Source organism: Carya illinoinensis, chromosome 6 (genome assembly GCF_018687715.1).
Source record: "Carya illinoinensis cultivar Pawnee chromosome 6, C.illinoinensisPawnee_v1, whole genome shotgun sequence".
Taxonomy (NCBI): domain Eukaryota; kingdom Viridiplantae; phylum Streptophyta; class Magnoliopsida; order Fagales; family Juglandaceae; genus Carya; species Carya illinoinensis.
The window spans coordinates 17140234-17428591 of record NC_056757.1 but is presented as its reverse complement, the minus strand read 5'-3'; positions in this window follow the sequence as shown (position 1 = coordinate 17428591).

The window sequence follows — 288358 nt, the reverse complement described above, 5'->3', positions numbered from 1 at the left end:
TTAGACTTGATCCACCACATTTCGAAACAAGGAAAGTCATTCCAACTCCCAAGTCACCGCCAATCAGCACCTACGTGCATCTCCATGTGCGTTGCAACTCATCGGACCCCAGCCTATGCCGTTCACACTAATTTCTCAAGTGAAATCTCATCAAACGTATCCCACCTTAACCGTCTAGCTCATTTCTAGCTTGGGAAGCACTGACACGCAGAGACCTGTCTTTTGTATCGTTCTTCCAATTGTAGACCTAGATGTGCCTAATTTAGCCTGGGTGAAACTTGTAACCGGTGTTAACGGCATTAATTAACTTACAACTGATTGCTCATGTTGAAACCATGTTTCAAGATTAATTTGCTTTTTAATTCTTTGTCACCATTTTTATATGGACATTAATACTTTTATTGTCGTTTCCCATCATTCTTAGAGGAGAATAGAAGATTAGACTTGATCCACCACATTTCGAAACAAGGAAAGTCATTCCAACTCCCAAGTCACCGCCAATCAGCACCTACGGGCATCTCCATGCGCGTTGCAACTCATCGGACCCCAGCCTATGCCGTTCACACTAATTTCTCAAGTGAAATCTCATCAAACGTATCCCACCTTAACCGTCTAGCTCATTTCTAGCATGGGAAGCACTGACACGCAGAGACCTGTCTTTTGTATCTTTCTTCCAATTGTAGACCTAGATGTGCCTAATTTAGCCTTGGTGAAACTTGTAACCGGTGTTAACGGCATTAATTAACTTACAACTGATTGCTCATGTTGAAACCATGTTTCAAGATTAATTTGCTTTTTAATTCTTTGTCACCATTTTTATATGGACGTTAATACTTTTATTGTTGTTTCCCATCATTCTTAGAGGAGAATAGAAGATTAGACTTGAACCACCACATTTCGAAACAAGGAAAGTCATTCCAACTCCCAAGTCACCGCCAATCAGCACCTACGGGCATCTCCATGCGCGTTGCAACTCATCGGACCCCAGCCTATGCCGTTCACACTAATTTCTCAAGTGAAATCTCATCAAACGTATCCCACCTTAACCGTCTAGCTCATTTCTAGCATGGGAAGCACTGACACGCAGAGACCTGTCTTTTGTATCGTTCTTCCAATTGTAGACCTAGATGTGCCTAATTTAGCCTTGGTGAAACTTGTAACCGGTGTTAACGGCATTAATTAACTTACAACTGATTGCTCATGTTGAAACCATGTTTCAAGATTAATTTGCTTTTTAATTCTTTGTCACCATTTTTATATGGACATTAATACTTTTATTGTTGTTTCCCATCATTCTTAGAGGAGAATAGAAGATTAGACTTGATCCACCACATTTCGAAACAAGGAAAGTCATTCCAACTCCCAAGTCACCGCCAATCAGCACCTACGGGCATCTCCATGCGCGTTGCAACTCATCGGACCCCAGCCTATGCCGTTCACACTAATTTCTCAAGTGAAATCTCATCAAACGTATCCCACCTTAACCGTCTAGCTCATTTCTAGCATGGGAAGCACTGACACGCAGAGACCTGTCTTTTGTATCGTTCTTCCAATTGTAGACCTAGATGTGCCTAATTTAGCCTTGGTGAAACTTCTAACCGGTGTTAACGGCATTAATTAACTTACAACTGATTGCTCATGTTGAAACCATGTTTCAAGATTAATTTGCTTTATAATTCTTTGTCACCATTTTTATATGGACATTAATACTTTTATTGTTGTTTCCCATCATTCTTAGAGGAGAATAGAAGATTAGACTTGATCCACCACATTTCGAAACAAGGAAAGTCATTCCAACTCCCAAGTCACCGCCAATCAGCACCTACGGGCATCTCCATGCGCGTTGCAACTCATCGGACCCCAGCCTATGCCGTTCACACTAATTTCTCAAGTGAAATCTCATCAAACGTATCCCACCTTATCCGTCTAGCTCATTTCTAGCATGGGAAGCACTGACACGCAGAGACCTGTCTTTTGTATCGTTCTTCCAATTGTAGACCTAGATGTGCCTAATTTAGCCTTGGTGAAACTTGTAACCGGTGTTAACGGCATTAATTAACTTACAACTGATTGCTCATGTTGAAACCATGTTTCAAGATTAATTTGCTTTTTAATTCTTTGTCACCATTTTTATATGGACATTAATACTTTTATTGTTGTTTCCGATCATTCTTAGAGGTGAATAGAAGATTAGACTTGATCCACCACATTTCGAAACAAGGAAAGTCATTCCAACTCCCAAGTCACCGCCAATCAGCACCTACGTGCATCTCCATGTGCGTTGCAACTCATCGGACCCCAGCCTATGCCGTCCACACTAATTTCTCAAGTGAAATCTCATCAAACGTATCCCACCTAAACCGTCTAGCTCATTTCTAGCATGGGAAGCACTGACACGCAGAGACCTGTCTTTTGTATCGTTCTTCCCATTGTAGACCTAGATGTGCCTAATTTAGCCTTGGTGAAACTTGTAACCGGTGTTAACGACATTAATTAACTTACAACTGATTGCTCATGTTGAAACCATGTTTCAAGATTAATTTGCTTTTTAATTCTTTGTCACCATTTTTATATGGACATTAATACTTTTATTGTTGTTTCCGATCATTCTTAGAAGTGAATAGAAGATTAGACTTGATCCACCACATTTCGAAACAAGGAAAGTCATTCCAACTCCCAAGTCACCGCCAATCAGCACCTACGTGCTTCTCCATGTGCGTTGCAACTCATCGGACCCCAGCCTATGCCGTTCACACTAATTTCTCAAGTGAAATCTCATCAAACGTATCCCACCTTAACCGTCTAGCTCATTTCTAGCATGGGAAGCACTGACACGCAGAGACCTGTCTTTTGTATCGTTCCTCCCATTGTAGACCTAGATGTGCCTAATTTAGCCTTGGTGAAACTTGTAACCGGTGTTAACGGCATTAATTAACTTACAACTGATTGCTCATGTTGAAACCATGTTTCAAGATTAATTTGCTTTTTAATTCTTTGTCACCATTTTTATATGGACATTAATACTTTTATTGTTGTTTCCGATCATTCTTAGAGGTGAATAGAAGATTAGACTTGATCCACCACATTTCGAAACAAGGAAAGTCATTCCAACTCCCAAGTCACCGCCAATCAGCACCTACGTGCATCTCCATGTGCGTTGCAACACATCGGACCCCAGCCTATGCCGTTCACACTAATTTCTCAAGTGAAATCTCATCAAACGTATCCCACCTTAACCGTCTAGCTCATTTCTAGCATGGGAAGCACTGACACGCAGAGACCTGTCTTTTGTATTGTTCTTCCAATTGTAGACCTAGATGTGCCTTATTTAGCCTTGGTGAAACTTGTAACCGGTGTTAACGGCATTAATTAACTTACAACTGATTGCTCATGTTGAAACCATGTTTCAAGATTAATTTGCTTTTTAATTCTTTGTCACCATTTTTATATGGACATTAATACTTTTATTGTTGTTTCCGATCATTCTTAGAGGTGAATAGAAGATTAGACTTGATGCACCACATTTCGAAACAAGGAAAGTCATTCCAACTCCCAAGTCACCGCCAATCAGCACCTACGTGCATCTCCATGTGCGTTGCAACTCATCGGACCCCAGCCTCTGCCGTTCACACTAATTTCTCAAGTGAAATCTCATCAAACGTATCCCACCTTAACCGTCTAGCTCATTTCTAGCATGGGAAGCACTGACACGCAGAGACCTGTCTTTTGTATCGTTCTTCCAATTGTAGACCTAGATGTGCCTTATTTAGCCTTGGTGAAACTTGTAACCGGTGTTAACGGCATTAATTAACTTACAACTGATTGCTCATGTTGAAACCATGTTTCAAGATTAATTTGCTTTTTAATTCTTTGTCACCATTTTTATGTGGCCATTAATACTTTTATTGTTGTTTCCGATCATTCTTAGAGGTGAATAGAAGATTAGACTTGATCCACCACATTTCGAAACCAGGAAAGTCATTCCAACTCCCAAGTCACTGCCAATCAGCACCTACGTGCATCTCCATGTGCGTTGCAACTCATCAGAGCCCAGCCTATGCCGTTCACACTAATTTCTCAAGTGAAATCTCATCAAACGTATCCCACCTTAACCGTCTAGCTCATTTCTAGCATGGGAAGCACTGACACGCAGAGACCTGTCTTTTGCATCGTTCTTCCAATTGTAGACCTAGATGTGCCTTATTTAGCCTTGGTGAAACTTGTAACCGGTATGAACGGCATTAATTAACTTACAACTGATTGCTCATGTTGAAACCATGTTTCAAGATTGATTTGCTTTTTAATTCTTTGTCACCATTTTTATATGGACATTAATACTTTTATTGTTGTTTCCCATCATTCTTAGAGGAGAATAGAAGATTAGACTTCATCCACCACATTTCGAAACAAGGAAAGTCATTCCAACTCCCAAGTCACCGCCAATCAGCACCTACGTGCATCTCCATGTGCGTTGCAACTCATCGGACCCCAGCCTATGCCGTTCACACTAATTTCTCAAGTGAAATCTCATCAAACGTATCCCACCATAACCGTCTAGCTCATTTCTAGCATGGGAAGCACTGACACGCAGAGACCTGTCTTTTGTATCGTTCTTCCAATTGTAGACCTAGATGTGCCTAATTTAGTCTTGGTGAAACTTGTAACCGGTGTTAACGGCATTAATTAACTTACAACTGATTGCTCATGTTGAAACCATGTTTCAAGATTAATTTGCTTTTTAATTCTTTGTCACCATTTTTATATGGACATTAATACTTTTATTGTTGTTTCACATCATTCTTAGAGGAGAATAGAAGATTAGACTTGATCCACCACATTTCGAAACAAGGAAAGTCATTCCAACTCCGAAGTCACCGCCAATCAGCACCTACGTGCATCTCCATGTGCGTTGCAACTCATCGGACCCCAGCCTATGCCGTTCACAATAATTTCTCAAGTGAAATCTCATCAAACGTATCCCACCTTAACCGTCTAGCTCATTTCTAGCATGGGAAGCACTGACACGCAGAGACCTGTCTTTTGTATCGTTCTTCCAATTGTACACCTAGATGTGCCTAATTTAGCATTGGTGAAACTTCTAACCGGTGTTAACGGCATTAATTAACTTACAACTGATTGCTCATGTTGAAACCATCTTTCAAGATTAATATGCTTTTTAATTCTTTGTCAGCATTTTTATATGGACATTAATACTTTTATTGTTGTTTCCGATCATTCTTAGAGGGGAATAGAAGATTAGACTTGATCCACCACATTTCGAAACCAGGAAAGTCATTCCAACTCCCAAGTCACTGCCAATCAGCACCTACGTGCATCTCCATGTGCGTTGCAACTCATCGGACCCCAGCCTATGCCGTTCACACTAATTTCTCAAGTGAAATCTCATCAAACGTATCCCACCTTAACCGTCTAGCTCATTTCTAGCATGGGAAGCACTGACACGCAGAGACCTGTCTTTTGTATCGTTCTTCCAATTGTAGACCTAGATGTGCCTTATTTAGCCTTGGTGAAACTTGTAACCGGTGTGAATAGCATTAATTAACTTACAATTGATTGCTCATGTTGAAACCATGTTTCAAGATTAATTTGCTTTTTAATTCTTTGTCACCATTTTTATATGGACATTAATACTTTTATTGTTGTTTCACATCATTCTTAGAGGAGAATAGAAGATTAGACTTGATCCACCACATTTCGAAACAAGGAAAGTCATTCCAACTCCCAAGTCACCGCCAATCAGCACCTACGTGCATCTCCATGTGCGTTGCAACTCATCGGACCCCAGCCTATGCCGTTCACACTAATTTCTCAAGTGAAATCTCATCAAACGTATCCCACCTTAACCGTCTAGCTCATTTCTAGCATGGGAAGCACTGACACGCAGAGACCTGTCTTTTGTATCGGTCTTCCAATTGTAGACCTAGATGTGCCTAATTTAGGCTTGGTGAAACTTGTAACCGGTGTTAACGGCATTAATTAACTTACAACTGATTGCTCATGTTGAAACCATGTTTCAAGATTAATTTGCTTTTTAATTCTTTGTCACCATTTTTATATGGACATTAATACTTTTATTGTTCTTTCCGATCATTCTTAGAGGTGAATAGAAGATTAGACTTGATCCACCACATTTCGAAACCAGGAAAGTCATTCCAACTCCCAAGTCACTGCCAATCAGCACCTACGTGCATCTCCATGTGCGTTGCAACTCATCGGACCCCAGCCTATGCCGTTCACACTAATTTCTCAAGTGAAATCTCATCAAACGTATCCCACCTTAACCGTCTAGCTCATTTCTAGCATGGGAAGCACTGACACGCAGAGACCTGTCTTTTGTATCGTTCTTCCAATTGTAGACCTAGATGTGCCTTATTTAGCCTTGGTGAAACTTGTAACCGGTGTGAATGGCATTAATTAACTTACAACTGATTGCTCATGTTGAAACCATGTTTCAAGATTAATTTGCTTTTTAATTCTTTGTCACCATTTTTATATGGACATTAATACTTTTATTGTTGTTTCCGATCATTCTTAGAGGTGAATAGAAGATTAGACTTGATCCACCACATTTCGAAACAAGGAAAGTCATTCCAACTCCCAAGTCACCGCCAATCAGCACCTACGTGCATCTCCATGTGCGTTGCAACTCATCGGACCCCAGCCTATGCCGTTCACACTAATTTCTCAAGTGAAATCTCATCAAACGTATCCCACCTTAACCGTCTAGCTCATTTCTAGCATGGGAAGCACTGACACGCAGAGACCTGTCTTTTGTATCGTTCTTCCAATTGTAGACCTAGATGTGCCTTATTTAGCCTTGGTGAAACTTGTAACCGGTGTTAACGGCATTAATTAACTTACAACTGATTGCTCATGTTGAAACCATATTTCAAGATTAATTTGCTTTTTAATTCTTTGTCACCATTTTTATATGGACATTAATACTTTTATTGTTGTTTCCGATCATTCTTAGAGGTGAATAGAAGATTAGACTTGATCCACCACATTTCGAAACAAGGAAAGTCATTCCAACTCCCAAGTCACCGCCAATCAGCACCTACGTGCATGTCCATGTGCGTTGCAACTCATCGGACCCCAGCCTATGCCGTTCACACTAATTTCTCAAGTGAAATCTCATCAAACGTATCCCACCTTAACCGTCTAGCTCATTTCTAGCATGGGAAGCACTGACACGCAGAGACCTGTCTTTTGTATCGTTCTTCCAATTGTAGACCTAGATGTGCCTTATTTAGCCTTGGTGAAACTTGTAACCGGTGTTAACGGCATTAATTAACTTACAACTGATTGCTCATGTTGAAACCATGTTTCAAGATTAATTTGCTTTTTAATTCTTTGTCACCATTTTTATATGGACATTAATACTTTTATTGTTGTTTCCGATCATTCTTAGAGGCGAATAGAAGATTAGACTTGATCCACCACATTTCGAAACAAGGAAAGTCATTCCAACTCCCAAGTCACCGCCAATCAGCACCTACGTGCATCTCCATGTGCGTTGCAACTCATCGGACCCCAGCCTATGCCGTTCACACTAATTTCTCAAGTGAAATCTCATCAAACGTATCCCACCTTAACCGTCTAGCTCATTTCTAGCATGGGAAGCACTGACACGCAGAGACCTGTCTTTTGTATCGTTCTTCCAATTGTACACCTAGATGTGCCTAATTTAGCCTTGGTGAAACTTCTAACCGGTGTTAACGGCATTAATTAACTTACAACTGATTGCTCATGTTGAAACCATGTTTCAAGATTAATATGCTTTTTAATTCTTTGTCAGCATTTTTATATGGACATTAATACTTTTATTGTTGTTTCCGATCATTCTTAGAGGTGAATAGAAGATTAGACTTGATCCACCACATTTCGAAACCAGGAAAGTCATTCCAACTCCCAAGTCACTGCCAATCAGCACCTACGTGCATCTCCATGTGCGTTGCAACTCATCGGACCCCAGCCTATGCCGTTCACACTAATTTCTCAAGTGAAATCTCATCAAACGTATCCCACCTTAACCGTCTAGCTCATTTCTGGCATGGGAAGCACTGACACGCAGAGACCTGTCTTTTGCATCGTTCTTCCAATTGTAGACCTAGATGTGCCTTATTTAGCCTTGGTGAAACTTGTAACCGGTGTGAATGGCATTAATTAACTTACAACTGATTGCTCATGTTGAAACCATGTTTCAAGATTAATTTGCTTTTTAATTCTTTGTCACCATTTTTATATGGACATTAATACTTTTATTGTTGTTTCACATCATTCTTAGAGGAGAATAGAAGATTAGACTTGATCCACCACATTTCGAAACAAGGAAAGTCATTCCAACTCCCAAGTCACCGCCAATCAGCACCTACGTGCGTCTCCATGTGCGTTGCAACTCATCGGACCCCAGGCTATGCCGTTCACACTAATTTCTCAAGTGAAATCTCATCAAACGTATCCCACCTTAACCGTCTAGCTCATTTCTAGCATGGGAAGCACTGACACGCAGAGACCTGTCTTTTGTATCGTTCTTCCAATTGTAGACCTAGATGTGCCTTATTTAGCCTTGGTGAAACTTGTAACCGGTGTTAACGGCATTAATTAACTTACAACTGATTGCTCATGTTGAAACCATGTTTCAAGATTAATTTGCTTTTTAATTCTTTGTCACCATTTTTATGTGGACATTAATACTTTTATTGTTGTTTCTGATCATTCTTAAAGGTGAATAGAAGATTAGACTTGATCCACCACATTTCGAAACCAGGAAAGTCATTCCAACTCCCAAGTCACTGCCAATCAGCACCTACGTGCATCTCCATGTGCGTTGCAACTCATCGGACCCCAGCCTATGCCGTTCACACTAATTTCTCAAGTGAAATCTCATCAAACGTATCCCACCTTAACCGTCTAGCTCATTTCTAGCATGGGAAGCACTGACACGCAGAGACCTGTCTTTTGCATCGTTCTTCCAATTGTAGACCAAGATGTGCCTTATTTAGCCTTGGTGAAACTTGTAACCGGTATGAACGGCATTAATTAACTTACAACTGATTGCTCATGTTGAAACCATGTTTCAAGATTAATTTGCTTTTTAATTCTTTGTCACCATTTTTATATGGACATTAATACTTATATTGTTGTTTCCCATCATTCTTAGAGGAGAATAGAAGATTAGACTTGATCAACCACATTTCGAAACAAGGAAAGTCATTCCAACTCCCAAGTCACCGCCAATCAGCACCTACGTGCATCTCCATGTGCGTTGCAACTCATCGGACCCCAGCCTATGCCGTTCACACTAATTTCTCAAGTGAAATCTCATCAAACGTATCCCACCTTAACCGTCTAGCTCATTTCTAGCATGGGAAGCACTGACACGCAGAGACCTGTCTTTTGTATCGTTCTTCCAATTGTAGACCTAGATGTGCCTTATTTAGCCTTGGTGAAACTTGTAACCGGTGTTAACGGCATTAATTAACTTACAACTGATTGCTCATGTTGAAACCATATTTCAAGATTAATTTGCTTTTTAATTCTTTGTCACCATTTTTATATGGACATTAATACTTTTATTGTTGTTTCCGATCATTCTTAGAGGTGAATAGAAGATTAGACTTGATCCACCACATTTCGAAACAAGGAAAGTCATTCCAACTCCCAAGTCACCGCCAATCAGCACCTACGTGCATCTCCATGTGCGTTGCAACTCATCGGACCCCAGCCTATGCCGTTCACACTAATTTCTCAAGTGAAATCTCATCAAACGTATCCCACCTTAACCGTCTAGCTCATTTCTAGCATGGGAAGCACTGACACGCAGAGACCTGTCTTTTGTATCGTTCTTCCAATTGTAGACCTAGATGTGCCTTATTTAGCCTTGGTGAAACTTGTAACCGGTGTTAACGGCATTAATTAACTTACAACTGATTGCTCATGTTGAAACCATGTTTCAAGATTAATTTGCTTTTTAATTCTTTGTCACCATTTTTATATGGACATTAATACTTTTATTGTTGTTTCCGATCATTCTTAGAGGTGAATAGAAGATTAGACTTGATCCACCACATTTCGAAACAAGGAAAGTCATTCCAACTCCCAAGTCACCGCCAATCAGCACCTACGTGCATCTCCATGTGCGTTGCAACTCATCGGACCCCAGCCTATGCCGTTCACACTAATTTCTCAAGTGAAATCTCATCAAACGTATCCCACCTTAACCGTCTAGCTCATTTCTAGCATGGGAAGCACTGACACGCAGAGACCTGTCTTTTGTATCGTTCTTCCAATTGTACACCTAGATGTGCCTAATTTAGCCTTGGTGAAACTTGTAACCGGTGTTAACGGCATTAATTAACTTACAACTGATTGCTCATGTTGAAACCATGTTTCAAGATTAATATGCTTTTTAATTCTTTGTCAGAATTTTTATATGGACATTAATACTTTTATTGTTGTTTCCGATCATTCTTAGAGGTGAATAGAAGATTAGACTTGATCCACCACATTTCGAAACCAGGAAAGTCATTCCAACTCCCAAGTCACTGCCAATCAGCACCTACGTGCATCTCCATGTGCGTTGCAACTCATCGGACCCCAGCCTATGCCGTTCACACTAATTTCTCAAGTGAAATCTCATCAAACGTATCCCACCTTAACCGTCTAGCTCATTTCTGGCATGGGAAGCACTGACACGCAGAGACCTGTCTTTTGCATCGTTCTTCCAATTGTAGACCTAGATGTGCCTTATTTAGCCTTGGTGAAACTTGTAACCGGTGTGAATGGCATTAATTAACTTACAACTGATTGCTCATGTTGAAACCATGTTTCAAGATTAATTTGCTTTTTAATTCTTTGTCACCATTTTTATATGGACATTAATACTTTTATTGTTGTTTCACATCATTCTTAGAGGAGAATAGAAGATTAGACTTGATCCACCACATTTCGAAACAAGGAAAGTCATTCCAACTCCCAAGTCACCGCCAATCAGCACCTACGTGCATCTCCATGTGCGTTGCAACTCATCGGACCCCAGGTTATGCCGTTCACACTAATTTCTCAAGTGAAATCTCATCAAACGTATCCCACCTTAACCGTCTAGCTCATTTCTAGCATGGGAAGCACTGACACGCAGAGACCTGTCTTTTGCATCGTTCTTCCAATTGTAGACCTAGATGTGCCTTATTTAGCCTTGGTGAAACTTGTAACCGGTATGAACGGCATTAATTAACTTACAACTGATTGCTCATGTTGAAACCATGTTTCAAGATTGATTTGCTTTTTAATTCTTTGTCACCATTTTTATATGGACATTAATACTTTTATTGTTGTTTCCCATCATTCTTAGAGGAGAATAGAAGATTAGACTTCATCCACCACATTTCGAAACAAGGAAAGTCATTCCAACTCCCAAGTCACCGCCAATCAGCACCTACGTGCATCTCCATGTGCGTTGCAACTCATCGGACCCCAGCCTATGCCGTTCACACTAATTTCTCAAGTGAAATCTCATCAAACGTATCCCACCATAACCGTCTAGCTCATTTCTAGCATGGGAAGCACTGACACGCAGAGACCTGTCTTTTGTATCGTTCTTCCAATTGTAGACCTAGATGTGCCTAATTTAGTCTTGGTGAAACTTGTAACCGGTGTTAGCGGCATTAATTAACTTACAACTGATTGCTCATGTTGAAACCATGTTTCAAGATTAATTTGCTTTTTAATTCTTTGTCACCATTTTTATATGGACATTAATACTTTTATTGTTGTTTCACATCATTCTTAGAGGAGAATAGAAGATTAGACTTGATCCACCACATTTCGAAACAAGGAAAGTCATTCCAACTCCGAAGTCACCGCCAATCAGCACCTACGTGCATCTCCATGTGCGTTGCAACTCATCGGACCCCAGCCTATGCCGTTCACACTAATTTCTCAAGTGAAATCTCATCAAACGTATCCCACCTTAACCGTCTAGCTCATTTCTAGCATGGGAAGCACTGACACGCAGAGACCTGTCTTTTGCATCGTTCTTCCAATTGTAGACCTAGATGTGCCTTATTTAGCCTTGGTGAAACTTGTAACCGGTATGAACGGCATTAATTAACTTACAACTGATTGCTCATGTTGAAACCATGTTTCAAGATTAATTTGCTTTTTAATTCTTTGTCACCATTTTTATGTGGACATTAATACTTATATTGTTGTTTCCCATCATTCTTAGAGGAGAATAGAAGATTAGACTTGATCAACCACATTTCGAAACAAGGAAAGTCATTCCAACTCCCAAGTCACCGCCAATCAGCACCTACGTGCATCTCCATGTGCGTTGCAACTCATCGGACCCCAGCCTATGCCGTTCACACTAATTTCTCAAGTGAAATCTCATCAAACGTATCCCACCTTAACCGTCTAGCTCATTTCTAGCATGGGAAGCACTGACACGCAGAGACCTGTCTTTTGTATCGTTCTTCCAATTGTAGACCTAGATGTGCCTTATTTAGCCTTGGTGAAACTTGTAACCGGTGTTAACGGCATTAATTAACTTACAACTGATTGCTCATGTTGAAACCATATTTCAAGATTAATTTGCTTTTTAATTCTTTGTCACCATTTTTATATGGACATTAATACTTTTATTGTTGTTTCCGATCATTCTTAGAGGTGAATAGAAGATTAGACTTGATCCACCACATTTCGAAACAAGGAAAGTCATTCCAACTCCCAAGTCACCGCCAATCAGCACCTACGTGCATCTCCATGTGCGTTGCAACTCATCGGACCCCAGCCTATGCCGTTCACACTAATTTCTCAAGTGAAATCTCATCAAACGTATCCCACCTTAACCGTCTAGCTCATTTCTAGCATGGGAAGCACTGACACGCAGAGACCTGTCTTTTGTATCGTTCTTCCAATTGTAGACCTAGATGTGCCTTATTTAGCCTTGGTGAAACTTGTAACCGGTGTTAACGGCATTAATTAACTTACAACTGATTGCTCATGTTGAAACCATGTTTCAAGATTAATTTGCTTTTTAATTCTTTGTCACCATTTTTATATGGACATTAATACTTTTATTGTTGTTTCCGATCATTCTTAGAGGTGAATAGAAGATTAGACTTGATCCACCACATTTCGAAACAAGGAAAGTCATTCCAACTCCCAAGTCACCGCCAATCAGCACCTACGTGCATCTCCATGTGCGTTGCAACTCATCGGACCCCAGCCTATGCCGTTCACACTAATTTCTCAAGTGAAATCTCATCAAACGTATCCCACCTTAACCGTCTAGCTCATTTCTAGCATGGGAAGCACTGACACGCAGAGACCTGTCTTTTGTATCGTTCTTCCAATTGTACACCTAGATGTGCCTAATTTAGCCTTGGTGAAACTTCTAACCGGTGTTAACGGCATTAATTAACTTACAACTGATTGCTCATGTTGAAACCATGTTTCAAGATTAATATGCTTTTTAATTCTTTGTCAGCATTTTTATATGGACATTAATACTTTTATTGTTGTTTCCGATCATTCTTAGAGGTGAATAGAAGATTAGACTTGATCCACCACATTTCGAAACCAGGAAAGTCATTCCAACTCCCAAGTCACTGCCAATCAGCACCTACGTGCATCTCCATGTGCGTTGCAACTCATCGGACCCCAGCCTATGCCGTTCACACTAATTTCTCAAGTGAAATCTCATCAAACGTATCCCACCTTAACCGTCTAGCTCATTTCTGGCATGGGAAGCACTGACACGCAGAGACCTGTCTTTTGCATCGTTCTTCCAATTGTAGACCTAGATGTGCCTTATTTAGCCTTGGGGAAACTTGTAACCGGTGTGAATGGCATTAATTAACTTACAACTGATTGCTCATGTTGAAACCATGTTTCAAGATTAATTTGCTTTTTAATTCTTTGTCACCATTTTTATATGGACATTAATACTTTTATTGTTGTTTCACATCATTCTTAGAGGAGAATAGAAGATTAGACTTGATCCACCACATTTCGAAACAAGGAAAGTCATTCCAACTCCCAAGTCACCGCCAATCAGCACCTACGTGCATCTCCATGTGCGTTGCAACTCATCGGACCCCAGGCTATGCCGTTCACACTAATTTCTCAAGTGAAATCTCATCAAACGTATCCCACCTTAACCGTCTAGCTCATTTCTAGCATGGGAAGCACTGACACGCAGAGACCTGTCTTTTGTATCGTTCTTCCAATTGTAGACCTAGATGTGCCTTATTTAGCCTTGGTGAAACTTGTAACCGGTGTTAACGGCATTAATTAACTTACAACTGATTGCTCATGTTGAAACCATGTTTCAAGATTAATTTGCTTTTTAATTCTTTGTCACCATTTTTATGTGGACATTAATACTTATATTGTTGTTTCCCATCATTCTTAGAGGAGAATAGAAGATTAGACTTCATCCACCACATTTCGAAACAAGGAAAGTCATTCCAACTCCCAATTCACCGCCAATCAACACCTACGTGCATCTCCATGTGCGTTGCAACTCATCGGACCCCAGCCTATGCCGTTCACACTAATTTCTCAAGTGAAATCTCATCAAACGTATCCCACCTTAACCGTCTAGCTCATTTCTAGCATGGGAAGCACTGACACGCAGAGACCTGTCTTTTGTATCGTTCTTCCAATTGTAGACCTAGATGTGCCTTATTTAGCCTTGGTGAAACTTGTAACCGGTGTTAACGGCATTAATTAACTTACAACTGATTGCTCATGTTGAAACCATGTTTCAAGATTAATTTGCTTTTTAATTCTTTGTCACCATTTTTATGTGGACATTAATACTTTTATTGTTGTTTCCGATCATTCTTAGAGGTGAATAGAAGATTAGACTTGATCCACCACATTTCGAAACCAGGAAAGTCATTCCAACTCCCAAGTCACTGCCAATCAGCACCTACGTGCATCTCCATGTGCGTTGCAACTCATCAGAGCCCAGCCTATGCCGTTCACACTAATTTCTCAAGTGAAATCTCATCAAACGTATCCCACCTTAACCGTCTAGCTCATTTCTAGCATGGGAAGCACTGACACGCAGAGACCTGTCTTTTGCATCGTTCTTCCAATTGTAGACCTAGATGTGCCTTATTTAGCCTTGGTGAAACTTGTAACCGGTATGAACGGCATTAATTAACTTACAACTGATTGCTCATGTTGAAACCATGTTTCAAGATTGATTTGCTTTTTAATTCTTTGTCACCATTTTTATATGGACATTAATACTTTTATTGTTGTTTCCCATCATTCTTAGAGGAGAATAGAAGATTAGACTTCATCCACCACATTTCGAAACAAGGAAAGTCATTCCAACTCCCAAGTCACCGCCAATCAGCACCTACGTGCATCTCCATGTGCGTTGCAACTCATCGGACCCCAGCCTATGCCGTTCACACTAATTTCTCAAGTGAAATCTCATCAAACGTATCCCACCATAATCGTCTAGCTCATTTCTACCATGGGAAGCACTGACACGCAGAGACCTGTCTTTTGTATCGTTCTTCCAATTGTAGACCTAGATGTGCCTAATTTAGTCTTGGTGAAACTTGTAACCGGTGTTAGCGGCATTAATTAACTTACAACTGATTGCTCATGTTGAAACCATGTTTCAAGATTAATTTGCTTTTTAATTCTTTGTCACCATTTTTATATGGACATTAATACTTTTATTGTTGTTTCACATCATTCTTAGAGGAGAATAGAAGATTAGACTTGATCCACCACATTTCGAAACAAGGAAAGTCATTCCAACTCCGAAGTCACCGCCAATCAGCACCTACGTGCATCTCCATGTGCGTTGCAACTCATCGGACCCCAGCCTATGCCGTTCACAATAATTTCTCAAGTGAAATCTCATCAAACGTATCCCACCTTAACCGTCTAGCTCATTTCTAGCATGGGAAGCACTGACACGCAGAGACCTGTCTTTTGTATCGTTCTTCCAATTGTAGACCTAGATGTGCCTAATTTAGGCTTGGTGAAACTTGTAACCGGTGTTAACGGCATTAATTAACTTACAACTAATTGCTCATGTTGAAACCATGTTTCAAGATTAATTTGCTTTTTAATTCTTTGTCACCATTTTTATATGGACATTAATACTTTTATTGTTCTTTCCGATCATTCTTAGAGGTGAATAGAAGATTAGACTTGATCCACCACATTTCGAAACCAGGAAAGTCATTCCAACTCCCAAGTCACTGCCAATCAGCACCTACGTGCATCTCCATGTGCGTTGCAACTCATCGGACCCCAGCCTATGCCGTTCACACTAATTTCTCAAGTGAAATCTCATCAAACGTATCCCACCTTAACCGTCTAGCTCATTTCTAGCATGGGAAGCACTGACACGCAGAGACCTGTCTTTTGTATCGTTCTTCCAATTGTAGACCTAGATGTGCCTTATTTAGCCTTGGTGAAACTTGTAACCGGTGTGAATGGCATTAATTAACTTACAACTGATTGCTCATGTTGAAACCATGTTTCAAGATTAATTTGCTTTTTAATTCTTTGTCACCATTTTTATATGGACATTAATACTTTTATTGTTGTTTCCGATCATTCTTAGAGGTGAATAGAAGATTAGACTTGATCCACCACATTTCGAAACAAGGAAAGTCATTCCAACTCCCAAGTCACCGCCAATCAGCACCTACGTGCATCTCCATGTGCGTTGCAACTCATCGGACCCCAGCCTATGCCGTTCACACTAATTTCTCAAGTGAAATCTCATCAAACGTATCCCACCTTAACCGTCTAGCTCATTTCTAGCATGGGAAGCACTGACACGCAGAGACCTGTCTTTTGTATCGTTCTTCCAATTGTAGACCTAGATGTGCCTTATTTAGCCTTGGTGAAACTTGTAACCGGTGTTAACGGCATTAATTAACTTACAACTGATTGCTCATGTTGAAACCATGTTTCAAGATTAATTTGCTTTTTAATTCTTTGTCACCATTTTTATGTGGACATTAATACTTTTATTGTTGTTTCTGATCATTCTTAAAGGTGAATAGAAGATTAGACTTGATCCACCACATTTCGAAACCAGGAAAGTCATTCCAACTCCCAAGTCACTGCCAATCAGCACCTACGTGCATCTCCATGTGCGTTGCAACTCATCGGACCCCAGCCTATGCCGTTCACACTAATTTCTCAAGTGAAATCTCATCAAACGTATCCCACCTTAACCATCTAGCTCATTTCTAGCATGGGAAGCACTGACACGCAGAGACCTGTCTTTTGCATCGTTCTTCCAATTGTAGACCTAGATGTGCCTTATTTAGCCTTGGTGAAACTTGTAACCGGTATGAACGGCAATAATTAACATACAACTGATTGCTCATGTTGAAACCATGTTTCAAGATTAATTTGCTTTTTAATTCTTTGTCACCATTTTTATATGGACATTAATACTTATATTGTTGTTTCCCATCATTCTTAGAGGAGAATAGAAGATTAGACTTCATCCACCACATTTCGAAACAAGGAAAGTCATTCCAACTCCCAATTCACCGCCAATCAACACCTACGTGCATCTCCATGTGCGTTGCAACTCATCGGACCCCAGCCTATGCCGTTCACACTAATTTCTCAAGTGAAATCTCATCAAACGTATCCCACCTTAACCGTCTAGCTCATTTCTAGCATGGGAAGCACTGACACGCAGAGACCTGTCTTTTGTATCGTTCTTCCAATTGTAGACCTAGATGTGCCTTATTTAGCCTTGGTGAAACTTGTAACCGGTGTTAACGGCATTAATTAACTTACAACTGATTGCTCATGTTGAAACCATGTTTCAAGATTAATTTGCTTTTTAATTCTTTGTCACCATTTTTATGTGGACATTAATACTTTTATTGTTGGTTCCGATCATTCTTAGAGGTGAATAGAAGATTAGACTTGATCCACCACATTTCAAAACCAGGAAAGTCATTCCAACTCCCAAGTCACTGCCAATCAGCACCTACGTGCATCTCCATGTGCGTTGCAACTCATCAGAGCCCAGCCTATGCCGTTCACACTAATTTCTCAAGTGAAATCTCATCAAACGTATCCCACCTTAACCGTCTAGCTCATTTCTAGCATGGGAAGCACTGACACGCAGAGACCTGTCTTTTGTATCGTTCTTCCAATTGTAGACCTAGATGTGCCTTATTTAGCCTTGGTGAAACTTGTAACCGGTATGAACGGCATTAATTAACTTACAACTGATTGCTCATGTTGAAACCATGTTTCAAGATTGATTAGCTTTTTAATTCTTTGTCACCATTTTTATATGGACATTAATACTTTTATTGTTGTTTCCCATCATTCTTAGAGGAGAATAGAAGATTAGACTTCATCCACCACATTTCGAAACAAGGAAAGTCATTCCAACTCCCAAGTCACCGCCAATCAGCACCTACGTGCATCTCCATGTGCGTTGCAACTCATCGGACCCCAGCCTATGCCGTTCACACTAATTTCTCAAGTGAAATCTCATCAAACGTATCCCACCATAACCGTCTAGCTCATTTGTAGCATGGGAAGCACTGACACGCAGAGACCTGTCTTTTGTATCGTTCTTCCAATTGTAGACCTAGATGTGCCTAATTTAGTCTTGGTGAAACTTGTAACCGGTGTTAGCGGCATTAATTAACTTACAACTGATTGCTCATGTTGAAACCATGTTTCAAGATTAATTTGCTTTTTAATTCTTTGTCACCATTTTTATATGGACATTAATACTTTTATTGTTGTTTCACATCATTCTTAGAGGAGAATAGAAGATTAGACTTGATCCACCACATTTCGAAACAAGGAAAGTCATTCCAACTCCGAAGTCACCGCCAATCAGCACCTACGTGCATCTCCATGTGCGTTGCAACTCATCGGACCCCAGCCTATGCCGTTCACAATATTTTCTCAAGTGAAATCTCATCAAACGTATCCCACCTTAACCGTCTAGCTCATTTCTAGCATGGGAAGCACTGACACGCAGAGACCTGTCTTTTGTATCGTTCTTCCAATTGTAGACCTAGATGTGCCTAATTTAGGCTTGGTGAAACTTGTAACCGGTGTTAACGGCATTAATTAACTTACAACTGATTGCTCATGTTGAAACCATGTTTCAAGATTAATTTGCTTTTTAATTCTTTCTCACCATTTTTATATGGACATTAATACTTTTATTGTTCTTTCCGATCATTCTTAGAGGTGAATAGAAGATTAGACTTGATCCACCACATTTCGAAACCAGGAAAGTCATTCCAACTCCCAAGTCACCGCCAATCAGCACCTCCGTGCATCTCCATGTGCGTTGCAACTCATCGGACCCCAGCCTATGCCGTTCACACTAATTTCTCAAGTGAAATCTCATCAAACGTATCCCACCTTAACCGTCTAGCTCATTTCTAGCATGGGAAGCACTGACACGCAGAGACCTGTCTTTTGTATCGTTCTTCCAATTGTAGACCTAGATGTGCCTTATTTAGCCTTGGTGAAACTTGTAACCGGTGTGAATGGCATTAATTAACTTACAACTGATTGCTCATGTTGAAACCATGTTTCAAGATTAATTTGCTTTTTAATTCTTTGTCACCATTTTTATATGGACATTAATACTTTTATTGTTGTTTCCGATCATTCTTAGAGGTGAATAGAAGATTAGACTTGATCCACCACATTTCGAAACAAGGAAAGTCATTCCAACTCCCAAGTCACCGCCAATCAGCACCTACGTGCATCTCCATGTGCGTTGCAACTCATCGGACCCCAGCCTATGCCGTTCACACTAATTTCTCAAGTGAAATCTCATCAAACGTATCCCACCTTAACCGTCTAGCTCATTTCTAGCATGGGAAGCACTGACACGCAGAGACCTGTCTTTTGTATCGTTCTTCCAATTGTAGACCTAGATGTGCCTTATTTAGCCTTGGTGAAACTTGTAACCGGTGTTAACGGCATTAATTAACTTACAACTGATTGCTCATTTTGAAACCATGTTTCAAGATTAATTTGCTTTTTAATTCTTTGTCACCATTTTTATATGGACATTAATACTTTTATTGTTGTTTCCGATCATTTTTAGAGGTGAATAGAAGATTAGACTTGATCCACCACATTTCGAAACAAGGAAAGTCATTCCAACTCCCAAGTCACCGCCAATCAGCACCTACGTGCATCTCCATGTGCGTTGCAACTCATCGGACCCCAGCCTATGCCGTTCACACTAATTTCTCAAGTGAAATCTCATCAAACGTATCCCACCTTAACCGTCTAGCTCATTTCTAGCATGGGAAGCACTGACACGCAGAGACCTGTCTTTTGTATCGTTCTTCCAATTGTACACCTAGATGTGCCTAATTTAGCCTTGGTGAAACTTCTAACCGGTGTTAACGGCATTAATTAACTTACAACTGATTGCTCATGTTGAAACCATGTTTCAAGATTAATATGCTTTTTAATTCTTTGTCAGCATTTTTATATGGACATTAATACTTTTATTGTTGTTTCCGATCATTCTTAGAGGTGAATAGAAGATTAGACTTGATCCACCACATTTCGAAACCAGGAAAGTCATTCCAACTCCCAAGTCACCGCCAATCAGCACCTACGTGCATCTCCATGTGCGTTGCAACTCATCGGACCCCAGCCTATGCCGTTCACACTAATTTCTCAAGTGAAATCTCATCAAACGTATCCCACCTTAACCGTCTAGCTCATTTCTAGCATGGGAAGCACTGACACGCAGAGACCTGTCTTTTGTATCGTTCTTCCAATTGTACACCTAGATGTGCCTAATTTAGCCTTGGTGAAACTTCTAACCGGTGTTAACGGCATTAATTAACTTACAACTGATTGCTCATGTTGAAACCATGTTTCAAGATTAATATGCTTTTTAATTCTTTGTCAGCATTTTTATATGGACATTAATACTTTTATTGTTGTTTCCGATCATTCTTAGAGGTGAATAGAAGATTAGACTTGATCCACCACATTTCGAAACCAGGAAAGTCATTCCAACTCCCAAGTCACCGCCAATCAGCACCTACGTGCATCTCCATGTGCGTTGCAACTCATCGGACCCCAGCCTATGCCGTTCACACTAATTTCTCAAGTGAAATCTCATCAAACGTATCCCACCTTAACCGTCTAGCTCATTTCTAGCATGGGAAGCACTGACACGCAGAGACCTGTCTTTTGTATCGTTCTTCCAATTGTAGACCTAGATGTGCCTTATTTAGCCTTGGTGAAACTTGTAACCGGTGTGAATAGCATTAATTAACTTACAATTGATTGCTCATGTTGAAACCATGTTTCAAGATTAATTTGCTTTTTAATTCTTTGTCACCATTTTTATATGGACATTAATACTTTTATTGTTGTTTCACATCATTCTTAGAGGAGAATAGAAGATTAGACTTGATCCACCACATTTCGAAACAAGGAAAGTCATTCCAACTCCCAAGTCACCGCCAATCAGCACCTACGTGCATCTCCATGTGCGTTGCAACTCATCGGACCCCAGCCTATGCCGTTCACACTAATTTCTCAAGTGAAATCTCATCAAACGTATCCCACCTTAACCGTCTAGCTCATTTCTAGCATGGGAAGCACTGACACGCAGAGACCTGTCTTTTGTATCGGTCTTCCAATTGTAGACCTAGATGTGCCTAATTTAGGCTTGGCGAAACTTGTCACCGGTGTTAACGGCATTAATTAACTTACAACTGATTGCTCATGTTGAAACCATGTTTCAAGATTAATTTGCTTTTTAATTCTTTGTCACCATTTTTATATGGACATTAATACTTTTATTGTTCTTTCCGATCATTCTTAGAGGTGAATAGAAGATTAGACTTGATCCACCACATTTCGAAACAAGGAAAGTCATTCCAACTCCCAAGTCACTGCCAATCAGCACCTACGTGCATCTCCATGTGCGTTGCAACTCATCGGACCCCAGCCTATGCCGTTCACACTAATTTCTCAAGTGAAATCTCATCAAACGTATCCCACCTTAACCGTCTAGCTCATTTCTAGCATGGGAAGCACTGACACGCAGAGACCTATCTTTTGTATCGTTCTTCCGATTGTAGACCTAGATGTGCCTTATTTAGCCTTGGGGAAACTTGTAACCGGTGTTAACGGCATTAATTAACTTACAACTGATTGCTCATGTTGAAACCATATTTCAAGATTAATTTGCTTTTTAATTCTTTGTCACCATTTTTATATGGACATTAATACTTTTATTGTTGTTTCCGATCATTCTTAGAGGTGAATAGAAGATTAGACTTGATCCACCACATTTCGAAACAAGGAAAGTCATTCCAACTCCCAAGTCACTGCCAATCAGCACCTACGTGCATCTCCATGTGCGTTGCAACTCATCGGACCCCAGCCTATGCCGTTCACACTAATTTATCAAGTGAAATCTCATCAAACGTATCCCACCTTAACCGTCTAGCTCATTTCTAGCATGGGAAGCACTGACACGCAGAGACCTGTCTTTTGTATCGTTCTTCCAATTGTAGACCTAGATGTGCCTTATTTAGCCTTGGGGAAACTTGTAACCGGTGTTAACGGCATTAATTAACTTACAACTGATTGCTCATGTTGAAACCATATTTCAAGATTAATTTGCTTTTTAATTCTTTGTCACCATTTTTATATGGACATTAATACTTTTATTGTTGTTTCCGATCATTCTTAGAGGTGAATAGAAGATTAGACTTGATCCACCACATTTCGAAACAAGGAAAGTCATTCCAACTCCCAAGTCACTGCCAATCAGCACCTACGTGCATCTCCATGTGCGTTGCAACTCATCGGACCCCAGCCTATGCCGTTCACACTAATTTCTCAAGTGAAATCTCATCAAACGTATCCCACCTTAACCGTCTAGCTCATTTCTAGCATGGGAAGCACTGACACGCAGAGACCTGTCTTTTGTATCGTTCTTCCAATTGTAGACCTAGATGTGCCTAATTTAGCCTTGGTGAAACTTCTAACCGGTGTTAACGGCATTAATTAACTTACAACTGATTGCTCATGTTGAAACCATGTTTCAAGATTAATTTGGTTTTTAATTCTTTGTCACCATTTGTATATGGACATTAATACTTTTATTGTTGTTTCCGATCATTCTTAGAGGTGAATAGAAGATTAGACTTGATCCACCACATTTCGAAACAAGGAAAGTCATTCCAACTCCCAAGTCACCGCCAGTCAGCACCTACGTGCATCTCCATGTGCGTTGCAACTCATCGGACCCCAGCCTATGCCGTTCACACTAATTTCTCAAGTGAAATCTCATCAAACGTATCCCACCTTAACCGTCTAGCTCATTTCTAGCATGGGAAGCACTGACACGCAGAGACCTGTCTTTTGTATCGTTCTTCCAATTGTAGACCTAGATGTGCCTAATTTAGCCTTGGTGAAACTTCTAACCGGTGTTAACGGCATTAATTAACTTACAACTGATTGCTCATGTTGAAACCATGTTTCAAGATTAATTTGGTTTTTAATTCTTTGTCACCATTTTTATATGGACATTAATACTTTTATTGTTGTTTCCGATCATTCTTAGAGGTGAATAGAAGATTAGACTTGATCCACCACATTTCGAAACCAGGAAAGTCATTCCAACTCCCAAGTCACTGCCAATCAGCACCTACGTGCATCTCCATGTGCGTTGCAACTCATCGGACCCCAGCCTATGCCGTTCACAGTAATTTCTCAAGTGAAATCTCATCAAACGTATCCCACCTTAACTGTCTAGCTCATTTCTAGCATGGGAAGCACTGACACGCAGAGACCTGTCTTTTGTATCGTTCTTCCAATTGTAGACCTAGATGTGCCTTATTTAGCCTTGGTGAAACTTGTAACCGGTGTTAACGGCATTAATTAACTTACAACTGATTGCTCATGTTGAAACCATATTTCAAGATTAATTTGCTTTTTAATTCTTTGTCACCATTTTTATATGGACATTAATACTTTTATTGTTGTTTCCGATCATTCTTAGAGGTGAATAGAAGATTAGACTTGATCCACCACATTTCGAAACAAGGAAAGTCATTCCAACTCCCAAGTCACCGCCAATCAGCACCTACGTGCATCTCCATGTGCGTTGCAACTCATCGGACCCCAGCCTATGCCGTTCACACTAATTTCTCAAGTGAAATCTCATCAAACGTATCCCACCTTAACCGTCTAGCTCATTTCTAGCATGGGAAGCACTGACACGCAGAGACCTGTCTTTTGTATCGTTTTTCCAATTGTAGACCTAGATGTGCCTAATTTAGCCTTGGTGAAACTTCTAACCGGTGTTAACGGCATTAATTAACTTACAACTGATTGCTCATGTTGAAACCATGTTTCAAGATTAATTTGCTTTTTAATTCTTTGTCACCATTTTTATATGGACATTAATACTTTTATTGTTGTTTCCGATCATTCTTAGAGGTGAATAGAAGATTAGACTTGATCCACCACATTTCGAAACCAGGAAAGTCATTCCAACTCCCAAGTCACTGCCAATCAGCGCCTACGTGCATCTCCATGTGCGTTGCAACTCATCGGACCCCAGCCTATGCCGTTCACAGTAATTTCTCAAGTGAAATCTCATCAAACGTATCCCACCTTAACCGTCTAGCTCATTTCTAGCATGGGAAGCACTGACACGCAGAGACCTGTCTTTTGTATCGTTCTTCCAATTGTAGACCTAGATGTGCCTTATTTAGCCTTGGTGAAACTTGTAACCGGTGTGAATGGCATTAATTAACTTACAACTGATTGCTCATGTTGAAACCATGTTTCAAGATTAATTTGCTTTTTAATTCTTTGTCACCATTTTTATATGGACATTAATATTTTTATTGTTGTTTCACATCATTCTTAGACGAGAATAGAAGCTTAGACTTGATCCACCACATTTTGAAACAAGGAAAGTCATTCGAACTCCCAAGTCACCGCCAATCAGCACCTACGTGCATCTCCATGTGCGTTGCAACTCATCGGACCCCAGCCTATGCCGTTCACACTAATTTCTCAAGTGAAATCTCATCAAACGTATCCCACCTTAACCGTCTAGCTCATTTCTAGCATGGGAAGCACTGACACGCAGAGACCTGTCTTTTGTATCGGTCTTCCAATTGTAGACCTAGATGTGCCTAATTTAGGCTTGGTGAAACTTGTAACCGGTGTTAACGGCATTAATTAACTTACAACTGATTGCTCATGTTGAAACCATGTTTCAAGATTAATTTGCTTTTTAATTCTTTGTCACCATTTTTATATGGACATTAATACTTTTATTGTTCTTTCCGATCATTCTTAGAGGTGAATAGAAGATTAGACTTGATCCACCACATTTCGAAACAAGGAAAGTCATTCCAACTCCCAAGTCACTGCCAATCAGCACCTACGTGCATCTCCATGTGCGTTGCAACTCATCGGACCCCAGCCTATGCCGTTCACACTAATTTCTCAAGTGAAATCTCATCAAACGTATCCCACCTTAACCGTCTAGCTCATTTCTAGCATGGGAAGCACTGACACGCAGAGACCTGTCTTTTGTATCGTTCTTCCGATTGTAGACCTAGATGTGCCTTATTTAGCCTTGCGGAAACTTGTAACCGGTGTTAACGGCATTAATTAACTTACAACTGATTGCTCATGTTGAAACCATATTTCAAGATTAATTTGCTTTTTAATTCTTTGTCACCATTTTTATATGGACATTAATACTTTTATTGTTGTTTCCGATCATTCTTAGAGGTGAATAGAAGATTAGACTTGATCCACCACATTTCGAAACAAGGAAAGTCATTCCAACTCCCAAGTCACCGCCAATCAGCACCTACGTGCATCTCCATGTGCGTTGCAACTCATCGGACCCCAGCCTATGCCGTTCACACTAATTTCTCAAGTGAAATCTCATCAAACGTATCCCACCTTAACCGTCTAGCTCATTTCTAGCATGGGAAGCACTGACACGCAGAGACCTGTCTTTTGTATCGTTCTTCCAATTGTAGACCTAGATGTGCCTTATTTAGCCTTGGGGAAACTTGTAACCGGTGTTAACGGCATTAATTAACTTACAACTGATTGCTCATGTTGAAACCATATTTCAAGATTAATTTGCTTTTTAATTCTTTGTCACCATTTTTATATGGACATTAATACTTTTATTGTTGTTTCCGATCATTCTTAGAGGTGAATAGAAGATTAGACTTGATCCACCACATTTCGAAACAAGGAAAGTCATTCCAACTCCCAAGTCACTGCCAATCAGCACCTACGTGCATCTCCATGTGCGTTGCAACTCATCGGACCCCAGCCTATGCCGTTCACACTAATTTCTCAAGGGAAATCTCATCAAACGTATCCCACCTTAACCGTCTAGCTCATTTCTAGCATGGGAAGCACTGACACGCAGAGACCTGTCTTTTGTATCGGTCTTCCAATTGTAGACCTAGATGTGCCTAATTTAGGCTTGGTGAAACTTGTAACCGGTGTTAACGGCATTAATTAACTTACAACTGATTGCTCATGTTGAAACCATGTTTCAAGATTAATTTGCTTTTTAATTCTTTGTCACCATTTTTATATGGACATTAATACTTTTATTGTTCTTTCCGATCATTCTTAGAGGTGAATAGAAGATTAGACTTGATCCACCACATTTCGAAACAAGGAAAGTCATTCCAACTCCCAAGTCACTGCCAATCAGCACCTACGTGCATCTCCATGTGCGTTGCAACTCATCGGACCCCAGCCTATGCCGTTCACACTAATTTCTCAAGTGAAATCTCATCAAACGTATCCCACCTTAACCGTCTAGCTCATTTCTAGCATGGGAAGCACTGACACGCAGAGACCTGTCTTTTGTATCGTTCTTCCGATTGTAGACCTAGATGTGCCTTATTTAGCCTTGGGGAAACTTGTAACCGGTGTTAACGGCATTAATTAACTTACAACTGATTGCTCATGTTGAAACCATATTTCAAGATTAATTTGCTTTTTAATTCTTTGTCACCATTTTTATATGGACATTAGTACTTTTATTGTTGTTTCCGATCATTCTTAGAGGTGAATAGAAGATTAGACTTGATCCACCACATTTCGAAACAAGGAAAGTCATTCCAACTCCCAAGTCACTGCCAATCAGCACCTACGTGCATCTCCATGTGCGTTGCAACTCATCGGACCCCAGCCTATGCCGTTCACACTAATTTCTCAAGTGAAATCTCATCAAACGTATCCCACCTTAACCGTCTAGCTCATTTCTAGCATGGGAAGCACTGACACGCAGAGACCTGTCTTTTGTATCGTTCTTCCAATTGTAGACCTAGATGTGCCTTATTTAGCCTTGGGGAAACTTGTAACCGGTGTTAACGGCATTAATTAACTTACAACTGATTGCTCATGTTGAAACCATATTTCAAGATTAATTTGCTTTTTAATTCTTTGTCACCATTTTTATAGGGACATTAATACTTTTATTGTTGTTTCCGATCATTCTTAGAGGTGAATAGAAGATTAGACTTGATCCACCACATTTCGAAACAAGGAAAGTCATTCCAACTCCCAAGTCACCGCCAATCAGCACCTACGTGCATCTCCATGTGCGTTGCAACTCATCGGACCCCAGCCTATGCCGTTCACACTAATTTCTCAAGTGAAATCTCATCAAACGTATCCCACCTTAACCGTCTAGCTCATTTCTAGCATGGGAAGCACTGACACGCAGAGACCTGTCTTTTGTATCGTTCTTCCAATTGTAGACCTAGATGTGCCTAATTTAGCCTTGGTGAAACTTCTAACCGGTGTTAACGGCATTAATTAACTTACAACTGATTGCTCATGTTGAAACCATGTTTCAAGATTAATTTGCTTTTTAATTCTTTGTCACCATTTTTATATGGACATTAATACTTTTATTGTTGTTTCCGATCATTCTTAGAGGTGAATAGAAGATTAGACTTGATCCACCACATTTCGAAACCAGGAAAGTCATTCCAACTCCCAAGTCACTGCCAATCAGCACCTACGTGCATCTCCATGTGCGTTGCAACTCATCGGACCCCAGCCTATGCCGTTCACAGTAATTTCTCAAGTGAAATCTCATCAAACGTATCCCACCTTAACCGTCTAGCTCATTTCTAGCATGGGAAGCACTGACACGCAGAGACCTGTCTTTTGTATCGTTCTTCCGATTGTAGACCTAGATGTGCCTTATTTAGCCTTGGGGAAACTTGTAACCGGTGTTAACGGCATTAATTAACTTACAACTGATTGCTCATGTTGAAACCATATTTCAAGATTAATTTGCTTTTTAATTCTTTGTCACCATTTTTATATGGACATTAATACTTTTATTGTTGTTTCCGATCATTCTTAGAGGTGAATAGAAGATTAGACTTGATCCACCACATTTCGAAACAAGGAAAGTCATTCCAACTCCCAAGTCACTGCCAATCAGCACCTACGTGCATCTCCATGTGCGTTGCAACTCATCGGACCCCAGCCTATGCCGTTCACACTAATTTCTCAAGTGAAATCTCATCAAACGTATCCCACCTTAACCGTCTAGCTCATTTCTAGCATGGGAAGCACTGACACGCAGAGACCTGTCTTTTGTATCGTTCTTCCAATTGTAGACCTAGATGTGCCTTATTTAGCCTTGGGGAAACTTGTAACCGGTGTTAACGGCATTAATTAACTTACCACTGATTGCTCATGTTGAAACCATATTTCAAGATTAATTTGCTTTTTAATTCTTTGTCACCATTTTTATATGGACATTAATACTTTTATTGTTGTTTCCCATCATTCTTAGAGGTGAATAGAAGATTAGACTTGATCCACCACATTTCGAAACAAGGAAAGTCATTCCAACTCCCAAGTCACTGCCAATCAGCACCTACGTGCATCTCCATGTGCGTTGCAACTCATCGGACCCCAGCCTATGCCGTTCACACTAATTTCTCAAGGGAAATCTCATCAAATGTATCCCACCTTAACCGTCTAGCTCATTTCTAGCATGGGAAGCACTGACACGCAGAGACCTGTCTTTTGTATCGTTCTTCCAATTGTAGACCTAGATGTGCCTTATTTAGCCTTGGTGAAACTTGTAACCGGTGTGAATGGCATTAATTAACTTACAACTGATTGCTCATGTTGAAACCATGTTTCAAGATTAATTTGCTTTTTAATTCTTTGTCACCATTTTTATAAGGACATTAATACTTTTATTGTTGTTTCACATCATTCTTAGACGAGAATAGAAGATTAGACTTGATCCACCACATTTTGAAACAAGGAAAGTCATTCGAACTCCCAAGTCACCGCCAATCAGCACCTACGTGCATCTCCATGTGCGTTGCAACTCATCGGACCCCAGCCTATGCCGTTCACACTAATTTCTCAAGTGAAATCTCATCAAACGTATCCCACCTTAACCGTCTAGCTCATTTCTAGCATGGGAAGCACTGACACGCAGAGACCTGTCTTTTGTATCGGTCTTCCAATTGTAGACCTAGATGTGCCTAATTTAGGCTTGGTGAAACTTGTAACCGGTGTTAACGACATTAATTAACTTACAACTGATTGCTCATGTTGAAACCATGTTTCAAGATTAATTTGCTTTTTAATTCTTTGTCACCATTTTTATATGGACATTAATACTTTTATTGTTCTTTCCGATCATTCTTAGAGGTGAATAGAAGATTAGACTTGATCCACCACATTTCGAAACAAGGAAAGTCATTCCAACTCCCAAGTCACTGCCAATCAGCACCTACGTGCATCTCCATGTGCGTTGCAACTCATCGGACCCCAGCCTATGCCGTTCACACTAATTTCTCAAGTGAAATCTCATCAAACGTATCCCACCTTAACCGTCTAGCTCATTTCTAGCATGGGAAGCACTGACACGCAGAGACCTGTCTTTTGTATCGTTCTTCCGATTGTAGACCTAGATGTGCCTTATTTAGCCTTGGGGAAACTTGTAACCGGTGTTAACGGCATTAATTAACTTACAACTGATTGCTCATGTTGAAACCATATTTCAAGATTAATTTGCTTTTTAATTCTTTGTCACCATTTTTATATGGACATTAGTACTTTTATTGTTGTTTCCGATCATTCTTAGAGGTGAATAGAAGATTAGACTTGATCCACCACATTTCGAAACAAGGAAAGTCATTCCAACTCCCAAGTCACTGCCAATCAGCACCTACGTGCATCTCCATGTGCGTTGCAACTCATCGGACCCCAGCCTATGCCGTTCACACTAATTTCTCAAGTGAAATCTCATCAAACGTATCCCACCTTAACCGTCTAGCTCATTTCTAGCATGGGAAGCACTGACACGCAGAGACCTGTCTTTTGTATCGTTCTTCCGATTGTAGACCTAGATGTGCCTTATTTAGCCTTGGGGAAACTTGTAACCGGTGTTAACGGCATTAATTAACTTACAACTGATTGCTCATGTTGAAACCATATTTCAAGATTAATTTGCTTTTTAATTCTTTGTCACCATTTTTATATGGACATTAGTACTTTTATTGTTGTTTCCGATCATTCTTAGAGGTGAATAGAAGATTAGACTTGATCCACCACATTTCGAAACAAGGAAAGTCATTCCAACTCCCAAGTCACTGCCAATCAGCACCTACGTGCATCTCCATGTGCGTTGCAACTCATCGGACCCCAGCCTATGCCGTTCACACTAATTTCTCAAGTGAAATCTCATCAAACGTATCCCACCTTAACCGTCTAGCTCATTTCTAGCATGGGAAGCACTGACACGCAGAGACCTGTCTTTTGTATCGTTCTTCCGATTGTAGACCTAGATGTGCCTTATTTAGCCTTGGGGAAACTTGTAACCGGTGTTAACGGCATTAATTAACTTACAACTGATTGCTCATGTTGAAACCATATTTCAAGATTAATTTGCTTTTTAATTCTTTGTCACCATTTTTATATGGACATTAGTACTTTTATTGTTGTTTCCGATCATTCTTAGAGGTGAATAGAAGATTAGACTTGATCCACCACATTTCGAAACAAGGAAAGTCATTCCAACTCCCAAGTCACTGCCAATCAGCACCTACGTGCATCTCCATGTGCGTTGCAACTCATCGGACCCCAGCCTATGCCGTTCACACTAATTTCTCAAGTGAAATCTCATCAAACGTATCCCACCTTAACCGTCTAGCTCATTTCTAGCATGGGAAGCACTGACACGCAGAGACCTGTCTTTTGTATCGTTCTTCCGATTGTAGACCTAGATGTGCCTTATTTAGCCTTGGGGAAACTTGTAACCGGTGTTAACGGCATTAATTAACTTACAACTGATTGCTCATGTTGAAACCATATTTCAAGATTAATTTGCTTTTTAATTCTTTGTCACCATTTTTATATGGACATTAGTACTTTTATTGTTGTTTCCGATCATTCTTAGAGGTGAATAGAAGATTAGACTTGATCCACCACATTTCGAAACAAGGAAAGTCATTCCAACTCCCAAGTCACTGCCAATCAGCACCTACGTGCATCTCCATGTGCGTTGCAACTCATCGGACCCCAGCCTATGCCGTTCACACTAATTTCTCAAGTGAAATCTCATCAAACGTATCCCACCTTAACCGTCTAGCTCATTTCTAGCATGGGAAGCACTGACACGCAGAGACCTGTCTTTTGTATCGTTCTTCCAATTGTAGACCTAGATGTGCCTTATTTAGCCTTGGGGAAACTTGTAACCGGTGTTAACGGCATTAATTAACTTACAACTGATTGCTCATGTTGAAACCATATTTCAAGATTAATTTGCTTTTTAATTCTTTGTCACCATTTTTATAGGGACATTAATACTTTTATTGTTGTTTCCGATCATTCTTAGAGGTGAATAGAAGATTAGACTTGATCCACCACATTTCGAAACAAGGAAAGTCATTCCAACTCCCAAGTCACCGCCAATCAGCACCTACGTGCATCTCCATGTGCGTTGCAACTCATCGGACCCCAGCCTATGCCGTTCACACTAATTTCTCAAGTGAAATCTCATCAAACGTATCCCACCTTAACCGTCTAGCTCATTTCTAGCATGGGAAGCACTGACACGCAGAGACCTGTCTTTTGTATCGTTCTTCCAATTGTAGACCTAGATGTGCCTAATTTAGCCTTGGTGAAACTTCTAACCGGTGTTAACGGCATTAATTAACTTACAACTGATTGCTCATGTTGAAACCATGTTTCAAGATTAATTTGGTTTTTAATTCTTTGTCACCATTTTTATATGGACATTAATACTTTTATTGTTGTTTCCGATCATTCTTAGAGGTGAATAGAAGATTAGACTTGATCCACCACATTTCGAAACCAGGAAAGTCATTCCAACTCCCAAGTCACTGCCAATCAGCACCTACGTGCATCTCCATGTGCGTTGCAACTCATCGGACCCCAGCCTATGCCGTTCACAGTAATTTCTCAAGTGAAATCTCATCAAACGTATCCCACCTTAACCGTCTAGCTCATTTCTAGCATGGGAAGCACTGACACGCAGAGACCTGTCTTTTGTATCGTTCTTCCGATTGTAGACCTAGATGTGCCTTATTTAGCCTTGGGGAAACTTGTAACCGGTGTTAACGGCATTAATTAACTTACAACTGATTGCTCATGTTGAAACCATATTTCAAGATTAATTTGCTTTTTAATTCTTTGTCACCATTTTTATATGGACATTAATACTTTTATTGTTGTTTCCGATCATTCTTAGAGGTGAATAGAAGATTAGACTTGATCCACCACATTTCGAAACAAGGAAAGTCATTCCAACTCCCAAGTCACTGCCAATCAGCACCTACGTGCATCTCCATGTGCGTTGCAACTCATCGGACCCCAGCCTATGCCGTTCACACTAATTTCTCAAGTGAAATCTCATCAAACGTATCCCACCTTAACCGTCTAGCTCATTTCTAGCATGGGAAGCACTGACACGCAGAGACCTGTCTTTTGTATCGTTCTTCCAATTGTAGACCTAGATGTGCCTTATTTAGCCTTGGGGAAACTTGTAACCGGTGTTAACGGCATTAATTAACTTACAACTGATTGCTCATGTTGAAACCATATTTCAAGATTAATTTGCTTTTTAATTCTTTGTCACCATTTTTATATGGACATTAATACTTTTATTGTTGTTTCCCATCATTCTTAGAGGTGAATAGAAGATTAGACTTGATCCACCACATTTCGAAACAAGGAAAGTCATTCCAACTCCCAAGTCACTGCCAATCAGCACCTACGTGCATCTCCATGTGCGTTGCAACTCATCGGACCCCAGCCTATGCCGTTCACACTAATTTCTCAAGGGAAATCTCATCAAATGTATCCCACCTTAACCGTCTAGCTCATTTCTAGCATGGGAAGCACTGACACGCAGAGACCTGTCTTTTGTATCGTTCTTCCAATTGTAGACCTAGATGTGCCTTATTTAGCCTTGGTGAAACTTGTAACCGGTGTGAATGGCATTAATTAACTTACAACTGATTGCTCATGTTGAAACCATGTTTCAAGATTAATTTGCTTTTTAATTCTTTGTCACCATTTTTATAAGGACATTAATACTTTTATTGTTGTTTCACATCATTCTTAGACGAGAATAGAAGATTAGACTTGATCCACCACATTTTGAAACAAGGAAAGTCATTCGAACTCCCAAGTCACCGCCAATCAGCACCTACGTGCATCTCCATGTGCGTTGCAACTCATCGGACCCCAGCCTATGCCGTTCACACTAATTTCTCAAGTGAAATCTCATCAAACGTATCCCACCTTAACCGTCTAGCTCATTTCTAGCATGGGAAGCACTGACACGCAGAGACCTGTCTTTTGTATCGGTCTTCCAATTGTAGACCTAGATGTGCCTAATTTAGGCTTGGTGAAACTTGTAACCGGTGTTAACGACATTAATTAACTTACAACTGATTGCTCATGTTGAAACCATGTTTCAAGATTAATTTGCTTTTTAATTCTTTGTCACCATTTTTATATGGACATTAATACTTTTATTGTTCTTTCCGATCATTCTTAGAGGTGAATAGAAGATTAGACTTGATCCACCACATTTCGAAACAAGGAAAGTCATTCCAACTCCCAAGTCACTGCCAATCAGCACCTACGTGCATCTCCATGTGCGTTGCAACTCATCGGACCCCAGCCTATGCCGTTCACACTAATTTCTCAAGTGAAATCTCATCAAACGTATCCCACCTTAACCGTCTAGCTCATTTCTAGCATGGGAAGCACTGACACGCAGAGACCTGTCTTTTGTATCGTTCTTCCGATTGTAGACCTAGATGTGCCTTATTTAGCCTTGGGGAAACTTGTAACCGGTGTTAACGGCATTAATTAACTTACAACTGATTGCTCATGTTGAAACCATATTTCAAGATTAATTTGCTTTTTAATTCTTTGTCACCATTTTTATATGGACATTAGTACTTTTATTGTTGTTTCCGATCATTCTTAGAGGTGAATAGAAGATTAGACTTGATCCACCACATTTCGAAACAAGGAAAGTCATTCCAACTCCCAAGTCACTGCCAATCAGCACCTACGTGCATCTCCATGTGCGTTGCAACTCATCGGACCCCAGCCTATGCCGTTCACACTAATTTCTCAAGTGAAATCTCATCAAACGTATCCCACCTTAACCGTCTAGCTCATTTCTAGCATGGGAAGCACTGACACGCAGAGACCTGTCTTTTGTATCGTTCTTCCGATTGTAGACCTAGATGTGCCTTATTTAGCCTTGGGGAAACTTGTAACCGGTGTTAACGGCATTAATTAACTTACAACTGATTGCTCATGTTGAAACCATATTTCAAGATTAATTTGCTTTTTAATTCTTTGTCACCATTTTTATATGGACATTAGTACTTTTATTGTTGTTTCCGATCATTCTTAGAGGTGAATAGAAGATTAGACTTGATCCACCACATTTCGAAACAAGGAAAGTCATTCCAACTCCCAAGTCACTGCCAATCAGCACCTACGTGCATCTCCATGTGCGTTGCAACTCATCGGACCCCAGCCTATGCCGTTCACACTAATTTCTCAAGTGAAATCTCATCAAACGTATCCCACCTTAACCGTCTAGCTCATTTCTAGCATGGGAAGCACTGACACGCAGAGACCTGTCTTTTGTATCGTTCTTCCGATTGTAGACCTAGATGTGCCTTATTTAGCCTTGGGGAAACTTGTAACCGGTGTTAACGGCATTAATTAACTTACAACTGATTGCTCATGTTGAAACCATATTTCAAGATTAATTTGCTTTTTAATTCTTTGTCACCATTTTTATATGGACATTAGTACTTTTATTGTTGTTTCCGATCATTCTTAGAGGTGAATAGAAGATTAGACTTGATCCACCACATTTCGAAACAAGGAAAGTCATTCCAACTCCCAAGTCACTGCCAATCAGCACCTACGTGCATCTCCATGTGCGTTGCAACTCATCGGACCCCAGCCTATGCCGTTCACACTAATTTCTCAAGTGAAATCTCATCAAACGTATCCCACCTTAACCGTCTAGCTCATTTCTAGCATGGGAAGCACTGACACGCAGAGACCTGTCTTTTGTATCGTTCTTCCAATTGTAGACCTAGATGTGCCTTATTTAGCCTTGGGGAAACTTGTAACCGGTGTTAACGGCATTAATTAACTTACAACTGATTGCTCATGTTGAAACCATATTTCAAGATTAATTTGCTTTTTAATTCTTTGTCACCATTTTTATATGGACACTAATACTTTTATTGTTGTTTCCGATCATTCTTAGAGGTGAATAGAAGATTAGACTTGATCCACCACATTTCGAAACAAGGAAAGTCATTCCAACTCCCAAGTCACCGCCAATCAGCACCTACGTGCATCTCCATGTGCGTTGCAACTCATCGGACCCCAGCCTATGCCGTTCACACTAATTTCTCAAGTGAAATCTCATCAAACGTATCCCACCTTAACCGTCTAGCTCATTTCTAGCATGGGAAGCACTGACACGCAGAGACCTGTCTTTTGTATCGTTCTTCCAATTGTAGACCTAGATGTGCCTAATTTAGCCTTGGTGAAACTTCTAACCGGTGTTAACGGCATTAATTAACTTACAACTGATTGCTCATGTTGAAACCATGTTTCAAGATTAATTTGGTTTTTAATTCTTTGTCACCATTTTTATATGGACATTAATACTTTTATTGTTGTTTCCGATCATTCTTAGAGGTGAATAGAAGATTAGACTTGATCCACCACATTTCGAAACCAGGAAAGTCATTCCAACTCCCAAGTCACTGCCAATCAGCACCTACGTGCATCTCCATGTGCGTTGCAACTCATCGGACCCCAGCCTATGCCGTTCACAGTAATTTCTCAAGTGAAATCTCATCAAACGTATCCCACCTTAACTGTCTAGCTCATTTCTAGCATGGGAAGCACTGACACGCAGAGACCTGTCTTTTGTATCGTTCTTCCAATTGTAGACCTAGATGTGCCTTATTTAGCCTTGGTGAAACTTGTAACCGGTGTTAACGGCATTAATTAACTTACAACTGATTGCTCATGTTGAAACCATATTTCAAGATTAATTTGCTTTTTAATTCTTTGTCACCATTTTTATATGGACATTAATACTTTTATTGTTGTTTCCGATCATTCTTAGAGGTGAATAGAAGATTAGACTTGATCCACCACATTTCGAAACAAGGAAAGTCATTCCAACTCCCAAGTCACCGCCAATCAGCACCTACGTGCATCTCCATGTGCGTTGCAACTCATCGGACCCCAGCCTATGCCGTTCACACTAATTTCTCAAGTGAAATCTCATCAAACGTATCCCACCTTAACCGTCTAGCTCATTTCTAGCATTGGAAGCACTGACACGCAGAGACCTGTCTTTTGTATCGTTCTTCCAATTGTAGACCTAGATGTGCCTAATTTAGCCTTGGTGAAACTTCTAACCGGTGTTAACGGCATTAATTAACTTACAACTGATTGCTCATGTTGAAACCATGTTTCAAGATTAATTTGCTTTTTAATTCTTTGTCACCATTTTTATATGGACATTAATACTTTTATTGTTGTTTCCGATCATTCTTAGAGGTGAATAGAAGATTAGACTTGATCCACCACATTTCGAAACCAGGAAAGTCATTCCAACTCCCAAGTCACTGCCAATCAGCGCCTACGTGCATCTCCATGTGCGTTGCAACTCATCGGACCCCAGCCTATGCCGTTCACAGTAATTTCTCAAGTGAAATCTCATCAAACGTATCCCACCTTAACCGTCTAGCTCATTTCTAGCATGGGAAGCACTGACACGCAGAGACCTGTCTTTTGTATCGTTCTTCCAATTGTAGACCTAGATGTGCCTTATTTAGCCTTGGTGAAACTTGTAACCGGTGTGAATGGCATTAATTAACTTACAACTGATTGCTCATGTTGAAACCATGTTTCAAGATTAATTTGCTTTTTAATTCTTTGTCACCATTTTTATATGGACATTAATACTTTTATTGTTGTTTCACATCATTCTTAGACGAGAATAGAAGATTAGACTTGATCCACCACATTTTGAAACAAGGAAAGTCATTCGAACTCCCAAGTCACCGCCAATCAGCACCTACGTGCATCTCCATGTGCGTTGCAACTCATCGGACCCCAGCCTATGCCGTTCACACTAATTTCTCAAGTGAAATCTCATCAAACGTATCCCACCTTAACCGTCTAGCTCATTTCTAGCATGGGAAGCACTGACACGCAGAGACCTGTCTTTTGTATCGTTCTTCCAATTGTAGACCTAGATGTGCCTTATTTAGCCTTGGTGAAACTTGTAACCGGTGTTAACGGCATTAATTAACTTACAACTGATTGCTCATGTTGAAACCATGTTTCAAGATTAATTTGCTTTTTAATTCTTTGCCACCATTTTTATATGGACATTAATACTTTTATTGTTGTTTCCGATCATTCTTAGAGGTGAATAGAAGATTAGACTTGATCCACCACATTTCGAAACCAGGAAAGTCATTCCAACTCCCAAGTCACTGCCAATCAGCACCTACGTGCATCTCCATGTGCGTTGCAACTCATCGGACCCCAGCCTATGCCGTTCACACTAATTTCTCAAGTGAAATCTCATCAAACGTATCCCACCTTAACCGTCTAGCTCATTTCTAGCATTGGAAGCACTGACACGCAGAGACCTGTCTTTTGTATCGTTCTTCCAATTGTAGACCTAGATGTGCCTAATTTAGCCTTGGTGAAACTTCTAACCGGTGTTAACGGCATTAATTAACTTACAACTGATTGCTCATGTTGAAACCATGTTTCAAGATTAATTTGCTTTTTAATTCTTTGTCACCATTTTTATATGGACATTAATACTTTTATTGTTGTTTCCGATCATTCTTAGAGGTGAATAGAAGATTAGACTTGATCCACCACATTTCGAAACCAGGAAAGTCATTCCAACTCCCAAGTCACTGCCAATCAGCGCCTACGTGCATCTCCATGTGCGTTGCAACTCATCGGACCCCAGCCTATGCCGTTCACAGTAATTTCTCAAGTGAAATCTCATCAAACGTATCCCACCTTAACCGTCTAGCTCATTTCTAGCATGGGAAGCACTGACACGCAGAGACCTGTCTTTTGTATCGTTCTTCCAATTGTAGACCTAGATGTGCCTTATTTAGCCTTGGTGAAACTTGTAACCGGTGTGAATGGCATTAATTAACTTACAACTGATTGCTCATGTTGAAACCATGTTTCAAGATTAATTTGCTTTTTAATTCTTTGTCACCATTTTTATATGGACATTAATACTTTTATTGTTGTTTCACATCATTCTTAGACGAGAATAGAAGATTAGACTTGATCCACCACATTTTGAAACAAGGAAAGTCATTCGAACTCCCAAGTCACCGCCAATCAGCACCTACGTGCATCTCCATGTGCGTTGCAACTCATCGGACCCCAGCCTATGCCGTTCACACTAATTTCTCAAGTGAAATCTCATCAAACGTATCCCACCTTAACCGTCTAGCTCATTTCTAGCATGGGAAGCACTGACACGCAGAGACCTGTCTTTTGTATCGTTCTTCCAATTGTAGACCTAGATGTGCCTTATTTAGCCTTGGTGAAACTTGTAACCGGTGTTAACGGCATTAATTAACTTACAACTGATTGCTCATGTTGAAACCATGTTTCAAGATTAATTTGCTTTTTAATTCTTTGCCACCATTTTTATATGGACATTAATACTTTTATTGTTGTTTCCGATCATTCTTAGAGGTGAATAGAAGATTAGACTTGATCCACCACATTTCGAAACCAGGAAAGTCATTCCAACTCCCAAGTCACTGCCAATCAGCACCTACGTGCATCTCCATGTGCGTTGCAACTCATCGGACCCCAGCCTATGCCGTTCACACTAATTTCTCAAGTGAAATCTCATCAAACGTATCCCACCTTAACCGTCTAGCTCATTTCTAGCATTGGAAGCACTGACACGCAGAGACCTGTCTTTTGTATCGTTCTTCCAATTGTAGACCTAGATGTGCCTAATTTAGCCTTGGTGAAACTTCTAACCGGTGTTAACGGCATTAATTAACTTACAACTGATTGCTCATGTTGAAACCATGTTTCAAGATTAATTTGCTTTTTAATTCTTTGTCACCATTTTTATATGGACATTAATACTTTTATTGTTGTTTCCGATCATTCTTAGAGGTGAATAGAAGATTAGACTTGATCCACCACATTTCGAAACCAGGAAAGTCATTCCAACTCCCAAGTCACTGCCAATCAGCGCCTACGTGCATCTCCATGTGCGTTGCAACTCATCGGACCCCAGCCTATGCCGTTCACAGTAATTTCTCAAGTGAAATCTCATCAAACGTATCCCACCTTAACCGTCTAGCTCATTTCTAGCATGGGAAGCACTGACACGCAGAGACCTGTCTTTTGTATCGTTCTTCCAATTGTAGACCTAGATGTGCCTTATTTAGCCTTGGTGAAACTTGTAACCGGTGTGAATGGCATTAATTAACTTACAACTGATTGCTCATGTTGAAACCATGTTTCAAGATTAATTTGCTTTTTAATTCTTTGTCACCATTTTTATATGGACATTAATACTTTTATTGTTGTTTCACATCATTCTTAGACGAGAATAGAAGATTAGACTTGATCCACCACATTTTGAAACAAGGAAAGTCATTCGAACTCCCAAGTCACCGCCAATCAGCACCTACGTGCATCTCCATGTGCGTTGCAACTCATCGGACCCCAGCCTATGCCGTTCACACTAATTTCTCAAGTGAAATCTCATCAAACGTATCCCACCTTAACCGTCTAGCTCATTTCTAGCATGGGAAGCACTGACACGCAGAGACCTGTCTTTTGTATCGTTCTTCCAATTGTAGACCTAGATGTGCCTTATTTAGCCTTGGTGAAACTTGTAACCGGTGTTAACGGCATTAATTAACTTACAACTGATTGCTCATGTTGAAACCATGTTTCAAGATTAATTTGCTTTTTAATTCTTTGCCACCATTTTTATATGGACATTAATACTTTTATTGTTGTTTCCGATCATTCTTAGAGGTGAATAGAAGATTAGACTTGATCCACCACATTTTGAAACAAGGAAAGTCATTCCAACTCCCAAGTCACCGCCAATCAGCACCTACGTGCATCTCCATGTGCGTTGCAACTCATCGGACCCCAGCCTATGCCGTTCACACTAATTTCTCAAGTGAAATCTCATCAAACGTATCCCACCTTAACCGTCTAGCTCATTTCTAGCATGGGAAGCACTGACACGCAGAGACCTGTCTTTTGTATCGTTCTTCCAATTGTAGACCTAGATGTGCCTTATTTAGCCTTGGTGAAACTTGTAACCGGTGTTAACGGCATTAATTAACTTACAACTGATTGCTCATGTTGAAACCATGTTTCAAGATTAATTTGCTTTTTAATTCTTTGCCACCATTTTTATATGGACATTAATACTTTTATTGTTGTTTCCGATCATTCTTAGAGGTGAATAGAAGATTAGACTTGATCCACCACATTTCGAAACCAGGAAAGTCATTCCAACTCCCAAGTCATTGCCAATCAGCACCTACGTGCATCTCCATGTGCGTTGCAACTCATCGGACCCCAGCCTATGCCGTTCACACTAATTTCTCAAGTGAAATCTCATCAAACGTATCCCACCTTAACCGTCTAGCTCATTTCTAGCATTGGAAGCACTGACACGCAGAGACCTGTCTTTTGTATCGTTCTTCCAATTGTAGACCTAGATGTGCCTAATTTAGCCTTGGTGAAACTTCTAACCGGTGTTAACGGCATTAATTAACTTACAACTGATTGCTCATGTTGAAACCATGTTTCAAGATTAATTTGCTTTTTAATTCTTTGTCACCATTTTTATATGGACATTAATACTTTTATTGTTGTTTCCGATCATTCTTAGAGGTGAATAGAAGATTAGACTTGATCCACCACATTTCGAAACCAGGAAAGTCATTCCAACTCCCAAGTCACTGCCAATCAGCGCCTACGTGCATCTCCATGTGCGTTGCAACTCATCGGACCCCAGCCTATGCCGTTCACAGTAATTTCTCAAGTGAAATCTCATCAAACGTATCCCACCTTAACCGTCTAGCTCATTTCTAGCATGGGAAGCACTGACACGCAGAGACCTGTCTTTTGTATCGTTCTTCCAATTGTAGACCTAGATGTGCCTATTTTAGCCTTGGTGAAACTTGTAACCGGTGTGAATGGCATTAATTAACTTACAACTGATTGCTCATGTTGAAACCATGTTTCAAGATTAATTTGCTTTTTAATTCTTTGTCACCATTTTTATATGGACATTAATACTTTTATTGTTGTTTCACATCATTCTTAGACGAGAATAGAAGATTAGACTTGATCCACCACATTTTGAAACAAGGAAAGTCATTCGAACTCCCAAGTCACCGCCAATCAGCACCTACGTGCATCTCCATGTGCGTTGCAACTCATCGGACCCCAGCCTATGCCGTTCACACTAATTTCTCAAGTGAAATCTCATCAAACGTATCCCACCTTAACCGTCTAGCTCATTTCTAGCATGGGAAGCACTGACACGCAGAGACCTGTCTTTTGTATCGTTCTTCCAATTGTAGACCTAGATGTGCCTTATTTAGCCTTGGTGAAACTTGTAACCGGTGTTAACGGCATTAATTAACTTACAACTGATTGCTCATGTTGAAACCATGTTTCAAGATTAATTTGCTTTTTAATTCTTTGCCACCATTTTTATATGGACATTAATACTTTTATTGTTGTTTCCGATCATTCTTAGAGGTGAATAGAAGATTAGACTTGATCCACCACATTTCGAAACCAGGAAAGTCATTCCAACTCCCAAGTCACTGCCAATCAGCACCTACGTGCATCTCCATGTGCGTTGGAACTCATCGGACCCTAGCCTATGCCGTTCACACTAATTTCTCAAGTGAAATCTCATCAAACGTATCCCACCTTAACCGTCTAGCTCATTTCTAGCATGGGAAGCACTGACACGCAGAGACCTGTCTTTTGCATCGTTCTTCCAATTGTAGACCTAGATGTGCCTTATTTAGCCTTGGTGAAACTTGTAACCCGTATGAACGGCATTAATTAACTTACAACTGATTGCTCATGTTGAAACCATGTTTCAAGATTAATTTGCCTTTTAATTCTTTGTCACCATTTTTATTTGGACATTAATACTTTTATTGTTGTTTCCCATCATTCTTAGAGGAGAATAGAAGATTAGACTTCATCCACCACATTTCGAAACAAGGAAAGTCATTCCAACTCCCAAGTCACCGCCAATCAGCACCTACGTGCATCTCCATGTGCGTTGCAACTCATCGGACCCCAGCCTATGCCGTTCACACTAATTTCTCAAGTGAAATCTCATCAAACGTATCCCACCTTAACCGTCTAGCTCATTTCTAGCATGGGAAGCACTGACACGCAGAGACCTGTCTTTTGTATCGTTCTCCCAATTGTAGACCTAGATGTGCCTTACTTAGCCTTGGTGAAACTTGTAACCGGTGTTAACGGCATTAATTAACTTACAACTGATTGCTCATGTTGAAACCATGTTTCAAGATTAATTTGCTTTTTAATTCTTTGTCACCATTTTTATATGGACATTAATACTTTTATTGTTGTTTCCGATCATTCTTAGAGGTGAATAGAAGATTAGACTTGATCCACCAGATTTCGAAACCAGGAAAGTCATTCCAACTCCCAAGTCACTGCCAATCAGCACCTACGTGCATCTCCGTGTGCGTTGGAACTCATCGGACCCTAGCCTATGCCGTTCACACTAATTTCTCAAGTGAAATCTCATCAAACGTATCCCACCTTAACCGCCTAGCTCATTTCTAGCATGGGAAGCACTGACACGCAGAGACCTGTCTTTTGTATCGTTCTTCCAATTGTAGACCTAGATGTGCCTTATTTAGCCTTGGTGAAACTTGTAACCGGTGTTAACGGCATTAATTAACTTACAACTGATTGCTCATGTTGAAACCATGTTTCAAGATTAATTTGCTTTTTAATTCTTTGCCACCATTTTTATATGGACATTAATACTTTTATTGTTGTTTCCGATCATTCTTAGAGGTGAATAGAAGATTAGACTTGATCCACCACATTTCGAAACCAGGAAAGTCATTCCAACTCCCAAGTCACTGCCAATCAGCACCTACGTGCATCTCCATGTGCGTTGGAACTCATCGGACCCTAGCCTATGCCGTTCACACTAATTTCTCAAGTGAAATCTCATCAAACGTATCCCACCTTAACCGTCTAGCTCATTTCTAGCATGGGAAGCACTGACACGCAGAGACCTGTCTTTTGCATCGTTCTTCCAATTGTAGACCTAGATGTGCCTTATTTAGCCTTGGTGAAACTTGTAACCCGTATGAACGGCATTAATTAACTTACAACTGATTGCTCATGTTGAAACCATGTTTCAAGATTAATTTGCTTTTTAATTCTTTGTCACCATTTTTATTTGGACATTAATACTTTTATTGTTGTTTCCCATCATTCTTAGAGGAGAATAGAAGATTAGACTTCATCCACCACATTTCGAAACAAGGAAAGTCATTCCAACTCCCAAGTCACCGCCAATCAGCACCTACGTGCATCTCCATGTGCGTTGCAACTCATCGGACCCCAGCCTATGCCGTTCACACTAATTTCTCAAGTGAAATCTCATCAAACGTATCCCACCTTAACCGTCTAGCTCATTTCTAGCATGGGAAGCACTGACACGCAGAGACCTGTCTTTTGTATCGTTCTCCCAATTGTAGACCTAGATGTGCCTTACTTAGCCTTGGTGAAACTTGTAACCGGTGTTAACGGCATTAATTAACTTACAACTGATTGCTCATGTTGAAACCATGTTTCAAGATTAATTTGCTTTTTAATTCTTTGTCACCATTTTTATATGGACATTAATACTTTTATTGTTGTTTCCGATCATTCTTAGAGGTGAATAGAAGATTAGACTTGATCCACCAGATTTCGAAACCAGGAAAGTCATTCCAACTCCCAAGTCACTGCCAATCAGCACCTACGTGCATCTCCGTGTGCGTTGGAACTCATCGGACCCTAGCCTATGCCGTTCACACTAATTTCTCAAGTGAAATCTCATCAAACGTATCCCACCTTAACCGCCTAGCTCATTTCTAGCATGGGAAGCACTGACACGCAGAGACCTGTCTTTTGTATCGTTCTTCCAATTGTAGACCTAGATGTGCCTTATTTAGCCTTGGTGAAACTTGTAACCGGTGTTAACGGCATTAATTAACTTACAACTGATTGCTCATGTTGAAACCATGTTTCAAGATTAATTTGCTTTTTAATTCTTTGCCACCATTTTTATATGGACATTAATACTTTTATTGTTGTTTCCGATCATTCTTAGAGGTGAATAGAAGATTAGACTTGATCCACCACATTTCGAAACCAGGAAAGTCATTCCAACTCCCAAGTCACTGCCAATCAGCACCTACGTGCATCTCCATGTGCGTTGGAACTCATCGGACCCTAGCCTATGCCGTTCACACTAATTTCTCAAGTGAAATCTCATCAAACGTATCCCACCTTAACCGTCTAGCTCATTTCTAGCATGGGAAGCACTGACACGCAGAGACCTGTCTTTTGCATCGTTCTTCCAATTGTAGACCTAGATGTGCCTTATTTAGCCTTGGTGAAACTTGTAACCCGTATGAACGGCATTAATTAACTTACAACTGATTGCTCATGTTGAAACCATGTTTCAAGATTAATTTGCTTTTTAATTCTTTGTCACCATTTTTATTTGGACATTAATACTTTTATTGTTGTTTCCCATCATTCTTAGAGGAGAATAGAAGATTAGACTTCATCCACCACATTTCGAAACAAGGAAAGTCATTCCAACTCCCAAGTCACCGCCAATCAGCACCTACGTGCATCTCCATGTGCGTTGCAACTCATCGGACCCCAGCCTATGCCGTTCACACTAATTTCTCAAGTGAAATCTCATCAAACGTATCCCACCTTAACCGTCTAGCTCATTTCTAGCATGGGAAGCACTGACACGCAGAGACCTGTCTTTTGTATCGTTCTCCCAATTGTAGACCTAGATGTGCCTTACTTAGCCTTGGTGAAACTTGTAACCGGTGTTAACGGCATTAATTAACTTACAACTGATTGCTCATGTTGAAACCATGTTTCAAGATTAATTTGCTTTTTAATTCTTTGTCACCATTTTTATATGGACATTAATACTTTTATTGTTGTTTCCGATCATTCTTAGAGGTGAATAGAAGATTAGACTTGATCCACCAGATTTCGAAACCAGGAAAGTCATTCCAACTCCCAAGTCACTGCCAATCAGCACCTACGTGCATCTCCGTGTGCGTTGGAACTCATCGGACCCTAGCCTATGCCGTTCACACTAATTTCTCAAGTGAAATCTCATCAAACGTATCCCACCTTAACCGTCTAGCTCATTTCTAGCATGGGAAGCACTGACACGCAGAGACCTGTCTTTTGCATCGTTCTTCCAATTGTAGACCTAGATGTGCCTTATTTAGCCTTGGTGAAACTTGTAACCGGTATGAACGGCATTAATTAACTTACAACTGATTGCTCATGTTGAAACCATGTTTCAAGATTAATTTGCTTTTTAATTCTTTGTCACCATTTTTATATGGACATTAATACTTTTATTGTTGTTTCCCATCATTCTTAGAGGAGAATAGAAGATTAGACTTCATCCACCACATTTCGAAACAAGGAAAGTCATTCCAACTCCCAAGTCACCGCCAATCAGCACCTACGTGCATCTCCATGTGCGTTGCAACTCATCGGACCCCAGCCTATGCCGTTCACACTAATTTCTCAAGTGAAATCTCATCAAACGTATCCCACCTTAACCGTCTAGCTCATTTCTAACATGGGAAGCACTGACACGCAGAGACCTGTCTTTTGTATCGTTCTTCCAATTGTAGACCTAGATGTGCCTAATTTAGCCTTGGTGAAACTTGTAACCGGTGTTAACGGCATTAATTAACTTACAACTGATTGCTCATGTTGAAACCATGTTTCAAGATTAATTTGCTTTTTAATTCTTTGTCACCATTTTTATATGGACATTAATACTTTTATTGTTGTTTCACATCATTCTTAGAGGAGAATAGAAGATTAGACTTGATCCACCAGATTTCGAAACCAGGAAAGTCATTCCAACTCCCAAGTCACTGCCAATCAGCACCTACGTGCATCTCCATGTGCGTTGCAACTCATCGGACCCCAGCCTATGTCGTTCACACTAATTTCTCAAGTGAAATCTCATCAAACGTATCCCACCTTAACCGTCTAGCTCATTTCTAGCATGGGAAGCACTGACACGCAGAGACCTGTCTTTTGTATCGTTCTTCCAATTGTAGACCTAGATGTGCCTAATTTAGCCTTGGTGAAACTTGTAACCGGTGTTAACGGCATTAATTAACTTACAACTGATTGCTCATGTTGAAACCATGTTTCAAGATTAATTTGCTTTTTAATTCTTTGTCACCATTTTTATATGGACATTAATACTTTTATTGTTGTTTCCGATCATTCTTAGAGGTGAATAGAAGGTTAGACTTGATCCACCACATTTCGAAACCAGGAAAGTCATTCCAACTCCCAAGTCACTGCCAATCAGCACCTACGTGCATCTCCATGTGCGTTGGAACTCATCGGACCCTAGCCTATGTCGTTCACACTAATTTCTCAAGTGAAATCTCATCAAACGTATCCCACCTTAACCGTCTAGCTCATTTCTAGCATGGGAAGCACTGACACGCAGAGACCTGTCTTTTGCATCGTTCTTCCAATTGTAGACCTAGATGTGCCTTATTTAGCCTTGGTGAAACTCGTAACCGGTATGAACGGCATTAATTAACTTACAACTGATTGCTCATGTTGAAACCATGTTTCAAGATTAATTTGCTTTTTAATTCTTTGTCACCATTTTTATATGGACATTAATACTTTTATTGTTGTTTCCCATCATTCTTAGAGGAGAATAGAAGATTAGACTTCATCCACCACATTTCGAAACAAGGAAAGTCATTCCAACTCCCAAGTCACCGCCAATCAGCACCTACGTGCATCTCCATGTGCATTGCAACTAATCGGACCCCAGCCTATGCCGTTCACACTAATTTCTCAAGTGAAATCTCATCAAACGTATCCCACCTTAACCGTCTAGCTCATTTCTAGCATGGGAAGCACTGACACGCAGAGACCTGTCTTTTGTATCGTTCTCCCAATTGTAGACCTAGATGTGCCTTACTTAGCCTTGGTGAAACTTGTAACCGGTGTTAACGGCATTAATTAACTTACAACTGATTGCTCATGTTGAAACCATGTTTCAAGATTAATTTGCTTTTTAATTCTTTGTCACCATTTTTATATGGACATTAATACTTTTATTGTTGTTTCCGATCATTCTTAGAGGTGAATAGAAGATTAGACTTGATCCACCAGATTTCGAAACCAGGAAAGTCATTCCAACTCCCAAGTCACTGCCAATCAGCACCTACGTGCATCTCCGTGTGCGTTGGAACTCATCGGACCCTAGCCTATGCCGTTCACACTAATTTCTCAAGTGAAATCTCATCAAACGTATCCCACCTTAACCGCCTAGCTCATTTCTAGCATGGGAAGCACTGACACGCAGAGACCTGTCTTTTGCATCGTTCTTCCAATTGTAGACCTAGATGTGCCTTATTTAGCCTTGGTGAAACTTGTAACCGGTATGAACGACATTAATTAACTTACAACTGATTGCTCATGTTGAAACCATGTTTCAAGATTAATTTGCTTTTTAATTCTTTGTCACCATTTTTATATGGACATTAATACTTTTATTGTTGTTTCCCATCATTCTTAGAGGAGAATAGAAGATTAGACTTCATCCACCACATTTCGAAACAAGGAAAGTCATTCCAACTCCCAAGTCACCGCCAATCAGCACCTACGTGCATCTCCATGTGCGTTGCAACTCATCGGACCCCAGCCTATGCCGTTCACACTAATTTCTCAAGTGAAATCTCATCAAACGTATCCCACCTTAACCGTCTAGCTCATTTCTAGCATGGGAAGCACTGACACGCAGAGACCTGTCTTTTGTATCGTTCTTCCAATTGTAGACCTAGATGTGCCTAATTTAGCCTTGGTGAAACTTGTAACCGGTGTTAACGGCATTAATTAACTTACAACTGATTGCTCATGTTGAAACCATGTTTCAAGATTAATTTGCTTTTTAATTCTTTGTCACCATTTTTATATGGACATTAATACTTTTATTGTTGTTTCACATCATTCTTAGAGGAGAATAGAAGATTAGACTTGATCCACCACATTTTGAAACAAGGAAAGTCATTCCAACTCCCAAGTCACCGCCAATCAGCACCTACGTGCATCTCCATGTGCGTTGCAACTCATCGGACCCCAGCCTATGTCGTTCACACTAATTTCTCAAGTGAAATCTCATCAAACGTATCCCACCTTAACCGTCTAGCTCATTTCTAGCATGGGAAGCACTGACACGCAGAGACCTGTCTTTTGCATCGTTCTTCCAATTGTAGACCTAGATGTGCCTTATTTAGCCTTGGTGAAACTTGTAACCGGTATGAACGGCATTAATTAACTTACAACTGATTGCTCATGTTGAAACCATGTTTCAAGATTAATTTGCTTTTTAATTCTTTGTCACCATTTTTATATGGACATTAATACTTTTATTGTTGTTTCCCATCATTCTTAGAGGAGAATAGAAGATTAGACTTCATCCACCACATTTCGAAACAAGGAAAGTCATTCCAACTCCCAAGTCACCGCCAATCAGCACCTACGTGCATCTCCATGTGCATTGCAACTAATCGGACCCCAGCCTATGCCGTTCACACTAATTTCTCAAGTGAAATCTCATCAAACGTATCCCACCTTAACCGTCTAGCTCATTTCTAGCATGGGAAGCACTGACACGCAGAGACCTGTCTTTTGTATCGTTCTCCCAATTGTAGACCTAGATGTGCCTTACTTAGCCTTGGTGAAACTTGTAACCGGTGTTAACGGCATTAATTAACTTACAACTGATTGCTCATGTTGAAACCATGTTTCAAGATTAATTTGCTTTTTAATTCTTTGTCACCATTTTTATATGGACATTAATACTTTTATTGTTGTTTCCGATCATTCTTAGAGGTGAATAGAAGATTAGACTTGATCCACCAGATTTCGAAACCAGGAAAGTCATTCCAACTCCCAAGTCACTGCCAATCAGCACCTACGTGCATCTCCGTGTGCGTTGGAACTCATCGGACCCTAGCCTATGCCGTTCACACTAATTTCTCAAGTGAAATCTCATCAAACGTATCCCACCTTAACCGCCTAGCTCATTTCTAGCATGGGAAGCACTGACACGCAGAGACCTGTCTTTTGCATCGTTCTTCCAATTGTAGACCTAGATGTGCCTTATTTAGCCTTGGTGAAACTTGTAACCGGTATGAACGGCATTAATTAACTTACAACTGATTGCTCATGTTGAAACCATGTTTCAAGATTAATTTGCTTTTTAATTCTTTGTCACCATTTTTATATGGACATTAATACTTTTATTGTTGTTTCCCATCATTCTTAGAGGAGAATAGAAGATTAGACTTGATCCACCAGATTTCGAAACCAGGAAAGTCATTCCAACTCCCAAGTCACTGCCAATCAGCACCTACGTGCATCTCCATGTGCGTTGCAACTCATCGGACCCCAGCCTATGTCGTTCACACTAATTTCTCAAGTGAAATCTCATCAAACGTATCCCACCTTAACCGTCTAGCTCATTTCTAGCATGGGAAGCACTGACACGCAGAGACCTGTCTTTTGTATCGTTCTTCCAATTGTAGACCTAGATGTGCCTAATTTAGCCTTGGTGAAACTTGTAACCGGTGTTAACGGCATTAATTAACTTACAACTGATTGCTCATGTTGAAACCATGTTTCAAGATTAATTTGCTTTTTAATTCTTTGTCACCATTTTTATATGGACATTAATACTTTTATTGTTGTTTCCGATCATTCTTAGAGGTGAATAGAAGGTTAGACTTGATCCACCACATTTCGAAACCAGGAAAGTCATTCCAACTCCCAAGTCACTGCCAATCAGCACCTACGTGCATCTCCATGTGCGTTGGAACTCATCGGACCCTAGCCTATGTCGTTCACACTAATTTCTCAAGTGAAATCTCATCAAACGTATCCCACCTTAACCGTCTAGCTCATTTCTAGCATGGGAAGCACTGACACGCAGAGACCTGTCTTTTGCATCGTTCTTCCAATTGTAGACCTAGATGTGCCTTATTTAGCCTTGGTGAAACTCGTAACCGGTATGAACGGCATTAATTAACTTACAACTGATTGCTCATGTTGAAACCATGTTTCAAGATTAATTTGCTTTTTAATTCTTTGTCACCATTTTTATATGGACATTAATACTTTTATTGTTGTTTCCCATCATTCTTAGAGGAGAATAGAAGATTAGACTTCATCCACCACATTTCGAAACAAGGAAAGTCATTCCAACTCCCAAGTCACCGCCAATCAGCACCTACGTGCATCTCCATGTGCATTGCAACTAATCGGACCCCAGCCTATGCCGTTCACACTAATTTCTCAAGTGAAATCTCATCAAACGTATCCCACCTTAACCGTCTAGCTCATTTCTAGCATGGGAAGCACTGACACGCAGAGACCTGTCTTTTGTATCGTTCTCCCAATTGTAGACCTAGATGTGCCTTACTTAGCCTTGGTGAAACTTGTAACCGGTGTTAACGGCATTAATTAACTTACAACTGATTGCTCATGTTGAAACCATGTTTCAAGATTAATTTGCTTTTTAATTCTTTGTCACCATTTTTATATGGACATTAATACTTTTATTGTTGTTTCCGATCATTCTTAGAGGTGAATAGAAGATTAGACTTGATCCACCAGATTTCGAAACCAGGAAAGTCATTCCAACTCCCAAGTCACTGCCAATCAGCACCTACGTGCATCTCCGTGTGCGTTGGAACTCATCGGACCCTAGCCTATGCCGTTCACACTAATTTCTCAAGTGAAATCTCATCAAACGTATCCCACCTTAACCGCCTAGCTCATTTCTAGCATGGGAAGCACTGACACGCAGAGACCTGTCTTTTGCATCGTTCTTCCAATTGTAGACCTAGATGTGCCTTATTTAGCCTTGGTGAAACTTGTAACCGGTATGAACGACATTAATTAACTTACAACTGATTGCTCATGTTGAAACCATGTTTCAAGATTAATTTGCTTTTTAATTCTTTGTCACCATTTTTATATGGACATTAATACTTTTATTGTTGTTTCCCATCATTCTTAGAGGAGAATAGAAGATTAGACTTCATCCACCACATTTCGAAACAAGGAAAGTCATTCCAACTCCCAAGTCACCGCCAATCAGCACCTACGTGCATCTCCATGTGCGTTGCAACTCATCGGACCCCAGCCTATGCCGTTCACACTAATTTCTCAAGTGAAATCTCATCAAACGTATCCCACCTTAACCGTCTAGCTCATTTCTAGCATGGGAAGCACTGACACGCAGAGACCTGTCTTTTGTATCGTTCTTCCAATTGTAGACCTAGATGTGCCTAATTTAGCCTTGGTGAAACTTGTAACCGGTGTTAACGGCATTAATTAACTTACAACTGATTGCTCATGTTGAAACCATGTTTCAAGATTAATTTGCTTTTTAATTCTTTGTCACCATTTTTATATGGACATTAATACTTTTATTGTTGTTTCCGATCATTCTTAGAGGTGAATAGAAGATTAGACTTGATCCACCAGATTTCGAAACCAGGAAAGTCATTCCAACTCCCAAGTCACTGCCAATCAGCACCTACGTGCATCTCCGTGTGCGTTGGAACTCATCTGACCCTAGCCTATGCCGTTCACACTAATTTCTCAAGTGAAATCTCATCAAACGTATCCCACCTTAACCGTCTAGCTCATTTCTAGCATGGGAAGCACTGACACGCAGAGACCTGTCTTTTGCATCGTTCTTCCAATTGTAGACCTAGATGTGCCTTATTTAGCCTTGGTGAAACTTGTAACCGGTATGAACGGCATTAATTAACTTACAACTGATTGCTCATGTTGAAACCATGTTTCAAGATTAATTTGCTTTTTAATTCTTTGTCACCATTTTTATATGGACATTAATACTTTTATTGTTGTTTCCCATCATTCTTAGAGGAGAATAGAAGATTAGACTTCATCCACCACATTTCGAAACAAGGAAAGTCATTCCAACTCCCAAGTCACCGCCAATCAGCACCTACGTGCATCTCCATGTGCATTGCAACTAATCGGACCCCAGCCTATGCCGTTCACACTAATTTCTCAAGTGAAATCTCATCAAACGTATCCCACCTTAACCGTCTAGCTCATTTCTAGCATGGGAAGCACTGACACGCAGAGACCTGTCTTTTGTATCGTTCTCCCAATTGTAGACCTAGATGTGCCTTACTTAGCCTTGGTGAAACTTGTAACCGGTGTTAACGGCATTAATTAACTTACAACTGATTGCTCATGTTGAAACCATGTTTCAAGATTAATTTGCTTTTTAATTCTTTGTCACCATTTTTATATGGACATTAATACTTTTATTGTTGTTTCCGATCATTCTTAGAGGTGAATAGAAGATTAGACTTGATCCACCAGATTTCGAAACCAGGAAAGTCATTCCAACTCCCAAGTCACTGCCAATCAGCACCTACGTGCATCTCCGTGTGCGTTGGAACTCATCGGACCCTAGCCTATGCCGTTCACACTAATTTCTCAAGTGAAATCTCATCAAACGTATCCCACCTTAACCGCCTAGCTCATTTCTAGCATGGGAAGCACTGACACGCAGAGACCTGTCTTTTGCATCGTTCTTCCAATTGTAGACCTAGATGTGCCTTATTTAGCCTTGGTGAAACTTGTAACCGGTATGAACGGCATTAATTAACTTACAACTGATTGCTCATGTTGAAACCATGTTTCAAGATTAATTTGCTTTTTAATTCTTTGTCACCATTTTTATATGGACATTAATACTTTTATTGTTGTTTCCCATCATTCTTAGAGGAGAATAGAAGATTAGACTTCATCCACCACATTTCGAAACAAGGAAAGTCATTCCAACTCCCAAGTCACCGCCAATCAGCACCTACGTGCATCTCCATGTGCGTTGCAACTCATCGGACCCCAGCCTATGCCGTTCACACTAATTTCTCAAGTGAAATCTCATCAAACGTATCCCACCTTAACCGTCTAGCTCATTTCTAGCATGGGAAGCACTGACACGCAGAGACCTGTCTTTTGTATCGTTCTTCCAATTGTAGACCTAGATGTGCCTAATTTAGCCTTGGTGAAACTTGTAACCGGTGTTAACGGCATTAATTAACTTACAACTGATTGCTCATGTTGAAACCATGTTTCAAGATTAATTTGCTTTTTAATTCTTTGTCACCATTTTTATATGGACATTAATACTTTTATTGTTGTTTCACATCATTCTTAGAGGAGAATAGAAGATTAGACTTGATCCACCACATTTTGAAACAAGGAAAGTCATTCCAACTCCCAAGTCACCGCCAATCAGCACCTACGTGCATCTCCATGTGCGTTGCAACTCATCGGACCCCAGCCTATGTCGTTCACACTAATTTCTCAAGTGAAATCTCATCAAACGTATCCCACCTTAACCGTCTAGCTCATTTCTAGCATGGGAAGCACTGACACGCAGAGACCTGTCTTTTGTATCGTTCTCCCAATTGTAGACCTAGATGTGCCTTACTTAGCCTTGGTGAAACTTGTAACCGGTGTTAACGGCATTAATTAACTTACAACTGATTGCTCATGTTGAAACCATGTTTCAAGATTAATTTGCTTTTTAATTCTTTGTCACCATTTTTATATGGACATTAATACTTTTATTGTTGTTTCCGATCATTCTTAGAGGTGAATAGAAGATTAGACTTGATCCACCAGATTTCGAAACCAGGAAAGTCATTCCAACTCCCAAGTCACTGCCAATCAGCACCTACGTGCATCTCCGTGTGCGTTGGAACTCATCTGACCCTAGCCTATGCCGTTCACACTAATTTCTCAAGTGAAATCTCATCAAACGTATCCCACCTTAACCGCCTAGCTCATTTCTAGCATGGGAAGCACTGACACGCAGAGACCTGTCTTTTGCATCGTTCTTCCAATTGTAGACCTAGATGTGCCTTATTTAGCCTTAGTGAAACTTGTAACCGGTATGAACGGCATTAATTAACTTACAACTGATTGCTCATGTTGAAACCATGTTTCAAGATTAATTTGCTTTTTAATTCTTTGTCACCATTTTTATATGGACATTAATACTTTTATTGTTGTTTCCCATCATTCTTAGAGGAGAATAGAAGATTAGACTTCATCCACCACATTTCGAAACAAGGAAAGTCATTCCAACTCCCAAGTCACCGCCAATCAGCACCTACGTGCATCTCCATGTGCGTTGCAACTCATCGGACCCCAGCCTATGCCGTTCACACTAATTTCTCAAGTGAAATCTCATCAAACGTATCCCACCTTAACCGTCTAGCTCATTTCTAGCATGGGAAGCACTGACACGCAGAGACCTGTCTTTTGTATCGTTCTCCCAATTGTAGACCTAGATGTGCCTTACTTAGCCTTGGTGAAACTTGTAACCGGTGTTAACGGCATTAATTAACTTACAACTGATTGCTCATGTTGAAACCATGTTTCAAGATTAATTTGCTTTTTAATTCTTTGTCACCATTTTTATATGGACATTAATACTTTTATTGTTGTTTCCGATCATTCTTAGAGGTGAATAGAAGATTAGACTTGATCCACCAGATTTCGAAACCAGGAAAGTCATTCCAACTCCCAAGTCACTGCCAATCAGCACCTACGTGCATCTCCGTGTGCGTTGGAACTCATCGGACCCTAGCCTATGCCGTTCACACTAATTTCTCAAGTGAAATCTCATCAAACGTATCCCACCTTAACCGCCTAGCTCATTTCTAGCATGGGAAGCACTGACACGCAGAGACCTGTCTTTTGCATCGTTCTTCCAATTGTAGACCTAGATGTGCCTTATTTAGCCTTAGTGAAACTTGTAACCGGTATGAACGGCATTAATTAACTTACAACTGATTGCTCATGTTGAAACCATGTTTCAAGATTAATTTGCTTTTTAATTCTTTGTCACCATTTTTATATGGACATTAATACTTTTATTGTTGTTTCCCATCATTCTTAGAGGAGAATAGAAGATTAGACTTCATCCACCACATTTCGAAACAAGGAAAGTCATTCCAACTCCCAAGTCACCGCCAATCAGCACCTACGTGCATCTCCATGTGCGTTGCAACTCATCGGACCCCAGCCTATGCCGTTCACACTAATTTCTCAAGTGAAATCTCATCAAACGTATCCCACCTTAACCGTCTAGCTCATTTCTAGCATGGGAAGCACTGACACGCAGAGACCTGTCTTTTGTATCGTTCTTCCAATTGTAGACCTAGATGTGCCTAATTTAGCCTTGGTGAAACTTGTAACCGGTGTTAACGGCATTAATTAACTTACAACTGATTGCTCATGTTGAAACCATGTTTCAAGATTAATTTGCTTTTTAATTCTTTGTCACCATTTTTATATGGACATTAATACTTTTATTGTTGTTTCACATCATTCTTAGAGGAGAATAGAAGATTAGACTTGATCCACCACATTTTGAAACAAGGAAAGTCATTCCAACTCCCAAGTCACCGCCAATCAGCACCTACGTGCATCTCCATGTGCGTTGCAACTCATCGGACCCCAGCCTATGTCGTTCACACTAATTTCTCAAGTGAAATCTCATCAAACGTATCCCACCTTAACCGTCTAGCTCATTTCTAGCATGGGAAGCACTGACACGCAGAGACCTGTCTTTTGTATCGTTCTTCCAATTGTAGACCTAGATGTGCCTTATTTAGCCTTGGTGAAACTTGTAACCGGTGTTAACGGCATTAATTAACTTACAACTGATTGCTCATGTTGAAACCATGTTTCAAGATTAATTTGCTTTTTAATTCTTTGTCACCATTTTTATATGGACATTAATACTTTTATTGTTGTTTCACATCATTCTTAGAGGAGAATAGAAGATTAGACTTGATCCACCAGATTTCGAAACCAGGAAAGTCATTCCAACTCCCAAGTCACTGCCAATCAGCACCTACGTGCATCTCCATGTGCGTTGCAACTCATCGGACCCCAGCCTATGTCGTTCACACTAATTTCTCAAGTGAAATCTCATCAAACGTATCCCACCTTAACCGTCTAGCTCATTTCTAGCATGGGAAGCCCTGACACGCAGAGACCTGTCTTTTGTATCGTTCTTCCAATTGTACACCTAGATGTGCCTAATTTAGCCTTGGTGAAACTTGTAACCGGTGTTAACGGCATTAATTAACTTACAACTGATTGCTCATGTTGAAACCATGTTTCAAGATTAATTTGCTTTTTAATTCTTTGTCACCATTTTTATATGGACATTAATACTTTTATTGTTGTTTCCCATCATTCTTAGAGCAGAATAGAAGATTAGACTTCATCCACCACATTTCGAAACAAGGAAAGTCATTCCAACTCCCAAGTCACCGCCAATCAGCACCTACGTGCATCTCCATGTGCGTTGCAACTCATCGGACCCCAGCCTATGCCGTTCACACTAATTTCTCAAGTGAAATCTCATCAAACGTATCCCACCTTAACCGTCTAGCTCATTTCTAGCATGGGAAGCACTGACACGCAGAGACCTGTCTTTTGTATCGTTCTCCCAATTGTAGACCTAGATGTGCCTTACTTAGCCTTGGTGAAACTTGTAACCGGTGTTAACGACATTAATTAACTTACAACTGATTGCTCATGTTGAAACCATGTTTCAAGATTAATTTGCTTTTTAATTCTTTGTCACCATTTTTATATGGACATTAATACTTTTATTGTTGTTTCCGATCATTCTTAGAGGTGAATAGAAGATTAGACTTGATCCACCAGATTTCGAAACCAGGAAAGTCATTCCAACTCCCAAGTCACTGCCAATCAGCACCTACGTGCATCTCCGTGTGCGTTGGAACTCATCGGACCCTAGCCTATGCCGTTCACACTAATTTCTCAAGTGAAATCTCATCAAACGTATCCCACCTTAACCGCCTAGCTCATTTCTAGCATGGGAAGCACTGACACGCAGAGACCTGTCTTTTGCATCGTTCTTCCAATTGTAGACCTAGATGTGCCTTATTTAGCCTTAGTGAAACTTGTAACCGGTATGAACGGCATTAATTAACTTACAACTGATTGCTCATGTTGAAACCATGTTTCAAGATTAATTTGCTTTTTAATTCTTTGTCACCATTTTTATATGGACATTAATACTTTTATTGTTGTTTCCCATCATTCTTAGAGGAGAATAGAAGATTAGACTTCATCTACCACATTTCGAAACAAGGAAAGTCATTCCAACTCCCAAGTCACCGCCAATCAGCACCTACGTGCATCTCCATGTGCGTTGCAACTCATCGGACCCCAGCCTATGCCGTTCACACTAATTTCTCAAGTGAAATCTCATCAAACGTATCCACCTTAACCGTCTAGCTCATTTCCAGCATGGGAAGCACTGACACGCAGAGACCTGTCTTTTGTATCGTTCTTCCAATTGTAGACCTAGATGTGCCTAATTTAGCCTTGGTGAAACTTGTAACCGGTGTTAACGGCATTAATTAACTTACAACTGATTGCTCATGTTGAAACCATGTTTCAAGATTAATTTGCTTTTTAATTCTTTGTCACCATTTTTATATGGACATTAATACTTTTATTGTTGTTTCACATCATTCTTAGAGGAGAATAGAAGATTAGACTTGATCCACCACATTTTGAAACAAGGAAAGTCATTCCAACTCCCAAGTCACCGCCAATCAGCACCTACGTGCATCTCCATGTGCGTTGCAACTCATCGGACCCCAGCCTATGTCGTTCACACTAATTTCTCAAGTGAAATGTCATCAAACGTATCCCACCTTAACCGTCTAGCTCATTTCTAGCATGGGAAGCACTGACACGCAGAGACCTGTCTTTTGTATCGTTCTTCCAATTGTAGACCTAGATGTGCCTTATTTAGCCTTGGTGAAACTTGTAACCGGTGTTAACGGCATTAATTAACTTACAACTGATTGCTCATGTTGAAACCATGTTTCAAGATTAATTTGCTTTTTAATTCTTTGTCACCATTTTTATATGGACATTAATACTTTTATTGTTGTTTCACATCATTCTTAGAGGAGAATAGAAGATTAGACTTGATCCACCAGATTTCGAAACCAGGAAAGTCATTCCAACTCCCAAGTCACTGCCAATCAGCACCTACGTGCATCTCCATGTGCGTTGCAACTCATCGGACCCCAGCCTATGTCGTTCACACTAATTTCTCAAGTGAAATCTCATCAAACGTATCCCACCTTAACCGTCTAGCTCATTTCTAGCATGGGAAGCACTGACACGCAGAGACCTGTCTTTTGTATCGTTCTTCCAATTGTACACCTAGATGTGCCTAATTTAGCCTTGGTGAAACTTGTAACCGGTGTTAACGGCATTAATTAACTTACAACTGATTGCTCATGTTGAAACCATGTTTCAAGATTAATTTGCTTTTTAATTCTTTGTCACCATTTTTATATGGACATTAATACTTTTATTGTTGTTTCACATCATTCTTAGAGGAGAATAGAAGATTAGACTTGATCCACCACATTTTGAAACAAGGAAAGTCATTCCAACTCCCAAGTCACCGCCAATCAGCACCTACGTGCATCTCCATGTGCGTTGCAACTCATCGGACCCCAGCCTATGTCGTTCACACTAATTTCTCAAGTGAAATCTCATCAAACGTATCCCACCTTAACCGTCTAGCTCATTTCTAGCATGGGAAGCACTGACACGCAGAGACCTGTCTTTTGTATCGTTCTTCCAATTGTAGACCTAGATGTGCCTTATTTAGCCTTGGTGAAACTTGTAACCGGTGTTAACGGCATTAATTAACTTACAACTGATTGCTCATGTTGAAACCATGTTTCAAGATTAATTTGCTTTTTAATTCTTTGTCACCATTTTTATATGGACATTAATACTTTTATTGTTGTTTCACATCATTCTTAGAGGAGAATAGAAGATTAGACTTGATCCACCAGATTTCGAAACCAGGAAAGTCATTCCAACTCCCAAGTCACTGCCAATCAGCACCTACGTGCATCTCCATGTGCGTTGCAACTCATCGGACCCCAGCCTATGTCGTTCACACTAATTTCTCAAGTGAAATCTCATCAAACGTATCCCACCTTAACCGTCTAGCTCATTTCTAGCATGGGAAGCACTGACACGCAGAGACCTGTCTTTTGTATCGTTCTTCCAATTGTACACCTAGATGTGCCTAATTTAGCCTTGGTGAAACTTGTAACCGGTGTTAACGGCATTAATTAACTTACAACTGATTGCTCATGTTGAAACCATGTTTCAAGATTAATTTGCTTTTTAATTCTTAGTCACCATTTTTATATGGACATTAATACTTTTATTGTTTTTTCCGATCATTCTTAGAGGTGAATAGAAGATTAGACTTGATCCACCAGATTTCGAAACCAGGAAAGTCATTCCAACTCCCAAGTCACTGCCAATCAGCACCTACGTGCATCTCCGTGTGCGTTGGAACTCATCGGACCCTAGCCTATGCCGTTCACACTAATTTCTCAAGTGAAATCTCATCAAACGTATCCCACCTTAACCGCCTAGCTCATTTCTAGCATGGGAAGCACTGACACGCAGAGACCTGTCTTTTGCATCGTTCTTCCAATTGTAGACCTAGATGTGCCTTATTTAGCCTTGGTGAAACTTGTAACCGGTATGAACGGCGTTAATTAACTTACAACTGATTGCTCATGTTGAAACCATGTTTCAAGATTAATTTGCTTTTTAATTCTTTGTCACCATTTTTATATGGACATTAATACTTTTATTGTTGTTTCACATCATTCTTAGAGGAGAATAGAAGATTAGACTTGATCCACCAGATTTCGAAACCAGGAAAGTCATTCCAACTCCCAAGTCACTGCCAATCAGCACCTACGTGCATCTCCATGTGCGTTGCAACTCATCGGACCCCAGCCTATGTCGTTCACACTAATTTCTCAAGTGAAATCTCATCAAACGTATCCCACCTTAACCGTCTAGCTCATTTCTAGCATGGGAAGCACTGACACGCAGAGACCTGTCTTTTGTATCGTTCTTCCAATTGTAGACCTAGATGTGCCTTATTTAGCCTTGGTGAAACTTGTAACCGGTGTTAACGGCATTAATTAACTTACAACTGATTGCTCATGTTGAAACCATGTTTCAAGATTAATTTGCTTTTTAATTCTTTGTCACCATTTTTATATGGACATTAATACTTTTATTGTTGTTTCACATCATTCTTAGAGGAGAATAGAAGATTAGACTTGATCCACCAGATTTCGAAACAAGGAAAGTCATTCCAACTCCCAAGTCACCGCCAATCAGCACCTACGTGCATCTCCATGTGCGTTGCAACTCATCGGACCCCAGCCTATGCCGTTCACACTAATTTCTCAAGTGAAATCTCATCAAACGTATCCCACCTTAACCGTCTAGCTCATTTCTAGCATGGGAAGCACTGACACTCAGAGACCTGTCTTTTGTATCGTTCTTCCAATTGTAGACCTAGATGTGCCTAATTTAGCCTTGGTGAAACTTGTAACCGGTGTTAACGGCATTAATTAACTTACAACTGATTGCTCATGTTGAAACCAAGTTTCAAGATTAATTTGCTTTTTAATTCTTTGTCACCATTTTTATATGGACATTAATACTTTTATTGTTGTTTCACATCATTCTTAGAGGAGAATAGAAGATTAGACTTGATCCACCACATTTTGAAACAAGGAAAGTCATTCCAACTCCCAAGTCACCGCCAATCAGCACCTACGTGCATCTCCATGTGCGTTGCAACTCATCGGACCCCAGCCTATGTCGTTCACACTAATTTCTCAAGTGAAATCTCATCAAACGTATCCCACCTTAACCGTCTAGCTCATTTCTAGCATGGGAAGCACTGACACGCAGAGACCTGTCTTTTGTATCGTTCTTCCAATTGTAGACCTAGATGTGCCTTATTTAGCCTTGGTGAAACTTGTAACCGGTGTTAACGGCATTAATTAACTTACAACTGATTGCTCATGTTGAAACCATGTTTCAAGATTAATTTGCTTTTTAATTCTTTGTCACCATTTTTATATGGACATTAATACTTTTATTGTTGTTTCACATCATTCTTAGAGGAGAATAGAAGATTAGACTTGATCCACCAGATTTCGAAACCAGGAAAGTCATTCCAACTCCCAAGTCACTGCCAATCAGCACCTACGTGCATCTCCATGTGCGTTGCAACTCATCGGACCCCAGCCTATGTCGTTCACACTAATTTCTCAAGTGAAATCTCATCAAACGTATCCCACCTTAACCGTCTAGCTCATTTCTAGCATGGGAAGCACTGACACGCAGAGACCTGTCTTTTGTATCGTTCTTCCAATTGTACACCTAGATGTGCCTAATTTAGCCTTGGTGAAACTTGTAACCGGTGTTAACGGCATTAATTAACTTACAACTGATTGCTCATGTTGAAACCATGTTTCAAGATTAATTTGCTTTTTAATTCTTAGTCACCATTTTTATATGGACATTAATACTTTTATTGTTTTTTCCGATCATTCTTAGAGGTGAATAGAAGATTAGACTTGATCCACCAGATTTCGAAACCAGGAAAGTCATTCCAACTCCCAAGTCACTGCCAATCAGCACCTACGTGCATCTCCGTGTGCGTTGGAACTCATCGGACCCTAGCCTATGCCGTTCACACTAATTTCTCAAGTGAAATCTCATCAAACGTATCCCACCTTAACCGCCTAGCTCATTTCTAGCATGGGAAGCACTGACACGCAGAGACCTGTCTTTTGCATCGTTCTTCCAATTGTAGACCTAGATGTGCCTTATTTAGCCTTGGTGAAACTTGTAACCGGTATGAACGGCGTTAATTAACTTACAACTGATTGCTCATGTTGAAACCATGTTTCAAGATTAATTTGCTTTTTAATTCTTTGTCACCATTTTTATATGGACATTAATACTTTTATTGTTGTTTCACATCATTCTTAGAGGAGAATAGAAGATTAGACTTGATCCACCAGATTTCGAAACCAGGAAAGTCATTCCAACTCCCAAGTCACTGCCAATCAGCACCTACGTGCATCTCCATGTGCGTTGCAACTCATCGGACCCCAGCCTATGTCGTTCACACTAATTTCTCAAGTGAAATCTCATCAAACGTATCCCACCTTAACCGTCTAGCTCATTTCTAGCATGGGAAGCACTGACACGCAGAGACCTGTCTTTTGTATCGTTCTTCCAATTGTAGACCTAGATGTGCCTTATTTAGCCTTGGTGAAACTTGTAACCGGTGTTAACGGCATTAATTAACTTACAACTGATTGCTCATGTTGAAACCATGTTTCAAGATTAATTTGCTTTTTAATTCTTTGTCACCATTTTTATATGGACATTAATACTTTTATTGTTGTTTCACATCATTCTTAGAGGAGAATAGAAGATTAGACTTGATCCACCAGATTTCGAAACAAGGAAAGTCATTCCAACTCCCAAGTCACCGCCAATCAGCACCTACGTGCATCTCCATGTGCGTTGCAACTCATCGGACCCCAGCCTATGCCGTTCACACTAATTTCTCAAGTGAAATCTCATCAAACGTATCCCACCTTAACCGTCTAGCTCATTTCTAGCATGGGAAGCACTGACACTCAGAGACCTGTCTTTTGTATCGTTCTTCCAATTGTAGACCTAGATGTGCCTAATTTAGCCTTGGTGAAACTTGTAACCGGTGTTAACGGCATTAATTAACTTACAACTGATTGCTCATGTTGAAACCAAGTTTCAAGATTAATTTGCTTTTTAATTCTTTGTCACCATTTTTATATGGACATTAATACTTTTATTGTTGTTTCACATCATTCTTAGAGGAGAATAGAAGATTAGACTTGATCCACCACATTTTGAAACAAGGAAAGTCATTCCAACTCCCAAGTCACCGCCAATCAGCACCTACGTGCATCTCCATGTGCGTTGCAACTCATCGGACCCCAGCCTATGTCGTTCACACTAATTTCTCAAGTGAAATCTCATCAAACGTATCCCACCTTAACCGTCTAGCTCATTTCTAGCATGGGAAGCACTGACACGCAGAGACCTGTCTTTTGTATCGTTCTTCCAATTGTAGACCTAGATGTGCCTTATTTAGCCTTGGTGAAACTTGTAACCGGTGTTAACGGCATTAATTAACTTACAACTGATTGCTCATGTTGAAACCATGTTTCAAGATTAATTTGCTTTTTAATTCTTTGTCACCATTTTTATATGGACATTAATACTTTTATTGTTGTTTCACATCATTCTTAGAGGAGAATAGAAGATTAGACTTGATCCACCAGATTTCGAAACCAGGAAAGTCATTCCAACTCCCAAGTCACTGCCAATCAGCACCTACGTGCATCTCCATGTGCGTTGCAACTCATCGGACCCCAGCCTATGTCGTTCACACTAATTTCTCAAGTGAAATCTCATCAAACGTATCCCACCTTAACCGTCTAGCTCATTTCTAGCATGGGAAGCACTGACACGCAGAGACCTGTCTTTTGTATCGTTCTTCCAATTGTACACCTAGATGTGCCTAATTTAGCCTTGGTGAAACTTGTAACCGGTGTTAACGGCATTAATTAACTTACAACTGATTGCTCATGTTGAAACCATGTTTCAAGATTAATTTGCTTTTTAATTCTTAGTCACCATTTTTATATGGACATTAATACTTTTATTGTTTTTTCCGATCATTCTTAGAGGTGAATAGAAGATTAGACTTGATCCACCAGATTTCGAAACCAGGAAAGTCATTCCAACTCCCAAGTCACTGCCAATCAGCACCTACGTGCATCTCCGTGTGCGTTGGAACTCATCGGACCCTAGCCTATGCCGTTCACACTAATTTCTCAAGTGAAATCTCATCAAACGTATCCCACCTTAACCGCCTAGCTCATTTCTAGCATGGGAAGCACTGACACGCAGAGACCTGTCTTTTGCATCGTTCTTCCAATTGTAGACCTAGATGTGCCTTATTTAGCCTTGGTGAAACTTGTAACCGGTATGAACGGCGTTAATTAACTTACAACTGATTGCTCATGTTGAAACCATGTTTCAAGATTAATTTGCTTTTTAATTCTTTGTCACCATTTTTATATGGACATTAATACTTTTATTGTTGTTTCACATCATTCTTAGAGGAGAATAGAAGATTAGACTTGATCCACCAGATTTCGAAACCAGGAAAGTCATTCCAACTCCCAAGTGACTGCCAATCAGCACCTACGTGCATCTCCATGTGCGTTGCAACTCATCGGACCCCAGCCTATGTCGTTCACACTAATTTCTCAAGTGAAATCTCATCAAACGTATCCCACCTTAACCGTCTAGCTCATTTCTAGCATGGGAAGCACTGACACGCAGAGACCTGTCTTTTGTATCGTTCTTCCAATTGTACACCTAGATGTGCCTAATTTAGCCTTGGTGAAACTTGTAACCGGTGTTAACGGCATTAATTAACTTACAACTGATTGCTCATGTTGAAACCATGTTTCAAGATTAATTTGCTTTTTAATTCTTTGTCACCATTTTTATATGGACATTAATACTTTTATTGTTGTTTCCGATCATTCTTAGAGGTGAATAGAAGATTAGACTTGATCCACCACATTTCGAAACCAGGAAAGTCATTCCAACTCCCAAGTCACTGCCAATCAGCACCTACGTGCATCTCCATGTGCGTTGGAACTCATCGGACCCTAGCCTATGCCGTTCACACTAATTTCTCAAGTGAAATCTCATCAAACGTATCCCACCTTAACCGTCTAGCTCATTTCTAGCATGGGAAGCACTGACACGCAGAGACCTGTCTTTTGCATCGTTCTTCCAATTGTAGACCTAGATGTGCCTTATTTAGCCTTGGTGAAACTTGTAACCGGTATGAACGGCATTAATTAACTTACAACTGATTGCTCATGTTGAAACCATGTTTCAAGATTAATTTGCTTTTTAATTCTTTGTCACCATTTTTATATGGACATTAATACTTTTATTGTTGTTTCCCATCATTCTTAGAGGAGAATAGAAGATTAGACTTCATCCACCACATTTCGAAACAAGGAAAGTCATTCCAACTCCCAAGTCACCGCCAATCAGCACCTACGTGCATCTCCATGTGCGTTGGAACTCATCGGACCCCAGCCTATGCCGTTCACACTAATTTCTCAAGTGAAATCTCATCAAACGTATCCCACCTTAACCGTCTAGCTCATTTCTAGCATGGGAAGCACTGACACGCAGAGACCTGTCTTTTGTATCGTTCTCCCAATTGTAGACCTAGATGTGCCTTACTTAGCCTTGGTGAAACTTGTAACCGGTGTTAACGGCATTAATTAACTTACAACTGATTGCTCATGTTGAAACCATGTTTCAAGATTAATTTGCTTTTTAATTCTTTGTCACCATTTTTATATGGACATTAATACTTTTATTGTTGTTTCCGATCATTCTTAGAGGTGAATAGAAGATTAGACTTGATCCACCAGATTTCGAAACCAGGAAAGTCATTCCAACTCCCAAGTCACTGCCAATCAGCACCTACGTGCATCTCCGTGTGCGTTGGAACTCATCGGACCCTAGCCTATGCCGTTCACACTAATTTCTCAAGTGAAATCTCATCAAACGTATCCCACCTTAACCGCCTAGCTCATTTCTAGCATGGGAAGCACTGACACGCAGAGACCTGTCTTTTGTATCGTTCTTCCAATTGTAGACCTAGATGTGCCTTATTTAGCCTTGGTGAAACTTGTAACCGGTGTTAACGGCATTAATTAACTTACAACTGATTGCTCATGTTGAAACCATGTTTCAAGATTAATTTGCTTTTTAATTCTTTGTCACCATTTTTATATGGACATTAATACTTTTATTGTTGTTTCACATCATTCTTAGAGGAGAATAGAAGATTAGACTTGATCCACCACATTTCGAAACAAGGAAAGTCATTCCAACTCCCAAGTCACCGCCAATCAGCACCTACGTGCATCTCCATGTGCGTTGCAACTCATCGGACCCCAGCCTATGCCGTTCACACTAATTTCTCAAGTGAAATCACATCAAACGTATCCCACTTAACCGTCTAGCTCATTTCTAGCATGGAAAGCACTGACACGCAGAGACCTGTCTTTTGTATCGTTCTTCCAATTGTAGACCTAGATGTGCCTAATTTAGCCTTGGTGAAACTTGTAACCGGTGTTAACGGCATTAATTAACTTACAACTGATTGCTCATGTTGAAACCATGTTTCAAGATTAATTTGCTTTTTAATTCTTTGTCACCATTTTTATATGGACATTAATACTTTTATTGTTGTTTCCGATCATTCTTAGAGGTGAATAGAAGATTAGACTTGATCCACCAGATTTCGAAACCAGGAAAGTCATTCCAAGTCCCAAGTCACTGCCAATCAGCACCTACGTGCATCTCCATGTGCGTTGCAACTCATCGGACCCCAGCCTATGTCGTTCAGACTAATTTCTCAAGTGAAATCTCATCAAACGTATCCCACCTTAACCGTCTAGCTCATTTCTAGCATGGGAAGCACTGACACGCAGAGACCTGTCTTTTGTATCGTTCTTCCAATTGTAGACCTAGATGTGCCTAATTTAGCCTTGGTGAAACTTGTAACCGGTGTTAACGGCATTAATTAACTTACAACTGATTGCTCATGTTGAAACCATGTTTCAAGATTAATTTGCTTTTTAATTCTTTGTCACCATTTTTATATGGACATTAATACTTTTATTGTTGTTTCCGATCATTCTTAGAGGTGAATAGAAGATTAGACTTGATCCACCACATTTCGAAACAAGGAAAGTCATTCCAACTCCCAAGTCACCGCCAATCAGCACCTACGTGCATCTCCATGTGCGTTGCAACTCATCGGACCCCAGCCTATGCCGTTCACACTAATTTCTCAAGTGAAATCTCATCAAACGTATCCCACCTTAACCGTCTAGCTCATTTCTAGCATGGGAAGCACTGACACGCAGAGACCTGTCTTTTGTATCGTTCTTCCAATTGTAGACCTAGATGTGCCTAATTTAGCCTTGGTGAAACTTGTAACCGGTGTTAACGGCATTAATTAACTTACAACTGATTGCTCATGTTGAAACCATGTTTCAAGATTAATTTGCTTTTTAATTCTTTGTCACCATTTTTACATGGACATTAATACTTTTATTGTTGTTTCCGATCATTCTTAGAGGTGAATAGAAGATTAGACTTGATCCACCACATTTCGAAACAAGGAAAGTCATTCCAACTCCCAAGTCACCGCCAATCAGCACCTACGTGCATCTCCATGTGCGTTGCAACTCATCGGACCCCAGCCTATGCCGTTCACACTAATTTCTCAAGTGAAATCTCATCAAACGTATCCCACCTTAACCGTCTAGCTCATTTCTAGCATGGGAAGCACTGACACGCAGAGACCTGTCTTTTGTATCGTTCTTCCAATTGTAGACCTAGATGTGCCTAATTTAGCCTTGGTGAAACTTGTAACCGGTGTTAACGGCATTAATTAACTTACAACTGATTGCTCATGTTGAAACCATGTTTCAAGATTAATTTGCTTTTTAATTCTTTGTCACCATTTTTATATGGACATTAATACTTTTATTGTTGTTTCCGATCATTCTTAGAGGTGAATAGAAGATTAGACTTGATCCACCAGATTTCGAAACCAGGAAAGTCATTCCAACTCCCAAGTCACTGCCAATCAGCACCTACGTGCATCTCCATGTGCGTTGCAACTCATCGGACCCCAGCCTATGTCGCTCACACTAATTTCTCAAGTGAAATCTCATCAAACGTATCCCACCTTAACCGTCTAGCTCATTTCTAGCATGGGAAGCACTGACACGCAGAGACCTGTCTTTGTATCGTTCTTCCAATTGTAGACCTAGATGTGCCTAATTTAGCCTTGGTGAAACTTGTAACCGGTGTTAACGGCATTAATTAACTTACAACTGATTGCTCATGTTGAAACCATGTTTCAAGATTAATTTGCTTTTTAATTCTTTGTCACCATTTTTATATGGACATTAATACTTTTATTGTTGTTTCCGATCATTCTTAGAGGTGAATAGAAGATTAGACTTGATCCACCACATTTCGAAACCAGGAAAGTCATTCCAACTCCCAAGTTACTGCCAATCAGCACCTACGTGCATCTCCATGTGCGTTGCAACTCATCGGACCACAGCCTATGTCGTTCACACTAATTTCTCAAGTGAAATCTCATCAAACGTATCCCACCTTAACCGTCTAGCTCATTTCTAGCATGGGAAGCACTGACACGCAGAGACCTGTCTTTTGTATCGTTCTTCCAATTGTAGACCTAGATGTGCCTAATTTAGCCTTGGTGAAACTTGTAACCGGTGTTAACGGCATTAATTAACTTACAACTGATTGCTCATGTTGAAACCATGTTTCAAGATTAAGTTGCTTTTTAATTCTTTGTCACCATTTTTATATGGACATTAATACTTTTATTGTTGTTTCCGATCATTCTTAGAGGTGAATAGAAGATTAGACTTGATCCACCAGATTTCGAAACCAGGAAAGTCATTCCAACTCCCAAGTCACTGCCAATCAGCACCTACGTGCATCTCCATGTGCGTTGCAACTCATCGGACCCCAGCCTATGTCGTTCACACTAATTTCTCAAGTGAAATCTCATCAAACGTATCCCACCTTAACCGTCTAGCTCATTTCTAGCATGGGAAGCACTGACACGCAGAGACCTGTCTTTTGTATCGTTCTTCCAATTGTAGACCTAGATGTGCCTAATTTAGCCTTGGTGAAACTTGTAACCGGTGTTAACGGCATTAATTAACTTACAACTGATTGCTCATGTTGAAACCATGTTTCAAGATTAATTTGCTTTTTAATTCTTTGTCACCATTTTTATATGGACATTAATACTTTTATTGTTGTTTCCGATCATTCTTAGAGGTGAATAGAAGATTAGACTTGATCCACCACATTTCGAAACAAGGAAAGTCATTCCAACTCCCAAGTCACCGCCAATCAGCACCTACGTGCATCTCCATGTGCGTTGCAACTCATCGGACCCCAGCCTATGCCGTTCACACTAATTTCTCAAGTGAAATCTCATCAAACGTATCCCACCTTAACCGTCTAGCTCATTTCTAGCATGGGAAGCACTGACACGCAGAGACCTGTCTTTTGTATCGTTCTTCCAATTGTAGACCTAGATGTGCCTAATTTAGCCTTGGTGAAACTTGTAACCGGTGTTAACGGCATTAATTAACTTACAACTGATTGCTCATGTTGAAACCATGTTTCAAGATTAATTTGCTTTTTAATTCTTTGTCACCATTTTTATATGGACATTAATACTTTTATTGTTGTTTCCGATCATTCTTAGAGGTGAATAGAAGATTAGACTTGATCCACCACATTTCGAAACAAGGAAAGTCATTCCAACTCCCAAGTCACCGCCAATCAGCACCTACGTGCATCTCCATGTGCGTTGCAACTCATCGGACCCCAGCCTATGCCGTTCACACTAATTTCTCAAGTGAAATCTCATCAAACGTATCCCACCTTAACCGTCTAGCTCATTTCTAGCATGGGAAGCACTGACACGCAGAGACCTGTCTTTTGTATCGTTCTTCCAATTGTAGACCTCGATGTGCCTAATTTAGCCTTGGTGAAACTTGTAACCGGTGTTAACGGCATTAATTAACTTACAACTGATTGCTCATGTTGAAACCATGTTTCAAGATTAATTTGCTTTTTAATTCTTTGTCACCATTTTTACATGGACATTAATACTTTTATTGTTGTTTCCGATCATTCTTAGAGGTGAATAGAAGATTAGACTTGATCCACCACATTTCGAAACAAGGAAAGTCATTCCAACTCCCAAGTCACCGCCAATCAGCACCTACGTGCATCTCCATGTGCGTTGCAACTCATCGGACCCCAGCCTATGCCGTTCACACTAATTTCTCAAGTGAAATCTCATCAAACGTATCCCACCTTAACCGTCTAGCTCATTTCTAGCATGGGAAGCACTGACACGCAGAGACCTGTCTTTTGTATCGTTCTTCCAATTGTAGACCTAGATGTGCCTAATTTAGCCTTGGTGAAACTTGTAACCGGTGTTAACGGCATTAATTAACTTACAACTGATTGCTCATGTTGAAACCATGTTTCAAGATTAATTTGCTTTTTAATTCTTTGTCACCATTTTTATATGGACATTAATACTTTTATTGTTGTTTCCGATCATTCTTAGAGGTGAATAGAAGATTAGACTTGATCCACCAGATTTCGAAACCAGGAAAGTCATTCCAACTCCCAAGTCACTGCCAATCAGCACCTACGTGCATCTCCATGTGCGTTGCAACTCATCGGACCCCAGCCTATGTCGCTCACACTAATTTCTCAAGTGAAATCTCATCAAACGTATCCCACCTTAACCGTCTAGCTCATTTCTAGCATGGGAAGCACTGACACGCAGAGACCTGTCTTTGTATCGTTCTTCCAATTGTAGACCTAGATGTGCCTAATTTAGCCTTGGTGAAACTTGTAACCGGTGTTAACGGCATTAATTAACTTACAACTGATTGCTCATGTTGAAACCATGTTTCAAGATTAATTTGCTTTTTAATTCTTTGTCACCATTTTTATATGGACATTAATACTTTTATTGTTGTTTCCGATCATTCTTAGAGGTGAATAGAAGATTAGACTTGATCCACCAGATTTCGAAACCAGGAAAGTCATTCCAACTCCCAAGTCACTGCCAATCAGCACCTACGTGCATCTCCATGTGCGTTGCAACTCATCGGACCCCAGCCTATGTCGTTCACACTAATTTCTCAAGTGAAATCTCATCAAACGTATCCCACCTTAACCGTCTAGCTCATTTCTAGCATGGGAAGCACTGACACGCAGAGACCTGTCTTTGTATCGTTCTTCCAATTGTAGACCTAGATGTGCCTAATTTAGCCTTGGTGAAACTTGTAACCGGTGTTAACGGCATTAATTAACTTACAACTGATTGCTCATGTTGAAACCATGTTTCAAGATTAATTTGCTTTTTAATTCTTTGTCACCATTTTTATATGGACATTAATACTTTTATTGTTGTTTCCGATCATTCTTAGAGGTGAATAGAAGATTAGACTTGATCCACCAGATTTCGAAACCAGGAAAGTCATTCCAACTCCCAAGTTACTGCCAATCAGCACCTACGTGCATCTCCATGTGCGTTGCAACTCATCGGACCACAGCCTATGTCGTTCACACTAATTTCTCAAGTGAAATCTCATCAAACGTATCCCACCTTAACCGTCTAGCTCATTTCTAGCATGGGAAGCACTGACACGCAGAGACCTGTCTTTTGTATCGTTCTTCCAATTGTAGACCTAGATGTGCCTAATTTAGCCTTGGTGAAACTTGTAACCGGTGTTAACGGCATTAATTAACTTACAACTGATTGCTCATGTTGAAACCATGTTTCAAGATTAAGTTGCTTTTTAATTCTTTGTCACCATTTTTATATGGACATTAATACTTTTATTGTTGTTTCCGATCATTCTTAGAGGTGAATAGAAGATTAGACTTGATCCACCACATTTCGAAACCAGGAAAGTCATTCCAACTCCCAAGTCACCGCCAATCAGCACCTACGTGCATCTCCATGTGCGTTGCAACTCATCGGACCCCAGCCTATGCCGTTCACACTAATTTCTCAAGTGAAATCTCATCAAACGTATCCCACCTTAACCGTCTAGCTCATTTCTAGCATGGGAAGCACTGACACGCAGAGACCTGTCTTTTGTATCGTTCTTCCAATTGTAGACCTGGATGTGCCTAATTTAGCCTTGGTGAAACTTGTAACCGGTGTTAACGGCATTAATTAACTTACAACTGATTGCTCATGTTGAAACCATGTTTCAAGATTAATTTGCTTTTTAATTCTTTGTCACCATTTTTACATGGACATTAATACTTTTATTGTTGTTTCCGATCATTCTTAGAGGTGAATAGAAGATTAGACTTGATCCACCACATTTCGAAACAAGGAAAGTCATTCCAACTCCCAAGTCACCGCCAATCAGCACCTACGTGCATCTCCATGTGCGTTGCAACTCATCGGACCCCAGCCTATGTCGTTCACACTAATTTCTCAAGTGAAATGTCATCAAACGTATCCCACCTTAACCGTCTAGCTCATTTCTAGCATGGGAAGCACTGACACGCAGAGACCTGTCTTTTGTATCGTTCTTCCAATTGTAGACCTAGATGTGCCTAATTTAGCCTTGGTGAAACTTGTAACCGGTGTTAACGGCATTAATTAACTTACAACTGATTGCTCATGTTGAAACCATGTTTCAAGATTAATTTGCTTTTTAATTCTTTGTCACCATTTTTATATGGACATTAATACTTTTATTGTTGTTTCCGATCATTCTTAGAGGTGAATAGAAGATTAGACTTGATCCACCACATTTCGAAACAAGGAAAGTCATTCCAACTCCCAAGTCACCGCCAATCAGCACCTACGTGCATCTCCATGTGCGTTGCAACTCATCGGACCCCAGCCTATGCCGTTCACACTAATTTCTCAAGTGAAATCTCATCAAACGTATCCCACCTTAACCGTCTAGCTCATTTCTAGCATGGGAAGCACTGACACGCAGAGACCTGTCTTTTGTATCGTTCTTCCAATTGTAGACCTAGATGTGCCTAATTTAGCCTTGGTGAAACTTGTAACCGGTGTTAACGGCATTAATTAACTTACAACTGATTGCTCATGTTGAAACCATGTTTCAAGATTAATTTGCTTTTTAATTCTTTGTCACCATTTTTATATGGACATTAATACTTTTATTGTTGTTTCCGATCATTCTTAGAGGTGAATAGAAGATTAGACTTGATCCACCACATTTCGAAACAAGGAAAGTCATTCCAACTCCCAAGTCACCGCCAATCAGCACCTACGTGCATCTCCATGTGCGTTGCAACTCATCGGACCCCAGCCTATGTCGTTCACACTAATTTCTCAAGTGAAATCTCATCAAACGTATCCCACCTTAACCGTCTAGCTCATTTCTAGCATGGGAAGCACTGACACGCAGAGACCTGTCTTTTGTATCGTTCTTCCAATTGTAGACCTAGATGTGCCTAATTTAGCCTTGGTGAAACTTGTAACCGGTGTTAACGGCATTAATTAACTTACAACTGATTGCTCATGTTGAAACCATGTTTCAAGATTAATTTGCTTTTTAATTCTTTGTCACCATTTTTATATGGACATTAATACTTTTATTGTTGTTTCCGATCATTCTTAGAGGTGAATAGAAGATTAGACTTGATCCACCACATTTCGAAACAAGGAAAGTCATTCCAACTCCCAAGTCACCGCCAATCAGCACCTACGTGCATCTCCATGTGCGTTGCAACTCATCGGACCCCAGCCTATGCCGTTCACACTAATTTCTCAAGTGAAATCTCATCAAACGTATCCCACCTTAACCGTCTAGCTCATTTCTAGCATGGGAAGCACTGACACGCAGAGACCTGTCTTTTGTATCGTTCTTCCAATTGTAGACCTAGATGTGCCTAATTTAGCCTTGGTGAAACTTGTAACCGGTGTTAACGGCATTAATTAACTTACAACTGATTGCTCATGTTGAAACCATGTTTCAAGATTAATTTGCTTTTTAATTCTTTGTCACCATTTTTATATGGACATTAATACTTTTATTGTTGTTTCCGATCATTCTTAGAGGTGAATAGAAGATTAGACTTGATCCACCACATTTCGAAACAAGGAAAGTCATTCCAACTCCCAAGTCACCGCCAATCAGCACCTACGTGCATCTCCATGTGCGTTGCAACTCATCGGACCCCAGCCTATGCCGTTCACACTAATTTCTCAAGTGAAATCTCATCAAACGTATCCCACCTTAACCGTCTAGCTCATTTCTAGCATGGGAAGCACTGACACGCAGAGACCTGTCTTTTGTATCGTTCTTCCAATTGTAGACCTAGATGTGCCTAATTTAGCCTTGGTGAAACTTGTAACCGGTGTTAACGGCATTAATTAACTTACAACTGATTGCTCATGTTGAAACCATGTTTCAAGATTAATTTGCTTTTTAATTCTTTGTCACCATTTTTATATGGACATTAATACTTTTATTGTTGTTTACGATCATTCTTAGAGGTGAATAGAAGATTAGACTTGATCCACCAGATTTCGAAACCAGGAAAGTCATTCCAACTCCCAAGTCACTGCCAATCAGCACCTACGTGCATCTCCATGTGCGTTGCAACTCATCGGACCCCAGCCTATGTCGCTCACACTAATTTCTCAAGTGAAATCTCATCAAACGTATCCCACCTTAACCGTCTAGCTCATTTCTAGCATGGGAAGCACTGACACGCAGAGACCTGTCTTTGTATCGTTCTTCCAATTGTAGACCTAGATGTGCCTAATTTAGCCTTGGTGAAACTTGTAACCGGTGTTAACGGCATTAATTAACTTACAACTGATTGCTCATGTTGAAACCATGTTTCAAGATTAATTTGCTTTTTAATTCTTTGTCACCATTTTTATATGGACATTAATACTTTTATTGTTGTTTCCGATCATTCTTAGAGGTGAATAGAAGATTAGACTTGATCCACCACATTTCGAAACCAGGAAAGTCATTCCAACTCCCAAGTTACTGCCAATCAGCACCTACGTGCATCTCCATGTGCGTTGCAACTCATCGGACCCCAGCCTATGTCGTTCACACTAATTTCTCAAGTGAAATCTCATCAAACGTATCCCACCTTAACCGTCTAGCTCATTTCTAGCATGGGAAGCACTGACACGCAGAGACCTGTCTTTTGTATCGTTCTTCCAATTGTAGACCTAGATGTGCCTAATTTAGCCTTGGTGAAACTTGTAATCGGTGTTAACGGCATTAATTAACTTACAACTGATTGCTCATGTTGAAACCATGTTTCAAGATTAAGTTGCTTTTTAATTCTTTGTCACCATTTTTATATGGACATTAATACTTTTATTGTTGTTTCCGATCATTCTTAGAGGTGAATAGAAGATTAGACTTGATCCACCAGATTTCGAAACCAGGAAAGTCATTCCAACTCCCAAGTCACTGCCAATCAGCACCTACGTGCATCTCCATGTGCGTTGCAACTCATCGGACCCCAGCCTATGTCGTTCACACTAATTTCTCAAGTGAAATCTCATCAAACGTATCCCACCTTAACCGTCTAGCTCATTTCTAGCATGGGAAGCACTGACACGCAGAGACCTGTCTTTTGTATCGTTCTTCCAATTGTAGACCTAGATGTGCCTAATTTAGCCTTGGTGAAACTTGTAACCGGTGTTAACGGCATTAATTAACTTACAACTGATTGCTCATGTTGAAACCATGTTTCAAGATTAATTTGCTTTTTAATTCTTTGTCACCATTTTTATATGGACATTAATACTTTTATTGTTGTTTCCGATCATTCTTAGAGGTGAATAGAAGATTAGACTTGATCCACCACATTTCGAAACAAGGAAAGTCATTCCAACTCCCAAGTCACCGCCAATCAGCACCTACGTGCATCTCCATGTGCGTTGCAACTCATCGGTCCCCAGCCTATGCCGTTCACACTAATTTCTCAAGTGAAATCTCATCAAACGTATCCCACCTTAACCGTCTAGCTCATTTCTAGCATGGGAAGCACTGACACGCAGAGACCTGTCTTTTGTATCGTTCTTCCAATTGTAGACCTAGATGTGCCTAATTTAGCCTTGGTGAAACTTGTAACCGGTGTTAACGGCATTAATTAACTTACAACTGATTGCTCATGTTGAAACCATGTTTCAAGATTAATTTGCTTTTTAATTCTTTGTCACCATTTTTATATGGACATTAATACTTTTATTGTTGTTTCCGATCATTCTTAGAGGTGAATAGAAGATTAGACTTGATCCACCAGATTTCGAAACCAGGAAAGTCATTCCAACTCCCAAGTCACTGCCAATCAGCACCTACGTGCATCTCCATGTGCGTTGCAACTCATCGGACCCCAGCCTATGTCGCTCACACTAATTTCTCAAGTGAAATCTCATCAAACGTATCCCACCTTAACCGTCTAGCTCATTTCTAGCATGGGAAGCACTGACACGCAGAGACCTGTCTTTGTATCGTTCTTCCAATTGTAGACCTAGATGTGCCTAATTTAGCCTTGGTGAAACTTGTAACCGGTGTTAACGGCATTAATTAACTTACAACTGATTGCTCATGTTGAAACCATGTTTCAAGATTAATTTGCTTTTTAATTCTTTGTCACCATTTTTATATGGACATTAATACTTTTATTGTTGTTTCCGATCATTCTTAGAGGTGAATAGAAGATTAGACTTGATCCACCACATTTCGAAACAAGGAAAGTCATTCCAACTCCCAAGTCACCGCCAATCAGCACCTACGTGCATCTCCATGTGCGTTGCAACTCATCGGACCCCAGCCTATGCCGTTCACACTAATTTCTCAAGTGAAATCTCATCAAACGTATCCCACCTTAACCGTCTAGCTCATTTCTAGCATGGGAAGCACTGACACGCAGAGACCTGTCTTTTGTATCGTTCTTCCAATTGTAGACCTAGATGTGCCTAATTTAGCCTTGGTGAAACTTGTAACCGGTGTTAACGGCATTAATTAACTTACAACTGATTGCTCATGTTGAAACCATGTTTCAAGATTAATTTGCTTTTTAATTCTTTGTCACCATTTTTATATGGACATTAATACTTTTATTGTTGTTTCCGATCATTCTTAGAGGTGAATAGAAGATTCGACTTGATCCACCAGATTTCGAAACCAGGAAAGTCATTCCAACTCCCAAGTCACTGCCAATCAGCACCTACGTGCATCTCCATGTGCGTTGCAACTCATCGGACCCCAGCCTATGTCGCTCACACTAATTTCTCAAGTGAAATCTCATCAAACGTATCCCACCTTAACCGTCTAGCTCATTTCTAGCATGGGAAGCACTGACACGCAGAGACCTGTCTTTGTATCGTTCTTCCAATTGTAGACCTAGATGTGCCTAATTTAGCCTTGGTGAAACTTGTAACCGGTGTTAACGGCATTAATTAACTTACAACTGATTGCTCATGTTGAAACCATGTTTCAAGATTAATTTGCTTTTTAATTCTTTGTCACCATTTTTATATGGACATTAATACTTTTATTGTTGTTTCCGATCATTCTTAGAGGTGAATAGAAGATTAGACTTGATCCACCACATTTCGAAACAAGGAAAGTCATTCCAACTCCCAAGTCACCGCCAATCAGCACCTACGTGCATCTCCATGTGCGTTGCAACTCATCGGACCCCAGCCTATGCCGTTCACACTAATTTCTCAAGTGAAATCTCATCAAACGTATCCCACCTTAACCGTCTAGCTCATTTCTAGCATGGGAAGCACTGACACGCAGAGACCTGTCTTTTGTATCGTTCTTCCAATTGTAGACCTAGATGTGCCTAATTTAGCCTTGGTGAAACTTGTAACCGGTGTTAACGGCATTAATTAACTTACAACTGATTGCTCATGTTGAAACCATGTTTCAAGATTAATTTGCTTTTTAATTCTTTGTCACCATTTTTATATGGACATTAATACTTTTATTGTTGTTTCCGATCATTCTTAGAGGTGAATAGAAGATTCGACTTGATCCACCAGATTTCGAAACCAGGAAAGTCATTCCAACTCCCAAGTCACTGCCAATCAGCACCTACGTGCATCTCCATGTGCGTTGCAACTCATCGGACCCCAGCCTATGTCGCTCACACTAATTTCTCAAGTGAAATCTCATCAAACGTATCCCACCTTAACCGTCTAGCTCATTTCTAGCATGGGAAGCACTGACACGCAGAGACCTGTCTTTGTATCGTTCTTCCAATTGTAGACCTAGATGTGCCTAATTTAGCCTTGGTGAAACTTGTAACCGGTGTTAACGGCATTAATTAACTTACAACTGATTGCTCATGTTGAAACCATGTTTCAAGATTAATTTGCTTTTTAATTCTTTGTCACCATTTTTATATGGACATTAATACTTTTATTGTTGTTTTCGATGATTCTTAGAGGTGAATAGAAGATTAGACTTGATCCACCACATTTCGAAACAAGGAAAGTCATTCCAACTCCCAAGTCACCGCCAATCAGCACCTACGTGCATCTCCATGTGCGTTGCAAGTCATCGGACCCCAGCCTATGCCGTTCACACTAATTTCTCAAGTGAAATCTCATCAAACGTATCCCACCTTAACCGTCTAGCTCATTTCTAGCATGGGAAGCACTGACACGCAGAGACCTGTCTTTTGTATCGTTCTTCCAATTGTAGACCTAGATGTGCCTAATTTAGCCTTGGTGAAACTTGTAACCGGTGTTAACGGCATTAATTAACTTACAACTGATTGCTCATGTTGAAACCATGTTTCAAGATTAATTTGCTTTTTAATTCTTTGTCACCATTTTTATATGGACATTAATACTTTTATTGTTGTTTCCGATCATTCTTAAAGGTGAATAGAAGATTAGACTTGATCCACCACATTTCGAAACAAGGAAAGTCATTCCAACTCCCAAGTCACCGCCAATCAGCACCTACGTGTATCTCCATGTGCGTTGCAACTCATCGGACCCCAGCCTATGCCGTTCACACTAATTTCTCAAGTGAAATCTCATCAAACGTATCCCACCTTAACCGTCTAGCTCATTTCTAGCATGGGAAGCACTGACACGCAGAGACCTGTCTTTTGTATCGTTCTTCCAATTGTAGACCTAGATGTGCCTAATTTAGCCTTGGTGAAACTTGTAACCGGTGTTAACGGCATTAATTAACTTACAACTGATTGCTCATGTTGAAACCATGTTTCAAGATTAAGTTGCTTTTTAATTCTTTGTCACCATTTTTATATGGACATTAATACTTTTATTGTTGTTTCCGATCATTCTTAGAGGTGAATAGAAGATTAGACTTGATCCACCAGATTTCGAAACCAGGAAAGTCATTCCAACTCCCAAGTCACTGCCAATCAGCACCTACGTGCATCTCCATGTGCGTTGCAACTCATCGGACCCCAGCCTATGTCGTTCACACTAATTTCTCAAGTGAAATCTCATCAAACGTATCCCACCTTAACCGTCTAGCTCATTTCTAGCATGGGAAGCACTGACACGCAGAGACCTGTCTTTTGTATCGTTCTTCCAATTGTAGACCTAGATGTGCCTAATTTAGCCTTGGTGAAACTTGTAACCGGTGTTAACGGCATTAATTAACTTACAACTGATTGCTCATGTTGAAACCATGTTTCAAGATTAATTTGCTTTTTAATTCTTTGTCACCATTTTTATATGGACATTAATACTTTTATTGTTGTTTCCGATCATTCTTAGAGGTGAATAGAAGATTAGACTTGATCCACCAGATTTCGAAACCAGGAAAGTCATTCCAACTCCCAAGTCAACGCCAATCAGCACCTACGTGCATCTCCATGTGCGTTGCAACTCATCGGTCCCCAGCCTATGCCGTTCACACTAATTTCTCAAGTGAAATCTCATCAAACGTATCCCACCTTAACCGTCTAGCTCATTTCTAGCATGGGAAGCACTGACACGCAGAGACCTGTCTTTTGTATCGTTCTTCCAATTGTAGACCTAGATGTGCCTAATTTAGCCTTGGTGAAACTTGTAACCGGTGTTAACGGCATTAATTAACTTACAACTGATTGCTCATGTTGAAACCATGTTTCAAGATTAATTTGCTTTTTAATTCTTTGTCACCATTTTTATATGGACATTAATACTTTTATTGTTGTTTCCGATCATTCTTAGAGGTGAATAGAAGATTAGACTTGATCCACCACATTTCGAAACAAGGAAAGTCATTCCAACTCCCAAGTCACCGCCAATCAGCACCTACGTGCATCTCCATGTGCGTTGCAACTCATCGGACCCCAGCCTATGCCGTTCACACTAATTTCTCAAGTGAAATCTCATCAAACGTATCCCACCTTAACCGTCTAGCTCATTTCTAGCATGGGAAGCACTGACACGCAGAGACCTGTCTTTTGTATCGTTCTTCCAATTGTAGACCTAGATGTGCCTAATTTAGCCTTGGTGAAACTTGTAACCGGTGTTAACGGCATTAATTAACTTACAACTGATTGCTCATGTTGAAACCATGTTTCAAGATTAATTTGCTTTTTAATTCTTTGTCACCATTTTTATATGGACATTAATACTTTTATTGTTGTTTCCGATCATTCTTAAAGGTGAATAGAAGATTAGACTTGATCCACCACATTTCGAAACAAGGAAAGTCATTCCAACTCCCAAGTCACCGCCAATCAGCACCTACGTGTATCTCCATGTGCGTTGCAACTCATCGGACCCCAGCCTATGCCGTTCACACTAATTTCTCAAGTGAAATCTCATCAAACGTATCCCACCTTAACCGACTAGCTCATTTCTAGCATGGGAAGCACTGACACGCAGAGACCTGTCTTTTGTATCGTTCTTCCAATTGTAGACCTAGATGTGCCTAATTTAGCCTTGGTGAAACTTGTAACCGGTGTTAACGGCATTAATTAACTTACAACTGATTGCTCATGTTGAAACCATGTTTCAAGATTAAGTTGCTTTTTAATTCTTTGTCACCATTTTTATATGGACATTAATACTTTTATTGTTGTTTCCGATCATTCTTAGAGGTGAATAGAAGATTAGACTTGATCCACCAGATTTCGAAACCAGGAAAGTCATTCCAACTCCCAAGTCACTGCCAATCAGCACCTACGTGCATCTCCATGTGCGTTGCAACTCATCGGACCCCAGCCTATGTCGTTCACACTAATTTCTCAAGTGAAATCTCATCAAACGTATCCCACCTTAACCGTCTAGCTCATTTCTAGCATGGGAAGCACTGACACGCAGAGACCTGTCTTTTGTATCGTTCTTCCAATTGTAGACCTAGATGTGCCTAATTTAGCCTTGGTGAAACTTGTAACCGGTGTTAACGGCATTAATTAACTTACAACTGATTGCTCATGTTGAAACCATGTTTCAAGATTAATTTGCTTTTTAATTCTTTGTCACCATTTTTATATGGACATTAATACTTTTATTGTTGTTTCCGATCATTCTTAGAGGTGAATAGAAGATTAGACTTGATCCACCAGATTTCGAAACCAGGAAAGTCATTCCAACTCCCAAGTCAACGCCAATCAGCACCTACGTGCATCTCCATGTGCGTTGCAACTCATCGGTCCCCAGCCTATGCCGTTCACACTAATTTCTCAAGTGAAATCTCATCAAACGTATCCCACCTTAACCGTCTAGCTCATTTCTAGCATGGGAAGCACTGACACGCAGAGACCTGTCTTTTGTATCGTTCTTCCAATTGTAGACCTAGATGTGCCTAATTTAGCCTTGGTGAAACTTGTAACCGGTGTTAACGGCATTAATTAACTTACAACTGATTGCTCATGTTGAAACCATGTTTCAAGATTAATTTGCTTTTTAATTCTTTGTCACCATTTTTATATGGACATTAATACTTTTATTGTTGTTTCCGATCATTCTTAGAGGTGAATAGAAGATTAGACTTGATCCACCAGATTTCGAAACCAGGAAAGTCATTCCAACTCCCAAGTCACTGCCAATCAGCACCTACGTGCATCTCCATGTGCGTTGCAACTCATCGGACCCCAGCCTATGTCGCTCACACTAATTTCTCAAGTGAAATCTCATCAAACGTATCCCACCTTAACGGTCTAGCTCATTTCTAGCATGGGAAGCACTGACACGCAGAGACCTGTCTTTGTATCGTTCTTCCAATTGTAGACCTAGATGTGCCTAATTTAGCCTTGGTGAAACTTGTAACCGGTGTTAACGGCATTAATTAACTTACAACTGATTGCTCATGTTGAAACCATGTTTCAAGATTAATTTGCTTTTTAATTCTTTGTCACCATTTTTATATGGACATTAATACTTTTATTGTTGTTTCCGATCATTCTTAGAGGTGAATAGAAGATTAGACTTGATCCACCACATTTCGAAACAAGGAAAGTCATTCCAACTCCCAAGTCACCGCCAATCAGCACCTACGTGCATCTCCATGTGCGTTGCAACTCATCGGACCCCAGCCTATGCCGTTCACACTAATTTCTCAAGTGAAATCTCATCAAACGTATCCCACCTTAACCGTCTAGCTCATTTCTAGCATGGGAAGCACTGACACGCAGAGACCTGTCTTTTGTATCGTTCTTCCAATTGTAGACCTAGATGTGCCTAATTTAGCCTTGGTGAAACTTGTAACCGGTGTTAACGGCATTAATTAACTTACAACTGATTGCTCATGTTGAAACCATGTTTCAAGATTAATTTGCTTTTTAATTCTTTGTCACCATTTTTATATGGACATTAATACTTTTATTGTTGTTTCCGATCATTCTTAGAGGTGAATAGAAGATTAGACTTGATCCACCAGATTTCGAAACCAGGAAAGTCATTCCAACTCCCAAGTCACTGCCAATCAGCACCTACGTGCATCTCCATGTGCGTTGCAACTCATCGGACCCCAGCCTATGTCGCTCACACTAATTTCTCAAGTGAAATCTCATCAAACGTATCCCACCTTAACCGTCTAGCTCATTTCTAGCGTGGGAAGCACTGACACGCAGAGACCTGTCTTTGTATCGTTCTTCCAATTGTAGACCTAGATGTGCCTAATTTAGCCTTGGTGAAACTTGTAACCGGTGTTAACGGCATTAATTAACTTACAACTGATTGCTCATGTTGAAACCATGTTTCAAGATTAATTTGCTTTTTAATTCTTTGTCACCATTTTTATATGGACATTAATACTTTTATTGTTGTTTCCGATCATTCTTAGAGGTGAATAGAAGATTAGACTTGATCCACCACATTTCGAAACAAGGAAAGTCATTCCAACTCCCAAGTCACCGCCAATCAGCACCTACGTGCATCTCCATGTGTGTTGCAACTCATCGGACCCCAGCCTATGCCGTTCACACTAATTTCTCAAGTGAAATCTCATCAAACGTATCCCACCTTAACCGTCTAGCTCATTTCTAGCATGGGAAGCACTGACACGCAGAGACCTGTCTTTTGTATCGTTCTTCCAATTGTAGACCTAGATGTGCCTAATTTAGCCTTGGTGAAACTTGTAACCGGTGTTAACGGCATTAATTAACTTACAACTGATTGCTCATGTTGAAACCATGTTTCAAGATTAATTTGCTTTTTAATTCTTTGTCACCATTTTTATATGGACATTAATACTTTTATTGTTGTTTCCGATCATTCTTAAAGGTGAATAGAAGATTAGACTTGATCCACCACATTTCGAAACAAGGAAAGTCATTCCAACTCCCAAGTCACCGCCAATCAGCACCTACGTGCATCTCCATGTGCGTTGCAACTCATCGGACCCCAGCCTATGCCGTTCACACTAATTTCTCAAGTGAAATCTCATCAAACGTATCCCACCTTAATCGTCTAGCTCATTTCTAGCATGGGAAGCACTGACACGCAGAGACCTGTCTTTTGTATCGTTCTTCCAATTGTAGACCTAGATGTGCCTAATTTAGCCTTGGTGAAACTTGTAACCGGTGTTAACGGCATTAATTAACTTACAACTGATTGCTCATGTTGAAACCATGTTTCAAGATTAATTTGCTTTTTAATTCTTTGTCACCATTTTTATATGGACATTAATACTTTTATTGTTGTTTCCGATCATTCTTAGAGGTGAATAGAAGATTAGACTTGATCCACCAGATTTCGAAACCAGGAAAGTCATTCCAACTCCCAAGTCACTGCCAATCAGCACCTACGTGCATCTCCATGTGCGTTGCAACTCATCGGACCCCAGCCTATGTCGCTCACACTAATTTCTCAAGTGAAATCTCATCAAACGTATCCCACCTTAACCGTCTAGCTCATTTCTAGCATGGGAAGCACTGACACGCAGAGACCTGTCTTTGTATCGTTCTTCCAATTGTAGACCTAGATGTGCCTAATTTAGCCTTGGTGAAACTTGTAACCGGTGTTAACGGCATTAATTAACTTACAACTGATTGCTCATGTTGAAACCATGTTTCAAGATTAATTTGCTTTTTAATTCTTTGTCACCATTTTTATATGGACATTAATACTTTTATTGTTGTTTCCGATCATTCTTAGAGGTGAATAGAAGATTAGACTTGATCCACCACATTTCGAAACAAGGAAAGTCATTCCAACTCCCAAGTCACCGCCAATCAGCACCTACGTGCATCTCCATGTGCGTTGCAACTCATCGGACCCCAGCCTATGCCGTTCACACTAATTTCTCAAGTGAAATCTCATCAAACGTATCCCACCTTAACCGTCTAGCTCATTTCTAGCATGGGAAGCACTGACACGCAGAGACCTGTCTTTTGTATCGTTCTTCCAATTGTAGACCTAGATGTGCCTAATTTAGCCTTGGTGAAACTTGTAACCGGTGTTAACGGCATTAATTAACTTACAACTGATTGCTCATGTTGAAACCATGTTTCAAGATTAATTTGCTTTTTAATTCTTTGTCACCATTTTTATATGGACATTAATACTTTTATTGTTGTTTCCGATCATTCTTAGAGGTGAATAGAAGATTAGACTTGATCCACCAGATTTCGAAACCAGGAAAGTCATTCCAACTCCCAAGTCACTGCCAATCAGCACCTACGTGCATCTCCATGTGCGTTGCAACTCATCGGACCCCAGCCTATGTCGCTCACACTAATTTCTCAAGTGAAATCTCATCAAACGTATCCCACCTTAACCGTCTAGCTCATTTCTAGCATGGGAAGCACTGACACGCAGAGACCTGTCTTTTGTATCGTTCTTCCAATTGTAGACCTAGATGTGCCTAATTTAGCCTTGGTGAAACTTGTAACCGGTGTTAACGGCATTAATTAACTTACAACTGATTGCTCATGTTGAAACCATGTTTCAAGATTAATTTGCTTTTTAATTCTTTGTCACCATTTTTATATGGACATTAATACTTTTATTGTTGTTTCCGATCATTCTTAAAGGTGAATAGAAGATTAGACTTGATCCACCACATTTCGAAACAAGGAAAGTCATTCCAACTCCCAAGTCACCGCCAATCAGCACCTACGTGCATCTCCATGTGCGTTGCAACTCATCGGACCCCAGCCTATGCCGTTCACACTAATTTCTCAAGTGAAATCTCATCAAACGTATCCCACCTTAACCGTCTAGCTCATTTCTAGCATGGGAAGCACTGACACGCAGAGACCTGTCTTTTGTATCGTTCTTCCAATTGTAGACCTAGATGTGCCTAATTTAGCCTTGGTGAAACTTGTAACCGGTGTTAACGGCATTAATTAACTTACAACTGATTGCTCATGTTGAAACCATGTTTCAAGATTAATTTGCTTTTTAATTCTTTGTCACCATTTTTATATGGACATTAATACTTTTATTGTTGTTTCCGATCATTCTTAGAGGTGAATAGAAGATTAGACTTGATCCACCAGATTTCGAAACCAGGAAAGTCATTCCAACTCCCAAGTCACTGCCAATCAGCACCTACGTGCATCTCCATGTGCGTTGCAACTCATCGGACCCCAGCCTATGTCGCTCACACTAATTTCTCAAGTGAAATCTCATCAAACGTATCCCACCTTAACCGTCTAGCTCATTTCTAGCATGGGAAGCACTGACACGCAGAGACCTGTCTTTTGTATCGTTCTTCCAATTGTAGACCTAGATGTGCCTAATTTAGCCTTGGTGAAACTTGTAACCGGTGTTAACGGCATTAATTAACTTACAACTGATTGCTCATGTTGAAACCATGTTTCAAGATTAATTTGCTTTTTAATTCTTTGTCACCATTTTTATATGGACATTAATACTTTTATTGTTGTTTCCGATCATTCTTAAAGGTGAATAGAAGATTAGACTTGATCCACCACATTTCGAAACAAGGAAAGTCATTCCAACTCCCAAGTCACCGCCAATCAGCACCTACGTGCATCTCCATGTGCGTTGCAACTCATCGGACCCCAGCCTATGCCGTTCACACTAATTTCTCAAGTGAAATCTCATCAAACGTATCCCACCTTAACCGTCTAGCTCATTTCTAGCATGGGAAGCACTGACACGCAGAGACCTGTCTTTTGTATCGTTCTTCCAATTGTAGACCTAGATGTGCCTAATTTAGCCTTGGTGAAACTTGTAACCGGTGTTAACGGCATTAATTAACTTACAACTGATTGCTCATGTTGAAACCATGTTTCAAGATTAATTTGCTTTTTAATTCTTTGTCACCATTTTTATATGGACATTAATACTTTTATTGTTGTTTCCGATCATTCTTAGAGGTGAATAGAAGATTAGACTTGATCCACCAGATTTCGAAACCAGGAAAGTCATTCCAACTCCCAAGTCACTGCCAATCAGCACCTACGTGCATCTCCATGTGCGTTGCAACTCATCGGACCCCAGCCTATGTCGCTCACACTAATTTCTCAAGTGAAATCTCATCAAACGTATCCCACCTTAACCGTCTAGCTCATTTCTAGCGTGGGAAGCACTGACACGCAGAGACCTGTCTTTGTATCGTTCTTCCAATTGTAGACCTAGATGTGCCTAATTTAGCCTTGGTGAAACTTGTAACCGGTGTTAACGGCATTAATTAACTTACAACTGATTGCTCATGTTGAAACCATGTTTCAAGATTAATTTGCTTTTTAATTCTTTGTCACCATTTTTATATGGACATTAATACTTTTATTGTTGTTTCCGATCATTCTTAGAGGTGAATAGAAGATTAGACTTGATCCACCACATTTCGAAACAAGGAAAGTCATTCCAACTCCCAAGTCACCGCCAATCAGCACCTACGTGCATCTCCATGTGTGTTGCAACTCATCGGACCCCAGCCTATGCCGTTCACACTAATTTCTCAAGTGAAATCTCATCAAACGTATCCCACCTTAACCGTCTAGCTCATTTCTAGCATGGGAAGCACTGACACGCAGAGACCTGTCTTTTGTATCGTTCTTCCAATTGTAGACCTAGATGTGCCTAATTTAGCCTTGGTGAAACTTGTAACCGGTGTTAACGGCATTAATTAACTTACAACTGATTGCTCATGTTGAAACCATGTTTCAAGATTAATTTGCTTTTTAATTCTTTGTCACCATTTTTATATGGACATTAATACTTTTATTGTTGTTTCCGATCATTCTTAAAGGTGAATAGAAGATTAGACTTGATCCACCACATTTCGAAACAAGGAAAGTCATTCCAACTCCCAAGTCACCGCCAATCAGCACCTACGTGCATCTCCATGTGCGTTGCAACTCATCGGACCCCAGCCTATGCCGTTCACACTAATTTCTCAAGTGAAATCTCATCAAACGTATCCCACCTTAATCGTCTAGCTCATTTCTAGCATGGGAAGCACTGACACGCAGAGACCTGTCTTTTGTATCGTTCTTCCAATTGTAGACCTAGATGTGCCTAATTTAGCCTTGGTGAAACTTGTAACCGGTGTTAACGGCATTAATTAACTTACAACTGATTGCTCATGTTGAAACCATGTTTCAAGATTAATTTGCTTTTTAATTCTTTGTCACCATTTTTATATGGACATTAATACTTTTATTGTTGTTTCCGATCATTCTTAGAGGTGAATAGAAGATTAGACTTGATCCACCAGATTTCGAAACCAGGAAAGTCATTCCAACTCCCAAGTCACTGCCAATCAGCACCTACGTGCATCTCCATGTGCGTTGCAACTCATCGGACCCCAGCCTATGTCGCTCACACTAATTTCTCAAGTGAAATCTCATCAAACGTATCCCACCTTAACCGTCTAGCTCATTTCTAGCATGGGAAGCACTGACACGCAGAGACCTGTCTTTGTATCGTTCTTCCAATTGTAGACCTAGATGTGCCTAATTTAGCCTTGGTGAAACTTGTAACCGGTGTTAACGGCATTAATTAACTTACAACTGATTGCTCATGTTGAAACCATGTTTCAAGATTAATTTGCTTTTTAATTCTTTGTCACCATTTTTATATGGACATTAATACTTTTATTGTTGTTTCCGATCATTCTTAGAGGTGAATAGAAGATTAGACTTGATCCACCACATTTCGAAACAAGGAAAGTCATTCCAACTCCCAAGTCACCGCCAATCAGCACCTACGTGCATCTCCATGTGCGTTGCAACTCATCGGACCCCAGCCTATGCCGTTCACACTAATTTCTCAAGTGAAATCTCATCAAACGTATCCCACCTTAACCGTCTAGCTCATTTCTAGCATGGGAAGCACTGACACGCAGAGACCTGTCTTTTGTATCGTTCTTCCAATTGTAGACCTAGATGTGCCTAATTTAGCCTTGGTGAAACTTGTAACCGGTGTTAACGGCATTAATTAACTTACAACTGATTGCTCATGTTGAAACCATGTTTCAAGATTAATTTGCTTTTTAATTCTTTGTCACCATTTTTATATGGACATTAATACTTTTATTGTTGTTTCCGATCATTCTTAGAGGTGAATAGAAGATTAGACTTGATCCACCAGATTTCGAAACCAGGAAAGTCATTCCAACTCCCAAGTCACTGCCAATCAGCACCTACGTGCATCTCCATGTGCGTTGCAACTCATCGGACCCCAGCCTATGTCGCTCACACTAATTTCTCAAGTGAAATCTCATCAAACGTATCCCACCTTAACCGTCTAGCTCATTTCTAGCATGGGAAGCACTGACACGCAGAGACCTGTCTTTTGTATCGTTCTTCCAATTGTAGACCTAGATGTGCCTAATTTAGCCTTGGTGAAACTTGTAACCGGTGTTAACGGCATTAATTAACTTACAACTGATTGCTCATGTTGAAACCATGTTTCAAGATTAATTTGCTTTTTAATTCTTTGTCACCATTTTTATATGGACATTAATACTTTTATTGTTGTTTCCGATCATTCTTAAAGGTGAATAGAAGATTAGACTTGATCCACCACATTTCGAAACAAGGAAAGTCATTCCAACTCCCAAGTCACCGCCAATCAGCACCTACGTGTATCTCCATGTGCGTTGCAACTCATCGGACCCCAGCCTATGCCGTTCACACTAATTTCTCAAGTGAAATCTCATCAAACGTATCCCACCTTAACCGACTAGCTCATTTCTAGCATGGGAAGCACTGACACGCAGAGACCTGTCTTTTGTATCGTTCTTCCAATTGTAGACCTAGATGTGCCTAATTTAGCCTTGGTGAAACTTGTAACCGGTGTTAACGGCATTAATTAACTTACAACTGATTGCTCATGTTGAAACCATGTTTCAAGATTAAGTTGCTTTTTAATTCTTTGTCACCATTTTTATATGGACATTAATACTTTTATTGTTGTTTCCGATCATTCTTAGAGGTGAATAGAAGATTAGACTTGATCCACCAGATTTCGAAACCAGGAAAGTCATTCCAACTCCCAAGTCACTGCCAATCAGCACCTACGTGCATCTCCATGTGCGTTGCAACTCATCGGACCCCAGCCTATGTCGTTCACACTAATTTCTCAAGTGAAATCTCATCAAACGTATCCCACCTTAACCGTCTAGCTCATTTCTAGCATGGGAAGCACTGACACGCAGAGACCTGTCTTTTGTATCGTTCTTCCAATTGTAGACCTAGATGTGCCTAATTTAGCCTTGGTGAAACTTGTAACCGGTGTTAACGGCATTAATTAACTTACAACTGATTGCTCATGTTGAAACCATGTTTCAAGATTAATTTGCTTTTTAATTCTTTGTCACCATTTTTATATGGACATTAATACTTTTATTGTTGTTTCCGATCATTCTTAGAGGTGAATAGAAGATTAGACTTGATCCACCAGATTTCGAAACCAGGAAAGTCATTCCAACTCCCAAGTCAACGCCAATCAGCACCTACGTGCATCTCCATGTGCGTTGCAACTCATCGGTCCCCAGCCTATGCCGTTCACACTAATTTCTCAAGTGAAATCTCATCAAACGTATCCCACCTTAACCGTCTAGCTCATTTCTAGCATGGGAAGCACTGACACGCAGAGACCTGTCTTTTGTATCGTTCTTCCAATTGTAGACCTAGATGTGCCTAATTTAGCCTTGGTGAAACTTGTAACCGGTGTTAACGGCATTAATTAACTTACAACTGATTGCTCATGTTGAAACCATGTTTCAAGATTAATTTTCTTTTTAATTCTTTGTCACCATTTTTATATGGACATTAATACTTTTATTGTTGTTTCCGATCATTCTTAGAGGTGAATAGAAGATTAGACTTGATCCACCAGATTTCGAAACCAGGAAAGTCATTCCAACTCCCAAGTCACTGCCAATCAGCACCTACGTGCATCTCCATGTGCGTTGCAACTCATCGGACCCCAGCCTATGTCGCTCACACTAATTTCTCAAGTGAAATCTCATCAAACGTATCCCACCTTAACGGTCTAGCTCATTTCTAGCATGGGAAGCACTGACACGCAGAGACCTGTCTTTGTATCGTTCTTCCAATTGTAGACCTAGATGTGCCTAATTTAGCCTTGGTGAAACTTGTAACCGGTGTTAACGGCATTAATTAACTTACAACTGATTGCTCATGTTGAAACCATGTTTCAAGATTAATTTTCTTTTTAATTCTTTGTCACCATTTTTATATGGACATTAATACTTTTATTGTTGTTTCCGATCATTCTTAGAGGTGAATAGAAGATTAGACTTGATCCACCAGATTTCGAAACCAGGAAAGTCATTCCAACTCCCAAGTCACTGCCAATCAGCACCTACGTGCATCTCCATGTGCGTTGCAACTCATCGGACCCCAGCCTATGTCGCTCACACTAATTTCTCAAGTGAAATCTCATCAAACGTATCCCACCTTAACGGTCTAGCTCATTTCTAGCATGGGAAGCACTGACACGCAGAGACCTGTCTTTGTATCGTTCTTCCAATTGTAGACCTAGATGTGCCTAATTTAGCCTTGGTGAAACTTGTAACCGGTGTTAACGGCATTAATTAACTTACAACTGATTGCTCATGTTGAAACCATGTTTCAAGATTAATTTGCTTTTTAATTCTTTGTCACCATTTTTATATGGACATTAATACTTTTATTGTTGTTTCCGATCATTCTTAGAGGTGAATAGAAGATTAGACTTGATCCACCACATTTCGAAACAAGGAAAGTCATTCCAACTCCCAAGTCACCGCCAATCAGCACCTACGTGCATCTCCATGTGCGTTGCAACTCATCGGACCCCAGCCTATGCCGTTCACACTAATTTCTCAAGTGAAATCTCATCAAACGTATCCCACCTTAACCGTCTAGCTCATTTCTAGCATGGGAAGCACTGACACGCAGAGACCTGTCTTTTGTATCGTTCTTCCAATTGTAGACCTAGATGTGCCTAATTTAGCCTTGGTGAAACTTGTAACCGGTGTTAACGGCATTAATTAACTTACAACTGATTGCTCATGTTGAAACCATGTTTCAAGATTAATTTGCTTTTTAATTCTTTGTCACCATTTTTATATGGACATTAATACTTTTATTGTTGTTTCCGATCATTCTTAGAGGTGAATAGAAGATTAGACTTGATCCACCAGATTTCGAAACCAGGAAAGTCATTCCAACTCCCAAGTCACTGCCAATCAGCACCTACGTGCATCTCCATGTGCGTTGCAACTCATCGGACCCCAGCCTATGTCGCTCACACTAATTTCTCAAGTGAAATCTCATCAAACGTATCCCACCTTAACCGTCTAGCTCATTTCTAGCGTGGGAAGCACTGACACGCAGAGACCTGTCTTTGTATCGTTCTTCCAATTGTAGACCTAGATGTGCCTAATTTAGCCTTGGTGAAACTTGTAACCGGTGTTAACGGCATTAATTAACTTACAACTGATTGCTCATGTTGAAACCATGTTTCAAGATTAATTTGCTTTTTAATTCTTTGTCACCATTTTTATATGGACATTAATACTTTTATTGTTGTTTCCGATCATTCTTAGAGGTGAATAGAAGATTAGACTTGATCCACCACATTTCGAAACAAGGAAAGTCATTCCAACTCCCAAGTCACCGCCAATCAGCACCTACGTGCATCTCCATGTGTGTTGCAACTCATCGGACCCCAGCCTATGCCGTTCACACTAATTTCTCAAGTGAAATCTCATCAAACGTATCCCACCTTAACCGTCTAGCTCATTTCTAGCATGGGAAGCACTGACACGCAGAGACCTGTCTTTTGTATCGTTCTTCCAATTGTAGACCTAGATGTGCCTAATTTAGCCTTGGTGAAACTTGTAACCGGTGTTAACGGCATTAATTAACTTACAACTGATTGCTCATGTTGAAACCATGTTTCAAGATTAATTTGCTTTTTAATTCTTTGTCACCATTTTTATATGGACATTAATACTTTTATTGTTGTTTCCGATCATTCTTAAAGGTGAATAGAAGATTAGACTTGATCCACCACATTTCGAAACAAGGAAAGTCATTCCAACTCCCAAGTCACCGCCAATCAGCACCTACGTGCATCTCCATGTGCGTTGCAACTCATCGGACCCCAGCCTATGCCGTTCACACTAATTTCTCAAGTGAAATCTCATCAAACGTATCCCACCTTAATCGTCTAGCTCATTTCTAGCATGGGAAGCACTGACACGCAGAGACCTGTCTTTTGTATCGTTCTTCCAATTGTAGACCTAGATGTGCCTAATTTAGCCTTGGTGAAACTTGTAACCGGTGTTAACGGCATTAATTAACTTACAACTGATTGCTCATGTTGAAACCATGTTTCAAGATTAATTTGCTTTTTAATTCTTTGTCACCATTTTTATATGGACATTAATACTTTTATTGTTGTTTCCGATCATTCTTAGAGGTGAATAGAAGATTAGACTTGATCCACCAGATTTCGAAACCAGGAAAGTCATTCCAACTCCCAAGTCACTGCCAATCAGCACCTACGTGCATCTCCATGTGCGTTGCAACTCATCGGACCCCAGCCTATGTCGCTCACACTAATTTCTCAAGTGAAATCTCATCAAACGTATCCCACCTTAACCGTCTAGCTCATTTCTAGCATGGGAAGCACTGACACGCAGAGACCTGTCTTTGTATCGTTCTTCCAATTGTAGACCTAGATGTGCCTAATTTAGCCTTGGTGAAACTTGTAACCGGTGTTAACGGCATTAATTAACTTACAACTGATTGCTCATGTTGAAACCATGTTTCAAGATTAATTTGCTTTTTAATTCTTTGTCACCATTTTTATATGGACATTAATACTTTTATTGTTGTTTCCGATCATTCTTAGAGGTGAATAGAAGATTAGACTTGATCCACCACATTTCGAAACAAGGAAAGTCATTCCAACTCCCAAGTCACCGCCAATCAGCACCTACGTGCATCTCCATGTGCGTTGCAACTCATCGGACCCCAGCCTATGCCGTTCACACTAATTTCTCAAGTGAAATCTCATCAAACGTATCCCACCTTAACCGTCTAGCTCATTTCTAGCATGGGAAGCACTGACACGCAGAGACCTGTCTTTTGTATCGTTCTTCCAATTGTAGACCTAGATGTGCCTAATTTAGCCTTGGTGAAACTTGTAACCGGTGTTAACGGCATTAATTAACTTACAACTGATTGCTCATGTTGAAACCATGTTTCAAGATTAATTTGCTTTTTAATTCTTTGTCACCATTTTTATATGGACATTAATACTTTTATTGTTGTTTCCGATCATTCTTAAAGGTGAATAGAAGATTAGACTTGATCCACCACATTTCGAAACAAGGAAAGTCATTCCAACTCCCAAGTCACCGCCAATCAGCACCTACGTGCATCTCCATGTGCGTTGCAACTCATCGGACCCCAGCCTATGCCGTTCACACTAATTTCTCAAGTGAAATCTCATCAAACGTATCCCACCTTAACCGTCTAGCTCATTTCTAGCATGGGAAGCACTGACACGCAGAGACCTGTCTTTGTATCGTTCTTCCAATTGTAGACCTAGATGTGCCTAATTTAGCCTTGGTGAAACTTGTAACCGGTGTTAACGGCATTAATTAACTGACAACTGATTGCTCATGTTGAAACCATGTTTCAAGATTAATTTGCTTTTTAATTCTTTGTCACCATTTTTATATGGACATTAATACTTTTATTGTTGTTTCCGATCATTCTTAGAGGTGAATAGAAGATTAGACTTGATCCACCACATTTCGAAACAAGGAAAGTCATTCCAACTCCCAAGTCACCGCCAATCAGCACCTACGTGCATCTCCATGTGTGTTGCAACTCATCGGACCCCAGCCTATGCCGTTCACACTAATTTCTCAAGTGAAATCTCATCAAACGTATCCCACCTTAACCGTCTAGCTCATTTCTAGCATGGGAAGCACTGACACGCAGAGACCTGTCTTTTGTATCGTTCTTCCAATTGTAGACCTAGATGTGCCTAATTTAGCCTTGGTGAAACTTGTAACCGGTGTTAACGGCATTAATTAACTTACAACTGATTGCTCATGTTGAAACCATGTTTCAAGATTAATTTGCTTTTTAATTCTTTGTCACCATTTTTATATGGACATTAATACTTTTATTGTTGTTTCCGATCATTCTTAAAGGTGAATAGAAGATTAGACTTGATCCACCACATTTCGAAACAAGGAAAGTCATTCCAACTCCCAAGTCACCGCCAATCAGCACCTACGTGCATCTCCATGTGCGTTGCAACTCATCGGACCCCAGCCTATGCCGTTCACACTAATTTCTCAAGTGAAATCTCATCAAACGTATCCCACCTTAATCGTCTAGCTCATTTCTAGCATGGGAAGCACTGACACGCAGAGACCTGTCTTTTGTATCGTTCTTCCAATTGTAGACCTAGATGTGCCTAATTTAGCCTTGGTGAAACTTGTAACCGGTGTTAACGGCATTAATTAACTTACAACTGATTGCTCATGTTGAAACCATGTTTCAAGATTAATTTGCTTTTTAATTCTTTGTCACCATTTTTATATGGACATTAATACTTTTATTGTTGTTTCCGATCATTCTTAGAGGTGAATAGAAGATTAGACTTGATCCACCAGATTTCGAAACCAGGAAAGTCATTCCAACTCCCAAGTCACTGCCAATCAGCACCTACGTGCATCTCCATGTGCGTTGCAACTCATCGGACCCCAGCCTATGTCGCTCACACTAATTTCTCAAGTGAAATCTCATCAAACGTATCCCACCTTAACCGTCTAGCTCATTTCTAGCATGGGAAGCACTGACACGCAGAGACCTGTCTTTGTATCGTTCTTCCAATTGTAGACCTAGATGTGCCTAATTTAGCCTTGGTGAAACTTGTAACCGGTGTTAACGGCATTAATTAACTTACAACTGATTGCTCATGTTGAAACCATGTTTCAAGATTAATTTGCTTTTTAATTCTTTGTCACCATTTTTATATGGACATTAATACTTTTATTGTTGTTTCCGATCATTCTTAGAGGTGAATAGAAGATTAGACTTGATCCACCACATTTCGAAACAAGGAAAGTCATTCCAACTCCCAAGTCACCGCCAATCAGCACCTACGTGCATCTCCATGTGCGTTGCAACTCATCGGACCCCAGCCTATGCCGTTCACACTAATTTCTCAAGTGAAATCTCATCAAACGTATCCCACCTTAACCGTCTAGCTCATTTCTAGCATGGGAAGCACTGACACGCAGAGACCTGTCTTTTGTATCGTTCTTCCAATTGTAGACCTAGATGTGCCTAATTTAGCCTTGGTGAAACTTGTAACCGGTGTTAACGGCATTAATTAACTTACAACTGATTGCTCATGTTGAAACCATGTTTCAAGATTAATTTGCTTTTTAATTCTTTGTCACCATTTTTATATGGACATTAATACTTTTATTGTTGTTTCCGATCATTCTTAAAGGTGAATAGAAGATTAGACTTGATCCACCACATTTCGAAACAAGGAAAGTCATTCCAACTCCCAAGTCACCGCCAATCAGCACCTACGTGCATCTCCATGTGCGTTGCAACTCATCGGACCCCAGCCTATGCCGTTCACACTAATTTCTCAAGTGAAATCTCATCAAACGTATCCCACCTTAACCGTCTAGCTCATTTCTAGCATGGGAAGCACTGACACGCAGAGACCTGTCTTTGTATCGTTCTTCCAATTGTAGACCTAGATGTGCCTAATTTAGCCTTGGTGAAACTTGTAACCGGTGTTAACGGCATTAATTAACTGACAACTGATTGCTCATGTTGAAACCATGTTTCAAGATTAATTTGCTTTTTAATTCTTTGTCACCATTTTTATATGGACATTAATACTTTTATTGTTGTTTCCGATCATTCTTAGAGGTGAATAGAAGATTAGACTTGATCCACCACATTTCGAAACCAGGAAAGTCATTCCAACTCCCAAGTTACTGCCAATCAGCACCTACGTGCATCTCCATGTGCGTTGCAACTCATCGGACCCCAGCCTATGTCGTTCACACTAATTTCTCAAGTGAAATCTCATCAAACGTATCCCACCTTAACCGTCTAGCTCATTTCTAGCATGGGAAGCACTGACACGTAGAGACCTGTCTTTTGTATCGTTCTTCCAATTGTAGACCTAGATGTGCCTAATTTAGCCTTGGTGAAACTTGTAACCGGTGTTAACGGCATTAATTAACTTACAACTGATTGCTCATGTTGAAACCATGTTTCAAGATTAAGTTGCTTTTTAATTCTTTGTCACCATTTTTATATGGACATTAATACTTTTATTGTTGTTTCCGATCATTCTTAGAGGTGAATAGAAGATTAGACTTGATCCACCAGATTTCGAAACCAGGAAAGTCATTCCAACTCCCAAGTCACTGCCAATCAGCACCTACGTGCATCTCCATGTGCGTTGCAACTCATCGGACCCCAGCCTATGTCGTTCACACTAATTTCTCAAGTGAAATCTCATCAAACGTATCCCACCTTAACCGTCTAGCTCATTTCTAGCATGGGAAGCACTGACACGCAGAGACCTGTCTTTTGTATCGTTCTTCCAATTGTAGACCTAGATGTGCCTAATTTAGCCTTGGTGAAACTTGTAACCGGTGTTAACGGCATTAATTAACTTACAACTGATTGCTCATGTTGAAACCATGTTTCAAGATTAATTTGCTTTTTAATTCTTTGTCACCATTTTTATATGGACATTAATACTTTTATTGTTGTTTCCGATCATTCTTAGAGGTGAATAGAAGATTAGACTTGATCCACCACATTTCGAAACAAGGAAAGTCATTCCAACTCCCAAGTCACCGCCAATCAGCACCTACGTGCATCTCCATGTGCGTTGCAACTCATCGGACCCCAGCCTATGCCGTTCACACTAATTTCTCAAGTGAAATCTCATCAAACGTATCCCACCTTAACCGTCTAGCTCATTTCTAGCATGGGAAGCACTGACACGCAGAGACCTGTCTTTTGTATCGTTCTTCCAATTGTAGACCTAGATGTGCCTAATTTAGCCTTGGTGAAACTTGTAACCGGTGTTAACGGCATTAATTAACTTACAACTGATTGCTCATGTTGAAACCATGTTTCAAGATTAATTTTCTTTTTAATTCTTTGTCACCATTTTTATATGGACATTAATACTTTTATTGTTGTTTCCGATCATTCTTAGAGGTGAATAGAAGATTAGACTTGATCCACCAGATTTCGAAACCAGGAAAGTCATTCCAACTCCCAAGTCACTGCCAATCAGCACCTACGTGCATCTCCATGTGCGTTGCAACTCATCGGACCCCAGCCTATGTCGCTCACACTAATTTCTCAAGTGAAATCTCATCAAACGTATCCCACCTTAACGGTCTAGCTCATTTCTAGCATGGGAAGCACTGACACGCAGAGACCTGTCTTTGTATCGTTCTTCCAATTGTAGACCTAGATGTGCCTAATTTAGCCTTGGTGAAACTTGTAACCGGTGTTAACGGCATTAATTAACTTACAACTGATTGCTCATGTTGAAACCATGTTTCAAGATTAATTTGCTTTTTAATTCTTTGTCACCATTTTTATATGGACATTAATACTTTTATTGTTGTTTCCGATCATTCTTAGAGGTGAATAGAAGATTAGACTTGATCCACCACATTTCGAAACAAGGAAAGTCATTCCAACTCCCAAGTCACCGCCAATCAGCACCTACGTGCATCTCCATGTGCGTTGCAACTCATCGGACCCCAGCCTATGCCGTTCACACTAATTTCTCAAGTGAAATCTCATCAAACGTATCCCACCTTAACCGTCTAGCTCATTTCTAGCATGGGAAGCACTGACACGCAGAGACCTGTCTTTTGTATCGTTCTTCCAATTGTAGACCTAGATGTGCCTAATTTAGCCTTGGTGAAACTTGTAACCGGTGTTAACGGCATTAATTAACTTACAACTGATTGCTCATGTTGAAACCATGTTTCAAGATTAATTTGCTTTTTAATTCTTTGTCACCATTTTTATATGGACATTAATACTTTTATTGTTGTTTCCGATCATTCTTAAAGGTGAATAGAAGATTAGACTTGATCCACCACATTTCGAAACAAGGAAAGTCATTCCAACTCCCAAGTCACCGCCAATCAGCACCTACGTGCATCTCCATGTGCGTTGCAACTCATCGGACCCCAGCCTATGCCGTTCACACTAATTTCTCAAGTGAAATCTCATCAAACGTATCCCACCTTAACCGTCTAGCTCATTTCTAGCATGGGAAGCACTGACACGCAGAGACCTGTCTTTTGTATCGTTCTTCCAATTGTAGACCTAGATGTGCCTAATTTAGCCTTGGTGAAACTTGTAACCGGTGTTAACGGCATTAATTAACTTACAACTGATTGCTCATGTTGAAACCATGTTTCAAGATTAATTTGCTTTTTAATTCTTTGTCACCATTTTTATATGGACATTAATACTTTTATTGTTGTTTCCGATCATTCTTAGAGGTGAATAGAAGATTAGACTTGATCCACCAGATTTCGAAACCAGGAAAGTCATTCCAACTCCCAAGTCACTGCCAATCAGCACCTACGTGCATCTCCATGTGCGTTGCAACTCATCGGACCCCAGCCTATGTCGCTCACACTAATTTCTCAAGTGAAATCTCATCAAACGTATCCCACCTTAACCGTCTAGCTCATTTCTAGCATGGGAAGCACTGACACGCAGAGACCTGTCTTTGTATCGTTCTTCCAATTGTAGACCTAGATGTGCCTAATTTAGCCTTGGTGAAACTTGTAACCGGTGTTAACGGCATTAATTAACTGACAACTGATTGCTCATGTTGAAACCATGTTTCAAGATTAATTTGCTTTTTAATTCTTTGTCACCATTTTTATATGGACATTAATACTTTTATTGTTGTTTCCGATCATTCTTAGAGGTGAATAGAAGATTAGACTTGATCCACCACATTTCGAAACCAGGAAAGTCATTCCAACTCCCAAGTTACTGCCAATCAGCACCTACGTGCATCTCCATGTGCGTTGCAACTCATCGGACCCCAGCCTATGTCGTTCACACTAATTTCTCAAGTGAAATCTCATCAAACGTATCCCACCTTAACCGTCTAGCTCATTTCTAGCATGGGAAGCACTGACACGTAGAGACCTGTCTTTTGTATCGTTCTTCCAATTGTAGACCTAGATGTGCCTAATTTAGCCTTGGTGAAACTTGTAACCGGTGTTAACGGCATTAATTAACTTACAACTGATTGCTCATGTTGAAACCATGTTTCAAGATTAAGTTGCTTTTTAATTCTTTGTCACCATTTTTATATGGACATTAATACTTTTATTGTTGTTTCCGATCATTCTTAGAGGTGAATAGAAGATTAGACTTGATCCACCAGATTTCGAAACCAGGAAAGTCATTCCAACTCCCAAGTCACTGCCAATCAGCACCTACGTGCATCTCCATGTGCGTTGCAACTCATCGGACCCCAGCCTATGTCGTTCACACTAATTTCTCAAGTGAAATCTCATCAAACGTATCCCACCTTAACCGTCTAGCTCATTTCTAGCATGGGAAGCACTGACACGCAGAGACCTGTCTTTTGTATCGTTCTTCCAATTGTAGACCTAGATGTGCCTAATTTAGCCTTGGTGAAACTTGTAACCGGTGTTAACGGCATTAATTAACTTACAACTGATTGCTCATGTTGAAACCATGTTTCAAGATTAATTTGCTTTTTAATTCTTTGTCACCATTTTTATATGGACATTAATACTTTTATTGTTGTTTCCGATCATTCTTAGAGGTGAATAGAAGATTAGACTTGATCCACCACATTTCGAAACAAGGAAAGTCATTCCAACTCCCAAGTCACCGCCAATCAGCACCTACGTGCATCTCCATGTGCGTTGCAACTGATCGGACCCCAGCCTATGCCGTTCACACTAATTTCTGAAGTGAAATCTCATCAAACGTATCCCACCTTAACCGTCTAGCTCATTTCTAGCATGGGAAGCACTGACACGCAGAGACCTGTCTTTTGTATCGTTCTTCCAATTGTAGACCTAGATGTGCCTAATTTAGCCTTGGTGAAACTTGTAACCGGTGTTAACGGCATTAATTAACTTACAACTGATTGCTCATGTTGAAACCATGTTTCAAGATTAATTTGCTTTTTAATTCTTTGTCACCATTTTTATATGGACATTAATACTTTTATTGTTGTTTCCGATCATTCTTAGAGGTGAATAGAAGATTAGACTTGATCCACCACATTTCGAAACAAGGAAAGTCATTCCAACTCCCAAGTCACCGCCAATCAGCACCTACGTGCATCTCCATGTGCGTTGCAACTCATCGGACCCCAGCCTATGCCGTTCACACTAATTTCTCAAGTGAAATCTCATCAAACGTATCCCACCTTAACCGTCTAGCTCATTTCTAGCATGGGAAGCACTGACACGCAGAGACCTGTCTTTTGTATCGTTCTTCCAATTGTAGACCTAGATGTGCCTAATTTAGCCTTGGTGAAACTTGTAACCGGTGTTAACGGCATTAATTAACTTACAACTGATTGCTCATGTTGAAACCATGTTTCAAGATTAATTTGCTTTTTAATTCTTTGTCACCATTTTTATATGGACATTAATACTTTTATTGTTGTTTCCGATCATTCTTAGAGGTGAATAGAAGATTAGACTTGATCCACCAGATTTCGAAACCAGGAAAGTCATTCCAACTCCCAAGTCACTGCCAATCAGCACCTACGTGCATCTCCATGTGCGTTGCAACTCATCGGACCCCAGCCTATGTCGCTCACACTAATTTCTCAAGTGAAATCTCATCAAACGTATCCCACCTTAACCGTCTAGCTCATTTCTAGCATGGGAAGCACTGACACGCAGAGACCTGTCTTTGTATCGTTCTTCCAATTGTAGACCTAGATGTGCCTAATTTAGCCTTGGTGAAACTTGTAACCGGTGTTAACGGCATTAATTAACTTACAACTGACTGCTCATGTTGAAACCATGTTTCAAGATTAATTTGCTTTTTAATTCTTTGTCACCATTTTTATATGGACATTAATACTTTTATTGTTGTTTCCGATCATTCTTAGAGGTGAATAGAAGATTAGACTTGATCCACCACATTTCGAAACAAGGAAAGTCATTCCAACTCCCAAGTCACCGCCAATCAGCACCTACGTGCATCTCCATGTGCGTTGCAACTCATCGGACCCCAGCCTATGCCGTTCACACTAATTTCTCAAGTGAAATCTCATCAAACGTATCCCACCTTAACCGTCTAGCTCATTTCTAGCATGGGAAGCACTGACACGCAGAGACCTGTCTTTTGTATCGTTCTTCCAATTGTAGACCTAGATGTGCCTAATTTAGCCTTGGTGAAACTTGTAACCGGTGTTAACGGCATTAATTAACTTACAACTGATTGCTCATGTTGAAACCATGTTTCAAGATTAATTTGCTTTTTAATTCTTTGTCACCATTTTTATATGGACATTAATACTTTTATTGTTGTTTCCGATCATTCTTAGAGGTGAATAGAAGATTAGACTTGATCCACCAGATTTCGAAACCAGGAAAGTCATTCCAACTCCCAAGTCACCGCCAATCAGCACCTACGTGCATCTCCATGTGCGTTGCAACTCATCGGACCCCAGCCTATGTCGCTCACACTAATTTCTCAAGTGAAATCTCATCAAACGTATCCCACCTTAACCGTCTAGCTCATTTCTAGCATGGGAAGCACTGACACGCAGAGACCTGTCTTTTGTATCGTTCTTCCAATTGTAGACCTAGATGTCCCTAATTTAGCCTTGGTGAAACTTGTAACCGGTGTTAACGGCATTAATTAACTTACAACTGATTGCTCATGTTGAAACCATGTTTCAAGATTAATTTGCTTTTTAATTCTTTGTCACCATTTTTATATGGACATTAATACTTTTATTGTTGTTTCCGATCATTCTTAGAGGTGAATAGAAGATTAGACTTGATCCACCACATTTCGAAACAAGGAAAGTCATTCCAACTCCCAAGTCACCGCCAATCAGCACCTACGTGCATCTCCATGTGCGTTGCAACTCATCGGACCCCAGCCTATGCCGTTCACACTAATTTCTCAAGTGAAATCTCATCAAACGTATCCCACCTTAACCGTCTAGCTCATTTCTAGCATGGGAAGCACTGACACGCAGAGACCTGTCTTTTGTATCGTTCTTCCAATTGTAGACCTAGATGTGCCTAATTTAGCCTTGGTGAAACTTGTAACCGGTGTTAACGGCATTAATTAACTTACAACTGATTGCTCATGTTGAAACCATGTTTCAAGATTAATTTGCTTTTTAATTCTTTGTCACCATTTTTATATGGACATTAATACTTTTATTGTTGTTTCCGATCATTCTTAGAGGTGAATAGAAGATTAGACTTGATCCACCAGATTTCGAAACCAGGAAAGTCATTCCAACTCCCAAGTCACTGCCAATCAGCACCTACGTGCATCTCCATGTGCGTTGCAACTCATCGGACCCCAGCCTATGTCGCTCACACTAATTTCTCAAGTGAAATCTCATCAAACGTATCCCACCTTAACCGTCTAGCTCATTTCTAGCATGGGAAGCACTGACACGCAGAGACCTGTCTTTGTATCGTTCTTCCAATTGTAGACCTAGATGTGCCTAATTTAGCCTTGGTGAAACTTGTAACCGGTGTTAACGGCATTAATTAACTTACAACTGATTGCTCATGTTGAAACCATGTTTCAAGATTAATTTGCTTTTTAATTCTTTGTCACCATTTTTATATGGACATTAATACTTTTATTGTTGTTTCCGATCATTCTTAGAGGTGAATAGAAGATTAGACTTGATCCACCACATTTCGAAACAAGGAAAGTCATTCCAACTCCCAAGTCACCGCCAATCAGCACCTACGTGCATCTCCATGTGCGTTGCAACTCATTGGACCCCAGCCTATGCCGTTCACACTAATTTCTGAAGTGAAATCTCATCAAACGTATCCCACCTTAACCGTCTAGCTCATTTCTAGCATGGGAAGCACTGACACGCAGAGACCTGTCTTTTGTATCGTTCTTCCAATTGTAGACCTAGATGTGCCTAATTTAGCCTTGGTGAAACTTGTAACCGGTGTTAACGGCATTAATTAACTTACAACTGATTGCTCATGTTGAAACCATGTTTCAAGATTAATTTGCTTTTTAATTCTTTGTCACCATTTTTATATGGACATTAATACTTTTATTGTTGTTTCCGATCATTCTTAGAGGTGAATAGAAGATTAGACTTGATCCACCAGATTTCGAAACCAGGAAAGTCATTCCAACTCCCAAGTCACCGCCAATCAGCACCTACGTGCATCTCCATGTGCGTTGCAACTCATCGGACCCCAGCCTATGTCGCTCACACTAATTTCTCAAGTGAAATCTCATCAAACGTATCCCACCTTAACCGTCTAGCTCATTTCTAGCATGGGAAGCACTGACACGCAGAGACCTGTCTTTTGTATCGTTCTTCCAATTGTAGACCTCGATGTCCCTAATTTAGCCTTGGTGAAACTTGTAACCGGTGTTAACGGCATTAATTAACTTACAACTGATTGCTCATGTTGAAACCATGTTTCAAGATTAATTTGCTTTTTAATTCTTTGTCACCATTTTTATATGGACATTAATACTTTTATTGTTGTTTCCGATCATTCTTAGAGGTGAATAGAAGATTAGACTTGATCCACCACATTTCGAAACAAGGAAAGTCATTCCAACTCCCAAGTCACCGCCAATCAGCACCTACGTGCATCTCCATGTGCGTTGCAACTCATCGGACCCCAGCCTATGCCGTTCACACTAATTTCTCAAGTGAAATCTCATCAAACGTATCCCACCTTAACCGTCTAGCTCATTTCTAGCATGGGAAGCACTGACACGCAGAGACCTGTCTTTTGTATCGTTCTTCCAATTGTAGACCTAGATGTGCCTAATTTAGCCTTGGTGAAACTTGTAACCGGTGTTAACGGCATTAATTAACTTACAACTGATTGCTCATGTTGAAACCATGTTTCAAGATTAATTTGCTTTTTAATTCTTTGTCACCATTTTTATATGGACATTAATACTTTTATTGTTGTTTCCGATCATTCTTAGAGGTGAATAGAAGATTAGACTTGATCCACCAGATTTCGAAACCAGGAAAGTCATTCCAACTCCCAAGTCACTGCCAATCAGCACCTACGTGCATCTCCATGTGCGTTGCAACTCATCGGACCCCAGCCTATGTCGCTCACACTAATTTCTCAAGTGAAATCTCATCAAACGTATCCCACCTTAACCGTCTAGCTCATTTCTAGCATGGGAAGCACTGACACGCAGAGACCTGTCTTTGTATCGTTCTTCCAATTGTAGACCTAGATGTGCCTAATTTAGCCTTGGTGAAACTTGTAACCGGTGTTAACGGCATTAATTAACTTACAACTGATTGCTCATGTTGAAACCATGTTTCAAGATTAATTTGCTTTTTAATTCTTTGTCACCATTTTTATATGGACATTAATACTTTTATTGTTGTTTCCGATCATTCTTAGAGGTGAATAGAAGATTAGACTTGATCCACCACATTTCGAAACAAGGAAAGTCATTCCAACTCCCAAGTCACCGCCAATCAGCACCTACGTGCATCTCCATGTGCGTTGCAACTCATTGGACCCCAGCCTATGCCGTTCACACTAATTTCTGAAGTGAAATCTCATCAAACGTATCCCACCTTAACCGTCTAGCTCATTTCTAGCATGGGAAGCACTGACACGCAGAGACCTGTCTTTTGTATCGTTCTTCCAATTGTAGACCTAGATGTGCCTAATTTAGCCTTGGTGAAACTTGTAACCGGTGTTAACGGCATTAATTAACTTACAACTGATTGCTCATGTTGAAACCATGTTTCAAGATTAATTTGCTTTTTAATTCTTTGTCACCATTTTTATATGGACATTAATACTTTTATTGTTGTTTCCGATCATTCTTAGAGGTGAATAGAAGATTAGACTTGATCCACCAGATTTCGAAACCAGGAAAGTCATTCCAACTCCCAAGTCACCGCCAATCAGCACCTACGTGCATCTCCATGTGCGTTGCAACTCATCGGACCCCAGCCTATGTCGCTCACACTAATTTCTCAAGTGAAATCTCATCAAACGTATCCCACCTTAACCGTCTAGCTCATTTCTAGCATGGGAAGCACTGACACGCAGAGACCTGTCTTTTGTATCGTTCTTCCAATTGTAGACCTAGATGTCCCTAATTTAGCCTTGGTGAAACTTGTAACCGGTGTTAACGGCATTAATTAACTTACAACTGATTGCTCATGTTGAAACCATGTTTCAAGATTAATTTGCTTTTTAATTCTTTGTCACCATTTTTATATGGACATTAATACTTTTATTGTTGTTTCCGATCATTCTTAGAGGTGAATAGAAGATTAGACTTGATCCACCACATTTCGAAACAAGGAAAGTCATTCCAACTCCCAAGTCACCGCCAATCAGCACCTACGTGCATCTCCATGTGCGTTGCAACTCATCGGACCCCAGCCTATGCCGTTCACACTAATTTCTCAAGTGAAATCTCATCAAACGTATCCCACCTTAACCGTCTAGCTCATTTCTAGCATGGGAAGCACTGACACGCAGAGACCTGTCTTTTGTATCGTTCTTCCAATTGTAGACCTAGATGTGCCTAATTTAGCCTTGGTGAAACTTGTAACCGGTGTTAACGGCATTAATTAACTTACAACTGATTGCTCATGTTGAAACCATGTTTCTAGATTAATTTGCTTTTTAATTCTTTGTCACCATTTTTATATGGACATTAATACTTTTATTGTTGTTTCCAATCATTCTTAGAGGTGAATAGAAGATTAGACTTGATCCACCACATTTCGAAACAAGGAAAGTCATTCCAACTCCCAAGTCACCGCCAATCAGCACCTACGTGCATCTCCATGTGCGTTGCAACTCATCGGACCCCAGCCTATGCCGTTCACACTAATTTCTCAAGTGAAATCTCATCAAACGTATCCCACCTTAACCGTCTAGCTCATTTCTAGCATGGGAAGCACTGACACGCAGAGACCTGTCTTTTGTATCGTTCTTCCAATTGTAGACCTAGATTTGCCTAATTTAGCCTTGGTGAAACTTGTAACCGGTGTTAACGGCATTAATTAACTTACAACTGATTGCTCATGTTGAAACCATGTTTCAAGATTAATTTGCTTTTTAATTCTTTGTCACCATTTTTATATGGACATTAATACTTTTATTGTTGTTTCCGATCATTCTTAGAGGTGAATAGAAGATTAGACTTGATCCACCAGATTTCGAAACCAGGAAAGTCATTCCAACTCCCAAGTCACCGCCAATCAGCACCTACGTGCATCTCCATGTGCGTTGCAACTCATCGGACCCCAGCCTATGTCGCTCACACTAATTTCTCAAGTGAAATCTCATCAAACGTATCCCACCTTAACCGTCTAGCTCATTTCTAGCATGGGAAGCACTGACACGCAGAGACCTGTCTTTTGTATCGTTCTTCCAATTGTAGACCTAGATGTCCCTAATTTAGCCTTGGTGAAACTTGTAACCGGTGTTAACGGCATTAATTAACTTACAACTGATTGCTCATGTTGAAACCATGTTTCAAGATTAATTTGCTTTTTAATTCTTTGTCACCATTTTTATATGGACATTAATACTTTTATTGTTGTTTCCGATCATTCTTAGAGGTGAATAGAAGATTAGACTTGATCCACCACATTTCGAAACAAGGAAAGTCATTCCAACTCCCAAGTCACCGCCAATCAGCACCTACGTGCATCTCCATGTGCGTTGCAACTCATCGGACCCCAGCCTATGCCGTTCACACTAATTTCTCAAGTGAAATCTCATCAAACGTATCCCACCTTAACCGTCTAGCTCATTTCTAGCATGGGAAGCACTGACACGCAGAGACCTGTCTTTTGTATCGTTCTTCCAATTGTAGACCTAGATGTGCCTAATTTAGCCTTGGTGAAACTTGTAACCGGTGTTAACGGCATTAATTAACTTACAACTGATTGCTCATGTTGAAACCATGTTTCTAGATTAATTTGCTTTTTAATTCTTTGTCACCATTTTTATATGGACATTAATACTTTTATTGTTGTTTCCAATCATTCTTAGAGGTGAATAGAAGATTAGACTTGATCCACCAGATTTCGAAACCAGGAAAGTCATTCCAACTCCCAAGTCACTGCCAATCAGCACCTACGTGCATCTCCATGTGCGTTGCAACTCATCGGACCCCAGCCTATGTCGCTCACACTAATTTCTCAAGTGAAATCTCATCAAACGTATCCCACCTTAACCGTCTAGCTCACTTCTAGCATGGGAAGCACTGACACGCAGAGACCTGTCTTTGTATCGTTCTTCCAATTGTAGACCTAGATGTGCCTAATTTAGCCTTGGTGAAACTTGTAACCGGTGTTAACGGCATTAATTAACTTACAACTGATTGCTCATGTTGAAACCATGTTTGAAGATTAATTTGCTTTTTAATTCTTTGTCACCATTTTTATATGGACATTAATACTTTTATTGTTGTTTCCGATCATTCTTAGAGGTGAATAGAAGATTAGACTTGATCCACCACATTTCGAAACAAGGAAAGTCATTCCAACTCCCAAGTCACCGCCAATCAGCACCTACGTGCATCTCCATGTGCGTTGCAACTCATCGGACCCCAGCCTATGCCGTTCACACTAATTTCTCAAGTGAAATCTCATCAAACGTATCCCACCTTAACCGTCTAGCTCATTTCTAGCATGGGAAGCACTGACACGCAGAGACCTGTCTTTTGTATCGTTCTTCCAATTGTAGACCTAGATGTGCCTAATTTAGCCTTGGTGAAACTTGTAACCGGTGTTAACGGCATTAATTAACTTACAACTGATTGCTCATGTTGAAACCATGTTTCAAGATTAATTTGCTTTTTAATTCTTTGTCACCATTTTTATATGGACATTAATACTTTTATTGTTGTTTCCGATCATTCTTAGAGGTGAATAGAAGATTAGACTTGATCCACCAGATTTCGAAACCAGGAAAGTCATTCCAACTCCCAAGTCACTGCCAATCAGCACCTACGTGCATCTCCATGTGCGTTGCAACTCATCGGACCCCAGCCTATGTCGCTCACACTAATTTCTCAAGTGAAATCTCATCAAACGTATCCCACCTTAACCGTCTAGCTCATTTCTAGCATGGGAAGCACTGACACGCAGAGACCTGTCTTTGTATCGTTCTTCCAATTGTAGACCTAGATGTGCCTAATTTAGCCTTGGTGAAACTTGTAACCGGTGTTAACGGCATTAATTAACTTACAACTGATTGCTCATGTTGAAACCATGTTTCAAGATTAATTTGCTTTTTAATTCTTTGGCACCATTTTTATATGGACATTAATACTTTTATTGTTGTTTCCGATCATTCTTAGAGGTGAATAGAAGATTAGACTTGATCCACCACATTTCGAAACAAGGAAAGTCATTCCAACTCCCAAGTCACCGCCAATCAGCACCTACGTGCATCTCCATGTGCGTTGCAACTCATCGGACCCCAGCCTATGCCGTTCACACTAATTTCTCAAGTGAAATCTCATCAAACGTATCCCACCTTAACCGTCTAGCTCATTTCTAGCATGGGAAGCACTGACACGCAGAGACCAGTCTTTTGTATCGTTCTTCCAATTGTAGACCTAGATGTGCCTTATTTAGCCTTGGTGAAACTTGTAACCGGTGTGAACGGCATTAATTAACTTACAACTGATTGCTCATGTTGAAACCATGTTTCAAGATTAATTTGCTTTTTAATTCTTTGTCACCATTTTTATATGGACATTAATACTTTTATTGTTGTTAAACATCATTCTTAGAGGAGAATAGAAGATTAGACTTGATCCACCACATTTCGAAACAAGGAAAGTCATTCCAACTCCCAAGTCACCGCCAATCAGCACCTACGTGCATCTCCATGTGCGTTGCAACTCATCGGACCCCAGCCTATGTCGTTCACACTAATTTCTCAAGTGAAATCTCATCAAACGTATCCCACCTTAACCGTCTAGCTCATTTCTAGCATGGGAAGCACTGACACGCAGAGACCTGTCTTTTGTATCGTTCTTCCAATTTTAGACCTAGATGTGCCTTATTTAGCCTTGGTGAAACTTGTAACCGGTGTGAACGGCATTAATTAACTTACAACTGATTGCTCATGTTGAAACCATGTTTCAAGATTAATTTGCTTTTTAATTCTTTGTCACCATTTTTATATGGACATTAATACTTTTATTGTTGTTTCACATCATTCTTAGAGGAGAATAGAAGATTAGACTTGATCCACCACATTTCGAAACAAGGAAAGTCATTCCAACTCCCAAGTCACCGCCAATCAGCACCTACGTGCATCTCCATGTGCGTTGCAACTCATCGGACCCCAGCCTATGCCGTTCACACTAATTTCTCAAGTGAAATCTCATCAAACGTATCCCACCTTAACCGTCTAGCTCATTTCTAGCATGGGAAGCACTGACACGCAGAGACCTGTCTTTTGTATCGTTCTTCCAATTGTAGACCTAGATGTGCCTAATTTAGCCTTGGTGAAACTTGTAACCGGTGTTAACGGCATTAACTAACTTACAACTGATTGCTCATGTTGAAACCATGTTTCAAGATTAATTTGCTTTTTAATTCTTTGTCACCATTTTTATATGGACATTAATACTTTTATTGTTGTTTCCGATCATTCTTAGAGGTGAATAGAAGATTAGACTTGATCCACCACATTTCGAAACCAGGAAAGTCATTCCAACTCCCAAGTCACTGCCAATCAGCACCTACGTGCATCTCCATGTGCGTTGCAACTCATCGGACCCCAGCCTATGTCGTTCACACTAATTTCTCAAGTGAAATCTCATCAAACGTATCCCACCTTAACCGTCTAGCTCATTTCTAGCATGGGAAGCACTGACACGCAGAGACCTGTCTTTTGTATCGTTCTTCCAATTGTAGACCTAGATGTGCCTTATTTAGCCTTGGTGAAACTTGTAACCGGTGTGAACGGCATTAATTAACTTACAACTGATTGCTCATGTTGAAACCATGTTTCAAGATTAATTTGCTTTTTAATTCTTTGTCACCATTTTTAAATGGACATTAATACTTTTTTTGTTGTTTCACATCATTCTTAGAGGAGAATAGAAGATTAGACTTGATCCACCACATTTCGAAACAAGGAAAGTCATTCCAACTCCCAAGTCAGCGCCAATCAGCACCTACGTCCATCTCCATGTGCGTTGCAACTCATCGGACCCCAGCCTATGCCGTTCACACTAATTTCTCAAGTGAAATCTCATCAAACGTATCCCACCTTAACCGTCTAGCTCATTTCTAGCATGGGAAGCACTGACACGCAGAGACCTGTCTTTTGTATCGTTCTTCCAATTGTAGACCTAGATGTGCCTAATTTCGCCTTGGTGAAACTTGTAACCGGTGTTAACGGCATTAATTAACTTACAACTGATTGCTCATGTTGAAACCATGTTTCAAGATTAATTTGCTTTTTAATTCTTTGGCACCATTTTTATATGGACATTAATACTTTTATTGTTGTTTCCGATCATTCTTAGAGGTGAATAGAAGATTAGACTTGATCCACCACATTTCGAAACAAGGAAAGTCATTCCAACTCCCAAGTCACCGCCAATCAGCACCTACGTGCATCTCCATGTGCGTTGCAACTCATCGGACCCCAGCCTATGCCGTTCACACTAATTTCTCAAGTGAAATCTCATCAAACGTATCCCACCTTAACCGTCTAGCTCATTTCTAGCATGGGAAGCACTGACACGCAGAGACCAGTCTTTTGTATCGTTCTTCCAATTGTAGACCTAGATGTGCCTTATTTAGCCTTGGTGAAACTTGTAACCGGTGTGAACGGCATTAATTAACTTACAACTGATTGCTCATGTTGAAACCATGTTTCAAGATTAATTTGCTTTTTAATTCTTTGTCACCATTTTTATATGGACATTAATACTTTTATTGTTGTTAAACATCATTCTTAGAGGAGAATAGAAGATTAGACTTGATCCACCACATTTCGAAACAAGGAAAGTCATTCCAACTCCCAAGTCACCGCCAATCAGCACCTACGTGCATCTCCATGTGCGTTGCAACTCATCGGACCCCAGCCTATGTCGTTCACACTAATTTCTCAAGTGAAATCTCATCAAACGTATCCCACCTTAACCGTCTAGCTCATTTCTAGCATGGGAAGCACTGACACGCAGAGACCTGTCTTTTGTATCGTTCTTCCAATTTTAGACCTAGATGTGCCTTATTTAGCCTTGGTGAAACTTGTAACCGGTGTGAACGGCATTAATTAACTTACAACTGATTGCTCATGTTGAAACCATGTTTCAAGATTAATTTGCTTTTTAATTCTTTGTCACCATTTTTATATGGACATTAATACTTTTATTGTTGTTTCACATCATTCTTAGAGGAGAATAGAAGATTAGACTTGATCCACCACATTTCGAAACAAGGAAAGTCATTCCAACTCCCAAGTCACCGCCAATCAGCACCTACGTGCATCTCCATGTGCGTTGCAACTCATCGGACCCCAGCCTATGCCGTTCACACTAATTTCTCAAGTGAAATCTCATCAAACGTATCCCACCTTAACCGTCTAGCTCATTTCTAGCATGGGAAGCACTGACACGCAGAGACCTGTCTTTTGTATCGTTCTTCCAATTTTAGACCTAGATGTGCCTTATTTAGCCTTGGTGAAACTTGTAACCGGTGTGAACGGCATTAATTAACTTACAACTGATTGCTCATGTTGAAACCATGTTTCAAGATTAATTTGCTTTTTAATTCTTTGTCACCATTTTTATATGGACATTAATACTTTTATTGTTGTTTCACATCATTCTTAGAGGAGAATAGAAGATTAGACTTGATCCACCACATTTCGAAACAAGGAAAGTCATTCCAACTCCCAAGTCACCGCCAATCAGCACCTACGTGCATCTCCATGTGCGTTGCAACTCATCGGACCCCAGCCTATGCCGTTCACACTAATTTCTCAAGTGAAATCTCATCAAACGTATCCCACCTTAACCGTCTAGCTCATTTCTAGCATGGGAAGCACTGACACGCAGAGACCTGTCTTTTGTATCGTTCTTCCAATTGTAGACCTAGATGTGCCTTATTTAGCCTTGGTGAAACTTGTAACCGGTGTGAACGGCATTAATTAACTTACAACTGATTGCTCATGTTGAAACCATGTTTCAAGATTAATTTGCTTTTTAATTCTTTGTCACCATTTTTAAATGGACATTAATACTTTTTTTGTTGTTTCACATCATTCTTAGAGGAGAATAGAAGATTAGACTTGATCCACCACATTTCGAAACAAGGAAAGTCATTCCAACTCCCAAGTCAGCGCCAATCAGCACCTACGTCCATCTCCATGTGCGTTGCAACTCATCGGACCCCAGCCTATGCCGTTCACACTAATTTCTCAAGTGAAATCTCATCAAACGTATCCCACCTTAACCGTCTAGCTCATTTCTAGCATGGGAAGCACTGACACGCAGAGACCTGTCTTTTGTATCGTTCTTCCAATTGTAGACCTAGATGTGCCTAATTTCGCCTTGGTGAAACTTGTAACCGGTGTTAACGGCATTAATTAACTTACAACTGATTTCTCATGTTGAAACCATGTTTCAAGATTAATTTGCTTTTTAATTCTTTGTCACTATTTTTATATGGACATTAATACTTTTATTGTTGTTTCCGATCATTCTTAGAGGTGAATAGAAGATTAAAGTTGATCCCCCACATTTCGAAACAAGGAAAGTCATTCCAACTCCCAAGTCACCGCCAATCAGCACCTACGTGCATCTCCATGTGCGTTGCAACTCATCGGACCCCAGCCTATGCCGTTCACACTAATTTCTCAAGTGAAATCTCATCAAACGTATCCCACCTTAACCGTCTAGCTCATTTCTAGCATGGGAAGCACTGACACGCAGAGACCTGTCTTTTGTATCGTTCTTCCAACTGTAGACCTAGATGTGCCTTATTTAGCCTTGGTGAAACTTGTAACCGGTGTTAACGGAATTAATTAACTTACAACTGATTGCTCATGTTGAAACCATGTTTCAAGATTAATTTGCTTTTTAATTCTTTGTCACCATTTTTATATGGACATTAATACTTTTATTGTTGTTTCCGATCATTCTTAGAGGTGAATAGAAGATTAGACTTGATCCACCACATTTCGAAACCAGGAAAGTCATTCCAACTCCCAAGTCACTGCCAATCAACACCTACGTGCATCTCCATGTGCGTTGCAACTCATCGGACCCCAGCCTATGTCGTTCACACTAATTTCTCAAGTGAAATCTCATCAAACGTATCCCACCTTAACCGTCTAGCTCATTTCTAGCATGGGAAGCACTGACACGCAGAGACCTGTCTTTTGTATCGTTCTTCCAATTGTAGACCTAGATGTGCCTTATTTAGCCTTGGTGAAACTTGTAACCGGTGTGAACGGCATTAATTAACTTACAACTGATTGCTCATGTTGAAACCATGTTTCAAGATTAATTTGCTTTTTAATTCTTTGTCACCATTTTTATATGGACATTAATACTTTTATTGTTGTTTCACATCATTCTTAGAGGAGAATAGAAGATTAGACTTGATCCACCACATTTCGAAACAAGGAAAGTCATTCCAACTCCCAAGTCACCGCCAATCAGCACCTACGTGCATCTCCATGTGCGTTGCAACTCATCGGACCCCAGCCTATGCCGTTCACACTAATTTCTCAAGTGAAATCTGATCAAACGTATCCCACCTTAACCGTCTAGCTCATTTCTAGCATGGAAAGCACTGACACGCAGAGACCTGTCTTTTGTATCGTTCTTCCAATTGTAGACCTAGATGTGCCTAATTTTGCCTTGGTGAAACTTGTAACCGGTGTTAACGGCATTAATTAACTTACAACTGATTGCTCATGTTGAAACCATGTTTCAAGATTAATTTGCTTTTTAATTCTTTGTCACCATTTTTATATGGACATTAATACTTTTATTGTTGTTTCCGATCATTCTTAGAGGTGAATAGAAGATTAGACTTGATCCACCAGATTTCGAAACCAGGAAAGTCATTCCAACTCCCAAGTCACTGCCAATCAGCACCTACGTGCATCTCCATGTGCGTTGCAACTCATCGGACCCCAGCCTATGTCGCTCACACTAATTTCTCAACTGAAATCTCATCAAACGTATCCCACCTTAACCGTCTAGCTCATTTCTAGCATGGGAAGCACTGACACGCAGAGACCTGTCTTTGTATCATTCTTCCAATTGTAGACCTAGATGTGCCTAATTTAGCCTTGGTGAAACTTGTAACCGGTGTTAACGGCATTAATTAACTTACAACTGATTGCTCATGTTGAAACCATGTTTCAAGATTAATTTGCTTTTTAATTCTTTGTCACCATTTTTATATGGACATTAATACTTTTATTGTTGTTTCCGATCATTCTTAGAGGTGAATAGAAGATTAGACTTGATCCACCACATTTCGAAACAAGGAAAGTCATTCCAACCCCCAAGTCACCGCCAATCAGCACCTACGTGCATCTCCATGTGCGTTGCAACTCATCGGACCCCAGCCTATGCCGTTCACACTAATTTCTCAAGTGAAATCTCATGAAACGTATCCCACCTTAACCGTCTAGCTCATTTCTAGCATGGGAAGCACTGAAACGCAGAGACCTGTCTTTTGTATCGTTCTTCCAATTGTAGACCTAGATGTGCCTTATTTAGCCTTGGTGAAACTTGTAACCGGTGTGAACGGCATTAATTAACTTACAACTGATTGCTCATGTTGAAACCATGTTTCAAGATTAATTTGCTTTTTAATTCTTTGTCACCATTTTTATATGGACATTAATACTTTTATTGTTGTTTCACATCATTCTTAGAGGAGAATAGAAGATTAGACTTGATCCACCACATTTCGAAACCAGGAAAGTCATTCCAACTCCCAAGTCACTGCCAATCAACACCTACGTGCATCTCCATGTGCGTTGCAACTCATCGGACCCCAGCCTATGTCGTTCACACTAATTTCTCAAGTGAAATCTCATCAAACGTATCCCACCTTAACCGTCTAGCTCATTTCTAGCATGGGAAGCACTGACACGCAGAGACCTGTCTTTTGTATCGTTCTTCCAATTGTAGACCTAGATGTGCCTTATTTAGCCTTGGTGAAACTTGTAACCGGTGTGAACGGCATTAATTAACTTACAACTGATTGCTCATGTTGAAACCGTGTTTCAAGATTAATTTGCTTTTTAATTCTTTGTCACCATTTTTATATGGACATTAATACTTTTATTGTTGTTTCACATCATTCTTAGAGGAGAATAGAAGATTAGACTTGATCCACCACATTTCGAAACAAGGAAAGTCATTCCAACTCCCAAGTCACCGCCAATCAGCACCTACGTGCATCTCCATGTGCGTTGCAACTCATCGGACCCCAGCCTATGCCGTTCACACTAATTTCTCAAGTGAAATCTGATCAAACGTATCCCACCTTAACCGTCTAGCTCATTTCTAGCATGGAAAGCACTGACACGCAGAGACCTGTCTTTTGTATCGTTCTTCCAATTGTAGACCTAGATGTGCCTAATTTTGCCTTGGTGAAACTTGTAACCGGTGTTAACGGCATTAATTAACTTACAACTGATTGCTCATGTTGAAACCATGTTTCAAGATTAATTTGCTTTTTAATTCTTTGTCACCATTTTTATATGGACATTAATACTTTTATTGTTGTTTCCGATCATTCTTAGAGGTGAATAGAAGATTAGACTTGATCCACCAGATTTCGAAACCAGGAAAGTCATTCCAACTCCCAAGTCACTGCCAATCAGCACCTACGTGCATCTCCATGTGCGTTGCAACTCATCGGACCCCAGCCTATGTCACTCACACTAATTTCTCAAGTGAAATCTCATCAAACGTATCCCACCTTAACCGTCTAGCTCATTTCTAGCATGGGAAGCACTGACACGCAGAGACCTGTCTTTGTATCATTCTTCCAATTGTAGACCTAGATGTGCCTAATTTAGCCTTGGTGAAACTTGTAACCGGTGTTAACGGCATTAATTAACTTACAACTGATTGCTCATGTTGAAACCATGTTTCAAGATTAATTTGCTTTTTAATTCTTTGTCACCATTTTTATATGGACATTAATACTTTTATTGTTGTTTCCGATCATTCTTAGAGGTGAATAGAAGATTAGACTTGATCCACCACATTTCGAAACAAGGAAAGTCATTCCAACCCCCAAGTCACCGCCAATCAGCACCTACGTGCATCTCCATGTGCGTTGCAACTCATCGGACCCCAGCCTATGCCGTTCACACTAATTTCTCAAGTGAAATCTCATGAAACGTATCCCACCTTAACCGTCTAGCTCATTTCTAGCATGGGAAGCACTGAAACGCAGAGACCTGTCTTTTGTATCGTTCTTCCAATTGTAGACCTAGATGTGCCTTATTTAGCCTTGGTGAAACTTGTAACCGGTGTGAACGGCATTAATTAACTTACAACTGATTGCTCATGTTGAAACCATGTTTCAAGATTAATTTGCTTTTTAATTCTTTGTCACCATTTTTATATGGACATTAATACTTTTATTGTTGTTTCACATCATTCTTAGAGGAGAATAGAAGATTAGACTTGATCCACCACATTTCGAAACAAGGAAAGTCATTCCAACTCCCAAGTCACCGCCAATCAGCACCTACGTGCATCTCCATGTGCGTTGCAACTCATCGGACCCCAGCCTATGTCGTTCACACTAATTTCTCAAGTGAAATCTCATCAAACGTATCCCACCTTAACCGTCTAGCTCATTTCTAGCATGGGAGGCACTGACACGCAGAGACCTGTCTTTTGTATCGTTCTTCCAATTTTAGACCTAGATGTGCCTTATTTAGCCTTGGTGAAACTTGTAACCGGTGTGAACGGCATTAATTAACTTACAACTGATTGCTCATGTTGAAACCATGTTTCAAGATTAATTTGCTTTTTAATTCTTTGTCACCATTTTTATTTGGACATTAATACTTTTATTGTTGTTTCACATCATTCTTAGAGGAGAATAGAAGATTAGACTTGATCCACCACATTTCGAAACAAGGAAAGTCATTCCAACTCCCAAGTCACCGCCAATCAGCACCTACGTGCATCTCCATGTGCGTTGCAACTCATCGGACCCCAGCCTATGCCGTTCACACTAATTTCTCAAGTGAAATCTCATCAAACGTATCCCACCTTAACCGTCTAGCTCATTTCTAGCATGGGAAGCACTGACACGCAGAGACCTGTCTTTTGTATCGTTCTTCCAATTGTAGACCTAGATGTGCCTAATTTAGCCTTGGTGAAACTTGTAACCGGTGTTAACGGCATTAACTAACTTACAACTGATTGCTCATGTTGAAACCATGTTTCAAGATTAATTTGCTTTTTAATTCTTTGTCATCATTTTTATATGGACATTAATACTTTTATTGTTGTTTCCGATCATTCTTAGAGGTGAATAGAAGATTAGACTTGATCCACCACATTTCGAAACCAGGAAAGTCATTCCAACTCCCAAGTCACTGCCAATCAGCACCTACGTGCATCTCCATGTGCGTTGCAACTCATCGGACCCCAGCCTATGTCGTTCACACTAATTTCTCAAGTGAAATCTCATCAAACGTATCCCACCTTAACCGTCTAGCTCATTTCTAGCATGGGAAGCACTGACACGCAGAGACCTGTCTTTTGTATCGTTCTTCCAATTGTAGACCTAGATGTGCCTTATTTAGCCTTGGTGAAACTTGTAACCGGTGTGAACGGCATTAATTAACTTACAACTGATTGCTCATGTTGAAACCATGTTTCAAGATTAATTTGCTTTTTAATTCTTTGTCACTATTTTTATATGGACATTAATACTTTTATTGTTGTTTCCGATCATTCTTAGAGGTGAATAGAAGATTAAAGTTGATCCCCCACATTTCGAAACAAGGAAAGTCATTCCAACTCCCAAGTCACCGCCAATCAGCACCTACGTGCATCTCCATGTGCGTTGCAACTCATCGGACCCCAGCCTATGCCGTTCACACTAATTTCTCAAGTGAAATCTCATCAAACGTATCCCACCTTAACCGTCTAGCTCATTTCTAGCATGGGAAGCACTGACACGCAGAGACCTGTCTTTTGTATCGTTCTTCCAACTGTAGACCTAGATGTGCCTTATTTAGCCTTGGTGAAACTTGTAACCGGTGTTAACGGAATTAATTAACTTACAACTGATTGCTCATGTTGAAACCATGTTTCAAGATTAATTTGCTTTTTAATTCTTTGTCACCATTTTTATATGGACATTAATACTTTTATTGTTGTTTCCGATCATTCTTAGAGGTGAATAGAAGATTAGACTTGATCCACCACATTTCGAAACTAGGAAAGTCATTCCAACTCCCAAGTCACTGCCAATCAGCACCTACGTGCATCTCCATGTGCGTTGCAACTCATCGGACCCCAGGCTATGTCGTTCACACTAATTTCTCAAGTGAAATCTCATCAAACGTATCCCACCTTAACCGTCTAGCTCATTTCTAGCATGGGAAGCACTGACACGCAGAGACCTGTCTTTTGTATCGTTCTTCCAATTGTAGACCTAGATGTGCCTTATTTAGCCTTGGTGAAACTTGTAACCGGTGTGAACGGCATTAATTAACTTACAACTGATTGCTCATGTTGAAACCATGTTTCAAGATTAATTTGCTTTTTAATTCTTTGTCACCATTTTTATATGGACATTAATACTTTTATTGTTGTTTCACATCATTCTTAGAGGAGAATAGAAGATTAGACTTGATCCACCACATTTCGAAACAAGGAAAGTCATTCCAACTCCCAAGTCACCGCCAATCAGCACCTACATGCATCTCCATGTGCGTTGCAACTCATCGGACCCCAGCCTATGCCGTTCACACTAATTTCTCAAGTGAAATCTGATCAAACGTATCCCACCTTAACCGTCTAGCTCATTTCTAGCATGGAAAGCACTGACACGCAGAGACCTGTCTTTTGTATCGTTCTTCCAATTGTAGACCTAGATGTGCCTAATTTTGCCTTGGTGAAACTTGTAACCGGTGTTAACGGCATTAATTAACTTACAACTGATTGCTCATGTTGAAACCATGTTTCAAGATTAATTTGCTTTTTAATTCTTTGTCACCATTTTTATATGGACATTAATACTTTTATTGTTGTTTCCGATCATTCTTAGAGGTGAATAGAAGATTAGACTTGATCCACCAGATTTCGAAACCAGGAAAGTCATTCCAACTCCCAAGTCACTGCCAATCAGCACCTACGTGCATCTCCATGTGCGTTGCAACTCATCGGACCCCAGCCTATGTCGTTCACACTAATTTCTCAAGTGAAATCTCATCAAACGTATCCCACCTTAACCGTCTAGCTCATTTCTAGCATGGGAAGCACTGACACGCAGAGACCTGTCTTTTGTATCGCTCTTCCAATTGTAGACCTAGATGTGCCTAATTTAGCCTTGGTGAAACTTGTAACCGGTGTTAACGGCATTAATTAACTTACAACTGATTGCTCATGTTGAAACCATGTTTCAAGATTAATTTGCTTTTTAATTCTTTGTCACCATTTTTATATGGACATTAATACTTTTATTGTTGTTTCCGATCATTCTTAGAGGTGAATAGAAGATTAGACTTGATCCACCACATTTCGAGACCAGGAAAGTCATTCCAACTCCCAAGTCACTGCCAATCAGCACCTACGTGCATCTCCATGTGCGTTGCAACTCATCGGACCCCAGCCTATGTCGTTCACACTAATTTCTCAAGTGAAATCTCATCAAACGTATCCCACCTTAACCGTCTAGCTCATTTCTAGCATGGGAAGCACTGACACGCAGAGACCTGTCTTTTGTATCGTTCTTCCAATTGTAGACCTAGATGTGCCTTATTTAGCCTTGGTGAAACTTGTAACCGGTGTGAACGGCATTAATTAACTTACAACTGATTGCTCATGTTGAAACCATGTTTCAAGATTAATTTGCTTTTTAATTCTTTGTCACCATTTTTATATGGACATTAATACTTTTATTGTTGTTTCACATCATTCTTAGAGGAGAATAGAAGATTAGACTTGATCCACCACATTTCGAAACAAGGAAAGTCATTCCAACTCCCAAGTCACCGCCAATCAGCACCTACGTGCATCTCCATGTGCGTTGCAACTCATCGGACCCCAGCCTATGTCGTTCACACTAATTTCTCAAGTGAAATCTCATCAAACGTATCCCACCTTAACCGTCTAGCTCATTTCTAGCATGGGAAGCACTGACACGCAGAGACCTGTCTTTTGTATCGTTCTTCCAATTGTAGACCTAGATGTGCCTTATTTAGCCTTGGTGAAACTTGTAACCGGTGTGAACGGCATTAATTAACTTAAAACTGATTGCTCATGTTGAAACCATGTTTCAAGATTAATTTTCTTTTTAATTCTTTGTCACCATTTTTATATGGACATTAATACTTTTATTGTTGTTTCACATCATTCTTAGAGGAGAATAGAAGATTAGACTTGATCCACCACATTTCGAAACAAGGAAAGTCATTCCAACTCCCAAGTCACCGCCAATCAGCACCTACGTGCATCTCCATGTGCGTTGCAACTCATCGGACCCCAGCCTATGCCGTTCACACTAATTTCTCAAGTGAAATCTCATCAAACGTATCCCACCTTAACCGTCTAGCTCATTTCTAGCATGGGAACCACTGACACGCAGAGACCTGTCTTTTGTATCGTTCTTCCAATTGTAGACCTAGATGTGCCTAATTTAGCCTTGGTGAGACTTGTAACCGGTGTTAAGGGCATTAATTAACTTACAACTGATTGCTCATGTTGAAACCATGTTTCAAGATTAATTTGCTTTTTAATTCTTTGTCACCATTTTTATATGGACATTAATACTTTTATTGTTGTTTCCGATCATTCTTAGAGGTGAATAGAAGATTAGACTTGATCCACCACATTTCGAAACCAGGAAAGTCATTCCAACTCCCAAGTCACTGCCAATCAGCACCTACGTGCATCTCCATGTGCGTTGCAACTCATCGGACCCCAGCCTATGTCGTTCACACTAATTTCTCAAGTGAAATCTCATCAAACGTATCCCACCTTAACCGTCTAGCTCATTTCTAGCATGGGAAGCACTGACACGCAGAGACCTGTCTTTTGTATCGTTCTTCCAATTGTAGACCTAGATGTGCCTTATTTAGCCTTGGTGAAACTTGTAACCGGTGTGAACGGCATTAATTAACTTACAACTGATTGCTCATGTTGAAACCATGTTTCAAGATTAATTTGCTTTTTAATTCTTTGTCACCATTTTTATATGGACATTAAAACTTTTATTGTTGTTTCACATCATTCTTAGAGGAGAATAGAAGATTAGACTTGATCCACCACATTTCGAAACAAGGAAAGTCATTCCAACTCCCAAGTCACCGCCAATCAGCACCTACGTGCATCTCCATGTGCGTTGCAACTCATCGGACCCCAGCCTATGCTGTTCACACTAATTTCTCAAGTGAAATCTCATCAAACGTATCCCACCTTAACCGTCTAGCTCATTTCTAGCATGGAAAGCACTGACACGCAGAGACCTGTCTTTTGTATCGTTCTTCCAATTGTAGACCTAGATGTGCCTTATTTAGCCTTGGTGAAACTTGTAACCGGTGTGAACGGCATTAATTAACTTACAACTGATTGCTCATGTTGAAACCATGTTTCAAGATTAATTTGCTTTTTAATTCTTTGTCACCATTTTTATATGGACATTAATACTTTTATTGTTGTTTCCGATCATTCTTAGAGGTGAATAGAAGATTAGACTTGATCCACCACATTTCGAAACCAGGAAAGTCATTCCAACTCCCAAGTCACTGCCAATGAGCACCTACGTGCATCTCCATGTGCGTTGCAACTCATCGGACCCCAGCCTATGTCGTTCACACTAATTTCTCAAGTGAAATCTCATCAAACGTATCCCACCTTAACCGTCTAGCTCATTTCTAGCATGGGAAGCACTGACACGCAGAGACCTGTCTTTTGTATCGTTCTTCCAATTGTAGACCTAGATGTGCCTTATTTAGCCTTGGTGAAACTTGTAACCGGTGTGAACGGCATTAATTAACTTACAACTGATTGCTCATGTTGAAACCATGTTTCAAGATTAATTTGCTTTTTAATTCTTTGTCACCATTTTTATATGGACATTAATACTTTTATTGTTCTTTCCGATCATTCTTAGAGGTGAATAGAAGATTAGACTTGATCCACCAGATTTCGAAACCAGGAAAGTCATTCCAACTCCCAAGTCACTGCCAATCAGCACCTACGTGCATCTCCATGTGCGTTGCAACTCATCGGACCCCAGCCTATGTCGTTCACACTAATTTCTCAAGTGAAATCTCATCAAACGTATCCCACCTTAACCGTCTAGCTCATTTCTAGCATGGGAAGCACTGACACGCAGAGACCTGTCTTTTGTATCGTTCTTCCAATTGTAGACCTAGATGTGCCTTATTTAGCCTTGGTGAAACTTGTAACCGGTGTGAACGGCATTAATTAACTTAAAACTGATTGCTCATGTTGAAACCATGTTTCAAGATTAATTTTCTTTTTAATTCTTTGTCACCATTTTTATATGGACATTAATACTTTTATTGTTGTTTCACATCATTCTTAGAGGAGAATAGAAGATTAGACTTGATCCACCACATTTCGAAACAAGGAAAGTCATTCCAACTCCCAAGTCACCGCCAATCAGCACCTACGTGCATCTCCATGTGCGTTGCAACTCATCGGACCCCAGCCTATGCCGTTCACACTAATTTCTCAAGTGAAATCTCATCAAACGTATCCCACCTTAACCGTCTAGCTCATTTCTAGCATGGGAACCACTGACACGCAGAGACCTGTCTTTTGTATCGTTCTTCCAATTGTAGACCTAGATGTGCCTAATTTAGCCTTGGTGAGACTTGTAACCGGTGTTAAGGGCATTAATTAACTTACAACTGATTGCTCATGTTGAAACCATGTTTCAAGATTAATTTGCTTTTTAATTCTTTGTCACCATTTTTATATGGACATTAATACTTTTATTGTTGTTTCCGATCATTCTTAGAGGTGAATAGAAGATTAGACTTGATCCACCACATTTCGAAACCAGGAAAGTCATTCCAACTCCCAAGTCACTGCCAATCAGCACCTACGTGCATCTCCATGTGCGTTGCAACTCATCGGACCCCAGCCTATGTCGTTCACACTAATTTCTCAAGTGAAATCTCATCAAACGTATCCCACCTTAACCGTCTAGCTCATTTCTAGCATGGGAAGCACTGACACGCAGAGACCTGTCTTTTGTATCGTTCTTCCAATTGTAGACCTAGATGTGCCTTATTTAGCCTTGGTGAAACTTGTAACCGGTGTGAACGGCATTAATTAACTTACAACTGATTGCTCATGTTGAAACCATGTTTCAAGATTAATTTGCTTTTTAATTCTTTGTCACCATTTTTATATGGACATTAAAACTTTTATTGTTGTTTCACATCATTCTTAGAGGAGAATAGAAGATTAGACTTGATCCACCACATTTCGAAACAAGGAAAGTCATTCCAACTCCCAAGTCACCGCCAATCAGCACCTACGTGCATCTCCATGTGCGTTGCAACTCATCGGACCCCAGCCTATGCTGTTCACACTAATTTCTCAAGTGAAATCTCATCAAACGTATCCCACCTTAACCGTCTAGCTCATTTCTAGCATGGAAAGCACTGACACGCAGAGACCTGTCTTTTGTATCGTTCTTCCAATTGTAGACCTAGATGTGCCTTATTTAGCCTTGGTGAAACTTGTAACCGGTGTGAACGGCATTAATTAACTTACAACTGATTGCTCATGTTGAAACCATGTTTCAAGATTAATTTGCTTTTTAATTCTTTGTCACCATTTTTATATGGACATTAATACTTTTATTGTTGTTTCCGATCATTCTTAGAGGTGAATAGAAGATTAGACTTGATCCACCACATTTCGAAACCAGGAAAGTCATTCCAACTCCCAAGTCACTGCCAATGAGCACCTACGTGCATCTCCATGTGCGTTGCAACTCATCGGACCCCAGCCTATGTCGTTCACACTAATTTCTCAAGTGAAATCTCATCAAACGTATCCCACCTTAACCGTCTAGCTCATTTCTAGCATGGGAAGCACTGACACGCAGAGACCTGTCTTTTGTATCGTTCTTCCAATTGTAGACCTAGATGTGCCTTATTTAGCCTTGGTGAAACTTGTAACCGGTGTGAACGGCATTAATTAACTTACAACTGATTGCTCATGTTGAAACCATGTTTCAAGATTAATTTGCTTTTTAATTCTTTGTCACCATTTTTATATGGACATTAATACTTTTATTGTTGTTTCCGATCATTCTTAGAGGTGAATAGAAGATTAGACTTGATCCACCAGATTTCGAAACCAGGAAAGTCATTCCAACTCCCAAGTCACTGCCAATCAGCACCTACGTGCATCTCCATGTGCGTTGCAACTCATCGGACCCCAGCCTATGTCGTTCACACTAATTTCTCAAGTGAAATCTCATCAAACGTATCCCACCTTAACCGTCTAGCTCATTTCTAGCATGGGAATCACTGACACGCAGAGACCTGTCTTTTGTATCGTTCTTCCAATTGTAGACCTAGATGTGCCTAATTTAGCCTTGGTGAAACTTGTAACCGGTGTTAACGGCATTAATTAACTTACAACTGATTGCTCATGTTGAAACCGTGTTTCAAGATTAATTTACTTTTTAATTCTTTGTCCCCATTTTTATATGGACATTAATACTTTTATTGTTGTTTCCGATCATTCTTAGAGGTGAATAGAAGATTAGACTTGATCCACCACATTTCGAAACCAGGAAAGTCATTCCAACTCCCAAGTCACTGCCAATCAGCACCTACGTGCATCTCCATGTGCGTTGCAACTCATCGGACCCCAGCCTATGTCGTTCACACTAATTTCTCAAGTGAAATCTCATCAAACGTATCCCACCTTAACCGTCTAGCTCATTTCTAGCATGGGAAGCACTGACACGCAGAGACCTGTCTTTTGTATCGTTCTTCCAATTGTAGACCTAGATGTGCCTTATTTAGCCTTGGTGAAACTTGTAACCGGTGTGAACGGCATTAATTAACTTACAACTGATTGCTCATGTTGAAACCATGTTTCAAGATTAATTTGCTTTTTAATTCTTTGTCACCATTTTTATATGGACATTAATACTTTTATTGTTGTTTCACATCATTCTTAGAGGAGAATAGAAGATTAGACTTGATCCACCACATTTCGAAACAAGGAAAGTCATTCCAACTCCCAAGTCACCGCCAATCAGCACCTACGTGCATCTCGATGTGCGTTGCAACTCATCGGACCCCAGCCTATGTCGTTCACACTAATTTCTCAAGTGAAATCTCATCAAACGTATCCCACCTTAACCGTCTAGCTCATTTCTAGCATGGGAAGCACTGACACGCAGAGACCTGTCTTTTGTATCGTTCTTCCAATTGTAGACCTAGATGTGCCTTATTTAGCCTTGGTGAAACTTGTAACCGGTGTGAACGGCATTAATTAACTTACAACTGATTGCTCATGTTGAAACCATGTTTCAAGATTAATTTTCTTTTTAATTCTTTGTCACCATTTTTATATGGACATTAATACTTTTATTGTTGTTTCACATCATTCTTAGAGGAGAATAGAAGATTAGACTTGATCCACCACATTTCGAAACAAGGAAAGTCATTCCAACTCCCAAGTCACCGCCAATCAGCACCTACGTGCATCTCCATGTGCGTTGCAACTCATCGGACCCCAGCCTATGCCGTTCACACTAATTTCTCAAGTGAAATCTCATCAAACGTATCCCACCTTAACCGTCTAGCTCATTTCTAGCATGGGAAGCACTGACACGCAGAGACCTGTCTTTTGTATCGTTCTTCCAATTGTAGACCTAGATGTGCCTAATTTAGCCTTGGTGAGACTTGTAACCGGTGTTAACGGCATTAATTAACTTACAACTGATTGCTCATGTTGAAACCGTGTTTCAAGATCAATTTGCTTTTTAATTCTTTGTCACCATTTTTATATGGACATTAATACTTTTATTGTTGTTTCCGATCATTCTTAGAGGTGAATAGAAGATTAGACTTGATCCACCACATTTCGAAACCAGGAAAGTCATTCCAACTCCCAAGTCACTGCCAATCAGCACCTACGTGCATCTCCATGTGCGTTGCAACTCATCGGACCCCAGCCTATGTCGTTCACACTAATTTCTCAAGTGAAATCTCATCAAACGTATCCCACCTTAACCGTCTAGCTCATTTCTAGCATGGGAAGCACTGACACGCAGAGACCTGTCTTTTGTATCGTTCTTCCAATTGTAGACCTAGATGTGCCTTATTTAGCCTTGGTGAAACTTGTAACCGGTGTGAACGGCATTAATTAACTTACAACTGATTGCTCATGTTGAAACCATGTTTCAAGATTAATTTGCTTTTTAATTCTTTGTCACCATTTTTATATGGACATTAATACTTTTATTGTTGTTTCACATCATTCTTAGAGGAGAATAGAAGATTAGACTTGATCCACCACATTTCGAAACAAGGAAAGTCATTCCAACTCCCAAGTCACCGCCAATCAGCACCTACGTGCATCTCCATGTGCGTCGCAACTCATCGGACCCCAGCCTATGCCGTTCACACTAATTTCTCAAGTGAAATCTCATCAAACGTATCCCACCTTAACCGTCTAGCTCATTTCTAGCATGGAAAGCACTGACACGCAGAGACCTGTCTTTTGTATCGTTCTTCCAATTGTAGACCTAGATGTGCCTAATTTTGCCTTGGTGAAACTTGTAACCGGTGTTAACGGCATTAATTAACTTACAACTGATTGCTCATGTTGAAACCATGTTTCAAGATTAATTTGCTTTTTAATTCTTTGTCACCATTTTTATATGGACATTAATACTTTTATTGTTGTTTCCGATCATTCTTAGAGGTGAATAGAAGATTAGACTTGATCCACCACATTTCGAAACCAGGAAAGTCATTGCAACTCCCAAGTCACTGCCAATGAGCACCTACGTGCATCTCCATGTGCGTTGCAACTCATCGGACCCCAGCCTATGTCGTTCACACTAATTTCTCAAGTGAAATCTCATCAAACGTATCCCACCTTAACCGTCTAGCTCATTTCTAGCATGGGAAGCACTGACACGCAGAGACCTGTCTTTTGTATCGTTCTTCCAATTGTAGACCTAGATGTGCCTTATTTAGCCTTGGTGAAACTTGTAACCGGTGTGAACGGCATTAATTAACTTACAACTGATTGCTCATGTTGAAACCATGTTTCAAGATTAATTTGCTTTTTAATTCTTTGTCACCATTTTTATATGGACATTAATACTTTTATTGTTGTTTCACATCATTCTTAGAGGAGAATAGAAGATTAGACTTGATCCACCACATTTCGAAACAAGGAAAGTCATTCCAACTCCCAAGTCACCGCCAATCAGCACCTACGTGCATCTCGATGTGCGTTGCAACTCATCGGACCCCAGCCTATGTCGTTCACACTAATTTCTCAAGTGAAATCTCATCAAACGTATCCCACCTTAACCGTCTAGCTCATTTCTAGCATGGGAAGCACTGACACGCAGAGACCTGTCTTTTGTATCGTTCTTCCAATTGTAGACCTAGATGTGCCTTATTTAGCCTTGGTGAAACTTGTAACCGGTGTGAACGGCATTAATTAACTTACAACTGATTGCTCATGTTGAAACCATGTTTCAAGATTAATTTGCTTTTTAATTCTTTGTCACCATTTTTATATGGACATTAATACTTTTATTGTTGTTTCACATCATTCTTAGAGGAGAATAGAAGATTAGACTTGATCCACCACATTTCGAAACAAGGAAAGTCATTCCAACTCCCAAGTCACCGCCAATCAGCACCTACGTGCATCTCCATGTGCGTCGCAACTCATCGGACCCCAGCCTATGCCGTTCACACTAATTTCTCAAGTGAAATCTCATCAAACGTATCCCACCTTAACCGTCTAGCTCATTTCTAGCATGGAAAGCACTGACACGCAGAGACCTGTCTTTTGTATCGTTCTTCCAATTGTAGACCTAGATGTGCCTAATTTTGCCTTGGTGAAACTTGTAACCGGTGTTAACGGCATTAATTAACTTACAACTGATTGCTCATGTTGAAACCATGTTTCAAGATTAATTTGCTTTTTAATTCTTTGTCACCATTTTTATATGGACATTAATACTTTTATTGTTGTTTCCGATCATTCTTAGAGGTGAATAGAAGATTAGACTTGATCCACCACATTTCGAAACCAGGAAAGTCATTGCAACTCCCAAGTCACTGCCAATGAGCACCTACGTGCATCTCCATGTGCGTTGCAACTCATCGGACCCCAGCCTATGTCGTTCACACTAATTTCTCAAGTGAAATCTCATCAAACGTATCCCACCTTAACCGTCTAGCTCATTTCTAGCATGGGAAGCACTGACACGCAGAGACCTGTCTTTTGTATCGTTCTTCCAATTGTAGACCTAGATGTGCCTTATTTAGCCTTGGTGAAACTTGTAACCGGTGTGAACGGCATTAATTAACTTACAACTGATTGCTCATGTTGAAACCATGTTTCAAGATTAATTTGCTTTTTAATTCTTTGTCACCATTTTTATATGGACATTAATACTTTTATTGTTGTTTCACATCATTCTTAGAGGAGAATAGAAGATTAGACTTGATCCACCACATTTCGAAACAAGGAAAGTCATTCCAACTCCCAAGTCACCGCCAATCAGCACCTACGTGCATCTCGATGTGCGTTGCAACTCATCGGACCCCAGCCTATGTCGTTCACACTAATTTCTCAAGTGAAATCTCATCAAACGTATCCCACCTTAACCGTCTAGCTCATTTCTAGCATGGGAAGCACTGACACGCAGAGACCTGTCTTTTGTATCGTTCTTCCAATTGTAGACCTAGATGTGCCTTATTTAGCCTTGGTGAAACTTGTAACCGGTGTGAACGGCATTAATTAACTTACAACTGATTGCTCATGTTGAAACCATGTTTCAAGATTAATTTTCTTTTTAATTCTTTGTCACCATTTTTATATGGACATTAATACTTTTATTGTTGTTTCACATCATTCTTAGAGGAGAATAGAAGATTAGACTTGATCCACCACATTTCGAAACAAGGAAAGTCATTCCAACTCCCAAGTCACCGCCAATCAGCACCTACGTGCATCTCCATGTGCGTTGCAACTCATCGGACCCCAGCCTATGCCGTTCACACTAATTTCTCAAGTGAAATCTCATCAAACGTATCCCACCTTAACCGTCTAGCTCATTTCTAGCATGGGAAGCACTGACACGCAGAGACCTGTCTTTTGTATCGTTCTTCCAATTGTAGACCTAGATGTGCCTAATTTAGCCTTGGTGAGACTTGTAACCGGTGTTAACGGCATTAATTAACTTACAACTGATTGCTCATGTTGAAACCGTGTTTCAAGATCAATTTGCTTTTTAATTCTTTGTCACCATTTTTATATGGACATTAATACTTTTATTGTTGTTTCCGATCATTCTTAGAGGTGAATAGAAGATTAGACTTGATCCACCACATTTCGAAACCAGGAAAGTCATTCCAACTCCCAAGTCACTGCCAATCAGCACCTACGTGCATCTCCATGTGCGTTGCAACTCATCGGACCCCAGCCTATGTCGTTCACACTAATTTCTCAAGTGAAATCTCATCAAACGTATCCCACCTTAACCGTCTAGCTCATTTCTAGCATGGGAAGCACTGACACGCAGAGACCTGTCTTTTGTATCGTTCTTCCAATTGTAGACCTAGATGTGCCTTATTTAGCCTTGGTGAAACTTGTAACCGGTGTGAACGGCATTAATTAACTTACAACTGATTGCTCATGTTGAAACCATGTTTCAAGATTAATTTGCTTTTTAATTCTTTGTCACCATTTTTATATGGACATTAATACTTTTATTGTTGTTTCACATCATTCTTAGAGGAGAATAGAAGATTAGACTTGATCCACCACATTTCGAAACAAGGAAAGTCATTCCAACTCCCAAGTCACCGCCAATCAGCACCTACGTGCATCTCCATGTGCGTCGCAACTCATCGGACCCCAGCCTATGCCGTTCACACTAATTTCTCAAGTGAAATCTCATCAAACGTATCCCACCTTAACCGTCTAGCTCATTTCTAGCATGGAAAGCACTGACACGCAGAGACCTGTCTTTTGTATCGTTCTTCCAATTGTAGACCTAGATGTGCCTAATTTTGCCTTGGTGAAACTTGTAACCGGTGTTAACGGCATTAATTAACTTACAACTGATTGCTCATGTTGAAACCATGTTTCAAGATTAATTTGCTTTTTAATTCTTTGTCACCATTTTTATATGGACATTAATACTTTTATTGTTGTTTCCGATCATTCTTAGAGGTGAATAGAAGATTAGACTTGATCCACCACATTTCGAAACCAGGAAAGTCATTGCAACTCCCAAGTCACTGCCAATGAGCACCTACGTGCATCTCCATGTGCGTTGCAACTCATCGGACCCCAGCCTATGTCGTTCACACTAATTTCTCAAGTGAAATCTCATCAAACGTATCCCACCTTAACCGTCTAGCTCATTTCTAGCATGGGAAGCACTGACACGCAGAGACCTGTCTTTTGTATCGTTCTTCCAATTGTAGACCTAGATGTGCCTTATTTAGCCTTGGTGAAACTTGTAACCGGTGTGAACGGCATTAATTAACTTACAACTGATTGCTCATGTTGAAACCATGTTTCAAGATTAATTTGCTTTTTAATTCTTTGTCACCATTTTTATATGGACATTAATACTTTTATTGTTGTTTCACATCATTCTTAGAGGAGAATAGAAGATTAGACTTGATCCACCACATTTCGAAACAAGGAAAGTCATTCCAACTCCCAAGTCACCGCCAATCAGCACCTACGTGCATCTCGATGTGCGTTGCAACTCATCGGACCCCAGCCTATGTCGTTCACACTAATTTCTCAAGTGAAATCTCATCAAACGTATCCCACCTTAACCGTCTAGCTCATTTCTAGCATGGGAAGCACTGACACGCAGAGACCTGTCTTTTGTATCGTTCTTCCAATTGTAGACCTAGATGTGCCTTATTTAGCCTTGGTGAAACTTGTAACCGGTGTGAACGGCATTAATTAACTTACAACTGATTGCTCATGTTGAAACCATGTTTCAAGATTAATTTGCTTTTTAATTCTTTGTCACCATTTTTATATGGACATTAATACTTTTATTGTTGTTTCACATCATTCTTAGAGGAGAATAGAAGATTAGACTTGATCCACCACATTTCGAAACAAGGAAAGTCATTCCAACTCCCAAGTCACCGCCAATCAGCACCTACGTGCATCTCCATGTGCGTCGCAACTCATCGGACCCCAGCCTATGCCGTTCACACTAATTTCTCAAGTGAAATCTCATCAAACGTATCCCACCTTAACCGTCTAGCTCATTTCTAGCATGGAAAGCACTGACACGCAGAGACCTGTCTTTTGTATCGTTCTTCCAATTGTAGACCTAGATGTGCCTAATTTTGCCTTGGTGAAACTTGTAACCGGTGTTAACGGCATTAATTAACTTACAACTGATTGCTCATGTTGAAACCATGTTTCAAGATTAATTTGCTTTTTAATTCTTTGTCACCATTTTTATATGGACATTAATACTTTTATTGTTGTTTCCGATCATTCTTAGAGGTGAATAGAAGATTAGACTTGATCCACCACATTTCGAAACCAGGAAAGTCATTGCAACTCCCAAGTCACTGCCAATGAGCACCTACGTGCATCTCCATGTGCGTTGCAACTCATCGGACCCCAGCCTATGTCGTTCACACTAATTTCTCAAGTGAAATCTCATCAAACGTATCCCACCTTAACCGTCTAGCTCATTTCTAGCATGGGAAGCACTGACACGCAGAGACCTGTCTTTTGTATCGTTCTTCCAATTGTAGACCTAGATGTGCCTTATTTAGCCTTGGTGAAACTTGTAACCGGTGTGAACGGCATTAATTAACTTACAACTGATTGCTCATGTTGAAACCATGTTTCAAGATTAATTTGCTTTTTAATTCTTTGTCACCATTTTTATATGGACATTAATACTTTTATTGTTGTTTCACATCATTCTTAGAGGAGAATAGAAGATTAGACTTGATCCACCACATTTCGAAACAAGGAAAGTCATTCCAACTCCCAAGTCACCGCCAATCAGCACCTACGTGCATCTCGATGTGCGTTGCAACTCATCGGACCCCAGCCTATGTCGTTCACACTAATTTCTCAAGTGAAATCTCATCAAACGTATCCCACCTTAACCGTCTAGCTCATTTCTAGCATGGGAAGCACTGACACGCAGAGACCTGTCTTTTGTATCGTTCTTCCAATTGTAGACCTAGATGTGCCTTATTTAGCCTTGGTGAAACTTGTAACCGGTGTGAACGGCATTAATTAACTTACAACTGATTGCTCATGTTGAAACCATGTTTCAAGATTAATTTTCTTTTTAATTCTTTGTCACCATTTTTATATGGACATTAATACTTTTATTGTTGTTTCACATCATTCTTAGAGGAGAATAGAAGATTAGACTTGATCCACCACATTTCGAAACAAGGAAAGTCATTCCAACTCCCAAGTCACCGCCAATCAGCACCTACGTGCATCTCCATGTGCGTTGCAACTCATCGGACCCCAGCCTATGCCGTTCACACTAATTTCTCAAGTGAAATCTCATCAAACGTATCCCACCTTAACCGTCTAGCTCATTTCTAGCATGGGAAGCACTGACACGCAGAGACCTGTCTTTTGTATCGTTCTTCCAATTGTAGACCTAGATGTGCCTAATTTAGCCTTGGTGAGACTTGTAACCGGTGTTAACGGCATTAATTAACTTACAACTGATTGCTCATGTTGAAACCGTGTTTCAAGATCAATTTGCTTTTTAATTCTTTGTCACCATTTTTATATGGACATTAATACTTTTATTGTTGTTTCCGATCATTCTTAGAGGTGAATAGAAGATTAGACTTGATCCACCACATTTCGAAACCAGGAAAGTCATTCCAACTCCCAAGTCACTGCCAATCAGCACCTACGTGCATCTCCATGTGCGTTGCAACTCATCGGACCCCAGCCTATGTCGTTCACACTAATTTCTCAAGTGAAATCTCATCAAACGTATCCCACCTTAACCGTCTAGCTCATTTCTAGCATGGGAAGCACTGACACGCAGAGACCTGTCTTTTGTATCGTTCTTCCAATTGTAGACCTAGATGTGCCTTATTTAGCCTTGGTGAAACTTGTAACCGGTGTGAACGGCATTAATTAACTTACAACTGATTGCTCATGTTGAAACCATGTTTCAAGATTAATTTGCTTTTTAATTCTTTGTCACCATTTTTATATGGACATTAATACTTTTATTGTTGTTTCACATCATTCTTAGAGGAGAATAGAAGATTAGACTTGATCCACCACATTTCGAAACAAGGAAAGTCATTCCAACTCCCAAGTCACCGCCAATCAGCACCTACGTGCATCTCCATGTGCGTCGCAACTCATCGGACCCCAGCCTATGCCGTTCACACTAATTTCTCAAGTGAAATCTCATCAAACGTATCCCACCTTAACCGTCTAGCTCATTTCTAGCATGGAAAGCACTGACACGCAGAGACCTGTCTTTTGTATCGTTCTTCCAATTGTAGACCTAGATGTGCCTAATTTTGCCTTGGTGAAACTTGTAACCGGTGTTAACGGCATTAATTAACTTACAACTGATTGCTCATGTTGAAACCATGTTTCAAGATTAATTTGCTTTTTAATTCTTTGTCACCATTTTTATATGGACATTAATACTTTTATTGTTGTTTCCGATCATTCTTAGAGGTGAATAGAAGATTAGACTTGATCCACCACATTTCGAAACCAGGAAAGTCATTGCAACTCCCAAGTCACTGCCAATGAGCACCTACGTGCATCTCCATGTGCGTTGCAACTCATCGGACCCCAGCCTATGTCGTTCACACTAATTTCTTAAGTGAAATCTCATCAAACGTATCCCACCTTAACCGTCTAGCTCATTTCTAGCATGGGAAGCACTGACACGCAGAGACCTGTCTTTTGTATCGTTCTTCCAATTGTAGACCTAGATGTGCCTTATTTAGCCTTGGTGAAACTTGTAACCGGTGTGAACGGCATTAATTAACTTACAACTGATTGCTCATGTTGAAACCATGTTTCAAGATTAATTTGCTTTTTAATTCTTTGTCACCATTTTTATATGGACATTAATACTTTTATTGTTGTTTCCGATCATTCTTAGAGGTGAATAGAAGATTAGACTTGATCCACCAGATTTCGAAACCAGGAAAGTCATTCCAACTCCCAAGTCACTGCCAATCAGCACCTACGTGCATCTCCATGTGCGTTGCAACTCATCGGACCCCAGCCTATGTCGTTCACACTAATTTCTCAAGTGAAATCTCATCAAACGTATCCCACCTTAACCGTCTAGCTCATTTCTAGCATGGGAAGCACTGACACGCAGAGACCTGTCTTTTGTATCGTTCTTCCAATTGTAGACCTAGATGTGCCTTATTTAGCCTTGGTGAAACTTGTAACCGGTGTGAACGGCATTAATTAACTTACAACTGATTGCTCATGTTGAAACCATGTTTCAAGATTAATTTTCTTTTTAATTCTTTGTCACCATTTTTATATGGACATTAATACTTTTATTGTTGTTTCACATCATTCTTAGAGGAGAATAGAAGATTAGACTTGATCCACCACATTTCGAAACAAGGAAAGTCATTCCAACTCCCAAGTCACCGCCAATCAGCACCTACGTGCATCTCCATGTGCGTTGCAACTCATCGGACCCCAGCCTATGCCGTTCACACTAATTTCTCAAGTGAAATCTCATCAAACGTATCCCACCTTAACCGTCTAGCTCATTTCTAGCATGGGAAGCACTGACACGCAGAGACGTGTCTTTTGTATCGTTCTTCCAATTGTAGACCTAGATGTGCCTAATTTAGCCTTGGTGAGACTTGTAACCGGTGTTAACGGCATTAATTAACTTACAACTGATTGCTCATGTTGAAACCATGTTTCAAGATTAATTTGCTTTTTAATTCTTTGTCACCATTTTTATATGGACATTAATACTTTTATTGTTGTTTCACATCATTCTTAGAGGAGAATAGAAGATTAGACTTGATCCACCACATTTCGAAACAAGGAAAGTCATTCCAACTCCCAAGTCACCGCCAATCAGCACCTACGTGCATCTCCATGTGCGTTGCAACTCATCGGACCCCAGCCTATGCCGTTCACACTAATTTCTCAAGTGAAATCTCATCAAACGTATCCCACCTTAACCGTCTAGCTCATTTCTAGCATGGAAAGCACTGACACGCAGAGACCTGTCTTTTGTATCGTTCTTCCAATTGTAGACCTAGATGTGCCTAATTTTGCCTTGGTGAAACTTGTAACCGGTGTTAACGGCATTAATTAACTTACAACTGATTGCTCATGTTGAAACCATGTTTCAAGATTAATTTGCTTTTTAATTCTTTGTCACCATTTTTATATGGACATTAATACTTTTATTGTTGTTTCCGATCATTCTTAGAGGTGAATAGAAGATTAGACTTGATCCACCACATTTCGAAACCAGGAAAGTCATTCCAACTCCCAAGTCACTGCCAATGAGCACCTACGTGCATCTCCATGTGCGTTGCAACTCATCGGACCCCAGCCTATGTCGTTCACACTAATTTCTCAAGTGAAATCTCATCAAACGTATCCCACCTTAACCGTCTAGCTCATTTCTAGCATGGGAAGCACTGACACGCAGAGACCTGTCTTTTGTATCGTTCTTCCAATTGTAGACCTAGATGTGCCTTATTTAGCCTTGGTGAAACTTGTAACCGGTGTGAACGGCATTAATTAACTTACAACTGATTGCTCATGTTGAAACCATGTTTCAAGATTAATTTGCTTTTTAATTCTTTGTCACCATTTTTATATGGACATTAATACTTTTATTGTTGTTTCCGATCATTCTTAGAGGTGAATAGAAGATTAGACTTGATCCACCAGATTTCGAAACCAGGAAAGTCATTCCAACTCCCAAGTCACTGCCAATCAGCACCTACGTGCATCTCCATGTGCGTTGCAACTCATCGGACCCCAGCCTATGTCGTTCACACTAATTTCTCAAGTGAAATCTCATCAAACGTATCCCACCTTAACCGTCTAGCTCATTTCTAGCATGGGAATCACTGACACGCAGAGACCTGTCTTTTGTATCGTTCTTCCAATTGTAGACCTAGATGTGCCTAATTTTGCCTTGGTGAAACTTGTAACCGGTGTTAACGGCATTAATTAACTTACAACTGATTGCTCATGTTGAAACCATGTTTCAAGATTAATTTGCTTTTTAATTCTTTGTCACCATTTTTATATGGACATTAATACTTTTATTGTTGTTTCCGATCATTCTTAGAGGTGAATAGAAGATTAGACTTGATCCACCACATTTCGAAACCAGGAAAGTCATTCCAACTCCCAAGTCTCTGCCAATCAGCACCTACGTGCATCTCCATGTGCGTTGCAACTCATCGGACCCCAGCCTATGTCGTTCACACTAATTTCTCAAGTGAAATCTCATCAAACGTATCCCACCTTAACCGTCTAGCTCATTTCTAGCATGGGAAGCACTGACACGCAGAGACCTGTCTTTTGTATCGTTCTTCCAATTGTAGACCTAGATGTGCCTTATTTAGCCTTGGTGAAACTTGTAACCGGTGTGAACGGCATTAATTAACTTACAACTGATTGCTCATGTTGAAACCATGTTTCAAGATTAATTTTCTTTTTAATTCTTTGTCACCATTTTTATATGGACATTAATACTTTTATTGTTGTTTCACATCATTCTTAGAGGAGAATAGAAGATTAGACTTGATCCACCACATTTCGAAACAAGGAAAGTCATTCCAACTCCCAAGTCACCGCCAATCAGCACCTACGTGCATCTCCATGTGCGTTGCAACTCATCGGACCCCAGCCTATGCCGTTCACACTAATTTCTCAAGTGAAATCTCATCAAACGTATCCCACCTTAACCGTCTAGCTCATTTCTAGCATGGGAAGCACTGACACGCAGAGACCTGTCTTTTGTATCGTTCTTCCAATTGTAGACCTAGATGTGCCTAATTTAGCCTTGGTGAGACTTGTAACCGGTGTTAACGGCATTAATTAACTTACAACTGATTGCTCATGTTGAAACCATGTTTCAAGATTAATTTGCTTTTTAATTCTTTGTCACCATTTTTATATGGACATTAATACTTTTATTGTTGTTTCCGATCATTCTTAGAGGTGAATAGAAGATTAGACTTGATCCACCACATTTCGAAACCAGGAAAGTCATTCCAACTCCCAAGTCTCTGCCAATCAGCACCTACGTGCATCTCCATGTGCGTTGCAACTCATCGGACCCCAGCCTATGTCGTTCACACTAATTTCTCAAGTGAAATCTCATCAAACGTATCCCACCTTAACCGTCTAGCTCATTTCTAGCATGGGAAGCACTGACACGCAGAGACCTGTCTTTTGTATCGTTCTTCCAATTGTAGACCTAGATGTGCCTTATTTAGCCTTGGTGAAACTTGTAACCGGTGTGAACGGCATTAATTAACTTACAACTGATTGCTCATGTTGAAACCATGTTTCAAGATTAATTTTCTTTTTAATTCTTTGTCACCATTTTTATATGGACATTAATACTTTTATTGTTGTTTCACATCATTCTTAGAGGAGAATAGAAGATTAGACTTGATCCACCACATTTCGAAACAAGGAAAGTCATTCCAACTCCCAAGTCACCGCCAATCAGCACCTACGTGCATCTCCATGTGCGTTGCAACTCATCGGACCCCAGCCTATGCCGTTCACACTAATTTCTCAAGTGAAATCTCATCAAACGTATCCCACCTTAACCGTCTAGCTCATTTCTAGCATGGGAAGCACTGACACGCAGAGACCTGTCTTTTGTATCGTTCTTCCAATTGTAGACCTAGATGTGCCTAATTTAGCCTTGGTGAGACTTGTAACCGGTGTTAACGGCATTAATTAACTTACAACTGATTGCTGATGTTGAAACCATGTTTCAAGATTAATTTGCTTTTTAATTCTTTGTCACCATTTTTATATGGACATTAATACTTTTATTGTTGTTTCACATCATTCTTAGAGGAGAATAGAAGATTAGACTTGATCCACCACATTTCGAAACAAGGAAAGTCATTCCAACTCCCAAGTCACCGCCAATCAGCACCTACGTGCATCTCCATGTGCGTCGCAACTCATCGGACCCCAGCCTATGCCGTTCACACTAATTTCTCAAGTGAAATCTCATCAAACGTATCCCACCTTAACCGTCTAGCTCATTTCTAGCATGGAAAGCACTGACACGCAGAGACCTGTCTTTTGTATCGTTCTTCCAATTGTAGACCTAGATGTGCCTAATTTTGCCTTGGTGAAACTTGTAACCGGTGTTAACGGCATTAATTAACTTACAACTGATTGCTCATGTTGAAACCATGTTTCAAGATTAATTTGCTTTTTAATTCTTTGTCACCATTTTTATATGGACATTAATACTTTTATTGTTGTTTCCGATCATTCTTAGAGGTGAATAGAAGATTAGACTTGATCCACCACATTTCGAAACCAGGAAAGTCATTCCAACTCCCAAGTCACTGCCAATGAGCACCTACGTGCATCTCCATGTGCGTTGCAACTCATCGGACCCCAGCCTATGTCGTTCACACTAATTTCTTAAGTGAAATCTCATCAAACGTATCCCACCTTAACCGTCTAGCTCATTTCTAGCATGGGAAGCACTGACACGCAGAGACCTGTCTTTTGTATCGTTCTTCCAATTGTAGACCTAGATGTGCCTTATTTAGCCTTGGTGAAACTTGTAACCGGTGTGAACGGCATTAATTAACTTACAACTGATTGCTCATTTTGAAACCATGTTTCAAGATTAATTTGCTTTTTAATTCTTTGTCACCTTTTTTATATGGACATTAATACTTTTATTGTTGTTTCCGATCATTCTTAGAGGTGAATAGAAGATTAGACTTGATCCACCAGATTTCGAAACCAGGAAAGTCATTCCAACTCCCAAGTCACTGCCAATCAGCACCTACGTGCATCTCCATGTGCGTTGCAACTCATCGGACCCCAGCCTATGTCGTTCACACTAATTTCTCAAGTGAAATCTCATCAAACGTATCCCACCTTAACCGTCTAGCTCATTTCTAGCATGGGAAGCACTGACACGCAGAGACCTGTCTTTTGTATCGTTCTTCCAATTGTAGACCTAGATGTGCCTTATTTAGCCTTGGTGAAACTTGTAACCGGTGTGAACGGCATTAATTAACTTACAACTGATTGCTCATGTTGAAACCATGTTTCAAGATTAATTTTCTTTTTAATTCTTTGTCACCATTTTTATATGGACATTAATACTTTTATTGTTGTTTCACATCATTCTTAGAGGAGAATAGAAGATTAGACTTGATCCACCACATTTCGAAACAAGGAAAGTCATTCCAACTCCCAAGTCACCGCCAATCAGCACCTACGTGCATCTCCATGTGCGTTGCAACTCATCGGACCCCAGCCTATGTCGTTCACACTAATTTCTCAAGTGAAATCTCATCAAACGTATCCCACCTTAACCGTCTAGCTCATTTCTAGCATGGGAAGCACTGACACGCAGAGACCTGTCTTTTGTATCGTTCTTCCAATTGTAGACCTAGATGTGCCTTATTTAGCCTTGGTGAAACTTGTAACCGGTGTGAACGGCATTAATTAACTTACAACTGATTGCTCATGTTGAAACCATGTTTCAAGATTAATTTGCTTTTTAATTCTTTGTCACCATTTTTATATGGACATTAATACTTTTATTGTTGTTTCACATCATTCTTAGAGGAGAATAGAAGATTAGACTTGATCCACCACATTTCGAAACAAGGAAAGTCATTCCAACTCCCAAGTCACCGCCAATCAGCACCTACGTGCATCTCCATGTGCGTCGCAACTCATCGGACCCCAGCCTATGCCGTTCACACTAATTTCTCAAGTGAAATCTCATCAAACGTATCCCACCTTAACCGTCTAGCTCATTTCTAGCATGGGAAGCACTGACACGCAGAGACCTGTCTTTTGTATCGTTCTTCCAATTGTAGACCTAGATGTGCCTAATTTAGCCTTGGTGAGACTTGTAACCGGTGTTAACGGCATTAATTAACTTACAACTGATTGCTCATGTTGAAACCATGTTTCAAGATTAATTTGCTTTTTAATTCTTTGTCACCATTTTTATATGGACATTAATACTTTTATTGTTGTTTCCGATCATTCTTAGAGGTGAATAGAAGATTAGACTTGATCCACCACATTTCGAAACCAGGAAAGTCATTCCAACTCCCAAGTCTCTGCCAATCAGCACCTACGTGCATCTCCATGTGCGTTGCAACTCATCGGACCCCAGCCTATGTCGTTCACACTAATTTCTCAAGTGAAATCTCATCAAACGTATCCCACCTTAACCGTCTAGCTCATTTCTAGCATGGGAAGCACTGACACGCAGAGACCTGTCTTTTGTATCGTTCTTCCAATTGTAGACCTAGATGTGCCTTATTTAGCCTTGGTGAAACTTGTAACCGGTGTGAACGGCATTAATTAACTTACAACTGATTGCTCATGTTGAAACCATGTTTCAAGATTAATTTTCTTTTTAATTCTTTGTCACCATTTTTATATGGACATTAATACTTTTATTGTTGTTTCACATCATTCTTAGAGGAGAATAGAAGATTAGACTTGATCCACCACATTTCGAAACAAGGAAAGTCATTCCAACTCCCAAGTCACCGCCAATCAGCACCTACGTGCATCTCCATGTGCGTTGCAACTCATCGGACCCCAGCCTATGCCGTTCACACTAATTTCTCAAGTGAAATCTCATCAAACGTATCCCACCTTAACCGTCTAGCTCATTTCTAGCATGGGAAGCACTGACACGCAGAGACCTGTCTTTTGTATCGTTCTTCCAATTGTAGACCTAGATGTGCCTAATTTAGCCTTGGTGAGACTTGTAACCGGTGTTAACGGCATTAATTAACTTACAACTGATTGCTCATGTTGAAACCATGTTTCAAGATTAATTTGCTTTTTAATTCTTTGTCACCATTTTTATATGGACATTAATACTTTTATTGTTGTTTCACATCATTCTTAGAGGAGAATAGAAGATTAGACTTGATCCACCACATTTCGAAACAAGGAAAGTCATTCCAACTCCCAAGTCACCGCCAATCAGCACCTACGTGCATCTCCGTGTGCGTTGCAACTCATCGGACCCCAGCCTATGCCGTTCACACTAATTTCTCAAGTGAAATCTCATCAAACGTATCCCACCTTAACCGTCTAGCTCATTTCTAGCATGGAAAGCACTGACACGCAGAGACCTGTCTTTTGTATCGTTCTTCCAATTGTAGACCTAGATGTGCCTAATTTTGCCTTGGTGAAACTTGTAACCGGTGTTAACGGCATTAATTAACTTACAACTGATTGCTCATGTTGAAACCATGTTTCAAGATTAATTTGCTTTTTAATTCTTTGTCACCATTTTTATATGGACATTAATACTTTTATTGTTGTTTCCGATCATTCTTAGAGGTGAATAGAAGATTAGACTTGATCCACCACATTTCGAAACCAGGAAAGTCATTCCAACTCCCAAGTCACTGCCAATGAGCACCTACGTGCATCTCCATGTGCGTTGCAACTCATCGGACCCCAGCCTATGTCGTTCACACTAATTTCTCAAGTGAAATCTCATCAAACGTATCCCACCTTAACCGTCTAGCTCATTTCTAGCATGGGAAGCACTGACACGCAGAGACCTGTCTTTTGTATCGTTCTTCCAATTGTAGACCTAGATGTGCCTTATTTAGCCTTGGTGAAACTTGTAACCGGTGTGAACGGCATTAATTAACTTACAACTGATTGCTCATGTTGAAACCATGTTTCAAGATTAATTTGCTTTTTAATTCTTTGTCACCATTTTTATATGGACATTAATACTTTTATTGTTGTTTCCGATCATTCTTAGAGGTGAATAGAAGATTAGACTTGATCCACCAGATTTCGAAACCAGGAAAGTCATTCCAACTCCCAAGTCACTGCCAATCAGCACCTACGTGCATCTCCATGTGCGTTGCAACTCATCGGACCCCAGCCTATGTCGTTCACACTAATTTCTCAAGTGAAATCTCATCAAACGTATCCCACCTTAACCGTCTAGCTCATTTCTAGCATGGGAATCACTGACACGCAGAGACCTGTCTTTTGTATCGTTCTTCCAATTGTAGACCTAGATGTGCCTAATTTTGCCTTGGTGAAACTTGTAACCGGTGTTAACGGCATTAATTAACTTACAACTGATTGCTCATGTTGAAACCATGTTTCAAGATTAATTTGCTTTTTAATTCTTTGTCACCATTTTTATATGGACATTAATACTTTTATTGTTGTTTCCGATCATTCTTAGAGGTGAATAGAAGATTAGACTTGATCCACCACATTTCGAAACCAGGAAAGTCATTCCAACTCCCAAGTCACTGCCAATCAGCACCTACGTGCATCTCCATGTGCGTTGCAACTCATCGGACCCCAGCCTATGTCGTTCACACTAATTTCTCAAGTGAAATCTCATCAAACGTATCCCACCTTAACCGTCTAGCTCATTTCTAGCATGGGAAGCACTGACACGCAGAGACCTGTCTTTTGTATCGTTCTTCCAATTGTAGACCTAGATGTGCCTTATTTAGCCTTGGTGAAACTTGTAACCGGTGTGAACGGCATTAATTAACTTACAACTGATTGCTCATGTTGAAACCATGTTTCAAGATTAATTTGCTTTTTAATTCTTTGTCACCATTTTTATATGGACATTAATACTTTTATTGTTGTTTCACATCATTCTTAGAGGAGAATAGAAGATTAGACTTGATCCACCACATTTCGAAACAAGGAAAGTCATTCCAACTCCCAAGTCACCGCCAATCAGCACCTACGTGCATCTCCATGTGCGTTGCAACTCATCGGACCCCAGCCTATGTCGTTCACACTAATTTCTCAAGTGAAATCTCATCAAACGTATCCCACCTTAACCGTCTAGCTCATTTCTAGCATGGGAAGCACTGACACGCAGAGACCTGTCTTTTGTATCGTTCTTCCAATTGTAGACCTAGATGTGCCTTATTTAGCCTTGGTGAAACTTGTAACCGGTGTGAACGGCATTAATTAACTTACAACTGATTGCTCATGTTGAAACCATGTTTCAAGATTAATTTGCTTTTTAATTCTTTGTCACCATTTTTATATGGACATTAATACTTTTATTGTTGTTTCACATCATTCTTAGAGGAGAATAGAAGATTAGACTTGATCCACCACATTTCGAAACAAGGAAAGTCATTCCAACTCCCAAGTCACCGCCAATCAGCACCTACGTGCATCTCCATGTGCGTTGCAACTCATCGGACCCCAGCCTATGCCGTTCACACTAATTTCTCAAGTGAAATCTCATCAAACGTATCCCACCTTAACCGTCTAGCTCATTTCTAGCATGGGAAGCACTGACACGCAGAGACCTGTCTTTTGTATCGTTCTACCAATTGTAGATCTAGATGTGCCTAATTTAGCCTTGGTGAAACTTGTAACCGGTGTTAACGACATTAATTAACTTACAACTGATTGCTCATGTTGAAACCATGTTTCAAGATTAATTTGCTTTTTAATTCTTTGTCACTATTTTTATATGGACATTAATACTTTTATTGTTGTTTCCGATCATTCTTAGAGGTGAATAGAAGATTAGACTTGATCCACCACATTTCGAAACCAGGAAAGTCATTCCAACTCCCAAGTCACTGCCAATCAGCACCTACGTGCATCTCCATGTGCGTTGCAACTCATCGGACCCCAGCCTATGTCGTTCACACTAATTTCTCAAGTGAAATCTCATCAAACGTATCCCACCTTAACCGTCTAGCTCATTTCTAGCATGGGAAGCACTGACACGCAGGGTCCTGTCTTTTGTATCGTTCTTCCAATTGTAGACCTAGATGTGCCTTATTTAGCCTTGGTGAAACTTGTAACCGGTGTGAACGGCATTAATTAACTTACAACTGATTGCTCATGTTGAAACCATGTTTCAAGATTAATTTGCTTTTTAATTCTTTGTCACCATTTTTATATGGACATTAATACTTTTATTGTTGTTTCACATCATTCTTAGAGGAGAATAGAAGATTAGACTTGATCCACCACATTTCGAAACAAGGAAAGTCATTCCAACTCCCAAGTCACCGCCAATCAGCACCTACGTGCATCTCCATGTGCGTTGCAACTCATCGGACCCCAGCCTATGTCGTTCACACTAATTTCTCAAGTGAAATCTCATCAAACGTATCCCACCTTAACCGTCTAGCTCATTTCTAGCATGGGAAGCACTGACACGCAGAGACCTGTCTTTTGTATCGTTCTTCCAATTGTAGACCTAGATGTGCCTTATTTAGCCTTGGTGAAAGTTGTAACCGGTGTGAACGGCATTAATTAACTTACAACTGATTGCTCATGTTGGAACCATGTTTCAAGATTAATTTGCTTTTTAATTCTTTGTCACCATTTTTATATGGACATTAATACTTTTATTGTTGTTTCACATCATTCTTAGAGGAGAATAGAAGATTAGACTTGATCCACCACATTTCGAAACAAGGAAAGTCATTCCAACTCCCAAGTCACCGCCAATCAGCACCTACGTGCATCTCCATGTGCGTTGCAACTCATCGGACCCCAGCCTATGCCGTTCACACTAATTTCTCAAGTGAAATCTCATCAAACGTATCCCACCTTAACCGTCTAGCTCATTTCTAGCATGGGAAGCACTGACACGCAGAGACCTGTCTTTTGTATCGTTCTACCAATTGTAGATCTAGATGTGCCTAATTTAGCCTTGGTGAAACTTGTAACCGGTGTTAACGACATTAATTAACTTACAACTGATTGCTCATGTTGAAACCATGTTTCAAGATTAATTTGCTTTTTAATTCTTTGTCACTATTTTTATATGGACATTAATACTTTTATTGTTGTTTCCGATCATTCTTAGAGGTGAATAGAAGATTAGACTTGATCCACCACATTTCGAAACCAGGAAAGTCATTCCAACTCCCAAGTCACTGCCAATCAGCACCTACGTGCATCTCCATGTGCGTTGCAACTCATCGGACCCCAGCCTATGTCGTTCACACTAATTTCTCAAGTGAAATCTCATCAAACGTATCCCACCTTAACCGTCTAGCTCATTTCTAGCATGGGAAGCACTGACACGCAGAGACCTGTCTTTTGTATCGTTCTTCCAATTGTAGACCTAGATGTGCCTTATTTAGCCTTGGTGAAACTTGTAACCGGTGTGAACGGCATTAATTAACTTACAACTGATTGCTCATGTTGAAACCATGTTTCAAGATTAATTTGCTTTTTAATTCTTTGTCACCATTTTTATATGGACATTAATACTTTTATTGTTGTTTCACATCATTCTTAGAGGAGAATAGAAGATTAGACTTGATCCACCACATTTCGAAACAAGGAAAGTCATTCCAACTCCCAAGTCACCGCCAATCAGCACCTACGTGCATCTCCATGTGCGTTGCAACTCATCGGACCCCAGCCTATGCCGTTCACACTAATTTCTCAAGTGAAATCTGATCAAACGTATCCCACCTTAACCGTCTAGCTCATTTCTAGCATGGAAAGCACTGACACGCAGAGACCTGTCTTTTGTATCGTTCTTCCAATTGTAGACCTAGATGTGCCTAATTTTGCCTTGGTGAAACTTGTAACCGGTGTTAACGGCATTAATTAACTTACAACTGATTGCTCATGTTGAAACCATGTTTCAAGATTAATTTGCTTTTTAATTCTTTGTCACCATTTTTATATGGACATTAATACTTTTATTGTTGTTTCACATCATTCTTAGAGGAGAATAGAAGATTAGACTTGATCCACCACATTTCGAAACAAGGAAAGTCATTCCAACTCCCAAGTCACCGCCAATCAGCACCTACGTGCATCTCCATGTGCGTTGCAACTCATCGGACCCCAGCCTATGCCGTTCACACTAATTTCTCAAGTGAAATCTGATCAAACGTATCCCACCTTAACCGTCTAGCTCATTTCTAGCATGGAAAGCACTGACACGCAGAGACCTGTCTTTTGTATCGTTCTTCCAATTGTAGACCTAGATGTGCCTAATTTTGCCTTGGTGAAACTTGTAACCGGTGTTAACGGCATTAATTAACTTACAACTGATTGCTCATGTTGAAACCATGTTTCAAGATTAATTTGCTTTTTAATTCTTTGTCACCATTTTTATATGGACATTAATACTTTTATTGTTGTTTCCGATCATTCTTAGAGGTGAATAGAAGATTAGACTTGATCCACCACATTTCGAAACCAGGAAAGTCATTCCAACTCCCAAGTCACTGCCAATCAGCACCTACGTGCATCTCCATGTGCGTTGCAACTCATCGGACCCCAGCCTATGTCGTTCACACTAATTTCTCAAGTGAAATCTCATCAAACGTATCCCACCTTAACCGTCTAGCTCATTTCTAGCATGGGAAGCACTGACACGCAGAGACCTGTCTTTTGTATCGTTCTTCCAATTGTAGACCTAGATGTGCCTTATTTAGCCTTGGTGAAACTTGTAACCGGTGTGAACGGCATTAATTAACTTACAACTGATTGCTCATGTTGAATCCATGTTTCAAGATTAATTTGCTTTTTAATTCTTTGTCACCATTTTTATATGGACATTAATACTTTTATTGTTGTTTCACATCATTCTTAGAGGAGAATAGAAGATTAGACTTGATCCACCACATTTCGAAACAAGGAAAGTCATTCCAACTCCCAAGTCACCGCCAATCAGCACCTACGTGCATCTCCATGTGCGTTGCAACTCATCGGACCCCAGCCTATGCCGTTCACACTAATTTCTCAAGTGAAATCTGATCAAACGTATCCCACCTTAACCGTCTAGCTCATTTCTAGCATGGAAAGCACTGACACGCAGAGACCTGTCTTTTGTATCGTTCTTCCAATTGTAGACCTAGATGTGCCTAATTTTGCCTTGGTGAAACTTGTAACCGGTGTTAACGGCATTAATTAACTTACAACTGATTGCTCATGTTGAAACCATGTTTCAAGATTAATTTGCTTTTTAATTCTTTGTCACCATTTTTATATGGACATTAATACTTTTATTGTTGTTTCACATCATTCTTAGAGGAGAATAGAAGATTAGACTTGATCCACCACATTTCGAAACAAGGAAAGTCATTCCAACTCCCAAGTCACCGCCAATCAGCACCTACGTGCATCTCCATGTGCGTTGCAACTCATCGGACCCCAGCCTATGCCGTTCACACTAATTTCTCAAGTGAAATCTGATCAAACGTATCCCACCTTAACCGTCTAGCTCATTTCTAGCATGGAAAGCACTGACACGCAGAGACCTGTCTTTTGTATCGTTCTTCCAATTGTAGACCTAGATGTGCCTAATTTTGCCTTGGTGAAACTTGTAACCGGTGTTAACGGCATTAATTAACTTACAACTGATTGCTCATGTTGAAACCATGTTTCAAGATTAATTTGCTTTTTAATTCTTTGTCACCATTTTTATATGGACATTAATACTTTTATTGTTGTTTCCGATCATTCTTAGAGGTGAATAGAAGATTAGACTTGATCCACCAGATTTCGAAACCAGGAAAGTCATTCCAACTCCCAAGTCACTGCCAATCAGCACCTACGTGCATCTCCATGTGCGTTGCAACTCATCGGACCCCAGCCTATGTCGTTCACACTAATTTCTCAAGTGAAATCTCATCAAACGTATCCCACCTTAACCGTCTAGCTCATTTCTAGCATGGGAAGCACTGACACGCAGAGACCTGTCTTTTGTATCGTCCTTCCAATTGTAGACCTAGATGTGCCTTATTTAGCCTTGGTGAAACTTGTAACCGGTGTGAACGGCATTAATTAACTTACAACTGATTGCTCATGTTGAAACCATGTTTCAAGATTAATTTGCTTTTTAATTCTTTGTCACCATTTTTATATGGACATTAATACTTTTATTGTTGTTTCACATCATTCTTAGAGGAGAATAGAAGATTAGACTTGATCCACCACATTTCGAAACAAGGAAAGTCATTCCAACTCCTAAGTCACCGCCAATCAGCACCTACGTGCATCTCCATGTGCGTTGCAACTCATCGGACCCCAGCCTATGTCGTTCACACTAATTTCTCAAGTGAAATCTCATCAAACGTATCCCACCTTAACCGTCTAGCTCATTTCTAGCATGGGAAGCACTGACACGCAGAGACCTGTCTTTTGTATCGTTCTTCCAATTGTAGACCTAGATGTGCCTTATTTAGCCTTGGTGAAACTTGTAACCGGTGTTAACGGCATTAATTAACTTACAACTGATTGCTCATGTTGAAACCATGTTTCAAGATTAATTTGCTTTTTAATTCTTTGTCACCATTTTTATATGGACATTAATACTTTTATTGTTGTTTCACATCATTCTTAGAGGAGAATAGAAGATTAGACTTGATCCACCACATTTCGAAACAAGGAAAGTCATTCCAACTCCCAAGTCACCGCCAATCAGCACCTACGTGCATCTCCATGTGCGTTGCAACTCATCGGACCCCAGCCTATGCCGTTCACACTAATTTCTCAAGTGAAATCTGATCAAACGTATCCCACCTTAACCGTCTAGCTCATTTCTAGCATGGAAAGCACTGACACGCAGAGACCTGTCTTTTGTATCGTTCTTCCAATTGTAGACCTAGATGTGCCTAATTTTGCCTTGGTGAAACTTGTAACCGGTGTTAACGGCATTAATTAACTTACAACTGATTGCTCATGTTGAAACCATGTTTCAAGATTAATTTGCTTTTTAATTCTTTGTCACCATTTTTATATGGACATTAATACTTTTATTGTTGTTTCCGATCATTCTTAGAGGTGAATAGAAGATTAGACTTGATCCACCAGATTTCGAAACCAGGAAAGTCATTCCAACTCCCAAGTCACTGCCAATCAGCACCTACGTGCATCTCCATGTGCGTTGCAACTCATCGGACCCCAGCCTATGTCGTTCACACTAATTTCTCAAGTGAAATCTCATCAAACGTATCCCACCTTAACCGTCTAGCTCATTTCTAGCATGGGAAGCACTGACACGCAGAGACCTGTCTTTTGTATCGTTCTTCCAATTGTAGACCTAGATGTGCCTTATTTAGCCTTGGTGAAACTTGTAACCGGTGTGAACGGCATTAATTAACTTACAACTGATTGCTCATGTTGAAACCATGTTTCAAGATTAATTTGCTTTTTAATTCTTTGTCACCATTTTTATATGGACATTAATACTTTTATTGTTGTTTCACATCATTCTTAGAGGAGAATAGAAGATTAGACTTGATCCACCACATTTCGAAACAAGGAAAGTCATTCCAACTCCTAAGTCACCGCCAATCAGCACCTACGTGCATCTCCATGTGCGTTGCAACTCATCGGACCCCAGCCTATGTCGTTCACACTAATTTCTCAAGTGAAATCTCATCAAACGTATCCCACCTTAACCGTCTAGCTCATTTCTAGCATGGGAAGCACTGACACGCAGAGACCTGTCTTTTGTATCGTTCTTCCAATTGTAGACCTAGATGTGCCTTATTTAGCCTTGGTGAAACTTGTAACCGGTGTGAACGGCATTAATTAACTTACAACTGATTGCTCATGTTGAAACCATGTTTCAAGATTAATTTGCTTTTTAATTCTTTGTCACCATTTTTATATGGACATTAATACTTTTATTGTTGTTTCACATCATTCTTAGAGGAGAATAGAAGATTAGACTTGATCCACCACATTTCGAAACAAGGAAAGTCATTCCAACTCCCAAGTCACCGCCAATCAGCACCTACGTGCATCTCCATGTGCGTTGCAACTCATCGGACCCCAGCCTATGTCGTTCACACTAATTTCTCAAGTGAAATCTCATCAAACATATCCCACCTTAACCGTCTAGCTCATTTCTAGCATGGGAAGCACTGACACGCAGAGACCTGTCTTTTGTATCGTTCTTCCAATTGTAGACCTAGATGTGCCTTATTTAGCCTTGGTGAAACTTGTAACCGGTGTGAACGGCATTAATTAACTCACAACTGATTGCTCATGTTGAAACCATGTTTCAAGATTAATTTGCTTTTTAATTCTTTGTCACCATTTTTATATGGACATTAATACTTTTATTGTTGTTTCACATCATTCTTAGAGGAGAATAGAAGATTAGACTTGATCCACCACATTTCGAAACAAGGAAAGTCATTCCAACTCCCAAGTCACCGCCAATCAGCACCTACGTGCATCTCCATGTGCGTTGCAACTCATCGGACCCCAGCCTATGTCGTTCACACTAATTTCTCAAGTGAAATCTCATCAAACATATCCCACCTTAACCGTCTAGCTCATTTCTAGCATGGGAAGCACTGACACGCAGAGACCTGTCTTTTGTATCGTTCTTCCAATTGTAGACCTAGATGTGCCTTATTTAGCCTTGGTGAAACTTGTAACCGGTGTGAACGGCATTAATTAACTTACAACTGATTGCTCATGTTGAAACCATGTTTCAAGATTAATTTGCTTTTTAATTCTTTGTCACCATTTTTATATGGACCTTAATACTTTTATTGTTGTTTCACATCATTCTTAGAGGAGAATAGAAGATTAGACTTGATCCACCACATTTCGAAACAAGGAAAGTCATTCCAACTCCCAAGTCACCGCCAATCAGCACCTACGTGCATCTCCATGTGCGTTGCAACTCATCGGACCCCAGCCTATGCCGTTCACACTAATTTCTCAAGTGAAATCTCATCAAACGTATCCCACCTTAACCGTCTAGCTCATTTCTAGCATGGGAAGCACTGACACGCAGAGACCTGTCTTTTGTATCGTTCTTCCAATTGTAGACCTAGATGTGCCTAATTTAGACTTGGTGAAACTTGTAACCGGTGTTAACGGCATTAATTAACTTACAACTGATTGCTCATGTTGAAACCATGTTTCACGATTAATTTGCTTTTTAATTCTTTGTCACCATTTTTATATGGACATTAATACTTTTATTGTTGTTTCCGATCATTCTTAGAGGTGAATAGAAGATTAGACTTGATCCACCAGATTTCAAAACCAGGAAAGTCATTCCAACTCCCAAGTCACTGCCAATCAGCACCTACGTGCATCTCCATGTGCGTTGCAACTCATCGGACCCCAGCCTATGTCGTTCACACTAATTTCTCAAGTGAAATCTCATCAAACGTATCCCACCTTAACCGTCTAGCTCATTTCTAGCATGGGAAGCACTGACACGCAGAGACCTGTCTTTTGTATCGTTCTTCCAATTGTAGACCTAGATGTGCCTTATTTAGCCTTGGTGAAACTTGTAACCGGTGTGAACGGCATTAATTAACTTACAACTGATTGCTCATGTTGAAACCATGTTTCAAGATTAATTTGCTTTTTAATTCTTTGTCACCATTTTTATATGGACATTAATACTTTTATTGTTGTTTCACATCATTCTTAGAGGAGAATAGAAGATTAGACTTGATCCACCACATTTCGAAACAAGGAAAGTCATTCCAACTCCTAAGTCACCGCCAATCAGCACCTACGTGCATCTCCATGTGCGTTGCAACTCATCGGACCCCAGCCTATGTCGTTCACACTAATTTCTCAAGTGAAATCTCATCAAACGTATCCCACCTTAACCGTCTAGCTCATTTCTAGCATGGGAAGCACTGACACGCAGAGACCTGTCTTTTGTATCGTTCTTCCAATTGTAGACCTAGATGTGCCTTATTTAGCCTTGGTGAAACTTGTAACCGGTGTGAACGGCATTAATTAACTCACAACTGATTGCTCATGTTGAAACCATGTTTCAAGATTAATTTGCTTTTTAATTCTTTGTCACCATTTTTATATGGACATTAATACTTTTATTGTTGTTTCACATCATTCTTAGAGGAGAATAGAAGATTAGACTTGATCCACCACATTTCGAAACAAGGAAAGTCATTCCAACTCCCAAGTCACCGCCAATCAGCACCTACGTGCATCTCCATGTGCGTTGCAACTCATCGGACCCCAGCCTATGTCGTTCACACTAATTTCTCAAGTGAAATCTCATCAAACGTATCCCACCTTAACCGTCTAGCTCATTTCTAGCATGGGAAGCACTGACACGCAGAGACCTGTCTTTTGTATCGTTCTTCCAATTGTAGACCTAGATGTGCCTTATTTAGCCTTGGTGAAACTTGTAACCGGTGTGAACGGCATTAATTAACTCACAACTGATTGCTCATGTTGAAACCATGTTTCAAGATTAATTTGCTTTTTAATTCTTTGTCACCATTTTTATATGGACATTAATACTTTTATTGTTGTTTCACATCATTCTTAGAGGAGAATAGAAGATTAGACTTGATCCACCACATTTCGAAACAAGGAAAGTCATTCCAACTCCCAAGTCACCGCCAATCAGCACCTACGTGCATCTCCATGTGCGTTGCAACTCATCGGACCCAAGCCTATGTCGTTCACACTAATTTCTCAAGTGAAATCTCATCAAACTTATCCCACCTTAACCGTCTAGCTCATTTCTAGCATGGGAAGCACTGTCACGCAGAGACCTGTCTTTTGTATCGTTCTTCCAATTGTAGACCTAGATGTGCCTTATTTAGCCTTGGTGAAACTTGTAACCGGTGTGAACGGCATTAATTAACTTACAACTGATTGCTCATGTTGAAACCATGTTTCAAGATTAATTTGCTTTTTAATTCTTTGTCACCATTTTTATATGGACATTAATACTTTTATTGTTGTTTCACATCATTCTTAGAGGAGAATAGAAGATTAGACTTGATCCACCACATTTCGAAACAAGGAAAGTCATTCCAACTCCCAAGTCACCGCCAATCAGCACCTACGTGCATCTCCATGTGCGTTGCAACTCATCGCACCCCAGCCTATGCCGTTCACACTAATTTCTCAAGTGAAATCTCATCAAACGTATCCCACCTTAACCGTCTAGCTCATTTCTAGCATGGGAAGCACTGACACGCAGAGACCTGTCTTTTGTATCGTTCTTCCAATTGTAGACCTAGATGTGCCTAATTTAGCCTTGGTGAAACTTGTAACCGGTGTTAACGGCATTAATTAACTTACAACTGATTGCTCATGTTGAAACCATGTTTCAAGATTAATTTGCTTTTTAATTCTTTGTCACCATTTTTATATGGACATTAATACTTTTATTGTTGTTTCCGATCATTCTTAGAGGTGAATAGAAGATTAGACTTGATCCACCAGATTTCGAAACCAGGAAAGTCATTCCAACTCCCAAGTCACTGCCAATCAGCACCTACGTGCATCTCCATGTGCGTTGCAACTCATCGGACCCCAGCCTATGTCGTTCACACTAATTTCTCAAGTGAAATCTCATCAAACGTATCCCACCTTAACCGTCTAGCTCATTTCTAGCATGGGAAGCACTGACACGCAGAGACCTGTCTTTTGTATCGTTCTTCCAATTGTAGACCTAGATGTGCCTTATTTAGCCTTGGTGAAACTTGTAACCGGTGTGAACGGCATTAATTAACTTACAACTGATTGCTCATGTTGAAACCATGTTTCAAGATTAATTTGCTTTTTAATTCTTTGTCACCATTTTTATATGGACATTAATACTTTTATTGTTGTTTCACATCATTCTTAGAGGAGAATAGAAGATTAGACTTGATCCACCACATTTCGAAACAAGGAAAGTCATTCCAACTCCTAAGTCACCGCCAATCAGCACCTACGTGCATCTCCATGTGCGTTGCAACTCATCGGACCCCAGCCTATGTCGTTCACACTAATTTCTCAAGTGAAATCTCATCAAACGTATCCCACCTTAACCGTCTAGCTCATTTCTAGCATGGGAAGCACTGACACGCAGAGACCTGTCTTTTGTATCGTTCTTCCAATTGTAGACCTAGATGTGCCTTATTTAGCCTTGGTGAAACTTGTAACCGGTGTGAACGGCATTAATTAACTTACAACTGATTGCTCATGTTGAAACCATGTTTCAAGATTAATTTGCTTTTTAATTCTTTGTCACCATTTTTATATGGACATTAATACTTTTATTGTTGTTTCACATCATTCTTAGAGGAGAATAGAAGATTAGACTTGATCCACCACATTTCGAAACAAGGAAAGTCATTCCAACTCCCAAGTCACCGCCAATCAGCACCTACGTGCATCTCCATGTGCGTTGCAACTCATCGGACCCCAGCCTATGTCGTTCACACTAATTTCTCAAGTGAAATCTCATCAAACATATCCCACCTTAACCGTCTAGCTCATTTCTAGCATGGGAAGCACTGACACGCAGAGACCTGTCTTTTGTATCGTTCTTCCAATTGTAGACCTAGATGTGCCTTATTTAGCCTTGGTGAAACTTGTAACCGGTGTGAACGGCATTAATTAACTTACAACTGATTGCTCATGTTGAAACCATGTTTCAAGATTAATTTGCTTTTTAATTCTTTGTCACCATTTTTATATGGACCTTAATACTTTTATTGTTGTTTCACATCATTCTTAGAGGAGAATAGAAGATTAGACTTGATCCACCACATTTCGAAACAAGGAAAGTCATTCCAACTCCCAAGTCACCGCCAATCAGCACCTACGTGCATCTCCATGTGCGTTGCAACTCATCGGACCCCAGCCTATGCCGTTCACACTAATTTCTCAAGTGAAATCTCATCAAACGTATCCCACCTTAACCGTCTAGCTCATTTCTAGCATGGGAAGCACTGACACGCAGAGACCTGTCTTTTGTATCGTTCTTCCAATTGTAGACCTAGATGTGCCTAATTTAGACTTGGTGAAACTTGTAACCGGTGTTAACGGCATTAATTAACTTACAACTGATTGCTCATGTTGAAACCATGTTTCAAGATTAATTTGCTTTTTAATTCTTTGTCACCATTTTTATATGGACATTAATACTTTTATTGTTGTTTCCGATCATTCTTAGAGGTGAATAGAAGATTAGACTTGATCCACCAGATTTCGAAACCAGGAAAGTCATTCCAACTCCCAAGTCACTGCCAATCAGCACCTACGTGCATCTCCATGTGCGTTGCAACTCATCGGACCCCAGCCTATGTCGTTCACACTAATTTCTCTAGTGAAATCTCATCAAACGTATCCCACCTTAACCGTCTAGCTCATTTCTAGCATGGGAAGCACTGACACGCAGAGACCTGTCTTTTGTATCGTTCTTCCAATTGTAGACCTAGATGTGCCTTATTTAGCCTTGGTGAAACTTGTAACCGGTGTGAACGGCATTAATTAACTTACAACTGATTGCTCATGTTGAAACCATGTTTCAAGATTAATTTGCTTTTTAATTCTTTGTCACCATTTTTATATGGACATTAATACTTTTATTGTTGTTTCACATCATTCTTAGAGGAGAATAGAAGATTAGACTTGATCCACCACATTTCGAAACAAGGAAAGTCATTCCAACTCCTAAGTCACCGCCAATCAGCACCTACGTGCATCTCCATGTGCGTTGCAACTCATCGGACCCCAGCCTATGTCGTTCACACTAATTTCTCAAGTGAAATCTCATCAAACGTATCCCACCTTAACCGTCTAGCTCATTTCTAGCATGGGAAGCACTGACACGCAGAGACCTGTCTTTTGTATCGTTCTTCCAATTGTAGACCTAGATGTGCCTTATTTAGCCTTGGTGAAACTTGTAACCGGTGTGAACGGCATTAATTAACTTACAACTGATTGCTCATGTTGAAACCATGTTTCAAGATTAATTTGCTTTTTAATTCTTTGTCACCATTTTTATATGGACATTAATACTTTTATTGTTGTTTCACATCATTCTTAGAGGAGAATAGAAGATTAGACTTGATCCACCACATTTCGAAACAAGGAAAGTCATTCCAACTCCCAAGTCACCGCCAATCAGCACCTACGTGCATCTCCATGTGCGTTGCAACTCATCGGACCCCAGCCTATGTCGTTCACACTAATTTCTCAAGTGAAATCTCATCAAACATATCCCACCTTAACCGTCTAGCTCATTTCTAGCATGGGAAGCACTGACACGCAGAGACCTGTCTTTTGTATCGTTCTTCCAATTGTAGACCTAGATGTGCCTTATTTAGCCTTGGTGAAACTTGTAACCGGTGTGAACGGCATTAATTAACTTACAACTGATTGCTCATGTTGAAACCATGTTTCAAGATTAATTTGCTTTTTAATTCTTTGTCACCATTTTTATATGGACCTTAATACTTTTATTGTTGTTTCACATCATTCTTAGACGAGAATAGAAGATTAGACTTGATCCACCACATTTCGAAACCAGGAAAGTCATTCCAACTCCCAAGTCACCGCCAATCAGCACCTACGTGCATCTCCATGTGCGTTGCAACTCATCGGACCCCAGCCTATGCCGTTCACACTAATTTCTCAAGTGAAATCTCATCAAACGTATCCCACCTTAACCGTCTAGCTCATTTCTAGCATGGGAAGCACTGACACGCAGAGACCTGTCTTTTGTATCGTTCTTCCAATTGTAGACCTAGATGTGCCTAATTTAGACTTGGTGAAACTTGTAACCGGTGTTAACGGCATTAATTAACTTACAACTGATTGCTCATGTTGAAACCATGTTTCAAGATTAATTTGCTTTTTAATTCTTTGTCACCATTTTTATATGGACATTAATACTTTTATTGTTGTTTCCGATCATTCTTAGAGGTGAATAGAAGATTAGACTTGATCCACCAGATTTCAAAACCAGGAAAGTCATTCCAACTCCCAAGTCACTGCCAATCAGCACCTACGTGCATCTCCATGTGCGTTGCAACTCATCGGACCCCAGCCTATGTCGTTCACACTAATTTCTCAAGTGAAATCTCATCAAACGTATCCCACCTTAACCGTCTAGCTCATTTCTAGCATGGGAAGCACTGACACGCAGAGACCTGTCTTTTGTATCGTTCTTCCAATTGTAGACCTAGATGTGCCTTATTTAGCCTTGGTGAAACTTTTAACCGGTGTGAACGGCATTAATTAACTTACAACTGATTGCTCATGTTGAAACCATGTTTCAAGATTAATTTGCTTTTTAATTCTTTGTCACCATTTTTATATGGACATTAATACTTTTATTGTTGTTTCACATCATTCTTAGAGGAGAATAGAAGATTAGACTTGATCCACCACATTTCGAAACAAGGAAAGTCATTCCAACTCCCAAGTCACCGCCAATCAGCACCTACGTGCATCTCCATGTGCGTTGCAACTCATCGGACCCCAGCCTATGTCGTTCACACTAATTTCTCAAGTGAAATCTCATCAAACATATCCCACCTTAACCGTCTAGCTCATTTCTAGCATGGGAAGCACTGTCACGCAGAGACCTGTCTTTTGTATCGTTCTTCCAATTGTAGACCTAGATGTGCCTTATTTAGCCTTGGTGAAACTTGTAACCGGTGTGAACGGCATTAATTAACTTACAACTGATTGCTCATGTTGAAACCATGTTTCAAGATTAATTTGCTTTTTAATTCTTTGTCACCATTTTTATATGGACATTAATACTTTTATTGTTGTTTCACATCATTCTTAGAGGAGAATAGAAGATTAGACTTGATCCACCACATTTCGAAACAAGGAAAGTCATTCCAACTCCCAAGTCACCGCCAATCAGCACATACGTGCATCTCCATGTGCGTTGCAACTCATCGGACCCCAGCCTATGCCGTTCACACTAATTTCTCAAGTGAAATCTCATCAAACGTATCCCACCTTAACCGTCTAGCTCATTTCTAGCATGGGAAGCACTGACACGCAGAGACCTGTCTTTTGTATCGTTCTTCCAATTGTAGACCTAGATGTGCCTAATTTAGCCTTGGTGAAACTTGTAACCGTTGTTAACGGCATTAATTAACTTACAACTGATTGCTCATGTTGAAACCATGTTTCAAGATTAATTTGCTTTTTAATTCTTTGTCACCATTTTTATATGGACATTAAAACTTTTATTGTTGTTTCACATCATTCTTAGAGGAGAATAGAAGATTAGACTTGATCCACCACATTTCGAAACAAGGAAAGTCATTCCAACTCCCAAGTCACCGCCAATCAGCACCTACGTGCATCTCCATGTGCGTTGCAACTCATCGGACCCCAGCCTATGCCGTTCACACTAATTTCTCAAGTGAAATCTCATCAAACGTATCCCACCTTAACCGTCTAGCTCATTTCTAGCATGGGAAGCACTGACACGCAGAGACCTGTCTTTTGTATCGTTCTTCCAATTGTAGACCTAGATGTGCCTTATTTAGCCTTGGTGAAACTTGTAACCGGTGTGAACAGCATTAATTAACTTACAACTGATTGCTCATGTTGAAACCATGTTTCAAGATTAATTTGCTTTTTAATTCTTTGTCACCATTTTTATATGGACATTAATACTTTTATTGTTGTTTCACATCATTCTTAGAGGAGAATAGAAGATTAGACTTGATCCACCACATTTCGAAACAAGGAAAGTCATTCCAACTCCCAAGTCACCGCCAATCAGCACCTACGTGCATCTCCATGTGCGTTGCAACTCATCGGACCCCAGCCTATGTCGTTCACACTAATTTCTCAAGTGAAATCTCATCAAACGTATCCCACCTTAACCGTCTAGCTCATTTCTAGCATGGGAAGCACGGACACGCAGAGACCTGTCTTTTGTATCGTTCTTCCAATTGTAGACCTAGATGTGCCTTATTTAGCCTTGGTGAAACTTGTAACCGGTGTGAACGGCATTAATTAACTTACAACTGATTGCTCATGTTGAAACCATGTTTCAAGATTAATTTGCTTTTTAATTCTTTGTCACCATTTTTATATGGACATTAATACTTTTATTGTTGTTTCACATCATTCTTAGAGGAGAATAGAAGATTAGACTTGATCCACCACATTTCGAAACAAGGAAAGTCATTCCAACTCCCAAGTCACCGCCAATCAGCACCTACGTGCATCTCCATGTGCGTTGCAACTCATCGGACCCCAGCCTATGCCATTCACACTAATTTCTCAAGTGAAATCTGATCAAACGTATCCCACCTTAACCGTCTAGCGCATTTCTAGCATGGAAAGCACTGACACGCAGAGACCTGTCTTTTGTATCGTTCTTCCAATTGTAGACCTAGATGTGCCTAATTTTGCCTTGGTGAAACTTGTAACCGGTGTTAACGGCATTAATTAACTTACAACTGATTGCTCATGTTGAAACCATGTTTCAAGATTAATTTGCTTTTTAATTCTTTGTCACCATTTTTATATGGACATTAATACTTTTATTGTTGTTTCCGATCATTCTTAGAGGTGAATAGAAGATTAGACTTGATCCACCAGATTTCGAAACCAGGAAAGTCATTCCAACTCCCAAGTCACTGCCAATCAGCACCTACGTGCATCTCCATGTGCGTTGCAACTCATCGGACCCCAGCCTATGTCGTTCACACTAATTTCTCAAGTGAAATCTCATCAAACGTATCCCACCTTAACCGTCTAGCTCATTTCTAGCATGGGAAGCACTGACACGCAGAGACCTGTCTTTTGTATCGTTCTTCCAATTGTAGACCTAGATGTGCCTTATTTAGCCTTGGTGAAACTTGTAACCGGTGTGAACGACATTAATTAACTTACAACTGATTGCTCATGTTGAAACCATGTTTCAAGATTAATTTGCTTTTTAATTCTTTGTCACCATTTTTATATGGACATTAATACTTTTATTGTTGTTTCACATCATTCTTAGAGGAGAATAGAAGATTAGACTTGATCCACCACATTTCGAAACAAGGAAAGTCATTCCAACTCCCAAGTCACCGCCAATCAGCACATACGTGCATCTCCATGTGCGTTGCAACTCATCGGACCCCAGCCTATGCCGTTCACACTAATTTCTCAAGTGAAATCTCATCAAACGTATCCCACCTTAACCGTCTAGCTCATTTCTAGCATGGGAAGCACTGACACGCAGAGACCTGTCTTTTGTATCGTTCTTCCAATTGTAGACCTAGATGTGCCTAATTTAGCCTTGGTGAAACTTGTAACCGTTGTTAACGGCATTAATTAACTTACAACTGATTGCTCATGTTGAAACCATGTTTCAAGATTAATTTGCTTTTTAATTCTTTGTCACCATTTTTATATGGACATTAATACTTTTATTGTTGTTTCACATCATTCTTAGAGGAGAATAGAAGATTAGACTTGATCCACCACATTTCGAAACAAGGAAAGTCATTCCAACTCCCAAGTCACCGCCAATCAGCACCTACGTGCATCTCCATGTGCGTTGCAACTCATCGGACCCCAGCCTATGCCGTTCACACTAATTTCTCAAGTGAAATCTCATCAAACGTATCCCACCTTAACCGTCTAGCTCATTTCTAGCATGGGAAGCACTGACACGCAGAGACCTGTCTTTTGTATCGTTCTTCCAATTGTAGACCTAGATGTGCCTTATTTGGCCTTGGTGAAACTTGTAACCGGTGTGAACAACATTAATTAACTTACAACTGATTGCTCATGTTGAAACCATGTTTCAAGATTAATTTGCTTTTTAATTCTTTGTCACCATTTTTATATGGACATTAATACTTTTATTGTTGTTTCACATCATTCTTAGAGGAGAATAGAAGATTAGACTTGATCCACCACATTTCGAAACAAGGAAAGTCATTCCAACTCCCAAGTCACCGCCAATCAGCACCTACGTGCATCTCCATGTGCGTTGCAACTCATCGGACCCCAGCCTATGTCGTTCACACTAATTTCTCAAGTGAAATCTCATCAAACGTATCCCACCTTAACCGTCTAGCTCATTTCTAGCATGGGAAGCACGGACACGCAGAGACCTGTCTTTTGTATCGTTCTTCCAATTGTAGACCTAGATGTGCCTTATTTAGCCTTGGTGAAACTTGTAACCGGTGTGAACGGCATTAATTAACTTACAACTGATTGCTCATGTTGAAACCATGTTTCAAGATTAATTTGCTTTTTAATTCTTTGTCACCATTATTATATGGACATTAATACTTTTATTGTTGTTTCACATCATTCTTAGAGGAGAATAGAAGATTAGACTTGATCCACCACATTTCGAAACAAGGAAAGTCATTCCAACTCCCAAGTCACCGCCAATCAGCACCTACGTGCATCTCCATGTGCGTTGCAACTCATCGGACCCCAGCCTATGCCGTTCACACTAATTTCTCAAGTGAAATCTCATCAAACGTATCCCACCTTAACCGTCTAGCTCATTTCTAGCATGGGAAGCACTGACAGGCAGAGACCTGTCTTTTGTATCGTTCTTCCAATTGTAGACCTAGATGTGCCTAATTTAGCCTTGGTGAAACTTGTAACCGGTGTTAACGGCATTAATTAACTTACAACTGATTGCTCATGTTGAAACCATGTTTCAAGATTAATTTGCTTTTTAATTCTTTGTCACCATTTTTATATGGACATTAATACTTTTATTGTTGTTTCACATAATTCTTAGAGGAGAATAGAAGATTAGACTTGATCCACCACATTTCGAAACAAGGAAAGTCATTCCAACTCCCAAGTCACCGCCAATCAGCACCTACGTGCATCTCCATGTGCGTTGCAACTCATCGGACCCCAGCCTATGCCGTTCACACTAATTTCTCAAGTGAAATCTCATCAAACGTATCCCACCCTAACCGTCTAGCTCATTTCTAGCATGGGAAGCACTGACACGCAGAGACCTGTCTTTTGTATCGTTCTTCCAATTGTAGACCTAGATGTGCCTAATTTAGCCTTGGTGAAGCTTGTAACCGGTGTTAACGGCATTAATTAACTTACAACTGATTGCTCATGTTGAAACCATGTTTCAGGATTAATTTGCTTTTGAATTCTTTGTCACCATTTTTATATGGACATTAATACTTTTATTGTTGTTTCCGATCATTCTTAGAGGTGAATAGAAGATTAGACTTGATCCACCACATTTCGCAACCAGGAAAGTCATTCCAACTCCCAAGTCACTGCCAATCAGCACCTACGTGCATCTCCATGTGCGTTGCAACTCATCGGACCCCAGCCTATGTCGTTCACACTAATTTCTCAAGTGAAATCTCATCAAACGTATCCCACCTTAACCGTCTAGCTCATTTCTAGCATGGGAAGCACTGACACGCAGAGACCTGTCTTTTGTATCGTTCTTCCAATTGTAGACCTAGATGTGCCTAATTTAGCCTTGGTGAAAGTTGTAACCGGTGTTAACGGCATTAAGTAACTTACAACTGATTGCTCATGTTGAAACCATGTTTCAAGATTAATTTGCTTTTTAATTCTTTGTCACCATTTTTATATGGACATTAATACTTTTATTGTTGTTTCACATCATTCTTAGAGGAGAATAGAAGATTAGACTTGATCCACCACATTTCGAAACAAGGAAAGTCATTCCAACTCCCAAGTCACCGCCAATCAGCACCTACGTGCATCTCCATGTGCGTTGCAACTCATCGGACCCCAGCCTATGCCGTTCACACTAATTTCTCAAGTGAAATCTCATCAAACGTATCCCACCTTAACCGTCTAGCTCATTTCTAGCATGGGAAGCACTGACACGCAGAGACCTGTCTTTTGTATCGTTCTTCCAGTTGTAGACCTAGATGTGCCTAATTTAGCCTTGGTGAAACTTGTAACCGGTGTTAACGGCATTAATTAACTTACAACTGATTGCTCATGTTGAAACCATGTTTCAAGATTAATTTGCTTTTTAATTCTTTGTCACCATTTTTAAATGGACATTAATACTTTTATTGTTGTTTCACATCATTCTTAGAGGAGAATAGAAGATTAGCCTTGATCCACCACATTTCGAAACAAGGAAAGTCATTCCAACTCCCAAGTCAGCGCCAATCAGCACCTACGTCCATCTCCATGTGCGTTGCAACTCATCGGACCCCAGCCTATGCCGTTCACACTAATTTCTCAAGTGAAATCTCATCAAACGTATCCCACCTTAACCATCTAGCTCATTTCTAGCATGGGAAGCACTGACACGCAGAGACCTGTCTTTTGTATCGTTCTTCCAATTGTAGACCTAGATGTGCCTAATTTAGCCTTGGTGAAACTTGTAACCGGTGTTAACGGCATTAATTAACTTACAACTGATTGCTCATGTTGAAACCATGTTTCAAGATTAATTTGCTTTTTAATTCTTTGTCACTATTTTTATATGGACATTAATACTTTTATTGTTGTTTCCGATCATTCTTAGAGGTGAATAGAAGATTAGACTTGATCCACCACATTTCGAAACAAGGAAGGTCATTCCAACTCCCAAGTCAGCGCCAATCAGCACCTACGTGCATCTCCATGTGCGTTGCAACTCATCGGACCCCAGCCTATGCCGTTCACACTAATTTCTCAAGTGAAATCTCATCAAACGTATCCCACCTTAACCGTCTAGCTCATTTCTAGCATGGGAAGCACTGACACGCAGAGACCTGTTTTTTGTATCGTTCTTCCAATTGTAGACCTAGATGTGCCTTATTTAGCCTTGGTGAAACTTGTAACCGGTGTGAACGGCATTAATTAACTTACAACAGATTGCTCATGTTGAAACCATGTTTCAAGATTAATTTGCTTTTTAATTCTTTGTCACCATTTTTATATGGACATTAATACTTTTATTGTTGTTTCCGATCATTCTTAGAGGTGAATAGAAGATTAGACTTGATCCACCACATTTCGCAACCAGGAAAGTCATTCCAACTCCCAAGTCACTGCCAATCAGCACCTACGTGCATCTCCATGTGCGTTGCAACTCATCGGAACCCAGCCTATGTCGTTCACACTAATTTCTCAAGTGAAATCTCATCAAACGTATCCCACCTTAACCGTCTAGCTCATTTCTAGCATGGGAAGCACTGACACGCAGAGACCTGTCTTTTGTATCGTTCTTCCAATTGTAGACCTAGATGTGCCTAATTTAGCCTTGGTGAAAGTTGTAACCGGTGTTAACGGCATTAAGTAACTTACAACTGATTGCTCATGTTGAAACCATGTTTCAAGATTAATTTGCTTTTTAATTCTTTGTCACCATTTTTATATGGACATTAATACTTTTATTGTTGTTTCCGATCATTCTTAGAGGTGAATAGAAGATTACACTTGATCCACCACATTTCGAAACCAGGAAAGTCATTCCAACTCCCAAGTCACTGCCAATCAGCACCTACGTGCATCTCCATGTGCGTTGCAACTCATCGGACCCTAGCCTATGTCGTTCACACTAATTTCTCAAGTGAAATCTCATCAAACGTATCCCACCTTAACCGTCTAGCTCATTTCTAGCATGGGAAGCACTGACACGCAGAGACCTGTCTTTTGTATCGTTCTTCCAATTGTAGACCTAGATGTGCCTTATTTAGCCTTGGTGAAACTTGTAACCGGTGTTAACGGCATTAATTAAGTTACAACTGATTGCTCATGTTGAAACCATGTTTCAAGATTAATTTGCTTTTTAATTCTTTGTCACCATTTTTAAATGGACATTAATACTTTTATTGTTGTTTCACATCATTCTTAGAGGAGAATAGAAGATTAGCCTTGATCCACCACATTTCGAAACAATGAAAGTCATTCCAACTCCCAAGTCAGCGCCAATCAGCACCTACGTCCATCTCCATGTGCGTTGCAACTCATCGGACCCCAGCCTATGCCGTTCACACTAATTTCTCAAGTGAAATCTCATCAAACGTATCCCACCTTAACCGTCTAGCTCATTTCTAGCATGGGAAGCACTGACACGCAGAGACCTGTCTTTTGTATCGTTCTTCCAATTGTAGACCTAGATGTGCCTAATTTAGCCTTGGTGAAACTTGTAACCGGTGTTAACGGCATTAATTAACTTACAACTGATTGCTCATGTTGAAACCATGTTTCAAGATTAATTTGCTTTTTAATTCTTTGTCACTATTTTTATATGGACATTAATACTTTTATTGTTGTTTCCGATCATTCTTAGAGGTGAATAGAAGATTAGACTTGATCCACCACATTTCGAAACAAGGAAGGTCATTCCAACTCCCAAGTCAGCGCCAATCAGCACCTACGTGCATCTCCATGTGCGTTGCAACTCATCGGACCCCAGCCTATGCCGTTCACACTAATTTCTCAAGTGAAATCTCATCAAACGTATCCCACCTTAACCGTCTAGCTCATTTCTAGCATGGGAAGCACTGACACGCAGAGACCTGTTTTTTGTATCGTTCTTCCAATTGTAGACCTAGATGTGCCTTATTTAGCCTTGGTGAAACTTGTAACCGGTGTGAACGGCATTAATTAACTTACAACAGATTGCTCATGTTGAAACCATGTTTCAAGATTAATTTGCTTTTTAATTCTTTGTCACCATTTTTATATGGACATTAATACTTTTATTGTTGTTTCACATCATTCTTAGAGGAGAATAGAAGATTAGACTTGATCCACCACATTTCGAAACAAGGAAAGTCATTCCAACTCCCAAGTCACCGCCAATCAGCACCTACGTGGATCTCCATGTGCGTTGCAACTCATCGGACCCCAGCCTATGCCGTTCACACTAATTTCTCAAGTGAAATCTCATCAAACGTATCCCACCTTAACCGTCTAGCTCATTTCTAGCATGGGAAGCACTGACACGCAGAGACCTGTCTTTTGTATCGTTCTTCCAATTGTAGACCTAGATGTGCCTAATTTAGCCTTGGTGAAACTTGTAACCGGTGTTAACGGCATTAATTAACTTACAACTGATTGCTCATGTTGAAACCATGTTTCAAGATTAATTTGCTTTTTAATTCTTTGTCACCATTTTTATATGGACATTAATACTTTTATTGTTGTTTCCGATCATTCTTAGAGGTGAATAGAAGATTAGACTTGATCCACCACATTTCGAAACCAGGAAAGTCATTCCAACTCCCAAGTCACTGCCAATCAGCACCTACGTGCATCTCCATGTGCGTTGCAACTCATCGGACCCCAGCCTATGTCGTTCACACTAATTTCTCAAGTGAAATCTCATCAAACGTATCCCACCTTAACCGTCTAGCTCATTTCTAGCATGGGAAGCACTGACACGCAGAGACCTGTCTTTTGTATCGTTCTTCCAATTGTAGACCTAGATGTGCCTAATTTAGCCTTGGTGAAACTTGTAACCGGTGTTAACGGCATTAATTAACTTACAACTGATTGCTCATGTTGAAACCATGTTTCAAGATTAATTTGCTTTTTAATTCTTTGTCACCATTTTTATATGGACATTAATACTTTTATTGTTGTTTCACATCATTCTTAGAGGAGAATAGAAGATTAGACTTGATCCACCACATTTCGAAACAAGGAAAGTCATTCCAACTCCCAAGTCACCGCCAATCAGCACCTACGTGCATCTCCATGTGCGTTGCAACTCATCGGACCCCAGCCTATGCCGTTCACACTAATTTCTCAAGTGAAATCTCATCAAACGTATCCCACCTTAACCGTCTAGCTCATTTCTAGCATGGGAAGCACTGACACGCAGAGACCTGTCTTTTGTATCGTTCTTCCAGTTGTAGACCTAGATGTGCCTAATTTAGCCTTGGTGAAACTTGTAACCGGTGTTAACGGCATTAATTAACTTACAACTGATTGCTCATGTTGAAACCATGTTTCAAGATTAATTTGCTTTTTAATTCTTTGTCACCATTTTTATATGGACATTAATACTTTTATTGTTGTTTCCGATCATTCTTAGAGGTGAATAGAAGATTAGACTTGATCCACCACATTTCGAAACCAGGAAAGTCATTCCAACTCCCAAGTCACTGCCAATCAGCACCTACGTGCATCTCCATGTGCGTTGCAACTCATCGGACCCCAGCCTATGTCGTTCACACTAATTTCTCAAGTGAAATCTCATCAAACGTATCCCACCTTAACCGTCTAGCTCATTTCTAGCATGGGAAGCACTGACACGCAGAGACCTGTCTTTTGTATCGTTCTTCCAATTGTAGACCTAGATGTGCCTTATTTAGCCTTGGTGAAACTTGTAACCGGTGTGAACGGCATTAATTAACTTACAACTGATTGCTCATGTTGAAACCATGTTTCAAGATTAATTTGCTTTTTAATTCTTTGTCACCATTTTTAAATGGACATTAATACTTTTATTGTTGTTTCACATCATTCTTAGAGGAGAATAGAAGATTAGACTTGATCCACCACATTTCGAAACAAGGAAAGTCATTCCAACTCCCAAGTCAGCGCCAATCAGCACCTACGTCCATCTCCATGTGCGTTGCAACTCATCGGACCCCAGCCTATGCCGTTCACACTAATTTCTCAAGTGAAATCTCATCAAACGTATCCCACCTTAACCGTCTAGCTCATTTCTAGCATGGGAAGCACTGGCACGCAGAGAACTGTCTTTTGTATCGTTCTTCCAATTGCAGACCTAGATGTGCCTAATTTAGCCTTGGTGAAACTTGTAACCGGTGTTAACGGCATTAATTAACTTACAACTGATTGCTCATGTTGAAACCATGTTTCAAGATTAATTTGCTTTTTAATTCGTTGCCACTATTTTTATATGGACATTAATACTTTTATTGTTGTTTCCGATCATTCTTAGAGGTGAATAGAAGATTAGACTTGATCCACCACATTTCGAAACAAGGAAGGTCATTCCAACTCCCAAGTCAGCGCCAATCAGCACCTATGTGCATCTCCATGTGCGTTGCAACTCATCGGACCCCAGCCTATGTCGTTCACACTAATTTCTCAAGTGAAATCTCATCAAACGTATCCCACCTTAACCGTCTAGCTCATTTCTAGCATGGGAAGCACTGACACGCAGAGACCTGTCTTTTGTATCGTTCTTCCAATTGTAGACCTAGATGTGCCTTATTTAGCCTTGGTGAAACTTGTAACCGGTGTGAACGGCATTAATTAACTTACAACTGATTGCTCATGTTGAAACCATGTTTCAAGATTAATTTGCTTTTTAATTCTTTGTCACCATTTTTAAATGGACATTAATACTTTTATTGTTGTTTCACATCATTCTTAGAGGAGAATAGAAGATTAGACTTGATCCACCACATTTCGAAACAAGGAAATTCATTCCAACTCCCAAGTCAGCGCCAATCAGCACCTACGTCCATCTCCATGTGCGTTGCAACTCATCGGACCCCAGCCTATGCCGTTCACACTAATTTCTCAAGTGAAATCTCATCAAACGTATCCCACCTTAACCGTCTAGCTCATTTCTAGCATGGGAAGCACTGACACGCAGAGAACTGTCTTTTGTATCGTTCTTCCAATTGTAGACCTAGATGTGCCTAATTTAGCCTTGGTGAAACTTGTAACCGGTGTTAACGGCATTAATTAACTTACAACTGATTGCTCATGTTGAAACCATGTTTCAAGATTAATTTGCTTTTTAATTCGTTGCCACTATTTTTATATGGACATTAATACTTTTATTGTTGTTTCCGATCATTCTTAGAGGTGAATAGAAGATTAGACTTGATCCACCACATTTCGAAACAAGGAAGGTCATTCCAACTCCCAAGTCAGCGCCAATCAGCACCTATGTGCATCTCCATGTGCGTTGCAACTCATCGGACCCCAGCCTCTGCCGTTCACACTAATTTCTCAAGTGAAATCTCATCAAACGTATCCCACCTTAACCGTCTAGCTCATTTCTAGCATGGGAAGCACTGACACGCAGAGACCTGTCTTTTGTATCGTTCTTCCAATTGTAGACCTAGATGTGCCTTATTTAGCCTTGGTGAAACTTGTAACCGGTGTGAACGGCATTAATTAACTTACAACTGATTGCTCATGTTGAAACCATGTTTCAAGATTAATTTGCTTTTTAATTCTTTGTCACCATTTTTGTACGGACATTAATACTTTTATTGTTGTTTCACATCATTCTTAGAGGAGAATAGAAGATTAGACTTGATCCACCACATTTCGAAACAAGGAAAGTCATTCCAACTCCCAAGTCACCGCCAATCAGCACCTACGTGCATCTCCTTGTGCGTTGCAACTCATCGGACCCCAGCCTATGCCGTTCACACTAATTTCTCAAGTGAAATCTCATCAAACGTATCCCACCTTAACCGTCTAGCTCATTTCTAGCATGGGAAGCACTGACACGCAGAGACCTGTCTTTTGTATCGTTCTTCCAATTGTAGACCTAGATGTGCCTTATTTAGCCTTGGTGAAACTTGTAACCGGTGTGAACGGCATTAATTAACTTACAACTGATTGCTCATGTTGAAACCATGTTTCAAGATTAATTTGCTTTTTAATTCTTTGTCACCATTTTTAAATGGACATTAATACTTTTATTGTTGTTTCACATCATTCTTAGAGGAGAATAGAAGATTAGACTTGATCCACCACATTTCGAAACAAGGAAAGTCATTCCAACTCCCAAGTCAGCGCCAATCAGCACCTACGTCCATCTCCATGTGCGTTGCAACTCATCGGACCCCAGCCTATGCCGTTCACACTAATTTCTCAAGTGAAATCTCATCAAACGTATCCCACCTTAACCGTCTAGCTCATTTCTAGCATGGGAAGCACTGACACGCAGAGAACTGTCTTTTGTATCGTTCTTCCAATTGTAGACCTAGATGTGCCTAATTTAGCCTTGGTGAAACTTGTAACCGGTGTTAACGGCATTAATTAACTTACAACTGATTGCTCATGTTGAAACCATGTTTCAAGATTAATTTGCTTTTTAATTCGTTGCCACTATTTTTATATGGACATTAATACTTTTATTGTTGTTTCCGATCATTCTTAGAGGTGAATAGAAGATTAGACTTGATCCACCACATTTCGAAACAAGGAAGGTCATTCCAACTCCCAAGTCAGCGCCAATCAGCACCTATGTGCATCTCCATGTGCGTTGCAACTCATCGGACCCCAGCCTATGCCGTTCACACTAATTTCTCAAGTGAAATCTCATCAAACGTATCCCACCTTAACCGTCTAGCTCATTTCTAGCATGGGAAGCACTGACACGCAGAGAACTGTCTTTTGTATCGTTCTTCCAATTGTAGACCTAGATGTGCCTAATTTAGCCTTGGTGAAACTTGTAACCGGTGTTAACGGCATTAATTAACTTACAACTGATTGCTCATGTTGAAACCATGTTTCAAGATTAATTTGCTTTTTAATTCGTTGCCACTATTTTTATATGGACATTAATACTTTTATTGTTGTTTCCGATCATTCTTAGAGGTGAATAGAAGATTAGACTTGATCCACCACATTTCGAAACAAGGAAAGTCATTCCAACTCCCAAGTCACCGCCAATCAGCACCTACGTGCATCTCCATGTGCGTTGCAACTCATCGGACCCCAGCCTATGCCGTTCACACTAATTTCTCAAGTGAAATCTCATCAAACGTATCCCACCTTAACCGTCTAGCTCATTTCTAGCATGGGAAGCACTGACACGCAGATACCTGTCTTTTGTATCGTTCTTCCAATTGTAGACCTAGATGTGCCTAATTTAGCCTTGGTGAAACTTGTAACCGGTGTTAACGGCATTAATTAACTTACAACTGATTGCTCATGTTGAAACCATGTTTCAAGATTAATTTGCTTTTTAATTCTTTGTCACCATTTTTATATGGACATTAATACTTTTATTGTTGTTTCCGATCATTCTTAGAGGTGAATAGAAGATTAGACTTGATCCACCACATTTCGAAACAAGGAAGGTCATTCCAACTCCCAAGTCAGCGCCAATCAGCACCTATGTGCATCTCCATGTGCGTTGCAACTCATCGGACCCCAGCCTATGCCGTTCACACTAATTTCTCAAGTGAAATCTCATCAAACGTATCCCACCTTAACCGTCTAGCTCATTTCTAGCATGGGAAGCACTGACACGCAGAGACCTGTCTTTTGTATCGTTCTTCCATTTGTAGACCTAGATGTGCCTAATTTAGCCTTGGTGAAACTTGTAACCGGTGTTAACGGCATTAATTAACTTACAACTGATTGCTCATGTTGAAACCATGTTTCAAGATTAATTTGCTTTTTAATTCTTTGTCACCATTTTTAAATGGACATTAATACTTTTATTGTTGTTTCACATCATTCTTAGAGGAGAATAGAAGATTAGACTTGATCCACCACATTTCGAAACAAGGAAATTCATTCCAACTCCCAAGTCAGCGCCAATCAGCACCTACGTCCATCTCCATGTGCGTTGCAACTAATCGGACCCCAGCCTATGCCGTTCACACTAATTTCTCAAGTGAAATCTCATCAAACGTATCCCACCTTAACCGTCTAGCTCATTTCTAGCATGGGAAGCACTGACACGCAGAGAACTGTCTTTTGTATCGTTCTTCCAATTGTAGACCTAGATGTGCCTAATTTAGCCTTGGTGAAACTTGTAACCGGTGTTAACGGCATTAATTAACTTACAACTGATTGCTCATGTTGAAACCATGTTTCAAGATTAATTTGCTTTTTAATTCGTTGCAACTATTTTTATATGGACATTAATACTTTTATTGTTGTTTCCGATCATTCTTAGAGGTGAATAGAAGATTAGACTTGATCCACCACATTTCGAAACAAGGAAGGTCATTCCAACTCCCAAGTCAGCGCCAATCAGCACCTATGTGCATCTCCATGTGCGTTGCAACTCATCGGACCCCAGCCTATGCCGTTCACACTAATTTCTCAAGTGAAATCTCATCAAACGTATCCCACCTTAACCGTCTAGCTCATTTCTAGCATGGGAAGCACTGACACGCAGAGACCTGTCTTTTGTATCGTTCTTCCAATTGTAGACCTAGATGTGCCTTATTTAGCCTTGGTGAAACTTGTAACCGGTGTGAACGGCATTAATTAACTTACAACTGATTGCTCATGTTGAAACCATGTTTCAAGATTAATTTGCTTTTTAATTCTTTGTCACCATTTTTGTATGGACATTAATACTTTTATTGTTGTTTCACATCATTCTTAGAGGAGAATAGAAGATTAGACTTGATCCACCACATTTCGAAACAAGGAAAGTCATTCCAACTCCCAAGTCACCGCCAATCAGCACCTACGTGCATCTCCTTGTGCGTTGCAACTCATCGGACCCCAGCCTATGCCGTTCACACTAATTTCTCAAGTGAAATCTCATCAAACGTATCCCACCTTAACCGTCTAGCTCATTTCTAGCATGGGAAGCACTGACACGCAGAGACCTGTCTTTTGTATCGTTCTTCCAATTGTAGACCTAGATGTGCCTTATTTAGCCTTGGTGAAACTTGTAACCGGTGTGAACGGCATTAATTAACTTACAACTGATTGCTCATGTTGAAACCATGTTTCAAGATTAATTTGCTTTTTAATTCTTTGTCACCATTTTTATATGGACATTAATACTTTTATTGTTGTTTCCGATCATTCTTAGAGGTGAATAGAAGATTAGACTTGATCCACCACATTTCGAAACCAGGAAAGTCATTCCAACTCCCAAGTCACTGCCAATCAGCACCTACGTGCATCTCCATGTGCGTTGCAACTCATCGGACCCCAGCCTATGTCGTTCACACTAATTTCTCAAGTGAAATCTCATCAAACGTATCCCACCTTAACCGTCTAGCTCATTTCTAGCATGGGAAGCACTGACACGCAGAGACCTGTCTTTTGTATCGTTCTTCCAATTGTAGACCTAGATGTGCCTAATTTAGCCTTGGTGAAACTTGTAACCGGTGTTAACGGCATTAATTAACTTACAACTGATTGCTCATGTTGAAACCATGTTTCAAGATTAATTTGCTTTTTAATTCTTTGTCACCATTTTTATATGGACATTAATACTTTTATTGTTGTTTCCGATCATTCTTAGAGGTGAATAGAAGATTAGACTTGATCCACCACATTTCGAAACCAGGAAAGTCATTCCAACTCCCAAGTCACTGCCAATCAGCACCTACGTGCATCTCCATGTGCGTTGCAACTCATCGGACCCCAGCCTATGTCGTTCACACTAATTTCTCAAGTGAAATCTCATCAAACGTATCCCACCTTAACCGTCTAGCTCATTTCTAGCATGGGAAGCACTGACACGCAGAGACCTGTCTTTTGTATCGTTCTTCCAATTGTAGACCTAGATGTGCCTTATTTAGCCTTGGCGAAACTTGTAACCGGTGTGAACGACATTAATTAACTTACAACTGATTGCTCATGTTGAAACCATGTTTCAAGATTAATTTGCTTTTTAATTCTTTGTCACCATTTTTAAATGGACATTAATACTTTTATTGTTGTTTCACATCATTCTTAGAGGAGAATAGAAGATTAGACTTGATCCACCACATTTCGAAACCAGGAAAGTCATTCCAACTCCCAAGTCACTGCCAATCAGCACCTACGTGCATCTCCATGTGCGTTGCAACTCATCGGACCCCAGCCTATGTCGTTCACACTAATTTCTCAAGTGAAATCTCATCAAACGTATCCCACCTTAACCGTCTAGCTCATTTCTAGCATGGGAAGCACTGACACGCAGAGACCTGTCTTTTGTATCGTTCTTCCAATTGTAGACCTAGATGTGCCTAATTTAGCCTTGGTGAAACTTGTAACCGGTGTTAACGGCATTAATTAACTTACAACTGATTGCTCATGTTGAAACCATGTTTCAAGATTAATTTGCTTTTTAATTCTTTGTCACCATTTTTATATGGACATTAATACTTTTATTGTTGTTTCCGATCATTCTTAGAGGTGAATAGAAGATTAGACTTGATCCACCACATTTCGAAACCAGGAAAGTCATTCCAACTCCCAAGTCACTGCCAATCAGCACCTACGTGCATCTCCATGTGCGTTGCAACTCATCGGACCCCAGCCTATGTCGTTCACACTAATTTCTCAAGTGAAATCTCATCAAACGTATCCCACCTTAACCGTCTAGCTCATTTCTAGCATGGGAAGCACTGACACGCAGAGACCTGTCTTTTGTATCGTTCTTCCAATTGTAGACCTAGATGTGCCTAATTTAGCCTTGGTGAAACTTGTAACCGGTGTTAACGGCATTAATTAACTTACAACTGATTGCTCATGTTGAAACCATGTTTCAAGATTAATTTGCTTTTTAATTCTTTGTCACCATTTTTATATGGACATTAATACTTTTATTGTTGTTTCCGATCATTCTTAGAGGTGAATAGAAGATTAGACTTGATCCACCACATTTCGAAACCAGGAAAGTCATTCCAACTCCCAAGTCACTGCCAATCAGCACCTACGTGCATCTCCATGTGCGTTGCAACTCATCGGACCCCAGCCTATGTCGTTCACACTAATTTCTCAAGTGAAATCTCATCAAACGTATCCCACCTTAACCGTCTAGCTCATTTCTAGCATGGGAAGCACTGACACGCAGAGACCTGTCTTTTGTATCGTTCTTCCAATTGTAGACCTAGATGTGCCTTATTTAGCCTTGGCGAAACTTGTAACCGGTGTGAACGACATTAATTAACTTACAACTGATTGCTCATGTTGAAACCATGTTTCAAGATTAATTTGCTTTTTAATTCTTTGTCACCATTTTTAAATGGACATTAATACTTTTATTGTTGTTTCACATCATTCTTAGAGGAGAATAGAAGATTAGACTTGATCCACCACATTTCGAAACCAGGAAAGTCATTCCAACTCCCAAGTCACTGCCAATCAGCACCTACGTGCATCTCCATGTGCGTTGCAACTCATCGGACCCCAGCCTATGTCGTTCACACTAATTTCTCAAGTGAAATCTCATCAAACGTATCCCACCTTAACCGTCTAGCTCATTTCTAGCATGGGAAGCACTGACACGCAGAGACCTGTCTTTTGTATCGTTCTTCCAATTGTAGACCTAGATGTGCCTAATTTAGCCTTGGTGAAACTTGTAACCGGTGTTAACGGCATTAATTAACTTACAACTGATTGCTCATGTTGAAACCATGTTTCAAGATTAATTTGCTTTTTAATTCTTTGTCACCATTTTTATATGGACATTAATACTTTTATTGTTGTTTCCGATCATTCTTAGAGGTGAATAGAAGATTAGACTTGATCCACCACATTTCGAAACCAGGAAAGTCATTCCAACTCCCAAGTCACTGCCAATCAGCACCTACGTGCATCTCCATGTGCGTTGCAACTCATCGGACCCCAGCCTATGTCGTTCACACTAATTTCTCAAGTGAAATCTCATCAAACGTATCCCACCTTAACCGTCTAGCTCATTTCTAGCATGGGAAGCACTGACACGCAGAGACCTGTCTTTTGTATCGTTCTTCCAATTGTAGACCTAGATGTGCCTTATTTAGCCTTGGCGAAACTTGTAACCGGTGTGAACGACATTAATTAACTTACAACTGATTGCTCATGTTGAAACCATGTTTCAAGATTAATTTGCTTTTTAATTCTTTGTCACCATTTTTAAATGGACATTAATACTTTTATTGTTGTTTCACATCATTCTTAGAGGAGAATAGAAGATTAGACTTGATCCACCACATTTCGAAACAAGGAAAGTCATTCCAACTCCCAAGTCAGCGCCAATCAGCACCTACGTCCATCTCCATGTGCGTTGCAACTCATCGGACCCCAGCCTATGCCGTTCTCACTAATTTCTCAAGTGAAATCTCATCAAACGTATCCCACCTTAACCGTCTAGCTCATTTCTAGCATGGGAAGCACTGACACGCAGAGAACTGTCTTTTGTATCGTTCTTCCAATTGTAGACCTAGATGTGCCTAATTTAGCCTTGGTGAAACTTGTAACCGGTGTTAACGGCATTAATTAACTTACAACTGATTGCTCATGTTGAAACCATGTTTCAAGATTAATTTGCTTTTTAATTCGTTGCCACGATTTTTATATGGACATTAATACTTTTATTGTTGTTTCCGATCATTCTTAGAGGTGAATAGAAGATTAGACTTGATCCACCACATTTCGAAACAAGGAAAGTCATTCCAACTCCCAAGTCACCGCCAATCAGCACCTACGTGCATCTCCATGTGCGTTGCAACTCATCGGACCCCAGCCTATGCCGTTCACACTAATTTCTCAAGTGAAATCTCATCAAACGTATCCCACCTTAACCGTCTAGCTCATTTCTAGCATGGGAAGCACTGACACGCAGATACCTGTCTTTTGTATCGTTCTGCCAATTGTAGACCTAGATGTGCCTAATTTAGCCTTGGTGAAACTTGTAACCGGTGTTAACGGCATTAATTAACTTACAACTGATTGCTCATGTTGAAACCATGTTTCAAGATTAATTTGCTTTTTAATTCTTTGTCACCATTTTTATATGGACATTAATACTTTTATTGTTGTTTCCGATCATTCTTAGAGGTGAATAGAAGATTAGACTTGATCCACCACATTTCGAAACCAGGAAAGTCATTCCAACTCCCAAGTCACTGCCAATCAGCACCTACGTGCATCTCCATGTGCGTTGCAACTCATCGGACCCCAGCCTATGTCGTTCACACTAATTTCTCAAGTGAAATCTCATCAAACGTATCCCACCTTAACCGTCTAGCTCATTTCTAGCATGGGAAGCACTGACACGCAGAGACCTGTCTTTTGTATCGTTCTTCCAATTGTAGACCTAGATGTGCCTAATTTAGCCTTGGTGAAACTTGTAACCGGTGTTAACGGCATTAATTAACTTACAACTGATTGCTCATGTTGACACCATGTTTCAAGATTAATTTGCTTTTTAATTCTTTGTCACCATTTTTATATGGACATTAATACTTTTATTGTTGTTTCCGATCATTCTTAGAGGTGAATAGAAGATTAGACTTGATCCACCACATTTCGAAACCAGGAAAGTCATTCCAACTCCCAAGTCACTGCCAATCAGCACCTACGTGCATCTCCATGTGCGTTGCAACTCATCGGACCCCAGCCTATGTCGTTCACACTAATTTCTCAAGTGAAATCTCATCAAACGTATCCCACCTTAACCGTCTAGCTCATTTCTAGCATGGGAAGCACTGACACGCAGAGACCTGTCTTTTGTATCGTTCTTCCAATTGTAGACCTAGATGTGCCTTATTTAGCCTTGGCGAAACTTGTAACCGGTGTGAACGACATTAATTAACTTACAACTGATTGGTCATGTTGAAACCATGTTTCAAGATTAATTTGCTTTTTAATTCTTTGTCACCATTTTTAAATGGACATTAATACTTTTATTGTTGTTTCACATCATTCTTAGAGGAGAATAGAAGATTAGACTTGATCCACCACATTTCGAAACCAGGAAAGTCATTCCAACTCCCAAGTCACTGCCAATCAGCACCTACATGCATCTCCATGTGCGTTGCAACTCATCGGACCCCAGCCTATGTCGTTCACACTAATTTCTCAAGTGAAATCTCATCAAACGTATCCCACCTTAACCGTCTAGCTCATTTCTAGCATGAGAAGCACTGACACGCAGAGACCTGTCTTTTGTATCGTTCTTCCAATTGTAGACCTAGATGTGCCTAATTTAGCCTTGGTGAAACTTGTAACCGGTGTTAACGGCATTAATTAACTTACAACTGATTGCTCATGTTGAAACCATGTTTCAAGATTAATTTGCTTTTTAATTCTTTGTCACCATTTTTATATGGACATTAATACTTTTATTGTTGTTTCCGATCATTCTTAGAGGTGAATAGAAGATTAGACTTGATCCACCACATTTCGAAACCAGGAAAGTCATTCCAACTCCCAAGTCACTGCCAATCAGCACCTACGTGCATCTCCATGTGCGTTGCAACTCATCGGACCCCAGCCTATGTCGTTCACACTAATTTCTCAAGTGAAATCTCATCAAACGTATCCCACCTTAACCGTCTAGCTCATTTCTAGCATGGGAAGCACTGACACGCAGAGACCTGTCTTTTGTATCGTTCTTCCAATTGTAGACCTAGATGTGCCTTATTTAGCCTTGGCGAAACTTGTAACCGGTGTGAACGACATTAATTAACTTACAACTGATTGCTCATGTTGAAACCATGTTTCAAGATTAATTTGCTTTTTAATTCTTTGTCACCATTTTTAAATGGACATTAATACTTTTATTGTTGTTTCACATCATTCTTAGAGGAGAATAGAAGATTAGACTTGATCCACCACATTTCGAAACCAGGAAAGTCATTCCAACTCCCAAGTCACTGCCAATCAGCACCTACATGCATCTCCATGTGCGTTGCAACTCATCGGACCCCAGCCTATGTCGTTCACACTAATTTCTCAAGTGAAATCTCATCAAACGTATCCCACCTTAACCGTCTAGCTCATTTCTAGCATGAGAAGCACTGACACGCAGAGACCTGTCTTTTGTATCGTTCTTCCAATTGTAGACCTAGATGTGCCTAATTTAGCCTTGGTGAAACTTGTAACCGGTGTTAACGGCATTAATTAACTTACAACTGATTGCTCATGTTGAAACCATGTTTCAAGATTAATTTGCTTTTTAATTCTTTGTCACCATTTTTATATGGACATTAATACTTTTATTGTTGTTTCCGATCATTCTTAGAGGTGAATAGAAGATTAGACTTGATCCACCACTTTTCGAAACCAGGAAGGTCATTCCAACTCCCAAGTCACAGCCAATCAGCACCTACGTGCATCTCCATGTGCGTTGCAACTCATCGGACCCCAGCCTATGCCGTTCACACTAATTTCTCAAGTGAAATCTCATCAAACGTATCCCACCTTAACCGCCTAGCTCATTTCTAGCATGGGAAGCACTGACACGCAGAGACCTGTCTTTTGTATCGTTCTTCCAATTGTAGACCTAGATGTGCCTTATTTAGCCTTGGTGAAACTTGTAACCGATGTGAACGGCATTAATTAACTTACAACTGATTGCTCATGTTGAGACCATGTTTCAAGATTAATTTGCTTTTTAATTCTTTGTCACCATTTTTATATGGACATTAATACTTTTATTGTTGTTTCACATCATTCTTAGAGGAGAATAGAAGATTAGACTTCATCCACCACATTTCGAAACAAGGAAAGTCATTCCAACTCCCAAGTCACCGCCAATCAGCACCTACGTGCATCTCCATGTGCGTTGCAACTCATCGGACCCCAGCCTATGCCATTCACACTAATTTCTCAAGTGAAATCTCATCAAACGTATCCCACCTTAACCGTCTAGCTCATTTCTAGCATGGGAAGCACTGACACGCAGAGACCTGTCTTTTGTATCGTTCTTCCAATTGTAGACCTAGATGTGCCTAATTTAGCCTTGGTGAAACTTGTAACCGATGTTAACGGCATTAATTAACTTACAACTGATTGCTCATGTTGAAACCATGTTTCAAGATTAATTTGCTTTTTAATTCTTTGTCACCATTTTTATATGGACATTAATACTTTTATTGTTGTTTCCGATCATTCTTAGAGGTGAATAGAAGATTAGACTTGATCCACCACATTTCGAAACCAGGAAAGTCATTCCAACTCCCAAGTCACTGCCAATCAGCACCTACGTGCATCTCCATGTGCGTTGCAACTCATCGGACCCCAGCCTATGTCGTTCACACTAATTTCTCAAGTGAAATCTCATCAAACGTATCCCACCTTAACCGTCTAGCTCATTTCTAGCATGGCAAGCACTGACACGCAGACACCTGTCTTTTGTATCGTTCTTCCAATTGTAGACCTAGATGTGCCTTATTTAGCCTTGGTGAAACTTGTAACCGGTGTGAACGGCATTAATTAACTTACAACTGATTGCTCATGTTGAAACCATGTTTCAAGATTAATTTGCTTTTTAATTCTTTGTCACCATTTTTATATGGACATTAATACTTTTATTGTTGTTTCACATCATTCTTAGAGGAGAATAGAAGATTAGACTTGATCCACCACATTTCGAAACAAGGAAAGTCATTCCAACTCCCAAGTCACCGCCAATCAGCACCTACGTGCATCTCCATGTGCGTTGCAACTCATCGGACCCCAGCCTATGTCGTTCACACTAATTTCTCAAGTGAAATCTCATCAAACGTATCCCACCTTAACCGTCTAGCTCATTTCTAGCATGGGAAGCACTGACACGCAGAGACCTGTCTTTTGTATTGTTCTTCCAATTGTAGACCTAGATGTGCCTTATTTAGCCTTGGTGAAACTTGTAACCGGTGTGAACGGCATTAATTAACTTACAACTGATTGCTCATGTTGAAACCATGTTTCAAGATTAATTTGCTTTTTAATTCTTTGTCACCATTTTTATATGGACATTAATACTTTTATTGTTGTTTCACATCATTCTTAGAGGAGAATAGAAGATTAGACTTGATCCACCACATTTCGAAACCAGGAAAGTCATTCCAACTCCCAAGTCACTGCCAATCAGCACCTACATGCATCTCCATGTGCGTTGCAACTCATCGGACCCCAGCCTATGTCGTTCACACTAATTTCTCAAGTGAAATCTCATCAAACGTATCCCACCTTAACCGTCTAGCTCATTTCTAGCATGAGAAGCACTGACACGCAGAGACCTGTCTTTTGTATCGTTCTTCCAATTGTAGACCTAGATGTGCCTAATTTAGCCTTGGTGAAACTTGTAACCGGTGTTAACGGCATTAATTAACTTACAACTGATTGCTCATGTTGAAACCATGTTTCAAGATTAATTTGCTTTTTAATTCTTTGTCACCATTTTTATATGGACATTAATACTTTTATTGTTGTTTCCGATCATTCTTAGAGGTGAATAGAAGATTAGACTTGATCCACCACTTTTCGAAACCAGGAAGGTCATTCCAACTCCCAAGTCACAGCCAATCAGCACCTACGTGCATCTCCATGTGCGTTGCAACTCATCGGACCCCAGCCTATGCCGTTCACACTAATTTCTCAAGTGAAATCTCATCAAACGTATCCCACCTTAACCGCCTAGCTCATTTCTAGCATGGGAAGCACTGACACGCAGAGACCTGTCTTTTGTATCGTTCTTCCAATTGTAGACCTAGATGTGCCTTATTTAGCCTTGGTGAAACTTGTAACCGATGTGAACGGCATTAATTAACTTACAACTGATTGCTCATGTTGAGACCATGTTTCAAGATTAATTTGCTTTTTAATTCTTTGTCACCATTTTTATATGGACATTAATACTTTTATTGTTGTTTCACATCATTCTTAGAGGAGAATAGAAGATTAGACTTGATCCACCACATTTCGAAACAAGGAAAGTCATTCCAACTCCCAAGTCACCGCCAATCAGCACCTACGTGCATCTCCATGTGCGTTGCAACTCATCGGACCCCAGCCTATGCCATTCACACTAATTTCTCAAGTGAAATCTCATCAAACGTATCCCACCTTAACCGTCTAGCTCATTTCTAGCATGGGAAGCACTGACACGCAGAGACCTGTCTTTTGTATCGTTCTTCCAATTGTAGACCTAGATGTGCCTAATTTAGCCTTGGTGAAACTTGTAACCGATGTTAACGGCATTAATTAACTTACAACTGATTGCTCATGTTGAAACCATGTTTCAAGATTAATTTGCTTTTTAATTCTTTGTCACCATTTTTATATGGACATTAATACTTTTATTGTTGTTTCCGATCATTCTTAGAGGTGAATAGAAGATTAGACTTGATCCACCACATTTCGAAACCAGGAAAGTCATTCCAACTCCCAAGTCACTGCCAATCAGCACCTACGTGCATCTCCATGTGCGTTGCAACTCATCGGACCCCAGCCTATGTCGTTCACACTAATTTCTCAAGTGAAATCTCATCAAACGTATCCCACCTTAACCGTCTAGCTCATTTCTAGCATGGCAAGCACTGACACGCAGACACCTGTCTTTTGTATCGTTCTTCCAATTGTAGACCTAGATGTGCCTTATTTAGCCTTGGTGAAACTTGTAACCGGTGTGAACGGCATTAATTAACTTACAACTGATTGCTCATGTTGAAACCATGTTTCAAGATTAATTTGCTTTTTAATTCTTTGTCACCATTTTTATATGGACATTAATACTTTTATTGTTGTTTCACATCATTCTTAGAGGAGAATAGAAGATTAGACTTGATCCACCACATTTCGAAACAAGGAAAGTCATTCCAACTCCCAAGTCACCGCCAATCAGCACCTACGTGCATCTCCATGTGCGTTGCAACTCATCGGACCCCAGCCTATGTCGTTCACACTAATTTCTCAAGTGAAATCTCATCAAACGTATCCCACCTTAACCGTCTAGCTCATTTCTAGCATGGGAAGCACTGACACGCAGAGACCTGTCTTTTGTATCGTTCTTCCAATTGTAGACCTAGATGTGCCTTATTTAGCCTTGGTGAAACTTGTAACCGGTGTGAACGGCATTAATTAACTTACAACTGATTGCTCATGTTGAAACCATGTTTCAAGATTAATTTGCTTTTTAATTCTTTGTCACCATTTTTATATGGACATTAATACTTTTATTGTTGTTTCACATCATTCTTAGAGGAGAATAGAAGATTAGACTTGATCCACCACATTTCGAAACAAGGAAAGTCATTCCAACTCCCAAGTCACCGCCAATCAGCACCTACGTGCATCTCCATGTGCGTTGCAACTCATCGGACCCCAGCCTATGCCGTTCACACTAATTTCTCAAGTGAAATCTCATCAAACGTATCCCACCTTAACCGTCTAGCTCATTTCTAGCATGGGAAGCACTGACACGCAGAGACCTGTCTTTTGTATCGTTCTTCCAATTGTAGACCTAGATGTGCCTTATTTAGCCTTGGTGAAACTTGTAACCGGTGTGAACGGCATTAATTAACTTACAACTGATTGCTCATGTTGAAACCATGTTTCAAGATTAATTTCCTTTTTAATTCTTTGTCACCATTTTTATATGGACATTAATACTTTTATTGTTGTTTCACATCATTCTTAGAGGAGAATAGAAGATTAGACTTGATCCACCACATTTCGAAACAAGGAAAGTCATTCCAACTCCCAAGTCACCGCCAATCAGCACCTACGTGCATCTCCATGTGCGTTGCAACTCATCGGACCCCAGCCTATGTCGTTCACACTAATTTCTCAAGTGAAATCTCATCAAACGTATCCCACCTTAACCGTCTAGCTCATTTCTAGCATGGGAAGCACTGACACGCAGAGACCTGTCTTTTGTATCGTTCTTCCAATTGTAGACCTAGATGTGCCTTATTTAGCCTTGGTGAAACTTGTAACCGGTGTGAACGGCATTAATTAACTTACAACTGATTGCTCATGTTGAAACCATGTTTCAAGATTAATTTGCTTTTTAATTCTTTGTCACCATTTTTATATGGACATTAATACTTTTATTGTTGTTTCACATCATTCTTAGAGGAGAATAGAAGATTAGACTTGATCCACCACATTTCGAAACAAGGAAAGTCATTCCAACTCCCAAGTCACCGCCAATCAGCACCTACGTGCATCTCCATGTGCGTTGCAACTCATCGGACCCCAGCCTATGCCGTTCACACTAATTTCTCAAGTGAAATCTCATCAAACGTATCCCACCTTAACCGTCTAGCTCATTTCTAGCATGGGAAGCACTGACACGCAGAGACCTGTCTTTTGTATCGTTCTTCCAATTGTAGACCTAGATGTGCCTTATTTAGCCTTGGTGAAACTTGTAACCGGTGTGAACGGCATTAATTAACTTACAACTGATTGCTCATGTTGAAACCATGTTTCAAGATTAATTTGCTTTTTAATTCTTTGTCACCATTTTTATATGGACATTAATACTTTTATTGTTGTTTCACATCATTCTTAGAGGAGAATAGAAGATTAGACTTGATCCACCACATTTCAAAACAAGGAAAGTCATTCCAACTCCCAAGTCACCGCCAATCAGCACCTACGTGCATCTCCATGTGCGTTGCAACTCATCGGACCCCAGCCTATGCCGTTCACACTAATTTCTCAAGTGAAATCTGATCAAACGTATCCCACCTTAACCGTCTAGCTCATTTCTAGCATGGGAAGCACTGACACGCAGAGACCTGTCTTTTGTATCGTTCTTCCAATTGTAGACCTAGATGTGCCTTATTTAGCCTTGGTGAAACTTGTAACCGGTGTGAACGGCATTAATTAACTTACAACTGATTGCTCATGTTGAAACCATGTTTCAAGATTAATTTGCTTTTTAATTCTTTGTCACCATTTTTATATGGACATTAATACTTTTATTGTTGTTTCACATCATTCTTAGAGGAGAATAGAAGATTAGACTTGATCCACCACATTTCGAAACAAGGAAAGTCATTCCAACTCCCAAGTCACCGCCAATCAGCACCTACGTGCATCTCCATGTGCGTTGCAACTCATCGGACCCCAGCCTATGTCGTTCACACTAATTTCTCAAGTGAAATCTCATCAAACGTATCCCACCTTAACCGTCTAGCTCATTTCTAGCATGGGAAGCACTGACACGCAGAGACCTGTCTTTTGTATCGTTCTTCCAATTGTAGACCTAGATGTGCCTAATTTAGCCTTGGTGAAACTTGTAACCGGTGTTAACGGCATTAATTAACTTACAACTGATTGCTCATGTTGAAACCATGTTTCAAGATTAATTTGCTTTTTAATTCTTTGTCACCATTTTTATATGGACATTAATACTTTTATTGTTGTTTCCGATCATTGTTAGAGGTGAATAGAAGATTAGACTTGATCCACCACATTTCGAAACCAGGAAAGTCATTCCAACTCCCAAGTCACTGCCAATCAGCACCTACGTGCATCTCCATGTGCGTTGCAACTCATCGAACCCCAGCCTATGTCGATCACACTAATTTCTCAAGTGAAATCTCATCAAACGTATCCCACCTTAACCGTCTAGCTCATTTCTAGCATGGGAAGCACTGACACGCAGAGACCTGTCTTTTGTATCGTTCTTCCAATTGTAGACCTAGATGTGCCTAATTTAGCCTTGGTGAAACTTGTAACCGGTGTTAACGGCATTAATTAACTTACAACTGATTGCTCATGTTGAAACCATGTTTCAAGATTAATTTGCTTTTTAATTCTTTGTCACCATTTTTATATGGACATTAATACTTTTATTGTTGTTTCCGATCATTCTTAGAGGTGAATAGAAGATTAGACTTGATCCACCACATTTCGAAACCAGGAAAGTCATTCCAACTCCCAAGTCACTGCCAATCAGCACCTACGTGCATCTCCATGTGCGTTGCAACTCATCGGACCCCAGCCTATGTCGTTCACACTAATTTCTCAAGTGAAATCTCATAAACGTATCCCACCTTAACCGTCTAGCTCATTTCTAGCATGGGAAACACTGACACGCAGAGACCTGTCTTTTGTATCGTTCTTCCAATTGTAGACCTAGATGTGCCTTATTTAGCCTTGGTGAAACTTGTAACCGGTGTGAACGGCATTAATTAACTTACAACTGATTGCTCATGTTGAAACCATGTTTCAAGATTAATTTGCTTTTTAATTCTTTGTCACCATTTTTAAATGGACATTAATACTTTTATTGTTGTTTCACATCATTCTTAGAGGAGAATAGAAGATTAGACTTGATCCACCACATTTCGAAACAAGGAAAGTCATTCCAACTCCCAAGTCAGCACCAATCAGCACCTACGTCCATCTCCATGTGCGTTGCAACTCATCGGACCCCAGCCTATGCCGTTCACACTAATTTCTCAAGTGAAATCTCATCAAACGTATCCCACCTTAACCGTCTAGCTCATTTCTAGCATCGGAAGCACTGACACGCAGAGACCTGTCTTTTGTATCGTTCTTCCAAATGTAGACCTAGATTTGCCTAATTTAGCCTTGGTGAAACTTGTAACCGGTGTTAACGGCATTAATTAACTTACAACTGATTGCTCATGTTGAAACCATGTTTCAAGATTAATTTGCTTTTTAATTCTTTGTCACCATTTTTATATGGACATTAATACTTTTATTGTTGTTTCCGATCATTCTTAGAGGTGAATAGAAGATTAGACTTGATCCACCACATTTCGAAACCAGGAAGGTCATTCCAACTCCCAAGTCACTGCCAATCAGCACCTACGTGCATCTCCATGTGCGTTGCAACTCATCGGACCCCAGCCTATGCCGTTCACACTAATTTCTCAAGTGAAATCTCATCAAACGTATCCCACCTTAACCGTCTAGCTCATTTCTAGCATGGGAAACACTGACACGCAGAGACCTGTCTTTTGTATCGTTCTTCCAATTGTAGACCTAGATGTGCCTTATTTAGCCTTGGTGAAACTTTAACCGGTGTGAACGGCATTAATTAACTTACAACTGATTGCTCATGTTGAAACCATGTTTCAAGATTAATTTGCTTTTTAATTCTTTGTCACCATTTTTAAATGGACATTAATACTTTTATTGTTGTTTCACATCATTCTTAGAGGAGAATAGAAGATTAGACTTGATCCACCACATTTCGAAACAAGGAAAGTCATTCCAACTCCCAAGTCAGCGCCAATAAGCACCTACGTCCATCTCCATGTGCGTTGCAACTCATCGGACCCCAGCCTATGCCGTTCACACTAATTTCTCAAGTGAAATCTCATCAAACGTATCCCACCTTAACCGTCTAGCTCATTTCTAGCATGGGAAGCACTGACACGCAGAGACCTGTCTTTTGTATCGTTCTTCCAAATGTAGACCTAGATGTGCCTAATTTAGCCTTGGTGAAACTTGTAACCGGTGTTAACGGCATTAATTAACTTACAACTGATTGCTCATGTTGAAAGCATGTTTCAAGATTAATTTGCTTTTTAATTCTTTGTTACCATTTTCATATGGACATTAATACTTTTATTGTTGTTTCACATCATTCTTAGAGGAGAATAGAAGATTAGACTTGATCCACCACATTTCGAAACAAGGAAAGTCATTCCAACTCCCAAGTCACCGCCAATCAGCACCTACGTGCATCTCCATGTGCGTTGCAACACATCGGACACCAGCCTATGCCGTTCACACTAATTTCTCAAGTGAAATCTCATCAAACGTATCCCACCTTAACCGTCTAGCTCATTTCTAGCATGGGAAGCAGTGACACGCAGAGACCTGTCTTTTGTATCGTTCTTCCAAATGTAGACCTAGATGTGCCTAATTTAGCCTTGGTGAAACTTGTAACCGGTGTTAACGGCATTAATTAACTTACAACTGATTGCTCATGTTGAAACCATGTTTCAAGATTAATTTGCTTTTTAATTCTTTGTCACCATTTTTATCTGGACATTAATACTTTTATTGTTGTTTCCGATCATTCTTAGAGGTGAATAGAAGATTAGACTTGATCCACCTCATTTCGAAACCAGGAAGGTCATTCCAACTCCCAAGTCACTGCCAATCAGCACCTACGTGCATCTCCATGTGCGTTGCAACTCATCGGACCCCAGCCTATGCCGTTCACACTAATTTCTCAAGTGAAATCTCATCAAACGTATCCCACCTTAACCGTCTAGCTCATTTCTAGCATGGGAAGCACTGACACGCAGACACCTGTCTTTTGTATCGTTCTTCCAATTGTAGACCTAGATGTGCCTAATTTAGCCTTGGTGAAACTTGTAACCGGTGTTAACGGCATTAATTAACTTACAACTGATTGCTCATGTTGAAACCATGTTTCAAGATTAATTTGCTTTTTAATTCTTTGTCACTATTTTTATATGGACATTAATACTTTTATTGTTGTTTCCGATCATTCTTAGAGGTGAATAGAAGATTAGACTTGATCCACCACATTTCGAAACAAGGAAGGTCATTCCAACTCCCAAGTCATCGCCAATCAGCACCTACGTGCATCTCCATGTGCGTTGCAACTCATCGGACCGCAGCCTATGCCGTTCACACTAATTTCTCAAGTGAAATCTCATCAAACGTATCCCACCTTAACCGTCTAGCTCATTTCTAGCATGGGAAGCACTGACACGGAGAGACCTGTGTTTTGTATCGTTCTTCCAATTGTAGACCTAGATGTGCCTTATTTAGCCTTGGTGAAACTTGTAACCGGTGTTAACGGCATTAATTAACTTACAACTGATTGCTCATGTTGAAACCATGTTTCAAGATTAATTTGCTTTTTAATTCTTTGTCACCATTTTTATATGGACATTAATACTTTTATTGTTGTTTCCGATCATTCTTAGAGGTGAATAGAAGATTAGACTTGAACCACCACATTTCGAAACCAGGAAAGTCATTCCAACTCCCAAGTCACCGCCAATCAGCACCTACGTGCATCTCCATGTGCGTTGCAACTCATCGGACCCCAGCCTATGCCGTTCACACTAATTTCTCAAGCGAAATCTCATCAAACGTATCCCACCTTAACCGTCTAGCTCATTTCTAGCATGGGAAGCACTGACACGCAGAGACCAGTCTTTTGTATCGTTCTTCCAATTGTAGACCTAGATGTGCCTTATTTAGCCTTGGTGAAACTTGTAACCGGTGTGAACGGCATTAATTAACTTACAACTGATTGCTCATGTTGAAACCATGTTTCAAGATTAATTTGCTTTTTAATTCTTTGTTACCATTTTCATATGGACATTAATACTTTTATTGTTGTTTCACATCATTCTTAGAGGAGAATAGAAGATTAGACTTGATCCACCACATTTCGAAACAAGGAATGTCATTCCAACTCCCAAGTCACCGCCAATCAGCACCTACGTGCATCTCCATGTGCGTTGCAACTCATCGGACCCCAGCCTATGCCGTTCACACTAATTTCTCAAGTGAAATCTCATCAAACGTATCCCACCTTAACCGTCTAGCTCATTTCTAGCATGGGAAGCACTGACACGGAGAGACCTGTGTTTTGTATCGTTCTTCCAATTGTAGACCTAGATGTGCCTTATTTAGCCTTGGTGAAACTTGTAACCGGTGTTAACGGCATTAATTAACTTACAACTGATTGCTCATGTTGAAACCATGTTTCAAGATTAATTTGCTTTTTAATTCTTTGTCACCATTTTTATATGGACATTAATACTTTTATTGTTGTTTCCGATCATTCTTAGAGGTGAATAGAAGATTAGACTTGAACCACCACATTTCGAAACCAGGAAAGTCATTCCAACTCCCAAGTCACCGCCAATCAGCACCTACGTGCATCTCCATGTGCGTTGCAACTCATCGGACCCCAGCCTATGCCGTTCACACTAATTTCTCAAGCGAAATCTCATCAAACGTATCCCACCTTAACCGTCTAGCTCATTTCTAGCATGGGAAGCACTGACACGCAGAGACCAGTCTTTTGTATCGTTCTTCCAATTGTAGACCTAGATGTGCCTTATTTAGCCTTGGTGAAACTTGTAACCGGTGTGAACGGCATTAATTAACTTACAACTGATTGCTCATGTTGAAACCATGTTTCAAGATTAATTTGCTTTTTAATTCTTTGTCACCATTTTTATATGGACATTAATACTTTTATTGTTGTTTCCGATCATTCTTAGAGGTGAATAGAAGATTAGACTTGATCCACCACATTTCGAAACCAGGAAGGTCATTCCAACTCCCAAGTCACTGCCAATCAGCACCTACGTGCATCTCCATGTGCGTTGCAACTCATCGGACCCCAGCCTATGCCGTTCACACTAATTTCTCAAGTGAAATCTCATCAAACGTATCCCACCTTAACCGTCTAGCTCATTTCTAGCATGGGAAACACTGACACGCAGAGACCTGTCTTTTGTATCGTTCTTCCAATTGTAGACCTAGATGTGCCTTATTTAGCCTTGGTGAAACTTTAACCGGTGTGAACGGCATTAATTAACTTACAACTGATTGCTCATGTTGAAACCATGTTTCAAGATTAATTTGCTTTTTAATTCTTTGTCACCATTTTTAAATGGACATTAATACTTTTATTGTTGTTTCACATCATTCTTAGAGGAGAATAGAAGATTAGACTTGATCCACCACATTTCGAAACAAGGAAAGTCATTCCAACTCCCAAGTCAGCGCCAATAAGCACCTACGTCCATCTCCATGTGCGTTGCAACTCATCGGACCCCAGCCTATGCCGTTCACACTAATTTCTCAAGTGAAATCTCATCAAACGTATCCCACCTTAACCGTCTAGCTCATTTCTAGCATGGGAAGCACTGACACGCAGAGACCTGTCTTTTGTATCGTTCTTCCAAATGTAGACCTAGATGTGCCTAATTTAGCCTTGGTGAAACTTGTAACCGGTGTTAACGGCATTAATTAACTTACAACTGATTGCTCATGTTGAAAGCATGTTTCAAGATTAATTTGCTTTTTAATTCTTTGTTACCATTTTCATATGGACATTAATACTTTTATTGTTGTTTCACATCATTCTTAGAGGAGAATAGAAGATTAGACTTGATCCACCACATTTCGAAACAAGGAAAGTCATTCCAACTCCCAAGTCACCGCCAATCAGCACCTACGTGCATCTCCATGTGCGTTGCAACACATCGGACACCAGCCTATGCCGTTCACACTAATTTCTCAAGTGAAATCTCATCAAACGTATCCCACCTTAACCGTCTAGCTCATTTCTAGCATGGGAAGCAGTGACACGCAGAGACCTGTCTTTTGTATCGTTCTTCCAAATGTAGACCTAGATGTGCCTAATTTAGCCTTGGTGAAACTTGTAACCGGTGTTAACGGCATTAATTAACTTACAACTGATTGCTCATGTTGAAACCATGTTTCAAGATTAATTTGCTTTTTAATTCTTTGTCACCATTTTTATCTGGACATTAATACTTTTATTGTTGTTTCCGATCATTCTTAGAGGTGAATAGAAGATTAGACTTGATCCACCTCATTCCGAAACCAGGAAGGTCATTCCAACTCCCAAGTCACTGCCAATCAGCACCTACGTGCATCTCCATGTGCGTTGCAACTCATCGGACCCCAGCCTATGCCGTTCACACTAATTTCTCAAGTGAAATCTCATCAAACGTATCCCACCTTAACCGTCTAGCTCATTTCTAGCATGGGAAGCACTGACACGCAGACACCTGTCTTTTGTATCGTTCTTCCAATTGTAGACCTAGATGTGCCTAATTTAGCCTTGGTGAAACTTGTAACCGGTGTTAACGGCATTAATTAACTTACAACTGATTGCTCATGTTGAAACCATGTTTCAAGATTAATTTGCTTTTTAATTCTTTGTCACTATTTTTATATGGACATTAATACTTTTATTGTTGTTTCCGATCATTCTTAGAGGTGAATAGAAGATTAGACTTGATCCACCACATTTCGAAACAAGGAAGGTCATTCCAACTCCCAAGTCATCGCCAATCAGCACCTACGTGCATCTCCATGTGCGTTGCAACTCATCGGACCGCAGCCTATGCCGTTCACACTAATTTCTCAAGTGAAATCTCATCAAACGTATCCCACCTTAACCGTCTAGCTCATTTCTAGCATGGGAAGCACTGACACGGAGAGACCTGTGTTTTGTATCGTTCTTCCAATTGTAGACCTAGATGTGCCTTATTTAGCCTTGGTGAAACTTGTAACCGGTGTTAACGGCATTAATTAACTTACAACTGATTGCTCATGTTGAAACCATGTTTCAAGATTAATTTGCTTTTTAATTCTTTGTCACCATTTTTATATGGACATTAATACTTTTATTGTTGTTTCCGATCATTCTTAGAGGTGAATAGAAGATTAGACTTGAACCACCACATTTCGAAACCAGGAAAGTCATTCCAACTCCCAAGTCACCGCCAATCAGCACCTACGTGCATCTCCATGTGCGTTGCAACTCATCGGACCCCAGCCTATGCCGTTCACACTAATTTCTCAAGCGAAATCTCATCAAACGTATCCCACCTTAACCGTCTAGCTCATTTCTAGCATGGGAAGCACTGACACGCAGAGACCAGTCTTTTGTATCGTTCTTCCAATTGTAGACCTAGATGTGCCTTATTTAGCCTTGGTGAAACTTGTAACCGGTGTGAACGGCATTAATTAACTTACAACTGATTGCTCATGTTGAAACCATGTTTCAAGATTAATTTGCTTTTTAATTCTTTGTTACCATTTTCATATGGACATTAATACTTTTATTGTTGTTTCACATCATTCTTAGAGGAGAATAGAAGATTAGACTTGATCCACCACATTTCGAAACAAGGAATGTCATTCCAACTCCCAAGTCACCGCCAATCAGCACCTACGTGCATCTCCATGTGCGTTGCAACTCATCGGACCCCAGCCTATGCCGTTCACACTAATTTCTCAAGTGAAATCTCATCAAACGTATCCCACCTTAACCGTCTAGCTCATTTCTAGCATGGGAAGCAGTGACACGCAGAGACCTGTCTTTTGCATCGTTCTTCCAATTGTAGACCTAGATGTGCCTTATTTAGCCTTGGTGAAACTTGTAACCGGTATGAACGGCATTAATTAACTTACAACTGATTGCTCATGTTGAAACCATGTTTCAAAATTAATTTGCTTTTTAATTCTTTGTCACCATTTTTATATGGACATTAATACTTTTATTGTTGTTTCACATCATTCTTAGAGGAGAATAGAAGATTAGACTTGATCCACCACATTTCAAAACAAGGAAAGTCATTCCAACTCCCAAGTCACCGCCAATCAGCACCTACGTGCATCTCGATGTGCGTTGCAACTCATCGGACCCCAGCCTATGCCGTTTACACTAATTTCTCAAGTGAAATCTCATCAAACGTATCCCACCTTAACCGCCTAGCTCATTTCTAGCATGGGAAGCACTGACACGCAGAGACCTGTCTTTTGTATCGTTCTTCCAATTGTAGACCTAGATGTGCGTTATTTAGCCTTGGTGAAACTTGTAACCGGTGTTAACGGCATTAATTAACTTACAACTGATTGCTCATGTTGAAACCATGTTTCAAGATTAATTTGCTTTTTAATTCTTTGTCACCATTTTTATATGGACATTAATACTTTTATTGTTGTTTCACATCATTCCTAGAGGAGAATAGAAGATTAGACTTGATCCACCACATTTCGAAACAAGGAAAGTCATTCCAACTCCCAAGTCACCGCCAATCAGCACCTACGTGCATCTCCATGTGCGTTGCAACTCATCGGACCCCAGCCTATGCCGTTCACACTAATTTCTCAAGTGAAATCTCATCAAACGTATCCCACCTTAACCGTCTAGCTCATTTCTAGCATGGGAAGCACTGACACGCAGAGACCTGTCTTTTGTATCGTTCTTCCAATTGTAGACCTAGATGTGCCTAATTTAGCCTTGGTGAAACTTGTAACCGGTGTTAACGGCATTAATTAACTTACAACTGATTGCTCATGTTGAAACCATGTTTCAAGATTAATTTGCTTTTTAATTCTTTGTCACCATTTTTATATGGACATTAATACTTTTATTGTTGTTTTCGATCATTCTTAGAGGTGAATAGAAGATTAGACTTGATCCACCAGATTTCGAAACAAGGAAAGTCATTCCAACTCCCAAGTCACCGCCAATCAGCACCTACGTGCATCTCCATGTGCGTTGCAACTCATCGGACCCCAGCCTATGCCGTTCACACTAATTTCTCAAGTGAAATCTCATCAAACGTATCCCACCTTAACCGTCTAGCTCATTTCTAGCATGGGAAGCACTGACACGCAGAGACCTGTCTTTTGTATCGTTCTTCCAATTGTAGACCTAGATGTGCCTAATTTAGCCTTGGTGAAACTTGAAACCGGTGTTAACGGCATTAATTAACTTACAACTGATTGCTCATGTTGAAACCATGTTTCAAGATTAATTTGCTTTTTAATTCTTTGTCACCATTTTTATATGGACATTAATACTTTTATTGTTGTTTCCGATCATTCTTAGAGGTGAATACAAGATTAGACTTGATCCACCACATTTCAAAACCAGGAAAGTCATTCCAACTCCCAAGTCACCGCCAATCAGCACCTACGTGCATCTCCATGTGCGTTGCAACTCATCGGACCCCAGCCTATGCCGTTCACACTAATTTCTCAAGTGAAATCTCATCAAACGTATCCCACCTTAACCGTCTAGCTCATTTCTAGCATGGGAAGCAGTGACACGCAGAGACCTGTCTTTTGCATCGTTCTTCCAATTGTAGACCTAGATGTGCCTTATTTAGCCTTGGTGAAACTTGTAACCGGTATGAACGGCATTAATTAACTTACAACTGATTGCTCATGTTGAAACCATGTTTCAAAATTAATTTGCTTTTTAATTCTTTGTCACCATTTTTATATGGACGTTAATACTTTTATTGTTGTTTCACATCATTCTTAGAGGAGAATAGAAGATTAGACTTGATCCACCACATTTCAAAACAAGGAAAGTCATTCCAACTCCCAAGTCACCGCCAATCAGCACCTACGTGCATCTCCATGTGCGTTGCAACTCATCGGACCCCAGCCTATGCCGTTTACACTAATTTCTCAAGTGAAATCTCATCAAACGTATCCCACCTTAACCGCCTAGCTCATTTCTAGCATGGGAAGCACTGACACGCAGAGACCTGTCTTTTGTATCGTTCTTCCAATTGTAGACCTAGATGTGCGTTATTTAGCCTTGGTGAAACTTGTAACCGGTGTTAACGGCATTAATTAACTTACAACTGATTGCTCATGTTGAAACCATGTTTCAAGATTAATTTGCTTTTTAATTCTTTGTCACCATTTTTATATGGACATTAATACTTTTATTGTTGTTTCACATCATTCCTAGAGGAGAATAGAAGATTAGACTTGATCCACCACATTTCGAAACAAGGAAAGTCATTCCAACTCCCAAGTCACCGCCAATCAGCACCTACGTGCATCTCCATGTGCGTTGCAACTCATCGGACCCCAGCCTATGCCGTTCACACTAATTTCTCAAGTGAAATCTCATCAAACGTATCCCACCTTAACCGTCTAGCTCATTTCTAGCATGGGAAGCACTGACACGCAGAGACCTGTCTTTTGTATCCTTCTTCCAATTTTTAGACCTAGATGTGCCTAATTTAGCCTTGGTGAAACTTGTAACCGGTGTTAACGGCATTAATTAACTTACAACTGATTGCTCATGTTGAAACCATGTTTCAAGATTAATTTGCTTTTTAATTCTTTGTCACCATTTTTATATGGACATTAATACTTTTATTGTTGTTTCCGATCTTTCTTAGAGGTGAATAGAAGATTAGACTTCATCCACCACATTTCGAAACAAGGAAAGTCATTCCAACTCCCAAGTCACCGCCAATCAGCACCTACGTGCATCTCCATGTGCGTTGCAACTCATCGGACCCCAGCCTATGCCGTTCACACTAATTTCTCAAGTGAAATCTCATCAAACGTATCCCACCTTAACCGTCTAGCTCATTTCTAGCATGGGAAGCAGTGACACGCAGAGACCTGTCTTTTGTATCGTTCTTCCAATTGTAGACCTAGATGTGCCTAATTTAGCCTTGGTGAAACTTGTAACCGGTGTTAACGGCATTAATTAACTTACAACTGATTGCTCATGTTGAAACCATGTTTCAAGATTAATTTGCTTTTTAATTCTTTGTCACCATTTTTATATGGACATTAATACTTTTATTGTTGTTTTCGATCATTCTTAGAGGTGAATAGAAGATTAGACTTGATCCACCAGATTTCGAAACAAGGAAAGTCATTCCAACTCCCAAGTCACCGCCAATCAGCACCTACGTGCATCTCCATGTGCGTTGCAACTCATCGGACCCCAGCCTATGCCGTTCACACTAATTTCTCAAGTGAAATCTCATCAAACGTATCCCACCTTAACCGTCTAGCTCATTTCTAGCATGGGAAGCACTGACACGCAGAGACCTGTCTTTTGTATCGTTCTTCCAATTGTAGACCTAGATGTGCCTAATTTAGCCTTGGTGAAACTTGAAACCGGTGTTAACGGCATTAATTAACTTACAACTGATTGCTCATGTTGAAACCATGTTTCAAGATTAATTTGCTTTTTAATTCTTTGTCACCATTTTTATATGGACATTAATACTTTTATTGTTGTTTCCGATCATTCTTAGAGGTGAATACAAGATTAGACTTGATCCACCACATTTCAAAACCAGGAAAGTCATTCCAACTCCCAAGTCACCGCCAATCAGCACCTACGTGCATCTCCATGTGCGTTGCAACTCATCGGACCCCAGCCTATGCCATTCACACTAATTTCTCAAGTGAAATCTCATCAAACGTATCCCACCTTAACCGTCTAGCTCATTTCTAGCATGGGAAGCACTGACACGCAGAGACCTGTCTTTTGTATCGTTCTGCCAATTGTAGACCTAGATGTGCCTTATTTAGCCTTGGTGAAACTTGTAACCGGTATGAACGACATTAATTAACTTACAACTGATTGCTCATGTTGAAACCATGTTTCAAGATTAATTTGCTTTTTAATTCTTTGTCACCATTTTTATATGGACATTAATACTTTTATTGTTGTTTCCGATCATTCTTAGAGGTGAATAGAAGATTAGACTTGATCCACCACATTTCGAAACCAGGAAAGTCATTCCAACTCCCAAGTCACTGCCAATCAGCACCTACGTGCATCTCCATGTGCGTTGCAACTCATCGGACCCCAGCCTATGCCGTTCACACTAATTTCTCAAGTGAAATCTCATCAAACGTATCCCACCTTAACCGTCTAGCTCATTTCTAGCATGGGAAGCACTGACACGCAGAGACCTGTCTTTTGTATCGTTCTTCCAATTGTAGACCTAGATGTGCCTAATTTAGCCTTGGTGAAACTTGTAACCGGTGTTAACGGCATTAATTAACTTACAACTGATTGCTCATGTTGAAACCATGTTTCAAGATTAATTTGCTTTTTAATTCTTTGTCACCATTTTTATATGGACATTAATACTTTTATTGTTGTTTCCGATCATTCTTAGAGGTGAATAGAAGATTAGACTTGATCCACCACATTTCGAAACCAGGAAAGTCATTCCAACTCCCAAGTCACTGCCAATCAGCACCTACGTGCATCTCCATGTGCGTTGCAACTCATCGGACCCCAGCCTATGCCGTTCACACTAATTTCTCAAGTGAAATCTCATCAAACGTATCCCACCTTAACCGTCTAGCTCATTTCTAGCATGGGAAGCACTGACACGCAGAGACCTGTCTTTTGTATCGTTCTTCCAATTGTAGACCTAGATGTGCCTTATTTAGCCTTGGTGAAACTTGTAACCGGTGTGAACGGCATTAATTAACTTACAACTGATTGCTCATGTTGAAACCATGTTTCAAGATTAATTTGCTTTTTAATTCTTTGTTACCATTTTCATATGGACATTAATACTTTTATTGTTGTTTCACATCATTCTTAGAGGAGAATAGAAGATTAGACTTGATCCACCACATTTCGAAACAAGGAATGTCATTCCAACTCCCAAGTCACCGCCAATCAGCACCTACGTGCATCTCCATGTGCGTTGCAACTCATCGGACCCCAGCCTATGCCGTTCACACTAATTTCTCAAGTGAAATCTCATCAAACGTATCCCACCTTAACCGTCTAGCTCATTTCTAGCATGGGAAGCAGTGACACGCAGAGACCTGTCTTTTGTATCGTTCTTCCAATTGTAGACCTAGATGTGCCTTATTTAGCCTTGGTGAAACTTGTAACCGGTATGAACGGGATTAATTAACTTACAACTGATTGCTCACGTTGAAACCATGTTTCAAAATTAATTTGCTTTTTAATTCTTTGTCACCATTTTTATATGGACATTAATACTTTTATTGTTGTTTCCGATCATTCTTAGAGGTGAATAGAAGATTAGACTTGATCCACCACATTTCGAAACCAGGAAAGTCATTCCAACTCCCAAGTCACCGCCAATCAGCACCTACGTGCATCTCCATGTGCGTTGCAACTCATCGGACCCCAGCCTATGCCGTCCACACTAATTTCTCAAGTGAAATCTCATCAAACGTATCCCACCTTAACCGTCTAGCTCATTTCTAGCATGGGAAGCACTGACACGCAGACACCTGTCTTTTGTATCGTTCTTCCAATTGTAGACCTAGATGTGCCTTATTTAGCCTTGGTGAAACTTGTAACCGGTATGAACGACATTAATTAACTTACAACTGATTGCTCATGTTGAAACCATGTTTCAAGATTAATTTGCTTTTTAATTCTTTGTCACCATTTTTATATGGACATTAATACTTTTATTGTTGTTTCCGATCATTCTTAGAGGTGAATAGAAGATTAGACTTGATCCACCACATTTCGAAACCAGGAAAGTCATTCCAACTCACAAGTCACGGCCAATCAGCACCTATGTGCATCTCCATGTGCGTTGCAACTCATCGGACCCCAGCCTATGCCGTTTACACTAATTTCTCAAGTGAAATCTCATCAAACGTATCCCACCTTAACCGCCTAGCTCATTTCTAGCATGGGAAGCACTGACACGCAGAGACCTGTCTTTTGTATCGTTCTTCCAATTGTAGACCTAGATGTGCGTTATTTAGCCTTGGTGAAACTTGTAACCGGTGTTAACGGCATTAATTAACTTACAACTGATTGCTCATGTTGAAACCATGTTTCAAGATTAATTTGCTTTTTAATTCTTTGTCACCATTTTTATATGGACATTAATACTTTTATTGTTGTTTCACATCATTCCTAGAGGAGAATAGAAGATTAGACTTGATCCACCACATTTCGAAACAAGGAAAGTCATTCCATCTCCCAAGTCACCGCCAATCAGCACCTACGTGCATCTCCATGTGCGTTGCAACTCATCGGACCCCAGCCTATGCCGTTCACACTAATTTCTCAAGTGAAATCTCATCAAACGTATCCCACCTTAACCGTCTAGCTCATTTCTAGCATGGGAAGCACTGACACGCAGAGACCTGTCTTTTGTATCGTTCTTCCAATTGTAGACCTAGATGTGCCTAATTTAGCCTTGGTGAAACTTGTAACCGGTGTTAACGGCATTAATTAACTTACAACTGATTGCTCATGTTGAAACCATGTTTCAAGATTAATTTACTTTTTAATTCTTTGTCACCATTTTTATATGGACATTAATACTTTTATTGTTGTTTCCGATCTTTCTTAGAGGTGAATAGAAGATTAGACTTCATCCACCACATTTCGAAACAAGGAAAGTCATTCCAACTCCCAAGTCACCGCCAATCAGCACCTACGTGCATCTCCGTGTGCGTTGCAACTCATCGGACCCCAGCCTATGCCGTTCACACTAATTTCTCAAGTGAAATCTCATCAAACGTATCCCACCTTAACCGTCTAGCTCATTTCTAGCATGGGAAGCAGTGACACGCAGAGACCTGTCTTTTGTATCGTTCTTCGAATTGTAGACCTAGATGTGCCTAATTTAGCCTTGGTGAAACTTGTAACCGGTGTTAACGGCATTAATTAACTTACAACTGATTGCTCATGTTGAAACCATGTTTCAAGATTAATTTGCTTTTTAATTCTTTGTCACCATTTTTATATGGACATTAATACTTTTATTGTTGTTTTCGATCATTCTTAGAGGTGAATAGAAGATTAGACTTGATCCACCACATTTCAAAACCAGGAAAGTCATTCCAACTCCCAAGTCACCGCCAATCAGCACCTACGTGCATCTCCATGTGCGTTGCAACTCATCGGACCCCAGCCTATGCCATTCACACTAATTTCTCAAGTGAAATCTCATCAAACGTATCCCACCTTAACCGTCTAGCTCATTTCTAGCATGGGAAGCACTGACACGCAGAGACCTGTCTTTTGTATCGTTCTGCCAATTGTAGACCTAGATGTGCCTTATTTAGCCTTGGTGAAACTTGTAACCGGTATGAACGGCATTAATTAACTTACAACTGATTGCTCATGTTGAAACCATGTTTCAAGATTAATTTGCTTTTTAATTCTTTGTCACCATTTTTATATGGACATTAATACTTTTATTGTTGTTTCCGATCATTCTTAGAGGTGAATAGAAGATTAGACTTGATCCACCACATTTCGAAACCAGGAAAGTCATTCCAACTCCCAAGTCACTGCCAATCAGCACCTACGTGCATCTCCATGTGCGTTGCAACTCATCGGACCCCAGCCTATGCCGTTCACACTAATTTCTCAAGTGAAATCTCATCAAACGTATCCCACCTTAACCGTCTAGCTCATTTCTAGCATGGGAAGCACTGACACGCAGAGACCTGTCTTTTGTATCGTTCTTCCAATTGTAGACCTAGATGTGCCTAATTTAGCCTTGGTGAAACTTGTAACCGGTGTTAACGGCATTAATTAACTTACAACTGATTGCTCATGTTGAAACCATGTTTCAAGATTAATTTGCTTTTTAATTCTTTGTCACCATTTTCATATGGACATTAATACTTTTATTGTTGTTTCACATCATTCTTAGAGGAGAATAGAAGATTAGACTTGATCCACCACATTTCGAAACCAGGAAAGTCATTCCAACTCCCAAGTCACTGCCAATCAGCACCTACGTGCATCTCCATGTGCGTTGCAACTCATCGGACCCCAGCCTATGCCGTTCACACTAATTTCTCAAGTGAAATCTCATCAAACGTATCCCACCTTAACCGTCTAGCTCATTTCTAGCATGGGAAGCACTGACACGCAGAGACCTGTCTTTTGTATCGTTCTTCCAATTGTAGACCTAGATGTGCCTTATTTAGCCTTGGTGAAACTTGTAACCGGTATGAACGGCATTAATTAACTTACAACTGATTGCTCATGTTGAAACCATGTTTCAAGATTAATTTGCTTTTTAATTCTTTGTCACCATTTTTATATGGACATTAATACTTTTATTGTTGTTTCCGATCATTCTTAGAGGTGAATAGAAGATTAGACTTGATCCACCACATTTCGAAACCAGGAAAGTCATTCCAACTCCCAAGTCACTGCCAATCAGCACCTACGTGCATCTCCATGTGCGTTGCAACTCATCGGACCCCAACCTATGCCGTTCACACTAATTTCTCAAGTGAAATCTCATCAAACGTATCCCACCTTAACCGTCTAGCTCATTTCTAGCATGGGAAGCACTGACACGCAGAGACCTGTCTTTTGTATCGTTCTTCCAATTGTAGACCTAGATGTGCCTAATTTAGCCTTGGTGAAACTTGTAACCGGCGTTAACGGCATTAATTAACTTACAACTGATTGCTCATGTTGAAACCATGTTTCAAGATTAATTTGCTTTTTAATTCTTTGTCACCGTTTTCATATGGACATTAATACTTTTATTGTTGTTTCACATCATTCTTAGAGGAGAATAGAAGATTAGACTTGATCCACCACATTTCAAAACAAGGAAAGTCATTCCAACTCCCAAGTCACCGCCAATCAGCACCTACGTGCATCTCCATGTGCGTTGCAACTCATCGGACCCCAGCCTATGCCATTCACACTAATTTCTCAAGTGAAATCTCATCAAACGTATCCCACCTTAACCGTCTAGCTCATTTCTAGCATGGGAAGCACTGACACGCAGAGACCTGTCTTTTGTATCGTTCTGCCAATTGTAGACCTAGATGTGCCTTATTTAGCCTTGGTGAAACTTGTAACCGGTATGAACGACATTAATTAACTTACAACTGATTGCTCATGTTGAAACCATGTTTCAAGATTAATTTGCTTTTTAATTCTTTGTCACCATTTTTATATGGACATTAATACTTTTATTGTTGTTTCCGATCATTCTTAGAGGTGAATAGAAGATTAGACTTGATCCACCACATTTCGAAACCAGGAAAGTCATTCCAACTCCCAAGTCACTGCCAATCAGCACCTACGTGCATCTCCATGTGCGTTGCAACTCATCGGACCCCAGCCTATGCCGTTCACACTAATTTCTCAAGTGAAATCTCATCAAACGTATCCCACCTTAACCGTCTAGCTCATTTCTAGCATGGGAAGCACTGACACGCAGAGACCTGTCTTTTGTATCGTTCTTCCAATTGTAGACCTAGATGTGCCTAATTTAGCCTTGGTGAAACTTGTAACCGGTGTTAACGGCATTAATTAACTTACAACTGATTGCTCATGTTGAAACCATGTTTCAAGATTAATTTGCTTTTTAATTCTTTGTCACCATTTTTATATGGACATTAATACTTTTATTGTTGTTTCCGATCATTCTTAGAGGTGAATAGAAGATTAGACTTGATCCACCACATTTCGAAACCAGGAAAGTCATTCCAACTCCCAAGTCACTGCCAATCAGCACCTACGTGCATCTCCATGTGCGTTGCAACTCATCGGACCCCAGCCTATGCCGTTCACACTAATTTCTCAAGTGAAATCTCATCAAACGTATCCCACCTTAACCGTCTAGCTCATTTCTAGCATGGGAAGCACTGACACGCAGAGACCTGTCTTTTGTATCGTTCTTCCAATTGTAGACCTAGATGTGCCTTATTTAGCCTTGGTGAAACTTGTAACCGGTGTGAACGGCATTAATTAACTTACAACTGATTGCTCATGTTGAAACCATGTTTCAAGATTAATTTGCTTTTTAATTCTTTGTTACCATTTTCATATGGACATTAATACTTTTATTGTTGTTTCACATCATTCTTAGAGGAGAATAGAAGATTAGACTTGATCCACCACATTTCGAAACAAGGAATGTCATTCCAACTCCCAAGTCACCGCCAATCAGCACCTACGTGCATCTCCATGTGCGTTGCAACTCATCGGACCCCAGCCTATGCCGTTCACACTAATTTCTCAAGTGAAATCTCATCAAACGTATCCCACCTTAACCGTCTAGCTCATTTCTAGCATGGGAAGCAGTGACACGCAGAGACCTGTCTTTTGTATCGTTCTTCCAATTGTAGACCTAGATGTGCCTTATTTAGCCTTGGTGAAACTTGTAACCGGTATGAACGGGATTAATTAACTTACAACTGATTGCTCACGTTGAAACCATGTTTCAAAATTAATTTGCTTTTTAATTCTTTGTCACCATTTTTATATGGACATTAATACTTTTATTGTTGTTTCCGATCATTCTTAGAGGTGAATAGAAGATTAGACTTGATCCACCACATTTCGAAACCAGGAAAGTCATTCCAACTCCCAAGTCACCGCCAATCAGCACCTACGTGCATCTCCATGTGCGTTGCAACTCATCGGACCCCAGCCTATGCCGTCCACACTAATTTCTCAAGTGAAATCTCATCAAACGTATCCCACCTTAACCGTCTAGCTCATTTCTAGCATGGGAAGCACTGACACGCAGACACCTGTCTTTTGTATCGTTCTTCCAATTGTAGACCTAGATGTGCCTTATTTAGCCTTGGTGAAACTTGTAACCGGTATGAACGACATTAATTAACTTACAACTGATTGCTCATGTTGAAACCATGTTTCAAGATTAATTTGCTTTTTAATTCTTTGTCACCATTTTTATATGGACATTAATACTTTTATTGTTGTTTCCGATCATTCTTAGAGGTGAATAGAAGATTAGACTTGATCCACCACATTTCGAAACCAGGAAAGTCATTCCAACTCACAAGTCACGGCCAATCAGCACCTATGTGCATCTCCATGTGCGTTGCAACTCATCGGACCCCAGCCTATGCCGTTTACACTAATTTCTCAAGTGAAATCTCATCAAACGTATCCCACCTTAACCGCCTAGCTCATTTCTAGCATGGGAAGCACTGACACGCAGAGACCTGTCTTTTGTATCGTTCTTCCAATTGTAGACCTAGATGTGCGTTATTTAGCCTTGGTGAAACTTGTAACCGGTGTTAACGGCATTAATTAACTTACAACTGATTGCTCATGTTGAAACCATGTTTCAAGATTAATTTGCTTTTTAATTCTTTGTCACCATTTTTATATGGACATTAATACTTTTATTGTTGTTTCACATCATTCCTAGAGGAGAATAGAAGATTAGACTTGATCCACCACATTTCGAAACAAGGAAAGTCATTCCATCTCCCAAGTCACCGCCAATCAGCACCTACGTGCATCTCCATGTGCGTTGCAACTCATCGGACCCCAGCCTATGCCGTTCACACTAATTTCTCAAGTGAAATCTCATCAAACGTATCCCACCTTAACCGTCTAGCTCATTTCTAGCATGGGAAGCACTGACACGCAGAGACCTGTCTTTTGTATCGTTCTTCCAATTGTAGACCTAGATGTGCCTAATTTAGCCTTGGTGAAACTTGTAACCGGTGTTAACGGCATTAATTAACTTACAACTGATTGCTCATGTTGAAACCATGTTTCAAGATTAATTTGCTTTTTAATTCTTTGTCACCATTTTTATATGGACATTAATACTTTTATTGTTGTTTCCGATCTTTCTTAGAGGTGAATAGAAGATTAGACTTCATCCACCACATTTCGAAACAAGGAAAGTCATTCCAACTCCCAAGTCACCGCCAATCAGCACCTACGTGCATCTCCGTGTGCGTTGCAACTCATCGGACCCCAGCCTATGCCGTTCACACTAATTTCTCAAGTGAAATCTCATCAAACGTATCCCACCTTAACCGTCTAGCTCATTTCTAGCATGGGAAGCAGTGACACGCAGAGACCTGTCTTTTGTATCGTTCTTCGAATTGTAGACCTAGATGTGCCTAATTTAGCCTTGGTGAAACTTGTAACCGGTGTTAACGGCATTAATTAACTTACAACTGATTGCTCATGTTGAAACCATGTTTCAAGATTAATTTGCTTTTTAATTCTTTGTCACCATTTTTATATGGACATTAATACTTTTATTGTTGTTTTCGATCATTCTTAGAGGTGAATAGAAGATTAGACTTGATCCACCACATTTCAAAACCAGGAAAGTCATTCCAACTCCCAAGTCACCGCCAATCAGCACCTACGTGCATCTCCATGTGCGTTGCAACTCATCGGACCCCAGCCTATGCCATTCACACTAATTTCTCAAGTGAAATCTCATCAAACGTATCCCACCTTAACCGTCTAGCTCATTTCTAGCATGGGAAGCACTGACACGCAGAGACCTGTCTTTTGTATCGTTCTGCCAATTGTAGACCTAGATGTGCCTTATTTAGCCTTGGTGAAACTTGTAACCGGTATGAACGGCATTAATTAACTTACAACTGATTGCTCATGTTGAAACCATGTTTCAAGATTAATTTGCTTTTTAATTCTTTGTCACCATTTTTATATGGACATTAATACTTTTATTGTTGTTTCCGATCATTCTTAGAGGTGAATAGAAGATTAGACTTGATCCACCACATTTCGAAACCAGGAAAGTCATTCCAACTCCCAAGTCACTGCCAATCAGCACCTACGTGCATCTCCATGTGCGTTGCAACTCATCGGACCCCAGCCTATGCCGTTCACACTAATTTCTCAAGTGAAATCTCATCAAACGTATCCCACCTTAACCGTCTAGCTCATTTCTAGCATGGGAAGCACTGACACGCAGAGACCTGTCTTTTGTATCGTTCTTCCAATTGTAGACCTAGATGTGCCTAATTTAGCCTTGGTGAAACTTGTAACCGGTGTTAACGGCATTAATTAACTTACAACTGATTGCTCATGTTGAAACCATGTTTCAAGATTAATTTGCTTTTTAATTCTTTGTCACCATTTTCATATGGACATTAATACTTTTATTGTTGTTTCACATCATTCTTAGAGGAGAATAGAAGATTAGACTTGATCCACCACATTTCGAAACCAGGAAAGTCATTCCAACTCCCAAGTCACTGCCAATCAGCACCTACGTGCATCTCCATGTGCGTTGCAACTCATCGGACCCCAGCCTATGCCGTTCACACTAATTTCTCAAGTGAAATCTCATCAAACGTATCCCACCTTAACCGTCTAGCTCATTTCTAGCATGGGAAGCACTGACACGCAGAGACCTGTCTTTTGTATCGTTCTTCCAATTGTAGACCTAGATGTGCCTTATTTAGCCTTGGTGAAACTTGTAACCGGTATGAACGGCATTAATTAACTTACAACTGATTGCTCATGTTGAAACCATGTTTCAAGATTAATTTGCTTTTTAATTCTTTGTCACCATTTTTATATGGACATTAATACTTTTATTGTTGTTTCCGATCATTCTTAGAGGTGAATAGAAGATTAGACTTGATCCACCACATTTCGAAACCAGGAAAGTCATTCCAACTCCCAAGTCACTGCCAATCAGCACCTACGTGCATCTCCATGTGCGTTGCAACTCATCGGACCCCAACCTATGCCGTTCACACTAATTTCTCAAGTGAAATCTCATCAAACGTATCCCACCTTAACCGTCTAGCTCATTTCTAGCATGGGAAGCACTGACACGCAGAGACCTGTCTTTTGTATCGTTCTTCCAATTGTAGACCTAGATGTGCCTAATTTAGCCTTGGTGAAACTTGTAACCGGCGTTAACGGCATTAATTAACTTACAACTGATTGCTCATGTTGAAACCATGTTTCAAGATTAATTTGCTTTTTAATTCTTTGTCACCGTTTTCATATGGACATTAATACTTTTATTGTTGTTTCACATCATTCTTAGAGGAGAATAGAAGATTAGACTTGATCCACCACATTTCAAAACAAGGAAAGTCATTCCAACTCCCAAGTCACCGCCAATCAGCACCTACGTGCATCTCCATGTGCGTTGCAACTCATCGGACCCCAGCCTATTCCGTTCACACTAATTTCTCAAGTGAAATCTCATCAAACGTATCCTACCTTAACCGTCTAGCTCATTTCTAGCATGGGAAGCAGTGACACGCAGACACCTGTCTTTTGTATCGTTCTTCCAATTGTAGACCTAGATGTGCCTAATTTAGCCTTGGTGAAACTTGTAACCGGTGCTAACGGCATTAATTAACTTACAACTGATTGCTCATGTTGAAACCATGTTTCAAGATTAATTTGCTTTTTAATTCTTTGTCACCATTTTTATATGGACACTAATACTTTTATTGTTGTTTCCGATCATTCTTAGAGGTGAATAGAAGATTAGACTTGATCCACCACATTTCGAAACCAGGAAAGTCATTCCAACTCCCAAGTCACTGCCAATCAGCACCTACGTGCATCTCCATGTGCGTTGCAACTCATCGGACCCCAGCCTATGCCGTTCACACTAATTTCTCAAGTGAAATCTCATCAAACGTATCCCACCTTAACCGTCTAGCTCATTTCTAGCATGGGAAGCACTGACACGCAGAGACCTGTCTTTTGTATCGTTCTTCCAATTGTAGACCTAGATGTGCCTTATTTAGCCTTGGTGAAACTTGTAACCGGTATGAACGGCATTAATTAACTTACAACTGATTGCTCATGTTGAAACCATGTTTCAAGATTAATTTGCTTTTTAATTCTTTGTCACCATTTTTATATGGACATTAATACTTTTATTGTTGTTTCCGATCATTCTTAGAGGTGAATAGAAGATTAGACTTGATCCACCACATTTCGAAACCAGGAAAGTCATTCCAACTCCCAAGTCACTGCCAATCAGCACCTACGTGCATCTCCATGTGCGTTGCAACTCATCGGACCCCAACCTATGCCGTTCACACTAATTTCTCAAGTGAAATCTCATCAAACGTATCCCACCTTAACCGTCTAGCTCATTTCTAGCATGGGAAGCACTGACACGCAGAGACCTGTCTTTTGTATCGTTCTTCCAATTGTAGACCTAGATGTGCCTAATTTAGCCTTGGTGAAACTTGTAACCGGCGTTAACGGCATTAATTAACTTACAACTGATTGCTCATGTTGAAACCATGTTTCAAGATTAATTTGCTTTTTAATTCTTTGTCACCGTTTTCATATGGACATTAATACTTTTATTGTTGTTTCACATCATTCTTAGAGGAGAATAGAAGATTAGACTTGATCCACCACATTTCAAAACAAGGAAAGTCATTCCAACTCCCAAGTCACCGCCAATCAGCACCTACGTGCATCTCCATGTGCGTTGCAACTCATCGGACCCCAGCCTATTCCGTTCACACTAATTTCTCAAGTGAAATCTCATCAAACGTATCCTACCTTAACCGTCTAGCTCATTTCTAGCATGGGAAGCAGTGACACGCAGACACCTGTCTTTTGTATCGTTCTTCCAATTGTAGACCTAGATGTGCCTAATTTAGCCTTGGTGAAACTTGTAACCGGTGCTAACGGCATTAATTAACTTACAACTGATTGCTCATGTTGAAACCATGTTTCAAGATTAATTTGCTTTTTAATTCTTTGTCACCATTTTTATATGGACACTAATACTTTTATTGTTGTTTCCGATCATTCTTAGAGGTGAATAGAAGATTAGACTTGATCCACCACATTTCGAAACCAGGAAAGTCATTCCAACTCCCAAGTCACTGCCAATCAGCACCTACGTGCATCTCCATGTGCGTTGCAACTCATCGGACCCCAGCCTATGCCGTTCACACTAATTTCTCAAGTGAAATCTCATCAAACGTATCCCACCTTAACCGTCTAGCTCATTTCTAGCATGGGAAGCACTGACACGCAGAGACCTGTCTTTTGTATCGTTCTTCCAACTGTAGACCTAGATGTGCCTTATTTAGCCTTGGTGAAACTTGTAACCGGTATGAACGGCATTAATTAACTTACAACTGATTGCTCATGTTGAAACCATGTTTCAAGATTAATTTGCTTTTTAATTCTTTGTCACCATTTTTATATGGACATTAATACTTTTATTGTTGTTTCCGATCATTCTTAGAGGTGAATAGAAGATTAGACTTCATCCACCACATTTCGAAACAAGGAAAGTCATTCCAACTCCCAAGTCACCGCCAATCAGCACCTACGTGCATCTCCATGTGCGTTGCAACTCATCGGACCCCAGCCTATGCCGTTCACACTAATTTCTCAAGTGAAATCTCATCAAACGTATCCCACCTAAACCGTCTAGCTCATTTCTAGCATGGGAAGCACTGACACGCAGAGACCTGTCTTTTGTATCGTTCTTCCAATTGTAGACCTAGATGTGCCTAATTTAGCCTTGGTGAAACTTGAAACCGGTGTTAACGGCATTAATTAACTTACAACTGATTGCTCATGTTGAAACCATGTTTCAAGTTTAATTTGCTTTTTAATTCTTTGTCACCATTTTTATATGGACATTAATACTTTTATTGTTGTTTCCGATCATTCTTAGAGGTGAATAGAAGATTAGACTTGATCCACCACATTTCAAAACCAGGAAAGTCATTCCAACTCCCAAGTCACCGCCAATCAGCACCTACGTGCATCTCCATGTGCGTTGCAACTCATCGGACCCCAGCCTATGCCATTCACACTAATTTCTCAAGTGAAATCTCATCAAACGTATCCCACCTTAACCGTCTAGCTCATTTCTAGCATGGGAAGCACTGACACGCAGAGACCTGTCTTTTGTATCGTTCTTCCAATTGTAGACCTAGATGTTCCTTATTTAGCCTTGGTGAAACTTGTAACCGGTATGAACGGCATTAATTAACTTACAACTGATTGCTCATGTTGAAACCATGTTTCAAGATTAATTTGCTTTTTAATTCTTTGTCACCATTTTTATATGGACATTAATACTTTTATTGTTGTTTCCGATCATTCTTAGAGGTGAATAGAAGATTAGACTTGATCCACCACATTTCGAAACCAGGAAAGTCATTCCAACTCCCAAGTCACTGCCAATCAGCACCTACGTGCATCTCCATGTGCGTTGCAACTCATCGGACCCCAGCCTATGCCGTTCACACTAATTTCTCAAGTGAAATCTCATCAAACGTATCCCACCTTAACCGTCTAGCTCATTTCTAGCATGGGAAGCACTGACACGCAGAGACCTGTCTTTTGTATCGTTCTTCCAATTGTAGACCTAGATGTGCCTAATTTAGCCTTGGTGAAACTTGTAACCGGTGTTAACGGCATTAATTAACTTACAACTGATTGCTCATGTTGAAACCATGTTTCAAGATTAATTTGCTTTTTAATTCTTTGTCACCATTTTCATATGGACATTAATACTTTTATTGTTGTTTCACATCATTCTTAGAGGAGAATAGAAGATTAGACTTGATCCACCACATTTCGAAACAAGGAAAGTCATTCCGACTCCCAAGTCACCGCCAATCAGCACCTACGTGCATCTTCATGTGCGTTGCAACTCATCGGACCCCAGCCTATGCCGTTCACACTAATTTCTCAAGTGAAATCTCATCAAACGTATCCCACCTTAACCGTCTAGCTCATTGCTAGCATGGGAAGCACTGACACGCAGAGACCTGTCTTTTGTATCGTTCTTCCAATTGTAGACCTAGATGTGCCTAATTTAGCCTTGGTGAAACTTGTAACCGGTGTTAACGGCATTAATTAACTTACAACTGATTGCTCATGTTGAAACCATGTTTCAAGATTAATTTGCTTTTTAATTCTTTGTCACCATTTTTATATGGACATTAATACTTTTATTGTTGTTTCCGATCATTCTTAGAGGTGAATAGAAGATTAGACTTCATCCACCACATTTCGAAACAAGGAAAGTCATTCCAACTCCCAAGTCACCGCCAATCAGCACCTACGTGCATCTCCATGTGCGTTGCAACTCATCGGACCCCAGCCTATGCCGTTCACACTAATTTCTCAAGTGAAATCTCATCAAACGTATCCCACCTTAACCGTCTAGCTCATTTCTAGCATGGGAAGCACTGACACGCAGAGACCTGTCTTTTGTATCGTTCTTCCAATTGTAGACCTAGATGTGCCTAATTTAGCCTTGGTGAAACTTGAAACCGGTGTTAACGGCATTAATTAACTTACAACTGATTGCTCATGTTGAAACCATGTTTCAAGATTAATTTGCTTTTTAATTCTTTGTAACCATTTTTATATGGACATTAATACTTTTATTGTTGTTTCCGATCATTCTTAGAGGTGAATAGAAGATTAGACTTGATCCACCACATTTCAAAACCAGGAAAGTCATTTCAACTCCCAAGTGACCGCCAATCAGCACCTACGTGCATCTCCATGTGCGTTGCAACTCATCGGACCCCAGCCTATGCCATTCACACTAATTTCTCAAGTGAAATCTCATCAAACGTATCCCACCTTAACCGTCTAGCTCATTTCTAGCATGGGAAGCACTGACACGCAGAGACCTGTCTTTTGTATCGTTCTTCCAATTGTAGACCTAGATGTGCCTTATTTAGCCTTGGTGAAACTTGTAACCGGTATGAACGGCATTAATTAACTTACAACTGATTGCTCATGTTGAAACCATGTTTCAAGATTAATTTGCTTTTTAATTCTTTGTCACCATTTTTATATGGACATTAATACTTTTATTGTTGTTTCCGATCATTCTTAGAGGTGAATAGAAGATTAGACTTGATCCACCACATTTCGAAACCAGGAAAGTCATTCCAACTCCCAAGTCACTGCCAATCAGCACCTACGTGCATCTCCATGTGCGTTGCAACTCATCGGACCCCAGCCTATGCCGTTCACACTAATTTCTCAAGTGAAATCTCATCAAACGTATCCCACCTTAACCGTCTAGCTCATTTCTAGCATGGGAAGCACTGACACGCAGAGACCTGTCTTTTGTATCGTTCTTCCAATTGTAGACCTAGATGTGCCTAATTTAGCCTTGGTGAAACTTGAAACCGGTGTTAACGGCATTAATTAACTTACAACTGATTGCTCATGTTGAAACCATGTTTCAAGATTAATTTGCTTTTTAATTCTTTGTCACCATTTTTATATGGACATTAATACTTTTATTGTTGTTTCCGATCATTCTTAGAGGTGAATAGAAGATTAGACTTGATCCACCACATTTCAAAACCAGGAAAGTCATTTCAACTCCCAAGTGACCGCCAATCAGCACCTACGTGCATCTCCATGTGCGTTGCAACTCATCGGACCCCAGCCTATGCCATTCACACTAATTTCTCAAGTGAAATCTCATCAAACGTATCCCACCTTAACCGTCTAGCTCATTTCTAGCATGGGAAGCACTGACACGCAGAGACCTGTCTTTTGTATCGTTCTTCCAATTGTAGACCTAGATGTGCCTTATTTAGCCTTGGTGAAACTTGTAACCGGTATGAACGGCATTAATTAACTTACAACTGATTGCTCATGTTGAAACCATGTTTCAAGATTAATTTGCTTTTTAATTCTTTGTCACCATTTTTATATGGACATTAATACTTTTATTGTTGTTTCCGATCATTCTTAGAGGTGAATAGAAGATTAGACTTGATCCACCACATTTCGAAACCAGGAAAGTCATTCCAACTCCCAAGTCACTGCCAATCAGCACCTACGTGCATCTCCATGTGCGTTGCAACTCATCGGACCCCAGCCTATGCCGTTCACACTAATTTCTCAAGTGAAATCTCATCAAACGTATCCCACCTTAACCGTCTAGCTCATTTCTAGCATGGGAAGCACTGACACGCAGAGACCTGTCTTTTGTATCGTTCTTCCAATTGTAGACCTAGATGTGCCTAATTTAGCCTTGGGGAAACTTGTAACCGGTGTTAACGGCATTAATTAACTTACAACTGATTGCTCATGTTGAAACCATGTTTCAAGATTAATTTGCTTTTTAATTCTTTGTCACCATTTTCATATGGACATTAATACTTTTATTGTTGTTTCACATCATTCTTAGAGGAGAATAGAAGATTAGACTTGATCCACCACATTTCGAAACAAGGAAAGTCATTCCAACTCCCAAGTCACCGCCAATCAGCACCTACGTGCATCTCCATGTGCGTTGCAACTCATCGGACCCCAGCCTATGCCGTTCACACTAATTTCTCAAGTGAAATCTCATCAAACGTATCCCACCTTAACCGTCTAGCTCATTTCTAGCATGGGAAGCAGTGACACGCAGAGACCTGTCTTTTGTATCGTTCTTCCAATTGTAGACCTAGATGTGCCTAATTTAGCCTTGGTGAAACTTGTAACCGGTGTTAACGGCATTAATTAACTTACAACTGATTGCTCATGTTGCAACCATGTTTCAAGATTAATTTGCTTTTTAATTCTTTGTCACCATTTTTATATGGACATTAATACTTTTATTGTTGTTTCCGATCATTCTTAGAGGTGAATAGAAGATTAGACTTGATCCACCACATTTCGAAACCAGGAAAGTCATTCCAACTCCCAAGTCACTGCCAATCAGCACCTACGTGCATCTCCATGTGCGTTGCAACTCATCGGACCCCAGCCTATGCCGTTCACACTAATTTCTCAAGTGAAATCTCATCAAACGTATCCCACCTTAACCGTCTAGCTCATTTCTAGCATGGGAAGCACTGACACGCAGAGACCTGTCTTTTGTATCGTTCTTCCAATTGTAGACCTAGATGTGCCTAATTTAGCCTTGGTGAAACTTGTAACCGGTGTTAACGGCATTAATTAACTTACAACTGATTGCTCATGTTGAAACCATGTTTCAAGATTAATTTGCTTTTTAATTCTTTGTCACCATTTTTATATGGACATTAATACTTTTATTGTTGTTTCTGATCATTCTTAGAGGTGAATAGAAGATTAGACTTGATCCACCACATTTCGAAACCAGGAAAGTCATTCCAACTCCCAAGTCACTGCCAATCAGCACCTACGTGCATCTCCATGTACGTTGCAACTCATCGGACCCCAGCCTATGCCGTTCACGCTAATTTCTCAAGTGAAATCTCATCAAACGTATCCCACCTTAACCGTCTAGCTCATTTCTAGCATGGGAAGCACTGACACGCAGAGACCTGTCTTTTGTATCGTTCTTCCAATTGTAGACCTAGATGTGCCTAATTTAGCCTTGGTGAAACTTGTAACCGGTGTTAACGGCATTAATTAACTTACAACTGATTGCTCATGTTGAAACCATGTTTCAAGATTAATTTGCTTTTTAATTCTTTGTCACCATTTTCATATGGACATTAATACTTTTATTGTTGTTTCACATCATTCTTAGAGGAGAATAGAAGATTAGACTTGATCCACCACATTTCGAAACAAGGAAAGTCATTCCAACTCCCAAGTCACCGCCAATCAGCACCTACGTGCATCTCCATGTGCGTTGCAACTCATCGGACCCCAGCCTATGTCGTTCACACTAATTTCTCAAGTGAAATCTCATCAAACGTATCCCACCTTAACCGTCTAGCTCATTTCTAGCATGGGAAGCACTGACACGCAGAGACCTGTCTTTTGTATCGTTCTTCCAATTGTAGACCTAGATGTGCCTAATTTAGCCTTGGTGAAACTTGTAACCGGTGTTAACGGCATTAATTAACTTACAACTGATTGCTCATGTTGAAACCATGTTTCAAGATTAATTTGCTTTTTAATTCTTTGTCACCATTTTTATATGGACATTAATACTTTTATTGTTGTTTCCGATCATTCTTAGAGGTGAATAGAAGATTAGACTTGATCCAGCACATTTCAAAACCAGGAAAGTCATTCCAACTCCCAAGTCACTGCCAATCAGCACCTACGTGCATCTCCATGTGCGTTGCAACTCATCGGACCCCAGCCTATGCCGTTCACACTAATTTCTCAAGTGAAATCTCATCAAACGTATCCCACCTTAACCGTCTAGCTCATTTCTAGCATGGGAAGCACTGACACGCAGAGACCTGTCTTTTGTATCGTTCTTCCAATTGTAGACCTAGATGTGCCTAATTTAGCCTTGGTGAAACTTGTAACCGGTGTTAACGGCATTAATTAACTTACAACTGATTGCTCATGTTGAAACCATGTTTCAAGATTAATTTGCTTTTTAATTCTTTGTCACCATTTTTATATGGACATTAATACTTTTATTGTTGTTTTCGATCATTCTTAGAGGTGAATAGAAGATTAGACTTGATCCACCAGATTTCGAAACAAGGAAAGTCATTCCAACTCCCAAGTCACCGCCAATCAGCACCTACGTGCATCTCCATGTGCGTTGCAACTCATCGGACCCCAGCCTATGCCATTCACACTAATTTCTCAAGTGAAATCTCATCAAACGTATCCCACCTTAACCGTCTAGCTCATTTCTAGCATGGGAAGCACTGACACGCAGAGACCTGTCTTTTGTATCGTTCTGCCAATTGTAGACCTAGATGTGCCTTATTTAGCCTTGGTGAAACTTGTAACCGGTATGAACGGCATTAATTAACTTACAACTGATTGCTCATGTTGAAACCATGTTTCAAGATTAATTTGCTTTTTAATTCTTTGTCACCATTTTTATATGGACATTAATACTTTTATTGTTGTTTCCGATCATTCTTAGAGGTGAATAGAAGATTAGACTTGATCCACCACATTTCGAAACCAGGAAAGTCATTCCAACTCCCAAGTCACTGCCAATCAGCACCTACGTGCATCTCCATGTGCGTTGCAACTCATCGGACCCCAGCCTATGCCGTTCACACTAATTTCTCAAGTGAAATCTCATCAAACGTATCCCACCTTAACCGTCTAGCTCATTTCTAGCATGGGAAGCACTGACACGCAGAGACCTGTCTTTTGTATCGTTCTTCCAATTGTAGACCTAGATGTGCCTAATTTAGCCTTGGTGAAACTTGTAACCGGTGTTAAGGGCATTAATTAACTTACAACTGATTGCTCATGTTGAAACCATGTTTCAAGATTAATTTGCTTTTTAATTCTTTGTCACCATTTTCATATGGACATTAATACTTTTATTGTTGTTTCACATCATTCTTAGAGGAGAATAGAAGATTAGACTTGATCCACCACATTTCGAAACCAGGAAAGTCATTCCAACTCCCAAGTCACTGCCAATCAGCACCTACGTGCATCTCCATGTGCGTTGCAACTCATCGGACCCCAGCCTATGCCGTTCACACTAATTTCTCAAGTGAAATCTCATCAAACGTATCCCACCTTAACCGTCTAGCTCATTTCTAGCATGGGAAGCACTGACACGCAGAGACCTGTCTTTTGTATCGTTCTTCCAATTGTAGACCTAGATGTGCCTTATTTAGCCTTGGTGAAACTTGTAACCGGTATGAACGGCATTAATTAACTTACAACTGATTGCTCATGTTGAAACCATGTTTCAAGATTAATTTGCTTTTTAATTCTTTGTCACCATTTTTATATGGACATTAATACTTTTATTGTTGTTTCCGATCATTCTTAGAGGTGAATAGAAGATTAGACTTGATCCACCACATTTCGAAACCAGGAAAGTCATTCCAACTCCCAAGTCACTGCCAATCAGCACCTACGTGCATCTCCATGTGCGTTGCAACTCATCGGACCCCAACCTATGCCGTTCACACTAATTTCTCAAGTGAAATCTCATCAAACGTATCCCACCTTAACCGTCTAGCTCATTTCTAGCATGGGAAGCACTGACACGCAGAGACCTGTCTTTTGTATCGTTCTTCCAATTGTAGACCTAGATGTGCCTAATTTAGCCTTGGTGAAACTTGTAACCGGCGTTAACGGCATTAATTAACTTACAACTGATTGCTCATGTTGAAACCATGTTTCAAGATTAATTTGCTTTTTAATTCTTTGTCACCGTTTTCATATGGACATTAATACTTTTATTGTTGTTTCACATCATTCTTAGAGGAGAATAGAAGATTAGACTTGATCCACCACATTTCAAAACAAGGAAAGTCATTCCAACTCCCAAGTCACCGCCAATCAGCACCTACGTGCATCTCCATGTGCGTTGCAACTCATCGGACCCCAGCCTATTCCGTTCACACTAATTTCTCAAGTGAAATCTCATCAAACGTATCCTACCTTAACCGTCTAGCTCATTTCTAGCATGGGAAGCAGTGACACGCAGACACCTGTCTTTTGTATCGTTCTTCCAATTGTAGACCTAGATGTGCCTAATTTAGCCTTGGTGAAACTTGTAACCGGTGTTAACGGCATTAATTAACTTACAACTGATTGCTCATGTTGAAACCATGTTTCAAGATTAATTTGCTTTTTAATTCTTTGTCACCATTTTTATATGGACACTAATACTTTTATTGTTGTTTCCGATCATTCTTAGAGGTGAATAGAAGATTAGACTTGATCCACCACATTTCGAAACCAGGAAAGTCATTCCAACTCCCAAGTCACTGCCAATCAGCACCTACGTGCATCTCCATGTGCGTTGCAACTCATCGGACCCCAGCCTATGCCATTCACACTAATTTCTCAAGTGAAATCTCATCAAACGTATCCCACCTTAACCGTCTAGCTCATTTCTAGCATGGGAAGCACTGACACGCAGAGACCTGTCTTTTGTATCGTTCTTCCAATTGTAGACCTAGATGTTCCTTATTTAGCCTTGGTGAAACTTGTAACCGGTATGAACGGCATTAATTAACTTACAACTGATTGCTCATGTTGAAACCATGTTTCAAGATTAATTTGCTTTTTAATTCTTTGTCACCATTTTTATATGGACATTAATACTTTTATTGTTGTTTCCGATCATTCTTAGAGGTGAATAGAAGATTAGACTTGATCCACCACATTTCGAAACCAGGAAAGTCATTCCAACTCCCAAGTCACTGCCAATCAGCACCTACGTGCATCTCCATGTGCGTTGCAACTCATCGGACCCCAGCCTATGCCGTTCACACTAATTTCTCAAGTGAAATCTCATCAAACGTATCCCACCTTAACCGTCTAGCTCATTTCTAGCATGGGAAGCACTGACACGCAGAGACCTGTCTTTTGTATCGTTCTTCCAATTGTAGACCTAGATGTGCCTAATTTAGCCTTGGTGAAACTTGTAACCGGTGTTAACGGCATTAATTAACTTACAACTGATTGCTCATGTTGAAACCATGTTTCAAGATTAATTTGCTTTTTAATTCTTTGTCACCATTTTCATATGGACATTAATACTTTTATTGTTGTTTCACATCATTCTTAGAGGAGAATAGAAGATTAGACTTGATCCACCACATTTCGAAACAAGGAAAGTCATTCCGACTCCCAAGTCACCGCCAATCAGCACCTACGTGCATCTTCATGTGCGTTGCAACTCATCGGACCCCAGCCTATGCCGTTCACACTAATTTCTCAAGTGAAATCTCATCAAACGTATCCCACCTTAACCGTCTAGCTCATTGCTAGCATGGGAAGCACTGACACGAAGAGACCTGTCTTTTGTATCGTTCTTCCAATTGTAGACCTAGATGTGCCTAATTTAGCCTTGGTGAAACTTGTAACCGGTGTTAACGGCATTAATTAACTTACAACTGATTGCTCATGTTGAAACCATGTTTCAAGATTAATTTGCTTTTTAATTCTTTGTCACCATTTTTATATGGACATTAATACTTTTATTGTTGTTTCCGATCATTCTTAGAGGTGAATAGAAGATTAGACTTCATCCACCACATTTCGAAACAAGGAAAGTCATTCCAACTCCCAAGTCACCGCCAATCAGCACCTACGTGCATCTCCATGTGCGTTGCAACTCATCGGACCCCAGCCTATGCCGTTCACACTAATTTCTCAAGTAAAATCTCATCAAACGTATCCCACCTTAACCGTCTAGCTCATTTCTAGCATGGGAAGCACTGACACGCAGAGACCTGTCTTTTGTATCGTTCTTCCAATTGTAGACCTAGATTTGCCTAATTTAGCCTTGGTGAAACTTGAAACCGGTGTTAACGGCATTAATTAACTTACAACTGATTGCTCATGTTGAAACCATGTTTCAAGATTAATTTGCTTTTTAATTCTTTGTCACCATTTTTATATGGACATTAATACTTTTATTGTTGTTTCCGATCATTCTTAGAGGTGAATAGAAGATTAGACTTGATCCACCACATTTCAAAACCAGGAAAGTCATTCCAACTCCCAAGTGACCGCCAATCAGCACCTACGTGCATCTCCATGTGCGTTGCAACTCATCGGACCCCAGCCTATGCCATTCACACTAATTTCTCAAGTGAAATCTCATCAAACGTATCCCACCTTAACCGTCTAGCTCATTTCTAGCATGGGAAGCAGTGACACGCAGAGACCTGTCTTTTGTATCGTTCTTCCAATTGTAGACCTAGATGTGCCTTATTTAGCCTTGGTGAAACTTGTAACCGGTATGAACGGCATTAATTAACTTACAACTGATTGCTCATGTTGAAACCATGTTTCAAGATTAATTTGCTTTTTAATTCTTTGTCACCATTTTTATATGGACATTAATACTTTTATTGTTGTTTCCGATCATTCTTAGAGGTGAATAGAAGATTAGACTTGATCCACCACATTTCGAAACCAGGAAAGTCATTCCAACTCCCAAGTCACTGCCAATCAGCACCTACGTGCATCTCCATGTGCGTTGCAACTCATCGGACCCCAGCCTATGCCGTTCACACTAATTTCTCAAGTGAAATCTCATCAAACGTATCCCACCTTAACCGTCTAGCTCATTTCTAGCATGGGAAGCACTGACACGCAGAGACCTGTCTTTTGTATCGTTCTTCCAATTGTAGACCTAGATGTGCCTAATTTAGCCTTGGTGAAACTTGTAACCGGTGTTAACGGCATTAATTAACTTACAACTGATTGCTCATGTTGAAACCATGTTTCAAGATTAATTTGCTTTTTAATTCTTTGTCACCATTTTCATATGGACATTAATACTTTTATTGTTGTTTCACATCATTCTTAGAGGAGAATAGAAGATTAGACTTGATCCACCACATTTCGAAACAAGGAAAGTCATTCCAACTCCCAAGTCACCGCCAATCAGCACCTACGTGCATCTCCATGTGCGTTGCAACTCATCGGACCCCAGCCTATGTCGTTCACACTAATTTCTCAAGTGAAATCTCATCAAACGTATCCCACCTTAACCGTCTAGCTCATTTCTAGCATGGGAAGCACTGACACGCAGAGACCTGTCTTTTGTATCGTTCTTCCAATTGTAGACCTAGATGTGCCTAATTTAGCCTTGGTGAAACTTGTAACCGGTGTTAACGGCATTAATTAACTTACAACTGATTGCTCATGTTGAAACCATGTTTCAAGATTAATTTGCTTTTTAATTCTTTGTCACCATTTTTATATGGACATTAATACTTTTATTGTTGTTTCCGATCATTCTTAGAGGTGAATAGAAGATTAGACTTGATCCAGCACATTTCAAAACCAGGAAAGTCATTCCAACTCCCAAGTCACTGCCAATCAGCACCTACGTGCATCTCCATGTGCGTTGCAACTCATCGGACCCCAGCCTATGCCGTTCACACTAATTTCTCAAGTGAAATCTCAGCAAACGTATCCCACCTTAACCGTCTAGCTCATTTCTAGCATGGGAAGCACTGACACGCAGAGACCTGTCTTTTGTATCGTTCTTCCAATTGTAGACCTAGATGTGCCTAATTTAGCCTTGGTGAAACTTGTAACCGGTGTTAACGGCATTAATTAACTTACAACTGATTGCTCATGTTGAAACCATGTTTCAAGATTAATTTGCTTTTTAATTCTTTGTCACCATTTTTATATGGACATTAATACTTTTATTGTTGTTTCCGATCATTCTTAGAGGTGAATAGAAGATTAGACTTGATCCACCACATTTCGAAACCAGGAAAGTCATTCCAACTCCCAAGTCACTGCCAATCAGCACCTACGTGCATCTCCATGTGCGTTGTAACTCATCGGACCCCAGCCTATGCCGTTCACACTAATTTCTCAAGTGAAATCTCATCAAACGTATCCCACCTTAACCGTCTAGCTCATTTCTAGCATGGGAAGCACTGACACGCAGAGACCTGTCTTTTGTATCGTTCTTCCAATTGTAGACCTAGATGTGCCTAATTTAGCCTTGGTGAAACTTGTAACCGGTGTTAACGGCATTAATTAACTTACAACTAATTGCTCATGTTGAAACCATGTTTCAAGATTAATTTGCTTTTTAATTCTTTGTCACCATTTTCATATGGACATTAATACTTTTATTGTTGTTTCACATCATTCTTAGAGGAGAATAGAAGATTAGACTTGATCCACCACATTTCGAAACAAGGAAAGTCATTCCAACTCCCAAGTCACCGCCAATCAGCACCTACGTGCATCTCCATGTGCATTGCAACTCATCGGACCCCAGCCTATGTCGTTCACACTAATTTCTCAAGTGAAATCTCATCAAACGTATCCCACCTTAACCGTCTAGCTCATTTCTAGCATGGGAAGCACTGACACGCAGAGACCTGTCTTTTGTATCGTTCTTCCAATTGTAGACCTAGATGTGCCTAATTTAGCCTTGGTGAAACTTGTAACCGGTGTTAACGGCATTAATTAACTTACAACTGATTGCTCATGTTGAAACCATGTTTCAAGATTAATTTGCTTTTTAATTCTTTGTCACCATTTTTATATGGACATTAATACTTTTATTGTTGTTTCCGATCATTCTTAGAGGTGAATAGAAGATTAGACTTGATCCACCACATTTCGAAACCAGGAAAGTCATTCCAACTCCCAAGTCACTACCAATCAGCACCTACGTGCATCTCCATGTGCGTTGCAACTCATCGGACCCCAGCCTATGTCGTTCACACTAATTTCTCAAGTGAAATCTCATCAAACGTATCCCACCTTAACCGTCTAGCTCATTTCTAGCATGGGAAGCACTGACACGCAGAGACCTGTCTTTTGTATCGTTCTTCCAATTGTAGACCTAGATGTGCCTAATTTAGCCTTGGTGAAACTTGTAACCGGTGTTAACGGCATTAATTAACTTACAACTGATTGCTCATGTTGAAACCATGTTTCAAGATTAATTTGCTTTTTAATTCTTTGTCACCATTTTTATATGGACATTAATACTTTTATTGTTGTTTCCGATCATTCTTAGAGGTGAATAGAAGATTAGACTTGATCCAGCACATTTCAAAACCAGGAAAGTCATTCCAACTCCCAAGTCACTGCCAATCAGCACCTACGTGCATCTCCATGTGCGTTGCAACTCATCGGACCCCAGCCTATGCCGTTCACACTAATTTCTCAAGTGAAATCTCATCAAACGTATCCCACCTTAACCGTCTAGCTCATTTCTAGCATGGGAAGCACTGACACGCAGAGACCTGTCTTTTGTATCGTTCTTCCAATTGTAGACCTAGATGTGCCTAATTTAGCCTTGGTGAAACTTGTAACCGGTGTTAACGGCATTAATTAACTTACAACTGATTGCTCATGTTGAAACCATGTTTCAAGATTAATTTGCTTTTTAATTCTTTGTCACCATTTTTATATGGACATTAATACTTTTATTGTTGTTTCCGATCATTCTTAGAGGTGAATAGATGATTAGACTTGATCCACCACATTTCGAAACCAGGAAAGTCATTCCAACTCCCAAGTCACTGCCAATCAGCACCTACGTGCATCTCCATGTGCGTTGCAACTCATCGGACCCCAGCCTATGCCGTTCACACTAATTTCTCAAGTGAAATCTCATCAAACGTATCCCACCTTAACCGTCTAGCTCATTTCTAGCATGGGAAGCACTGACACGCAGAGACCTGTCTTTTGTATCGTTCTTCCAATTGTAGACCTAGATGTGCCTAATTTAGCCTTGGTGAAACTTGTAACCGGTGTTAACGGCATTAATTAACTTACAACTAATTGCTCATGTTGAAACCATGTTTCAAGATTAATTTGCTTTTTAATTCTTTGTCACCATTTTCATATGGACATTAATACTTTTATTGTTGTTTCACATCATTCTTAGAGGAGAATAGAAGATTAGACTTGATCCACCACATTTCGAAACAAGGAAAGTCATTCCAACTCCCAAGTCACCGCCAATCAGCACCTACGTGCATCTCCATGTGCGTTGCAACTCATCGGACCCCAGCCTATGCCGTTCACACTAATTTCTCAAGTGAAATCTCATCAAACGTATCCCACCTTAACCGTCTAGCTCATTTCTAGCATGGGAAGCAGTGACACGCAGAGACCTGTCTTTTGTATCGTTCTTCCAATTGTAGACCTAGATGTGCCTTATTTAGCCTTGGTGAAACTTGTAACCGGTATGAACGGCATTAATTAACTTACAACTGATTGCTCATGTTGAAACCATGTTTCAAAATTAATTTGCTTTTTAATTCTTTGTCACCATTTTTATATGGACATTAATACTTTTATTGTTGTTTCCGATCATTCTTAGAGGTGAATAGAAGATTAGACTTGATCCACCACATTTCGAAACCAGGAAAGTCATTCCAACTCCCAAGTCACCGCCAATCAGCACCTACGTGCATCTCTATGTGCGTTGCAACTCATCGGACCCCAGCCTATGCCGTTCACACTAATTTCTCAAGTGAAATCTCATCAAACGTATCCCACCTTAACCGTCTAGCTCATTTCTAGCATGGGAAGCACTGACACGCAGAGACCTGTCTTTTGTATCGTTCTTCCAATTGTAGACCTAGATGTGCCTAATTTAGCCTTGGTGAAACTTGTAACCGGTGTTAACGGCATTAATTAACTTACAACTGATTGCTCATGTTGAAACCATGTTTCAAGATTAATTTGCTTTTTAATTCTTTGTCACCATTTTTATATGGACATTAATACTTTTATTGTTGTTTCCGATCATTCTTAGAGGTGAATAGAAGATTAGACTTGATCCACCACATTTCGAAACCAGGAAAGTCATTCCAACTCCCAAGTCACTGCCAATCAGGACCTACGTGCATCTTCATGTGCGTTGCAACTCATCGGACCCCAGCCTATGCCGTTCACACTAATTTCTCAAGTGAAATCTCATCAAACGTATCCCACCTTAACCGTCTAGCTCATTTCTAGCATGGGAAGCACTGACACGTAGAGACCTGTCTTTTGTATCGTTCTTCCAATTGTAGACCTAGATGTGCCTAATTTAGCCTTGGTGAAACTTGTAACCGGTGTTAACAGCATTAATTAACTTACAACTGATTGCTCATGTTGAAACCATGTTTCAAGATTAATTTGCTTTTTAATTCTTTGTCACCATTTTTATATGGACATTAATACTTTTATTGTTGTTTCCGATCATTCTTAGAGGTGAATAGAAGATTAGACTTGATCCACCACATTTCGAAACCAGGAAAGTCATTCCAACTCCCAAGTCACTACCAATCAGCACCTACGTGCATCTCCATGTGCGTTGCAACTCATCGGACCCCAGCCTATGTCGTTCACACTAATTTCTCAAGTGAAATCTCATCAAACGTATCCCACCTTAACCGTCTAGCTCATTTCTAGCATGGGAAGCACTGACACGCAGAGACCTGTCTTTTGTATCGTTCTTCCAATTGTAGACCTAGATGTGCCTAATTTAGCCTTGGTGAAACTTGTAACCGGTGTTAACGGCATTAATTAACTTACAACTGATTGCTCATGTTGAAACCATGTTTCAAGATTAATTTGCTTTTTAATTCTTTGTCACCATTTTTATATGGACATTAATACTTTTATTGTTGTTTCCGATCATTCTTAGAGGTGAATAGAAGATTAGACTTGATCCACCACATTTCAAACCCAGGAAAGTCATTCCAACTCCCAAGTCACTGCCAATCAGCACCTACGTGCATCTCCATGTGCGTTGCAACTCATCGGACCCCAGCCTATGCCGTTCACACTAATTTCTCAAGTGAAATCTCATCAAACGTATCCCACCTTAACCGTCTAGCTCATTTCTAGCATGGGAAGCACTGACACGCAGAGACCTGTCTTTTGTATCGTTCTTCCAATTGTAGACCTAGATGTGCCTTATTTAGCCTTGGTGAAACTTGTAACCGGTATGAACGGCATTAATTAACTTACAACTGATTGCTCATGTTGAAACCATGTTTCAAGATTAATTTGCTTTTTAATTCTTTGTCACCATTTTTATATGGACATTAATACTTTTATTGTTGTTTCCGATCATTCTTAGAGGAGAAAAGAAGATTAGACTTGATCCACCACATTTCGAAACCAGGAAAGTCATTCCAACTCCCAAGTCACTGCCAATCAGCACCTACATGCATCTCCATGTGCGTTGCAACTCATCGGACCCCAGCCTATGCCGTTCACGCTAATTTCTCAAGTGAAATCTCATCAAACGTATCCCACCTTAACCGTCTAGCTCATTTCTAGCATGGGAAGCACTGACACGCAGAGACCTGTCTTTTGTATCGTTCTTCCAATTGTAGACCTAGATGTGCCTTATTTAGCCTTGGTGAAACTTGTAACCGGTGTTAACGGCATTAATTAACTTACAACTGATTGCTCATGTTGAAACCATGTTTCAAGATTAATTTGCTTTTTAATTCTTTGTCACCATTTTTATATGGACATTAATACTTTTATTGTTGTTTCCGATCATTCTTAGAGGTGAATAGAAGAGTAGACTTGATCCACCACATTTCGAAACCAGGAAAGTCATTCCAACTCCCAAGTCACCGCCAATCAGCACCTACGTGCATCTCTATATGCGTTGCAACTCATCGGACCCCAGCCTATGCCGTTCACACTAATTTCTCAAGTGAAATCTCATCAAACGTATCCCACCTTAACCGTCTAGCTCATTTCTAGCATGGGAAGCACTGACACGCAGAGACCTGTCTTTTGTATCGTTCTTCCAATTGTAGACCTAGATGTGCCTTATTTAGCCTTGGTGAAATTTGTAACCGGTATGAACGGCATTAATTAACTTACAACTGATTGCTCATGTTGAAACCATGTTTCAAGATTAATTTGCTTTTTAATTCTTTGTCACCATTTTTATATGGACATTAATACTTTTATTGTTGTTTCCGATCATTCTTAGAGGTGAATAGAAGAGTAGACTTGATCCACCACATTTCGAAACCAGGAAAGTCATTCCAACTCCCAAGTCACCGCCAATCAGCACCTACGTGCATCTCTATGTGCGTTGCAACTCATCGGACCCCAGCCTATGCCGTTCACACTAATTTCTCAAGTGAAATCTCATCAAACGTATCCCACCTTAACCGTCTAGCTCATTTCTAGCATGGGAAGCACTGACACGCAGAGACCTGTCTTTTGTATCGTTCTTCCAATTGTAGACCTAGATGTGCCTTATTTAGCCTTGGTGAAACTTGTAACCGGTGTTAACGGCATTAATTAACTTACAACTGATTGCTCATGTTGAAACCATGTTTCAAGATTAATTTGCTTTTTAATTCTTTGTCACCATTTTTATATGGACATTAATACTTTTATTGTTGTTTCCGATCATTCTTAGAGGTGAATAGAAGATTAGACTTGATCCACCACATTTCGAAACCAGGAAAGTCATTCCAACTCCCAAGTCACTACCAATCAGCACCTACGTGCATCTCCATGTGCGTTGCAACTCATCGGACCCCAGCCTATGTCGTTCACACTAATTTCTCAAGTGAAATCTCATCAAACGTATCCCACCTTAACCGTCTAGCTCATTTCTAGCATGGGAAGCACTGACACGCAGAGACCTGTCTTTTGTATCGTTCTTCCAATTGTAGACCTAGATGTGCCTAATTTAGCCTTGGTGAAACTTGTAACCGGTGTTAACGGCATTAATTAACTTACAACTGATTGCTCATGTTGAAACCATGTTTCAAGATTAATTTGCTTTTTAATTCTTTGTCACCATTTTTATATGGACATTAATACTTTTATTGTTGTTTCCGATCATTCTTAGAGGTGAATAGAAGATTAGACTTGATCCACCACATTTCAAAACCAGGAAAGTCATTCCAACTCCCAAGTCACTGCCAATCAGCACCTACGTGCATCTCCATGTGCGTTGCAACTCATCGGACCCCAGCCTATGCCGTTCACACTAATTTCTCAAGTGAAATCTCATCAAACGTATCCCACCTTAACCGTCTAGCTCATTTCTAGCATGGGAAGCACTGACACGCAGAGACCTGTCTTTTGTATCGTTCTTCCAATTGTAGACCTAGATGTGCCTTATTTAGCCTTGGTGAAACTTGTAACCGGTATGAACGGCATTAATTAATTTACAACTGATTGCTCATGTTGAAACCATGTTTCAAGATTAATTTGCTTTTTAATTCTTTGTGACCATTTTTATATGGACATTAATACTTTTATTGTTGTTTCCGATCATTCTTAGAGGTGAATAGAAGATTAGACTTGATCCAGCACATTTCAAAACCAGGAAAGTCATTCCAACTCCCAAGTCACTGCCAATCAGCACCTACGTGCATCTCCATGTGCGTTGCAACTCATCGGACCCCAGCCTATGCCGTTCACACTAATTTCTCAAGTGAAATCTCATCAAACGTATCCCACCTTAACCGTCTAGCTCATTTCTAGCATGGGAAGCACTGACACGCAGAGACCTGTCTTTTGTATCGTTCTTCCAATTGTAGACCTAGATGTGCCTAATTTAGCCTTGGTGAAACTTGTAACCGGTGTTAACGGCATTAATTAACTTACAACTGATTGCTCATGTTGAAACCATGTTTCAAGATTAATTTTCTTTTTAATTCTTTGTCACCATTTTTATATGGACATTAATACTTTTATTGTTGTTTCCGATCATTCTTAGAGGTGAATAGAAGATTAGACTTGATCCACCACATTTCGAAACCAGGAAAGTCATTCCAACTCCCAAGTCACTGCCAATCAGCACCTACGTGCATCTCCATGTGCGTTGCAACTCATCGGACCCCAGCCTATGCCGTTCACACTAATTTCTCAGGTGAAATCTCATCAAACGTATCCCACCTTAACCGTCTAGCTCATTTCTAGCATGGGAAGCACTGACACGCAGAGACCTGTCTTTTGTATCGTTCTTCCAATTGTAGACCTAGATGTGCCTAATTTAGCCTTGGTGAAACTTGTAACCGGTGTTAACGGCATTAATTAACTTACAACTAATTGCTCATGTTGAAACCATGTTTCAAGATTAATTTGCTTTTTAATTCTTTGTCACCATTTTCATATGGACATTAATACTTTTATTGTTGTTTCACATCATTCTTAGAGGAGAATAGAAGATTAGACTTGATCCACCACATTTCGAAACCAGGAAAGTCATTCCAACTCCCAAGTCACTGCCAATCAGCACCTACGTGCATCTCCATGTGCGTTGCAACTCATCGGACCCCAGCCTATGTCGTTCACACTAATTTCTCAAGTGAAATCTCATCAAACGTATCCCACCTTAACCGTCTAGCTCATTTCTAGCATGGGAAGCACTGACACGCAGAGACCTGTCTTTTGTATCGTTCTTCCAATTGTAGACCTAGATGTGCCTAATTTAGCCTTGGTGAAACTTGTAACCGGTGTTAACGGCATTAATTAACTTACAACTGATTGCTCATGTTGAAACCATGTTTCAAGATTAATTTGCTTTTTAATTCTTTGTCACCATTTTTATATGGACATTAATACTTTTATTGTTGTTTCCGATCATTCTTAGAGGTGAATAGAAGATTAGACTTGATCCACCACATTTCAAACCCAGGAAAGTCATTCCAACTCCCAAGTCACTGCCAATCAGCACCTACGTGCATCTCCATGTGCGTTGCAACTCATCGGACCCCAGCCTATGCCGTTCACACTAATTTCTCAAGTGAAATCTCATCAAACGTATCCCACCTTAACCGTCTAGCTCATTTCTAGCATGGGAAGCACTGACACGCAGAGACCTGTCTTTTGTATCGTTCTTCCAATTGTAGACCTAGATGTGCCTAATTTAGCCTTGGTGAAACTTGTAACCGGTGTTAACGGCATTAATTAACTTACAACTGATTGCTCATGTTGAAACCATGTTTCAAGATTAATTTTCTTTTTAATTCTTTGTCACCATTTTTATATGGACATTAATACTTTTATTGTTGTTTCCGATCATTCTTAGAGGTGAATAGAAGATTAGACTTGATCCACCACATTTCGAAACCAGGAAAGTCATTCCAACTCCCAAGTCACTGCCAATCAGCACCTACGTGCATCTCCATGTGCGTTGCAACTCATCGGACCCCAGCCTATGCCGTTCACACTAATTTCTCAGGTGAAATCTCATCAAACGTATCCCACCTTAACCGTCTAGCTCATTTCTAGCATGGGAAGCACTGACACGCAGAGACCTGTCTTTTGTATCGTTCTTCCAATTGTAGACCTAGATGTGCCTTATTTAGCCTTGGTGAAACTTGTAACCGGTGTTAACGGCATTAATTAACTTACAACTGATTGCTCATGTTGAAACCATGTTTCAAGATTAATTTGCTTTTTAATTCTTTGTCACCATTTTTATATGGACATTAATACTTTTATTGTTGTTTCCGATCATTCTTAGAGGTGAATAGAAGATTAGACTTGATCCACCACATTTCGAAACCAGGAAAGTCATTCCAACTCCCAAGTCACTACCAATCAGCACCTACGTGCATCTCCATGTGCGTTGCAACTCATCGGACCCCAGCCTATGTCGTTCACACTAATTTCTCAAGTGAAATCTCATCAAACGTATCCCACCTTAACCGTCTAGCTCATTTCTAGCATGGGAAGCACTGACACGCAGAGACCTGTCTTTTGTATCGTTCTTCCAATTGTAGACCTAGATGTGCCTAATTTAGCCTTGGTGAAACTTGTAACCGGTGTTAACGGCATTAATTAACTTACAACTGATTGCTCATGTTGAAACCATGTTTCAAGATTAATTTGCTTTTTAATTCTTTGTCACCATTTTTATATGGACATTAATACTTTTATTGTTGTTTCCGATCATTCTTAGAGGTGAATAGAAGATTAGACTTGATCCACCACATTTCAAAACCAGGAAAGTCATTCCAACTCCCAAGTCACTGCCAATCAGCACCTACGTGCATCTCCATGTGCGTTGCAACTCATCGGACCCCAGCCTATGCCGTTCACACTAATTTCTCAAGTGAAATCTCATCAAACGTATCCCACCTTAACCGTCTAGCTCATTTCTAGCATGGGAAGCACTGACACGCAGAGACCTGTCTTTTGTATCGTTCTTCCAATTGTAGACCTAGATGTGCCTTATTTAGCCTTGGTGAAACTTGTAACCGGTATGAACGGCATTAATTAATTTACAACTGATTGCTCATGTTGAAACCATGTTTCAAGATTAATTTGCTTTTTAATTCTTTGTGACCATTTTTATATGGACATTAATACTTTTATTGTTGTTTCCGATCATTCCTAGAGGTGAATAGAAGATTAGACTTGATCCAGCACATTTCAAAACCAGGAAAGTCATTCCAACTCCCAAGTCACTGCCAATCAGCACCTACGTGCATCTCCATGTGCGTTGCAACTCATCGGACCCCAGCCTATGCCGTTCACACTAATTTCTCAAGTGAAATCTCATCAAACGTATCCCACCTTAACCGTCTAGCTCATTTCTAGCATGGGAAGCACTGACACGCAGAGACCTGTCTTTTGTATCGTTCTTCCAATTGTAGACCTAGATGTGCCTAATTTAGCCTTGGTGAAACTTGTAACCGGTGTTAACGGCATTAATTAACTTACAACTGATTGCTCATGTTGAAACCATGTTTCAAGATTAATTTTCTTTTTAATTCTTTGTCACCATTTTTATATGGACATTAATACTTTTATTGTTGTTTCCGATCATTCTTAGAGGTGAATAGAAGATTAGACTTGATCCACCACATTTCGAAACCAGGAAAGTCATTCCAACTCCCAAGTCACTGCCAATCAGCACCTACGTGCATCTCCATGTGCGTTGCAACTCATCGGACCCCAGCCTATGCCGTTCACACTAATTTCTCAGGTGAAATCTCATCAAACGTATCCCACCTTAACCGTCTAGCTCATTTCTAGCATGGGAAGCACTGACACGCAGAGACCTGTCTTTTGTATCGTTCTTCCAATTGTAGACCTAGATGTGCCTAATTTAGCCTTGGTGAAACTTGTAACCGGTGTTAACGGCATTAATTAACTTACAACTAATTGCTCATGTTGAAACCATGTTTCAAGATTAATTTGCTTTTTAATTCTTTGTCACCATTTTCATATGGACATTAATACTTTTATTGTTGTTTCACATCATTCTTAGAGGAGAATAGAAGATTAGACTTGATCCACCACATTTCGAAACAAGGAAAGTCATTCCAACTCCCAAGTCACCGCCAATCAGCACCTACGTGCATCTCCATGTGCGTTGCAACTCATCGGACCCCAGCCTATGCCGTTCACACTAATTTCTCAAGTGAAATCTCATCAAACGTATCCCACCTTAACCGTCTAGCTCATTTCTAGCATGGGAAGCAGTGACACGCAGAGACCTGTCTTTTGTATCGTTCTTCCAATTGTAGACCTAGATGTGCCTTATTTAGCCTTGGTGAAACTTGTAACCGGTATGAACGGCATTAATTAACTTACAACTGATTGCTCATGTTGAAACCATGTTTCAAAATTAATTTGCTTTTTAATTCTTTGTCACCATTTTTATATGGACATTAATACTTTTATTGTTGTTTCCGATCATTCTTAGAGGTGAATAGAAGATTAGACTTGATCCACCACATTTCGAAACCAGGAAAGTCATTCCAACTCCCAAGTCACTACCAATCAGCACCTACGTGCATCTCCATGTGCGTTGCAACTCATCGGACCCCAGCCTATGTCGTTCACACTAATTTCTCAAGTGAAATCTCATCAAACGTATCCCACCTTAACCGTCTAGCTCATTTCTAGCATGGGAAGCACTGACACGCAGAGACCTGTCTTTTGTATCGTTCTTCCAATTGTAGACCTAGATGTGCCTAATTTAGCCTTGGTGAAACTTGTAACCGGTGTTAACGGCATTAATTAACTTACAACTGATTGCTCATGTTGAAACCATGTTTCAAGATTAATTTGCTTTTTAATTCTTTGTCACCATTTTTATATGGACATTAATACTTTTATTGTTGTTTCCGATCATTCTTAGAGGTGAATAGAAGATTAGACTTGATCCACCACATTTCAAAACCAGGAAAGTCATTCCAACTCCCAAGTCACTGCCAATCAGCACCTACGTGCATCTCCATGTGCGTTGCAACTCATCGGACCCCAGCCTATGCCGTTCACACTAATTTCTCAAGTGAAATCTCATCAAACGTATCCCACCTTAACCGTCTAGCTCATTTCTAGCATGGGAAGCACTGACACGCAGAGACCTGTCTTTTGTATCGTTCTTCCAATTGTAGACCTAGATGTGCCTTATTTAGCCTTGGTGAAACTTGTAACCGGTATGAACGGCATTAATTAATTTACAACTGATTGCTCATGTTGAAACCATGTTTCAAGATTAATTTGCTTTTTAATTCTTTGTGACCATTTTTATATGGACATTAATACTTTTATTGTTGTTTCCGATCATTCCTAGAGGTGAATAGAAGATTAGACTTGATCCAGCACATTTCAAAACCAGGAAAGTCATTCCAACTCCCAAGTCACTGCCAATCAGCACCTACGTGCATCTCCATGTGCGTTGCAACTCATCGGACCCCAGCCTATGCCGTTCACACTAATTTCTCAAGTGAAATCTCATCAAACGTATCCCACCTTAACCGTCTAGCTCATTTCTAGCATGGGAAGCACTGACACGCAGAGACCTGTCTTTTGTATCGTTCTTCCAATTGTAGACCTAGATGTGCCTAATTTAGCCTTGGTGAAACTTGTAACCGGTGTTAACGGCATTAATTAACTTACAACTGATTGCTCATGTTGAAACCATGTTTCAAGATTAATTTTCTTTTTAATTCTTTGTCACCATTTTTATATGGACATTAATACTTTTATTGTTGTTTCCGATCATTCTTAGAGGTGAATAGAAGATTAGACTTGATCCACCACATTTCGAAACCAGGAAAGTCATTCCAACTCCCAAGTCACTGCCAATCAGCACCTACGTGCATCTCCATGTGCGTTGCAACTCATCGGACCCCAGCCTATGCCGTTCACACTAATTTCTCAGGTGAAATCTCATCAAACGTATCCCACCTTAACCGTCTAGCTCATTTCTAGCATGGGAAGCACTGACACGCAGAGACCTGTCTTTTGTATCGTTCTTCCAATTGTAGACCTAGATGTGCCTAATTTAGCCTTGGTGAAACTTGTAACCGGTGTTAACGGCATTAATTAACTTACAACTAATTGCTCATGTTGAAACCATGTTTCAAGATTAATTTGCTTTTTAATTCTTTGTCACCATTTTCATATGGACATTAATACTTTTATTGTTGTTTCACATCATTCTTAGAGGAGAATAGAAGATTAGACTTGATCCACCACATTTCGAAACAAGGAAAGTCATTCCAACTCCCAAGTCACCGCCAATCAGCACCTACGTGCATCTCCATGTGCGTTGCAACTCATCGGACCCCAGCTTATGCCGTTCACACTAATTTCTCAAGTGAAATCTCATCAAACGTATCCCACCTTAACCGTCTAGCTCATTTCTAGCATGGGAAGCAGTGACACGCAGAGACCTGTCTTTTGTATCGTTCTTCCAATTGTAGACCTAGATGTGCCTTATTTAGCCTTGGTGAAACTTGTAACCGGTATGAACGGCATTAATTAACTTACAACTGATTGCTCATGTTGAAACCATGTTTCAAAATTAATTTGCTTTTTAATTCTTTGTCACCATTTTTATATGGACATTAATACTTTTATTGTTGTTTCCGATCATTCTTAGAGGTGAATAGAAGATTAGACTTGATCCACCACATTTCGAAACCAGGAAAGTCATTCCAACTCCCAAGTCACCGCCAATCAGCACCTACGTGCATCTCTATGTGCGTTGCAACTCATCGGACCCCAGCCTATGCCGTTCACACTAATTTCTCAAGTGAAATCTCATCAAACGTATCCCACCTTAACCGTCTAGCTCATTTCTAGCATGGGAAGTACTGACACGCAGAGACCTGTCTTTTGTATCGTTCTTCCAATTGTAGACCTAGATGTGCCTTATTTAGCCTTGGTGAAACTTGTAACCGGTATGAACGGCATTAATTAACTTACAACTGATTGCTCATGTTGAAACCTTGTTTCAAGATTAATTTGCTTTTTAATTCTTTGTCACCATTTTTATATGGACATTAATACTTTTATTGTTGTTTCCGATCATTCTTAGAGGTGAATAGAAGATTAGACTTGATCCACCACATTTCGAAACCAGGAAAGTCATTCCAACTCCCAAGTCACTGCCAATCAGGACCTACGTGCATCTTCATGTGCGTTGCAACTCATCGGACCCCAGCCTATGCCGTTCACACTAATTTCTCAAGTGAAATCTCATCAAACGTATCCCACCTTAACCGTCTAGCTCATTTCTAGCATGGGAAGCACTGACACGTAGAGACCTGTCTTTTGTATCGTTCTTCCAATTGTAGACCTAGATGTGCCTAATTTAGCCTTGGTGAAACTTGTAACCGGTGTTAACGGCATTAATTAACTTACAACTGATTGCTCATGTTGAAACCATGTTTCAAGATTAATTTGCTTTTTAATTCTTTGTCACCATTTTTATATGGACATTAATACTTTTATTGTTGTTTCCGATCATTCTTAGAGGTGAATAGAAGATTAGACTTGATCCACCACATTTCGAAACCAGGAAAGTCATTCCAACTCCCAAGTCACTACCAATCAGCACCTACGTGCATCTCCATGTGCGTTGCAACTCATCGGACCCCAGCCTATGTCGTTCACACTAATTTCTCAAGTGAAATCTCATCAAACGTATCCCACCTTAACCGTCTAGCTCATTTCTAGCATGGGAAGCACTGACACGCAGAGACCTGTCTTTTGTATCGTTCTTCCAATTGTAGACCTAGATGTGCCTAATTTAGCCTTGGTGAAACTTGTAACCGGTGTTAACGGCATTAATTAACTTACAACTGATTGCTCATGTTGAAACCATGTTTCAAGATTAATTTGCTTTTTAATTCTTTGTCACCATTTTTATATGGACATTAATACTTTTATTGTTGTTTCCGATCATTCTTAGAGGTGAATAGAAGATTAGACTTGATCCACCACATTTCAAACCCAGGAAAGTCATTCCAACTCCCAAGTCACTGCCAATCAGCACCTACGTGCATCTCCATGTGCGTTGCAACTCATCGGACCCCAGCCTATGCCGTTCACACTAATTTCTCAAGTGAAATCTCATCAAACGTATCCCACCTTAACCGTCTAGCTCATTTCTAGCATGGGAAGCACTGACACGCAGAGACCTGTCTTTTGTATCGTTCTTCCAATTGTAGACCTAGATGTGCCTTATTTAGCCTTGGTGAAACTTGTAACCGGTATGAACGGCATTAATTAACTTACAACTGATTGCTCATGTTGAAACCATGTTTCAAGATTAATTTGCTTTTTAATTCTTTGTCACCATTTTTATATGGACATTAATACTTTTATTGTTGTTTCCGATCATTCTTAGAGGAGAAAAGAAGATTAGACTTGATCCACCACATTTCGAAACCAGGAAAGTCATTCCAACTCCCAAGTCACTGCCAATCAGCACCTACATGCATCTCCATGTGCGTTGCAACTCATCGGACCCCAGCCTATGCCGTTCACGCTAATTTCTCAAGTGAAATCTCATCAAACGTATCCCACCTTAACCGTCTAGCTCATTTCTAGCATGGGAAGCACTGACACGCAGAGACCTGTCTTTTGTATCGTTCTTCCAATTGTAGACCTAGATGTGCCTTATTTAGCCTTGGTGAAACTTGTAACCGGTGTTAACGGCATTAATTAACTTACAACTGATTGCTCATGTTGAAACCATGTTTCAAGATTAATTTGCTTTTTAATTCTTTGTCACCATTTTTATATGGACATTAATACTTTTATTGTTGTTTCCGATCATTCTTAGAGGTGAATAGAAGAGTAGACTTGATCCACCACATTTCGAAACCAGGAAAGTCATTCCAACTCCCAAGTCACCGCCAATCAGCACCTACGTGCATCTCTATGTGCGTTGCAACTCATCGGACCCCAGCCTATGCCGTTCACACTAATTTCTCAAGTGAAATCTCATCAAACGTATCCCACCTTAACCGTCTAGCTCATTTCTAGCATGGGAAGCACTGACACGCAGAGACCTGTCTTTTGTATCGTTCTTCCAATTGTAGACCTAGATGTGCCTAATTTAGCCTTGGTGAAACTTGTAACCGGTGTTAACGGCATTAATTAACTTACAACTGATTGCTCATGTTGAAACCATGTTTCAAGATTAATTTGCTTTTTAATTCTTTGTCACCATTTTTATATGGACATTAATACTTTTATTGTTGTTTCCGATCATTCTTAGAGGTGAATAGAAGATTAGACTTGATCCACCACATTTCGAAACCAGGAAAGTCATTCCAACTCCCAAGTCACTGCCAATCAGCACCTACGTGCATCTCCATGTGCGTTGCAACTCATCGGACCCCAGCCTATGCCGTTCACACTAATTTCTCAGGTGAAATCTCATCAAACGTATCCCACCTTAACCGTCTAGCTCATTTCTAGCATGGGAAGCACTGACACGCAGAGACCTGTCTTTTGTATCGTTCTTCCAATTGTAGACCTAGATGTGCCTAATTTAGCCTTGGTGAAACTTGTAACCGGTGTTAACGGCATTAATTAACTTACAACTAATTGCTCATGTTGAAACCATGTTTCAAGATTAATTTGCTTTTTAATTCTTTGTCACCATTTTCATATGGACATTAATACTTTTATTGTTGTTTCACATCATTCTTAGAGGAGAATAGAAGATTAGACTTGATCCACCACATTTCGAAACAAGGAAAGTCATTCCAACTCCCAAGTCACCGCCAATCAGCACCTACGTGCATCTCTATGTGCGTTGCAACTCATCGGACCCCAGCCTATGCCGTTCACACTAATTTCTCAAGTGAAATCTCATCAAACGTATCCCACCTTAACCGTCTAGCTCATTTCTAGCATGGGAAGCACTGACACGCAGAGACCTGTCTTTTGTATCGTTCTTCCAATTGTAGACCTAGATGTGCCTTATTTAGCCTTGGTGAAACTTGTAACCGGTATGAACGGCATTAATTAACTTACAACTGATTGCTCATGTTGAAACCTTGTTTCAAGATTAATTTGCTTTTTAATTCTTTGTCACCATTTTTATATGGACATTAATACTTTTATTGTTGTTTCCGATCATTCTTAGAGGTGAATAGAAGATTAGACTTGATCCACCACATTTCGAAACCAGGAAAGTCATTCCAACTCCCAAGTCACTGCCAATCAGGACCTACGTGCATCTTCATGTGCGTTGCAACTCATCGGACCCCAGCCTATGCCGTTCACACTAATTTCTCAAGTGAAATCTCATCAAACGTATCCCGCCTTAACCGTCTAGCTCATTTCTAGCATGGGAAGCACTGACACGTAGAGACCTGTCTTTTGTATCGTTCTTCCAATTGTAGACCTAGATGTGCCTAATTTAGCCTTGGTGAAACTTGTAACCGGTGTTAACGGCATTAATTAACTTACAACTGATTGCTCATGTTGAAACCATGTTTCAAGATTAATTTGCTTTTTAATTCTTTGTCACCATTTTTATATGGACATTAATACTTTTATTGTTGTTTCCGATCATTCTTAGAGGTGAATAGAAGATTAGACTTGATCCACCACATTTCGAAACCAGGAAAGTCATTCCAACTCCCAAGTCACTACCAATCAGCACCTACGTGCATCTCCATGTGCGTTGCAACTCATCGGACCCCAGCCTATGTCGTTCACACTAATTTCTCAAGTGAAATCTCATCAAACGTATCCCACCTTAACCGTCTAGCTCATTTCTAGCATGGGAAGCACTGACACGCAGAGACCTGTCTTTTGTATCGTTCTTCCAATTGTAGACCTAGATGTGCCTAATTTAGCCTTGGTGAAACTTGTAACCGGTGTTAACGGCATTAATTAACTTACAACTGATTGCTCATGTTGAAACCATGTTTCAAGATTAATTTGCTTTTTAATTCTTTGTCACCATTTTTATATGGACATTAATACTTTTATTGTTGTTTCCGATCATTCTTAGAGGTGAATAGAAGATTAGACTTGATCCACCACATTTCAAACCCAGGAAAGTCATTCCAACTCCCAAGTCACTGCCAATCAGCACCTACGTGCATCTCCATGTGCGTTGCAACTCATCGGACCCCAGCCTATGCCGTTCACACTAATTTCTCAAGTGAAATCTCATCAAACGTATCCCACCTTAACCGTCTAGCTCATTTCTAGCATGGGAAGCACTGACACGCAGAGACCTGTCTTTTGTATCGTTCTTCCAATTGTAGACCTAGATGTGCCTTATTTAGCCTTGGTGAAACTTGTAACCGGTATGAACGGCATTAATTAACTTACAACTGATTGCTCATGTTGAAACCATGTTTCAAGATTAATTTGCTTTTTAATTCTTTGTCACCATTTTTATATGGACATTAATACTTTTATTGTTGTTTCCGATCATTCTTAGAGGAGAAAAGAAGATTAGACTTGATCCACCACATTTCGAAACCAGGAAAGTCATTCCAACTCCCAAGTCACTGCCAATCAGCACCTACATGCATCTCCATGTGCGTTGCAACTCATCGGACCCCAGCCTATGCCGTTCACGCTAATTTCTCAAGTGAAATCTCATCAAACGTATCCCACCTTAACCGTCTAGCTCATTTCTAGCATGGGAAGCACTGACACGCAGAGACCTGTCTTTTGTATCGTTCTTCCAATTGTAGACCTAGATGTGCCTTATTTAGCCTTGGTGAAACTTGTAACCGGTGTTAACGGCATTAATTAACTTACAACTGATTGCTCATGTTGAAACCATGTTTCAAGATTAATTTGCTTTTTAATTCTTTGTCACCATTTTTATATGGACATTAATACTTTTATTGTTGTTTCCGATCATTCTTAGAGGTGAATAGAAGAGTAGACTTGATCCACCACATTTCGAAACCAGGAAAGTCATTCCAACTCCCAAGTCACCGCCAATCAGCACCTACGTGCATCTCTATATGCGTTGCAACTCATCGGACCCCAGCCTATGCCGTTCACACTAATTTCTCAAGTGAAATCTCATCAAACGTATCCCACCTTAACCGTCTAGCTCATTTCTAGCATGGGAAGCACTGACACGCAGAGACCTGTCTTTTGTATCGTTCTTCCAATTGTAGACCTAGATGTGCCTTATTTAGCCTTGGTGAAATTTGTAACCGGTATGAACGGCATTAATTAACTTACAACTGATTGCTCATGTTGAAACCATGTTTCAAGATTAATTTGCTTTTTAATTCTTTGTCACCATTTTTATATGGACATTAATACTTTTATTGTTGTTTCCGATCATTCTTAGAGGTGAATAGAAGAGTAGACTTGATCCACCACATTTCGAAACCAGGAAAGTCATTCCAACTCCCAAGTCACCGCCAATCAGCACCTACGTGCATCTCTATGTGCGTTGCAACTCATCGGACCCCAGCCTATGCCGTTCACACTAATTTCTCAAGTGAAATCTCATCAAACGTATCCCACCTTAACCGTCTAGCTCATTTCTAGCATGGGAAGCACTGACACGCAGAGACCAGTCTTTTGTATCGTTCTTCCAATTGTAGACCTAGATGTGCCTTATTTAGCCTTGGTGAAACTTGTAACCGGTATGAACGGCATTAATTAATTTACAACTGATTGCTCATGTTGAAACCATGTTTCAAGATTAATTTGCTTTTTAATTCTTTGTGACCATTTTTATATGGACATTAATACTTTTATTGTTGTTTCCGATCATTCTTAGAGGTGAATAGAAGATTAGACTTGATCCACCACATTTCGAAACCAGGAAAGTCATTCCAACTCCCAAGTCACTGCCAATCAGCACCTACGTGCATCTCCATGTGCGTTGCAACTCATCGGACCCCAGCCTATGCCGTTCACGCTAATTTCTCAAGTGAAATCTCATCAAACGTATCCCACCTTAACCGTCTAGCTCATTTCTAGCATGGGAAGCACTGACACGCAGAGACCTGTCTTTTGTATCGTTCTTCCAATTGTAGACCTAGATGTGCCTAATTTAGCCTTGGTGAAACTTGTAACCGGTGTTAACGGCATTAATTAACTTACGACTGATTGCTCATGTTGAAACCATGTTTCAGGATTAATTTGCTTTTTAATTCTTTGTCACCATTTTCATATGGACATTAATACTTTTATTGTTGTTTCACATCATTCTTAGAGGAGAATAGAAGATTAGACTTGATCCACCACATTTCGAAACAAGGAAAGTCATTCCAACTCCCAAGTCACCGCCAATCAGCACCTACTTGCATCTCCATGTGCGTTGCAACTCATCGGACCCCAGCCTATGCCGTTCACACTAATTTCTCAAGTGAAATCTCATCAAACGTATCCCACCTTAACCGTCTAGCTCATTTCTAGCATGGGAAGCACTGACACGCAGAGACCTGTCTTTTGTATCGTTCTTCCAATTGTAGACCTAGATGTGCCTTATTTAGCCTTGGTGAAACTTGTAACCGGTATGAACGGCATTAATTAACTTACAACTGATTGCTCATGTTGAAACCTTGTTTCAAGATTAATTTGCTTTTTAATTCTTTGTCACCATTTTTATATGGACATTAATACTTTTATTGTTGTTTCCGATCATTCTTAGAGGTGAATAGAAGATTAGACTTGATCCACCACATTTCGAAACCAGGAAAGTCATTCCAACTCCCAAGTCACTGCCAATCAGGACCTACGTGCATCTTCATGTGCGTTGCAACTCATCGGACCCCAGCCTATGCCGTTCACACTAATTTCTCAAGTGAAATCTCATCAAACGTATCCCACCTTAACCGTCTAGCTCATTTCTAGCATGGGAAGCACTGACACGTAGAGACCTGTCTTTTGTATCGTTCTTCCAATTGTAGACCTAGATGTGCCTAATTTAGCCTTGGTGAAATTTGTAACCGGTGTTAACGGCATTAATTAACTTACAACTGATTGCTCATGTTGAAACCATGTTTCAAGATTAATTTGCTTTTTAATTCTTTGTCACCATTTTTATATGGACATTAATACTTTTATTGTTGTTTCCGATCATTCTTAGAGGTGAATAGAAGATTAGACTTGATCCACCACATTTCGAAACCAGGAAAGTCATTCCAACTCCCAAGTCACTACCAATCAGCACCTACGTGCATCTCCATGTGCGTTGCAACTCATCGGACCCCAGCCTATGTCGTTCACACTAATTTCTCAAGTGAAATCTCATCAAACGTATCCCACCTTAACCGTCTAGCTCATTTCTAGCATGGGAAGCACTGACACGATGAGACCTGTCTTTTGTATCGTACTTCCAATTGTAGACCTAGATGTGCCTAATTTAGCCTTGGTGAAACTTGTAACCGGTGTTAACGGCATTAATTAACTTACAACTGATTGCTCATGTTGAAACCATGTTTCAAGATTAATTTGCTTTTTAATTCTTTGTCACCATTTTTATATGGACATTAATACTTTTATTGTTGTTTCCGATCATTCTTAGAGGTGAATAGAAGATTAGACTTGATCCACCACATTTCAAACCCAGGAAAGTCATTCCAACTCCCAAGTCACTGCCAATCAGCACCTACGTGCATCTCCATGTGCGTTGCAACTCATCGGACCCCAGCCTATGCCGTTCACACTAATTTCTCAAGTGAAATCTCATCAAACGTATCCCACCTTAACCGTCTAGCTCATTTCTAGCATGGGAAGCACTGACACGCAGAGACCTGTCTTTTGTATCGTTCTTCCAATTGTAGACCTAGATGTGCCTTATTTAGCCTTGGTGAAACTTGTAACCGGTATGAACGGCATTAATTAACTTACAACTGATTGCTCATGTTGAAACCATGTTTCAAGATTAATTTGCTTTTTAATTCTTTGTCACCATTTTTATATGGACATTAATACTTTTATTGTTGTTTCCGATCATTCTTAGAGGAGAATAGAAGATTAGACTTGATCCACCACATTTCGAAACCAGGAAAGTCATTCCAACTCCCAAGTCACTGCCAATCAGCACCTACATGCATCTCCATGTGCGTTGCAACTCATCGGACCCCAGCCTATGCCGTTCACGCTAATTTCTCAAGTGAAATCTCATCAAACGTATCCCACCTTAACCGTCTAGCTCATTTCTAGCATGGGAAGCACTGACACGCAGAGACCTGTCTTTTGTATCGTTCTTCCAATTGTAGACCTAGATGTGCCTTATTTAGCCTTGGTGAAACTTGTAACCGGTGTTAACGGCATTAATTAACTTACAACTGATTGCTCATGTTGAAACCATGTTTCAAGATTAATTTGCTTTTTAATTCTTTGTCACCATTTTTATATGGACATTAATACTTTTATTGTTGTTTCCGATCATTCTTAGAGGTGAATAGAAGAGTAGACTTGATCCACCACATTTCGAAACCCGGAAAGTCATTCCAACTCCCAAGTCACCGCCAATCAGCACCTACGTGCATCTCTATATGCGTTGCAACTCATCGGACCCCAGCCTATGCCGTTCACACTAATTTCTCAAGTGAAATCTCATCAAACGTATCCCACCTTAACCGTCTAGCTCATTTCTAGCATGGGAAGCACTGACACGCAGAGACCTGTCTTTTGTATCGTTCTTCCAATTGTAGACCTAGATGTGCCTTATTTAGCCTTGGTGAAATTTGTAACCGGTATGAACGGCATTAATTAACTTACAACTGATTGCTCATGTTGAAACCATGTTTCAAGATTAATTTGCTTTTTAATTCTTTGTCACCATTTTTATATGGACATTAATACTTTTATTGTTGTTTCCGATCATTCTTAGAGGTGAATAGAAGAGTAGACTTGATCCACCACATTTCGAAACCAGGAAAGTCATTCCAACTCCCAAGTCACCGCCAATCAGCACCTACGTGCATCTCTATGTGCGTTGCAACTCATCGGACCCCAGCCTATGCCGTTCACACTAATTTCTCAAGTGAAATCTCATCAAACGTATCCCACCTTAACCGTCTAGCTCATTTCTAGCATGGGAAGCACTGACACGCAGAGACCTGTCTTTTGTATCGTTCTTCCAATTGTAGACCTAGATGTGCCTTATTTAGCCTTGGTGAAACTTGTAACCGGTGTTAACGGCATTAATTAACTTACAACTGATTGCTCATGTTGAAACCATGTTTCAAGATTAATTTGCTTTTTAATTCTTTGTCACCATTTTTATATGGACATTAATACTTTTATTGTTGTTTCCGATCATTCTTAGAGGTGAATAGAAGATTAGACTTGATCCACCACATTTCGAAACCAGGAAAGTCATTCCAACTCCCAAGTCACTACCAATCAGCACCTACGTGCATCTCCATGTGCGTTGCAACTCATCGGACCCCAGCCTATGTCGTTCACACTAATTTCTCAAGTGAAATCTCATCAAACGTATCCCACCTTAACCGTCTAGCTCATTTCTAGCATGGGAAGCACTGACACGCAGAGACCTGTCTTTTGTATCGTTCTTCCAATTGTAGACCTAGATGTGCCTAATTTAGCCTTGGTGAAACTTGTAACCGGTGTTAAGGGCATTAATTAACTTACAACTGATTGCTCATGTTGAAACCATGTTTCAAGATTAATTTGCTTTTTAATTCTTTGTCACCATTTTTATATGGACATTAATACTTTTATTGTTGTTTCCGATCATTCTTAGAGGTGAATAGAAGATTAGACTTGATCCACCACATTTCAAAACCAGGAAAGTCATTCCAACTCCCAAGTCACTGCCAATCAGCACCTACGTGCATCTCCATGTGCGTTGCAACTCATCGGACCCCAGCCTATGCCGTTCACACTAATTTCTCAAGTGAAATCTCATCAAACGTATCCCACCTTAACCGTCTAGCTCATTTCTAGCATGGGAAGCACTGACACGCAGAGACCTGTCTTTTGTATCGTTCTTCCAATTGTAGACCTAGATGTGCCTTATTTAGCCTTGGTGAAACTTGTAATCGGTATGAACGGCATTAATTAATTTACAACTGATTGCTCATGTTGAAACCATGTTTCAAGATTAATTTGCTTTTTAATTCTTTGTGACCATTTTTATATGGACATTAATACTTTTATTGTTGTTTCCGATCATTCTTAGAGGTGAATAGAAGATTAGACTTGATCCACCACATTTCGAAACCAGGAAAGTCATTCCAACTCCCAAGTCACTGCCAATCAGCACCTACGTGCATCTCCATGTGCGTTGCAACTCATCGGACCCCAGCCTATGCCGTTCACGCTAATTTCTCAAGTGAAATCTCATCAAACGTATCCCACCTTAACCGTCTAGCTCATTTCTAGCATGGGAAGCACTGACACGCAGAGACCTGTCTTTTGTATCGTTCTTCCAATTGTAGACCTAGATGTGCCTAATTTAGCCTTGGTGAAACTTGTAACCGGTGTTAACGGCATTAATTAACTTACGACTGATTGCTCATGTTGAAACCATGTTTCAAGATTAATTTGCTTTTTAATTCTTTGTCACCATTTTCATATGGACATTAATACTTTTATTGTTGTTTCACATCATTCTTAGAGGAGAATAGAAGATTAGACTTGATCCACCACATTTCGAAACAAGGAAAGTCATTCCAACTCCCAAGTCACCGCCAATCAGCACCTACGTGCATCTCCATGTGCGTTGCAACTCATCGGACCCCAGCCTATGCCGTTCACACTAATTTCTCAAGTGAAATCTCATCAAACGTATCCCACCTTAACCGTCTACCTCATTTCTAGCATGGGAAGCAGTGACACGCAGAGACCTGTCTTTTGTATCGTTCTTCCAATTGTAGACCTAGATGTGCCTTATTTAGCCTTGGTGAAACTTGTAACCGGTATGAACGGCATTAATTAACTTACAACTGATTGCTCATGTTGAAACCATGTTTCAAAATTAATTTGCTTTTTAATTCTTTGTCACCATTTTTATATGGACAATAATACTTTTATTGTTGTTTCCGATCATTCTTAGAGGTGAATAGAAGATTAGACTTGATCCACCACATTTCGAAACCAGGAAAGTCATTCCAACTCCCAAGTCACCGCCAATCAGCACCTACGTGCATCTCTATGTGCGTTGCAACTCATCGGACCCCAGCCTATGCCGTTCACACTAATTTCTCAAGTGAAATCTCATCAAACGTATCCCACCTTAACCGTCTAGCTCATTTCTAGCATGGGAAGCACTGACACGCAGAGACCTGTCTTTTGTATCGTTCTTCCAATTGTAGACCTAGATGTGCCTAATTTAGCCTTGGTGAAACTTGTAACCGGTGTTAACGGCATTAATTAACTTACAACTGATTGCTCATGTTGAAACCATGTTTCAAGATTAATTTGCTTTTTAATTCTTTGTCACCATTTTTATATGGACATTAATACTTTTATTGTTGTTTCCGATCATTCTTAGAGGTGAATAGAAGATTAGACTTGATCCACCACATTTCGAAACCAGGAAAGTCATTCCAACTCCCAAGTCACTGCCAATCAGCACCTACGTGCATCTCCATGTGCGTTGCAACTCATCGGACCCCAGCCTATGCCGTTCACACTAATTTCTCAAGTGAAATCTCATCAAACGTATCCCACCTTAACCGTCTAGCTCATTTCTAGCATGGGAAGCACTGACACGTAGAGACCTGTCTTTTGTATCGTTCTTCCAATTGTAGACCTAGATGTGCCTAATTTAGCCTTGGTGAAACTTGTAACCGGTGTTAACGGCATTAATTAACTTACAACTGATTGCTCATGTTGAAACCATGTTTCAAGATTAATTTGCTTTTTAATTCTTTGTCACCATTTTTATATGGACATTAATAGTTTTATTGTTGTTTCCGATCATTCTTAGAGGTGAATAGAAGATTAGACTTGATCCACCACATTTCGAAACCAGGAAAGTCATTCCAACTCCCAAGTCACTACCAATCAGCACCTACGTGCATCTCCATGTGCGTTGCAACTCATCGGACCCCAGCCTATGTCGTTCACACTAATTTCTCAAGTGAAATCTCATCAAACGTATCCCACCTTAACCGTCTAGCTCATTTCTAGCATGGGAAGCACTGACACGCAGAGACCTGTCTTTTGTATCGTTCTTCCAATTGTAGACCTAGATGTGCCTAATTTAGCCTTGGTGAAACTTGTAACCGGTATGAACGGCATTAATTAACTTACAACTGATTGCTCATGTTGAAACCATGTTTCAAGATTAATTTGCTTTTTAATTCTTTGTCACCATTTTTATATGGACATTAATACTTTTATTGTTGTTTCCGATCATTCTTAGAGGTGAATAGAAGATTAGACTTGATCCAGCACATTTCAAAACCAGGAAAGTCATTCCAACTCCCAAGTCACTGCCAATCAGCACCTACGTGCATCTCCATGTGCGTTGCAACTCATCGGACCCCAGCCTATGCCGTTCACACTAATTTCTCAAGTGAAATCTCATCAAACGTATCCCACCTTAACCGTCTAGCTCATTTCTAGCATGGGAAGCACTGACACGCAGAGACCTGTCTTTTGTATCGTTCTTCCAATTGTAGACCTAGATGTGCCTAATTTAGCCTTGGTGAAACTTGTAACCGGTGTTAACGGCATTAATTAACTTACAACTGATTGCTCATGTTGAAACCATGTTTCAAGATTAATTTGCTTTTTAATTCTTTGTCACCATTTTTATATGGACATTAATACTTTTATTGTTGTTTCCGATCATTCTTAGAGGTGAATAGAAGATTAGACTTGATCCACCACATTTCGAAACCAGGAAAGTCATTCCAACTCCCAAGTCACTGCCAATCAGCACCTACGTGCATCTCCATGTGCGTTGCAACTCATCGGACCCCAGCCTATGCCGTTCACACTAATTTCTCAAGTGAAATCTCATCAAACGTATCCCACCTTAACCGTCTAGCTCATTTCTAGCATGGGAAGCACTGACACGCAGAGACCTGTCTTTTGTATCGTTCTTCCAATTGTAGACCTAGATGTGCCTAATTTAGCCTTGGTGAAACTTGTAACCGGTGTTAACGGCATTAATTAACTTACAACTAATTGCTCATGTTGAAACCATGTTTCAAGATTAATTTGCTTTTTAATTCTTTGTCACCATTTTCATATGGACATTAATACTTTTATTGTTGTTTCACATCATTCTTAGAGGAGAATAGAAGATTAGACTTGATCCACCACATTTCGAAACAAGGAAAGTCATTCCAACTCCCAAGTCACCGCCAATCGGCACCTACGTGCATCTCCATGTGCGTTGCAACTCATCGGACCCCAGCCTATGCCGTTCACACTAATTTCTCAAGTGAAATCTCATCAAACGTATCCCACCTTAACCGTCTAGCTCATTTCTAGCATGGGAAGCAGTGACACGCAGAGACCTGTCTTTTGTATCGTTCTTCCAATTGTAGACCTAGATGTGCCTTATTTAGCCTTGGTGAAACTTGTAACCGGTATGAACGGCATTAATTAACTTACAACTGATTGCTCATGTTGAAACCATGTTTCAAAATTAATTTGCTTTTTAATTCTTTGTCACCATTTTTATATGGACATTAATACTTTTATTGTTGTTTCCGATCATTCTTAGAGGTGAATAGAAGATTAGACTTGATCCACCACATTTCGAAACCAGGAAAGTCATTCCAACTCCCAAGTCACCGCCAATCAGCACCTACGTGCATCTCTATGTGCGTTGCAACTCATCGGACCCCAGCCTATGCCGTTCACACTAATTTCTCAAGTGAAATCTCATCAAACGTATCCCACCTTAACCGTCTAGCTCATTTCTAGCATGGGAAGCACTGACACGCAGAGACCTGTCTTTTGTATCGTTCTTCCAATTGTAGACCTAGATGTGCCTTATTTAGCCTTGGTGAAACTTGTAACCGGTATGAACGGCATTAATTAACTTACAACTGATTGCTCATGTTGAAACCTTGTTTCAAGATTAATTTGCTTTTTAATTCTTTGTCACCATTTTTATATGGACATTAATACTTTTATTGTTGTTTCCGATCATTCTTAGAGGTGAATAGAAGATTAGACTTGATCCACCACATTTCGAAACCAGGAAAGTCATTCCAACTCCCAAGTCACTGCCAATCAGGACCTACGTGCATCTTCATGTGCGTTGCAACTCATCGGACCCCAGCCTATGCCGTTCACACTAATTTCTCAAGTGAAATCTCATCAAACGTATCCCACCTTAACCGTCTAGCTCATTTCTAGCATGGGAAGCACTGACACGTAGAGACCTGTCTTTTGTATCGTTCTTCCAATTGTAGACCTAGATGTGCCTAATTTAGCCTTGGTGAAACTTGTAACCGGTGTTAACGGCATTAATTAACTTACAACTGATTGCTCATGTTGAAACCATGTTTCAAGATTAATTTGCTTTTTAATTCTTTGTCACCATTTTTATATGGACATTAATACTTTTATTGTTGTTTCCGATCATTCTTAGAGGTGAATAGAAGATTAGACTTGATCCACCACATTTCGAAACCAAGAAAGTCATTCCAACTCCCAAGTCACTACCAATCAGCACCTACGTGCATCTCCATGTGCGTTGCAACTCATCGGACCCCAGCCTATGTCGTTCACACTAATTTCTCAAGTGAAATCTCATCAAACGTATCCCACCTTAACCGTCTAGCTCATTTCTAGCATGGGAAGCACTGACACGCAGAGACCTGTCTTTTGTATCGTTCTTCCAATTGTAGACCTAGATGTGCCTAATTTAGCCTTGGTGAAACTTGTAACCGGTGTTAACGGCATTAATTAACTTACAACTGATTGCTCATGTTGAAACCATGTTTCAAGATTAATTTGCTTTTTAATTCTTTGTCACCATTTTTATATGGACATTAATACTTTTATTGTTGTTTCCGATCATTCTTAGAGGTGAATAGAAGATTAGACTTGATCCACCACATTTCAAACCCAGGAAAGTCATTCCAACTCCCAAGTCACTGCCAATCAGCACCTACGTGCATCTCCATGTGCGTTGCAACTCATCGGACCCCAGCCTATGCCGTTCACACTAATTTCTCAAGTGAAATCTCATCAAACGTATCCCACCTTAACCGTCTAGCTCATTTCTAGCATGGGAAGCACTGACACGCAGAGACCTGTCTTTTGTATCGTTCTTCCAATTGTAGACCTAGATGTGCCTAATTTAGCCTTGGTGAAACTTGTAACCGGTGTTAACGGCATTAATTAACTTACAACTAATTGCTCATGTTGAAACCATGTTTCAAGATTAATTTGCTTTTTAATTCTTTGTCACCATTTTCATATGGACATTAATACTTTTATTGTTGTTTCACATCATTCTTAGAGGAGAATAGAAGATTAGACTTGATCCACCACATTTCGAAACAAGGAAAGTCATTCCAACTCCCAAGTCACCGCCAATCAGCACCTACGTGCATCTCCATGTGCGTTGCAACTCATCGGACCCCAGCCTATGCCGTTCACACTAATTTCTCAAGTGAAATCTCATCAAACGTATCCCACCTTAACCGTCTAGCTCATTTCTAGCATGGGAAGCAGTGACACGCAGAGACCTGTCTTTTGTATCGTTCTTCCAATTGTAGACCTAGATGTGCCTTATTTAGCCTTGGTGAAACTTGTAACCGGTATGAACGGCATTAATTAACTTACAACTGATTGCTCATGTTGAAACCATGTTTCAAAATTAATTTGCTTTTTAATTCTTTGTCACCATTTTTATATGGACATTAATACTTTTATTGTTGTTTCCGATCATTCTTAGAGGTGAATAGAAGATTAGACTTGATCCACCACATTTCGAAACCAGGAAAGTCATTCCAACTCCCAAGTCACCGCCAATCAGCACCTACGTGCATCTCTATGTGCGTTGCAACTCATCGGACCCCAGCCTATGCCGTTCACACTAATTTCTCAAGTGAAATCTCATCAAACGTATCCCACCTTAACCGTCTAGCTCATTTCTAGCATGGGAAGCACTGACACGCAGAGACCTGTCTTTTGTATCGTTCTTCCAATTGTAGACCTAGATGTGCCTTATTTAGCCTTGGTGAAACTTGTAACCGGTATGAACGGCATTAATTAACTTACAACTGATTGCTCATGTTGAAACCTTGTTTCAAGATTAATTTGCTTTTTAATTCTTTGTCACCATTTTTATATGGACATTAATACTTTTATTGTTGTTTCCGATCATTCTTAGAGGTGAATAGAAGATTAGACTTGATCCACCACATTTCGAAACCAAGAAAGTCATTCCAACTCCCAAGTCACTACCAATCAGCACCTACGTGCATCTCCATGTGCGTTGCAACTCATCGGACCCCAGCCTATGTCGTTCACACTAATTTCTCAAGTGAAATCTCATCAAACGTATCCCACCTTAACCGTCTAGCTCATTTCTAGCATGGGAAGCACTGACACGCAGAGACCTGTCTTTTGTATCGTTCTTCCAATTGTAGACCTAGATGTGCCTAATTTAGCCTTGGTGAAACTTGTAACCGGTGTTAACGGCATTAATTAACTTACAACTGATTGCTCATGTTGAAACCATGTTTCAAGATTAATTTGCTTTTTAATTCTTTGTCACCATTTTTATATGGACATTAATACTTTTATTGTTGTTTCCGATCATTCTTAGAGGTGAATAGAAGATTAGACTTGATCCACCACATTTCAAACCCAGGAAAGTCATTCCAACTCCCAAGTCACTGCCAATCAGCACCTACGTGCATCTCCATGTGCGTTGCAACTCATCGGACCCCAGCCTATGCCGTTCACACTAATTTCTCAAGTGAAATCTCATCAAACGTATCCCACCTTAACCGTCTAGCTCATTTCTAGCATGGGAAGCACTGACACGCAGAGACCTGTCTTTTGTATCGTTCTTCCAATTGTAGACCTAGATGTGCCTTATTTAGCCTTGGTGAAACTTGTAACCGGTATGAACGGCATTAATTAACTTACAACTGATTGCTCATGTTGAAACCATGTTTCAAGATTAATTTGCTTTTTAATTCTTTGTCACCATTTTTATATGGACATTAATACTTTTATTGTTGTTTCCGATCATTCTTAGAGGAGAATAGAAGATTAGACTTGATCCACCACATTTCGAAACCAGGAAAGTCATTCCAACTCCCAAGTCACTGCCAATCAGCACCTACATGCATCTCCATGTGCGTTGCAACTCATCGGACCCCAGCCTATGCCGTTCACGCTAATTTCTCAAGTGAAATCTCATCAAACGTATCCCACCTTAACCGTCTAGCTCATTTCTAGCATGGGAAGCACTGACACGCAGAGACCTGTCTTTTGTATCGTTCTTCCAATTGTAGACCTAGATGTGCCTTATTTAGCCTTGGTGAAACTTGTAACCGGTGTTAACGGCATTAATTAACTTACAACTGATTGCTCATGTTGAAACCATTTTTCAAGATTAATTTGCTTTTTAATTCTTTGTCACCATTTTTATATGGACATTAATACTTTTATTGTTGTTTCCGATCATTCTTAGAGGTGAATAGAAGAGTAGACTTGATCCACCACATTTCGAAACCAGGAAAGTCATTCCAACTCCCAAGTCACCGCCAATCAGCACCTACGTGCATCTCTATATGCGTTGCAACTCATCGGACCCCAGCCTATGCCGTTCACACTAATTTCTCAAGTGAAATCTCATCAAACGTATCCCACCTTAACCGTCTAGCTCATTTCTAGCATGGGAAGCACTGACACGCAGAGACCTGTCTTTTGTATCGTTCTTCCAATTGTAGACCTAGATGTGCCTTATTTAGCCTTGGTGAAATTTGTAACCGGTATGAATGGCATTAATTAACTTACAACTGATTGCTCATGTTGAAACCATGTTTCAAGATTAATTTGCTTTTTAATTCTTTGTCACCATTTTTATATGGACATTAATACTTTTATTGTTGTTTCCGATCATTCTTAGAGGTGAATAGAAGAGTAGACTTGATCCACCACATTTCGAAACCAGGAAAGTCATTCCAACTCCCAAGTCACCGCCAATCAGCACCTACGTGCATCTCTATGTGCGTTGCAACTCATCGGACCCCAGCCTATGCCGTTCACACTAATTTCTCAAGTGAAATCTCATCAAACGTATCCCACCTTAACCGTCTAGCTCATTTCTAGCATGGGAAGCACTGACACGCAGAGACCTGTCTTTTGTATGGTTCTTCCAATTGTAGACCTAGATGTGCCTTATTTAGCCTTGGTGAAACTTGTAACCGGTGTTAACGGCATTAATTAACTTACAACTGATTGCTCATGTTGAAACCATGTTTCAAGATTAATTTGCTTTTTAATTCTTTGTCACCATTTTTATATGGACATTAATACTTTTATTGTTGTTTCCGATCATTCTTAGAGGTGAATAGAAGATTAGACTTGATCCACCACATTTCGAAACCAGGAAAGTCATTCCAACTCCCAAGTCACTACCAATCAGCACCTACGTGCATCTCCATGTGCGTTGCAACTCATCGGACCCCAGCCTATGTCGTTCACACTAATTTCTCAAGTGAAATCTCATCAAACGTATCCCACCTTAACCGTCTAGCTCATTTCTAGCATGGGAAGCACTGACACGCAGAGACCTGTCTTTTGTATCGTTCTTCCAATTGTAGACCTAGATGTGCCTAATTTAGCCTTGGTGAAACTTGTAACCGGTGTTAACGGCATTAATTAACTTACAACTGATTGCTCATGTTGAAACCATGTTTCAAGATTAATTTGCTTTTTAATTCTTTGTCACCATTTTTATATGGACATTAATACTTTTATTGTTGTTTCCGATCATTCTTAGAGGTGAATAGAAGATTAGACTTGATCCACCACATTTCAAAACCAGGAAAGTCATTCCAACTCCCAAGTCACTGCCAATCAGCACCTACGTGCATCTCCATGTGCGTTGCAACTCATCGGACCCCAGCCTATGCCGTTCACACTAATTTCTCAAGTGAAATCTCATCAAACGTATCCCACCTTAACCGTCTAGCTCATTTCTAGCATGGGAAGCACTGACACGCAGAGACCTGTCTTTTGTATCGTTCTTCCAATTGTAGACCTAGATGTGCCTTATTTAGCCTTGGTGAAACTTGTAACCGGTATGAACGGCATTAATTAATTTACAACTGATTGCTCATGTTGAAACCATGTTTCAAGATTAATTTGCTTTTTAATTCTTTGTCACCATTTTTATATGGACATTAATACTTTTATTGTTGTTTCCGATCATTCTTAGAGGTGAATAGAAGATTAGACTTGATCCACCACATTTCGAAACCAGGAAAGTCATTCCAACTCCCAAGTCACTGCCAATCAGCACCTACGTGCATCTCCATGTGCGTTGCAACTCATCGGACCCCAGCCTATGCCGTTCACGCTAATTTCTCAAGTGAAATCTCATCAAACGTATCCCACCTTAACCGTCTAGCTCATTTCTAGCATGGGAAGCACTGACACGCAGAGACCTGTCTTTTGTATCGTTCTTCCAATTGTAGACCTAGATGTGCCTAATTTAGCCTTGGTGAAACTTGTAACCGGTGTTAACGGCATTAATTAACTTACGACTGATTGCTCATGTTGAAACCATGTTTCAAGATTAATTTGCTTTTTAATTCTTTGTCACCATTTTCATATGGACATTAATACTTTTATTGTTGTTTCACATCATTCTTAGAGGAGAATAGAAGATTAGACTTGATCCACCACATTTCGAAACAAGGAAAGTCATTCCAACTCCCAAGTCACCGCCAATCAGCACCTAAGTGCATCTCCATGTGCGTTGCAACTCATCGGACCCCAGCCTATGCCGTTCACACTAATTTCTCAAGTGAAATCTCATCAAACGTATCCCACCTTAACCGTCTACCTCATTTCTAGCATGGGAAGCAGTGACACGCAGAGACCTGTCTTTTGTATCGTTCTTCCAATTGTAGACCTAGATGTGCCTTATTTAGCCTTGGTGAAACTTGTAACCGGTATGAACGGCATTAATTAACTTACAACTGATTGCTCATGTTGAAACCATGTTTCAAAATTAATTTGCTTTTTAATTCTTTGTCACCATTTTTATATGGACATTAATACTTTTATTGTTGTTTCCGATCATTCTTAGAGGTGAATAGAAGATTAGACTTGATCCACCACATTTCGAAACCAGGAAAGTCATTCCAACTCCCAAGTCACCGCCAATCAGCACCTACGTGCATCTCTATGTGCGTTGCAACTCATCGGACCCCAGCCTATGCCGTTCACACTAATTTCTCAAGTGAAATCTCATCAAACGTATCCCACCTTAACCGTCTAGCTCATTTCTAGCATGGGAAGCACTGACACGCAGAGACCTGTCTTTTGTATCGTTCTTCCAATTGTAGACCTAGATGTGCCTTATTTAGCCTTGGTGAAACTTGTAACCGGTATGAACGGCATTAATTAACTTACAACTGATTGCTCATGTTGAAACCATGTTTCAAGATTAATTTGCTTTTTAATTCTTTGTCACCATTTTTATATGGACATTAATACTTTTATTGTTGTTTCCGATCATTCTTAGAGGTGAATAGAAGATTAGACTTGATCCACCACATTTCGAAACCAGGAAAGTCATTCCAACTCCCAAGTCACTGCCAATCAGCACCTACGTGCATCTTCATGTGCGTTGCAACTCATCGGACCCCAGCCTATGCCGTTCACACTAATTTCTCAAGTGAAATCTCATCAAACGTATCCCACCTTAACCGTCTAGCTCATTTCTAGCATGGGAAGCACTGACACGTAGAGACCTGTCTTTTGTATCGTTCTTCCAATTGTAGACCTAGATGTGCCTAATTTAGCCTTGGTGAAACTTGTAACCGGTGTTAACGGCATTAATTAACTTACAACGGAATGCTCATGTTGAAACCATGTTTCAAGATTAATTTGCTTTTTAATTCTTTGTCACCATTTTTATATGGACATTAATACTTTTATTGTTGTTTCCGATCATTCTTAGAGGTGAATAGAAGATTAGACTTGATCCACCACATTTCGAAACCAGGAAAGTCATTCCAACTCCCAAGTCACTACCAATCAGCACCTACGTGCATCTCCATGTGCGTTGCAACTCATCGGACCCCAGCCTATGTCGTTCACACTAATTTCTCAAGTGAAATCTCATCAAACGTATCCCACCTTAACCGTCTAGCTCATTTCTAGCATGGGAAGCACTGGCACGCAGAGACCTGTCTTTTGTATCGTTCTTCCAATTGTAGACCTAGATGTGCCTTATTTAGCCTTGGTGAAACTTGTAACCGGTATGAACGGCATTAATTAACTTACAACTGATTGCTCATGTTGAAACCATGTTTCAAGATTAATTTGCTTTTTAATTCTTTGTCACCATTTTTATATGGACATTAATACTTTTATTGTTGTTTTCGATCATTCTTAGAGGTGAATAGAAGATTAGACTTGATACACCACATTTCGAAACCAGGAAAGTCATTCCAACTCCCAAGTCACTGCCAATCAGCACCTACGTGCATCTCCATTTGCGTTGCAACTCATCGGACCCCAGCCTATGCCGTTCACACTAATTTCTCAAGTGAAATCTCATCAAACGTATCCCACCTTAACCGCCTAGCTCATTTCTAGCATGGGAAGCACTGACACGCAGAGACCTGTCTTTTGTATCGTTCTTCCAATTGTAGACCTAGATGTGCCTAATTTAGCCTTGGTGAAACTTGTAACCGGTGTTAACGGCATTAATTAACTTACAACTGATTGCTCATGTTGAAACCATGTTTCAAGATTAATTTGCTTTTTAATTCTTTGTCACCATTTTCATATGGACATTAATACTTTTATTGTTGTTTCACATCATTCTTGGAGGAGAATAGAAGATTAGACTTGATCCACCACATTTCGAAACAAGGAAAGTCATTCCAACACCCAAGTCACCGCCAATCAGCACCTACGTGCATCTCCATGTGCGTTGGAACTCATCGGACCCCAGCCTATGCCGTTCACACTAATTTCTCAAGTGAAATCTCATCAAACGTATCCCACCTTAACCGTCTAGCTCATTTCTATCATGGGAAGCAGTGACACGCAGAGACCTGTCTTTTGTATCATTCTTCCAATTGTAGACCTAGATGTGCCTTATTTAGCCTTGGTGAAACTTGTAACCGGTATGAACGGCATTAATTAACTTACAACTGATTGCTCATGTTGAAACCATGTTTCAAAATTAATTTTCTTTTTAATTCTTTGTCACCATTTTTATATGGACATTAATACTTTTATTGTTGTTTCCGATCATTCTTAGAGGTGAATAGAAGATTAGACTTGATCCACCACATTTCGAAACCAGGAAAGTCATTCCAACTCCCAAGTCACCGCCAATCAGCACCTACGTGCATCTCTATGTGCGTTGCAACTCATCGGACCCCAGCCTATGCCGTTCACACTAATTTCTCAAGTGAAATCTCATCAAACGTATCCCACCTTAACCGTCTAGCTCATTTCTAGCATGGGAAGCACAGACACGCAGAGACCTGTCTTTTGTATCGTTCTTCCAATTGTAGACCTAGATGTGCCTTATTTAGCCTTGGTGAAACTTGTAACCGGTATGAACGGCATTAATTAACTTACAACTGATTGCTCATGTTGAAACCATGTTTCAAGATTAATTTGCTTTTTAATTCTTTGTCACCATTTTTATATGGACATTAATACTTTTATTGTTGTTTCCGATCATTCTTAGAGGTGAATAGAAGATTAGACTTGATCCACCACATTTCGAAACCAGGAAAGTCATTCCAACTCCCAAGTCACCGCCAATCAGCACCTACGTGCATCTCCATGTGCGTTGCAACTCATCGGACCCCAGCCTATGCCGTTCACACTAATTTCTCAAGTGAAATCTCATCAAACGTATCCCACCTTAACCGTCTGGCTCATTTCTAGCATGGGAAGCACTGACACGCAGCGACCTGTCTTTTGTATCGTTCTTCCAATTGTAGACCTAGATGTGCCTAATTTAGCCTTGGTGAAACTTGTAACCGGTGTTAACGGCATTAATTAACTTACAACTCATTGCTCATGTTGAAACCATGTTTCAAGATTAATTTGCTTTTTAATTCTTTGTCACCATTTTTATATGGACATTAATACTTTTATTGTTGTTTCCGATCATTCTTCGAGGTGAATAGAAGATTAGACTTGATCCACCACATTTCGAAACCAGGAAAGTCATTCCAACTCCCAAGTCACTGCCAATCAGCACCTACGTGCATCTCCATGTGCGTTGCAACTCATCGGACCCCAGCCTATGCCGTTCACACTAATTTCTCAAGTGAAATCTCATCAAACGTATCCCACCTTAACCGTCTAGCTCATTTCTAGCATGGGAAGCACTGACACGCAGAGACCTGTCTTTTGTATCGTTCTTCCAATTGTAGACCTAGATGTGCCTAATTTAGCCTTGGTGAAACTTGTAACCGGTGTTAACGGCATTAATTAACTTACAACTCATTGCTCATGTTGAAACCATGTTTCAAGATTAATTTGCTTTTTAATTCTTTGTCACCATTTTTATATGGACATTAATACTTTTATTGTTGTTTCCGATCATTCTTAGAGGTGAATAGAAGATTAGACTTGATCCACCACATTTCGAAACCAGGAAAGTCATTCCAACTCCCAAGTCACTGCCAATCAGCACCTACGTGCATCTCCATGTGCGTTGCAACTCATCGGACCCCAGCCTATGCCGTTCACACTAATTTCTCAAGTGAAATCTCATCAAACGTATCCCACCTTAACCATCTAGCTCATTCCTAGCATGGGAAGCACTGACACGCAGAGACCTGTCTTTTGTATCGTTCTTCCAATTGTAGACCTAGATGTGCCTAATTTAGCCTTGGTGAAACTTGTAACCGGTGTTAACGGCATTAATTAACTTACAACTGATTGCTCATGTTGAAACCATGTTTCAAGATTAATTTGCTTTTTAATTCTTTGTCACCATTTTCATATGGACATTAATACTTTTATTGTTGTTTCACATCATTCTTAGAGGAGAATAGAAGATTAGACTTGATCCACCACATTTCGAAACAAGGAAAGTCATTCCAACTCCCAAGTCACCGCCAATCAGCACCTACGTGCATCTCCATGTGCGTTGGAACTCATCGGACCCCAGCCTATGCCGTTCACACTAATTTCTCAAGTGAAATCTCATCAAACGTATCCCACCTTAACCGTCTAGCTCATTTCTAGCATGGGAAGCAGTGACACGCAGAGACCTGTCTTTTGTATCGTTCTTCCAATTGTAGACCTAGATGTGCCTTATTTAGCCTTGGTGAAACTTGTAACCGGTATGAACGGCATTAATTAACTTACAACTGATTGCTCATGTTGAAACCATGTTTCAAAATTAATTTGCTTTTTAATTCTTTGTCACCATTTTTATATGGACATTAATACTTTTATTGTTGTTTCCGATCATTCTTAGAGGTGAATAGAAGATTAGACTTGATCCACCACATTTCGAAACCAGGAAAGTCATTCCAACTCCCAAGTCACCGCCAATCAGCACCTACGTGCATCTCTATGTGCGTTGCAACTCATCGGACCCCAGCCTATGCCGTTCACACTAATTTCTCAAGTGAAATATCATCAAACGTATCCCACCTTAACCGTCTAGCTCATTTCTAGCATGGGAAGCACTGACACGCAGAGACCTGTCTTTTGTATCGTTCTTCCAATTGTAGACCTAGATGTGCCTTATTTAGCCTTGGTGAAACTTGTTACCGGTGTTAACGGCATTAATTAACTTACAACTGATTGCTCATGTTGAAACCATGTTTCAAGATTAATTTGCTTTTTAATTCTTTGTCACCATTTTTATATGGACATTAATACTTTTATTGTTGTTTCACATCATTCTTAGAGGAGAATAGAAGATTAGACTTGATCCACCACATTTCGAAACAAGGAAATTCATTCCAACTCCCAAGTCACCGCCAATCAGCACCTACGTGCATCTCCATGTACGTTGCAACTCATCGGACCCAGCCTATGCCGTTCACACTAATTTCTCAAGTGAAATCTCATCAAACGTATCCCACCTTAACCGTCTAGCTCATTTCTAGCATGGGAAGCAGTGACACGCAGAGACCTGTCTTTTGTATCGTTCTTCCAATTGTAGACCTAGATGTGCCTTATTTAGCCTTGGTGAAACTTGTAACCGGTATGAACGGCATTAATTAACTAACAACTGATTCCTCATGTTGAAACCATGTTTCAAAATTAATTTGCTTTTTAATTCTTTGTCACCATTTTTATATGGACATTAATACTTTTATTGTTGTTTCCGATCATTCTTAGACGTGAATAGAAGATTAGACTTGATCCACCACATTTTGAAACCAGGAAAGTCATTCCAACTCCCAAGTCACCGCCAATCAGCACCTACGTGCATCTCTATCTGCGTTGCAACTCATCGGACCCCAGCCTATGCCGTTCACACTAATTTCTCAAGTGAAATCTCATCAAACGTATCCCACCTTAACCGTCTAGCTCATTTCTAGCATGGGAAGCACTGACACGCAGAGACCTGTCTTTTGTATCGTTCTTCCAATTGTAGACCTAGATGTGCCTTATTTAGCCTTGGTGAAACTTGTAACCGGTATGAACGGCATTAATTAACTTACAACTGATTGCTCATGTTGAAACCATGTTTCAAGATTAATTTGCTTTTTAATTCCTTGTCACCATTTTTATATGGACATTAATACTTTTATTGTTGTTTCCGATCATTCTTAGAGGTGAATAGAAGATTAGACTTGATCCACCACATTTCGAAACCAGGAAAGTCATTCCAACTCCCAAGTCACTGCCAATCACCACCTACGTGCATCTCCATGTGCGTTGCAACTCATCGGACCCCAGCCTATGCCGTTCACACTAATTTCTCAAGTGAAATCTCATCAAACGTATCCCACCTTAACCGTCTAGCTCATTTCTAGCATGGGAAGCACTGACACGCAGAGACCTGTCTTTTGTATCGTTATTCCAATTGTAGACCTAGATGTGCCTAATTTAGCCTTGGTGAAACTTGTAACCGGTGTTAACTGCATTAATTAACTTACAACTGATTGCTCATGTTGAAACCATGTTTCAAGATTAATTTGCTTTTTAATTCTTTGTCACCATTTTTATATGGACATTAATACTTTTATTGTTGTTTCCGATCATTCTTAGAGGTGAATAGAAGATTAGACTTGATCCACCACATTTCGAAACCAGGAAAGTCATTCCAACTCCCAAGTCACTGCCAATCAGCACCTACGTGCATCTCCATGTGCGTTGCAACTCATCGGACCCCAGCCTATGTCGTTCACACTAATTTCTCAAGTGAAATCTCATCAAACGTATCCCACCTTAACCGTCTAGCTCATTTCTAGCATGGGAAGCACTGACATGCAGAGACCTGTCTTTTGTATCGTTCTTCCAATTGTAGACCTAGATGTGCCTTATTTAGCCTTGGTGAAACTTGTAACCGGTGTGAACGGCATTAATTAACTTACAACAGATTGCTCATGTTGAAACCATGTTTCAAGATTAATTTGCTTTTTAATTCTTTGTCACCATTTTTATATGGACATTAATACTTTTATTGTTGTTTCACATCATTCTTAGAGGAGAATAGAAGATTAGACTTGATCCACCACATTTCGAAACAAGGAAAGTCATTCCAACTCCCAAGTCACCGCCAATCAGCACCTACGTGCATCTCCATGTGCGTTGCAACTCATCGGACCCAGCCTATGCCGTTCACACTAATTTCTCAAGTGAAATCTCATCAAACGTATCCCACCTTAACCGTCTAGCTCATTTCTAGCATGGGAAGCACTGACACGCAGAGACCTGTCTTTTGTATCGTTCTTCCAATTGTAGACCTAGATGTGCCTAATTTAGCCTTGGTGAAACTTGTAACCGGTGTTAACGGCATTAATTAACTTACAACTCATTGCTCATGTTGAAACCATGTTTCAAGATTAATTTGCTTTTTAATTCTTTGTCACCATTTTTATATGGACATTAATACTTTTATTGTTGTTTCCGATCATTCTTAGAGGTGAATAGAAGATTAGACTTGATCCACCACATTTCGAAACCAGGAAAGTCATTCCAACTCCCAAGTCACTGCCAATCAGCACCTACGTGCATCTCCATGTGCGTTGCAACTCATCGGACCCCAGCCTATGCCGTTCACACTAATTTCTCAAGTGAAATCTCATCAAACGTATCCCACCTTAACCGTCTAGCTCATTTCTAGCATGGGAAGCACTGACACGCAGAGACCTGTCTTTTGTATCGTTCTTCCAATTGTAGACCTAGATGTGCCTAATTTAGCCTTGGTGAAACTTGTAACCGGTGTTAACGGCATTAATTAACTTACAACTCATTGCTCATGTTGAAACCATGTTTCAAGATTAATTTGCTTTTTAATTCTTTGTCACCATTTTTATATGGACATTAATACTTTTATTGTTGTTTCCGATCATTCTTAGAGGTGAATAGAAGATTAGACTTGATCCACCACATTTCGAAACCAGGAAAGTCATTCCAACTCCCAAGTCACTGCCAATCAGCACCTACGTGCATCTCCATGTGCGTTGCAACTCATCGGACCCCAGCCTATGCCGTTCACACTAATTTCTCAAGTGAAATCTCATCAAACGTATCCCACCTTAACCGTCTAGCTCATTTCTAGCATGGGAAGCACTGACACGCAGAGACCTGTCTTTTGTATCGTTCTTCCAATTGTAGACCTAGATGTGCCTAATTTAGCCTTGGTGAAACTTGTAACCAATGTTAACGGCATTAATTAACTTACAACTGATTGCTCATGTTGAAACCATGTTTCAAGATTAATTTGCTTTTTAATTCTTTGTCACCATTTTCATATGGACATTAATACTTTTATTGTTGTTTCACATCATTCTTAGAGGAGAATAGAAGATTAGACTTGATCCACCACATTTCGAAACAAGGAAAGTCATTCCAACTCCCAAGTCACCGCCAATCAGCACCTACGTGCATCTCCATGTGCGTTGGAACTCATCGGACCCCAGCCTATGCCGTTCACACTAATTTCTCAAGTGAAATCTCATCAAACGTATCCCACCTTAACCGTCTAGCTCATTTCTAGCATGGGAAGCAGTGACACGCAGAGACCTGTCTTTTGTATCGTTCTTCCAATTGTAGACCTAGATGTGCCTTATTTAGCCTTGGTGAAACTTGTAACCGGTATGAACGGCATTAATTAACTTACAACTGATTGCTCATGTTGAAACCATGTTTCAAAATTAATTTGCTTTTTAATTCTTTGTCACCATTTTTATATGGACATTAATACTTTTATTGTTGTTTCCGATCATTCTTAGAGGTGAATAGAAGATTAGACTTGATCCACCACATTTCGAAACCAGGAAAGTCATTCCAACTCCCAAGTCACCGCCAATCAGCACCTACGTGCATCTCTATGTGCGTTGCAACTCATCGGACCCCAGCCTATGCCGTTCACACTAATTTCTCAAGTGAAATATCATCAAACGTATCCCACCTTAACCGTCTAGCTCATTTCTAGCATGGGAAGCACTGACACGCAGAGACCTGTCTTTTGTATCGTTCTTCCAATTGTAGACCTAGATGTGCCTTATTTAGCCTTGGTGAAACTTGTTACCGGTGTTAACGGCATTAATTAACTTACAACTGATTGCTCATGTTGAAACCATGTTTCAAGATTAATTTGCTTTTTAATTCTTTGTCACCATTTTTATATGGACATTAATACTTTTATTGTTGTTTCACATCATTCTTAGAGGAGAATAGAAGATTAGACTTGATCCACCACATTTCGAAACAAGGAAAGTCATTCCAACTCCCAAGTCACCGCCAATCAGCACCTACGTGCATCTCCATGTACGTTGCAACTCATCGGACCCAGCCTATGCCGTTCACACTAATTTCTCAAGTGAAATCTCATCAAACGTATCCCACCTTAACCGTCTAGCTCATTTCTAGCATGGGAAGCAGTGACACGCAGAGACCTGTCTTTTGTATCGTTATTCCAATTGTAGACCTAGATGTGCCTAATTTAGCCTTGGTGAAACTTGTAACCGGTGTTAACGGCATTAATTAACTTACAACTGATTGCTCATGTTGAAACCATGTTTCAAGATTAATTTGCTTTTTAATTCTTTGTCACCATTTTTATATGGACATTAATACTTTTATTGTTGTTTCCGATCATTCTTAGAGGTGAATAGAAGATTAGACTTCATCCACCACATTTCGAAACAAGGAAAGTCATTCCAACTCCCAAGTCACCGCCAATCAGCACCTACGTGCATCTCCATGTGCGTTGCAACTCATCGGACCCCAGCCTATGCCGTTCACACTAATTTCTCAAGTGAAATCTCATCAAACGTATCCCACCTTAACCGTCTAGCTCATTTCTAGCATGGGAAGCACTGACACGCAGAGACCTGTCTTTTGTATCGTTCTTCCAATTGTAGACCTAGATGTGCCTAATTTAGCCTTGGTGAAACTTGTAACCGGTGTTAATGGCATTAATTAACTTACAACTGATTGCTCATGTTGAAACCATGTTTCAAGATTAATTTGCTTTTTAATTCTTTGTCACCATTTTCATATGGACATTAATACTTTTATTGTTGTTTCACATCATTCTTAGAGGAGAATAGAAGATTAGACTTGATCCACCACATTTCGAAACAAGGAAAGTCATTCCAACTCCCAAGTCACCGCCAATCAGCACCTACGTCCATCTCCATGTGCGTTGGAAGTCATCGGACCCCAGCCTATGCCGTTCACACTAATTTCTCAAGTGAAATCTCATCAAACGTATCCCACCTTAACCGTCTAGCTCATTTCTAGCATGGGAAGCAGTGACACGCAGAGACCTGTCTTTTGTATCGTTCTTCCAATTGTAGACCTAGATGTGCCTTATTTAGCCTTGGTGAAACTTGTAACCGGTATGAACGGCATTAATTAACTTACAACTGATTGCTCATGTTGAAACCATGTTTCAAAATTAATTTGCTTTTTAATTCTTTGTCACCATTTTTATATGGACATTAATACTTTTATTGTTGTTTCCGATCATTCTTAGAGGTGAATAGAAGATTAGACTTGATCCACCACATTTCGAAACCAGGAAAGTCATTCCAACTCCCAAGTCACCGCCAATCAGCACCTACGTGCATCTCTATGTGCGTTGCAACTCATCGGACCCCAGCCTATGCCGTTCACACTAATTTCTCAAGTGAAATCTCATCAAACGTATCCCACCTTAACCGTCTAGCTCATTTCTAGCATGGGAAGCACTGACACGCAGAGACCTGTCTTTTGTATCGTTCTTCCAATTGTAGACCTAGATGTGCCTTATTTAGCCTTGGTGAAACTTGTTACCGGTGTTAACGGCATTAATTAACTTACAACTGATTGCTCATGTTGAAACCATGTTTCAAGATTAATTTGCTTTTTAATTCTTTGTCACCATTTTTATATGGACATTAATACTTTTATTGTTGTTTCACATCATTCTTAGAGGAGAATAGAAGATTAGACTTGATCCACCACATTTCGAAACAAGGAAAGTCATTCCAACTCCCAAGTCACCGCCAATCAGCACCTACGTGCATCTCCATGTACGTTGCAACTCATCGGACCCAGCCTATGCCGTTCACACTAATTTCTCAAGTGAAATCTCATCAAACGTATCCCACCTTAACCGTCTAGCTCATTTCTAGCATGGGAAGCACTGACACGCAGAGACCTGTCATTTGTATCGTTCTTCCAATTGTAGACCTAGATGTGCCTAATTTAGCGTTGGTGAAACTTGTAACCGGTGTTAACGGCATTAATTAACTTACAACTGATTGCTCATGTTGAAACCATGTTTCAAGATTAATTTGCTTTTTAATTCTTTGTCACCATTTTTATATGGACATTAATACTTTTATTGTTGTTTCCGATCATTCTTAGAGGTGAATAGAAGATTAGACTTGATCCACCACATTTCGAAACCAGGAAAGTCATTCCAACTCCCAAGTCACTGCCAATCAGCACCTACGTGCATCTCCATGTGCGTTGCAACTCATCGGACCCCAGCCTATGCCGTTCACACTAATTTCTCAAGTGAAATCTCATCAAACGTATCCCACCTTAACCGTCTAGCTCATTTCTAGCATGGGAAGCACTGACACGCAGCGACCTGTCTTTTGTATCGTTCTTCCAATTGTAGACCTAGATGTGCCTAATTTAGCCTTGGTGAAACTTGTAACCGGTGTTAACGGCATTAATTAACTTACAACTCATTGCTCATGTTGAAACCATGTTTCAAGATTAATTTGCTTTTTAATTCTTTGTCACCATTTTTATATGGACATTAATACTTTTATTGTTGTTTCCGATCATTCTTAGAGGTGAATAGAAGATTAGACTTGATCCACCACATTTCGAAACCAGGAAAGTCATTCCAACTCCCAAGTCACTGCCAATCAGCACCTACGTGCATCTCCATGTGCGTTGCAACTCATCGGACCCCAGCCTATGCCGTTCACACTAATTTCTCAAGTGAAATCTCATCAAACGTATCCCACCTTAACCGTCTAGCTCATTTCTAGCATGGGAAGCACTGACACGCAGAGACCTGTCTTTTGTATCGTTCTTCCAATTGTAGACCTAGATGTGCCTAATTTAGCCTTGGTGAAACTTGTAACCGGTGTTAACGGCATTAATTAACTTACAACTCATTGCTCATGTTGAAACCATGTTTCAAGATTAATTTGCTTTTTAATTCTTTGTCACCATTTTTATATGGACATTAATACTTTTATTGTTGTTTCCGATCATTCTTAGAGGTGAATAGAAGATTAGACTTGATCCACCACATTTCGAAACCAGGAAAGTCATTCCAACTCCCAAGTCACTGCCAATCAGCACCTACGTGCATCTCCATGTGCGTTGCAACTCATCGGACCCCAGCCTATGCCGTTCACACTAATTTCTCAAGTGAAATCTCATCAAACGTATCCCACCTTAACCGTCTAGCTCATTTCTAGCATGGGAAGCACTGACACGCAGAGACCTGTCTTTTGTATCGTTCTTCCAATTGTAGACCTAGATGTGCCTAATTTAGCCTTGGTGAAACTTGTAACCGGTGTTAACGGCATTAATTAACTTACAACTGATTGCTCATGTTGAAACCATGTTTCAAGATTAATTTGCTTTTTAATTCTTTGTCACCATTTTCATATGGACATTAATACTTTTATTGTTGTTTCACATCATTCTTAGAGGAGAATAAAAGATTAGACTTGATCCACCACATTTCGAAACAAGGAAAGTCATTCCAACTCCCAAGTCACCGCCAATCAGCACCTACGTGCATCTCCATGTGCGTTGGAACTCATCGGACCCCAGCCTATGCCGTTCACACTAATTTCTCAACTGAAATCTCATCAAACGTATCCCACCTTAACCGTCTAGCTCATTTCTAGCATGGGAAGCAGTGACACGCAGAGACCTGTCTTTTGTATCGTTCTTCCAATTGTAGACCTAGATGTGCCTTATTTAGCCTTGGTGAAACTTGTGACCGGTATGAACGGCATTAATTAACTTACAACTGATTGCTCATGTTGAAACCATGTTTCAAAATTAATTTGCTTTTTAATTCTTTGTCACCATTTTTATATGGACAATAATACTTTTATTGTTGTTTCCGATCATTCTTAGAGGTGAATAGAAGATTAGACTTGATCCACCACATTTCGAAACCAGGAAAGTCATTCCAACTCCCAAGTCACCGCCAATCAGCACCTACGTCCATCTCTATGTGCGTTGCAACTCATCGGACCCCAGCCTATGCCGTTCACACTAATTTCTCAAGTGAAATATCATCAAACGTATCCCACCTTAACCGTCTAGCTCATTTCTAGCATGGGAAGCACTGACACGCAGAGACCTGTCTTTTGTATCGTTCTTCCAATTGTAGACCTAGATGTGCCTTATTTAGCCTTGGTGAAACTTGTAACCGGTGTTAACGGCATTAATTAACTTACAACTGATTGCTCATGTTGAAACCATGTTTCAAGATTAATTTGCTTTTTAATTCTTTGTCACCATTTTTATATGGACATTAATACTTTTATTGTTGTTTCCGATCATTCTTAGAGGTGAATAGAAGATTAGACTTGATCCACCACATTTCGAAACCAGGAAAGTCATTCCAACTCCCAAGTCACTGCCAATCAGCACCTACGTGCATCTCCATGTGCGTTGCAACTCATCGGACCCCAGCCTATGTCGTTCACACTAATTTCTCAAGTGAAATCTCATCAAACGTATCCCACCTTAACCGTCTAGCTCATTTCTAGCATGGGAAGCACTGACATGCAGAGACCTGTCTTTTGTATCGTTCTTCCAATTGTAGACCTAGATGTGCCTTATTTAGCCTTGGTGAAACTTGTAACCGGTGTGAACGGCATTAATTAACTTACAACTGATTGCTCATGTTGAAACCATGTTTCAAGATTAATTTGCTTTTTAATTCTTTGTCACCATTTTTATATGGACATTAATACTTTTATTGTTGTTTCACATCATTCTTAGAGGAGAATAGAAGATTAGACTTGATCCACCACATTTCGAAACAAGGAAAGTCATTCCAACTCCCAAGTCACCGCCAATCAGCACCTACGTGCATCTCTATGTGCGTTGCAACTCATCGGACCCCAGCCTATGTCGTTCACACTAATTTCTCAAGTGAAATCTCATCAAACGTATCCCACCTTAACCGTCTAGCTCATTTCTAGCATGGGAAGCACTGACATGCAGAGACCTGTCTTTTGTATCGTTCTTCCAATTGTAGACCTAGATGTGCCTTATTTAGCCTTGGTGAAACTTGTAACCGGTATGAACGGCATTAATAAACTTACAACTGATTCCTCATGTTGAAACCATGTTTCAAAATTAATTTGCTTTTTAATTCTTTGTCACCATTTTTATATGGACATTAATACTTTTATTGTTGTTTCCGATCATTCTTAGACGTGAATAGAAGATTAGACTTGATCCACCACATTTTGAAACCAGGAAAGTCATTCCAACTCCCAAGTCACCGCCAATCAGCACCTACGTGCATCTCTATGTGCGTTGCAACTCATCGGACCCCAGCCTATGCCGTTCACACTAATTTCTCAAGTGAAATCTCATCAAACGTATCCCACCTTAACCGTCTAGCTCATTTCTAGCATGGGAAGCACTGACACGCAGAGACCTGTCTTTTGTATCGTTCTTCCAATTGTAGACCTAGATGTGCCTTATTTAGCCTTGGTGAAACTTGTAACCGGTATGAACGGCATTAATTAACTTACAACTGATTGCTCATGTTGAAACCATGTTTCAAGATTAATTTGCTTTTTAATTCTTTGTCACCATTTTTATATGGACATTAATACTTTTATTGTTGTTTCCGATCATTCTTAGAGGTGAATAGAAGATTAGACTTGATCCACCACATTTCGAAACCAGGAAAGTCATTCCAACTCCCAAGTCACTGCCAATCACCACCTACGTGCATCTCCATGTGCGTTGCAACTCATCGGACCCCAGCCTATGCCGTTCACACTAATTTCTCAAGTGAAATCTCATCAAACGTATCCCACCTTAACCGTCTAGCTCATTTCTAGCATGGGAAGCACTGACACGCAGAGACCTGTCTTTTGTATCGTTATTCCAATTGTAGACCTAGATGTGCCTAATTTAGCCTTGGTGAAACTTGTAACCGGTGTTAACGGCATTAATTAACTTACAACTGATTGCTCATGTTGAAACCATGTTTCAAGATTAATTTGCTTTTTAATTCTTTGTCACCATTTTTATATGGACATTAATACTTTTATTGTTGTTTCCGATCATTCTTAGAGGTGAATAGAAGATTAGACTTGATCCACCACATTTCGAAACCAGGAAAGTCATTCCAACTCCCAAGTCACTGCCAATCAGCACCTACGTGCATCTCCATGTGCGTTGCAACTCATCGGACCCCAGCCTATGTCGTTCACACTAATTTCTCAAGTGAAATCTCATCAAACGTATCCCACCTTAACCGTCTAGCTCATTTCTAGCATGGGAAGCACTGACATGCAGAGACCTGTCTTTTGTATCGTTCTTCCAATTGTAGACCTAGATGTGCCTTATTTAGCCTTGGTGAAACTTGTAACCGGTGTGAACGGCATTAATTAACTTACAACTGATTGCTCATGTTGAAACCATGTTTCAAGATTAATTTGCTTTTTAATTCTTTGTCACCATTTTTATATGGACATTAATACTTTTATTGTTGTTTCACATCATTCTTAGAGGAGAATAGAAGATTAGACTTGATCCACCACATTTCGAAACAAGGAAAGTCATTCCAACTCCCAAGTCACCGCCAATCAGCACCTACGTGCATCTCCATGTGCGTTGCAACTCATCGGACCCAGCCTATGCCGTTCACACTAATTTCTCAAGTGAAATCTCATCAAACGTATCCCAGCTTAACTGTCTAGCTCATTTGTAGCATGGGAAGCACTGACACGCAGAGACCTGTCTTTTGTATCGTTCTTCCAATTGTAGACCTAGATGTGCCTAATTTAGCCTTGGTGAAACTTGTAACCGGTGTTAACGGCATTAATTAACTTACAACTGATTGCTCATGTTGAAACCATGTTTCAAGATTAATTTGCTTTTTAATTCTTTGTCACCATTTTTCTATGGACATTAATACTTTTATTGTTGTTTCCGATCATTCTTAGAGGTGAATAGAAGATTAGACTTCATCCACCACATTTCGAAACAAGGAAAGTCATTCCAACTCCCAAGTCACCGCCAATCAGCACCTACGTGCATCTCCATGTACGTTGCAACTCATCGGACCCAGCCTATGCCGTTCACACTAATTTCTCAAGTGAAATCTCATCAAACGTATCCCACCTTAACCGTCTAGCTCATTTCTAGCATGGGAAGCACTGACACGCAGAGACCTGTCATTTGTATCGTTCTTCCAATTGTAGACCTAGATGTGCCTAATTTAGCGTTGGTGAAACTTGTAACCGGTGTTAACGGCATTAATTAACTTACAACTGATTGCTCATGTTGAAACCATGTTTCAAGATTAATTTGCTTTTTAATTCTTTGTCACCATTTTTATATGGACATTAATACTTTTATTGTTGTTTCCGATCATTCTTAGAGGTGAATAGAAGATTAGACTTGATCCACCACATTTCGAAACCAGGAAAGTCATTCCAACTCCCAAGTCACCGCCAATCAGCCCCTACGTGCATCTCCATGTGCGTTGCAACTCATCGGACCCCAGCCTATGCCGTTCACACTAATTTCTCAAGTGAAATCTCATCAAACGTATCCCACCTTAACCGTCTAGCTCATTTCTAGCATGGGAAGCAGTGACACGCAGAGACCTGTCTTTTGTATCGTTCTTCCAATTGTAGACCTAGATGTGCCTTTTTTAGCCTTGGTGAAACTTGTAACCGGTATGAACGGCATTAATTAACTTACAACTGATTGCTCATGTTGAAACCATGTTTCAAAATTAATTTGCTTTTTAATTCTTTGTCACCATTTTTATATGGACATTAATACTTTTATTGTTGTTTCCGATCATTCTTAGAGGTGAATAGAAGATTAGACTTGATCCACCACATTTCGAAACCAGGAAAGTCATTCCAACTCCCAAGTCACCGCCAATCAGCACCTACGTGCATCTCTATGTGCGTTGCAACTCATCGGACCCCAGCCTATGCCGTTCACACTAATTTCTCAAGTGAAATCTCATCAAACGTATCCCACCTTAACCGTCTAGCTCATTTCTAGCATGGGAAGCACTGACACGCAGAGACCTGTCTTTTGTATCGTTCTTCCAATTGTAGACCTAGATGTGCCTTATTTAGCCTTGGTGAAACTTGTTACCGGTGTTAACGGCATTAATTAACTTACAACTGATTGCTCATGTTGAAACCATGTTTCAAGATTAATTTGCTTTTTAATTCTTTGTCACCATTTTTATATGGACATTAATACTTTTATTGTGGTTTCACATCATTCTTAGAGGAGAATAGAAGATTAGACTTGATCCACCACATTTCGAAACAAGGAAAGTCATTCCAACTCCCAAGTCACCGCCAATCAGCACCTACGTGCATCTCCATGTACGTTGCAACTCATCGGACCCAGCCTATGCCGTTCACACTAATTTCTCAAGTGAAATCTCATCAAACGTATCCCACCTTAACCGTCTAGCTCATTTCTAGCATGGGAAGCACTGACACGCAGAGACCTGTCATTTGTATCGTTCTTCCAATTGTAGACCTAGATGTGCCTAATTTAGCGTTGGTGAAACTTGTAACCGGTGTTAACGGCATTAATTAACTTACAACTGATTGCTCATGTTGAAACCATGTTTCAAGATTAATTTGCTTTTTAATTCTTTGTCACCATTTTTATATGGACATTAATACTTTTATTGTTGTTTCCGATCATTCTTAGAGGTAAATAGAAGATTAGACTTGATCCACCACATTTCGAAACCAGGAAAGTCATTCCAACTCCCAAGTCACCGCCAATCAGCCCCTACGTGCATCTCCATGTGCGTTGCAACTCATCGGACCCCAGCCTATGCCGTTCACACTAATTTCTCAAGTGAAATCTCATCAAACCTATCCCACCTTAACCGTCTAGCTCATTTCTAGCATGGGAAGCACTGACACGTAGAGACCTGTCTTTTGTATCGTTCTTCCAATTGTAGACCTAGATGTGCCTAATTTAGCCTTGGTGAAACTTGTAACCGGTGTTAACAGCATTAATTAACTTACAACTGATTGCTCATGTTGAAACCATGTTTCAAGATTAATTTGCTTTTTAATTCTTTGTCACCATTTTTATATGGACATTAATACTTTTATTGTTGTTTCCCATCATTCTTAGAAGAGAATAGAAGATTAGACTTGATCCACCACATTTCGAAACAAGGAAAGTCATTCCAACTCCCAAGTCACCGCTAATCAGCACCTACGTGCATCTCCATGTGCGTTGCAACTCATCGGACCCCAGCCTATGCCGTTCACACTAATTTCTCAAGCGAAATCTCATCAAACGTATCCCACCTTAACCGTCTAGCTCATTTCTAGCATGGGAAGCACTGACACGCAGAGACCTGTCTTTTGTATCGTTCTTCCAATTGTAGACCTAGATGTGCCTAATTTAGCCTTGGTGAAACTTGTAACCGGTGTTAACGGCATTAATTAACTTACAACTGATTGCTCATGTTGAAACCATGTTTCAAGATTAATTTGCTTTTTAATTCTTTGTCACCATTTTTATATGGACATTAATACTTTTATTTTTGTTTCCGATCATTCTTAGAGGTGAATAGAAGATTAGACTTGATCCACCACATTTCGAAACCAGGAAAGTCATTCCAACTCCCAAGTCACTGCCAATCAGCACCTACGTGCATCTCCATGTGCGTTGCAACTCATCGGACCCCAGCCTATGCCGTTCACACTAATTTCTCAAGTGAAATCTCATCAAACGTATCCCACCTTAACCGTCTAGCTCATTTCTAGCATGGGAAGCACTGACACGCAGAGACCTGTCTTTTGTATCGTTCTTCCAATTGTAGACCTAGATGTGCCTTTTTTAGCCTTGGTGAAACTTGTAACCGGTGTTAACGGCATTAATTAACTTACAACTGATTGCTCATGTTGAAACCATGTGTCAAGATTAATTTGCTTTTTAATTCTTTGTCACCATTTTTATATGGACATTAATACTTTTATTGTTGTTTCCGATCATTCTTAGAGGTGAATAGAAGATTAGACTTGATCCACCACATTTCGAAACCAGGAAAGTCATTCCAACTCCCAAGTCACTGCCAATCAGCACCTACGTGCATCTCCATGTGCGTTGCAACTCATCGGACCCCAGCCTATGCCGTTCACACTAATTTCTCAAGTGAAATCTCATCAAACGTATCCCACCTTAACCGTCTAGCTAATTTCTAGCATGGGAAGCACTGACACGCAGAGACCTGTCTTTTGTATCGTTCTTCCAATTGTAGACCTAGATGTGCCTTATTTGGCCTTGGTGAAACTTGTAACCGGTGTGAACGGCATTAATTAACTTACAACTGATTGCTCATATTGAAACCATGTTTCAAGATTAATTTGCTTTTTAATTTTTTGTCAGCATTTTTATATGGACATTAATACTTTTATTGTTGTTTCACATCATTCTTAGAGGAGAATAGAAGATTAGACTTGATCCACCACATTTCGAAACAAGGAAAGTCATTCCAACACCCAAGTCACCGCCAATCAGCACCTACGTGCATCTCCATGAGCGTTGCAACTCATCGAACCCCAGCCTATGCCGTTCACACTAATTTCTCAAGTGAAATCTCATCAAACGTATCCCACCTTAACCGTCTAGCTCATTTCTAGCATGCGAAGCACTGACACGCAGAGACCTGTCTTTTGTATCGTTCTTCCAATTGTAGACCTAGATGTGCCTAATTTAGCCTTGGTGAAACTTGTAACCGGTGTTAACGGCATTAATTAACTTACAACTGATTGCTCATGTTGAAACCATGTTTCAAGATTAATTTGCTTTTTAATTCTTTGTCACCATTTTTATACGGACATTAATACTTTTATTGTTGTTTCCGATCATTCTTAGAGGTGAATAGAAGATTAGAGTTGATCCACCACATTTCGAAACCAGGAAAGTCATTCCAACTCCCAAGTCACTGCCAATCAGCACCTACGTGCATCTCCATGTGCGTTGCAACTCATCGGACCCCAGCCTATGCCGTTCACACTAATTTCTCAAGAGAAATCTCACCAAACGTATCCCACCTTAACCGTCTAGCTCATTTCTAGCATGGGAAGCACTGACACGCAGAGACCTGTCTTTTGTATCGTTCTTCCAATTGTAGACCTAGATGCGCCTAATTTAGCCTTGGTGAAACTTGTAACCGGTGTTAACGGCATTAATTAACTTACAACTGATTGCTCATGTTGAAACCATGTTTCAAGATTAATTTGCTTTTTAATTCTTTGTCACCATTTTTATATGGACATTAATACTTTTATTGTTGTTTTCGATCTTAGAGGTGAATAGAAGATTAGACTTGATCCACCACATTTCGAAACCAGGAAAGTCATTCCAACTCCCAAGTCACTGCCAATCAGCACCTACGTGTATCTCCATGTGCGTTGCAACTCATCGGACCCCAGCCTATGCCGTTCACACTAATTTCTCAAGTGAAATCTCATCAAACGTATCCCACCTTAACCGTCTAGCTCATTTCTAGCATGGGAAGCACTGACACGCAGAGACCTGTCTTTTGTATCGTTCTTCCAATTGTAGACCTAGATGTGCCTTATTTGGCCTTGGTGAAACTTGTAACCGGTGTGAACGGCATTAATTAACTTACAACTGATTGCTCATATTGAAACCATGTTTCAAGATTAATTTGCTTTTTAATTTTTTGTCAGCATTTTTATATGGATATTAATACTTTTATTGTTGTTTCACATCATTCTTAGAGGAGAATAGAAGATTAGACTTGATCCACCACATTTCGAAACAAGGAAAGTCATTCCAACACCCAAGTCACCGCCAATCAGCACCTACGTGCATCTCCATGAGCGTTGCAACTCATCGAACCCCAGCCTATGCCGTTCACACTAATTTCTCAAGTGAAATCTCATCAAACGTATCCCACCTTAACCGTCTAGCTCATTTCTAGCATGGGAAGCACTGACACGCAGAGACCTGTCTTTTGTATCATTCTTCCAATTGTAGACCTAGATGTGCCTAATTTAGCCTTGGTGAAACTTGTAACCGGTGTTAACGGCATTAATTAACTTACAACTGATTGCTCATGTTGAAACCATGTTTCAAGATTAATTTGCTTTTTAATTCTTTGTCACCATTTTTATATGGACATTAATACTTTTATTGTTGTTTTCGATCTTAGAGGTGAATAGAAGATTAGACTTGATCCACCACATTTCGAAACCAGGAAAGTCATTCCAACTCCCAAGTCACTGCCAATCAGCACCTACGTGTATCTCCATGTGCGTTGCAACTCATCGGACCCCAGCCTATGCCGTTCACACTAATTTCTCAAGTGAAATCTCATCAAACGTATCCCACCTTAACCGTCTAGCTCATTTCTAGCATGGGAAGCACTGACACGCAGAGACCTGTCTTTTGTATCGTTCTTCCAATTGTAGACCTAGATGTGCCTAATTGAGCCTTGGTGAAACTTGTAACGGGTGTTAACGGCATTAATTAACTTACAACTGATTGCTCATGTTGAAACCATGTTTCAAGATTAATTTGCGTTTTAATTCTTTGTCCCCATTTTTGTATGGACATTAATACTTTTATTGTTGTTTCCGATCATTCTTAGAGGTGAATAGAAGATTAGACTTGATCCACCACATTTCGAAACAAGGAAAGTCATTCCAACTCCCAAGTCACCGCCAATCAGCACCTACGTGCATCTCCATGTGCGTTGCAACTCATCGGACCCCAGCCTATGCCGTTCACACTAATTTCTCAAGTGAAATCTCATCAAACGTATCCCACCTTAACCGTCTAGCTCATTTCTAGCATGGGAAGCACTGACACGCAGAGACCTGTCTTTTGTATCGTTCTTCCAATTGTAGACCTAGATGTGCCTAATTGAGCCTTGGTGAAACTTGTAACGGGTGTTAACGGCATTAATTAACTTACAACTGATTGCTCATGTTGAAACCATGTTTCAAGATTAATTTGCGTTTTAATTCTTTGTCCCCATTTTTGTATGGACATTAATACTTTTATTGTTGTTTCCGATCATTCTTAGAGGTGAATAGAAGATTAGACTTGATCCACCACATTTCGAAACAAGGAAAGTCATTCCAACTCCCAAGTCACCGCCAATCAGCACCTACGTGCATCTCCATGTGCGTTGCAACTCATCGGACCCCAGCCTATGCCGTTCACACTAATTTCTCAAGTGAAATCTCATCAAACGTATCCCACCTTAACCGTCTAGCTCATTTCTAGCATGGGAAGCACTGACACGCAGAGACCTGTCTTTTGTATCGTTCTTCCAATTGTAGACCTAGATGTGCCTAATTTAGCCTTGGTGAAACTTGTAACCGGTGTTAACGGCATTAATTAACTTACAACTGATTGCTCATGTTGAAACCATGTTTCAAGATTAATTTGCTTTTTAATTCTTTGTCACCATTTTTATATGGACATTAATACTTTTATTGTTGTTTCTGATCTTAGAGGTGAATAGAAGATTAGACTTGATCCACCACATTTCGAAACCAGGAAAGTCATTCCAACTCCCAAGTCACTGCCAATCAGCACCTACGTGTATCTCCATGTGCGTTGCAACTCATCGGACCCCAGCCTATGCCGTTCACACTAATTTCTCAAGTGAAATCTCATCAAACGTATCCCACCTTAACCGTCTAGCTCATTTCTAGCATGGGAAGCACTGACACGCAGAGACCTGTCTTTTGTATCGTTCTTCCAATTGTAGACCTAGATGTGCCTAATTGAGCCTTGGTGAAACTTGTAACGGGTGTTAACGGCATTAATTAACTGACAACTGATTGCTCATGTTGAAACCATGTTTCAAGATTAATTTGCGTTTTAATTCTTTGTCACCATTTTTGTATGGACATTAATACTTTTATTGTTGTTTCCGATCATTCTTAGAGGTGAATAGAAGATTAGACTTGATCCACCACATTTCGAAACAAGGAAAGTCATTCCAACTCCCAAGTCACCGCCAATCAGCACCTACGTGCATCTCCATGTGCGTTGCAACTCATCGGACCCCAGCCTATGCCGTTCACACTAATTTCTCAAGTGAAATCTCATCAAACGTATCCCACCTTAACCGTCTAGCTCATTTCTAGCATGGGAAGCACTGACACGCAGAGACCTGTCTTTTGTATCGTTCTTCCAATTGTAGACCTAGATGTGCCTAATTGAGCCTTGGTGAAACTTGTAACGGGTGTTAACGGCATTAATTAACTTACAACTGATTGCTCATGTTGAAACCATGTTTCAAGATTAATTTGCGTTTTAATTCTTTGTCCCCATTTTTGTATGGACATTAATACTTTTATTGTTGTTTCCGATCATTCTTAGAGGTGAATAGAAGATTAGACTTGATCCACCACATTTCGAAACAAGGAAAGTCATTCCAACTCCCAAGTCACCGCCAATCAGCACCTACGTGTATCTCCATGTGCGTTGCAACTCATCGGACCCCAGCCTATGCCGTTCACACTAATTTCTCAAGTGAAATCTCATCAAACGTATCCCACCTTAACCGTCTAGCTCATTTCTAGCATGGGAAGCACTGACACGCAGAGACCTGTCTTTTGTATCGTTCTTCCAATTGTAGACCTAGATGTGCCTAATTTAGCCTTGGTGAAACTTGTAACCGGTGTTAACGGCATTAATTAACTTACAACTGATTGCTCATGTTGAAACCATGTTTCAAGATTAATTTGCTTTTTAATTCTTTGTCACCATTTTTATATGGACATTAATACTTTTATTGTTGTTTCCGATCATTCTTAGAGGTGAATAGAAGATTAGACTTGATCCACCACATTTTGAAACCAGGAAAGTCATTCCAACTCCCAAGTCACCGCCAATCAGCACCTACGTGCATCTCCATGTGCGTTGCAACTCATCGGACCCCAGCCTATGCCGTTCACACTAATTTCTCAAGTGAAATCTCATCAAACGTATCCCACCTTAACCGTCTAGCTCATTTCTAGCATGGGAAGCACTGACATGCAGAGACCTGTCTTTTGTATCGTTCTTCCAATTGTAGACCTAGATGTGCCTAATTTAGCCTTGGTGAAACTTGTAACCGGTGTTAACGGCATTAATTAACTTACAACTGATTGCTCATGTTGAAACCATGTTTCAAGATTAATTTGCTTTTTCATTCTTTGTCACCATTTTTATTTGGGCATTAATACTTTTATTGTTGTTTCCGATCATTCTTAGAGGTGAATAGAAGATTAGACTTGATCCACCACATTTCGAAACAAGGAAAGTCATTCCAACTCCCAAGTCACCGCCAATCAGCACCTACGTGCATCTCCATGTGCGTTGCAACTCATCGGACCCCAGCCTATGCCGTTCACACTAATTTCTCAAGTGAAATCTCATCAAACGTATCCCACCTTAACCGTCTAGCTCATTTCTAGCCTGGGAAGCACAGACACGCAGAGACCTGTCTTTTGTATCGTTCTTCCAATTGTAGACCTAGATGTGCCTAATTGAGCCTTGGTGAAACTTGTAACCGGTGTTAACGGCATTAATTAACTTACAACTGATTGCTCATGTTGAAACCATGTTTCAAGATTAATTTGCTTTTTAATTCTTTGTCACCATTTTTATATGGACATTAATACTTTTATTGTTGTTTCCGATCATTCTTAGAGGTGAATAGAAGATTAGACTTGATCCACCCCATTTCGAAACCAGGAAAGTCATTCCAACTCCCAAGTCACTACCAATCAGCACCTACGTGCATCTCCATGTGCGTTGCAACTCATCGGACCCCAGCCTTTGCCGTTCACACTAATTTCTCAAGTGAAATCTCATCAAACGTATCCCACCTTAACCGTCTAGCTCATTTCTAGCATGGGAAGCACAGACCCGCAGAGACCTGTCTTTTGTATCGTTCTTCCAATTGTAGACCTAGATGTGCCTTATTTAGCCTTGGTGACACTTGTAACCGGTATGAACGGCATTAATTAACTTACAACTGATTGCTCATGTTGAAACCATGTTTCAAGATTAATTTGCTTTTTAATTCTTTGTCACCATTTTTATATGGGCATTAATACTTTTATTGTTGTTTCCCATCATTCTTAGAGGAGAATAGAAGATTAGACCTCATCCACCACATTTCGAAACAAGGAAAGTCATTCCAACTCCCAAGTCACCGCCAATCAGCACCTACGTGCATCTCCATGTGCGTTGCAACTCATCGGACCCCAGCCTATGCCGTTCACACTAATTTCTCAAGTGAAATCTCATCAAACGTATCCCACCTTAACCGTCTAGCTCATTTCTAGCATGGGAAGCACTGACACGCAGAGACCTGTCTTTTGTATCGTTCTTCCAATTGTAGACCTAGATGTGCCTAATTGAGCCTTGGTGAAACTTGTAACCGGTGTTAACGGCATTAATTAACTTACAACTGATTGCTCATGTTGAAACCATGTTTCAAGATTAATTTGCTTTTTCATTCTTTGTCACCATTTTTATTTGGGCATTAATACTTTTATTGTTGTTTCCGATCATTCTTAGAGGTGAATAGAAGATTAGACTTGATCCACCACATTTCGAAACAAGGAAAGTCATTCCAACTCCCAAGTCACCGCCAATCAGCACCTACGTGCATCTCCATGTGCGTTGCAACTCATCGGACCCCAGCCTATGCCGTTCACACTAATTTCTCAAGTGAAATCTCATCAAACGTATCCCACCTTAACCGTCTAGCTCATTTCTAGCATGGGAAGCACTGACACGCAGAGACCTGTCTTTTGTATCGTTCTTCCAATTGTAGACCTAGATGTGCCTAATTTAGCCTTGGTGAAACTTGTAACCGGTGTTAACGGCATTAATTAACTTACAACTGATTGCTCATGTTGAAACCATGTTTCAAGATTAATTTGCTTTTTAATTCTTTGTCACCATTTTTATATGGACATTAATACTTTTATTGTTGTTTCCGATCATTCTTAGAGGTGAATAGAAGATTAGACTTGATCCACCACATTTTGAAACCAGGAAAGTCATTCCAACTCCCAAGTCACCGCCAATCAGCACCTACGTGCATCTCCATGTGCGTTGCAACTCATCGGACCCCAGCCTATGCCGTTCACACTAATTTCTCAAGTGAAATCTCATCAAACGTATCCCACCTTAACCGTCTAGCTCATTTCTAGCATGGGAAGCACTGACATGCAGAGACCTGTCTTTTGTATCGTTCTTCCAATTGTAGACCTAGATGTGCCTAATTTAGCCTTGGTGAAACTTGTAACCGGTGTTAACGGCATTAATTAACTTACAACTGATTGCTCATGTTGAAACCATGTTTCAAGATTAATTTGCTTTTTCATTCTTTGTCACCATTTTTATTTGGGCATTAATACTTTTATTGTTGTTTCCGATCATTCTTAGAGGTGAATAGAAGATTAGACTTGATCCACCACATTTCGAAACAAGGAAAGTCATTCCAACTCCCAAGTCACCGCCAATCAGCACCTACGTGCATCTCCATGTGCGTTGCAACTCATCGGACCCCAGCCTATGCCGTTCACACTAATTTCTCAAGTGAAATCTCATCAAACGTATCCCACCTTAACCGTCTAGCTCATTTCTAGCCTGGGAAGCACAGACACGCAGAGACCTGTCTTTTGTATCGTTCTTCCAATTGTAGACCTAGATGTGCCTAATTGAGCCTTGGTGAAACTTGTAACCGGTGTTAACGGCATTAATTAACTTACAACTGATTGCTCATGTTGAAACCATGTTTCAAGATTAATTTGCTTTTTAATTCTTTGTCACCATTTTTATATGGACATTAATACTTTTATTGTTGTTTCCGATCATTCTTAGAGGTGAATAGAAGATTAGACTTGATCCACCCCATTTCGAAACCAGGAAAGTCATTCCAACTCCCAAGTCACTACCAATCAGCACCTACGTGCATCTCCATGTGCGTTGCAACTCATCGGACCCCAGCCTATGCCGTTCACACTAATTTCTCAAGTGAAATCTCATCAAACGTATCCCACCTTAACCGTCTAGCTCATTTCTAGCATGGGAAGCACAGACCCGCAGAGACCTGTCTTTTGTATCGTTCTTCCAATTGTAGACCTAGATGTGCCTTATTTAGCCTTGGTGACACTTGTAACCGGTATGAACGGCATTAATTAACTTACAACTGATTGCTCATGTTGAAACCATGTTTCAAGATTAATTTGCTTTTTAATTCTTTGTCACCATTTTTATATGGGCATTAATACTTTTATTGTTGTTTCCGATCATTCTTAGAGGTGAATAGAAGATTAGACTTGATCCACCACATTTCGAAACAAGGAAAGTCGTTCCAACACCCAAGTCACCGCCAATCAGCACCTACGTGCATCTCCATGTGCGTTGCAACTCATCGGACCCCAGCCTATGCCGTTCACACTAATTTCTCAAGTGAAATCTCATCAAACGTATCCCACCTTAACCGTCTAGCTCATTTCTAGCATGGGAAGCACTGACACGCAGAGACCTGTCATTCGTATCATTCATCCAATTGTAGACCTAGATGTGCCTTATTTAGCCTTGGTGAAACTTGTAACCGGTGTTAACGGCATTAATTAACTTACAACTGATTGCTCATGTTGAAACCATGTTTCAAGATTAATTTGCTTTTTAATTCTTTGTCACCATTTTTATATGGACATTAATACTTTTATTGTTGGTTTCGATCATTCTTAGAGGTGAATAGAAGATTAGACTTGATCCACCACATTTTGAAACCAGGAAAGTCATTCCAACTCCCAAGTCACTGCCAATCAGCACCTACGTGCATCTCCATGTGCGTTGCAACTCATCGGACCCCAGCCTATGCCGTTCACACTAATTTCTCAAGTGAAATCTCATCAAACGTATCCCACCTTAACCGTCTAGCTCATTTCTAGCATAGGAAGCACAGACCCGCAGAGACCTGTCTTTTGTATCGTTCTTCCAATTTTAGACCTAGATGTGCCTAATTGAGCCTTGGTGAAACTTGTAACCGGTGTTAACGGCATTAATTAACTTACAACTGATTGCTCATGTTGAATCCATGTCTCAAGATTAATTTGCTTTTTAATTCTTTGTCAGCATTTTTATATGGACATTAATACTTTTATTGTTGTTTCCGATCATTCTTAGAGGTGAATAGAAGATTAGACTTGATCCACCACATTTCGAAACAAGGAAAGTCATTCCAACTCCCAAGTCACCGCCAATCAGAACCTACGTGCATCTCCATGTGCGTTGCAACTCATCGGACCCCAGCCTATGCCGTTCACACTAATTTCTCAAGTGAAATCTCATCAAACGTATCCCACCTTAACCGTCTAGCTCATTTCTAGCATGGGAAGCACTGACACGCAGAGACCTGTCTTTCGTATCATTCATCCAATTGTAGACCTAGATGTGCCTTATTTAGCCTTGGTGAAACTTGTAACCGGTGTTAACGGCATTAATTAACTTACAACTGATTGCTCATGTTGAAACCATGTTTCAAGATTAATTTGCTTTTTAATTCTTTGTCACCATTTTTATATGGACATTAATACTTTTATTGTTGGTTCCGATCATTCTTAGAGGTGAATAGAAGATTAGACTTGATCCACCACACTTCGAAACAAGGAAAGTCATTCCAACTCCCAAGTCACCGCCAATCAGCACCTACGTGCATCTCCATGTGCGTTGCAACTCATCGGACCCCAGCCTATGCCGTTCACACTAATTTCTCAAGTGAAATCTCATCAAACGTATCCCACCTTAACCGTCTAGCTCATTTCTAGCATGGGAAGCACTGACACGCAGAGACCTGTCTTTTGTATCGTTCTTCCAATTGTAGACCTAGATGTGCCTAATTGAGCCTTGGTGAAACTTGTAACCGGTGTTAACGGCATTAATTAACTTACAACTGATTGCTCATTTTGAAACCATGTTTCAAGATTAATTTGCTTTTTAATTCTTTGTCACCATTTTTATATGGACATTAATACTTTTATTGTTGTTTCCGATCATTCTTAGAGGTGAATAGAAGATTAGACTTGATCCACCACATTTCGAAACAAGGAAAGTCATTCCAACTCCCAAGTCACCGCCAATCAGAACCTACGTGCATCTCCATGTGCGTTGCAACTCATCGGACCCCAGCCTATGCCGTTCACACTAATTTCTCAAGTGAAATCTCATCAAACGTATCCCACCTTAACCGTCTAGCTCATTTCTAGCATGGGAAGCACTGACACGCAGAGACCTGTCTTTTGTATCGTTCTTCCAATTGTAGACCTAGATGTGCCTTATTTAGCCTTGGTGAAACTTGTAACCGGTGTTAACGGCATTAATTAACTTACAACTGATTGCTCATGTTGAAACCATGTTTCGAGATTAATTTGCTTTTTAATTCTTTGTCACCATTTTTATATGGACATTAATACTTTTATTGTTGGTTCCGATCATTCTTAAAGGTGAATAGAAGATTAGACTTGATCCACCACATTTCGAAACAAGGAAAGTCTTTCCAACTCCCAAGTCACCGCCAATCAGCACCTACGTGCATCTCCATGTGCGTTGCAACTCATCGGACCCCAGCCTATGCCGTTCACACTAATTTCTCAAGTGAAATCTCATCAAACGTATCCCATCTTAACCGTCTAGCTCATTTCTAGCATGGGAAGCACTGACACGCAGAGACCTGTCTTTTGTATCGTTCTTCCAATTGTAGACCTAGATGTGCCTAATTGAGCCTTGGTGAAACTTGTAACCGGTGTTAACGGCATTAATTAACTTACAACTGATTGCTCATGTTGAAACCATGTTTCAAGATTAATTTGCTTTTTAATTCTTTGTCACCATTTTTATATGGACATTAATACTTTTATTGTTGTTTCCGATCATTCTTAGAGGTGAATAGAAGATTAGACTTGATCCACCACATTTCGAAACAAGGAAAGTCATTCCAACTCCCAAGTCACCGCCAATCAGAACCTACGTGCATCTCCATGTGCGTTGCAACTCATCGGACCCCAGCCTATGCCGTTCACACTAATTTCTCAAGTGAAATCTCATCAAACGTATCCCACCTTAACCGTCTAGCTCATTTCTAGCATGGGAAGCACTGACACGCAGAGACCTGTCTTTTGTATCGTTCTTCCAATTGTAGACCTAGATGTGCCTTATTTAGCCTTGGTGAAACTTGTAACCGGTGTTCACGGCATCAATTAACTTACAACTGATTGCTCATGTTGAAACCATGTTTCGAGATTAATTTGCTTTTTAATTCTTTGTCACCATTTTTATATGGACATTAATACTTTTATTGTTGTTTCCCATCATTCTTAGAGGAGAATAGAAGATTAGACCTCATCCACCACATTTCGAAACAAGGAAAGTCATTCCAACTCCCAAGTCACCGCCAATCAGCACCTACGTGCATCTCCATGTGCGTTGCAACTCATCGGACCCCAGCCAATGCCGTTCACACTAATTTCTCAAGTGAAATCTCATCAAACGTATCCCACCTTAACCGTCTAGCTCATTTCTAGCATAGGAAGCACAGACCCGCAGAGACCTGTCTTTTGTATCGTTCTTCCAATTTTAGACCTAGATGTGCCTAATTGAGCCTTGGTGAAACTTGTAACCGGTGTTAACGGCATTAATTAACTTACAACTGATTGCTCATGTTGAATCCATGTCTCAAGATTAATTTGCTTTTTAATTCTTTGTCACCATTTTTATATGGACATTAATACTTTTATTGTTGTTTCCGATCATTCTGAGAGGTGAATAGAAGATTAGACTTGATCCACCACATTTCGAAACAAGGAAAGTCATTCCAACTCCCAAGTCACCGCCAATCAGAACCTACGTGCATCTCCATGTGCGTTGCAACTCATCGGACCCCAGCCTATGCCGTTCACACTAATTTCTCAAGTGAAATCTCATCAAACGTATCCCACCTTAACCGTCTAGCTCATTTCTAGCATGGGAAGCACTGACACGCAGAGACCTGTCTTTCGTATCATTCATCCAATTGTAGACCTAGATGTGCCTTATTTAGCCTTGGTGAAACTTGTAACCGGTGTTAACGGCATTAATTAACTTACAACTGATTGCTCATGTTGAAACCATGTTTCAAGATTAATTTGCTTTTTAATTCTTTGTCACCATTTTTATATGGACATTAATACTTTTATTGTTGGTTCCGATCATTCTTAGAGGTGAATAGAAGATTAGACTTGATCCACCACACTTCGAAACAAGGAAAGTCATTCCAACTCCCAAGTCACCGCCAATCAGCACCTACGTGCATCTCCATGTGCGTTGCAACTCATCGGACCCCAGCCTATGCCGTTCACACTAATTTCTCAAGTGAAATCTCATCAAACGTATCCCACCTTAACCGTCTAGCTCATTTCTAGCATGGGAAGCACTGAC